Source organism: Falco punctatus, assembly GCF_963210335.1.
Source record: "Falco punctatus genome assembly, chromosome: Z".
NCBI lineage: Eukaryota > Metazoa > Chordata > Aves > Falconiformes > Falconidae > Falco > Falco punctatus.
In genome coordinates, this window is record NC_137586.1 from 80579624 (window position 1) to 80867981 (window position 288358).

Here is a 288358-nt window from a genome sequence, read left to right on the forward strand (position 1 = left end):
AAATGAGTAACTGCTGGAAGTCTGGATTGTCTTCCACATCCTCTGATATATCTGGTGCTCGCTGCTTTTAGCCACTCCAGCAGGCCAACAAGGCTTTTTTGGTTCCAGGATCTGGGTCTGAACCAGCCATCCCCATTCCTGCCCCAGCAGCAGTGCCAGGACTGAGGCGAAGGGATGCAGCCTGTGCCACATGCCTCCAGGAGACATCGGGAGCATTTGGCCCCATGAGATGTTTGGCCCCTAGCCTGGAGCTGCCACGACTGCTGTCCCTTGCTTCTCCCTTCTTCCCACCCATGCGTCAAGGAAAGCAATCTCCCTAACAAGGTAGTTTTTGGGGACACTTCTATCCAAGCACATAAAAATCAATTTCTCTAGTCACTATCTCATCTGTTTTCGCTATTCACTATTTCACATCTCTGTCTCCTTAATAGCTCTTTCTCCTGCCAGTGTTTTCTCCAGAAACAAGCTGTGCTGGGACATTCAGGGTCAACCCAAAGGTTATCAGCACAAGCATGAAGGCAAAACCATGACCACAGTGGGGTCCACCTGCTGGGGTGCTGAGCACTGCTCCCCTAAACTGCCAGAAGTATGACTGCCACATGGAGGAAGAGATTAGGTAAACGTAACTGCCTTGTCTCCTTGTCAGACTTCTTGGAAGCTGTATTAAGACAGTATTAAACGCCAGCATGTTGGTCCCCCCTGATACAATGGAGTACAGAGCTTGTATTTGATCCATGTCTGCGCTTTGCCTCTTTCTGAACCATACCGGTACGGTTTGGTTTTAGGGTAAGGAGTATCTCAGAGCTCCTTCCCCACCCAGAGAAGGTGGGTGTACATGACCTGGTCTGCTGGAAGGGTCCAGTTTAGTAGAGCACACAGGGATTGTCCTGGAGGATTAACTGAGCCATGGCAGCAGGCTGACTTGCTCTCTAAGAATTAACAGGCAGGCACCATCAGAGCAGAAATGCCTTTTTCAAGCTTTTCCTGGCTTTTTCTGCACAGTGATGTGGCCACAAACACACCATACCTCAAAAGGGTGGGCTGAGAGCAAGGCCCCTCGGACCCCATCTCACCAACCTTTGCCCTCTGCAAGAGAGGATAACTTGTCTTCTCGTGCCCATGGATTAATTTGTCCAGGTTATTGGTTAAGATGCACAAGTATTATGGACTTTTGCAGTGCTCATTATCATGTTAATAACACAGAGTTTCTTTCAATTTTTATTTTTACCACGTATTTGCTAGAAGGCGCCTTAGCTAGATGTGCATTGTAAGGAGGAAAACCTACTTCAGCAGGGAAACCTACTACTTGAAGAGCATAAATTTGGGATATCATCTTATTTACATGAATTTCCAAAAAGTGTACATTTGACTTTTTCCTTTCCTTTCTTTCCTTCCAGTTCACTTCCCTTTTCAAGGTACAGGAAGTACAAAACTATATATCTGAAAAAATTGTTTAAAATGCCCACATTGTAAGCTTATGTCTTCTAAGGCATATTTCATCCCAGATTTGGCATGTGTGTTATGAAGCCTCCCTTGCCTCACGTGCTTGATGGCCAGCTTCGAGGTCTTGAACCTCTCAGGTTTTGAAGATGTCTCTCAACATATTAAAGTTTAGGTGGTTTTAATGGAATTACCTTAAGATACAAAGACAAGCACCTGCATAAAACATTTCAAAATTTCAGTTTTTAAGACACCACATAGGAGTTACCACACACACTGAGTAACTTAATTTTATTCTGCTGTAGGTAATACAGTGGGTTTGTTGGGGTTTTTTTGCCTGCTTCACTTCATCTGTAGAAGATAGGATACATTTTAACGCTTGATATTTCCCTCTTTTCAATGCTTGAATGACAGAAGTAGTTGCTAATCACAACTTTGGCTGTCAACTACATTGAGGATAAAAAAATTTCCTTCCAATCACTAATGAAAGAAAACAAAATGCTTAATTTGTTGAATTATTTTAACTGAGTTAATATAATAATAAGCCTATCCTAATCAGTATTGCCAGCACTTTATCACCAGTCACAGGATTTGGTGGTTTCCATAAAATCCTCGCTTTTTCTCAGGCAATTAGAACCAGTATGTTTAAGTTTCAAGCCCTTACAACTATTGAAAAAATCATGAGTCCTAAAAAGTGAAAAACCAGAAGACAAATGAAAAAATGATGAATGGATGGAACGAAACACTGACATTTCTGGCTTTGGCTTGCACGTGACAGGGTTTCTCTCTTTTTTGTTTGGTCGTTGTTGTGGTTTTTTATTCTGCAGCCAACCTCACATTTGAGGATCTGGTTCACAATTTCTGAAAAACTGGGGATCACAGTGCTGCTGACTTAGTAACATTTCACTGAGTTCCAATCTCCTTTTCTTAATTTTATTGTATTTTATTGTATTTTCCCCTTTTTTTTTTTCTCCTCTACCCCACTGCCTGACCTATTTCCAGGACCAGCACTGGAGCTTCCCCGCTATTCCTGGAATGTCTGACCAAAGCCCTAATGAAAGGCACCAACATCTTAAAGGCTCAAGTCTTCTCAGATTACAAGTAACATCGGGGTAACACCAAATGCTGGCTGTGCCACCCACGGCCACTGTCATCCATGTCAAACTTTCACTGGCAACAGCTGATCTCTGACAAACAATGGAAAATTTGGAGGATTTAAAAAAAAAAGTAAATTTAAAAATCCACCACACTTCTAAAAAGAGCAAACAAATTGATAGTGACATGGATCACTCAAGTTGACTTAATACTTTGCCCTAGTTCTTCAGCATGGATGACTTTATGGCTGCTGTTATCCCAGCATAACTATTGCTGATCATGCTGCTGTGCACTTTAAGAAAAGTAGGACTTGAGAAGGAAGTGTGGTGGAAATTTCCAAAATATAGACGGTCTGTTTGGATAAAGACAGGCTTTTTATACTTAATTGCTAGGCCTGGGAAGCTTGGCTACCCTGACCACTGGCTCTGTCTGGGTACACTCAGATGGATTCACACCGGTGGGATCCCCCGTGAATAGAGGCGTTCCCTTCCCCTAGCATCACTTGCCTCTTTCTTCTTGCTGTACGAGGCAGGCTATTGAAATGGAAAAAGATTTCCATCATCTTTGTTGCTAACACTTCTGGTTTTCCTAGTTCTGGGTGAGGAATGATTCTTCTGTCTTTTGAAGCAGCCAGGGCAAAAAAGAATCAGCAGAATCAACACATCTCCCATCACTTAAAAAATGAGCTATATTAAATATTTAGGTACTCTTCAAGTGTTGTCTGAAAAAATAATTTCTGTGGCATAAACAAGGCTTGTCTTAAAGGTTCTGCGGAGAGAAAGAACCTTCATCCATCAGCAATTAGATACAGCAGTAGACAGACTCCTGAAGGTTGTGGCATACATGCATGTAAAGAAGGTTTCCAAACTGTATTAAAATTAATCATGTATTTTCAAATGTACTTGAGCTTTCTCATGAAGGCACCAGAGCAGGTAACACAGTTGCAAGGTTTCAATGTGTAACAGCTCTGGGTGACCTAAAAGTAAACTGTCAGATTCTATTTTTAGCAACGGTGATATAAATCTGAAGAAACCTCACTAACTTCAGAGTACTTGCTTTGTATTTACATGCAAACTAAAGATGTCAAATCAGCCTCTGTTTTATTGCTGCACACTACTAAATGCAAATCTCTGATTCTGCAAACAAAAGCTGTACTAATGCACACGACTGGAAACGTCCACATTAATTCTGCCACCAAGTGAGAGTTAATATTCTCAGGTAGAAGAAGGCTGTGAGTGTTTTTTACTACCAGTCTGTTTTAATACCAGCTTGTGGACTGGGACAGCTGAAACAGCAATCGCTCAGAATGTTTTTTAAGCCACCATTTTTTGGTTACCTCACTAATGACCATGTCAGAATATTTTCTTCAGCAAATTAGAAACTGACTTTTTCCTTATGTACTTTTCAAGTATTCCAGAGATTCATTCACAATGCCAAGCTGCAGTAAAATGTAGCATAACGTAAATCACTCTCTGATACTGCTTTTCCTTTCTCTTCCTGGATAGAGTTATAAATGCAATGGAAAATAAATGATTTTGAATGGTATCAGTGGAGAAATTCGTATCACAGATGGAGTTTAAAAGTCAGATCCTCTTGCTAATAGCTAAATAATGTATTTACTAAGTTGGATTTGGGCTACACAAGTTTGAATGTTTGAATATTTTTTATTTTAATAAGGAGAGTGTTTTAATGTGCTGAAACCAGGGATAAGGTAACATTATACTCTTGGCACATTTAATAATATGTACTAATGCAGCCCTTATTTCCAACCCCTCTTCCCTCTCTAGCATTAATGCTGCAAATTGATGTATTTTTCTGAACAGCAAACCCAAGCAGAAATGTGGTCATGGGAAACTGGAACAAATGACCACTTGCTCTGGAAAGCAGCACACTGCGAATTTCAAGTCCTTCATGTTTACATAGTGGCTTGACTCTCAGCAACAGGTCATAGCCGCAGAAACAAGAGCTGCCTGAAATATCATGTAGGGCCTGTAAACCCAGGAATGCGCTGTGTGCTGCCAGCAGTGCCCTACAGGGTCTCAAGCAAGCCCATCTTCCCCAGACCTGGGAGGACTGCAGACGCTTCTGACCAGACTTGCTGGGCTAAGGTGACTTAAGACAGAAGCCAGCTCATTAAGCTAACAGTGGAGCTTGTCTTCAAGTCTTTCAGCTGCTAAATATTGTAGTCGCTGTGAGACAAAGATGTTTCTTACAACAGAGAGCCCACAAACAGTGTTTCCTGTGTCAAAATTACTTAAAAATTGATGTATTTTGTTTTGAAGTCTTCTTCGGAAAGTAAAAAAAAAAAAAACCCAAAAAAAAAAAACCAACCCAAACTTCAACTAAGTTGGTCCTTAAATAACACAAGATGCCAGTCTGTGTTTCCTCTCCAAATGGAAAAACAAAAATCCACCAAGTTTTATTCGCGTTATAGTATGCATAACTGATTCAAAGACAGCAGACTTTTCTCGGTAGCTTACACCACAGGAATGAGTGTTTTGAGGGGGATGTTACATGGAGTCCTTGAATTAAAACTCCCCTTTTCCAGTCTTCCCAGGTACATTTCTTTCCTGTTTAGAAAGCAAAGGGATGATGGGCAATTCAATACTGTCATGAAGAGCCATTCCCTTGTGCTAAGCGGGCCACCACCGCGGCATGGCCACAGGGCTGGTTTACCTGCAGATTTAGTCGGCCAGCTCGTGCATCCCTATGGCTGATCCCCAAAAGCCCCACCAGAAACCTTGTCAATGGCCTCAAAACCGGGTCCTGGCTGATTTGCAAAGCATCTTTTCTAGTTTCACGGTTCCTCCTAGGCATGTCAGTAGATTCATTTTACTTCGGAGAGATGTTTCTACCTTCTCAACTCACACATAGCTCTGACTTGTTATGGTTAGCTATCAATTGGCATTTCCAAAAGCACCCATCTCCACCCACCCACAAAGTAGTCCAGGATAGCAGGGTACCTATTACACCAGCCAAACCAGTCAATCTGTTCAAGGGTGTGAAATTCTGAGCTGGCACTGACTAGTAGCAAAGAATTATTCAGAAGCACCACAGTGTACACATTTTAAAATACATTTAACTTCTCAGTTCTTAGACTGCCTGTAAACTTTTTGAGTTGCAGAGGCTACACTGGGATGTAATTAAATAACAAGGCTGCTGTCTATAATTATAATGACTCTTTTAAAGGTTTTCGTTTAAAAGCGTAAATGTGGTGGCCTTAAAACAACCAGCAATAGTGTGCATGGCTTGATTTCAAATTTCTGTACTTACATGAGCAGAGATCAGGAGAAACAAGGACTCTTGCCACTCTTTCTGTGCCAGATGAAGAGTGTCCAATCTCATTTCCACAATAAAATCAAAAAGGCACATTAAATTGTTTTTCATACTTGGGATTGCAAGAACAAACTAAATGCCAGGGGCCAGTCCTGGACATGCCTATCTTCTTTGGTAATGTAATTAAAGGAAGCAGTCCTCCTGAGCCATTGGAACTACTTTTGCTGATGCATGTGTTTGAAGAACTGGGCCTTTAGGGTTTAGTTCTTGGCTTTCCAAACTGTGCCTGATCCTTTCAAAAAAAAGGTTTTTAAAAGTACTTCCAAATGTTGATGCCACCCCAGTTTTCTATCAAACAGCTGATTATCTTAAATGAAAATAAATAGCATTGCCATGAAAAAAAATGCAGGTTTTACTGTTGCTACAGAATCCTTTTTTTCCCCATAGAGTGCTACCTACCACTGTTTGAGAGATACTTTTCAGATTTAACAGACAGGCTAAATTGCATTCTCATTAACAAAATGCATTAGGCTACAGACTAATAAAAACACCTTACTTTGGGCCAGCAAAGCTTCCATTAAAACTAAAGGGTATTTGTGTTGCAGAGCCGTTAAATAAGCTCTTTGCACAGTATTCTTTCAAACCACAGTCTAGTGAAATGCATAGATATACTTCCACTGGCTTTAGTGACTTTTACATAAGGCACTAAGACAGTGTGCACATTACACCTTCTTAATGAAGATTCACAGGGGAAGAAAAAAAAACACACTAGATTTATTATAAATGGAGATGTTCTGAAAGGTTTTTTACCTACACTGAAAAATTCGTGAGTGGAAAGTAGATTCAGCATGACATATAATTCTTTCTTACCCAAATCAGCAGTGTTAAGTCTGATTCTCCATAGTTTTGTTGAAGTCGCCTGAAGATTTGAAATCTTAAGTGAGGGCAGAAGGTCTTGAATTGCCAACAAAGACAAATTTGTAGCATGCCATTTTTAACAAAGGGAAAAGTCATTATCAAACCTTTCAGACAATTGAAATAAAAAATCATTTCCATTTCAATTAGTAGTATTCCCATTCTTTGTAAGGCAAGTCTTTGAAGGCAGATAATGATGTTTCCCTACCAAAACTGGGTGCACTGGGACCCACCACTCCACATCAAGCTCCGTGTATGGGTAATGAAGATGGAATGTAAGAGCAGCATTCAGGACAAAGCACATCATCAGTGCACACTCTGATCCCTGGCTGCAAAATGAATGCAACAGCGTGAGAAGGTAGATAGGGTTTGAAGCCTCAGAAAATGACTGTCCCAACTTGCCACACTTGGGAGAAAAAAGGGGAGATAAAAAAATATATAATACTCCATTCTGAAGTCACAGGCAGATGATTAAAGATTAGTTTTCCACCATAATCCTTCCAGTACTTAGTACCCAGTCATCTGTTAACTTATAAAAGCACTCTCTGTTGCTGTCACTTCAGGCATCTGTAGGGCACTTTGCTGTTTGCTGCTGAAGAACGATTCACATAGATCAGGAACGTACCAAATAACTTTGCATGAAAGGCAAAACACATGCTCTGTGGTATTGACCCCCGCCAGCTCTGTTGCTCACAGAGTGGGCCAGTATCAGCTGTAGCGATGAGCCAAGAGATTCAGTGAAGGTCAAGAGACTCAGTACTGCATTTTACTTAGTCTTCCATCAGCTGGAAGTCAGCTAAATTACTTGTCTCTGGTCCTAAAATGGTCTGAATTCTGGCTTGGATGTATTTCTCTGAAACCATGCACTGGAGCCAAAACAGTGTCATTGAAATTATCCTCTGCACCATCATTATTAGTAACATTCCTGGGGCTGAAGTGTTTTTTCCTAACAAAGCTGATACAGCAGGGCATAAGTGGATAGATTGTCTGAAAAGCAGCCAGAGGCGATGGGGTGGTGGCTGGGCTTGCAAGACACACAGCAACCTTTTTGCCACTGCCAGCCCCCCAGTCAGAGGGGAATCGCGGCATCCGTGCCATCACTGTTCAGGGATCAGCTGTGCCAAAGAGGGACGGCTGGGCAGGAGCAAGTGGCTACCTCTCCTCCCTTCACGTCAGCCAGCAAAACGGGGTGTGTGCACACTTCTTTCCCTAAAAGTCATGTCATCCCCCTCACCATTAAACAGGTGGACTTGGAAGTCCCAGTGTGGAGCCTGGAGCTGCCATGGCTCTGAACACCAGCATCACAGGGCATAACTGGGCGGCACCCTGTGCTCCGCAGCTTGGACCCCCAAACCCTCCTCCAAGCTTCCCTGCAGGGAATCTGTGCCCCACAGACCTTCCCTCGCAGTCCAAAGCACAGATGTGCTTTTACCAACCTCCCAGGAGGTGTGTTGCAGATTAAAGCACCGCCGGCTTCAGCTCCAGCACTGTCTCTGATCATAGCCAAGGGGTGCTGTCTTTTTCCGAGCACTGTCAAGACATTCAGAGGACTTGGCACCAGCAAAGCCTGCCCATCGTACCAGGCTGTGTAATAGGTCTAGAATCTCTTCCTGAATCTGGAGAGCAGGATGCAAAAATGAAGGTACTTGAGGAAGAAGGCTTCTGAAGATGTTCTTGTGAATAAGCTTCCATTTCAAGTACAATTAGATTTCTGAGGCACCCGAGAGCCAATTAATTATACAACTACCTAAATAACAAGAGGTAAAACAAATATTCCAAACACACACACACAAACCTCATGTTTTCTCTGCAAAACTTCTGGGTTTTTTAATATGTGGTTACTAATTCATGTATTTTTTGCTTGATCACAGCCACAGTTCTTCAGACGGAGGGCAGATACATTCTTCAAGGACTGAGATAGGTCTTTCCATAGTAAAAAATTTTCAGATACGGACACAACTGTGTTATTTCAAGATTTAAATGAATCAACCAAGACAAAGAAAATCTTGAAACTTTGCCTAAAATTTGATACTTTCAAGCTTCTAAAGAATTTCGGAAAACAAGTCTTAACATCCAGCCTCCTTTTAAAAATATAAAGGGATTTCTTAACAATTTCCTTGTTGTTTTCACTACCAGCACATAAACACAAACTCACGCTATTATTGAAGAGGGTTTTCTTATACCGTGCCAAACAATCTGCTCCTTTGTCCTGAAAGCCTACTCTATTTTCCCTGATCACTTCGGGAAAGATGAGGAGTCCAGCGTTCTCAAAATCCGTACAGTAGTAAATCGATATATGACATGTCTGCAAGACATTGATTTAGTGGTCACATAATTCAATCAGTTCTGACACTTAATCCAAGTCTAGTTCATCAGTGTTTTAAATATTCCTTGAATATGTGCAAAACTTTTCCTCAGTGTGCAAAAGAATATCCTCAGATACTTTTTTTTTTTTTTTCCCCCATACCGGACAACCCAATTAGCAGCTGCTAAGTCTGAAAAATTCCACTTTTCCCAATCATTTTTAAAATAATCATTATTAAGTCTGTATTGTTCAAATAGATATGTATAGGGGGTTCTGGTCCACAGGAGGTGCTTTTCTGGCCTCATTTTTCTTGGGTGGATTCCACTGAGTGGAAATAGTATTTTCTGGAATTAGATTTACAAACATGTCTTGATTAAATCGTGTAGTTATATCTGATAGACAGCCCATATCTGATAAAAGGTCAGAGACTGGTTGTCCTAGACATTTGTAATTGGTAAGACAGTCATACTGCAGAAACTTAGCTTGTCTTTAATCCTGCATTAGCTGTGTGTCTGTGCGCATTTGTGTGCAGGGCAGGAAGAGGAGGCACACAGTCGGTTGACTAAATTATTTACTGTGTGTGCATTGCGCAGTCTGTGTGAAGAAAATCCTAAAATGTCGTTCAAGATATGCCATGCATTTTCTATACTTACGATTAAGCCTTAAAGAGCAGCAACGATGGGAAAGTGTACTGGCTGTAGAAATGGATGTTAGGCTTAGTTACAGAAGTCCTAAAGTGCTCAAGCATAGCAAAGAGGGGCCATGGAGGGCATCTACACGGCACACCCGTGTAGACACACTCAGCAGTGGCATGTTACCTCTAAACTTCAGGAACTTCTCAGCTCCTAAAGGCTGAGGATGGAGAATGACCTGAGGCTGGTCACTTCATGGGTGGCCCATCCCTAGAAGTGTTCAAGGCCAGGCTGGATGGGCCTTTGAGCAACCCAGCCTAGTGAAAGTTGTCCCTGCCCATGGCGGGCTGGAGGGTTGGACTAGATGATCTTCAGGGGTACCCTCCAACCCAAAAAATTCTATAATTCTATGAATTGACAGCAAGAAGTAATCCTGGTTGGTGCTTGAATCCTTCTCGTCTGGTTCCTGCCTGGTAGTATGTTGCATGCTTCAAGACACAAAGCAAGACACCTAGATTTGCACGACTGTCATAGGGTAGGGTTCATCAATTCTAAACAGGAGTTGTGACGAGATGTCTGTCTCCTGCCACCAACTACAAAAGGGACTTAAATGACAAGCTTAGGCTCAAAACTCTGTCTGGTGAGAACAATCTCACCCATTGGGCTCAAAATGCCAGCTGTGGTCTGGCTCCTTTTCCACTGTCCCTGTGGCTTCTGCCAGAAGAAATGAAATGTAGAGGTGGAACACCTAAGCAAGCCTTGTGCAGGCATCTCTAATGACCTCCCCTCCTTCCTTCTGTATTGCAGGGGGTGGGTTCATCCAGAACATATTAAGAGATTTGTCTGGAAGCTGGGGAAACCTCATGCAGTGTACAGAAAGCAGAAAATCAGAGGGAATTTTGGCTCTTTCAGGTATCGGGTGTGGACAGAAATTCTTGAATATTTTGTCTTTTGGGTTTTTTTGGGTATGGCCAGAAAGCAAGTATTTCGTTTTCCATTTCTCCATTTCTGAGTGCTATCAATGTTATGTCTGCTAGCCGCTTGGCCTTGAGAAAGTTAAAAGCCTGTGATAATACTGAAATTGAAGACAAAAAAAAAAATGTAGGCTGACTGTGGTAGGGCAGAGATCTGGAGGGGAGCTGTGTCTGGACAAGGCTGCTTACAGGGTCAAGGCCTGATTTTTCATAATCTACATTCATATCTACAGTTGTTGTGTGTCAATCTTCAGTCCTTATCTTCCCAGTGGTATCTAGGCACAGTGTTTTGAGTGAGAAAAAAATGAGGTTATGAGCCAAAGCTTACTCGTATCACTGGAAAGCGAACAGTGACACAGGTGGGCTTCATGTCACGTCAGTTGAAGCACTTTTTTTCCCCCGTTATCTTGTTGAGAAAAAAAGACCAAAACCAATTTTGTATAAAACTTTAGCTCTTCAAAATGTTTAACTGACAATTGAAGGGAAACAATGCATTTAAAGGTTGTGGTAATTACATCTACTTACATTTTTGTTCCATAAACAATGTTTTGTTAACTTTCCAAATTATGCAGTGTTGTTTGACCTGTTTTTTTTAAGATGCCTGAAAGGATAATAAGGGATCTGAATGGCAATAATTTTGGGCATAAAGTTTGAACCATGAATGCACCTATTGTTAGCACACAATGTAAAGATGCTTAAAGAAGGGCGGGGTGGGGGAAGTAAACCTAGGTCAGGAATGAAAAAGTATTGTTTTGGGAAAGGCAACAAGCTCTTTTGTTTCAGTTTATTGCTCATCTCTTATTTTTTTCAAGTTGCATTATTGCTTTGTCACACAACTCATCTGCAGTATCATTTACAGTCTGACCAACAAAAGTTGTTATTAGAATTAGTGGGATTTCATAGGCCCTTCGGATCTTGTGAATGCTCTAACTCTAACAGTGAAAGCACACACGTATTAAAGACACCAAGCTAACATGAAACGAAATAATTACTTTACAATTAATTTGCAGAGCCATCTGGCTTTCTTCTCAAAGCTTGTGTCACCAGCATGAAGATTATCTGGATATTCTTTTGCTAGCCACTTGAGAAATATTTGGGATTCAGGAGACGATTCAGGAGACAGAAGACGCGCTGAAGATCTTGGAAACTATGTGTCAGCCTCGGTGGCTCCAAATGGAAAAAAGGGCTGCAGAGAAATCCAACCAACAGCAAGCAACTGTTCTGAAGAATGCGGCTTAAGGTTTTCAAAGTGGAGTCAGCCTGCTAATGCATGCAGCTGTAGTGGAGGAACACACAAAAGCAGAGAGTAGATGGGTACAGGCAGAAGCACTCCCGTTTCATCAATTCTGCATGAAAGATTTTCCTTCATGATACTTCCAGATTGAAATGTTCCTTACTCTAATTGACCTTAAAGAATAACCACTGATGGAAAGATTTACTAGCTGATAATTACAGCCCTTCATTTATGAGATTTAGGTTTTCAATCAGAGAGCCTGAGAATGAAATAAGAGTCAAACTGCTACTGAGTCCAGAGCATTGAGGTGCAAATCTTTATCTGAGACTGCTGGAGGAAAGAAGTGTATTGTTGCCTTGAATTTCACAAGGTGACATAAAAATGAGCATGTCTTCGTGCAATATAGCTTTTATTGCAGCACCTAATTTTATCCTGATGACACAAAATGCAAAACTAATGTTGGTTTCTGTTAAGAATAAAGCCCTGTTTGTTACACTTGCTATAACTTTTACTTTAAACTTGGTAACTATAGAAGGCAGAGGTGGTGCTGCCCATAGCTAAGGCTGCCCATGCTTTCCCACAGTAAGATTATTTTTTATAAAGATGTTTACATTGCAGCATCAAGTCTTAAAATACAGGGAAATACCAGAATTAAGGTGAGGAGTGCATCTTTATATTATCTCCTCCCTTCGCTTGCATGTACTATGTCATGCTCTTTGAGTACCTTTTCATAAACCTCTTTTTTTTCTTTTTTTTCTTTTTTCAGACTCTGGCTTCGTTCAGTACAGAGAATGGACAATTCTCTGGGCTCGAATTGGGCTTGTTTATTGAAGAAGATTTTTGTCTGAGACATTTGATTCAGAATTTGGTTGTAGATCAGGGCATGTGCCACTGTGTGGCAAGAAGAGAAAAGATGGTTTTGTAACAAAGACTACCAAATGCTGCCCTTTATTACCACGCTGTCACTGCGCAAGCTTCTCAGAAAAAGCCACTGATAGATAGCTTCAGTTCACAGAGTTTACCATATCATCACAGAGAGGCACAGGCACATCTAAGATATTCCAAGATGTGCAGAGCATCGCACTGAATGTTTGGGAAAACATGCAGCTGGTCACTCTGACCCAACCCAAAATCCGCACCCTCCGCCCCCTCGGGCTCTTGTCAGAAACCCAGGCTTTTCAAAGAGAGTTTTTAGTAAATACAAAGTGGAAATCTGAGTATGTTTAGACTAACAAAGTCTACACTAATTTATATGAGAAAATCTCCATGGGTTTGTTATAAGATTATGTTGTTGAAATTGGCTTCTTCCCACTGTTTCCACACCCAGACATGACAACAAATCTGCTGAGTTCCATGGCTTTGACATCTTACATAAAGAATTCAGGGTCAATAGGATGGGAGATATGGCTGTGTTAACTCATGCCTGTTTCTCTTGACAAAGTTTTGGCTAAAGAACTGAGTTTTCCATACCTTTCATCTAGTTGATAGTGAGAAAAAAAGTATGGAAAAGATGACTGATGTTCTAGGTAGGGCACATGCATCGATTTCCGTATTTAAATATGAAATATTCTCAGAACGAAAGACAATATAGATTATTTGTCCAAATTAAATTCAACATAATGTGGACATAAATTGCAGTGGTAAGTGGCACTAGAGGAATGGTGATAATTCGCTACAGTACCACTTTACAAAAGTGTATCATGCTTTAGACTGCTGTCTAGACAAATGTCTTCTTACAAAGATACTTCAGTAATCTTCTTGGAAGTGCATCATCTAAACCAAGTAATATCAATTTGAGTTACAAATTCGAGCTGTTCTTATCTAGAACTTAAGGTCAGTAGCAGATGTTACAAATTCCTATAGACGCATGCCCAAAGACAAGGATTATTTTTTTTTTTTTAATGGCAGAAATCTGCTAGCTATTCTTGCCTTATCTGCAACAGCTGAGCAATCTTTCAGTGCCATGAGGAGATTGAAAACTTGGCTCATATCTAGCATGGACAAGCTTGCCTTAATCACATTGCTCTTTTACATGTGCACAAGGACATCAACATTGACAGTGCTACAGTAAAGCAGCCATTTGCTGAAAACAACTGTCAACATTGTCAAGTTTTTTGGAACCTTTTATAATGCGATTTGTGTGACAAAGCTTGTATAATTCTGTTTATCAGCTGCAGCAACAAATTTCCATAAGGGAGAGGTATGGAGAAGCGTACTGGAGCTGGATTTTCTATTACCAGCTCCTACCTGACACTCTTAAAGCAAAGTAATTAGAAAACATTACAAGATAAATGAACCACAACAGCCAGAGCTTCCAGTCCCATTTAAACCGATTTTAAGAGTTTTCACAAAAGGTTGCAAAAACCGAAGTAAAAAACATTTTGTCTTTCATTTAAAAGTCAGGCTTTCTCTAAATCCTTCATGCATTTTACTTTCTATGCTAATCTTGCCATTGAACCTGTAAAGGTATGCTTGAAAAAAGAATCATAATTATGGTGCTAATTGGCCATAATGTGTGGTGCTAAACCTGGGATTTTTAAAAAACCAACATGAAATGCTGGAAATAGGCACAGAATAAGTAAATACTACAAAGTACATAGTAGAACACTGCAGAGACAGAAACCTTATTTAGGATTAGATTAATTTAGACTCGGGACTGGTGCCTAACCTGTGCCTGTACCAGTTATTGGCAGTTCTGAGCTCTTCCAGCACATCTCAAGACCAGTCTTTTAGCATCTGCCAGTCTTCAAGTTACTGGGCCACTAACACAAATCTGCAAACGGCTCTTGGCATCCTTGGCACCACGACACTTCCAGCTCATTATATTCTGCTCTCACATTTTCTCAGGTATAAGTGGTTTAAAAAATCATATAATCTGATGGTATTAAACAGTCAGCATTTTGTTAATAACAATTTGAAAGTATATGAAGTTTGCTCCAACCAAATTTCATTCCACAGGCTTAGTGCCGTTTCTGATTATCTTAAGTCCTAAATTCCTCTAGCTTGCCTTTTCTCCCTTTCAAACAACCATTCTTCCTATTGATCCATAAAATATCTTGTAAAGACAAACCAGGCATGTTTACTCAAAGAGATCCCGTCTCACATCTCAGGTATGTTATGAGGACAGCTTTACATTTACCCCTGCGGTTCTCTTCAGAATGTGCATTAATGCCTTGGGGGTACCCCGTGCCCCCTGAACTCCTGCACTGCCCCCATGGAATGCTAACAACTGCTCTAAACGATGCCATTAACAACAAACTTCCTCTGTATCATCTTAACCACAATTTCTAAGGATGCATTTTATATATGTATCAGCTGTAGCCCTGTTGATGCTCTGAGCTGTTAAAATTCATTTTTCTAACACATACTTGCAATGCCTGGGAGATATCTCAGCACAAGCTGTACAATTACTGGTATTTATCTTGAATTAAGGAGGGGGGAAGGAGGAGAGGAGGGACTGTGGGCACAGTACACATCAGACCCAGAGAGTTTCATAACTCCCAAGAGGATCTAGCGCACACTGTCAAAGTGAATGGTGTCTCACAGTTAATTTGGTTGGTGGCCAGAGGCTACAAATAATTCTCTTGCCCACAACCAGGGTTACTCAGCTGTATAATAAGGATGAAAGCCCTGGCTTCTGCAAAGACTCAGAATCATGGCCATGGTTTTGCCATGCAGGGGAAATGTTAAGTTATACAGAATTGTATAGGTGTTGCTCAGAGCTTACAATGTAATGCATTTCTAATTGTTCCTAAAGTTTAGGAGGAATAAAACAGTTAATCTTCATGATGACAAAAGGAAGCAGGAAAATAAAGTGACACACTTGAATGAACTGTGAGGAAATAAAGTGCACAACGTGATAATGCCATGACTCTGTGCTACTGCACATTTCTGGGCTGAAAAGATATGGCTTGATGGGTAATTTGTCATGCTGTGCAATAGAGAACAACAGTAAAGAGACTTCAGACAGAAGAAAATTACACAAATAGTAGGGTGGAAAGGTATAATTGAGGATGGCAAAAGACTGAAAGATAGACATTTAAAATTACTGTACTGACCTACTAAATGCACTTGGGCGTGGAATCGTGGCCCCACAAGAAGAGTCATTAAATGACTGCAGGCTGTGACACTGCTACAGGGTAATGCCAATCTTCCAGAACTCTTAAAAGATAAAAGCATCCAGTGTTAGCCAAAAAAAAAAAAAAAATCAGACCCTTGTTTTTTGCAAGCATGCACAGGCTGAACAAACAGTGAATTTACAACAAGGGAAAATGTACCTATGGCCGTGCTGGTGCCTGGTATCCAGACCCATGGAACAAAGACCTTGCCACCTTCTTGTGAACCTCATGAGGACTCGTCCTCTGCCACTGGGACATATAGTACACTGTTAGAACAGCCCCAGGGAGCTGAGTATTAGCTGCTACTTCAGCTGATTTGCCCTCTTGCCACTGAAGAGAGAAGTTATACCCAGAGATACCAAAAGACCTAAGTTTGCTTCAGAGAAGCTAGCAGAGGCAAGGGCCACCACCAACGTGTCCTTCTCTGTTCAGTGTGTCCACTGCTGTCCAAACGCCTGGTTCCTTAGCAAAAGCTCCTGAGAGGAGTTTAAGTCTCTCCCTAGGACATGGAAACGCGTACTAGAGACAGAAAATGAGATGCCTTCCAATAAGCCATATACAAATAACCTCCCTTTTGTCCTTCTTTTTGTTCTTATTTTCCCAGCACGTCGGTGGCAGTGCACTAAAGGCAGCAGCAGGAGACCTTACTTTTCCTGTTATTACATATTACTGACTAGTGTCAGAAAGATGCCTTGAGTGCATATGAAAAATACCTGAGCCTTTCATAACCATTAGGGTGAAGAAGGCTACCAGTGATTGAGATAAGGTCTGTCACTGACGGCCCCAAGTCTCCACGAATGTAAAATGTTTGTGTTACTAGGTAACTTCTCACGCCCACTGATGCACTTCTGTGTAACACAAAGAACACCACCAGCGCATTAACAGCTTTGTCTTTTCTTTGCTTCAGAAGGCTTTTGAATTCTACCTTCATTTCTGCGAGTTCTTTTATCCAAGAGACATCACAGCGCACATCTCTTTCTCCCTTCAGGCCTACCAGAAACACTAGGAAATCATTCTGAAACGAGCTTCCTGAGGTTTCCTCGTTGTGGATACAGTATGCTGGCACAACCGGGAAAGCACTGCTGATTTAATAGTTTGCCAGGCTCCTGAAGCACCCACTCTGCATGAAGCCTGAACTAAAGAAAGCCAGAGCAGCTGCAGAATGAGGCACTATCCCATTGCGGAGATAGGCTAAACCATTTTGCTACTGTGCAAACATTTTGACCATAAAAATAAATGATCTAAATTGTGAAACTGTAGCTAGCCTCCTGTCAACTTAAATAAACAATGAAGCAATCCAGAGACTCCAATAGCAATTGTTGTTCCATGACCTACGCTTTCCAAAAGGCCACTTCTAGTGCATTTAAGTACTAAATGGAGAGAACACTTCAGTAACATAAGTTTCTGTGTTTGTTTATCACACATCATTTGGTATTAGTCAGGGCCTTGTGTGATTCTGGGGCAATTAAATTTGCCAGAGAATCCACCCACTGCTACAGATGCACACTGCAGGATGCAGACTGTCATTTTTAAAACTAAAAGGGGGGTGGGGGTGGGGTTGCCTTTAGTGGCAAAGAAAATCTTCCAGATGTTGACTGAAAATAAAATCATGCAGAGATGCATGACCAAGTTTGCAGGCAGCCTAACACGGTGGCTCTAACAGGCATAAACTGCCCCTTGATTTTAATTATTAAACCGAAAACTTGGTAGCCATTATTTAAATGATCAGTGATGCTAAGTATTTCAGACCTGCTTGTTATCCTAATCTCTCTTCCCAGACCTTCACATTCTTGCCAAATTTCAAAAATTTCAACTTCCCTACATCTAGTCCCCAAACCTTCTGTTTATTGTGCTGACAACTCGCAGCACCAATATTGCAGTCTGCAGCTCACTTAAAAATGAAAAATTGTCTGGCATAAAATCAATAGGATGCAATATAAGATTAAATGCCATACAATGCTGAATTCATTGTATCATTTCGGTAGAGACTTGCATATTATTTTTTTAACTTACTTGCAGCAGTGCCTGAAGTCTCAATGTTTTGCAATAGAAAACTCCAGCAGAATTTAGGTCAAGTCAGCTGCAGCATGAGATAGGGTCATAAAGAAAGCATATCATAGTACGCCAGCCGTAAGTAACAGTTCTGATTCAAGTCCTCATGTAAAATAGTTGTGTTGCACTCATGTATCTTATCCGTTTCAAAACCTGCGTGCTTTATTGACATTTCCCAGACTGTAGTATATGAATATAAAAGTAACACAAGATCCAGGACCTCAGCTGGCGTAAATTAGTGTCTGTTCAGTGGGAGTGATGCCAGTTGTGTTGGCTGAGGATTGGTGCATGGAAAATGACTGGGAAAATATAGATGGAATTGTGCATAATGTTTCCTATTAGTAATCTTATGTTCAAGCATTCCCAAAGAAATGACAGGCTGTCTCCTTGTCCTCACAAAAACTAAAAGACAAGAGAAAAACTTACCTTCCCTTGAGGTTTACTCGTCGGTCAGCTACAAAAGTCACAGTTGATCAGTCAGGGGCATTTGCACCATTTTCTGCTCTTAGGACACAATTTATTACTCATCAACCTTGAAAAAGAAGTTAGGAACGAGAGAGGGAGTTGCTCCTTGCCAGAGTGCAATCCTTCCCTTGGCAAGGTGAAGTTCCTGCACCATTCCCCTGGCACAGCTGTGTAAACAGGTATGCTTCTGGTCTGATTTATATAGCCGTAGCTTTAGGAAGAAGTCATGGAATGAAACCTTGGACAACTCTCAGAAGAAAAACTTCAGCTTAAAAAATTGTTCTTAGCACTTAAGACTGAATACTTTATTCACTGTAAAGTAGTCCTTCATGCCGGCTTTAATATGGAAAACAAACTCATATAATTGACAAAAGTGGTAAGAACACATCAGTGTACATAGAACAGCTCCACTTCGCTTCCTTCTGGAGATGTTGGCTTTTCTGCTATTCGGCAGGGAGTGGTGGAGTGAGAGTGTTCAGAAGCAAGATAACTTTTACCTGAATAAATTCGTTATGAAATTAAAAAAAAAAAAACAAACAAACAAACAAATTCAAATTATGAACTGCTTTTATACACAGTAAAAAATCATACAAGGCAACCAAGGGAAATTACAGGACTTGGGCTCATTTCACGCTATTTTGACTATGCTTATGAGCTAAATAGTGGTATTTTGGCCTTACTAGAATAGTGGAATTTTCAAGACTGTTAGTTTTCATTTGAAAATGGACAAGGGCTACCCCTAACTACAGGGTCATAAATTGATCTCCCTATTTTATATTATAAGTAAGCTGGCTTAAGTTGGCAGAATCACCCAGCGAAGTAATTGCATTAACCCACAAACTCTTCCTCAAAAACCAGCATTTAAAAAGCATATTCTATAGCCTGAAGTTTTAGTTTCATCCTTATTTTCCCGACAACATTCCAACTCCCTTTCTCAAGCAGCTACACCCGTAGCCTTTGCCCAGAACTTTTACAAGAGGAAGCTAAACTGCAGTTACTCCTTTCCTGAAAAGGATGTCCCATTATATTTCATAACCTGTCATTTCAGGGATAGAGAATGGAGCCCTGAAGCTCTCATAACTATGCTTACATGTCTTCAGTAGCTCTAAGTCTGCATTTGCTGGACCAAGTGGGTCAAATCCATCACTCTATCCTCCCTAATTCATCTGTGACAGAAGCAAGTACGTCCAAGCCATACCTCAGCAGATATAATCTGTACTTGATAGCTTTCCTCTCACTCCACTGCCCATGGCTGCTCTACAGTAGGAGTCATACCAAGGTACGGGCCGGGCCAAGACACAGAAGTTGTGGCTGCACTGTGGTTGCTGCCATGCTGCCATGAAGAGGACTCTTCATCAAATGTGTGTCATTCCTGAAAAAAAAAAAAAAAAAAAAAAAAAAACAAAGCCAAGGCATTCTTCCCTAGAGTCTGCATCTATATAATCTGTATTGCATTTCTACAAACACATCTGCTAGACAAGGACACGTTTTCCACTTCCATTTGTAATCTCAGCATGAACTCATCCAAACAGCTCTGCAGGACCATCCCAAGGAAAGGTGACCTAGGCAGACCCATTTTGTGAATCCTATGACTGCAAGCATTGATAAGGGAAAGGAAGGACCTGCCAAGGCCCTGAACACCCAGACAGGGTGTAATGGCCCTGATAAGCCTCCCCCAGGGACACCCATGCCCCTAGACCCAGGAGCTCCATTTAAGCTCAGCCCAGGGCCTTAATTAACTAGAGCTATGTTTTAAGTGCAGTAGTCTCTGGATGGACAGTAGACCTCTGCTGTGGATTGCTGTCTCCTGGATAGACCTCTGCTTCGCCAGAGCTTTGTCACCAGTCCCATCTTTGCCCTGTCCCCTGGATGGACAAAAGACCCATGCTTTGTCCCTGGCCCACCTCCTCCTGCTCATGACTGCTCTCCGGGTCGTCCCTGGACCTGACTCATGACTTCATCCTGTGCAGACTGTCTGGACTAATTACAGTCTTCATCCTGGACCATATGACATTCACATAAAATCTAATTAGAGCAGCTCAGTACATACTTACCTCATCAGAAAGCTGGAAGCACTAATGTCCAAGCAATACTTGCCCAAAGTCATTAAATGACCAAGTGAGACGATCGTAGTAAGCACCCTAAGTTTCTATTTTACATATCTTATCTATTTCAACTGTTGTAAATACTATTATAATCACTCCAGCTTCATGGCAGCTGATGTACTATACATGTTTGAGAGGGTGGTATCAATTAACTACGTTATCTATAATGCCATGCCTGCAATTACTACTACTTCACAACTTATCATTAATGCATTTGACAGGGTTTTTCCAAAGTAATATTTATTTAGAGGTTAATCAACATTCCTAAGACTGCCATTTATTATAATCTGATTTTGGATAATTGTCCAAATCAGTGGCTCTTAGAGGCAGCAGTTTTTTCTCAGTCTCAATGAATACGGTACATTAATGCCAAAAAACAACAGAGGATTAGAATTACATTTTTGTACATGTAAGCGGCTAGTGCAAAACTCAGTTCTTCAGAATGAATTCTGCTATATTTTTTTCTGCCTGCTAGTTGGAAGGCTGGATAATGCTTGCAGCCATACTAAAAGCTGGGAGGGTGGGACAAAGAGAAGAAGTCCAGGTGAGGTTAGTTCCCTACATCATTCCATGGAGCAGGAAAATGGAGTAAAGAGAGAAAGAACCTGTATAGTCACCCTTTTGCACTAGGAATTGAGACTGAGCAGGTAAGGAGTGGACAACAGCCGACATATCTGTACACAATGCAAAACATACAGACTTTAGCGTGCACCTCCATAAGCCCTCAGATTCTGTGATAATAAATATTAAGTCCAGCGCTTAAAATATCACAAATGTCAGAATTAGTTGCCATGCAGCTCTAAGTTGGCATACAGGCATGCCAACAGCTTTTAATCACTTCCTCCCCCTCTTTGGTGCCAGATTCCCAACTGAAGCCTCAGACAAGCACACACGACCCGGTGTTTTCCTGGCGAATTTCACTTTGGCAGATATGCTATCTGAGCAGGCGGCAGGTACATTCCTAAGACTGCCCCTGAACTTCTTCCGTTATTACAAACTCTGTAGGTTGTTAGAGATGCCCAGTTAAACAACTTCACACGTTTTCTTAACATATGCAGTCTAAAATACCGCTCCTCCTGTTCAAGTAACTGCTGAATCACTCTAGAAAATCCAGGATAAAGCACATACTCAAAAAGGATACCTTTAAAACTTAATGGTTGAAATTTTGCAACTCACAATGAAAAAATCTTAATGAGAAATGTTAGGCAACATTGCATATGGCTGTGGTACCAGATCCACTTAAAATAATAGCTTTCAGATCAACTATTCACGTAGTATGAAAGGCTTAAGACACGAAGGAGGCCCATTTACTGGTTTATTAGCAAGCACCTTTTGTGGACACCAGGACAAGTGCAAAGTAAACCTCTTACCTATTGAACAGGACATATCCATAAACCTGGAGCTTGCAGGAGTTTGGGAGACCACAGCAAAATATAAAAAATGGTTTGCAGGAACAAGAGCTGAATCATTTTTACATGAAACTAGGAATGCCTCATGAAACCCTTTATTCCGCTGATCCTTTCCAATGTTTATTATAAATACTTCTTTTCAAATAATTAATTTGACAATACACCATATTGCTGATTTGCACTAAAATGTTTTAATTCTAAAAGCTTGTAACATTTTGAGGTTTTCGGGTTTGCTTTTAGATACTGTCTATGAATCATTCCCTATCACATTTATACTTCAATTCTCAGGCAACTATACTGGCAATTAGTATGTAAAACAGTTATACAAAACAGCAGATCAGTCTGTAATAAATCATACTTTGGCAGAGAAGGTCACTATTAATTTATTACTTTAAAGTAACTTATAATCAGTGTAACTGTTCTGCAGTAAACATTCCTGGGGAAGCTCTCCTCTTTCCTCTGTTGACAGAATCCTGGAGCGCATTTAAATTAATGGCATATACGTACCTAAGTTCCCACAGACTGCAGCTGCTCACTCCTTCGGTGCCATGGTATAGATCTATTCACACATATCCCAGAACCACTTTTTGCTTTTTTAACTCCAACAAAATCTTCTAGGAAGACAGGTTTGTAGCCAGTGAGGTATCTGTAGATCCCCGAACAGGGCTTCCTATGGAACCAGCCCGTCATCCAACGCCCGCACACAAACACCGTGTGACAGAGGCAGCGCTACAGCCTGCGCTGAGCTGCACCAAGGCTGCTCTGCACCAGACGCCCGGTCCGTGCCCTACCACGCCATCTCACCCCTCCTGCCTGTACCCTTTGCATTCCGTATTACGCAAGCAGACTGGCTACCCAGTATTCTTGCATGTGTCAGAAATTACTTCCTCTGCCCACATTAGCAACTTCTCCCCACTGATTCTTTTAAATCTTTTAAATAAAACCTAGAGGTAGGGGCATTTGAAGTTCTTGTATAGGTGTGTGTATAGAGCTCTCTCAAGCACAGTAGTTCAGCAGAACCAGTAACTCACTGCAAGGTCAGACTTTTTTCTCTCATTCACCTGCCTCCCCTTCCCTTTCAGTGGTTTTAATTCTCCTTTTTGAAAAGTTGCTTTCATCTTAGGACATAAAAAATGGAACAGCAGATTTTCTGTCTTCCCCACTCTGCCAAGGTTGGACCAGACGATCCTTGAGGTCCTTTCCAACCTGGAATTCCATGATTCTATAATTATCTTTTTCACTGCCTTCAGCTGCATTTATGCCAAATCTGACTGTTTCGGCAACACAGCATGCATCTCCCTCTGGCTACAAACAGCCATTGCCACAAGCAGAATTATTCCTGCTTAAACACCCTCTCTTTCTTCTGATTCCTTCTATACCTCCTGCCTCACTCTGTATTTAGTCCATATTCTTTCCTAACTTAGGGACCTACACATTTCCAAACTTTTATTGTGCAATTTAATTCCTAAATAAAGTTCTTATACTTTGAAATGTGGCTCCCTACCACTGCTAACAGCCACTTAACTGGACAGACATCTCACCTTATTGACCTTAAACCTGCCCTACGCCCTTCCCTCAAAACTGTTCAGAATACTGCAGCTAAACTTGCCTTTTTCCTACAGCACCTCTGTTGTCTAACTCAAAATTTACTTTCTCTTTGGGAAAAAAATCCCAGCTCCCCTTCTGTATTAGGAAAACTGACATAACAGTGCCCTCCCTCTCGCTTGCCAAATGCATGTTTACATCCCTTCTGCTCACAGACTGCACAATAGTGCAGGGAAGGCCACATGCAACTTCTCGTACGTATGTTTAGTGCTGTATGCACATATTTGGGTACATTTATGAATGGGGGGTTTCACAGGATCACACTGCTATTGTAACTATGTATTTCCCTCCTGGCAGCTGTCTGCTCTTACCAGTGGAAGCAGATGCTCCGTTTTCAGCTTTCCCACCCCTTTTCAAGCCCGAATTTGAGGCATCTTTGTTGTGCGCAAGTTCTCCAAATGCAGCTGCTTTTTAGTCAGTCATGTTTTTTCCTCGGTCCTTTTCAGCTGGGTGTGTTTCAAGTATAGAAGAGTCAGAATTTAGGTCCTGTTTTCGTTCTGATGGCTCCAAAATAACATGAGGTGCTCCTTAGAGAATTCCTTGTCTACATTTTAGTCTGATGCTGATCTTTAAAAGCCTTCAAACAACTCAGTTCACTCTTCTTTTTACAGCCATACTCCTCTCCTTATACGTTTGCCACATTCTTAAATGTTTTCCTGGGTTTTTTCCCCGCTTATTTATTGTATTTGATCCATAAATTCAAAGAGCATGCAATGAGCCTTTATGTTTGTGAAGTACATGTAAGTTGATGGTGCTATAAAAGTGGCCTGAGGAAAACTAAAATAGTAATAATAAGTTGGGCATATGATGATCTAGAGTTGTATAATATGCCCATTATCATACGATCTGTGCATTTTTGTCATAGCTTTTTAGCACCTGAAAAACTGAATATAGGCCAAATGTTGTATCTCTATTTTACGTGATGGAGAAGGGAGACAGATTTTATCTGCAATATGCTCAGGCTGACTTTCTAGCATTTTGGAAGTGATTCTTTAACAAATGCTAGAAAAAAAGACATCTTGGATTAAAAAGCTAAAAATCATAAAGCTGAGAACATATTACTTAGATGAAGATTTCTGTGCCCAAGTGATACCACTACCAATTCCCCTCATCCCTTTCTTTCCCTGAGATCTGCGGCTAGGAAGAATCACATTTTTGCCCCTTACATAGTGGCAACAGGGCAAATCTTGTTTCCCCCATTTCAGCGTGGCAGCGTCAGGCCCAGCCTTCACTGTATTTTGCAGTGCACCTGAGTAATCCTGCCACTCAAGTACAAAACTGAAATTTTATTTGTTCAGGATGATGAACAAGGTCAGAGCTTCCTTGTCCACGCCACACTGAATGCACAGCAGGCTGAGCTGAGACTAGTCTCTCCTTCTACTTCCCCAGTTAGCACCCCAGCAACCTCGACCTTGTAGCAAGGACAGGCACATGATAGAAGGGAAATGTACAAAATTGTCATGTGTGCTGCATCCTTCCCCGGAGGCTGAAAGTTTCACCTCTCTGATATGCTTAGTTGGCTCAGAGTGAAAGTTCTTGAGAGCAATCACAATCCGAGGTCTCATGTGGCAATCTGCAGAACGAATGGGCCAGACCACAGGCAGATTACCCACTGATTCTTCTGCAGAGAGTCAAGCATGTTCAACTGGTCCACACCACAATCACACTTCTTAAACAAAAGCTTTACACATTTGTAAAGGCATAGACATAAATAAAGGCATAAGCCTGACAGGGAGAAGCTAGCGTGTGAAAAGGTAACAAGTTTCATTAGATAGCAAAGTTTGACAGAGTTTCTAAAAAGGCCATTCCAACCTAAACGGTGGAGAGAGTATTTGTGCCATCTGCACTCAGCAGGGACTGGGCTGTCAAGAAAAGGTGTCAAATAAAAACAGTAACAGCAGTAAATGAAAATAATATGTAGAGATCCAAATGTAGCAAACCAAAACTCTAAACCAGTTGGATTTCAGTGAGAATTACTGCATCTCTCTCTAGACAGAAATGTGTTTTTCTGATAGCAATTGTAATTAGCAAGGCATTCCAGTGTTCCAGCCTAGCCCAGGTGAAGAAAATGTTTTCCCTCAACAAAACTATTTCAGGATTTTTTAAAAATACATACAGTACGTTAACTCATGGATAGCAATCACTCGTTTTCATACTTTGTAAATCAAACTACACTGGAAGTGTGCATCAGTTGTACCAGTTAATAGGTGGAATTCTGAAAGAGTTTTGAATTTGAGCCAAGGCAACTTTGACATAACTACATTTGATCTGCAAAGGATCTTCTTCAGAATGACAGGTTTTAAAATAAATGTGGTTCATGACTATGCTTCTTTCTCTGCATGGAAAAATGGAGACAGAAAATCCCTTATTTCTGTTAGTTCTTTGCTTTGATATTTTAACTAAGTAGTGGGGCAGACAATAGGAAAATTATTATTTTGCATTTGACTTACTTCTGTGCTAAAGCATCTCCTTTATTCTCAAGTCTTTTGGTTTGGTTTCAAAATGACTGCTAAGCTCTTAACTTCTGTGGACCACTAAACAGCGATACAGGTGGGTATGGCTGCTGCCAAAAGAAAGTAGTCTGATTTCTTAGTATTTTTCCTAATCCTTTTTCAGAAAGACAGAAAAACAGACTAGCTTAATGCAATTAAGAGCTGTGCCTAAGTCTCATGGTAATATGAACTATGATCACTGTTCTTCAAACAGTAATGGATCATCAAAAATTTCAGAATTTTCATTCATCAGGACATTTTGAATGTTGTTTTTAATCTGAGAATGACAGCTGATAGGAGGCTTGAAATGAAACACGATTTTATCAAATATGATAAAAAAACTGGTTCTTTATTACGACAGATACAAACCCCAAGAACCAAGCTTCCACAAAGTACCTCCTGTGTAATTATTGAATAAAAACACTTACTTACTTGGTATTTGGCTTTTAAACCCTGAATAAGAGAAGTATGTATTGAGAGAGAGGTACTTAAAACGTTTCCATGGATACAGGATGATGCCAATCAGGTCCATGTTTTTATCTGAAGGGGTGCCCCTGCAGAGACATACAGCTTAGTGAGTGGTTGTTTATACAAGCAAGTAAATAGGAACCTTGTTTATTTTACAAAGAGCTCCTGACCCACACTTTTTCCCCATTACTTTTTTAGAAGGAACATTTTGCTCTTTTTAAAAAGCATATTGTTGTAAAGTACACAGTTTTGAAATTTTCCCTTAAAAGTAGTTTCGAGTTTATGGCACAGCTTTCAAGCAGAAAATGGAGTATCCGGGTATGTTACTACCAATCCTGGCAAATCTATGTTGGTGACTTTTTTTATTAACTCTGCAAGACATACTGATGCAAATTACATGTATTTCAACCACTTCCAGGAAGGAGGGAAAAAAATAAAAAAAGCAAGGGGCAGATATAAATGATAAATACCCTTACCTGAATCCAATAAGGACAAGAACACCAAGTTTTGATCGCTTCTCTCAGAAAAGTCTCCATTTACTTTAGCTCCCATTTTAAAAGTAGTTGGTTCCTAGATTCCCACTGCATAAGTGCTACGAACACGTAATTTTGACATCCAGTCTCTCAACACTGCATGCTTTCTAATTTTGGGAATGAGATTAATACCTCCTATTTGAGAGGTTTTAGTCTTCTAATATTTCTTTGGATAAAAAAGCACAATGAGTTAGTGAAAAGAAAGGCCATCAACTTTAATACTTAACACAATTTAATAACCTGAATTGAAATATGTGTGTGCTGTATTTCCATTAAAAAAAAAAGTTTCCTTCCAGCCACAATTAATAGAACAAAACCCCATCTTGTTCAGAGATTATTCCAGAAATACTGTAATTTTAACATCTATGTAAAGGAGGAAAGTTTTTTGCCACGTACAAGCAATTTGGCCTTCCTTCTTCTCAAAGAAGCGATTCCTGGATAAGATGACCGATTTGCTATTTTCCATTTGAACTCGCAAGCGTACTTGGAAGGGGGACGGCAATGCTGTGTTCATTTGCCAGTGCTGACAAAGGTCTGCTTGTCAGTGATACCTTTTACAGCTAAATTTACTCGGGAGTGACAGAAGCAGGTGCACCTTGGCCTGCCAGACACTTGTGCACCCGCATCACGCAGCCTACAGGTCAACATCCAAAGGAGAAAAAGCCCAGGGCTGCGGAGCAGAGGGTGAGTGAGACAAACACAACCCAAACTGGGGGGTTTCTCTTCAAAGCCAGCTGGTCTGGCTTTATTCTACAGGAATTTTTTTACCTGCCAGTTTGATCAACGAAGCCCTCAGCAGGTGCTGACGGGTACAACTTCCTGGAGAAGCAGAAGAAGGGCACTGGTGAGTTTTAACAGAGAAAACGATTAAAAAATGATTTTTAAGTCTTTGGAAGTTGCTCTGCTTGCCACAGCACTGGGTGATTGGGCTCCAGGCTCATGGCTACGCTTACAAAGCTTTCTTCAAGAGAAAGCAGATAAGCTTTGTAGCATGCTTTGCATTTTATTTGATACGGTGCTTGATTTTAGCTACTGTTGCCAAGAAAAGTTTCTTGAAAGTGACTGGATATTTATAGTCAGTTTCTTTCAAACTATTTCTATGAATCTAAATGGAAAGAACATAGAGGATTACATACAAGAACATCCGAATCCAGACAGCACTGGGGGTGTACTCTGTGCCTCTCCTCCGCCCCCGTCTGCCTCCTTCAAAATAAAAAAGTTATCCTGGTAATTTCCAAATAAATAGAAAGGATGTGGTGTCTGTAGACTGTTTCTGGTATTTGGAGCTTCAGCAGACATTCCAGAGCCTTACAAACTCCTTCTAAACATCAGCATAAGATTACTTTGTGATAAATATGGGAGTGAAATTAACAGTGTTTAGAACATTTCAGAAGACTTGGTAATCAAAGGATTATCACAAAAAACTGTTGCCTTTCGCTAAAGTGAAAAGGTAAATTACAAAACAGAGGCTACATGAGAGCACTGCTGGGCATGATGCTTTTTAAAGAAATCATAAATTTACACAACTTGCCTTATTTTAAAACCACAAATTATGCCCGTGTGTGTATTCTTTAATTTGTGTAAGAGCTGGGAAACTAGACGAAGGGGAAAAAAAGGATTTATTTTTCTAGAACAATAAGATTTCAATTAATGTGAAAATGTAGGAAAATGTGACCACATGTTAAAATAAATATTTTGGAGGGGAGAAAAGCATTTTTATTATGATTTCTATTTCAAGAACTCATTCTTTTAACTTTGTTTCACAGTATTCATTACAAATTGTTGTGTTAAATTGAAAACATTTATTTAAGCAAGTAAACAGACAGAAAATTTGACCATGATTCTTTTCAAGTAAACAGATTCCATATTCACAATTCACATGCACACCATAGAAGACACTAATGGGACAAAGAAAGGAATCATATGTCAATATACAGTTGAACTATTTCTGTACTCAGTATTCCCAGTATGCCAAAATGAATGATTTATCAGCAATGGATAGCCTAAGATTAGACTAAATAACACCTGAAGCCCTTTCAAACAACCCTGTTCTGTGATTTTTTTTTCAGCTAGGCTGCTTGGTGTGGGACTGGTACAGCTGACAGGGAACTCCAACCTCAGCAGAGGTAGATCAGGCCTTAATCCTCATCTGTTTTCTTCATTTTGGGAGACAAGAGAAGCACAGCAGAGATTATTTTTGTTTCTGGAATGTGCTATATGAAAATAATCACAATCTTGTTTGCTATAAGAATATCCTACTGTATGTGAGACTAAAAGAGCAGTAGAATAAAGCACAGCTAGTCAGAGCATAAAGTAAACCTCTAAATAAGAAAGATACTTTCTCGGATGAAGTATGAAATGTAAAACAAAACAAAAACCCCAAAACTAGAGCTGCTATTAAACAAGAAATGCCTGTAAAACATCACTGTTTCATGCATAACATTTGTAATGTATGGAAACCAAATCCCCTATAGAGTCATTAAACCCAAGCACTGTTAAATCTGAAGACAGTAAATAGGAATGGCAGATCCTAGAGTTAACTAGACATTCTACATGCTGCACTAACCAAGAAAAACATATAGCCTTTGGTTTAGAATCTTTAGTTCTGTATACTGTACATTCATTACCATTTTACTGTATTGAGTTTAAAGGCTCAGAAGTAGTAATTAATGTGACAAACTCTGGATAATTTAATGAAATTCCAATTATGTCAGTCTGCATTTCACTGAATTTGGGGGAAAAAGTATTTTGTAAATAAAACTTTAGTACAGAATGTTTTACTTTTCTAGAAAAATATTGTTTAATGTTGCAAAAGGTAGAGATTACACACTAGATAACGTATACCATTAAATTCAAATAAGGGCCCTTTACTGGTCTTTTTGTTTCTCAGTTTTCTCATCATCCCATTTAAGTACATTAAGTGAAATTCTAAAATATTTCTATTATTAATGAAATACTGAGAGGTTAAGAAATAGGGAAACTGTATTTAATTAATGGAAACTTTACTACTATTTCAGTTAGAAACAGAATCAGCCCTAAAACAGGCCAGTACGCTCATTTATTTCTTTACTAACTATTCCCCATCAACTAAGAGCTCTGTTGTCTGTTTTGTAAACTAAGGCAGTTTATTCTATAACTATCTTTTTATCTTCTTTATTTTGAAAAGCTACAGTCTAGCTCAGCTTTCAACCACGTTTGTCTTTTCCAATAAATCCAAGCTTTAGTGTCAGGAAGACATCTATATTAGTTATACCATAGTGTGTGTAAATATAAAATGGGATTTAACCACAAAGCTTTGGCAAAACTCACAATTTAATGACTCTGTATTGTGTTCTTCAAAAGCTTATTCAAGGCTTTTCATACAGTGTTATATGGCATTTTCAAAACATATTGTGTCTATTCTCCTTTCACTTATGCTGGTGAAAACAGGACACTTTCCACTGAAGGCCATGAAGTTGCATTTAAAAGTTTGGTAAGACGATGAACTGCAGTATAAAAGTTAGGGGGCAAAAGTAGGATGAATTGCCTTAAATACTGCTTCATATATGAGCATTTAAAACATGCAGATTTTCCATTTTATGTTTGTTATAAATTTAAAGTGTGTGTGTATATATATATACACCTTTGTATCTAAAGTGTTTGTATGTACATGTATATATAAGCATATACACATACACTTTAAATTTATAATTATTTTCCTCTTGGTACAGTAAGCAAAATCTTATTCTGATATATATATATATAACTTTCTTCAAGGGCTTTTATTAATTCTTTTTTGCTATTCCAAAATCCATTGGTTATTGGTGTGAGACCACCTCCCTGAACGAACACACGCATGTTAGGAGAATTCAGTCTGCTGGCAATGTACTGAGCGCTGCCTCGCCTGGGCTCTTTGTCACCCTTAAGCCATTGCAGTGGCAGCAGAGGGACAGCTCTGCAGCCACTCCCCACCCCTGCACCCCACTGTGGCCCATTCCCATGTGAAGACACCCCTGGCATTCCCCTACCACTCCCCACGACTGCTCGCAGCTCCTCCCTGCTATCCCATTTCAAAAACGCTGCTGCACTGTACAGTTCACTATAAATGAGGTAACATGGACAGGCCTTGCAGCATGCCCCTTGTCACACTGTGCAGATACACAAGCTCTTAACTGAGTTGCCTTCTCCAACGGAAAGTGCTAAAAATTTATTGCATAGTCAAACTGGATTTTGTTCCTTTGAAAGCAACTAGCGTTATGAGGCAAGTACTTAAAGTACCACTTAAGAAATTTTCAATAAAGACAAAAGCAACTGTGCATTCTATGCGTATACTCTAAAAGCACCAGATTCCAAATTAAGTTCAATAAATAGAGCTTACAAAGGATAAACATCCAGATCTAAACTAAGGTATACTAGTATGCTGGGAAGCACGTAAAACAACTGCACAGAACGAATGAACTAGCAGTTACTGCTTTGTTCATAAGTATATATACATAGGAATGCTAGTTCTACACATATACTTAAAAGTTGTGCTCACAGCATATGAATCCAATGTTAACATAGCTGATGCACTGTACCCTGAAACGCGACATCTGTCACAGCAAAAATGTTAAAAGCTGAATAGTATGATACCTACCTGCTAATGATTAATTCAGCAAAACAAACCTTTCATTTTGGTTTTGGTTTACTTTTTTTAAAAAGCAAAAGAGCTCTCTCCTCCAACCATTTTCATCTCTCTCTATTTTCTTTTATTGCTATACCAATAACAATACAGAGGCATACAAAATCAATGGTTCCTATAGTTCTTGCTAGAGATATCTGCAGCATGCATTCTTTCTTCTTTGCTGTCTCAAGTGGTAGCAGGATACTCTCTATCCTATATAACTATATGCAAATAGCCTTTTCCCCAGTATCAATCCATCTCCTCAGCTTGAAATTATTGTAGTAGAATGCTTGGTAATAACAAATTAATATCATCTGCAATAATTGTAAAAATTAATGAAGAGTCTACTAATGTGGAGAAAAATAGAAGAGACTGAAATAATCTACTTGTGTATCAGGAGATAGTTCCTACCCTTGGAAAGATATGGCTGTCCATTTAATTATGTGTCCTTGCACTAACTGACTTCATTAGCCATTCAATCCTCAACCACCATGCTTTTGATAGCACTTTAGATCCTAGGCACATACAACCTAACTGAAATAAGATTTTGGTTTGTATTCCTCCTCAGAAATGTGAGGGAACTGGCTTTCACTTAAGGCAAAAAAGCACTTGTTCCTTTGTTCCTGGGAGAAACTATTTAAACAGTTTCAAAACTGCTGGGTTTAATCTGCAAAAAGAATGCAAGGAACTCCTTGTTGAATTGAATTTCAGTTTAATCCAGAAATTCTTAACTTGTCTGTTCCCCTTAGCAGCAGTCCCTTTTAAATTATTTCTGCCCATATGCCTTTTGCCCCATCTTCACCCTACCTGAACACCTAGACCCCAGGAGACCCTTCACTCTCACTTAAGAGCTAGAAAATCTCTTAACTCCCTTTCAGATATGTACCTGTTCTCCAGCCGTTGCTCCTTTGTCTGAGTCACAGCCAAGAGGACAACTAGGTCATGTCCAGAGATGCTAGTGGAAAGGGGCTTTACAGCACAGACCCTCTGACTATGGTAGATCTAAAAGCTAGTGCCACCGTAACTTAACTAGTTAAGTGTTACCGAAAGTTTTAAACTGGAGAGGGTAATGACACAGTGGGTCAGTTCAACAGGTTTTAATACACATTTAATTGGAGATTAATTGATTAATTAGTAAAGCACTTAAATTGTCTCTGCATGGTCCTTACTTGCCTGACAAAAATAGTAACCCCCAGTTTCAGAAACTTCTTTGATTTAGCAACCAGGTTTCTTCTCCTTTAACCACGTCAGTGTAGCTATGCAAAGTCACTGCTGAAATCAGATCTTGCTGGTCTGATTGGTGCAGCCTTGCAGAACATTAACACCAGAAATGGGAACTTAAACCGGTCTCTATCACTCAGGACCTGTGCAAAGACGCTCCAAAAAGATCACACCGCAGCAACAGTAAGTTCAGATTAAATACATCTAAACCAAAGGACATATCCAAACATAACCTCTGAGGCTTACTTGCCTTTTAACCTCAGTAATATCAACTTTTTAAAGTACTTCCATGGGAAGAGTTATAACCAATGACATCACAGCTGGAGGCTCATGGAAGTTTTAATATAGACGAACATAAGTGGCCCAAGCGCATCTAAAAGCTGACCCAAATATTGTGCAATTAAATTTTATGGCCACAGAGGTTACAAGGTTGTCTTCACTTATCAACAAGAGCTGTCAGCCCTCACAAGGTCTCTCTAAAATATCTAATAAATGTTTTATATTAATTATTGTTTTGATAATAGAAATATTAGTATTACAGCAGCAGGTAGAAGACACATTTATGGATCAATACTTGTGTTTGGAGCTGTTAATATGCAAAAGAAAAACAATTTAGTACTGAGGAGTTTCCAAACACCTAAAACCAGTGGCACTTTCTCAAAATGTCCACAGAATACCCTATTATTTCTTTGTATCTGCATGCAAGCATATCTGTATAAAAGTTTGCCAACAATACATTTATCCCCTCATTCCATGTACTAGTCTATTGCTGTTGTATTCTCTACTCAATTTATGCTGCAAATATCATACAGCATACTCTGTTACAATATGCAGGATGACTGACCTTTAAAATGTGCGTATCATTTACTCCAACTCTGGTTCCAGAAAGTGGTACACAATTTGAAATAAAGGCAAATTGTCAGAGAAACAGCCATAAAACTGGGTGCTTAGAGAAAATATACCTCTAAGTATAGTCTGAAAAACTTTTGAGAATTGCATTTCTCAAAAAAAACCCAAACAAAAAAAAAAAGCGTGAATACCGTAACAGCAGCTTTCCATGGGGTACACTGGAATTGGTATATGTAGCCAGGACAGGGCACCATAGTGGCCTTCAGCAACAGGAGATGAAGTTGACCAATGTTCTTTTACCCTTAGAACATGTTTCGTTTGAATTCTGTTTGAATTGTGGCTAGAGGCCTATCCAAAACAAATCTCTGCTTTGCTTGGCCCTCAAAATTACCATGAATCTCATTGTCTACACAGATGCAGATGCTGATCTAATTTGTAGCAGCTGCAGAATACTTAATTAAGCCTTTTCTGGCCATCTATGGCTGTCTGCTTCTGTATCACATCATCATGCAGTGCAAGACAGACAAATGCTTGAGTATCACACAATTAGCACAGGGGTGCAATCATATTTTTTGTTTTGGGTTGTGCATTTTTTGGCAAAGTATCTGAAAATATCACAATACCTTAGTGCGGCAATTCCATTTCAGGAAAAGAGAAGGAATGCACAGCCTAAAAAAACCTTCCTACCACCCCCCAACCTCTCCCAAAATGAAACGGGATCACAGGGAGATTCCCTTTATTCAGCTGAGGGCAATCACATGGACAAGCAAATGCGGTCGCAGTAATGAGAAAGGTGGTCCTTACTTAAAGTGCTAATTCTGAAACTTAACTTCTGGGAGCCTTTCTTCTTGGAGGTAAATAGGAAGAACTGTCCTAGCAGAAACTCTTTTATGAAATGACCAGCTAATGGTGGAGAGGCTTAAACCTTCTAAAGCTGCATAAATTAACAGTGAAATACACAGTTATCTTTCCCTGCATCAACTATAGAGGCGTTGTGTGAGGTACTGGAAGGCAGAAAAGATTTTAAAGACAGGGACTCCCAGAGCTGTACTTTGCAGTTAGCAGGAACCTACCAGATCCGTTCTGTAAATTCAAGTGTCCCCGCAGCTGCTCTGATTTAGTCTTTGGTTGAACACAGGCCCTTCAGAAGAAAGAGTGACTGAAGTGCAGGACATCTCCCTCTGGCAGGCTCTTCCATATTACCAACCGATCTGAACAGTAAAGATACCGTATTTCTTGGGTGAAGGCTGTTCAATAATATAGGTAGACTTTAATCACAGTTGTATAAAACCATATGATAAATTAAACTTCCACCAAATGCCCTTTTTGAAAAAAACCCTAATGTTTCTCAGGCATATGAGGATGCAGAATAATCAGACTAGTGAACAGCAGTTCACGAAAATGACAACATTTCCAAAATTATTCTTCAAATACATTCCTGCACTTAAACCCTATTAAGATGGAGAATTGATTCCAAATTTCCACTCTAAGCTCATATTTTATCTATTTTTATATTTTTGCATAGGGAAAAAAACCCATTTAGCTTGAAATTTCACCTAACTTTATGACAGAAGAGACTGGGGGGGAGGGGGCTGAACTGAAACTAGTTACTGAGCTTTTAAGTTTATCTGACACTACAGTTTTGCTTGCTGATTTCTGACTAGCACCAAAGAACTATAAAACCCTTGATACATTTCTTCAACACAAGTCTAGACTCACATTTTTGGAGTCCCTAAATCTCAACAGAGGAAAGGTTAGTAGGTTAAATTCTTCCTCTAGTTACACTGACTACATGTGTTGTCCCCCTAAAATACATACATGTATATATAAATATATAGATTTGGTGGAACATTACCATAGGACGATGAAGACATCTGAAATCTTACTGAGAGACAGCGGCTGGTACAGGAACTGGAGTTACAGCATAAGCAAAGATTAATTCTGAGGCAGGAATAGGATCTGGGTGGCCACTGATGTAGGGCCAAGCTTCAATTTTAGGGTCTCATCTCAACCTCTCAGAATACATTTGATTTCAACAGACTTTAGGAGACTTTGGATGTGGTGCAGGAGTTTCATAGCACCCCAGTTCCATGCCAAGCATGAGATTCAAAATCTCTGTAGCTGTTAACTCCTTCAGATGAAAATTCAGCCTAATTTTCAAACAAATGACAGACCTCAAGCCTATTTCCAAAAAGTGTGTGTAGCAAACAAGAGTGGTTATCACAAGGTCCAGATCTGATTCTAGTATCAATCTGCATTGTCATTGACAAAGTAATAAATACTGCCTTTACACTTTTAGGACAATTTTAGTAATATCTAATCTTTGAAAGAAAACATATTTGTCTGTGAAGTTACCTCCTCTCTCTAGTTTTAAAACTGTTAAAAAAGAAACAAAACATTACCATAAAAAAAAAATTCTTAGATGAAAATAAACTTTGGACAACTGTTTACGAGGCATTTAAAGGACAATACCAGCCTGCAAACTACAGTTTCAGAAACTGCCTTTTGTAACAATGAAACACTTCAGATTACTAGAACTGGATCAATTTAGCAAAACAAACAAACCCCCTTTTCATTGTTGACTTGGTGCATTTGGCAGCCTTTTTCCCTCCACAGTCAGTCTCTTCCCTGCAAAGGCCCTTGAAAAAATCAACAAGGGAGCACCAAAAAAGCCCATTTTTTTAAGAAAAAAAAAAGAAGTGGGGGGAGTGTTAAAAAAACAACTTCCCAAAAGCCTGGGAAGTAACAGATAATGCCAGAGATTAGTCTACATCCAAGCTCTCCATCGCGACTAGAAACACAATTTACGCTATCTTTCCAGGCATGGCTACCCCCTCCTTGCCACCACGGCCACAAGGCCGCTGACGGGTGGCCACCAACACCCAGCAGCCTCCCACCAGCCCCTGCTCAGTGTCAGCCATGTGCTGCTTGAACTCCTACCAGCCCTGCTCAGTGCTAGGGGCCTGCACGCCGCAGCCCTCCCTGCAGACCCCCGCAGACCCCCGGCCCCCGGCCTGGTGGGCAGCTGCGGCCTACCCAGCCCCGGGGGCCCTTGGCCACCATGGTTGGCTTGCACCCCCCCGCGGCGTGCTGGCACCCCAGAGGCCTGGTGGCACCTGGTGACCGTGCTGCGGCCTCCCAAACCTGTAACACTTATTTATCCCGAAGGTCGGAGAGGTGGGCTAAGCCTGTGGAAGGTTTCGCAGGGGCCCGGTGGGGACAGAGCAGCCGGGGCCGGGCTGGGGCTGCTGCTCGCTTCCAGCCTTTCCCAGCGCCAGCCCTTGGCCGGGACCTCCTGCACCCCCGTCCCGCCTGAGGCTGTCACGGCCTCACGGGGCTTTGGCTGCCCCTCTCACACCGCAGCGGCACCGCTACGGCTTCGCCGCCTCCCTCCCCCCGGGACCACCCGCTCTCGCGTTACCCGCCCGGCCGCGCTGACACCGAGCCTCGGCCCGCCTCGGCGCCTTCCCGCGGAAACGGGGAGGAGGCGGCGGCTGCAGCAGCAGCGGCAGCAGCACCACCAGCAGCAGCGGCAGCAGCAGCTGCACCCCGGCACTGCCGAGCGCCCCCAGGGGCCGCCCCCACGCCGCGTGTGGCAGCTTACCTCCCCGCACGGCGCCGGGGCCGGGGCGGCCGGGCCGAGCCCCGCTGCCACTGCCGGGGTCTCAGGCGGTGCCACGGGGAGAGGGGGGGGCGGGCGCGGCGGCCGCGCTGCCTTGAGGAGATGGCGGGCGGTGGCGTACCTGCCGCTGCGGTGCCCTTCGGCCAGCAGCACCGGGCCGCAGAGACCCCCGCCCCGGAACAAATAAGTCAGTACATAACCAGAAGCCCGAGGGAATGAGCTGCCTGGGCGCGAGGGGTCGGGGCAGGGGGTGGTTGCCCCTCCAGGCCCGAGTGTGCCCGGGTGCCGGCGGGGAGCCCCCGGCCACAGCCACAGGTGCACAGAAAACCGGCCGTTCTGGTGACAAAATGGCTCCCCCGGTGCCACCCTGCCCTGCCGTCCTGGCGGCACACCCGAGGCAACGCCTTCCTCTGCCCGTAAGAGAGGGAAGAAATTAATATGCCCAGCTTTAGCCTTTTCACGTTTGGCCTGGACTTTTAACTGGGTTTTTGTTTAACAGCGGGACAGCCGCGCGCTCCAAAATCCACATAAAAGATGAGTCATTTTCCAAGTAGCGACCAGAGGATCCGCACTGTCCCAAAGCCGATAGCTGTGTGATTTTATGGACAGCGTAGCCTCCTCCCCACGGTGGGATTCAGGTGGAGTTTACTACAGGTGCTGAAAACGTCAAGCTACTTACAAGTGACATCCCTTTTAGGCCTAAGTGCACATCAGTGAAGGCTCGTATTCTTTTCGTAGAAATTGTTTCATAAATCTCTTTAAATATATCTAAGTACTGTAAGCTTGCATTTTAATAACACGCTACTTTTGTGCTTTTAAACATCCAAGGTGCCGAACAAGAATTGTAAACTGTGAAGTAACTACTATGGGAAAGATTAAGTAAAGCATTGGAGGCGGATGATTTTGACAATAAAGAGGGTGTATGTGGTGAGTGTTTAATATTTATTGCATTTAATATTACAAGGTACTATTTATTGTTTTGAGTTTAATGTTAAAAGCAAAGCCTGGAGAGCAAGCTCTGCCGTGTTATGTACTTACAGGTACACCTGTGACAAAAGCTTTCTGTAATCGTTGCTTGATATGTATAACACCATTTTAGTAATGGCATACCATTTTATTTAAAGTTCGTATGTCAGCTGTGCCTACCTTGCAAATATTTTTTTGCAATTAAATGATTTTGGGAAGAATCATGTACATTTCGGCTCTTTACAGTGACTTACAAAGCATCTAAATTGTGCTCCTGGAATATATACCCTATTATCTCTGAAATTATCTGAGTTTACATCTTTTGTTCATTATAAAAGCAGATGGATTGAGGGAATATTCTGAATGAATGAAGAACAAATACAGTGCTGTTGAATAATCTTGTGGGGTAGATTAATCTATAGCCTCGATTTCTCTCAGGGTGGGTTGCTGTGGCAACCGCCCCAGCTCACTTTAAAATAATTTTGTAAAGCTCACTTCAAGCACTGCACCCAGCGTGGGCCAAGTTTAAAAGCAGCCAGACATGGGAAGAAGTGTTACACTGTGTTGCTCTTACAAATAGGGAGGTGGTGGAAGAGAGCGAGGCGTGGAGTGGAGTGGGGTTGAGCAGAACTTTAAACAGAAAATAGAAACCGAGCCACCCCAGGGTTAAGATGCAAAGGAGGTGGATCATTTCATAGTAACCTTACTGCTTTTCAGTTTAAATGGCATTAAAAGATGTAAGCTGGCAATCTCATTTCTCCTAAGGGAAAGATATGTTCTGCATCCACAAAAGAACAAAAACGGACTTTGATAATCATCTTCAAAGGAAATGTTACCTTGAGATAGTCACACTTATAAGGGAAAGAGATACTTGGATACACACTTCATTCTTTGATAAAACTTTGGTGATCTGATTTTGCAATTATTACATTTTGACTGGTGTCTCATTGTTTACGACGTTGCATGCCTCAGGTGGTGGATTAATAAAAAAAAAATTTTGTCAGCAGACCTGCACATGACCTGTGGACAGCAGAAAAGAGTAGATTTGAGTCTCGTGCCAGAAATATGAAAAGGGTGCATTTGCGGAGCATCAGTACAAGTACAGACACCAGAACAAAGGTTTTTCACTGTTTGAAATTATTCCAGATTTTAAAATTAAATGCAGGAAAAGAGGGGGGAAAAATCCTAAATGCTTCAAAACATAATGCATGAATTCCTGCCTTATCTTATTGCTGAGATGAGTGAGAAAGCCTGATCCCTCCCTTTATGTGTTTGTCCATCTAGCATCCGAACCCTGTTTTAGAAATCGAGGTGTCCTTTACATGGATTTGATGAATCGTACTGGTGACAAAAACTTGGCATGGCTTTAAGATACTCCAGTATGTGAAGGTCACAACTATTTAAAGATTAGGCCACAAGTGCCCACACGGAGGTGTAGTAGATGTGCTAGGCTGCTCTATACTTTTATTTTCTGAAATATTGCCTACCCTATTAATTGCTTTCAAAATAAGATGGTGCTCGTTTTCTGTCTTGCCATTTGAAGGGCTGTGTTACCAGCTAGCCAGAAACCTGAAAACTTACATATCCTGCACAAAATAGTGCAGATGACAGTCGTTTTCAATTAAAGCAGAAAAGTGTGAAGTCTTAGCACAGTTTTCTCTTTCTTCCACTAAGAAAATGTGAATATTACTGGATAGTTGGGTGCTGCACTGGGAGACGAAAATTGTCTGCAGAAGAGGTATAGCAAGGGTACAACCCGTGCAACTGTTCCAGATTTCTCCCCAGCTGCACTTCATGCCAAACCTGAGGCTGAGAAAGTATTTCTTCCCCGACAGTATTCGGGCTCCGCTGCTGACACTGCCGAGCATATGTGCCTCTCACCACCGTGTGAAATGTGCTTGGCTCATGTCTGGCTGCCTAGTGGCTCTAGGCACATCAGTATTACTGCTATTATTGTTGTTGTTGTGGGTGCGTTTACAGCATGTAACTGTCTGTCCATTGAGAGTTGTCCGCTCTCCATCTAAATCTCCCCAAGGCAGGGTAGGGCGTGGTGTAGACCCAAAGTCCCTGAAGGGTATTCTCCCAGGAACTGCACTGAGAGCAATTGCAGGGTGCTTGTTAGCGCTGCCTGAGCTTCATTTTGCTCTGACCGTGATTTGAGCATCCATGGTTTAAGAAGTGCAGTTGAATCGAAAAGGCATTTATTCACTGTCAGACACAGAACTTTGGAAGTAGGTCAGTGGCCCAATGAGATGTTTATAGGGGAAAAAGACTGTGAGACCAAGGACTTGTATTAACGTGAACCAAATATACATTTATCACTGTTGTTTGAATTTGGTTGTTAGGTTTTATCACATGTGCTGTTCCTATTTCCAGTACCTTAATCTATCATAAAAATAATAGTCTGTGCCTTCATAAACTCTGCTGCTCCGAAAGAACCGTACAAGTTGGCTCTCTACATAGAAATTTAAAGAAGTATCTGCAAAGTCTAGTTGCACTCACAGATTATTGCATGTGCTTAATTTGGATTTGAGCTCCCATACAGTACAGCCTTTTCAGTCCGGTTTTAAAACCAAACGAACCTATTTAAAAAAAAAAAAAAAAAAAAAAAAAAAAAAGGCCCGTCCTTTCGCACCGAGCGCTGGTAATGCTGCATTTCTGCGGGTGAGTCTGACAAGAGACCGTCTCCGGCAGCCGGCCGCGGCCGGGACCCGTGCGAGGGGGCGGCGGGAGTGGCGCTGCCCAGCGCTCCCCGCGGGGACGGGGACGGTGCCCCTTACGCGGCGCGGGGCGCTGCGGGCCGCCCGGGGGCAGCGGCTGCGCAGCCCGCCGAGCTGTGCAAGTTGGGCTGCCCCGCTGGCGGGGGGGGGGGGCGCGGAGACGGAGCCCGCAGGGGTGCGGGGAGCCGGCGGGAGGGCTCCGGGGTGCGGGGGTGCGAGAGTCGGGGGGCGGCGACCCCGCTCCGCTCCGCGGGATGCGGGGACGAGCGGCGCCGGCGGCGGGTCCGCTGCCCCCGCTGGGCGCCCCCCGCTCCCGGCGGCGCGGAGCGGGGCCGCTGCGGGGCCCCCGCCGCTCCCCCGCCCGGGCGGCTGCGGGGCAGCGGGCAGCCCTGCCCTGCCCCGGGGCTCGGCGGCGCTGCCCCGGGCCGTGCCCCCCCCCAGCCTCCGCCGCGGGTCCCGCCGCCCTGCCGCCGCCCTGCCGCCGCCCTGCCGGGACTGGCGCGGGGGAGCGCGCACCGCCGCGCCGCGCCGCGCCGCGCCGTCCCCGCGCGGTGGGATAAAGGATTGTCATTAGGTTTGCGTGTGGCATATGCCATTACCCCCACCGTACAACTAAAATTAGCAAAATGTCAGGAATGGAAAGATTGATTCACCCAAGATGCAATTATCATTTAAAAAGTGCTTGATTGAGGTGCTGATGTTCAGTGATTTATTCTGCATACCATATACATAATTAAAGTAGTGTAGTGGAGTAATTTATCAATCTAGTTTAGACTAGAGGGGCAAGGAAGGGAGCTGCTGCCGCTGCTGCTGCTCTATGTTTGTTTTATTAAAACGCTTTCGGGATCTGATCCCGCCCCCTTTTTGCAGGAGTGAAACTGATTATTTCTCCAGCTCGGGAGGAGAGAGTCATTCGTTTGGGATTGTGGGAGAGAGGGAGAGAGACGGAGAAGGAGAAGAAAAGGGAGGAAGAGGGAGCTAAGCAGAAAAGGACACCTCATCAGGCGTCTAGTTTGAATCCCTTCCTCGCCTCCCCCTTCCCTCCGCGATGTTACAAAGGCTGTGAGCTGCTCGCCTTTTCCCATTCGCCTGCTGTCACTTCCTTCCTGGACGCTTTCGGGACGAGTCCGGTTACTTTTAATCCGACCAGCAGCTCAGCCACTTTCTCCTCCTCCACGCTGAACACACACATACACACGCGCGTACACACATACACACACACACAGACCAGACAGCTTCTGGCTGCTTATTGGATTGACTTTGAAGGCTGTGTGTGTGATTCAAGGAGGCTGCATGAACCAGGTGGTGAATATTTAAGGCTGGAAGAAGTAAAGGGATTTTTTCTTTTTCCTGTGAAAGGAAAATATCTCAAGGACTAGTGTGATCATCCAAACAGCTAAATGTTTATAATGTAAGTACATGTGCAATTCAGCATCGGAATGAAATAGAGTGGGCATGGTACAGAAGCCCAATGTATTTTTCCTATTGCATTTGAAGAATTACTGTATGTAGGCTGGGATTGAGATCGCCTGCAGACTTTCTAAGTGTATGAGTGTGCCATTGCTAAAAAGTAACTTTTTAGACAAGCAACATAGTTAAATCACTGTCTACTAAATTATTGCTGACTTGTCTCTATCAGTGTCATAAGTGTTTAAACTTTGATGAAGTTAGTTTACGTAATTTGTGTGCTTGCTATTGTGAAGTGTTTGAAGCTTATTTGATTTGAATAGTTCACCAAATGCTGTGACCTTGTAGTGCTTGCACCTTGATTTATCAGACTGAGGAAACAATCCAGTTTGAGTGAAATGCTCTTAAACTTCACTGTATTAGAGGCTCTTCAGCCCCTGGGTTCAGGTAATGCATGCTTGCAAGTGTTTAACTTTGTGCATCTTTCATTTAAATACTTACGTTTGAGGTGGAAAGACCCCTTGCATTGATGTGGGAATTTAAGTCATGGGCTGCCAGCCTCTTTTAGAATAGTATGCTTTTGTCTTTATGTAGTACTTAAAGTACTCTTTACATTTTTTTAACACAAGGGAGTAGAGCTAATCAGCCTTACAAAACTGGCTGGTTTAGTTGTAGTACATACAGTTACTTACAGGCTAAGATAAAGTTTAATGTAAATGAGAGACTTCTAAGACTATTGGTGCATTATGTAACTATAATACTTAGCATTTGCCATAAAACTTATGGTGACCTTCTGTCAGCCTTAAAAACAAAATAAGTATCAATATAAGCTAATAATTTCTTTTCTCTCTCTCTCTTTCTCTCTCAAAAAAAAAAAAAAAGGCAGCACAACGCAAAACAAAACTTAATGAATCACTGTGGAAACCCTAAGCATTGTTTTTTTTAGAAGAGTTCCGTTTTCTTCATTGTATGCAATAATTAGTATCAGCAAATACCGGTATCCTGAAATTAGGTACTCTAATGCACAACTTAAAACTAAAGGTTTAAGGGAATTAGGCAGAGAAAGGCCCTATGCCAGTATTTTACTGGTGAACAGAAAATAATTGTCTTGACACAAAATGCATTTTGCTAGCACATATCTGATTATAAGCTTAATGGCAAATGTCCTAGTTTCGTATCTTTACTTTAAAGCAACTACAAGATGGATGATAAACCATGATAGATTTCTTTTATTGGCACTTTCCCGGGTATTGTGGTTGAAGAGTAAAGATGTTTATATGGAGTATAATAACTCTAATCCCTAGAGGCTTGGCAGGGCATGGAAATATAACCACCTGTGAACCAGTTCTAACCTCTGTATTGCATACATACTGATTTCCAGTTCAAAGGCTCAGGCAAATGGCCACTTTGGGGATTTGTTATTTTGTGAGCTGTTTTTGTTACATGATTTTAGGTATCTAACATGAACTCAGAAAACCCACAAGGCTTTCTTACTTTCTCACTTTTCTTAAAATACCTGTTATATCATTCTTTCTATAGTAATGAATACATAATTCATTTTGAGGCTAACATTGAAGTCTCTGCTCACACCTAAGTCCTTTTGGAAGTCATGGAAAAATTCTTTGAAGAAGAACTTAAGGCAATGACCCTTAATTCAGGCTGTCTGTGTTTCTTGGTAGCACACATCCTTTTATTTTAAAAACCTGCTGTTCATATACATTTTTACTAATATGTCCTACATGGCTAGTATGAGAAGATAGTTCTGGAACCTGAACATGAAAGCCTTCTTTCATGCAAATAGTACTTACACAACTAGTCCCACTGATAATGCTGAGACTATTTGTGTGAAAATGAACAGTCACAAGAGTAACGATTTACAGGATCAGGCCCCAAGGAGACCTAAATCCCTTGCCTGTCCCGTGGCTCTCTTAGGAGAGATGTAAGGAACGTTACTTTTGATGTCCTATAAATGAATGCAGAAATCAGGTATGTCTGTATCCTCTTAAGATTACTTGACCAAGAAAAAAGGAAACTTAGGTTTAAGAGCCTTATGGAAATTGGTACTAAATGATGAATAGTGTGTGAGATTAAGTCTTGTAGAGTTATGTTCCTGAGCTGCTAGTTTTGGAGTGTCATAAGAAAATTCATATAAATACTTTCTTACTGTGAATTTTCTTTAATACGGGATCAGAAAAATTCTTTTTTTTTTTTTAATGAATACTCCTAATTTGTGTACCTGCAACATGTATCTTCAGAAACAGAGAGATGCTCTCTTAAAAGGTTCTGTATTTTAAAAGATCTAAAATATTATAGACAAAGAGAAATTAAGCTTTCTGAAGCTTTTTCCAAAAGTTTACCTCTGAAAGATTTTGATAGCAGTCTATTTAGTAGATAAATATAACTACATAGAAACTTAGGAACCAAGCAGGAGTTGTGAATAGAATACTTTTGCCAACTTCATTTATTTTGATTTTACTTTCCTCCATAACAGGTTAATTTATTGTTCACCAGAGTAGTTCAGTTCATCTTCAGAGACAGTTAAGGATATTTCTACTTCTCATTGAGCAAGAAGTCATTAACTGCTGTTAGGTGCTTGAAAGAATAAGCATTTGGATTTTGTTACATAGACTACATTCTTACCTGTTGGACATAATTATTCTAAATTACGTGATAATTTATCCAGAAATCAAGTAAGGTGTAGTGATACTATTTGGAAAACACTGATTATGAAGATGAACATAAATTAGGTGCTATGTAATTTCAAGAAGTTTATAGTTTCTACTTCAGCCTTTTGAAGAATAACCAAAGCAGTTGTATCTGTGATGTGTGTTAAGATTTTAAAAATTTGCTATGTGATACCAGCAGAGAGATTTTTGCTACATTCTATTTAGGCTTTATAGCAACTTAGGTATAAAATTAAAAAAATTATGTATGTAATTCTGAACAGCTAGAAAATGTCAGGTTTAAGAGTACAGTTAGTGTTCTGCTGTTTGAAAAGGATGAAAATGCAATTTTGCATCTTACTTCAGAAACAAAATGGGTTTAGAAGAACTCTGGTCAGCAAACACAAATGATGGTACAACTAAAAAAAAATTTTTTTTTTTCTATTTTTAAAAGGAATTCTTCAGGTCTTCTGACCACCTTTAAGGTAATTTTCTCAGAACTGATGGTCAATGTTGCATGTGGGCAGGAGATTAAAACCTAGTGTCTTCAGTCCTCCACTTTAATCTCACTGTCTCATTGACTGCAGTGCAGTAGAGCTTGTCTATTCACTAAGATCTGTCATCCTTAGGAAATCAGACCAGCTTATAGAGGCGATTCACAAAACCAACAGTGACAACAAAGTCTTATGTGCCTACAAAAGAAGGATTAGGCAGTTCACATGTCATTTTGATTGGGCAGAGATAAAAGCTGATTGCTGCAGCATGGCAAGGCACACTTCAATTTCAATTGATTATTTTATAAGACAACTATAACTCTGCTGCTTAGTCATTGTTAAATGCAATTTGAAGGAAGGGAGACTCAAGTTTTGACATTACTGGTTTCATATGACTTTGTAGTAAAAGGCAGAGCCACTTGTAGCATTGCTATACAAATTTTAAAAATGTTGTGTAATTCTCTGCTTTTGGGAAATATATTTAAAATGTAGTAGATAGTTGCCGTGGGACTTGTAAAAAACATTTCTGCCTAGATGATGCCCTGTAATAGCAATTAAAAGTTCTTGAAAGTGTCTAGGACCATACTAAATGTACTGCACTTCCCCTATTAAGAGCTTACATACAGAGGAGAGTGCGTAAAGCATGTCAGGGCTTTGCAGATTTATCAAAAAGCATAATACAGAGGAACACGTAAGTCATCTTAGTTTACCTCTATTCTGTTATTTTTTTAAATGTAATATGATGTAAAAGTATACTTCGTGTGGTGCATGTAAACATTAATAGTCTGGTTTGAAAGCAGTTAGGAAATTAAAGGTTGTCCCTGTACTATCAAATACACCATTTATCAGTGAGACTAGAGAGTTTCAACTATTTGCATAATTTAGTTATAACGTACAGCCTTTAACATTTGGAAGTATGAAACTTGCAAGCTGATAACTTCTATGCTAATTTCTTACCATTTTTCAAAAGAAGACTTTTTTTTACCCAACTGATGCCTCCTAGTGTTTCACATAATAAAACACTAATGAGTCAACCATAAATGTAAACATTTTTTTTCATTGTCTTCATCTTATGTGATACATAAATTTAATATTTATGTATTTAATTTTGCATGTGTTATTAAATCAGACAGGAAACTCCTGTAAATTCAGATGTTTCATCTTAATGGACCCTGAAAGCACATTTTGCTTTTCTTTCATTCTAGCTTTGCCTAGCTGTATTTTGAAAAGTTCATGTTGTACATAAAATATATTTTCTTTTTCTCCTTTTGTTTCATGCGCATTACAGTAACTTCTCAACAATGTATTATGAGGCTCAAATGGGAATTTCAAAAATTTTAGTAGGATAATATTTTGAAAAGTAAGTGCTTGGAATTAGGCAATAAATGCAGTTATAGAAATGTCTGAAATATCCTGAAGTACCTCACAGCCAAGTAAGATGAAAAAGACTAGTCTGAGACATGCTCGCTTGCTACAGTCCTTAAAGAATAGTTACATTATCACATTTTGTGATTGTTCCTGGTTATTTTACCGCTGTATAAGCAGGAAAACTGTATTAGGACAGTCATAAAATGTGCAAAATGTGCACCTCACTCATACGATTATAGATGTGGATGATCAGTACTACTGAAAATTAATTCACGTGCATAAAATACTGAAATGGAGCTTGGAGTGGTAAAGACTGAAACACAGTGTCCTTTTCCAACAAGTTCAGTCTGGCCATATAACTCCATGAATACCTGAAAAAATATTCAGTTATACTAGATTTATATCATAAAACAGTGGAGTATTTTATTTTTTTTTGATGGGAGGGTGTAATTTTCAAAAAGTTACCTAGCATTGGTGTGACAAAAGAGAACTTACGAGCCCCAGCTGTATATTTGAACTGTCAGGTACGGTCTTATAATGATAAAGAAGCAGCCAAGTCTGAGAACACTCTTGCACATTTTAATGTCACACAGTTTTATGTAAAGTATGAGATCAATTTAATGATGACATTGGAAATATAGCCTGTTATTCTAAGGCTTTCAAGAAAAGCCGTGGAATTCCTAGATACTTGTTCTACTGAGGTGGTTTTAAAGAGAAATAAAATTCTTTTGCAATTTGTGTCTTCTCAATGCTCATATGGTAAATTTAGGTGCCTGCTTACAGATAAAATAATTGTTTTCCACTGAATGCAGAGAGTTAGATCTCTTAAGTGCAGATCTTAGTCATGGGAGTTAGTGTTTGGTTTTAGAATATATAAAAAATGCGGATTTTAGGATTGTATTCTGCATCAACCCACTTAGTATCACATTTTTCTCCCATTAGTTTTCAATGGCAAAGAGAACCTTTCAGAGATCTGCTATTTATTTAAGCCACTAAACATCAGATAGGATTCTAGCTTTTAAACTTCCTTGCATCTTGAAAGTATTTTAAAGTATGCAAATGGCACCCGTTATTCAACCAGGAAAACTAACATGCAGAACTCACAGAGTTTTCTCATATAGTTGCATTGCTTCCTCCCTTGCAAAGAGAAAGTAAATTTGCAAAAGAAATAGAGGGAAGCATAGAGAAGAAGAATCTTTAAGGCAGTTCAAGTGTAGGACTATTACTGTGAAATATACCTAAACAGAAGTCCACTACACATTCGCCACCACCTTTTTTTTTTCTTTTTTTTTTTCTTTTTTTTTTTTTTTGTTTGTTAACATCTAAATACATTTCAAATGCAGAAATATGTGCTAGGAAATTCTTAGAACCAGCTCTGGATAATCAATCTGAGAATTGCTTATTTTAATATTGTGTGGAATAGACTCCTATGCAAGTTGGATTCAACTATCACACCAGTGAGGTCCGTAGCCCGGGCACCTTTAGTAATTCCCTGTACAGGTGACTTAGCAGTCACCTGCTTCAGCAGCGTAGCTCTGCCTTCTGCCATCTCCCCCGACACTGGGGGGCTGCAAGAGTTCAAGCGAAGAGAGCTTCAGAAATCCTGGCCAGTACAGCAGGTCCTGGAAAGTCAGTATTTGCTGCCTTCATTTAAGTTAACCATAAGGCAGCCTGCAGATTAGGGACAGAATGGAACAGATGGCATAAAGCTCCTCTGCCTCCTTTTCCCAGGTTATAGAGAACCGCTGCTACAAAACTTAGAATCCAGCCTAACAGGTCTTCTCTGACTCTCATTTCTTAAACTGTATAATTGCTTAAGTGAAGTTTATCATGAAAATTATTATTAACCAAATGCCAGTGCAAGAATTCACCTTAGACATTACCGTCTTTTGTATTTCATCCTATAATCACAAAATGTACAGTTAAGTAAACTGAATTAGAAATAACATTATTTACGTTTGCTTTTATAGATCCAGGATGCATGCCATTTGTGGAACCCATGCTCAGTTAAATTTCACTATTTACTTTTAAGTAGTCAATCAATAGCCGTTAGCAAAGTATGTACAAAGGACAAGGAAGGAGGATTGTGAAATTGTTTATAAAACACAACTGCAAAAGTAAATATAATGCAGAACATTGTCCACGTGAAACATTACTTTTAGTAACAGAAATAACAAGTAACATAGTAGCATGTGCTATTTATTTGATTTCTAATAAATTCTTCCCCCTACTGACAAATGTATTGTGATACTACATTATATTTGAAATAGTGGCGCGTAATAGTATTCCAAATAATTTAGTTATTGTCAGATCATTACAAAAAATAACACATTCCAGACTATGTGCACCAGCACAAGAAGCTAGACTACAGCACTTCTCATGTAAAAATTCCATGTGGACTTCTCAGTGGAGACTGTTTTAAATCATTTCATTGGAGCTGGGTGGAAAAGTGGTCCCCAGAGAGAGGGGAGTGCACTGCAGAGAAACAACAGGATGCTGGGGTTCTGTGGCCATCCCATAGCGCTGGCCCACGCCTCCCCTCCAGCCTGGCATTTTAGCTTCAGACACGTGCTGCCAGGAGCTCCCCTCCGATTGCCATGAACCTTGGGAATGCCTGGGCAGTTTGCAGAAAAAGTTAGCAGCGTTTGAGGATATTGTGTGAGACCAGCAGGAGACAGTATGTCCTCCACACTTAGCTTTAGGCCTGCTTTATCTCTGTCCATCTGTGTCCTGAACGTTGCTTCTGCCTGTACTGAGTGTGAGGAGCGGGAGAAATGGCAAAAAAAGGAGGAAGGCTTTTGGGAAGGTTATGAAAAATGTGGCTACGGACTGTTAAGATGGTATGCAAATGGAGGAGAGCAGACAATACGTGGTAGTCAAACTTGAAACCTTGATCTTGCAGAGGTTTTTTCAAACAAATTTCCTGTCAAAGTGTACAGAATTTGTCTTACTATGAGTAATCCTTAATTGTTGCAGACATAGGGCAACAGTCTTAAGAAAATAATAATAATGATTGTTTAAATGTATTCTGTACCTATAAAGAACTGATTTTTGAAGCAGTATTTTTAACATTAACCTTACCATATAAGTATTTATCTATATAAGAACCCATTTCGCCCACAGAATCCTGGAGAAATGGCCAGTTTTTCCCTTATCTTGCTTATGTGTATAAGATGCAGAGAAGGGATTGATATAACAGCAGAATGTGAAAAAAATCCAGCTTATTGCTCCACTGCAATATATGAAATAAGTGTGAAACTGCACACTTACCAAACTTGTACATGACACGTTTTTTATGTCAGAATACTGAGCCAGGGAATGCATCGCTGCAGTGGCATACAAAATGTACAGCTTTATCCAAAACACACATACATAAATTTTAGAGATCAGAAATATGACCATAAATGTTAGTAAGAGCCTATGGACTGCTACGCTCATTTAAAACTAAATAGGATGAAGCAAAATTTCCTTAATGTTCTTGGGAGCACACATTAAAAAAAATATAACCCAGGCTCGTTGAATTACTAGCACTCTTATTTATGTGGCGTGTTGTTAGTAATTGGAAATAATTTAAATTACATTTAAAAATTTGTATTAATTGGAAAATACTATTCAGTTTTTTTCTTAAACGGAAACATGATGGAATGATTGGCAAGCCACCTAATTAAAGCAGAACTGCCCGTAATTACATGTACAGGAATGAAGAATGCCTACCTATATCCCTGGTAGGTAGAAATCTGCATACCTTCACTGGGATAACAATAGGATCTGGCATTTTTGGTTTGTTGTTGATGCTGCAATAAAAAAGATTATGCACAGGACAGAAACAGAAGGATGTTCTTCTACATTTCCTATAATATTCTTGGCATACAAGCTGTAAATTGGACTAATATTGTGATTTTTCCAACACTCGATATTGACAAAGCAAAATGAGACTCTATCCTCAGGACAAGTTCCAGTACTTAAACCCCCATCCAGAATATTACATTTAGTTCAGTTATGCTTCCAGTGGATATTGTCAGAAGCTTAGTATTACGTTCTGTGGTGATCAGCAGAATAGTCATCCTGAAGCCATCCTTAATGAGTGCTATCTTTTCTGGGAAAAAAATGTATCAGGGATAAGATACGATGGTGATAGGCATAATGCAAATCCTTATGACAGATACAAAGAAAGCAATAGATGTATTTTTGCATGGCATTTTAATGCTATTAGGATTATTTTTCCCCCGGCTTCTAATCCTGTAGAAAAATACTTAATTGAGAGCACAAGGATTTCTCAATGGAGGCAGAATGTGTTCTTTATTTAACTTTTTTTTTTTTTTTTTTTTGGTCACTTAATAACAATATGAAGCAACATCTGATGTAGCAAAGAGGCGCGACACGAAAGATATTCTGGTCTGTTTTGAAGAGCAGTACTTGTCACGTATGTGGACGAGTGGTGATTTTCTGGTGCAGCCTTCTGTTACAAGTCACTAAATGTCATCTGTAAAGCAGTAGCACTATGTTCTACCACATTTTTCTGTATAAGATTAAAGGCAAACCTCTCATGAGACCATCGCTACTGCTTTGACTACCCCAAACAGGACATGGAATAGCACTTCTACAGATTTCTGATAAAAAGTAGTTTTGGGGATGGTCAAGAAGAAAGTATTGTTCCCTCTTTTCGCTCTACTGTTTTCCAGATGTGATTGGAAAGAGGAAGCTGTTCCACTAATGGATCGGAAGATTGCTCTGTGAATTAAACATCATCCTGAAAATACAGCTTCCATGTTTGATTAATATAAGTTCAAAATACAATGTAGATATATAGAAAAGGCCTCTTTAAAATCACAAGGAATCCATAGACATACAGTTTTGTAATTCTCCTGCAGCTACTTGCAAAAAAAAAGAATCATCAGCGTTCTGTTTTCCGATTTTGGTCTAAATGCTGATTTTAAATGCAGAACAGTTAAATACATACCTACTATCGTGTCTGTTGGCAGAGCACATTTGGAATATATCGTGACCTAAACTCAATATCGAACATTAAAATACAAGCTTTTGGATGAAAAAGTGAATCTACAGCACATTCAGTCCCAAAGTATGCTCCAAATTTTAAACAAGGTTCTTGAATATAATAATCTCTGGCACCGCATGCAACCCAGCAGTGACAATTTCCAAGAATACCAGGGAGAAAGATCCTTCAATATGAATTCCAAAACTTGAAAATAAAGGGGGAAATTTAAACTGTATTTTATATGTTTAACATACAATTCACTAACCATTGTCCCTAAAAAGACACGTGAACTTTATTTGAGTCAAAGGATGCAAGGTAAAAAAGTCTGTAAATGAAGTGCAGAAGCTGCACTAACAGTATAAGAAAGGGACTCAGAACCCTTAAGTTTAATTTTAAATGCAGCTGCAAACTTGTGTGTGTGTGTGTGTGCAAGTCTGTTATGCAATATCTCAGTTCTCCAAGGGCAAAGCACAGATGAAAATTGGCAGCTTTACTGAGATGCTGTAAAAACTAAAATCTATTCAGCGTGCCAGGATGTATCCACATAATTAGAAAGGACTTAGGGCAACACGAAAAAGGGGAGTTTAAGTTTTACTTTGCTGTGTCCTGTTGTCTGCTGGAATCCACATCCCCAGATTAAGTCTATAAATTCTTTATAAGCACTGGTTTAACTTTTATAGCAGGAATTCAGCGCTTGAGAAACCTGATTTGAAATACTTCCTACCTTTAATTTAGGGCAGTTCACAGAAAAGACAATTCTCTCTCTCTGGAAAGGTCCTTAATCAGTTGGCTGTAGAATATTCTGGGAGAAAGCTACTCTCAGTTTCCAAATGTGGGGCCATCCCATTCTTGTATAGATAATAAAATATTCATCAAGTGAAGGGCTGTAATTGAGTCATGTTTCACTGGAATGCCATAGTTCCTTAGCTATTAAGTTGATCTCTTGCGGTCTTTTACCTCTTACTTAAAAAATACAAGCCTTTCTGTGTTTCTAGTCTGTAATATAGCTTAAAACTAGTTTAAACAACCAATTCTATGCCATCTTCCCTGTTGCATTGCTGAAAAGTTTGATTTAACTTTATAACATACAATGTATAAGAAGAAAGTGTCTTGTTCCATCTTTACAAGTGTATTCATCTGATTTTGTGAAACTAGACCTCTGTGTCAGTCTTCCATAATTTTTAGTGGCTTTATTCTTTTATTTGAGTTTGTTTCTTGAACTGATACATACCATGCCTAGCAAAGCTCTGAAATCTAGGATAGGAGTTAGAAACATGAAGAGGTGTTTGAATATAAGGACGACAAGCATGCCGTAAACGAGCAACGGATCGATTGTATGTTGGCTGAGACAGGAAGTACAGCTCCAGGGTGCGATAAATTGGTCGGGGTACCTAAGAGTGGTCTAATAAACCTTTATGAGAACAAATAGCTCAAAAATAGCCACTGTATGCACGTTCCCAGTCATCTTCAGCAGAGCTTGGGTGGTCCTTTAGGAAAGACCTTGTGGCCTAGCATGCATGCCTCTTCAGCCGGTTTCTTGTACAGTTAATGTGCCTGTTGAATATGTGGGTGTGAATCCAAACCTGACTTCCTGACCACATTATTATGCTTGAATTAGTGAAGAAGAATAACAACTTTAGTTAAAAAGTTGTGCCGATATTCAGTCCTGACTAGGATTTATCCAAGAGCTTGAAACAGCTTGTAAGTCGTAAAAATGTGCTGCTTTTTTTTTTTTTTCTTTCAACTGTACTTGGGAAATTCCGACTTCACAAATACAAAGAGAACTTACATTCACAGATATCGATATGTTTATTTAACAGTATTTCAGATGTAAATGGATATATTAAATTATGTCCTTTGTTCATGTATTCTAGTGTAACTCCACTGACTTGATGACTACTAAAAACTGATTTATATACAGAATTATCACTCATGCTGTTAATTAACACCCACTTCTTTCTCTCAGTTCCACTCTGACTCTTTTTCCAGACTCATTAGAAACAAAGGTACCATTTGAATAGGACATTTCAAAAGAAGATCTCCTTCTCTCGTGGACCACACTGGAAAGAATATGTAGAAGTCTACCACTTCTTTGATCAAGAACATTATAAGCAGGCTTAAACAGTTTTCAGAGTCCCTATTGGGGGTTAAAGTCTGTACATGTGTGGCTGACATTCACACATCCTGAAATGAGATGGAACATGAAGGTGCATTATATGCTGTTCTAGAGCTTTTCTCAGCCTAGTCGAGTATACGTCAGCTTCTGTCTGCTGGATGTTAATTGTATTATTTAATGATACTATATGAGTTTTGTAAATACCAAATCATTCCATTTTTCTAATGTCATTCTGAAGTACAATGAGAATATTAGATAGACACTGCATATGGAATACATAACAGGTTGAGACTGCTGGCCCATGAGGCTTCCAGATGCTCTAAATAGATCACTTGAGCTGCTCAGACCATTATAGTGATCTTTACTCAGCTGGCAGTCACATCGTATTCCTCATATATAAGGCAAGACAGTAAAACATTACAGCAAAATTCAGAAGAGTTTGTATGGCCTTGTAATAGGAATAGTTTTCTTAACACAAAAAAAAAAAAAAAAAAGTTTGGTCTATTTGGTCTATCTTTAAGCGATTAACCAAAAGGGAAACAGTGTACATTACTTTAAACCTCAATTAAAAGATTTTTTTTAAAGACTCAGCAGAATTTCTGAATTCATTCGTGAGCAGAAGCATGAAGTTCTGCTGCCATAGAATCATAGAATCATTAAGGTTGGAAAAGATCTTTAAGGTCATCAAGTCCCACCATTAGCCTGGCACTGCCAAGCCCACTACTAAACCATGTCCCTCAGCACTGCATCTACACGTCTTTAAAATACCTGCATCAGGATCTCCTTTGATATGAGAATACACAGCTACCAATGTTTGCGGTAGCAGTTCCGTACCGAAGACTGTAACTCACTGATTCTTTTTTTGGCTATTTGAGCTCTCAATTCATATATTCAACAGTAAAAATTGAGAGAATACAAACAGCAATAGCAAAGCTGATTCAGTCACCATTTGTGCTAATTTAACTTGTCAGGCTCACAGGTCTTGCAATGCTAGAGTACTAGCAGGTTATTTGTTTAATGTTAATTTTAGGTATAACAGTATTTCTGTCTGAAAGCAGAGCTAAGCACAGGAAGGATATTCTAGCATTTAGGATGGCAGCCTGGATTTGGGCAATGTGGATTTAACTCTTTCTTGCAGAACCTATTTTAGATGACTGTGATGATCTCGCTTTGTTGGTGCATCGAGCCCCTGTCTGTAGAATGAGGATGGTATTTCCTTGAGGCAAATTGTGTAGGACCCAGACACTGTGGGAATGGTGGCCATATGAGTACCATAGGGAATAAACAAGACAATGTAGACTATAAATATGTAGTTGCTTTTGGAAAGTTACAGTCTAAAGCGAAGCATACAGTCTGCAACAGACTCTTAGATAACTTCGCTTTTGTTAGAGAGCCATTTTAATTAAAGTTTAGAACTTTCTACTTCTTTCTGTCCATTTTTCTTCTACTTCTTTAGTTGTTGTGCCAAGGTATCCATGTGTGTTTCTTCCACTGTCATCTGGCTCATTCCCAGCAGATGCACACAATCTGTTTTGCTGTCACTGACAGGGCTCAGTTTATGGAAAGAATGTGACAGAACATGCTGCTGTAGTCACTTACACAGGATTCTCTTTTCTAAAAAGTAACTGAGAATAAATTCTTTCTATTTTTTTGGTATATTGTTCAGTCATAGAGTTTTATCCAGGCTACTCTGCGTCAGGTTAAAGAAGGTATTTAACATCTTAGCTTTCTTTTTAATTCCTACTTTGTAAAATCCAGATTTGCCAATAATATACATAGGAAATATGTTGACAGACCTCAGTTTCAAGTGGTGGTACTTGTCCTGGCCATTCTGGAATGGGTGTAATATTCCCAATTCCTTTTTAGAAAATATTATGGTATTTCCTTTAAATTTTCTATTCAAATTTGTAAATATTGCAGATCATCCAAAAATGTGGTATCTTAAGCATCCTGCATGCATATGAAGCATACAAGCGGATATTGTGTAAGGGGGTATGTGTTCCTTCTGGCTCGAAGTACTCGTCCCGTGAGAGGCTGTGGAGATACAAATAGCAAAATGAAATCTGTCTATTTTGGACTTTGTTGCCTATGGGAAAAAAAAAAAAAAATTAAACCTTAACGTTACCACTTACTGTTGTATTGTGGTAACAGCTGCAGGTCCTGACAGAGATGAGGGGCTAACACTGTGCATGGTGCTGTGCAGATACACATTGACGGACAGCCTCTGCCTCAATGCATTAATGGTATGAACAAACAGTGTAAACAAAGAAAGCAGAAGGAAAAGAAATGTAGATAGTTTTACTATTAAGAACATCTTGCAGTTCTCCTCAGTGTTCAGTAGGAAGAGTTGGTGCGTTAATGAAACTTTATGGAAGGTGTCTAACCAGCATAATACAGTTTATGAGGTGATCCCATTACGGCTTAAGCTAGAGGAAAAGTAATCAACAGGTCAAATTTGGTAAGTGTAACTTTGGGTTACTTCTTTGCTGCTTTCTACCTCTGTCCTGATGAGGACAGGGATGACAATAGCAAATTCCACACCAGGCTGCTAAGGTTACAGCCTAAGCCGTTAAAAAACTGTTAACATTAAATATGTATGGGCACACTAGATGTTTATTAAAGAACAGAATTTGTTTTACAAGCTGATGTTGCCTGTGATGCTATTATTTTCATCCTTAATGATCTAACTTCTGCCTTTGAATTGTACTTTGTTCAGAGTGGTTGATGTCTCTGGGTTCTTTTTTATCTATAAATTAAAAAAAAAAAAATCTTCAGCAGTGGAATCTTCATTAATTCCCAAAATCAAAAATGTAGTTAAATGAGCTTAGTGACTTGGCTGCATTTGAAATAGCTGCGTATATACATTAACATAAATGAAATATATTTAAAGAAATTTGATCTGTATTTTTAGGATGTATTTTTAAACACTATTTCATTTTGGGGAGTGCCTTTATATACCTAAACCTTTCAATTCCTATTTTGAACCTCACGTAATTGCAGAGTTAATGGTTTTGATAGGGTGTATATGTTAAAAAGGCTATCTAGAAATACACTGCAGTCGTAGACTGCCATGTTAGCTAGGCTTGCAGTTTTTCTGTAAAATCACTTCTTATGATCATGTACATATATTTATACATATGAACATATATATATATGTGTGCTTTATATACAAATATATATGGTTTTCAAATTATACTTGCATGCCTCTGGGTATGCCTTACACTGTAAATAAAACTGTCAAAATGTCTCTTCACAGTTAGACCTCATAAAAATAATCAGTCCATAAACACGTGGTGCTCTTTATTCACATATATAGTTACTATATAAAATGAAAGTCTTTCTCCTGTTGTTCTAGACTTACAGTCCTTCTATATTATGGGTTAGAAATTTAGTAATTTTTAATGGGGTTTTTGTATGTACTTTTTTATTTGTTTCTGTGTGCAGGTATGGGAATGATATATATAGGCATCCCAAATATAACTTATTCTTGGTTTTATAGGCAGGCTGGGTAAGAAGATGACTGTAACCCCTAGTTTCCATTACTATATTTTTAATATTATTTTTTGTTACAGGCTAGATCTTTCTAGGGTTTCCACAAACACTACTGACTTTTTTGTTAGTCCTAAAATTATTTTTGGATGGGAATCATTAATATATATATCACTAAGAGACAAATATTTTCAGTATATCGTTATCATACATAACGTAAAAAGAAGGCTAAGAGGAAGCAGGGTCCTCAAATGATCTGTTTTGCTGCCTCTCTGCCTTGATTTGCTAAGCTCAGTTCCACTCCAGAAATATTGTTACCACTTAGCTATTACACTTCTAAGACCAAGATTATTATGAGACCAGCACACCTATTAGTAAGTTGGCCAGGGAGAAGTGAATGGGATAATTTAATACGTTTCTAAAAGGGTAGATTTTATATGCCTCATGTCACTTGTACAAAGTGTCAGGAAAGAGGCCAAAGATCAAATGAAAGAATACGGAATGTAACCCCTTCTCGTTATGTCAACCTGTATTTGTCTTGGTATTCTTTTTAATGCACTTTATTTTAAACATAAGTGTATTAATTATACTTCCTTTGCAAAAAAAAAAAAAAAAAAACCACAAACCACCTATAAACTGAGCTGCAGTTCAACATAGGAATACATTGCTTTTAGATCCAAATGCTAAGCACAAGAATCTCAAATCTGTTTGCCTGGTACTTCACGGTCCTACTTGGAATCTGATATGGGAAAAATGATGAAATTTATACCCATCCAGATTGGACAAATCAGATGATAAATTCAAAATCTGAAGACTTATTATATATAACTCTTTTCTGTGAATTTACTAGTTTCAGGATCTGTTTCAGACATCAGTGCTGATCTTGGCTGTAGATATATCACAAGTGAGGAGACGTAAAATCAAGATGGTTGGTGTTTTTTTCATTTTATACGTAGCTGATAACTTCCATCTAAACAAAATATGTAAGGAAAGCTGATGGAGTGATTAGCAGAAATACAGTAGGCTGGGAGCTGCTTTTCCATAGATGGCTGCCGGTTTTGGTTTACATAGGGTAGGGCACTTGGCTCTGTATTCCACTTACTTTCATCTCTGTTGAGCAGGGACTAGTATTTTCAGTCTCCCAGTAATGTTTTGGGAATAAATATTGATAGTTACTTAAGTGATAATATGAGTGGATCTGTGAGTCTTCAGATAAACAGATATATAGTCTAGCTCGGCAAGTCCTGTATGCGATGGCATTTTATGCTTTTCTAACACTGTTAACAGTAATGTAAAGAACTGGAAAATGTCATGAAAGGGATTGGTTTGATGTATGATTATACACTGTAAAATTAAGGTAAAATCAATACTAAAAAATTACATTTTCTCGCTGTTCACAAGGTGGAACAGTATGGGCTTTTTCACTCAAAAATACTTTCTGGTGCCTTGCCAGGAGCTTGTGTCTGATGGGGGAACCACCCTCCTCCACAGTGGCGTGAAGCAGATATTTTTTCCCTATCAGCCTAGATGTGGACCTTTCATGAGCAGAGGCAACCTATTTTTATGATGTGAGCTGGCCCCAAAGATGTATTACTCACGGAGCAAGGCGCTTCACCAGTAATGATAGCTTGGATTTCTTGGGCTAGTACTGCCCCTAGTGAAAGCACTGTTTGTTTGGGGAATTTTTTCTTTTTAAAAATACACTTATCCTTTTTTATCTGTTTGCCCCAGGATGCGGGACCAACACATTACTCAAGAAGAAATTATACTTATCCACAGTCTGAGAGAAGGGGACTGTCTGGTTGGAGTCAGAGTTGACCACTGGCTCTTAGATGGCATACAGATTTGGCTGCGGTGTGCAGTCATGCTCCTCCTGCATAAATCTCATGAGCAGAAGCTGCACGTATTTATACAGTGCAGGAGATACCTTACATACGATTCATTTAGAATCCAATCACTATATTCAATGAATAAAAATGTCAGTAATCAATACTCTGGTCAATTCTATTAAGATTTTCCGTTTCTGCTACAATTTGTCCTTGGCAAAAATACAGACAGTGCTTTAATTATCAATGTATTGTTTTGAAGAAAAATATCATATTTTTGAATGTACTTTGCATAGTAGTCGGAAAAATTAAATGTGTTAAAATGACTGAGGATGCAGCAGTCCTTTTGTAGTAGTGCTTCTAAGTTACCTTGAAAACAGCTCACCTGACAAAGCTACCTAATACCATACTAACTTTTTTTATTATTATTTGGCAGTGCTATTTATCTTTCAAATACACTATCTCAATAACTGTTCCAATTTTTTATTTCTGTTAGCTAAAAAATGTGAAAATAAGAACAGACAGATATCTTTGTTGTTTCCAAGATCTTATAATTCTGGTTTAGTTTGTTTGAAAATTTCACTCTTAAAATACGAAATGTAAACAGTTGAAAATATAATGCGCATTATAGTTCTCTTGTTGTCCAGATTCCTACTTTATAGAAAATGTCCATTAGATAGGATAAAATGAAACCTCCCTCTTCAGTATTTTGTATTAGAATTAACAATATAAATCGCAATCCATCACATAAATCTACTTTTTTTTTACATTTCTATGAAAAGGCAGCGCTAGGAGATAGAATTCCAATTCTAAAAATAACCAAGTACAAGAAAGCTCTTACTGAAATGGTCAGTTAAAAAATTCGCATCCCAGTTAAAGTCATGCCTAGATCAGACTCATTGGGCACCTGCAACACTGCAGGATCTTGCCATTATGTTGAACAAGAAGAACGAGGGCAATTCTGGAGCTGAGAAGAGAAACAGTTCGTTACCAGAAGGTAAAGCAGATGTTTTAAGAAACCTTTCAGCTCATCTCTTGGCAATGAGATCACCTTCAAATCCTCAATATTTGCTTCATTTTTATAGTATATATCTACATAGGGCATGTATGGCAAAGAGTTTTTCTTCTCTTGTGCATAGGGCACACTTCCTATGAACAGAAGCTGGCTCATGGGCTGAAAGATTATATACTTGTATTTATTAAAAAAAAAAAAATGCAAAGCAGCAAGCTGATCTTTCAGTCTGTATCATCAAAAATATTTTGTCCACTGCTGCTTTCAGCCAGAAGTGCTGCACACAGTAGTTTCTCAGTAAATCAGGAAACAGCTATGTGTGTCGCTATTTCAGCATTACATTAGCCTAATGTTTTCCTTCCCTAAATACCCACCATTATTTAATGCCACTGAAAATTTTTCACAAAACTGGAAAATACTCACATTGTTTAAACAAACATATGTGAGAGGTCCTTTCCTTTAAATAGCAAGGCCTGCTGACAGTGGAAGGTCTTTTTCTGAGTGATTAGAGTTTGCCTAGTTTTGGTTCCTTTGCCTATAGGCTTAATAGGAAAATATGTAAGCACATTTGTACAGTTTCATTCTGAATTGTCGGGGTGTGAGAAGACATTCTGTGAAAGTCAGTCCTCCTCCTAAACAGGACCGATGGTACAGGCAGTTGCACTGTCATCAAGGAAACTTGCATTCCTGTCTCTTGAAGCTTCTCTCCCCTTTTACTGAAGTCTTGTTAGCTCAAGAGGAACTGTTCCAAATCAGAATATTCACCAAACATGTCAGTCAATTTCCTGATGTCCTGAAGTGCCAAAGTTTCACTACAAGGTAGAGAACATGACAGTGAGCATTCGATACAAAAACCTCAGACCAAAAAGTTTCTTCCTGTTTGCGTGAAGTCACAGTAAAGATCTGTGTTACGAAAGTGTCATTTTATAGCTTTCGTGTGCAAAGCTGCTCTGAATGAGGCTTTGGAGACACAGGGATCTGGGTGATTTGTGTGGCTGTGTTAAGGTAAAGGACCAGATCTTTAGGAGAGGACCTCAGTTCTTTTCCCAACTACTTCCGCAGACCTGCTGTGTAACTTAAAAAACTATTTGAAAATTCTCCTTTAGCTGTAAAACTTTACTAGCTACTGTAAGTCAGAAGTGAAAAGCAGGGAGGGGAAACTTTATTTTATTATATACATTATTTTATAATCAGTATACTATTTTCAGAAGCTTCTGAAGAAGTAACACTTGTCATTTGAGAGCTGCAGCTGTTAGTCTGTTGAGACATAGAGGGGATGGGGCATATATTGAATTATTCATGAAGGCTACTGCTATAGTTGACAGAAGTTCATCAGCTAATTCCCCCACTCCATTCTGAACTTTCTTTCAAACTCGGTCAGGCTGTAGGGGTACAAGCTGTTACTTCTAATAATCATGCTACTAGAAGTTTCCTATAGCATATACATCGCATAATCTTTCTCTGTTAAGAAAAAAAGTTATTTATTTTTCATTGGGGGCCGATAAGTGCTTAATTTTGAATACTTTAATTCACAGATAATGTGAATAATTTGACATGCTTTCAAGATGTAACTGTTACATGCATTTATTAGAAAACATGTGAAACAATGCTTTATTACCTTAATTCAATCTGATAAACCAAAACCCCGCAACATATTAATTGGGTACACATGTAATATTTTCATAATTTAAGAACACAAGGAGGTTTTGTGTGTATTACTTACAAGATATCTTTCAGTTTATAGGCATGCAGATGCGCAAGGAAATCTTAGTTTGCACAAGCATGGGGAAGGCCAGTACATCGTATTCCAGATGCTGAGCCTCATGCCTGCATTAGACCTCTATGTTGTTGTGCAGAGGGCTAGATAAATGACAAAAATATTTTATGGTTCTTCAGAGCCGTGCTGAAGTTCAAGGTTAGTTTGTCAGACACGAGAATCCTGGCATGAAGTGTGTGCTTGCAGTGGGCATTGCAGGAATGCTAAGTATCAAAGACTTCATCACACTTGGAGCGATAAGGAGCTATGTGCCTCTTACTCCAGGGATCCCACAAGTGCAGCTCTGTTTTCACGCAGGCAGGACTGCCAGCTACCTCTGCCTCAGCCACAGCGAAAGCACAAATCTTAGCAGTGTGTACTTGTTATCTTAGGGAGAGTGCTCTCTTTTTACATATCACGATGGAGTGACTTGGGGGATTTGGGTGCAGTGGAAAATTGTAGTAAAAATACTGATGTCCAGTTCATTCCCCTCTCTCTCCTCTGTGGAGATCTCTGCAGTGAATGAGATTGAAAAATGTCTTTTTAGTGTTGTGCTTGATGCAGACAGTGCCCTTATCCTGTGATGACCTCATAGCAGCAGCACATGCCCTCTTGATGGAGAGGATTATTGTAATTCCCTCCTAGAAAGGCTTCCAGCAGCTCAGCTCTGTCACTTGCAGCCTGTTCAGAATGCAGTGACACACTCCTGTCCTGTCTTGAGCAAATATGATCATCCCCTTTGCACCTTAACTCATTTACTTTGTCTGCTATGAAGTAGCTGTTTGATTTTAAAGTTTGCTTTCTTAGTTTTGAAATCCTTAATGGTTTAGAGCCTGGCTATTTTCAAGAACTCCTCCACAAATATCATCTTGACAGATATCACCACCCCCATAGCACATTTTAGGAATCTCAGCATCACATCTTAGGTTGGCAAGTTATGTCCTTTGCTGTGATAGGCCTTCATTTAAGGAACTCCCCCAGGAAATCTGTCTTGAACCATATATCCTTATCAGAAAACATTAAAATTAAATTTACATTTTTGGCTATTTCTTTTTTCTCCACTATTAGCTTTCAGCATAATTCCTATTAAGACTATACTTATTATGGTGGCTCTCAATAATTCTTGTTGGGGTTGTTATTTTGAATTGTTTCCTTACTGGTAGAGTAACCTAAGCATGTTAGTCGTGCAGTTATTGATAGGGACTTGTAATGATGAGTTTCATGTTGCATGACAAGGGTGCAAGCTTTTCCATGTTAAGGTACACAGTATGTTAATATAATTGCTTACTAAATAGGACAGGTGGGCCATTATTACTTTTAATATATTGAAAAGAATTATGTTTGAACCTGTACTCCTCTTTCTTACAGAGTTACTCTTGTTCCCACCATGCAGTCTAATTCACTAGGCTTCAGCTGTACAAGGCTTCAGATGGAGAGGAATCCTCTTTCTTTGCTTGTCTTGCTGTCTGTTTGTCTTGCTACTTATATTATAGTCCCTGTAATTATGGTGAGATGTCTACAGCTATGTTTATATGGTGCCTAATTTTCTCCATTGATGATAAAGTAAGTCTACATTTGAGGAAGCTAAGACTAGATGGGAAACGTTGATGGCTTCAGTGAAGTCAGATGGATCCTACACTTGCAAGCATTCATAAAGTACTTTGTGCAGTATGTAAGGCTTTTTTCTCCAGTGCCGTGTCTGCATTTTCAGTCTAATAATTAATTGTTTTTTCACACCTGAATTCAGTTGTGGAATCAGTTGGGAACTTTTTACCAAATTGTCGCGATACTGTTCCATGCACTGGTAGTACCACATTTCACCTGAATACAGTGCCTGTACTTAGATACATCCAACATGTGTCCGCCAAAGGTTTACGAACGGCATCCAGGATTTGCTTTTGCATCTCTAGTGTGCTCATTGATTTCAGATTCTCATTGGCTTGCTGCACTCATTGGGATGCAGTAACAATATCTGTGATTTCATTCATATTAACCGTTACATATGTACTTCATTTTAGGTATATGAGCAGTTCTGCAGCCTTCAGTGAACTATTCAAGTGTTTCAAATTAGGCTTATACATTCATGCCTGTGGGTTTGGGCTACAAGCCGTAGTACTGCAAAGACTTACACGTTTGTTCAAGTTTACTATTTTTGGATGTTGTACTGATGCAATGATTATTTTTGTCAAGCAAAATGCCACCCCATTAAGCCATCACATGACTGGCTGGTGGTTTGACGGTGTGCTTTTAAATTGTTTTAAATCCTTTGAATTTTAAAGTATTCCATGGGTGCAAGTTACTTAAATAGTCCAATTAAAATTATTAGAATTCAGAACATTTTCTAGACTGTATGTCTAGAAAGTGAAAGCTAGTGTTAAGAAGAAAAAAGGTGGTTGGTGTTTTGGTGTTCTTTTCCTAAATCAAATTTTACAAATTAGTTATTTCTGGAAAAAAGAAGAAAATGGAGGAAGTTGACATGCATACCTGAAGATAACTTCATTATATCTAGGTCTTTCTAAACTGAACATCATTGCAAACTCCTTGTTCTGCTAGGCCAGCTAAATAGATGATTTTTAACATGGTTTTTTTGTCTTGTTATTTTTAGTAGCCTTCTGATGGATTACAGTCAGTGAGAATACTAAGGAACCTTCTGATGGATTACAGTCAGTGAGAATACTAAGGAACTTTTTAGCCCAAATAATTCTTGAAACAATCCAAAGGTACTGCATATTATTAAGCTGGGAATTTACAAATCCTCATTACTGGGTAGTCTTCAGGGTAACTTACTCTTAATCATTAGGCCTTGAACTACAATCCCAGCAGAATGTGGTGTTTTTAATAGCACTGGTTCCTATGAGCAAATTTCATTGTAGCGTCATGGAATACCATGTATTCTTTTGCTTTATGATTTATTCTCCCTAGATACAAAACTGTAAAAGAGATGTGTTAATCTATTTTTATTCAAAGTACAGAAATAGCTCTGTTACATTTCAGGGATTGAATAACCAGTGTGAACATACTACTCGTTCTTAGTCATGCTATACCTGATGCTGACAGTAAGAACATTGATCATTACAGGTACAAATAGGCAACACATTTTACAGATCGTTGCTAAATATGTTCTTCAGTTTCAGACAGTTTTCCCAAAACACAGTTGCAAATCAAAAGCATAAAATTGCTACATTAATTAGTAGATAATGTGTTTCAGTGCTGGTTGCAACTGCATACTAGAAAAATGCTCACAGTGAGCTGGTTCAAAATTATCCTTAAAGAATTATGTTGTTTTATATTATTGTTTCACTCTTGATTGGATACTTGGGACACTGCTCTTCAGGGATTTATGCCCTACATACGTCTGAATTTATACAACTTAAAAATAAGTGTGTCAGAATGCAACATTTGTCTCCAAATTAAGGAAAACTATTACTCATCTGTTTCTTAGCATGCAATTAGAAACTAGCTGTTATGCAGCGCAGTAAGGAGGATCACGGCAGTGTAGCTTGCTCGTCTGGCACTTGCCAGCCCACAGCTGATAACCAGACTGACCCTGACCTTGGCAGCATTGCACAGGTGCTGTTTGTGTAAGGATGAACTGTTCTTGAACGATTTTTCTAATACTTTAGACACGAAAAGCTCTCCCTTTAACAAAGGAATGCATGTTGCCTTTCTCCTTCTTATCTTGAACAAATGTATTTAAATAAGCTGCTGCCCAGGACCTTCAGTTCTCTGTTTTTTGTTTGTTCTCAGTGTTTTTTGTAGTACCCTGGGACATGATGGAGTGCGTAAGTGTCTTTTTCTATTATTAATTTTGACAAGTTCAGATGGTGTTGCGTAGTAACATAAAGCTGGAGTGTTACATTAGAATGAACAAGGTGGCAGCAGGGACGTATCTTTAGTCTATTGGCACAAGAACTAAATTGATGAACTTTTCCCCATCATCAAAGGAACTGCAAACAGACAACGTAGAGGTAAAATTAGTGATGCTATGGGTATGAATTCAGACACTAAAATGGAGGGCACTAGATAGGTCAGATGACTGAACACATCCAAGATCTTCTGTTACTTAAATTTCTGTGTATTTGGCTCTGATGGAAGCCCCAGCTCTTCAGGATATTGCATATAATGTTCATTTAAACTGCAGTTTTCATTAAAATACATGCAAAACTTGAAACATTATTACACATTTTAAAAGTGGTTTCCTTTTCTGTTCTATTTTATGTAGCTAATGCATTTCTCTTTTATGGATAGCAAAAGGGAAATAAGATACATGTGCATGGATGCAAAACGTCAGAACAGAGACTTTAGGCTATTAATACAATCAAGGGAACCTGCTTTGTAATCTCAGATCGAATCATTGATAAGTAGCAAGAGATTAAAAATGAGATGAAGTTGTAAAATGTATATTCTTAAGGGCTATGCTACAGCAAATCTTTAAAAATCACTTTAGATTTACTGAAGACAGGAAGAGCAAAATGTTATACTATAGTATTACCAGATTTTCAGTTATAGGGAATACACAATCGTCCCTAAAATGCAAAACAGGAATGTTTTCGTTATTGTTGAGTTGGCAAAAGAGAAGAATGTAGAACTAAATCACTTATTACTGATCGCTATTCCTTGAACAGGGAAGAATTAAAAGGGGTCACAGCACACCTCAACAGGTACACAGCATTGTTAAGACGAGCCACCATTTCCACAAAGTGCACGTATCTACACTTCACGTTTCTTGGTTTTGTAATGTGCATGACGTGTAATCCTACTACACAGGTACGAACCCCACAGGCACAAGAGTGGGCCCATTTTCTGCAGTAAAATGTAAAAAGTCAAACACCTAGTCAAAAACAATGTGACAGTTTATGTTAATATTCATTCTGTAGTTCACAAAGGGTTCGACTTTATAATGCTTATAAAAAAATCAATATCACAATAGGTATTGATTAAAATGTGTGTAATTATTTGCTAACGATCTTAATGTACTGGGTATATTGTATCATATTTTTCACAAACTGCTTTTATTTCAGCAAGACTAGGCCCAAACTAGTCCCAGTTTACACCTGATTTTAGGTCTTACTACATCCCATAATGATTTTTACCCTGTTGAGTGGAAAGCTCCATGCATTTCAGATGAAGTATAGCCAAAATCTCGAGGGGAAAACCCATTAAAAATATAAGTAAATATGTCTATTCTTCCATGCAGTAAACTGGAATCTAAAATGTCCTTTCTAAGTTTAATGATAAATGATTTTATAGGCGTGAATCTTGCTTGTCTGTACCTTGAAAAAAGTAAGATTAATTTGTTTAATTATAAGCTATAACAGGGGTCCTCAAACTACAGCCCGCAGGCTGGATACGGCCCCCCAGGGTCCTCAATCCAGCCCCCGGTATTTACAGACACCCCCCCGCCCCCCCCCCCCCGCCAGGGGTTGTGGGGGGAAAACAAGCAGCCGCAGATGGCTGCCTGCCACTGCATCCGCGCGCCGGCCCCCTGCTTAAAAAGTTTGAGGACCCCTGGGCTATAATTTCAGGCTTAAGAAGTATCTTATTTCAAATAGTAAACATTAAATAATCTGCTCCAACTCAGTGTCGATATTTGGCAAAACTGGACTGAGGCTCAGCCTTGGAAAGAGGATCTGCCCTTGGAACTGTTGTAAACAGAATGCTTAGAAATTCCAGCGTGTGCTTTAGCACCACCTTTATCTTGTTTAACTATTTTTTTTTCTAAATGCATTTGAAAGACAGTTGAATTCAATCAGCCAGAGAAAAGCAACATCCTAAAATACAGTCTGCTTTAAAATTTGAAGGTTTTTCTTTTTTTGATATGATTAAATAGGAACTAAATTGGTGCGTATGCTATATTTCCTCACATTAGTCCCTATTTATCTCAGTGGCTGTACCCATTTAAAGTTACTTTTTCTGACTGATCTGTTTGTTCCAGAACCACCGACTTACAATCTAACCTATGGCATTTTTGAGGCCATTCTACCCTTCTAGTCCAACTCCATGTAGAATTTGACCACATCCAAAACTGGCGGCATTATCTTGTGACAGACATTTATCCACACAGTAAGTGTCTGATGTCTTGTCAGATTTGTTCGTTTATTCCATACATCGCGGATGCTGACTGCTAAAGCCTGACTTCAGGCTAAAGAGTTGCCCATCCAGAAGGAAGCGTTCAGAGTTCAGGATGGCTACCATTCTGCCATATCTGAAATTAGTTTGTGATGTTTTCTGTCCATTCCTGTGTCAATGTGCTCTCTTGTGTATGTTGCCTTAATGTGATACATAATAAGAAGTAAAAATAATTCTTCTGTGGGTTTGTTTTTTACTTTTTATGTTAGTATTCAAATCAACCAGGCTAAAAGCTATTGTTCCATGCATTATTCCAGGAAAGCAGGCAAGCAAATTTAACACCCACAGAATTTTGCCTAACTCCAGTATGAAGCTATGCATGTGCAGAAGAAAACACCTTCTATCATTTTCAAATTGTAGAATTTGTAGGGATTTAAATTTTCATAAATAGGAATTTCTGAACCTATTTAATCAAATGGAGAATACCTAAATCACCTCATCCCCCATCACTGACAAGAGAATAAAATCTCTACACCAAGGATAGCTATACTGTATGTGACAGAATACTGTTAGGAAACGCTGTTTAATCGTAGCAATAACAAAAGTGCCTCCAATTCTATTGTATTATAGCACATTATAGTAGATCTATCTCCTGGTGGCTAATGACATTTCTGTGGACCACTAATTTCTGATCTATCACAATGTGAAAACTTCTGTTCTAAGAAGTTCTTGTAGGAAGAATTGATAATATAATTTCTTATGTAGCAGACATTTTTGATCTCTCCATCTCAAAAGAGTATAAAGAATTTGGATTTCACCTATAAAACTTAGTAACTGGGTAGTCTAAAAAAAAATTATATACAATCCATAAAACTCCATCTTTGACTGGGTTAAACTGTAAACATATTTGAGAAGAAAGTCTTATTCCTGCCTTCCTACATAGTATTTTTTGTGCGGAGAACTTTCTGTTCCATGTTTTGTGTGATGCTGTCAGCAGTGTAGAGTGGACTTTCATGTCTTCTGTGTTTGCTTCTTGTTAATGCATTCTTATCTTACTGAGAATCTGTTTTCATGGAGGCTGTCACTCGCTGTTCCTGAGAAATAGGTCTAATATTCTTGGCAAATTTCAGTGATCCAGTTTACCAGTCACACAATCAAGCCCTTTCCCCATCCCCTACCCCCTGCCTTTGGACCCACTTTCCAACCACTGGAAGTTGGCCATTCTAACCATTTTCTACCAAAAATTGAGATTAGATATCTCCAGGTTAATATGAAATTGTGACATCGATTTGTTAAGAAATAAGAGGTATGCTTACCATCAAATGTAATCACTAACCCTACTAAAAATTAGATAATAAACCAGGCTACTGCTCAAGAAAAGTATCAAATTTCCATCAGATCTGGTTGAAAATACTGCCACTAATGCAACTGTTCTTAAGATACTTTTTTCTGGGACAACTGTAAAACAGTTAGAAATGGATTATTAAAAACAGTGAGTACTAAAACCAGTTTCCAAAAAGGAAGGGTTTACCTTAATGACGATGATGATGATGATAAGGAGGATAATAATAATAATAATAATAATAATGGTAACAGTAGTAGTAGTAGTAGTAGTAGTTGTAGTAACAATAATAATAATATCAATATTTTAAAATATATATGAAGTTCACATCCCAGAGACTATGTTGCAATTTGCCCCTTGACCTGTTTAAGGCTGATTAATGTCCACGAGTTTTATCTGTATCACTCTGTATGCAAACTAATGCAGGGAAAAATATAGGCTATTACAACTTTCATAGGAATGTGTGTTTCTACTGTTGTGATGGGAAGACCTACCATGAGTGATACGAAGCTCTTCTTTCTCTGATCTATTAGTTGTGTCTACATCAATCATAAGTTTGTTAAGAAAAGATTATTAGGTAGGGTTTATTCAGACAACACTCCAGAATTAGGTATTATCATTCCTTTAGATTTAGTCCATTGTTTTCTTTCATGGCATTGCTACAGTCATGCATAAGATGGTATTTCCAAAACCTCCATGTTGCAAACAGTTACATCTGAGAAAAGGAAATGTAGATACTAATTTGATTAGGGCATTTCGGGTGCAAAAATACTCATGTCTTCATCTATCTTCATTAATTTCACAGGAGATTCTAATAACATTTTCTTTCTGTGTTGCTTTTGTGGAAAAGTTGGTAAGAGAGAAAAACTTTGCTTACTTCAGACATGATGAAATTAATAAAAATGCTTTCTAACTGTATAGTAAGATAGGCCTCTATACCCACTGAAGGCAAAATATAAGCAAGAAACATGATTACTTCACCTGACTCTGAAAGCAGAGCCACGGTGAAATGCTGAGACTTCTAACAAGAGAAAACATCACCAAATCTGTGTAAATCAAAAAGGAAATATTTCCTTCTTTATCTGCGCTAGAATTTATATGAGCAGAATAATGATCCGAGGTGGAATGTGTCCAGGACATTAGACAGAATTCATTCTGTAAAGATTGACATGAAATTTTTAATGTTCTCCGTTATCAGGATGTTGGGTTTGCAATTCATTTGTAACACATTCTTTTCTGTTAGCACAGTGCCTTCAAAGCACCATTGGTTTAAATCTATCTAACTTCATGTGTTACCTGCACATGTTTGGAGGACTTTGGTTAACTACAGTTAAATATGTAAAAGAGTTCATTAGTATCCAGATGTTCCAGTTATAACTGAAGGCCCATTATTTTACCTTGGGGGTTTTGTACCCTAGAAGCTTATAGGAAAAGACTGTCCCTATCCTGAAGAATTTGCAGGACATAAATCTGACCCAGCTTGACCCTGATTATCTTGTGAGAGTCAACAGGATCACAGCACACGCTGGTTTAACTGCAGCGGCTTGGGGAAGCGTCTCTTTTGTTAACCGGGGTGACCACACGCCATGCAGTTTAAGAGTGGTTGACACCTCTTTAATTGAGGGTGACAAGTCTTTAAAAAGATGAACACCTAATCTCACCCTCTTACATCACAGAAGAGCATGCCACTGACTTACGGGTTGTGGAAGCAGGGGTGAATATTACTACTGTTCTGTATGCATGTCTATCTTGATATGGAATATGCTTTGTCTGTGGCAGGTGCAAAGGCTCCTGAATTTTGAAGGAACCGATAGAGTCTGCTCCAAGCAGTGTCAGACTTTCTGCTCTTGCTGCTCTTCTGCTCTTTGTCAGACAAACCAGGCTGAACAGGGTGGTCTTACCAGGTAGAGCTAGGTAGGCTTGTGGTCCAAAAACCCTGTATTTGAAATCCTTCTAACACCTGCCATGGTGTTAGAACATTAAGGCCTGCCACGGATGTGACATGAGTTGTCACAGTCAACACATTTTTTGGCTGGTGAAGGGAAACAAGATGCACTGGCTTACCTGAAATAGCAAAAGAATGCAGGATGTCACGTTTCCATGGTTTTTTATCAGACAAGGTATTGTACTAGAAGACTGACAGCTACCAGTCTGTACACACCTGAATCCATACCACAGACAGTTTCTTGCATGTGTCTTCTCAGTGGTTATTTCTACAGAACCATGCAGCTATGGGGTTTCCAGAAACAAGATCATGTAGATTTGCTACAGGCTCTGTTTATCCTTGCAAGAGGCTTCAGCAGGAGCTACAGATTTGCTAACGCATGGCTCTCTGAAGAAACTGCGCTGGGAACTGGAACAAATTATCTGGGAATCTGACATCAAAGGATCAACAGACAACAAAATAAATATAAAAATAAAGATTTTGGCCTAAAAAACAGCCCCCAAACCACACTAAACTTAAAACCCAGCAAGAGAGTTGCTTCCATCTACTGGAGCCAAGAAAAAAATGACAACTGAGCCGCAAGCTCCTCTAGCATGGGATATAAATCAGTTTGTTCTTGTCTCAGGCTGCTGGTGTTGAAAAGTAAATCCATGAGCTGGTATGGGAAAATGTTGGATGATTAAAATGATTTGAAAGTATCCCTTTAAGTTTTCAGTAACTGAGAACTCTTAACAACAAAAGCTGTAGTTGTTGAAGTTCCTAATTTATACATGAATACATTCAATGTATTTTATAGTTGTTTCATGCAAAATTGAAAAATGGAACCTTTGATTCCTTAGTGTTCATCTCTAGGTAACATACAAGACTAACACCTCTCTATTGACATGGCTGGTACAGAGTCTTTATAATAATTATTATTATTTACTTTGAAAGTTTTATGCTTCATTTTTATGATGCTTTGTTACTGTATAGCACTGCTGTAGACTATGAGGATTTAGAGCCTTCCACATTGAGGTAACTCACCTCTCCTCTCCAGAACCACCCACTGGACTCACCGGAGAGACTGAGAAGCATCAGCATAATTTTCCTTATTTAAGCAGGATAATGCCATGGATATGTGTGGGTAAGACCATGTAGAGTCTACAGCCTTGATACCAGGGTGGTCTTGGACATTTAACACAATATCCTCAACTTTTTTCACAAATCTCAGTGCTACTGTTGTTAAAGTAGATGGAAAAATTGCCACTAACATTCATATGCACAAAAGCAATCAGAAAGTGAGAATCTGTTTTCAGGATCTCCATTTCCAAGCTCTACAATCAGATTTTAAAAATAATTCTAAAAAAACCCTATAATATCTTGAATTAGGTTATGACATGCCATCAATATTTCCATTTAGTGGAAACCATTACTGACTCAGATGGTTTTCATTTTTGCCACACAAGATGGATACATAGGAGGATGAACATTTTTAAAGTATTTCATTATGCATAATTTGTTAAACCTGGAGGAAAAAAGAATAATGCTGGAGATTTCTTGCCTAGACATATTGTGATAAGCAAACAGCAGATCAATTTGTTAATAGTATTGGAAAATACGTTGCTTAATAGCAGTGGACTGATACTTGCTTGTAATTTATGCATCATCTAATTGTAAAATTATCTGATTTCACCTATGAAGAGAGGAAATTTAGGTTTACAAAATAGGAAATCACTCTGACACAGCATTTCCTTATGATGAAGGACTTGCTTTTGATTATTCTACTGTTATTGTCAGCAGCAGTTTTTTAAAGTAGATTTATTATCAGGAATAAATCTGAAGCTAGCTTGTCCAAAACACGTAGCCGTAAAGAAACAGTATGAGAAAAAAAAAAATCACGGTTGTCATCTGACTTATTTATTGTATCATTTGTTAAGTACTACTTGTTTTACACCTTGAATTTTATTATTCCCGTCTTAAACTGTCTCTAGGGCCAAAAGCATATTTTCTTTAATGGACATAACAATGCAGTTGATGTGGAAAGGATTTTGTCCAGTCTTTTTGTCTATTCATTGCAAAATGGAAATTAATCTCTTTAGCTTGAGGCTGCATAGTTTACTGTCATTAGTTGGGGATAGTCAAAGACATGTGAAGTTTCAATAGTAGAGAAGCCTTGGGATTTTCAGCTATTTCTGAGATCTTAATCAAAAATATTACTGATTGCTTGGGAATCAATGAACACACTCCTGAGGAAAAAAAAAAAAGGTACCATAACCTTAACATTATTCACAGTGTTTTGTTAAAAGGGACAGTGATTCATAATGATTATTTTTTTATTTTAATGTAATATGGTGAAGAAAATGAAAGAACATTAGGAATTTCTTCTTCATCTAAATGAGTTAGAAATGTTCAGTGCTTTTGATCTTTTTGAGACAGTGTTACAGAAGAGCAGTTTCAAACACTTTTGAGTTTTCCTTTTGGCCTCTCGGCATGTTAAGTTTTAGCATATTGAAAAGTCTGTCCCTGTTCAGGGCTTTTGAAACCATAGCTTTAAAGTCGACAGATACTTCAGTACCAATAAGAACTGCTGGTTTAAGAGAATTGACTTTGTGATGATGACACAAACTACAGGCTCTAGTGTCAATGGAAACAGCGTTACAGAGACACTAAAGGACTTTAAAAGGGAGAAAAGACCCTAAAAAATCATCACATTCTACTTCTGGAAATTCTGTCACCATTATATTATTCTCTGTTAGCATGGATTAAAATTTGTCCCTGCTTTTACCCATCAACATAAGATTGTATTTGAGCAAATAGGAGTTAAAGCATTTTTAAAAATACATTGACTAATGTCCAGTCAGACTACTGAGTTTCAAAACATTGTTTTTCTTGGGTCTCTTTCAAACAGAAAAGAGGAAGCACTTCCTTTTACAACACGATGTCAAGACAAGGACACACACGCTCACATATACACACACACACACACAAACAAGGTACCGTTCGAACTGCTTCAGAGTTTACTGACTGACATGTAGGATCCTAACTGACAGCAGGAAGAAAAATGCATAATGCTTGTGAAAAATAGCAGCTTAATTATGCAGTGTTTCAGTAATTAAAATATTGCTGTGCAAAATACAAGGGATAAAGATTATTGTTCAGAATAGGCATCACAGGATTCTGTGCCAATAAAGCAGCAGGCTTCATTTTCAATGCATATATATATGAAAACTCTCTTTAATCAATGTATTTACTTAAAGGATCGTTGCAGGCTACATGCAGATCTCATCGTCACCAGTGCAGATGTGAAATAATGGAACTGGCTGTGGTGCGGTGTTACTCAGGGCCATGCATCTGAATAGCTAGCATCACTGCACTGGCCCTGGGGCGACAGTGCAAAGTTTTACAGTACTGTATTTTTTGTAGCTATAAGGACACGCTGTGTTTTCAGAGGAATGTCTTGACAACAAAGTGTATCAATGAAGGCCACGTCACTCACAATGAAGGTCTGTCTTTTAAAATAGCGCTAAAACAAAATAACAGTTGTGTTTTGGCAAGGGTCTTAACTATTCACAACACAACAGCGAGAACAGAAAATAGTGCTTTAGTACCCTGGTATCCCTAAGCTCTGACTCCAAACCTGGAGGACAGACTATGATTAGGGGCTTTTTCTTCTGTAGTCGTTTTTTTAAAAAATATAATATCCATTATCGATGTAAACATTCAGAACCCAGACTGATATTTCTTTTTAAAATTCAGAATTTTGATTTGTGACAGCTGCATTGGATCTTTAATCATATATTATCTTTATGGGAGCCTTTTTCTAACATATGTTAATTGGCTGTTTTCTGTGACAAATTATGAGCTCTTACTTTGATGAGGTTCAATTGCAATCATGTTGGAGTGGAGTATGTAGAGTTTCCAGCCCCCGCTGGCTCCTTAAACCACTACAAACATCTGCACGTCACTGCATTGCTGAGTAATGGCAGGATTTGGGTTGATCTGATTTCTGTACAGATTTTTTTCCACAGGATATTTTCAGCTCTTTGCACTAAATCTGTTACAGGGCTTGCTGTTTTTAGCAAAAGAATGATCTAAATTTAACATCTTGTGTGGGATTATTAGCATACAATAAGAAATAATTTGCAGCACAGTATGCTGAATTCCTTTCTAATCAGAAATTTCAGTGCTATTAGAAATTCTTTGTCAACTGTTATTGCATGTTAAAGTTCAGATTTTCTGGAGTCATGTAGCATTTCTGGGGGTAAAACTGTTGCCTACCTTTTGGAGTCAGTATTTTTTTAATTCCTAAATGTGTCACTTGCAAGTTCTTTATAAAGAAATTTATTTTACTTTTTGAGAAGTGCTTGGCATCCCTTTAATTTTTTTAATTTTTAGAAAGAAAAGTATGTTTCCCAGCTGGACAGGAAATGTGTCTATAGTAAAGAAAATGTTGCACTGAAGTTTAGCGTCTTTCTTTTTTGTTTTAAGGAATATCATGCTTACATTTGTTCAGTATGTTAAATAAAAGAAACAGAGAAAACATTCACCACAATGGAAGCAGTATTGCTTTTCATGATAATTGTGCACGTAATCTTATTTTCTACAGCAATTCATTAGAAATATTGAGGTAGAAAGTGTGTGATGTATTTTAATGTTTTTACTCAGAGCCATACTTAGCGGTGAAGATCCAGAAATACAAAAACATGTATTTTAATACAGAGAGAGCAATCTGGTCATAAAATGGATGGAGCATCATCTTTTCAAAAACTGTGTCAAACAATATCAATTACATTGCAATTAATTTAGCAGAACACCACACAGCTCAGCTTTGACCTAAACCAAATGGTGGTAGATAAATCTGTCCCATTTGTTCTTCAGAGAAAAGATGAGGGTTAAATTTCCAGGCAGGTGTTAGAGTTTAGAATAAGAAGAGCCATATGTGTATGGAAGCTACTTTGGCCTCACGAGGCTGGTTTTAATTCGGCTATTTCCCTGGAGTACCACACAATCAATGAGTTCCAAATCCTGGGGCTACCTGCCTTCACGTGAAATCATGGGAGCATTTCTTCACAGCATACTACTGAACATGTGTGGAAAAATTAGAGCAGAAATTAAAGGTAAAAAAAAGGTTGACCTCAGAAGTTGCAAGAGTGTCACGTTTCTTTGAATTTCTGAAATGAAGAGATGATGACTGAGTGGAAATGCGTAAAGAAGAGATGCATTACTATAAGGAGAATTGTAAGCAGTGCAAAACTCATACCATGGGTATTTAATATATTTCTGTAACTGCTGCTTGTTGTAGGCAGTCTTTTAAAGTAAGCATATGTAGGTCATGTGCAGCACAGTGAGAGGCATTGAAGCTAGGTGAATTGAGTCAGGGAGGGGTTCCAAAAGGACAGTTTTGAGCACATTGTCCCTACCTTCAGTGTGTCTATAAAAGTAAATTGACACATTATATCTTGAATTAGTCTACACAATGGCATTCAGTTCCACTTGATAAGATGAGTTTAATTGGCTATAAGAAAATAAAGCAAGGTAAAGGAAGATGTACAAGTGAAAGAGAGGGCTTGGCACTTTATTGGATTTTGAGGCCTGTGAGCCATGTGTCTTAATTGGGGCCAGTTGGGATCACTTAATAATTGCTGTCAGAAGATCAAATTTAATTCTCTTTATAAAAAGACCACAGTGGGATAGAGTTAAACAAATTGTCATCTGAGGTTTCAAATGAACGAAGCTTTAATTAGGTTGATTAGGATGCTGTAAGAGAGAGAGGGTAAGAAACAGGAAATTGATGAATCTGCTGTGTACCATGTTGGACCTTATATGACAGTGCTGTCAAATATCTTTATTTCAAGAAGATATACATTAGCATAAAATGCTATAGTGCTAGAAGAACACATGTATACAAATGCTTGTTTTACCAGATAATTATAACTTCCTGAAATCAGTAATTTTCCACACAGATACTAATATTTTTATGACCATAATCTTGCCCTTAAAATTACTTTTATACATTTTTAAGTCTGCTAAATTATCTTATTTGTTTACACATTCACTGACTATGCCAGGTGAGAATTACAGCATATTTACTGAAAGCCCTCAGAACTTCTGTCTGGTGTCACAGTCACTGTACTTAGGGGTGAACTTGCATGAACAAATCCCCATGTTTCTTATCCCCAAGTTTCCAACAGAGAAACTGAGTAAAAAAATGAAGGTGACATGAAATATTGTTGGCAGAAAAGGGAGCACATCTCAGCCATGTTTGTATCCCAACCATAGATTCAATTATTTACACTGTACTGCCTGCTACTTTTGCCGCAGCTGTCTGTTTCTAAGAATATTTTTTGTCAGAAATCACCTTGCATATCAATAGAGCTCGAAAAATGCCATTTCTGAGAAAACATAATGTACATTCAAGGCCACAAAAGGATTTAGCTAATGTATCTTTGTATTGATTATGTTTTGTTTTGTCTTTTCAGCATGCTTCTAGGACAGTAATAAAATGAGCAATGCTGGCAATGATCTATTTAGAAAAAAAAATGCTCATTCAAGATGAACAGAGACTATCAAGAAAATTGCACTGTATTTCCCTCTGCAAATTAAGCACATTTTATATGTCTGTTTTCTTCTGATATTTGTCAAGGATTTTGACTTTTTGCATTGGCTACTGCCAAATGCAATGTGTTTTGTATGCATAAGAAATAAAATAAATAAAACTAGCTGCATGTGTGTATGGAGTGGTCACAGCTGAGGTTCAGTAGGCAGGGTGTGATGCTTACTTGTGGCTTTTGTAGTGATAGACAGTAGTAGGTATGCCACTGTGGTAAACACCTTCAGTTTCAGTAGAAAATTTGCTTTTACAGGTCTCAAGGTGAGAGCTGTTAGACTCTTAATTCTGTGAAAAATTACAAGAACAAATCCTCATGTGGAAAGTATGAATTAGTTACCTAATATAATTTTCAAAAACTGAATGTGAACTATGATGTGGTTGAATAGCACGCTAAATTAGATGGGGCTATTTATGTCTTTGTAACTTATTCAAGATGGATCTGTAGTATCTGAAGTGCAGTTCTTTTAGCTCTTTATCATATCAGAGCATAACTTCTGAGTGTCCTGTGTATCTTACGTTCCTGCATTCTCTCTCTCTCTTTTCATGTGAATACTGTCAACAGAAATGTATCTATTGCTTGTCCCTTTCTCCACCACTAAAGGCAAAAAAAAACCCAAACCTGTAGAATATTCCACTAAGCCAGAGCAACAGAAAATTCCTTCCTCAACAGACTGCATAAGTCAGTTGTTTCAGGCACCTTTCCCATTTCTTCCCCCGTCAGGCATCTTCTTCTATTGTCTCCCTCATAGCAAATTCCATGTTCTCTTTCCTTCCTTCTAGCCTTGTCTGTTTATGCATTTTCTTCTAGTTCCAAAACCAGTGGGAATCCAGTTTGGATCTTCCTGCATAGATGCCTCTTGTCAAGATACAGCCAGGAGGTAGAAATCAAGTAGCTTCAGTTAAATGAGGGATGGTGTGCTACCTGTAGCAGATATGGCCATATACTTTATCTCCGGATAGTCAGAACCTTCCATTTTTCTAACAGATGCCTCATCCTGAAACCTGCAAAATTCCAGGTATGAGGCACCAGACAATACATGTGCAAGGTTTATTTCCTATAATGTTGCTTAATAAGAGGTATCAGACCTTTGAAATCACAATATAAGCGCTTCTTTGCGATACTGCCACTGTACATTTTTCCTTTTTTTTTAGAACAGATGTGTTTCTTCTTAAATTGTGTGTATTTTGATATCAACCTGTTCTAATTTATGAGCTTTGCCATTAGAAAAAGACATATTTCACAGACAGGGGCAGTTCCTCACCCCTGTTCAGTGAAATGCAGGTGTTTTCATTTTTTTTTATTAGCCTTATTATGTACCTGACATACATTTCATCTTATTTTGTCCTTGGGGAGAAAGAATGTCTGAGTGGGACTGGAAGCATTAATGTAGACTTTTCAGCTGTCATGGTCATTGGGAAGATTGATTTATTTCCCTTGCCTTTTTTTTTTTTTTTTTTTTTTCCCTCCCTCCTCATTTGAAGCCTGCAGCTGTCTCTGAGCAAGCAGTTGAGTTCAGGGAGTGTCATAGTTTTTATACTCATATTTATCATATTAACGTTTGCACAGAATGAATGAAGAGTTAGCAGCTCAGCAGCTCTCTACCATGTTGTGCAGTCTACTTTACATTCCAGAAGAACTATATTTAATTCTTGATGTTTCTGGGAAGGTTAGAAATTAAAGCAAAAAGGGGTGTTTCTAGAACTGGGTATACAAAAGAGAGAAGCAGCACATCTCTGTATCTAATCATTCCTCTCTAGGACATTAATTGCCAGACGAAGGGTGTACTGATCTGAGGTTGCTTTAGAAAACTTAAAAAGCTACTGAAATATGAAAGTTATGTTTTTAGGTCTGTGTTGTAGGAAAACCAACTTCCTGTTTCTGTGGTAGTATAGTTGTATCTGAGATGCTGTAACACCACAAGCAAGAGGTGGTTTCTTGGCAGAGGTAATATGTTTCATTAGACCAGCTTCTATAGCTGGAAAAAAAGGATGAGTTTGGGGTACGCTAAGGATCCAAAGAAGGGCTTGTACACCATAAAGGCAATTTATTTTTTTCCAACTTTGTTAATCTACATTGGATACTAACTCTGCTTACAAAGTTAACTTCTTTTTCGATGCTAGCAATGGACCTGGTCTCATGTTTGCATTCATATAAAGGAGTAGCTACGTATAAAACAATGGAATTCTCTAGGTTTAAAAGTGTATCTGCCTGAGACTCAGTCCATCTTTGACATGTCAGTGATTGCTTCAGTTGACTTGTTGCAGCATACAGGATATATTGGTGGTAAATAAATAAACAGATAGATGTCTAAGACATTAGTCAATCCGTACAGAATCAAATTTTTCAGGCCTGAGTAAGAGAACAGTAAACTACTACATATTTAGCTTGAGAAAGTGGCACATACAGCTTCCAAGGATCTCCCAAGATTTGGTCAGATTTTGTGGAATTTCTGCCTGAAGTCTTCCATGTTTGATTGTTTCAGTTCTCTGGTAGGAAGCTGAACCATGTTGGGGGATAAGCTTAAGAGTTATTGCCCCCTTTTGGCTTGAGTAGCTAGCCACATTCAGGGTATTACAGGTTGTTTCGATTAGGGCAGGGAGACTGACAAGCACTCAAATATTTCCTTAATACTGTTTGTTCGCAAAGATTTCTTATATCTCTAAATGTAGCAAGAACTGAAAATTAATGTCCATTAACAAGTGTTTATGTCTGAGTTGCCTTTCCCATCAGCAGTAATTCCAAAGCCATTTCTCTGTGTCAGTTTTACTTCAGGTCCCTGCATTTTCTATAACTGAGCTCTCCCCCAGTGTCTGTCAATTTTCAGCCTCTCTTCATGGTCACAAATCTCAAACCTCCATAAAATAGTACCCAGCAAAGTTCTTTGCTGCCTTTTATTTAAGTATCCAGGTCCATAAAATCACAGAATTTATGCTTACCGGCAGTAATCTTACCCCTTTCACCTTCTTTCATCTTCAGCCATTACTCAAATTACTCTTAAAATGACAACACCGTGAGCAACACTTCCCAGCCAGAAAAAAATGTTATACCACTTTAATATATTTGTACAGGTTTTCAGTTGAGACATTTCCCATCACTAACCCAAAACAGTTTTACCTTAATTCAGGCTTTACCTTGACAATTTCTGTCACTCACTTTGGTCATGTTGGAAAGGATTCCTTTCATTAACTCCTTCACAATATTTCTACAGGATCTGTTGCCCAGCAGATTCACGTGTTTTCTTCTAATGTGGAACTTATTCATGGCTCGGTTTTTCTTCTCTTAATTTCTACACTTATGTTCCCAGTTCTAAGGTACTGTCATCCTCAATTTTGTCCCTATTCTACCTCCTTAGATGAAACTTCCTAATTTTCATCTTAGTCTTTGAAATATAGCGCTCCCTCCGTTATTTGCTCAATACTTTATAAAGAGCCTTTGGCTTGCTACTGTGTTTTGTCCTGCTTATCCGTGCCACAAAATTATCTTTCTAGAAGCTATCTCTTTTCTCTAAAAACTTCCTGAGTTTATTTTGCAAACATGTAAGGTATGCCTTTTCAAAATATGATTATTAGGTTTCTATACTAAAAATCCTTGTTCCTCCACACAGAGATGAAACAGTGGTGCAGTACAGACCTAGAAGAGCAGAATGTGGCTTGTGTTGCTAAACACAGATAGGTATGATTACGGTGCCCTTCAAGTGAGAAAAGGGAGGATCCTGTGTCAGAGTGTGTAAAATTCCTCTGGAGATTGTTGGATGAAGAGGAAAGAGACCGGGTCTGTGTAGACCTGAACAAGTTCACCCACTTTACACAAAATTTAATTATCTTCTCCATCTACCCCGTCTATTGCTTCAAGACAGATCATTGACCATAGTGCAGATACTGCTGTCTCCAGCTCTCTTCTCTAAGTCTGCATACCAAGATTCCTTGCATTTCTACAATTCAGCAAATTATAAGCAGAAAGTAATCAAAAATCTTTTCTAGTAACAAGGAATCATTTTGAGAATCAATCCTTACTTTCTCCAGTAGAAAACAATCTAAAATTGTCTGCCACTGGTATTGACGTTGCCAAGCACTTGTGCCCAGGTTCAGACTGTGATTTTATATTGCAGTAGATGGCTTTTTCCAATACCTGGAGTTGTCCCCTGAATCTTAAAAGCCTTTGTGGGAATTTATGTTTCTCGCCACAGACTTCCTCATATACAAGCACTAGTAACAAATCTGTAAATCTAGATCTAACCACAACCAGAGACTGCTTTCGGGTGATGCAATTGACTTGACTCTAGAGATCTTAGACTTTTCGTGTAATAAGCTAACATTCTTCTTCAAAGCCCTTTGTGTATAAGACTGCTCCCAAACTGTAAGCACTAGTATCTTACCTGCTATTAACGAAGTCTTTAAATACAGGTAGACTAAGATGAGAGTAGTTCCAAGAAACCTTTTGAACACACAAGTTACTAAATCATACTCTGTTGACCACTGAAATTCTTCCTCTTCTCTCCGGCTCAGAAAACGACTGAATTTGTAAAACACCTTTCCAGATATTTATTGTGTATCTATTAACTATAATGCAATCCAATTGAATCATTAGCCAAAAACTCTCAAGACTCCTAGCTGAAATTGCAGCAGTCCAATTTCCCTACTCCATTTTCAGACAGGTTCCCATTCCTAGTCACTGTCTCTTTTTCAGACCAATTAAGTGATTCAGTTTTCAGTCCTTTATTTTTTCCCTTGTATTATTAGCTTGTCTGATTCAATAAAGTGTTGTGCTTCAGCCAGTCTCCCAGGCACTTCAAGGATCCTATTCCGTATTTATTGGTCAGAGTCCCATTATGTCTGTCTAGCTGCCAAAGGTATATCATGAACCTCATCACAAACCTGTAAACTTTTTCTTCATGCTATTTGCTTTCCATTTTTTTTCAAGTGGGTGATGCATAGACACTGAAATATCACCCGCTCGTCACTGTAGATTTAAAATCAACTTTTCAAAGTATGATTTTTAGCGTTTCACTTAATTGCTTTCCTTGAAATAAGCATTAGCATCTGCTTTCCTTCCTTTACAAATCAAATATTCTTCACCTAGTCTTCAAAAATATTGTAGATAGCTGAGTCTTCCTTTCTTCATCAAGCATAGCAAACACATATCTCTTCTTACTGGCCTGCAGGCAATCAGTTTTCATCTAGATTGCCAGTGGTTGCTTCCTCTTTTGGTGCGCCACTGCAAGGAATGACTCACATCTGTGGCAAATGCCACAATCACTTGGAAGGCCTTTGGCCTCCTATCGTGAATCTTTATCAGCACGTCCAGGTTTGGTGTAACATGTATGTACTAGTGAGAAAACCCTCCTTCACCATGCCTGATGGATGACTCTCAGCACACCCTCTGGAAGGTAAGCTGAAGTCACTCCTTTCCTTTTCATACAAGCATGGACCAGCATAAATCGATAGGTGGCTACAGATTGGGTATTCAGGGTCTGGATAACTGAGGCTTTTGAAAAGCAGGGTCTGTGGCATGATGAAGGAGGACTACTACTACGAATTAGCATCTTCTCTGCTATTTTGGCAATGATGCTTACCTTGCCCAAAAAATCTTTTCAGGGGAACTTTGCAAAACAATAGCGAGTGAAACTTTCCCATCCACGTTGCATAAGCTCTTGCTCCTGAGATAACTTGGTAGTGTATTGGAGTTGTAAGCCACCCTGACCACAGTTCTGTGATGCAAAGGAGATGAAGCATTCTTGCAACTAGTCCTCAGTAGTGTTTAACTCCAAATTCTAAAAAAATCACAGTGCTAGGTATTCTTATGCCTCTTCCTTTTAGGCATACAAATAATGGTATTGATTACAAGACAGTAACTTGGCTGAAAGAGAGGTATTTTCAGCAATTCATTTCTACATTGTCAGTGTTAATAGGAATATGTTAAAATATAAATGTGAAAAGCAAAGAAGATATATCTCCTGAAGTTCAGACTTAAACACATTCTGCTATTCTTTACAAACAAAAAAACAAATAAATAAATAAATGGAGCATCAGTTGGAGTAATCCTGCAAGTTCAGCAGATGCTTTCAAAATCAGTAGTAAAAATAGTGGAATATGAATTCAGATCAAGTGATTCAAGTTTTCTCTAAAACTTTAAATTGACTGCATCTATGATTTTGATCTTGCAGTTTGCAAGTTTGTGAACATTTTACTCCTGCCTTGATGCAGAATTTCATTGCCTTTGGATTGTTCTCTGTTATAAATTAGACTCACGCTAGAAATCAAGAATCAGGTTAGATAAATTAAAAGATGAATAAGCTTGGGTAGGTAAAGATTACAAATACTATTTTTTTTTATGTACAGGCTTTTTCAGTTTGGCATACTCTCTCCCTTTGTAGTATTTCATCTGTTACATGACATCCATTATGGCTTAAATGTTTGTTTTATACTTCCTGCAGCAAAATGCATGATCTCTTGAGAGTTAAATTTAGTAGATTAAAATGAACTCCCTTCCAATCTTTTCATGTGGCAGCCTGCCCATAAGATCAAAACACATAAATGTAGGTTATGTTTAATTTCTAAATCAGTGTTGTGGACAGATGTTTGAAACCTTAAGATTACTCAGATTCGTTTGTTGCATGGCTTTCTGCCTGGATAACCATACTGTAGATCGTGCCATTTCTGCTTTACTGATGTATCGCTGTGGTGATGACATGTATAATTTTTTCATAACCTTTCTGTTAATGGACCAAACCGTGTCTTCTCTAATGACCAAACCACACTGAACGTGAAGGACCACTTCTATCTTTGATGTCAACTGATTTCAGTTGGATGACATTAGAGCTGATCGTTGGTTTCACACTTTTCTGTATTTCTTCAACTTTATCCAGCTCAAGATGACAGACCCCAAAAGACTGATGTCTTTATTTGATGAAGGATGCCCAGCTGTTTCTTTACTGTGTGGCTGCCTTTGTCTGTATAGGGAACACAGTCAGCTAGGGCTTTTACAGAAAATGTTTGAGTGACCATTTTATTTGAATATATGTTCCCTGCTGTTCATGGTTATGTTGAATTTTTTGCAGCTAGTTTTTGATCAGAAAAGTAGCTGATGTGTTCTTACTCAGTACATTTAGATTTTCATTTAGAATCTGATTCAAAACTCTTTTGAGTAAACAGGTTTGCATGAAAAGATTTCATAGATCTTTGAAGTTACTTTAATTTATCAAGATAAGAATGGTAAGAGAATGGGCACAGCATTTTTTGGTTTGCTTCCTTTACGTCAGGATAATACAAAAAGTTCAGTTTGGTTCTTTAGCCTTAACCTAATTAATCCGCTCAGAACGCAAGCTGCATAACGAACAGCACAGGGACATCTTTACAGCAAGTTTGTTTCTTTTGTAAAGCAACCATGAAAATGCTAAACTGTAGCACATTTTAACTTAGTTTTTCTCTGGCTGCCTTCTTGTTTATAAATTAAATATTTTGACTCTCCTGTTTTAATATTCCTTATTGCCCCCAGTGTGACTGTTCAAAGAACTCTCTGTCTGGGGTGTTGCAGCAGAGCAGATTCAGACAGTTCTGCTCGGAGAAGGAAGTGGAGAGTTTTGGTTCCCATTTTGCACTTCTGGAACAGTTTAGGGAAGGAAGCACCTTTACACCTTTTATTGTTCGTGGTTGCTGACATCACATCCTTCCCTGACCGCTCTGTGCGTGTTTCCTGCCATTCTGTCAAGATTCTTCTGTGTTGCAGAGAAGGGGTGGTGGGTGTGCATGTGTGTGTGTATGTGCACACGTGTGTATGTGCCTGTGTGTGAAAGTACGAAAGACAGGAGCAGTCATTTGTCCATTAGCTCTTTTCCCTTCTCAAGGCTCAGATTAATCTTCTGTCAGCTACCGCTGCCTCTGCCAAATCATATAGTCAACAGAAGCCCGCCAAAAATGAAGTTCCTCTTTTTGTAAGCAGTCTGGGTTTGGGTTTTTTTTATGTTTGGGTTTGCAAAAAGAAAAAATGCTGAAGACTGTAACACCATAGCATGTAACTATGTGTTTCTTTAAGTACAGTTTGTTTGCATGTGACCGTGTCATTAAGTCGGAAGGTTTCTTTTATGTGGAGCCTCACTTCAACAAAGCTTCTGCAATTATTTTAAGTTCCTTCTTAGATTCTTGTGGATAATGAAAGCCTGCAGTAGTATTTGAGTTTCATTGTACCTTCACTTTTTCTAGCTAGTGTGCTTTATCAGTGTTAGGGAAATACAGTTTCTCAGTTAACATGACCTTTAAATATCTAATACTGTAATCCTTGATCCTGCAAGAATTTTCAAAAAGTATTGAGAACACTGGTGAAGGTCCTAAAGCATCCATGGGGATTTGTTGGTTTCCAGAGTTTTTTACGTTCTGTTTGACTCGGAAGTCAACAGCCTTTGAAGGTTATAGCCTTGATTATATGTCTTGATTCACTCATCTGAATCTAATTGACTTGGAATCGACCCAGCTACCTGCTCTCTATATATATTAATGAAATTAATAGAATGATAGGCAGACACATAGCAAGAATAGCATGTGAAGCAGTATGTGTTGATACCTATGTATGTGTAAAGGAGTAAGCCAGATATAGAGAATATCCCCATTTCTTTTGAATAGCAGAAAAAACTGCAGAAATTACTTTTTAAAAGGGAAATAACTTTCCTAGAAAAATTGAAAGGCTTTTGTTTGAAATTAGACTTGTAAGCAAAAAGCGAACAGGAAAGTGATCATTTTCATCCATGTAAGAAATCTTAACCCGCTGCCTGTTGAAGCAAATTTATATTTCTTTGCAAGTTGTATGTTGGATACATATGACTTAGCACGTCCCGTCTTCTCCTTCAGGTTGTCTCGGGCTGTATGATAATATCTAACAACCAAACAGTCCTTGCCCACTTTCAACTTTATTTTCTCGCACATCTGTTTTTCCACTTAAAACTATTGTAGTTAGTGGATTGCTACAGGTAATGAAAAACAAAATTCTGCTCACCCAGTGTTGCATGAATTATTTCAAGATAATTTTTTGTACAACATAGGAAATTTAAGTGCGCTGACTTTAAAATGGCTGTAAAAGCTTTTGTTGTTTGAAGACCAGTCTTAAATGTGGAACTGAAAAGTGTGTGGGAGGGACTTCAACATACTGCTGCTCCACGAAGATTTTTGTCCTTCCTGGTAGATTTTCTCAGTATTCACGATTTTTCTGAGCTCGCTCAGCACCAGCATCTTGATCTGCAAAGCAGCTCTCATCCTTGCTAACCTGTCACCAATGCTCTAATCTGTCCACCCTGACTTTCCACCTTGCAGTGAATAAGAGCTTAGGCAGGCGTAGTTCTGTAAGCCGATAGTGCCACTGGCTTCAGCTGAATGAAAGGAAAGGAAGATGTTCCATATGCATTTGCTGTGGATTAGCGTATTGGCTTACCTTACAGAGAAAGCCTATAAGACTCCTTTGGGTCCTGCATGTGCATGGGAAACACCACTCTAACTTGCTCTTTGTATCGGAGGTAAGACTATAGGAAAAACAGGAAAGAGACCCAGTCCGAGGAAATTTAAAACTGTTTCTAAAAATAGGCTGGGTTTGTTTGTCAACACTGAATATCAGATAAGACCGTCTCCTAGCTTTGTTTGGAAAAAAAAGGTTTATAGATACCTTTAATCAATTTATTTCAAAGTTCTAGACTTCTAATTTTTTTTGTTGCAAATATGATCAAGGGCCTTTGTGTCTTTTTAAGCAGTGAGAAGCTGAACTGTTTTCTAACAAGTAAAAAGCAGCAAAAAAATTTTGCAGCCTTTTACACTTTATTATGCTGGCAATTTGAATTGTTCTGTGTTCTGCCTTATGGTAACAATTTAGGCATATATAAATCTGCCTAGCAAATAATATAAGAAGTCATTCATGTACAGAAAAGTAAGTATTAAACGTGAACATTTGTTTTGCCCAGCATATTATTTATATCATAGTGGATAGTCAGAGAACTCAGACTGACTGCCTGTTTGTTAACTTATTTTTTTCTTAGAGCGATAAAACACTCGAGCAGCTTAAAGTTTAATGTATGCAAAGAAAATCAAGAGAGAATTGAAGATTGGAATGAGTAAGGTCTAGCTTTTCTACCTCAGTAGCTTTGAATCAGAGCCAAATAATGGATTAAGTGGCCAGGACATCAGCTTAGTGTTACGTAACATATTGTGAGAATTTATCAGGTTGGCTGCAAGACTACAAGCTTAAAATAAATAAGGAAACACCAGCCTCTCTTCTAAAATTACTAAATTCTTATTTCCAAGACAGTATTTTTAAGACATGATGGATCTAACATAAAGATTTTTAAATATCATTCTAAATTAATCTTGTTCAGATTTTTTTTTCACTTCTGTATTTTAAAGAACTCTGTGCTGATATGTAAATAAAAAAATAAGGTGAACAAAGGTTAAAAGGGAAAACCATGCATCTTTTACTTTAGTGCTAGACTAAACATCATTTATGTATTTTCTTCTATTTCTATCAAGTTTTTTACTACTAAAGATGCTTTGCATAGGATAGAAATTGATTTTGTGATTTATGATATTTTGTGAAATATGGAACATGTACTGCATTACGTATTTTTACATATTGCGCCTAGCTGTCCTTGGTTTTGTGACAGGCACAGTATTGTAAAGTTCAGAGAGCTAGTATTAGTGCCTTGCTAAAACTGTGAAAATATTTTTCAAAACGTTCTTAAATTATCATCTGTCCCTATTATTCTGTGCTGTATAGCTATTTGTGCAGGAATTTTTATAAGGAAAGACATACGTGTTTGCTAGTTATAGATCATTTGTCAGAATGTTTTAGAATCTGCTTTGAAATGAAATGAGGGAAAATGCACCACTCTTCAAGTATCTTTAGCAGTACTTGCACTAATCTATATTCTTATAGAATAAAGTTTAAAATTTTGGATTTAAAGTAGTTGACATCTCTCATATATCAAGTAACACTTTAATAAAGGTCCATCCTATTTGCATAATGAGGGACATTATCACCTCTGCTGTCAAAACACAAGATTGTTTTCTCTTCAGAAATGAATTAGCTGGCCTACTTAGCATACATAGGTACAGAAAGGTTCATTAACTCTCTGATTTAGGTAATTTTTCATATTAGAGCAGTGAGTGATATTTAAAACTAGAGACACCTAATTCCATTAAAATTTTGGCAATGTGTATTTCAGTCCTTTGTTTCCTGATACTTTGGTGGATTTGTCCATAAAAAGAAGCTTTTGAATTAAAATATCGTTTCTCTAGCATTACTTATTTTATAGATGCAGTATTTTTTTATTATAATTTACTTGTACACTAAATTATAAGGATGCTTGGTCAGCTCTGTATAATAGCTTCCATCTAGTTATCAATTTTAGTACTAACATTTGATTTCCTTTTGGTGTTTAGCAGGAACGGATGCAGGGGACTGTGAACTGAGTAGTGCAAGTGCTGAAGAAGGAGGTTTGTTTTGAGGAAACGGGAAAGAGGAAGAAAAGAGAAGGGAAAAATACATAATTTTAAGGAAGAAGGAGAGAAAAAAAAACGGGGACTATGGGGAGAAAAAAGATTCAGATTACAAGGATTATGGATGAACGTAACAGACAGGTGAGTAGCAAAAAGTACCATGTTTGCACATCATATTGTATTTCTAAGGTGACTTATAAGTGATTAAAAAGAGCATAACTTTGTGTACACATACATATACACAATACATGGAAAATTATCAAACAAAAAGTACTTATGGAAACAACCAGAAACCTCACACACAGTTTTTTTCAAATTTAGTAACATGCATTGTTAGGAATTTATTAGTTGAGGCCTTGATTCTACAAAGACTGATGTGTGTGCTGTACTTTGTACCCCCTCTGCCCTCACTTTGACTTCGGTGTATTATAGACATGGTTAAGCACATCTGCAAGTTGTTACAGGATACAGGCTTTTAGTACTGTGTTTTGAGAACTATTATAATAGGAGTTTACTTGCATGAGGACGTGCCTTTAAATTCATAGACCCAAATTATGTATGTTTCTACATGTTTGCAGTGTTCTTGGTTTTACCCTTTGCATATAAAAATGACGCTACTTCAAAAAAAAAAAAAATCATCTTTCCCTGTCTGAATTTTAAAGAGAATTTGAGTTGCCTAACACATTCTAAAACCCACATACAATAATATTGGCATGTTGTAGTTATGAAACAAAGTCTCCATTACTGTCGTTATGGCTAAATAGGTCCGGCAGGAATGGTTAATTAATTATTACCACTGCTTTAGATAAAATGGCTGAGTAGCTGTCACATATGATCAACACTATCTCTGCTATTCAAAATATCACCATAAATTACAGAAACTGCTTTCCTGTTTCCAGAAAAATAAAATTCAACAATTGGCATCTTAAAATAAAATCAGTGAAAAGCTGCTGTTGTTTACATTTGATGTAAATGGATGAATGTTTTGTTGAAACTGGTGATTCACAAGTGTGAGAAACTCTCCATAAAATTATTTAACACTATGATTAGCGTTCTTTATACATGTGCCTGCAATTTAGGAGTAGTCTTCAGTAGCTGTTTTTGAAGAACTTGTTAGTGAGTTACTCTTCATATACTTAGGTTGGTTTTTAAGAGGTTACGTTGTTAAGTCCTCAAGGATTTCATAAAGCAGTAAAAAACTCAGCCTAGGCATAACAATAAATGATATTCTTTAAATCCACTTTCCAAGAATTTCTGAGTTTTGTATTAGTAGTCCCTTGTGTTCTCCATGGAAGAAAATAACGTATAAAAGAAAAATTATATTTATGATGGAGACATTTTGTGATTTCCCTAAAGGTTGCCTATTGCTGTGGGCCAAGCCAAAAAAGCAATAATTCTATCAACATAAAACTATCACAGTATTTATTTTAATTGGTTTATAGCTTGGCATTAAAATTGGATTTGAATTATTGAATTAATTTGTCCTTAAACATTAAGACATTAGTTGTTTGGAACTTGCCCATACTACCATGGTTTCTTTTTGAAGTGAACCTCAATTATTTTGTAAATGAAGCTGCAAAATTTTGCCATTTAGTAACAGTTCATACAATAGCTCCAGTGTCAACTTGCTTACTTAAATACAGGATTTACGGATAACTTAATCCCCAGTTTTGTCAGAGATATCTTTCAAGAGGCTGAATTTACTTTAAAAAAGGAAGGCAGCTAGTCTTCCAAGACATTCACAGTAGAGTTCCAAGACTTCTAGCACCAGCTTTCAGAACCAATAATTATGAATGAAAGTATAATAACGGTAGTGTTGGTGAGGCTGTGAGGCTGAAGGCATAGATTTATGTTACTTTACACTCCACATAGTATAATTGGCTTGATTCTTGCTTGATTCTGCTTTTCATTTCTACTAATATATTGAAACATAATTTAGAAAGTGTTTCTACTGGGTTTATCCTCTTTGCGTTTAGTGCCCTGATTTAAAGCTCAGTGAAGCCATTGAAAAGATTTCCATTGATTCATTTGGACTGTGGGTCCGCACTGTTTAGTTGTAGTGATATCTATGTGATTAAAAACAACTGGATTTTCAGTAACAGCTGATTGATCATGTAACCATTTGCATGAGATGTATTATTTCACAAGCCTTAGTGTTTCTTAATATGTATTCCATGAGCTATTGCTGCTTTGCTGAAGCTGCATCAGTTTGTTTTCCAACTTACACACTTCCAGTAATCTTAAAATAGTAAATGGATTATATTCCTATATTATTTTATTGTTTGATGACATAAATATATTTAAACACACAGAAAAGATTAAAAGGTTGCACCAGGGGAAATAATGGGTAGAAGTTTTTTATTAACAACATTAAGATACAAGCTGAAGCACAGTTCCACGAAGCTTATTTGTAGCGCCATTTATCATGGTATGGATGGAGACTCTCCTGTTTTCTTTCTTACCTCACCAAAAAGGTGTTTGCAAGAACAGCAGGAAATCTGTTGACTTGAAACTGCTCTTATTTAGACTCAGTGCAGGGCATGTTAGATGGGAATATGATATACATGGATAGTGCATCCTTAGCTGTTTTCAAGCACATAAATTCTCTGCAGGACAGCACATGCAGGGAAAAAATAGGTGGGACACATATGGAATGAGGGGATACAGCAATAGTTTAATTCTTCTGCCCTCTCCCAGTGCAAAGGTAAATCTGTTTGGATAATAGAGATTCGGCAAAAGGGTTTCAGTTGTTACAAGGCCTGTGGAAGGTGATTTCTGTCCTTGTCTTTTCCACTTGCTCAGTGTCCTGACTAGCTATTTACATTAACTGTTGAATGGAGTACTTGTTCTATCAGTATAACAGCTGTTTTCTTCCACACTGCTGTCTGCTATTGCAGGAGGCTCCCCTACTGTTCAGAGTACTCGTCTGAGTGGATTGGGGAGGACAAAAATAGTGCTGACCTTCCTTCAAGAGGATTTCTTCTGACCAAGTCTAGCTGGTTGGATTTGTCTACTTTAGTGACCATGCTTTGTAAGCTGAAACTGCCTGGAGTCAGATGTCTGGCTGCAGATCTCATAGAAATATGCATATAGGGTTATGGGGATATGATCTGAACTTTTCCAAAAACTATTTGAAACTTTGACATTTAGGGGTAAGCTAAAGGAGAACTACTGCAACCCAGATATTAAAGGCCTGCTCCTTTTACCCTGGGCTGCAAAAGAGCTCCGCCATTCACTTCAGTGAGTGCAGAATTCAGGCTTTTAACATTAATTTAATGTTGTTTCATGTGAGCTGCCAGTTGGCTGCATTTTTCTGGCCCTCATAGTTACTGTGTGGTGACAAAGGTGGCAAGCATGTTTGGATCTTTGAGTGGTCACAGATTCTCTCCAGTTCCGAAAGGATCAGAAAGGGTCATCTGAAAAATTCACTTTCACTTTGCTTTTAGCCACAGGGAGAAGGAGTATGAACAACTTCCAGGGGTAGATTAAACGTGTATTTAATTGTGTAGTTCCATTACCTTGACGATATTAAATGGAAATCAAAACTAAAAGAATTCTGTTAGAAGCAGCCGATGTGACCATTCTTTTTATTATTGCGACACTGGATAATAAAGCCTTCATTAATGTGGAATGAATCTCTGGTAGTGTCACCAAGGCTTATGAGATTGTCATAGCCTTGTCAACAGCCCATTCAAGTGGGCTGCATACTTGATATTAGTTGCACCACCAACAGAAGAGATAGCCAAAAATATTAGCATGGACATCTGACATTCAAAGCTCCTGACTGCTACAAGTTCTTTGTGCAGAAATTTCAATCAGGCAGACTGGAGTGAAGATTCTGTGAAGAATTCTGGGTTGTTTAAAGCAAAAAAGAAAAGAGGAAGGACATCTGCAAAAGCATGGGTGAACTTTATTTTCATGTGTTTTCTTAATATTAAGAAATAATTCAACTAGCTCTGTTATGATCAACACATGAAGGAAAAATTGCATTCATCCCCCTCAGAAAAATCCTTATATTTTTTTCTATTTGTTTTTCATCAGTTTGAAATATTTCATTAATTTTAATGAAAGCCTTTTGTGGTCTTCTGTAGACTGGGAACATCTGAAACTCACTTTGCAACAGTCCAGGCAGGGCTGCCCAGGCCTAAAATAAATAGGTGTAATGACATAAATGATATTGTATTACTGTTATACAAGGTCACTTACAAAATATCATATTAAATCCATGGTCTGTGAGCTAAATCCTGAGGTGCATTGACCCAGTAACGAGGGCATCTTGACCCAATGACATTCTCGTATCAGGTCCGGAACACCATCTTGCTTTTAATCCACTCTTTTCTAGTTAGTATTAAGAAATATCAGGTCTTACATTAGCAATCCACCATATTTTTTTTTTGCTCCTCTGATCATCTTGCTCGTTAGTTCTGCATTTTTTTTTCCTGTTTGTGAAGCACGCTGTTGTCAGATTCACAGTTAAAACAGTGCTGAGCTTAGCTAGTGATTCTGCATACTGTTTAAAACATCTCTTTCAATTTGTAATGAGCTGCTGGGAGTTTAAGTGTTATTAAATACCACAGGAAGTGTAGACTTAAATATTAACGTGCTTAAACAGTAAGACACCCTTTTTAAAGTGTCATGTCTATGTAATTCTATGGGATATGACAGTAACAAATACTTGCTGTTTTAACTTTTTCATGCATAGACTTTTTACCATTCTTTGATTCCAGCAAATCTGTAAACCGAGACTTACTGCAGTTATCAGCTCAATAGAGAACAAATTAAAGCAGATAAGTAAAGTGAGGTTATGGGGCAGGGGAAGAATATCCTGGAGGGAAATGACCGTTTGCAGGAAGACCTAGATTTGTTCTACTGACTTCGATACCTAATGCTGCTAGTTTCAAAACTAATTTCAGCCTCATGTATCTATTTTTATCTGTGTTTCAGCTCTATTAAAAAGGAAAGAGGCTATCAGCTGAATCAGAAACTCCCCTGTAGGAAGAGTCTTGCATATTAATGCTAACATGAGCACCAGTTAGATAGATAGAAAACTTTTTCCACCAGTTTCCTGATATTTTTAGTCTTCCCTCCTGAAGTGTCTTCATTTTATCCAAGATTTGAGATTCTATGATTTTTTCCATAGGGAAATGTTTTCATATGAAAACATAACTGCTTAACTATGCAACTAAGCATCATCCTGTTCAATGAACCTTTGCCTTAAACTGTCACATACTTTTTATCTATCGATTTTTACTTTTATCTTTCACATCACATACTTTTTATCAATTCACATATTTGAATTCCTTCTCTTGCTTACATTAAATTGCACACAATAAGACATATACTTGGAAAACAGCATTACAGTTAGCTACTTGGTCCTGGTTTTTTTTCAGAGGAAAAGTTAGGTTTCTTTAAGCAAAGAATACACCCCAAATTTTCATGACTCCTAAATTGCAGTGGTCTGTACAGCTCTGGCAGAACTTTCCACATTATGCCAGGCTACCTGAGAAGCAAAGTTTTAAGGGAGCTGCTGAACTGAGCCGTGAATTTCTAGAATGCATTATATTTAAGGTTAAGTGTGCTTGTATTACAAATGTATGTTCTGAGCATAATTTAGAGTGAATTAGCATAAGGTAAATATTTAGGTCAAATTACTTTTAATTTGAAGTGTGAGCAAGAAGCCTAAGTAAAGAGAGTGCAGCCGTGAATGAGGCATCTGCCAACGCAGCAGAGCTGAAAACCAGTGCAGACGCAGACACAGCCCTGCTGTCTTGCAAGGAATGGTTTGGAAAGCCCTGGGGGAGAAAGAGCTGGAGGTGGGAAGCAGAACTGAAGCCATTGTGGAGAGGAAGAAGTTACACTCTTCCTGTTATGACAGGAAATGCAGACAAATGTGCTTCCTGACCATTTGCTCAGCAGGGAATGAAATATTCTTTGACCTTTACCTTATGAACATTTTAGCAGCACAGAACTAGTAAACATGTTTTTTACCCTAAACATCTATTTGTACCTGCCAGAACTGATGATAGCATACTGAAAAAAGTAAGTTGACTTTCTTGTATATTGTATAAGCCACTGTGTTTTTGCTAGAGATTGTTTTTTGCCTAAAATACGTAGGTATCTGCACATCTACATATAATGGACTTTATCTTATCTCTCCAATTCAACAAAAGGATATGAAGTATTGGCGATTAACCATTATTATTCTTGCATCCCTCTCTGGTTTTAGTTCTTGATTAGTAAATTAAAGGGGGAAGCATATTGATACTGCCTAACCTACTAATTTCTGAGTTGCTATATCATCTGTTAATTAACACATCTTCCAATTATCCCTCCTCTCTTTACTTACAAAGAAAAAACCTCATATGAGAGATCCACCATCCTGTGTTGGGTCTGGGCAGATTCAATAATATCTCTATTCTCTGATTGGTCTTTATGGACTAATATACTAAAAATGGGCCATAACACAGAAGTACAAACCCTTCTTTTTTATACAGATTAATCATGAACATTTTATTTGTTATAGCCATAATTTTAGGGCATCCTACTTAGAACTCCTCTTTATCTGGACTATTGAGCAAGCTGTAGCTCAATACGCTTGAGGCTTTCTGGGACAATAGCTCTTTTACCAGCATAAATCACTGCTGTCTCATCCCTGTAAATTACGCTGGAGGGTTGTAAGAACATGGAAGCAGGCTGCTGAAGGTTCTGCACTGCTCCTTAAAGGGTCTTTCATTTAATATGGCATGCCCAGCTATTGCATAAAGGAAGGTTTGTCCGGAGTGAATCCTGCACTGGTGCTGCTTCCCAGTCTGGTTGTGGGTTACTCTACAGATTGTTGCAGCCAGGCTTCTTCATATGACAAACAGATCTAAACAGAAATCAAATAGGAGGAAGGGGAAGAGCAAATACAACAAGGGCTGATGCCTCTCCAGTAGTTATCTGGGGTTTCAGCATATGACAGGATTCGGTGCCTGGCAGCGACGTTTTGGTCAAGAGCCCCTTGGCTCACACATAGCCAATTTGACTTTATTGTGTTTGAAGTTAGGTAGATTGCTCATGTAGCACCTCATAATTGTCACACTGTATCTACCATACTTGCTCTGGTCCCTGTGTCATAAATTTAGCCATTCCAGATGAAATAAAGACAAACAGAACAATATTTCTTCTTGACCAAGCAATGCCAGTATCACATACTTCTGTGCATCAGCGGTCCCTGTTTTTCACTAGTCATTCATACATGTTTAATGGCAGGAAATGTATATTATGTGCAAATTCCCTGTTTCTCTCATTTTCCTATGTCAACAGCTATATATCTTTATAATCAGGATAGGAAGAAGTAAGGGGAACACTGATATTTTGCCATTGGCTGGACTGAATTGCTTGAAAGATTACAGGACTGCTACTTTGAAAACATAAAATGTTAGTACGTGTGCTGTGACTGCTGGTGACAAATACGGAGTCCTGTTATGGTTCAGCCTCTCAGAGTGTGTGAGATTTCAGAAAAAGTACTAGAAGGGCCTGAATGAAAGGCAAAAATAAAATAATCCCAGAAAAACTCCAACCAAAAAATACAGAAAGAAACAAAGCCTACATTGCAACAAGGCTAAATAATGTATCCTGAAAGCTGTATTCATTAAAGGGGAGTATTTATGGCTGTTTCTGTTCCTCCACTGATGCATTGACATCTATCTATAAGAAGCATATAACTGTTGTTACAAAGTTAGCTAAATAAGGACTATATCCAGGGGCCGGCATCACCACTTACACACACACATATTTAATTTCAACACATGAAAGAATTTATACAGCCAAGCAAGATTACCAAGAAAGTCTTCTCTGAGCCAAATTACCCTTTAAGTTGAATGTATCACAACCTGTGGTATGCACACTTGAACTCAGGCTACCTACAGCCCCGCTTACTGACATTGCAATAACTAATCCATGAACCATCTCCTAGAAGGCCCTTTCGGCTTTATGCATGAAGAAGTGGTGGTTCCATGGTGTTGAAGAAGAGCCAGAGTTGAAGTGGAAAAACATTCTTGTAACAATCCTCTTTTGCCAATGCCTTTCCTTTAGCACATACAGTGGGTTTCACCTTTAGTTAGAAATTCATCCAAAATGCATAACAGGCTTGCCTTGATTTATATCAAGAAGGCTGGAAGCTGGCTACTTCACTGTTTGGGCTTTTTTCTTTCTTTCTTTTTTTTTTTTTTTTTCCAGTTTTCCCAATACTTGAAAGCAACAACTGATTTGCTTACAGCCTATAAAGTCATCAGCACTTCTTCATATACAAAAATGCTACAGGCTTTAGTAACCCACCTTCTCCTTACTGCCATTCCTGGTATGAGGGCCATTTGGCTCTTAAATTTTTTAAAGTAATCTTTAAATAAGTAAAATAACCACAGGGCTAAGACAAATATAATAGACTAGTGGGGTTTTAGTTAATTGACAAGATGAAAGTAAGTTATTTTTTGGTATGTTTCAGAGGTAAATGTAGTACTCTCCAGACACTGCTCTTTTTGCAATTAATATAAAAATGTGCAGCAAAGCATCTCATAACAGTATTTAGAAATTGTGTCAGTGTTTCTAACCTTGTGTTTTATATAAATATGCTTAAGAAGGTTTTAAAGACAGTTGAATGCTGGGCTCTTATCTGTTCCACTTCCTCCTTCCACTCCACTTTCATTCCCCCCAGTTCTCACACTGTCATTATAAAATATTACATCCCAAAAAGAGACGGACTTCCTAAACTGCCTATCATTCTCCTAAAGAGGAGACAATTCATGAACTGAAAACCACCTACAAATTAGCAGTGGTTTAGACAACAAGGATAATTAATCATATCTTGACTAATATTGTCAGGAAAGAACGTGTAGTGATTTGATTCTTGCTGCTGAAAAAGAACTTAAATATTAAGCATCTGTTGAAATGCATGCACCTTTTTGGATGTCCTTCTTTCAAATACATTAATGAATTTTCTGACTGTATGTGTGTTTTCTTTCAGTCTCCCTAGTGTCCTTTAAGTCAAACAACAAATTGACATTGTCCATTGTTATATGATGCTATCACGGCTGAGAACTTTGAACACAGTATATGATAATAAGTCTGTGTGAACAACTACCTGGGTTTTTTGGTACTGTAGCTACAGCTGCTCAAAAGCTTATGTTCATGCAGATGTGCATGTCTTGCTCATTCTCAGCGCTAAGTCATCACAGAATCATGGAATGGTTTGGTTTGTCAGTCAGTTCCAGTGTAGTCAGAACTTAAGTGTAGGTTGGACACTGCCTTTCACCTAGGCAAAAAAGACCAAATATTTTAAATAATTTATGCTGATTTTTACCACTCAACAAAATTTCTGCAGTGCTAGGGTATTATCTGTTACCTTAGACAATATTTATTAGATAATTCTAATTTGGGTGACCATGGTTAACATAACAAAGGATGAACAAGTCGAGACCCAAAAAAAGCTAAGTAATAAAGGTGCTACTTATATTTCTCACAAAAATATTTTAGCATATGGAAGTATATTAATCTTCCTTATATAGCCACATAGAAGAAAGTATACAGAAATATGATTTCTTTCTAAATGGCTTGAGTAGTATTCCTAATCTTTTCTGAAGTTACTGGCCTTTCACTATACATGCGAAAATACAAGTTCACTCCTACTATAAACTTTTGTAAAAGCATGATAAATTTACGTACATGTATGTAATATATATGTAAAGATAAGCCACAATGAATGATAAGTTTTAAAAGAAAAGTATTACTCCAGATCACCATAGAAACAGTAGTAAAACCAATTGGGTTTAATGCATTTATCAGCAGTGGCAGAAAGCATTAGTTGATAGGTTTAGAAGCAGTTAGGAAGCTCAAAGAATTAAAACCAAATCAAATTCAGAGCAATTAAGATTATATTTTAAAGAAAAAAAAAAAAAAGTCGAGCTGATTTGTTGTTCTTTTTTTCACTTTCCACAAAAAGGAACTCTAACTAGTATCATTCTGGTGATAAGTATTATGAAGTAAGTATGTGCTGTGCAGCACAGCTGTGTGGTTATTCTAAATGTTCAGGAGCACCTAACAGTAAACACAAACTGTGGCTTTAAAGATATTTCTGTACTAGAGTGTACTTTGATGGTAAGAAGCTGTAACATGCTAAATTCTGAGGTTTCTGTGCAACAGAAACCATACTGTACAGAGACACTCCACCTACAGCACTGTGGTCAAAAAGTTGATTGAAAGGCTCTTTAGATGCAGAAAAATATGTTGAGTTAGTACATTTTATTTTCTGTATGTTTAGCTTTTTCTAAAACATGCTTTTATATATATATATGTTTCAACAAATGCATTGCAATTTTCTGTAATCAGAGAAAACATTAAAGGACCACTTGAATGACTAGGGTTTTTTTCAGAATTTGAATGAAGTTTTGTTGCCTATCTCGTTATTCATCCCAAATATCAAAAGCCATTGAGACAGACAAATTTAGAGAGAACTTACTATCAATTATGCATACTTGAGACCAGTGCTGTGAAAAGCATGTTTTTAAAATGCTTGAATAATTGTATTTAATGGCAATCCATCTTTTCTTAACAGTACGTTGACAGAGGTTAAAGAGATTGAAATGACAATAAGAGGAATAACATTCAGTATACATTTGGGAGAGTAATGTTCATAGTACTGGCACAGAGCCTCGTCTTTCTGAGATGGACTAGCAAATAGGGATTAGCAATACTTAAAGGTCACATTTTCCATGGCCTGACGTGCTAGGATTTCAAGGTAGTCTGGGGTCGCAGTTAGCATTAACTTGCATTAAGAGTGTGACAAGATAAAACAGCAGCCCTATGAACTGTGTTACAGATGAATCTTCTTGCCTCAGCATTAAAGTTCAAAAGTGCTGCTGTTCGTGGGTATTAAGGAATGGTAGCAACAAGTGCAGGATTAGGCATACCTATGAACTTGGTTGTGTGCCTGCCCTTGACTTAACAAATACCTTGACTATATGTTAAATTTGATTAATAATGGGCTTAGCAAAACTGTATTTTCATCTTGTTTTTTTTTCTTGTTACTGAAAATTATCAGTAAATTTGTTTTCTTGTTACTGAAAACTATCAGTAAAAAATATAGATGTAAAAAAAAATCACAGCCATTGTATACATTTAGTGGAAATTGCATATATGAAGAAGAAGAAGAAGGAGAAAAATTTAACCATACAGTTAGCTTAAACAGCTCATAGTAGTTTCTTATTCTGAGTCACGTGTCTTACTGGAACTTGTAAGCTAGTGCAGAAAAGAAGAGGAAAAAACCCAAAAACAAAACCAAAACACATTTATTTGATGTGCAGGTCTTTCACTGTCAAAACAGCCCCTGTGGAAAATTATGGTTTTGTACAGAGCAATGGTATTTTTCATACTGCCTGGGTTTTGCATGGTCAGGGCATTAGCTGGCCTACTGAGAACTTATAAGCATATCCCTACTTTTTCCTATATAATATGACCCAAAGTCATTTGTATAAAAAATGCCAGTTCGTATTTCCAAGCATCTAATTTGAAATTAAATGAAGTGTGTTACATCTGTTACATTTACGTTACATATGTTAAGTTCAGAAAAGACCTTGTTTCAAAGGTGCCATTTGTTGCTGGCCAGCTGTTCTTTATTCTTCATTCCTGCTTTATAATTCTCATTTCTTACATGAGTGTTTGAATTTTTAACACTAGATATTTCTTTGCAACTATTGTGAGTATGTTTATATGAACAATGTTTATCTTTTGCACAACTTAAACACTGTACAACATAATTTCTTTGCTAAAAGTCTAACAGGAGTTGGGAATCAATGTTAATCCCTATCAAAAATAAGAACTGATGGCTCATGTTCAAACTATTTACCGCTGCAAATCCAAGATGCAGTTTTGAAATATTGGTGGGAAAGGTGTATGCAGTATGAGGAATATATGAATTCAAAAGTTACGGAGAAAGATGCAGTATCAACAGTTCATAGCACTGCTTAAGGAAAATGCTTTTTACCTGGACCTCAGGTTTTGTGCAGTGAGAATTAGATATATTTCCTCACATACATAACACACACATATTTTCTATTTTGGAACTATGTTTATATTTATGCAGTTGCGTTCTGAACATGTTCAATTCAAAGCCTATGGCAGTCACACACTGCATTTCCAAAAAAAGAAGGATGGCAAAGATCAGCTTGGGGATTTTTGACGGACCTTTTTTTTTTTTTCTTTCTTTCTTTCTTTTTTCCAGGTGACATTTACAAAGAGGAAATTTGGGTTAATGAAGAAGGCTTATGAGCTGAGTGTTCTGTGTGACTGTGAGATTGCTCTGATCATCTTCAACAGCACCAACAAACTGTTCCAGTATGCCAGCACTGACATGGACAAAGTGTTGCTGAAATATACCGAGTACAACGAGCCACACGAGAGTCGAACGAATTCAGATATTGTTGAGGTAAGATTTTCTGTTCTGTGAGGGGTCTTTTTTTACTTTGCTCTGAGGTGAAGGTGCTCAAACGAGAGGCCTGATCATCCTTCTCGAGGGCTGTAGAACGTACCCTGGAGGTGAGAGAGTGGCGGGAGAGCAGAACAGAGACACCTGGAATATCGGTTTGGGGTTGGGGACGGCGCAGCAGAGACTGGAGGGAATCTGCGTCGGTTGTGAGCCATAAAATTTTATGCCACTGAGCCCCTCACATGCTCAGCAGAAACTGCTGCAATAGGATCTCTGACTCCCTGTTGTCCAGCTTTCTGTGCTGCTTTGTCCCATTGTCCTGTTAGTCTTCTCCATGCCTTGACCACTACCTCCCAGCTGAATCTTCTCCTTGTCTCCTAGTTGCTCCCAGTGACATGCTTTCCAGAAAACACTGTGTGCCTTTCTCCTCACTCCAAAAGTTATAATGCCCTCCATCCCGGAGGACCTGAAAAATATGATGTAAAACACATGAAAGAAAAATATTTAGAGTTACTGCTTAAAGACATTCAACTGACTTGTTTAGTTTTTTCATTATTTACAGTGGAAGGAGGTTTAATAAAATGCAAGAAAAGTTTGCTTACGAGCTGCAGAGTAACAAATATTTCAGCTACCTTACACAGAATGCTGTTACTATACTGTAACAATAACAGTATCAAAGCAATACTATCAGAATGCTAGAAACACCTTGTAAATACTCTAAAAAAAAAAAAAATTATATAGAGCAAGCTCTATTTACAGTTGCTGAAAAATACGAATTACAATTTAAAATTCAATGTAAATTAAATTAATTTAAATTAAAATTTAAGTTCAATTTTAAGCTTCTAATATTTGCAGAAAAGTCAGTTTGCTTTTTAAATCACATTGGGATTCAAGCCATGCAAAATACATGAAGCTCCCAATGATTTTGTTGTAATAGCGAAACATTCAAGAGCAATATCTAAAAAATTGGTTATGTGACTCTTGCAATTCCTGTTTTCAAAGCACCTAAGTGATTAGGTATTTAATCTATCATTTAAAAAGGTATTGGAAGGATTAGGCCCTGCCTTAAAGATCAGTGAAAATTTATCCATAAGTGCTACTAAATGCCTTGCCCTCTACCCTTAGATTACTTCAGATCTTTTTAAAGATGTTAGTTTCAGATTTTGAAATAATCTGGATGTCGTCTAAAATGAAACTGGTTTGGGAATCTTCACTCGATTAGTCATGTATTTGAGACTAGCAATGGAAGAAAGTGTGCGAATTACATATAAAATGTTTTTGATGGAGAAAAATACTGTATAATAGACATTGTTACACTTGTTATAAAATGTCACAGTCACACCACCATAGATTGGCAAAGACTGCAACCCAGAATATATATAATTTTTCTGTCAGATTGGCAAAGATTGCAACCCAGGAATATGTATCACTTTCAGTCTAATCTTGTGTCAACATATAGGATGATACTGGTTTGCTTCCTTCATGATCTCCCAGCAGATTTTCTCCTCCATTAGGAGAGGATGAGGTTCTGACAGCAGAACAAAAATTTATGCAAGTTAAGACTAAGAGGAAAGTACATAATTTCTTCCTCCTCTCCATCATCTCTTTTCCTCTCATGCTTTAAATCTCCTATATAGACATGAAGCCCTTCCTGTCACCTAGGTCTGGTAAGCCCACGTCCTGTCCAGCAGAATTCAAATTTTGTCCCTGAAATAATGTCCTGTCCTCTTGAAGTGGCAAAAAGCCAGAATATTCTTAGCAGGAAAAGTTTCCTGTGTTATCTTTACTTCTTCCTGTAGGCTTTCTTGTGGGAATAGGTGAGTAAGCCAGTAGTTAGGGATTTATTACTCGCTTCACAATGAACACTTTTGATTGTGAGCGCTATGGTTTCTCAAGAAGCTTGAGTGAAAATGTAAATTTTAAAATAATGCCTGTTTTGTTGTAACTTTGAGATTTTTCAGGAAGAGCACTCTTTGCACCAGCAAAGTCCCTTTCCTGCAAAAATAGTGGGGTGGTTTGGATAAGCCGATAGGCAATTTTGCAGACAGACACATAATTTTCTAGCTATACCCAAAATTTGGTGGGCATCCCTTTTCACTCCTTAAAAAGGAGCCAAGTAAAAGTAGGTAATTGAAATAAACATTATTTTTTAAAATAATTGAAATAAACATCATTAAATTGAATAACCTAACAATAGGCAAAGGCCAAATGAAGTGCAAGTTTATAATTTTTCTGTATGTTATGTCAGCTCTGAATTCAGTCATCTGTTCATCTTGCTGTTACCTTTTTAAATGTTCTGCCTGTAATGCAAAATACTTAAGCCACACCAATGCCAGTACTGTTTCAGGATCAAAGGAGGACTTGTACAGGGTGTAGGTTTTGAACAAGGGTTTCATGTTATCATGCCTTTACTTGATAATTAACATCGCAGTTACGAGTACAAAAGAAGAACAGAGGCCATGAAAGTATACAATCTGAGAAATGGCTTGACTCTTAGTGTAGTTTGGATATATTTTTAGGTACAGGATATAACTCTGCCACACATTTAAATATTTAAATTGATCAGTTAAACTGACTACATAACACATTTCCCTTGTAAAGAGTCTTTTTTTTTTTCCGCTTTCACACAGCTAGATTTCACCCTTACAAGTTTTTAATGTTGTTCTTCCAGAGCAATCAAGAGCAGCTGAGAATCAAGTGTTATTAAATCTGATCGTTTTCAGCTAAGTGACTGTTCAATAACTATATTTCAGCAGAATAAAAGGGAATAGCTGTGCTCACAGATTTCTGCACAGACTTCTGAAAATTTGAAAAGTAACTGTCAACCGTATAAAGGTCTTTAATTTAGAATCCAATTTCTGTCCACATTCAACAAAACATTAACTATTTTGTTACTTTTTGGCCATGGTGGAACTGTGTTATCAGTCATTAGGATGTGGTATAACTTCTTTCAACAGTCTATATTCAAGGCAGACCAAAAGAGTAGGTCTCTAATATGTAGTTAATTACTTTTAAGACCACTGCTATTTAAATGGAAACATTACATGAATTTTCATGTAGTCTGACTAAAGCTGTTAATTTTATTAAGTAAATGTATTCATTTTAATTACTGGGATTAATTATATTTAGCATTTCTGAAGGAATGAGTCTTGAGGCCATAATTTGTTATTTGAAATATCAGAAGACATCACGTGTCATACATCTAACAAACTTTACACTTTTTTCCAAGGGAAAAAGTATTTGACATTCATTTTGATACTTATATTACTGCTAATCAAGCAATTTGGTCCTACACAACTTCCAGCTATATGCTCTGATTACATCTGTCATGATGTAAAATGGAGAGGGTAATATTAAGAGAATTGGAAAGTTCAGTTATTATTCTTTGAACTCTTTTGGTTTAATGATTTAAACAAATAGCTTCGACTTTCTTTGCAGTTGTAGTGATTTTATTTACATGTAATAAATATAACTGAGATGGTCTTTTCCAATTGCCTCATTCAAAATGGAGTTGATTAACGTGCAGTTTGATATATCTGAGTTCTTTAGATCACAAAAACTGTCTGCCAGCTGAATGTGTCTCCGTTATTACCCATTAAATACACTTGCCACATCCACAGGTAATTAAAAGTCAGTGTGTACTCACGAAGGGGAAAATATTTGCATTCAACAGTCAAGTTTATCCATTTTAAGCAACAGTGACAATTGTGAGTCTTACCAAAATCTGTGTGGAGGTTTTATGATATGTTTTAGTTTTGCAAAAACAATGTTCATTCTGAGACTACTGCATAGACTTTACTGGGTTCTTAAAACTGAAGCCTTTATGTCCTCACTCACCAAACCACTCACACTACAGCCGTTCATTCAGTTTTGCTTCAGTTAAAAAGTGCATGTTGGTTGCTAGATATAGAAACTTATTTTAAGGAATAGCAGAACCTGTGTAGGGTTTCTTCAACACTAGGGGGAAAAAAAAGATTTGTTTCATCTTTATGCTAACTTCCAAGTGCTGTGTGAAAATACCAACAACAATATATTCAGCAGCTGTCATTTAAAATCCTGTGATATAATTACTGGAATATTTGTAATTCTTTACTTTCAAATGGAGTTAAATTTTCTCTCAGTACAAAATCCTGTTGCACTTGGTACAGAAGTAGTGTTTTTACAACTAGAGTTCCAATCTGTCCTTAGGAGTTTGTCAGTACATCCAGTTCCTATCTGCTCTATCAGAAAAAAACTTGCCCTGTGAGTCTGTTCTTCTAACGTTATCAGCACAGTTGTATAGGACCAGGCAATAATTTTCTTACGGCAATGAAGAAATGGGGAAGAGTAAATGTCAGAGTTTTACAGCAGACAAGTATGTGCATTATGCATTTTTTTGCTTTTATTTAAAATGAGGCCAGGACCTCTCCTTGTTTCTGTAAAACAGGAGTGGATGTAACACAGCTTATTTGGGTGATATTTCACTGCCTCACTACTGTGAGTAACAACAACCCTGTGCCAAATCACTGTAAGCCCACTGCTTAGGGGCTTAGAAAGGGCATTGCCCTTAGATTGTAGGGGGCATATTTCAGAGCAGGAATGCAGGGAAATGTTTTGCATCTTGGCTGCAAATATAATTACAGCCCTAACCGTATTACAGAGATCTGCTGTGGTTCTTCAGCTAAGCCATCACGCCTCTGCTGATTGAGGGTGAAACTTCCTGCCTGCTTTCTCTCTCACTGTCCCTTCTTCTTCGTCACTTCTTTCATGTCACAGCATCAGCTACTGCCTCAGCTTTGGCAGACCTCTAGTGAGTTTTTACCAAGCTCTGGGTTTGATTCTGTTTCCTAGATACTGTCTCATGCGCAGATCCTTGCTCTCTGCACACATAAATCATTCCTCCACAAATCACTAACCACTTCGTCTTTCAGCTCTTTTTAAGCCCCTAATCCATCAATTTCTTTGGCTCATCTGCTCTTATTGTCCCTCTTTCTCAAGTGGCTTCTATTCCTCTGCTGATTCAGTGGTCACTGCCGTTAACACAAGTTCTCCTACTAGGTCAGCCCTTTCAAATTCATCCCATTAAACATATCTTTTGTTTTCTGGCCAACATACATCCAGCTTCTCAGTTCCCCTCTACCATACCGCTAATCACTGGCAGAGAAAAAAGAGGAACAGCACAAACTTCCTCCATTTTTATCTTTGCTAACTGAGGTTCTATGTTGTCCATGCTGATCACCCACCAAATCTCTGAATTTTTTAAGTTCGCTGTTTAAAACTGCTCCTTTGCATGCATGCACACACATCTGTGTGATCTTTGCAACTGCCTTTTACCTCACAAAAAGCTCTTCCATGACCTTTGTGTCTTTTCCTTTTCTGAAATATCTCTGTTGCTTTGGCTCTATTTTTTATTGGCACTTGGCTTCTACTACCCCTTTTTTTCCACTCTCTCTCTCTTTTTTTTTTTTTTCCCATTTAGAAGGAGTCCAGTGTCCTATACATAGACCTCTATACGTCGGAAGGTGTCAGCTCCTGCAATACACTGTCATAACCTCCTGCCTATAATAAAACCTTATCCTCGTTTGGCTTCTCAGCTATACATCGTCTTACTCTGTGGGGTTTTTTTCCACCCAAATATTTTACCAAGCCTACTATGCCCTTTCACCCACCTCTCCACTCTTGCAATTCTGCTGTATTCTAATGCATACAAACAGTTCCTGCCTCACAGTATTTACAGCCCTACTTCAGACATGGCACAGTAAGAACAGATAGCAAAACAAGGTGGTGGTGATACAGTAACATGATTCTCCATGTGACGTGCATCAATCCTGTTTCCATTAAACAATGTTTATACCTCTTGTACCAAGGAACATCTTTTGACCATTTCTGAGGGTCTCATCTTCAGCTCATGCTCAGTTTCATCCTTCTTAATCTCTTGCCAATTGCAGTCGGTGCATACTTCTTTTTCTGTCTTCCTGTCCCTGAGAGTGTCGTTAAGTTTTGCTTTCTTTTGCCCCCTGTCTCACAAGCTGCTCTGTTAGGGATTGCTTTTCTGTTACACTTGATGCCCCTCCACCCTCTTTTCTCTCTCCTTTCCCATGGACATTGGGTATGTTTGGAGAAACTGGCATTGGGGGAGCTCTTGCTTGTAGTGATACTGAAGACTTCATCAAGAATTAGCCTTGGATTCTTGAAGAACCAAGAGTTACTCTAGGAGACTTTAATTATCCTAAGGCCGTTGTGATGGCGTTGCTGGTCAGCCACGGGGAAAAAAGTTCTATTTTGCAATAATATGTCAGATTGTTAAATAATTTACAAATTACCGTACTTTGCCATAAACAATCAGCACCTAGCATTGCCTTTTTAACTTGTTTTGCATAGGGTCATATATCTTCATTGCTCTAGTAACTGCTGATTAATTGACCTTTTACAGAGTATTTTCCCTTTCCCAGTGGGCTCCTTTATTTGGTGAGGTAGAATGAAGTGAGCATAACAAGAGAGATGAGTGCCATTTGCAGCAGCATTTTCCCCGAAGGGGAAGAAGTGATCTTGTGGGCATGTGAAGCTCTCCCTGCAGATTGCTTCACAATCTCCCTTTGTGTTTTAAAACACACAGAGACATCTTCGCAGACCTTAATGTTAAGACGGTAGGACGGTAGGGAACAAAGTAATATCAAGCCCTGTAAGGTGCTGGAATTCAGAATTTTGCTTTTGTGTGTGTGTGTTATCACTTGTTAAAAAGCATTTGATATAAAAAAAAAAAAATCTATATTGAAAACATGCAGCTAATGATAAATAGCAATGGTTTGTAGAAGAACTAGCTTGAACTGAAAATCTGATCGCTTTTAGTATGACCAGCAACAGAGTGTCAATGGGCATGAAAAACTACTAAATCTCCTGTACGCTTGAGGGACCTGAGACTTAAAACTTAGTACAGCTTCAGCACGTTGGAAGGTTGGAGTTGATGAGGATGGCACCCAGGCAGCAGAAGGCGTTATGCGTGTGACCCGCCACATGGGCAGAATATCATGCCAGAGAGGAATGACATGGTCCTGGTTTGCTGGCGGACTTGCTGCACGTTACCCCATCAGTTCTTACAGGTGTGATGTGGGTCCTATAGCGCAGGTAGGATTAGTCACTTGGTGTGGAAGTTCTGAATGAGATGAAGAGAAAAAAAAATCCTTCTGTCAATTATTTCTAAAGGTCACAGAGCTAATGACTAGCTGGGAGGTTAATTAGATTCTGAAAGCCTCTTCATATCAATTAAGACTCTTATCTGTATAGTTGTAGTAAACAAGCCCATATAACTCTCTAAAAATGTGCTTTTTTTTAGGAAAAGTAAGGCAACTGTTGTAGCTCATTTAATGTAATAAGTGTATTTTCTTCCTTTGTCGTCATAACATAATACTTGCATATAAACAAGCTCTGAAGTACACATCAAGTCAGCTCTTCAGCTGTTGAAATCAGGGAAATTATTTCAGCAACCACGGGCTGAAGATCTGGGACAGTATAGAAAGTAAGCCTGTATGTAAGAAAGGTTATTCAGGGTGATCTAAAGACAGTACAGTCTATTGGATACTGCCCTGGACTAGGACTCATGAGACTTGGGTTTTATTAATAGCTTTGCCAAATACTGTTGTGTGACCTTGGACAAGTTACATTTCCTCCTAATGCTTCAGTTTCCCTATTTGTAAAATGGGGATAGCATTATTGATTTCCTTTGTAAATTGGTTGAAGACCAGCTTGTTAAAAAAACATCTACCATTACCAGCTTCCACAGCCCAGGAGATGACTGGGCAGGGTCAGCTGGCCAAAGAATTTCCTTTGGATGATGATTTAGGCTTTTTAAATTCTTACTTCTCGTTTCATTTTTAGTAAATATGAGCCAAACCATTATTGCTAACCTCATGTATGACAAAATCATGGGATTGACTTCAAGATCTTCAGCATTTTTGTAACAATTCCTTTGGTCATTCTTTGTTTTCCTTCTGAATTTTGAGCATTTAGAAAATGTGTTTCTAACCTAATATCCCCATGTGAGTTTTTTCTGGTTTTCCTAGACATGATTAGTACAAAAAGGTTGGGGGGGGGGGGGGGGGGGGGCGGGGAGGGAAGGGAAGGGAAGGCGGGGGAAATATTCCCTTTTCAAAAATAGTAAAAAAACTCTTTACCAATCTTTCCACTTTATCAATCTTAATTTCCTTTTTTCAAGCAATTCATTTAGAAATTCATTTCTTTAAAACAGAAGCTGATATTCTTACCTAATCTTATTATTCCATCGATTTGGGCTTTATGTAAATACTAGCTATTAGAAGACCACAAGGAAAACTTCAAAGCTAGAAAAGTGTGGAAGGCAATTTTATTCTGTGCAAACTAGTCCCTCAATGGGGCTGATGTTCCAGTCAGTGGGACTACCTAAATTAGTCCCTCTACTACATCCAATAGGTAGCAATTTATTCCCTTTCTTCCACTTATCCCCATGAGATTTTGGCTCTATCTTTCCATCCGCAGGCATGGGTTAAGCTCTCCTTGATAACTCTGCAGCATCCTGTTGCTGTGGATCTAGTAAGTGATTGACTTCTGACACTTTGCAGCCTAGAAGAAAGGCAGAGGGTCAAGTGTTGACACTTTTTTTTTTTTTTCTAATATGTTTCAGATTAATCCAGTATGTAAAAAATGCAGCTAAGGGAAAGTTGCATAATGAGTTGTAGTTGTTTGGCTCTGCTTTCTCTTGCTCTCCCTCAAAAAAAAAGGTTTTCCACTATGCTTTATTTGCAACAGGGATTTGGTTGACATGAAACACAGTTTGTAATCCTAATGTATCACGAATGAAAGTGAAGTAGCTTACCCAATAGCTTGTTTTTCCATACCTGGAAGAATAGAATAGGGGCAGAGAAAACTAAAATTGATGCAAAGTTACTTACTTTGAAGCACGTGGTAGGGCGAAAGCTACTTTTGAGTATAGTTTGAGAGAGCTCTGGACCTCCTGATTTTTACCTAGGATCAGTTCTTCTTACTGGTCATGTCTCCATGTTATTTTTCTTTTATTCTTTTTTTCTTAGTAACCATTTTTAAAATATTTTAATAACTTAGGAAATATTTTGGATGGATTGTTGTGAAAGTGAAAAATCCATATGGAACCTAAACGTGTTTCAAACTGCTTTTTTTGTCAAACTGGGAACATAAATTCACATTTCTTAGAGCAAGGTCTATTTCACAGGTCACTCTTTCTTTCTCCAAAACATGATATATCTGGCTGAGAAGCTGGAAAAATCTTATATGTCTGTGTAACATTCTTATAACTTAATAGCTCCGAAGTTTTATCCCAATCTAGTCATTGGAGAATGTTCTTTGTTTTTGTAGTCACTGTTTCACATAGTAACACCTTGTTGTATTTTGGTCTGTTTGCCAGAGGGTAGGTTTATTTTTAAATCCCTGAACTCTGAATTTTCTTTATTTTTCCAAGATTGGAAGCAGCTGAAACGCCTGGAGTTACAGGTTGAAGGGCTTGCTTCACAATATGAGATGGGAAGCCTCATCCCCTCCCCCTTTTGTGTTTTTCTTTTTTTAAATTTTTCCTAACAATGTCCCTTAACTGATATTTGTCTAAAAATAGAAAACTGCCTAACTAAAAATAGCTTGGCTCTCAGTCTTGCCAAGGAAAATGGAGAGGAATAGGCGTGGAATAGAGGCTGAGTAATCCAGCTCTATTCATTCACAGATCCCTTTGAGAATGCAGGCGATGATAAAGTGCCCTCAAAAAACCACAGGCCTGACTTGCTCTCTTCAGACTCCTAGGTGCCAATAAACATTTTAGCCTTAGGATATATTTTTTTTTCCTCATAGATCGTAAACACTTTCTGAAAGACAAGGCTTTGTTTCACAGAAGCTAACTTACTGTCAGAAATAGCTGACTTTCCTAAGGTCCTTTTTTTTTTCTGACTTTCCACATGTTTTTTAATTTATTTTCAGATGAGCAATGACTGCAATGTTCTATCAAGAATTACCATGAAATGTCACATATCTAGTGTGAATGAATGAAAAAAATAGATACTTTCCCTTAATTTCATACTTAAAATTGTGCCCTTGGAACTTCACATATCAATAAGAAAAACTTACTATTCTGATTCTGAGCAGTGAAAGTGCATGAGTAGACAGCTGATTTATTTCACTGAGAAATCAAACTTTAGCTGCATAGTACTTCCACATATATAACAGTGATTTTTTTTTTATTTGTAATTCTTCATTTGTCTGAAACTCAGATTTCACCAAGAGGGTAGAGGAGATGGGAATGGCAAGGGGCAGGATCTAATTAACTTTAAAATAAACCTGTTTTGAACCCCGCAAAGCAGGAACTTCTCATTTGAAAAGCTGTCATATTAGAGAAAGACAATCTTGTTTTGTGCTACAGAGGTTTTTATATCACATCACATTGTGGTATTGCAGCGCAAGGTGTCAGCAATACTAGATGGCAGAAAAGACACCAGGAAGGGTTGAGCATGTTATTTAAAACATGAATGTTTGTTGTTGTTCTGTATGGAAGGGTTTTTTCTTTTTGTTTTTGATGGGTTTTTAAGTCTGAGTAACCTGGTCAAACACAGCGACAGGGTGTGGAAATGTCAGCACAGTTCACAGGGTTATTTGAGCCTGAGTATTGTTTTGCTCAGTTCCTGTAATGCTGCTTGTGATAAGACTCTGGAGACAAAGGACGATAATTGATGGAAAGGGACTTAAATCACTCCAAAAAGAATCAAGGTCCTTGTATTTGGGTACATCAACTCTTCGGGTCTCCTTCCTCCTTGTAAAGCATTTTGTCTTCTTGCATGTTGGCCCCCTACTGCTCTTTGTAATGGAGGCAGACCACAAGTGATTCCTTTATGCAGTACACAGGGTGTAATTGTGTCTGTGTGGTGTATTAGTAATTACCAAGGCTGAATTCCTGTATTGTATCTTCACTGCAAGCATGGAAAAATAGGACACACTACCCTGCATTACCATTTTCAACCTAGATAGTGAGCTACTTATAGCTGTGTTCCAGACACAAAGGCTTTTGTGAGAAAACCCATTTTTCATTTTCATCAACGAGACATCCCCGCTTTGTAAGGTAAATACAAAATGTGGTTATTTACCTGGATTCTTACGCAGTAGTAATAATCACAAGTGTAGAAATATCACATCTTCTCTTCCCTCACAGCCGTCTTTCATGCAAACTACTGACCTTGCTCTCTTCTCCCCCCAACACTTTTTGGTTTATTGGGCTCCCATAAGCTGTCAACTGTTCTTTGTCAAACCAGTGTTGGAGATCATGTAGCACTGAGTTTCTAGCAAAACCAGCAAGTGATGCACAGTTCTTCATACGCTTACACATTGGCAAAGGGTTTTTTAGCATTTATAAGTGTTTCCAGATGTGGGCCCTTAGCTACTGCTCATAGTTGTATTCAGTAAAAAGAGCCTTATGCTATCAAAAGCCAAAAAACTCTGATATGTAAAGTCCACCATTCACGCTTAATTAGACCCCGATTTAAAGTCTTGAGTGATCAGTGGGAGCCTTCTAACTTCAAAACTGTTGGTTATGGTTCCTAGCACAGACACCAGTTTCTATGGATTCTGTCAGCTTTTGTAGCAAACAATACCAGAGAAGGTCTTCTTTCTGTAAAGATTCATAGAAGTCCTGTTTCAGCTGGTGAAACTGTTCATAAGAAGAAAGTTGAAAGCTCCTGCAAACATCTGCAGAATCACGGCTTTATTTCTGAAGCAGATCCAGTATCAGTAAGGGTGGCAGAATTGGACCTAAACAGTGCATACCATGAGTAGCATTTAAGTATCTGTACTGAGAAGTAAAAGCATCCACTTTGCTTCCATGCCATGGGGAGCTGGCAATACGTGAGCCCCCCTCCCTGAGTTACAAAGGCACTGTGCAAGAAAGGCTTCATCACCAGACAGGATGGATATAGAAAACGTCAGTCTAATCCTGGGGTTTTTGCCTGCTTCACTCCACCTGCTAGGGAGCTGGTGTTTAAAATGCCTTATCTTGCTGTTTTGCATGAAGCAAAATATCTCCATTCCTCTCCTTCCCTGGACTGCACACAGATAGCACTATCTGTTCTTGGAATGCCTTTCCACAGTTTTCATAGTTTTGGAAAAAGTTTTGTTAAACTTCAAAATGTGCTGACTTTTCTTCCTTGTTACAGTAAGAAGATATAAATTAATTATTTATTTATGTACTATAAAATTTGCATCCATCCTTTATGTATTATGTAGTTCATATTGATTAGACTCCATTTGCCCTGAATTCAGGGAGGACTCTATGTGTTTGTTTAATAAAAGATGATTTAAATTAATGTAAGTTACCAAATTTGCAGGGCTATAAAACCTCAAACACATATGCTTTACTGTTCTACATTTTTAACAATCACAAGTCTAGTGATCAGCTGTGAATTAATGTCCATAATCCAGAACTGTTGAATGTAGTTAAAACTTAAATAGCCATTGTTCCTTGAATTAAAAAAAAAGGCCTTTAAAACAATTTCAATCAACATTTTCTTTATGCAGTAATTTATAAATCCACAACTTTAGGTTCTTTTGTTGCTATGGTTGTTTTTATATATGGCTACCAGTTAATGGAGGAGTAAAAACTTCTATTAAAAGAAGTTGCATCGTCTGTGTTCTTAACAGTTCGTTAATGTTTTTGCATGATATAGACAGTGGCGTTAAAGGGAAGAACCCGTGATATATTGGATGGGCTTGCATTGAAAAAAAATCTCAAACCCATTTATTTATATCATCCTGTGTGATCCATAGACAACTATAATTACATTTTATAGTCCAGAGTTATAAAAATCTGCATGCACTTTACTTTGGGTTGTTAAAGTATACGTTTATTTCTTTGATCAAATGTTACAGCACACAAGCTGTTCAAAGAAAGCAAATTATAGAAGAGTCAATAAGGGCACTTTAAACACCACACAGCTGCTATAGATTGATTCAAAAGAGATCAAAATCTTGACAAAGAAGCAGTTCCTGATAGAGTGTATGGTGTTTAAAGTATATTTAGCTTAATACAATAGAATCATGGCTATTACATGAAAAACATAAAAACACTTCATTTTTTCCTTTCATTGTTATAATCCAAGGCTTGGTTATTACATACTTCTATCATGTTCAAACATTATTCAGTAACAATGGAAGCTTTACACTTTTGTCTCTAGCAGTTACCAGTATGTGCCTTAGTATTTAATCTGTATTTTTGTAACCTAACTGAAAAGAAGCTTGCCTTCTCAGATGTAAATTTTCACACAACCCACATACATTGTTTAACTCATGAATAAGAATTCATAATTATGCGCAGTACTTTCCATCCTATATCTGAAAGTGTTTCACAGAAGTGACTAAACATAAACTTTGAAATATGGCAACTAAGGTCATTTATCCAAAAGCCTAATCTGGAGGCACATGACCTTTGTGAGAGACCTTGTTATTTGCTCTTGAAGATTCCTCGGGGCCTGTACTGTTCTTGCTAAGTATTAACCCGATCTGGGCCAAAATGGAGAGTCTTTTCCCAGTTTAAGCCCCAAAACTCTCAGTCCTCCATGAGCAAAATACCCCTGGCAAACAATTCCTAATGCAATGCACAAATGTAGGATCGAGTTTTTCACAAAACAGAATCAGAAAACATTGCTGGTGTCTGTGCGCTGTCAAGGGGACAGAGACTTCAGTGTAATTCCTTCCTTAAAGGATTCTTTCTGCATGTTATTGAGAGTCTATTCAGTGTAAAACGCAAACACCAGCTCTGGAGCAGAAATCAGATTTCGACAGACTCTTTCCTCAGAGAAAATTGCTGTAACAAGCCACAGAGCTCTGTGCCCTATTGAGAGCTCTTTCTCTGACCCAACAAGTGTTGCATTTGTTAATGCACAAAAGCAAAATTTTACAGGGACGTGCAGAGGTCTAACCCATCTAGAACTGTACAGAGCATGGGAAGCTGATCCCGTAGGGATGTGGGAGACAATAGATTTGAGCCCATTCAGATCAAAGAAGAAACAAGAGCCTGTGTTTCCAGTTTTGTAGCAGGTTCCTAACCACTGGTTGTTATACAGAAAATCTGCAACAGCAACCTTTTCTTAAAAGGGATGAGCTACTCTTCCTTGTCTTTGAAAGATTAGCTGTAGGAGGGGACAGTATGCCTGAACTAGTGCCTGAGTGCCCAGCAGGGCTTTGTGGATGGAGGTGTCTCTGCAGCGCTGGGTAAGCAGAGAAACTTCTGGTGAGGGGTAGGATTTCCGAAACCCCATTTGCTTAGCCTGGGTCACTCAAAATTTCATCACACATTACTAGGTTTGGATCCTGCTCTGTAGCACCAAACTCTTCTAGTGCCCTGCACAGGAAACCCCAGATCCTAACACAGTGTGGATTCCACTCTGGAGGGCAGGTGCCTAAATAGAAAGTATTGCAAAATTGAGCTTTCTATACCCCTGAATCCTTTCTTTATCGAATCTAGTCCATAGCCCTTTCCTGTCACAAGACCTTTCCTTGCAGCAGGGTGCAGACTGTGCTTTATGGTTTCAGTGTAAGCTCAAAGCAGTGTGGTTAAAAGGAAACACTTCTTGTCGACCACTTTCCTACCCTGTCACTTCAAAAAATGCTTCTACTTCAAAAGATGCTTGGAAAGGTGAGCCCTTATTTCTCTGTCCCAGAGATACCTTCATTTGTAGCTTTCAAACGCTGGCAGGTATAGGGGATTCTGCCTTAAGTGGCTTCCTTAACCGAACCCTGCAACTGAGAGGACCCCCATAGATAACTGTATCTGGCAATTCTGGCTTGACCTGCATCAATGGTAAGGAGTTTGTTTAATAGGACTAAACTCATCTGGTAGTAATGCCCAGGAGGGATTCACAACTTTAGCCTGAACAGAGGTAAGGTGCTTCTGGGCTTGGACTTGAGGTGAAACACTGGATCCCCAAGGGTTATAGAATCCTCTCTTGTCTCTCCCACAGACTAAATTTTTCATTCCCTTCCCATTAAAGGAGTCTGAGAAATCCTCCTACTCCTTCTGTACAGTCTTTTTCATGGGAGAAATGTTCTTAATTCCACCTCCTCCTTCACAGAAAGTGATGGAGCAAAAGAGCTGACTAAACATTCTGCAGTTAAGCCTGCTTCCTACTGGTCTCCATGACCAGTTCAGTGGCAGGAATAAAAGAAGTACTCATCCATTCCTGCTACTGCTATTTTATTCTGGGGTCTTGTGATCTAGCATACCCCAGGCAGAAACAGGAATCCTGCCAAACTTTGGAATCAATGTAAGCAAGCTCTGCTGAAGTTTGTTTGAAAGTTTCACACTTCTGAGCAACTCCAGGCAAACCTCAGGACTGGGGACCTCTCTGCAGATACTAGGAACAAAATGAACACTTCAGAACTCTAGAAATCCTGTGCTTATTGCTTATACGCCTGTTGGCCTCTTCATGGAAAGGATCTTGTAACGTTACTGATTTTCACTGAAATTTTGGTTATATAGGACATTGCTGGTCCCTTTTGCTGCTGTAAGTGCTGTGTGAAAGCCTGGGCCTGTTGAAATCTGTCAGGATCTCTTTGCCAGGTCTTTGATTTTAGTGTATCAATAGTTAGAGGCAAAGCCACATGTATTTCAGAGCAATCTCATCTTCACTTTTGTCACAGTCTCCAGTTTCTTTGGCACAGTCAGCTTCTGATTTAAAATTGAATTTTCATATTCAAACATAAAATAAATGTTAGAGAACCTGAAGTATTCCATTATCGTTCCATGTAACACACTTTACCTTTCCTCTAGATAGTCTTATTGCATTGTAAATGCTCTGCAGAGTTTAGGAAAGAGCTCTCACTGCTGTGGCAGCAGGCTGATGGCTGCAAACGGCCTAGAAGATAGTCAAGATAATGGAATAAGTAAATGAGCTCTGTTTTCTTGCCACAATAATGTCAATAGGAAACACTGTTGTTCCATATCTCAGTATAATGGTTTTGGGTTAAGTCTGTAATTGGTCCAAGCCTCCAGCACAGCAGGATTTTGGGACTGGGAGTAGTGTTTGTGCACCTGTGGATTTCAGCTCCTTGTTAGGTAAGGATCCAGTGTGGTTCTTCCTTGCACGCAAGCTGAGTGTGTTAGGAAAAAAAGTCAGAATGCTACTGACTTCTGAAGGTTTCTCTCGGATAGCCAGAACTTGATAAAAATTTACCTTTTTCTCAGTAAAACAGTCCCCAAAACACTACGTGTATCCATCTTGCAAAGAACTGTGAAGTGATGAATCACGAAGGAATTCAGTCAGTCCTTCAGGTGGCTCTGAATTTGGGATTCGCAATTAGAAAAACTCCCTTTCTTATATGTAGCATGGCTCTGTGAGACTCTGAGGCTGCCTGAGGAAACAGCTGTAGTATCTGGAGATACGAGTACCCCCGAGCTATTTATTGCCTTTCCTCCGTTGGAGGTTACCACCTTCGCAGCGGAGTCAGAGGAAGGGAATGCATGCCTACCCCTCGGCTGCTCCACCTCCACAGCTCTGGAATGGGGGGGTGGTCTCGGATGGCAGGGCAGAGCAGGCAGTCCTGCACAGTGATTCACACCACAGCGGCGAGAGCCACCAAGGCTGGTTAGAGCCATAGCTAAGGCTTCACCGAGTGGGACGCTACCAGTCACGCACACGTTCACAAGCATCCTTCATGTCCAACTCTGCCAAGTCCTGGAAGAAATGAAGTAGCCTGAAATCTTGCTCCATTTGTCCAGCCCTTCTGCAGGATTAGAGGACCCAAGCAGAAACATCTTTTGTAGCCCACAGAATTCTCTGTGTGGGAGGACTGTATGATTAAAGGTTTGAAGATCTCAGACAGTAGGGCTTTGGCAGGCCAATATGCCAATTCTTCTTTACAAACCTATAATTTCATCCAAAAAAAGAAATCCAGTTTTACAATGAAAACCCTTATCATTTAAAATACATTTTAGCTGGTTCTGGAAGAAGCTGAAATTTTCAAAAAGGACGTTTAGTTTCTGAATGAAGATTTTTGGTTGGTTGGTTGGTTGTTTTTTTCTTTTCTTTTCTATTTTACCTTCTCAGCCATGATTTTTCTAGTATCTCCATAAGCTCTGTCCTCAGTTCTGGTCACAATTTCTGACTAGATCTTGAGTCTGCCTCTGCCGCTTCTGCTTTCTCAAGCAGTAATAAGAACTAGAAGCTGGCCCTGTTTCTCAAGTTTTCTCCCTTCCCAAACAGCACTGAAGCTGGCCAGTATGTTGGTAACAGCCTCCGTTCAGCAAAGCTACAGAGGGCAGCACGTAAGCCAGTTTTCGCAGATGTATGCGAGGATGTCTATGTCTACATTAAACTTAGACTCCTTAGTGAGTACATTACAGTTTCCTTGCATTTCCTACAGCACCCCAATGACACTGGTAGTCACTATCATTCAACTTTTTATAGAGGGAGAACTATAAAAAGGTGAATTAACAAAGCCGATGCGGGAAGTTAGTAATAGAAGTAGGAGTTAAACTGCAGCTTCTTGGGAGCGTGCAGTAGCAGCTTAACCTTTGGATAATCTCACGTAAAGGGGCTGATCTTTTGCCTCCACGATGGTGCAATGTGCAGTAATGGAAAATTAGAATTCCCTTACCTGGAAAGCTTCCTAAATTCTCAAAACTGTTTTCAAGAACTGACCACTTTTTCCTAAGTCTGTCATTTCTGATTCTTCCCTTTTGAGAGAAGTGCTTACTTCTCTCAAGGGGAGAGCAGAGTGATAGAAGCAGTATGACTTTTGAAGAAGTTACGCTTCAGGAAAAAGAGTTGCTTGAAGGACCAGCTTTTTAGGATGGTCATGCAATTCTGGAGTTTCTACGTAGGATTTTCCATGGGAAAACAAAGCACAGTTCTTTGTTTCTAGCAGATGACACTTTGGTAAGCAGACAAATGCGTATCATAGTCTAGAGATTTTAGCAGGTGTTTGAAGATGGATACAATTTTCACAAATGTTTCTGGTAAATAACAGAATTTATATAAATTGTTGGTCTAACAGGAGAAAAACAAAGCCATCTTAAATCAAGTATGAAAGTCTGCATAGTTTGAGTCATCTGTTTTCATAGCTAAAATCATGGGCCAATTTTTCTTCTCAAATAGTGCTTGCTCACTCTAACTTCATGGAAAGACTTCCTTCTCTTACTCCTTGCTGAAGACTCTATCAGCAGAACAGTGAGTTGGTGGTTATTGCTTTGTGCTATTTAAGGCCTCCACCCTGCAATGAAACAGGAGGCTAGAGTTTCAGAGATCTAACCTCTATTATAATTCACCATTTTTCAAAAATATATTGATTCGGACATTTTTACCAACAGATAAAACGATTATGGTACTATAAAAATAAAAGAGAATGCTCTTTTTCCTTTAAAAGGTACTGCTATTCAACAGCATTTGCTCATCATCATATTTTTACCTTTTTTTGTAATACCCTGTAATGTGATCTGCTGTAAAATATGTGTTCAGTTCTGGGGGGGAGGGGAATAAATCTGTTCCAAAGATTGATACATTCAGGATTTTTTATGGGAGGCCTCCAAAGAAAACCCAGGTGCTGAAGGAAGTGGTGTTCTTGTCTCAGTGGGTGGCATTTTCACTGCTGAGTCAGTGCTGCACCAGCTTGGTGCTGCTGGACGTGCTCTGTTTTTGATGAAATGGGAAAGCAAAATGTTGTGGTAATCCAAAGATTCCCTGGCCCCATGGTGAAGATGAAGGTGTTTGCCCCATGGTCTAGGGAAAATTCCATCCCAAGTAACTTGTATCGTGTGTTACAATTTTATTTGAGGTACATATCATTTCTGCTCCTGAAAACTTCATCGGCTAGTGTAGCTACACAAGTTGACGATATATTCACCCCAGGATGGCTGCATTTTAATGATATGTGAAGCAGTCCTTAAATGTATAATTCAGGAATCAATTTGGGATCTTTTAGAACATAAATAATACTCAAAATATATGAAAAGTGTAATTCATGTCAGCTGCCATTCCTTCTGTAATAAGTCTTTGTGACAAAAGATTCTGTAAAATATATGTGGTCCTCTGCATGTCACATTTCTCAAGTATTTTGGATATGGCATTTAGTGTTAAAGGTTCCCATTTATATCATGGAAAAACACCAGCTGCCTCTGAAATAGTTAATTGTTTCTGCAGTCATATATATTAAGCCCTGCATATTTCAAATACTGTATGTTTCAAGAGATAGTAACACTGATGTAACCGACTTGGTAACACCACTGTACATCTAGAATAACTCAACTGGTGTCTTTACAGCTGTTCCAAATCCAGCTACAGATTTACACTAGTGTAAATGAGATCTGACTTCAGCCTTGTATTTGTGTATATGTCTGACTAAATTAGACAGAAATGAAAATGTTGAGGACAGTGCTCCATCTGGAAGGTCTGGAGCCAGTGGAGAAGGATTATAGATAGACGAACATAAAAAGAAGGAGGGAAATAACAACCTGTTGATGGTTACAGTGTTTATTTTTAAGTGGCCTCATATTCCCTAAAGAGGCTGAGATGATTCTGCTGAACTACTGTAAAGTTTATTTTTCCATTCATATACTTTCTGTGTCTGGCAGCAAAACCTAGTACAAATCAAATACACTATGTCTCACAAATATCTTCATCTATTTTAAATATGCTCGATAAAGCTTAGAGAAAACCAAATTTAAATGCTACATACACTGTAATGGTTTTGAAAAATCAGTGAAGGATATAATGGACTGATATTATGCTGTGGCCAAGGGGCAAGAGGGGAGTCAGGGATGCATCTGTTCTGGCTTCAGGTCGTCTTTGCACCCCTTGGCAGACCGAGTCTGTCTGCAGACTGGTGGTGCTCCTGCTAGTCGACCAGTGGATGTAGCCAGAATACAGAAATTTTGTCTGCATTGAGTCACTCCACAAATACTGAGCCTTGGGGAAATAGTGGAGTTCTATTTTCTGTAAATCCACCTTCCAAGACAGAGGATGGAAAACGAGGTACTTGCCTCTAGGCTGTGGTGCTAGCCTTCGTTCTGCAGGAGAAGGCACATGTTTATGGGCAAGGCAGCAGGTGTAAAGTGTGGTGGGAAGAACAGGAGAGCAAGCTGAAGTTTTCTGCCCTTACCTACATCTTCTGTATTTCCATTACTCAGAAACAGTGCCGGTGTGACAGGCCTCTGAACCCTCAGTGAGGGGTTATAACCGTTGGGGTGCTCAAGGAGCAGCGATAATCCATGCCTAAAACAGCAATATCCTGAGAATACCTCCAATCTAAGTAAATAATCTGCTAATTTTGTGTGTGAAGCACTGACAGCTAGTCTCTGGAAAGTTGTCAGGTTTTTTTAACACAACAGAGCAGAATTTGAATGTCTTTTCAAAGTACAGGTTTAAAAAACAGCTGCAGGGAAGTTTAATTTTAACACAGTCTTTGGGTGTAAAGGCTGCATTTGACAGTAAATTTGACTAACGTTTGAAAGGAATTTTGTTTGTCCAATGCTGATTTTTTTTCTTTTTCTTTTTAAATCTCACGTTATCTGTAGAGGTGATTCTACCAGAAGCTGTAATCACAACTAAGTTAGCATTGCACTTATGTCACTAAACTTAACACGTCCAATTAATCTCGCACGTGAATTCATTTAGGAAATGCCAGTCTTGTCTGGAAAAGCACATCCCTTTTTTTATCTCCACTAATCCAACACACTAGCAATATTAAGCTGGTATTATGCTGCATCGTAGCAAACGGAGGCTGGTCATGCTTGTGTGTGAAGGCTTCTAAAAAATCCCCCTAGATCTGAACAAAAAGGCGCTGAGAAGTGATCTAGTGGAGGGTGTGTATGTGTGGATATATATATAAGTGGTTATATATACACATGTATTTATGTATAAGTATCTATAAAGCACAAATGCTGCGTTCTTGTAGGCTGTGACCACATGACAGCCGAGAAGCGCAACAGCAGCACGGGTGAAGAAAAACCAAAAAAAACCCAAACCCCAAGCAGCCAGCCGTCAGAGCAGCGTGTCCCCAATCAGCGCGGCAGCCCCGGGGACAGCCATCTATGGCCATGGGGCAGCAGGTGCTGGCACAGACAGGTGCAGATGGTGGGGATGCGTGGCATTGCTGCGGCCAGGCCAGGGACCCGCTCCCCGCCGGGCTGCAGCCGCATCGCGCCCGCCAGCGCCGACAGTCACTTGATGCTCTGCTCCTGCTGTGGATTCCCCGGGGCGGCTGGGCTCAGCGGGTGCTGCTGCCCATCTCCTCTGTCAGGGCCAGGGAAATGCGATCCTTTGTGTTGAGGGTTGGCGTAGGGAACCTACGTCAGCTGCCCAGGGGGATTTCTGGGGTTTTCAGAACTTTTTTGCTCCGTGGCGACAGACAGGAATAAGCCTGAAGGATGAGGAAATGTCCTTACTTAAAACTTCAAGAATTATTCAGATATAAATTCTTTTTAAAAGAACAGTTTACAAGTGCAATAATGGACAGAAGTCCTTTGCATGTCCTGTGAAGTAATTGTAAACTTAGGAGCCTGTAAGCTGTAATTGTGGGCATTAACAGAAATTTTAAAACAAAGCTTTAATGCTGGAGTCTTCATATGGTTTGCTTTTGCTCCTTTCTGAGAAAATCCAGAAAGATGTATGTTTTAGATTAGCTGCTATGAGATCTCTGAATCTGACATATCCTTCTTTGATTTATACTTACAAAGCCAAAGTTAGCCTGTGTCATATAAGTCAACACTAAATAGAAAAGTGCTGGCGGGTGGGTAAGATTGAACATTAAAGAAAGGAACTGTGCTCGGTCTCTTCTAGAGAGCAGACCTCTGCCATCTCCCCACCTCCAGCCTCACCATCTCTCCAGAGGGCTATCCCAGGTGCAGCAGCCAGACAGCAAGGTGCATTTTCTTGTATGGATGCAGGAGACTCACTGCAGAGAGGCACGGGAGATGTGGTGAGGCTGGTCAGTCCATTGCAGACCCCCAGGTCAGAAGGAGCAGACCGTGCCTCCGGAGGGCTGCGCACCGCCCCGGCCCTGGGCCTGCACCAGGTGCACCCCCTTGCAGGGCTCTCCCGTGCCCCAAGTCACACAGCGCAGCTGTGGGCAAAAAAGCAGCAAAAATCCCGCTGTCCCAGTGCCCTTTCAAAAAGTCATGAGTTCATCTGGTTTTATACCGGTCTTACAAAATATTGCAGAGAAGCCTTGGCACGTGCCAGGAGCATGAGTGGAAGAGAACAGACTGAACGCTGTAAGCAGGTAGAAACCTTGCGTCCCGATGAGCTTGCAGCACACACGTGTCATAACACACACGTTATAACTCTCTGGCCGATCATTCATAAGCAAAGAGAAGCAGATGTTACTGGCAAAGGGTATCAGCATTGTTTGGTTCCACAAGAGGTGTGATTAAAGAAGGTACTTGAAGGAGGAGAGAATAATCACTTAACATGCAAAAATGAGAGGCAAATCCAAGCAGAGGGTTTGGGGTTTATTGTTGTGAAAAGCACACTTACATAAATACATTTGAAGAAGACAGACGTACAGGACCAGACTCAGACAATGGAAAATTATTTTTTTCTTTGAAACTTCGGCAAAAATAAAATAGTAACAAAAAGGTTAACATGTGGTTACAGAAGTTCAGCTATTATATAAGCCCTGCAGCTTATTTCAAAAAGAATATAAACCACAAAAGCATTTTATGATTTATACAAAAGAGGTAAGAACTGTTTCGGTTTTCTGTGTTACTGGTATACATTTTTTTTGTGTGTGTGTGTGGAGCTTGTTAGATAACAGTAAGTATAATAATGTTTTATCGGATTCTCCTAAACGTGCAATTAAAGTACATTAGGACCAGCATACTAGTTTATGTTCATTATTAAATGTAAAAATCTAAGAACTCTACATTAATAGAACATAAAATTTGAGATTTTAGTTACACAGAAATCAGGGAATTCAGATGGATGGTTCCCATAGCAACCTATCTCTTCCTCTTTGTGTTTTTCATTTCACTACAACCTTTCATTACTTGATTGCACCATACATTGTATCTTGCAATTTCATCAAAAAATTTCACCATTATATAACTGTGCAAGGGAAGAGAGTGAAGGTTGTCTTCACTCGACACTTTCAAACTTTAATGTTTATGTTGCTCAGAGAGCAAACTGATCCTTAAATTAATCAGGCCCACAATCTGAACGTTTTCTGGTTTTTGGGGGGGACCTCCGTAAATTTGGCTGGGTTCCTTGGGATGGTTATAAATAATAAACACAATAGCATATCATTCCTTGGTAATTGGCTATTGTCTGCCTTGCCATGTAGATATGTGGCTCCAGTGAGCAAAAAAGAGACCAAATCATTTTTCATTTGTGGCTAAGATTTATCCCATGCAGATACAGGAAAGTAAGTGATAGTGGAAAATGGAGGGCACTTGTTTTTGTCTTCTGGCAGTGGAATATAATTTACCAAATTACAACTCTGTGGATTATCATGGTCACTCATGGGGTTATCAGTTAAAGATCATTGTGGTGGCTTCTAGACAATGTAACAGATACGGGAATTTGTAGAAATAGACCTGTAATTCTGAATCTTTCCATACTTTAAATTTTGATTACAAAGAGCCAGTGCAAGTGCATTTTTTATTATGCGAATTAAGATATTGATTCACTTTGAAATAGTTAGGTCTTTGTTGCAGAGGATATCAAAATATCAGAACAGACAGAGTGGGCTGGTCTGAACCATTTGGGGACCTTATCAACTGATCTGGTCTTTTTAATTAACCAGCCGTACCGTGAGCACTTCCAAGCCCAGCTAGTTGTGGCCTCTCGGGCCCTGGAGTGCTGTGGGAAGCAGTCCCACAGCAGATGAACCTGTTAAGAAGAAAGGAGATACTCTCTCTAGAAAGATGAGCAAACTAAAGGATAGGATGAAAAAAAGATGAATTTCTAACCCTGTTCACTCTTTCTGCTAAAGTAATGCTAAAAGAAGAGGATAATACTACGGAAACAGAGACTGTATTAGGAAAATCAAAGTCTTTTCCTCCTCAAAAGCCCTCAAATTGTGATGATTTCCATTGCCTTGATAAAATCAGACCTGGCTGTTAGTGCCATATTTTCTTTTGTGCTTTTGTAGTGATGATAAATTTTGCATGAAATGGAAGTAAATAGTTGTTTATACTTCATTTTACAGCAGCCAGTATGTCACTAAGTCAGCACTTCTCCTCTGAGATTTATAGAGGCAGGATTTAGGCTAAATTGCTGGCATATGAGATTTCAGCCAAGGGTTGTTTTCCTTTAACCATTTTGTTTTTCAAATGCCTTGGCTGATTTTAGGTTACTGGAGTCCAATATAATCACTTGTTTAATTGCTTGGAAGAAGTGGAGCTTCCGTAGTTCAAAAAATGGCTTATTTTCTTTAAAAATAACTGAAATCTGGCTTGGGGTTCTCTAGAATGCAATGCGCTATACAATTGTGTAATTTTATCCTCTTAAAAATTCCCTGAATAGTCATTAAATCTTTGGAAACTAGCTAATCTCCAGGAGGATGCGATAGGTCTGGCTGTTTTCCAGGGTTTGCAAGAGGCTGTGACAGCTTAACGTGGTAAGAAAAATGGTTTCTAAATCGCTGCAAGACTGGGTCAAAGATTCTAGCCTGCTGAAACCCAGTTGGTCTTCTTAATGACTCCAGCCTTCTCTGATGTCCAGAACCAGCCTCTGCTTTCAATGGGTGGCAGAGCAGAGAAAAGGAAAAATTGACACCGAGCCCAAAGAGCGGACCAGTTGGATGAATCAGTTAGATACTGGTCAGTGCCACTCTCAGTTGTGCTGTACTGAGTGTGCTGCGTTGTGTTGAAGCAGAACGATAAAGGACCTTTATGAGAGGTGTAATGTGGTAGGTAGCTATGTGGAGGGGAGTGAAGTAACAAGTGAGGCAACAGAACAGGCAATACTGTAGCCTGCGTATCGAGAAGCCAGAGATCATGCAAAGTTCAGGATCATTGTGTTCGTCCTGAATGCTGCTCAGGACCTCAGTGCAGAGGGTAAGTGTGTCACTTTCAGGCTGCTCTCCTTTCCAGAGGAGTTCTGTGTACGTCCATGTGTGTGTTCACGTGCCTGTGCACTCTGTCAGCCTCTTCTTTTCCATTGTAACGTCTTCATTTTTTATTCGGCACCAAGCAAATCTGGTGTAAAGGGAGGGGTCTCACAGACAATGGAATTCCAACAAGTTTATGAAAATTACATGTTCTTGTGCAGAAAAAGAGAACGAGAAATCACTCCCAGAAAGACTCTCAGCTGAAGGCAGTGTTGCAGCTTGAGTCCTTACAGAAACAACACAGATTCAGCAGAAGGATGGGTAGGGGGCAAGAGAAGCCCTGAGAGACCCAGCTGCAGGAAGGCTTCTCTTGACATTGCACTTTACCCCAAAACGCAGTTCACAGGGAATCAGGCACTAGTTCCAGCACTCGCAAAGCTGGGAGCTGTGCCCCTCACTGCAGCACGCTAGTGGAAATTTCTGTTGCCTAACCTTACCCCAGCTCACTGAAGAACATTTTTTTTAGGTTGGTGGTTTTTTTGGTTTTTGGTTTTTTGGAGGGGGGGAAGGATGGGGGGGAGAATTGCACTGCATTAGTGAGTTTGATTAACCATGTCAGCCAAGGTACCAGCCAAACACACTGGATTAATAGGTTTTGCAAGGGAGAGGTTTGCCGAGGTTTACCTCTAGTCTTCAGGTCTGAAGTTAATTTTGGGTAGAATGCAAACATGATTTTACTAAATTTGGTCTTTGGCTTTTCTGGTGAAAATAGAGATTGCTTCTTCTCCACCCAGTGTGGCAACAACCTGCTTTCTAAGGGTATGAAAATAAAAATAATTATGTATGAAAATAAAAACTTTGCTATGTTGACATAGAACCTGGTCTCTTTTTGGAGACTGCTGTAAGGCATTCATTGGGTTACATTGTCTTTCCGCCTCTGAACATCTGAAAGATCACAGTGCATTCCTGAACCTCTGCAAACCACAGAATCGACTTTCACACGAGTGCAGAGTAGAGTTTTAGGCATTGGGTGCTGAGGACAAAGCGCATCTTCTTTCACCCGTACACAGTCTTGTGAATGCTGCAGACAAGGATTAGGGAATGATGGGGAGGAAAAGATGCAAAGAAGTTGCAAAACATCCCCCCTCTTTTGATATTGCCCTTCATCTGGGTTATCTTCATCTGGTAGGACAACAATTGTGCAGCTCCCTTCCCTCACCTATGCCCATTCAGTTGGAGTTGTGTTGGCCTCCGGGGAAACAAGAGGTCATTGCCATTTGTAAACAGAGGGGCTGTCATCTCAAAGGGTGGATCTGAGGATGCCATCTAATCCAGACCACATCAGCATCACTCCTCAGAGACTCCGTGAGAATCAGCAGGACTGCATCAGTGACTCAGATGAGCTCCAAGGTCCCAAGAGTGCTGATCTGGGTTTCACTTCTGAACAGCTTGATCCAATGGATCTTGAAAGAGAATATTTTATGTATTCAGAGGACAACTGTTGTACGAAGGGAAGTTGAACTGTGTTATATGAAGGGAAGAATGTTAGCTGAGATAGATTAGTTATTCAGATGTAAAAGAAAAAATTCTCTTTTAATGTATCATATTTTATACATTAAATCCACCAAACAACAGCTGATTGCAAAAGCCTTCTTTATAATTGTCATGTCTCAAGCTAGTAGCAGTAGAAATCACGTATGACTATGTCTGTGTCCTGGTTTTGCCTAAGACAGAGTTAATTTTCCTTTCAGTAGCTGATATAATGCTGCGTTTTGGATTTGGTGGGAATGCTGGTAACACAGTGATGGTTTTAGTTGTAGCTGGGTGATGTTTATACTAAATCAGGGACTTTTCAGTTTCTGGGGCCCTGCCAGCAAGAGGGCTGGGGGGGGCACAAGAAAACTGGGAGGGGACACAGCCAGGACAGCTGATCCCAACTAGCCAAAGGGGTGCTCCATACCATAGAACATATATAAACTGGGGAGATTTAGCCAGGGCCTGCCCATTTCTGCTGAGGGACTGGCAGGACATCGCTCAGTGGATGGTGAGCAACTGTGTTGCGCATCACGGGTCTTTTCCTTTTGGATTTTGTTCCTCTCCCACTCGCTCTCCTTTTCATTATGATCGCTGTTGCTGTTGTTATTATTATTTTTTTCTTTTATTTCAATTATTAAATTGTTCTTATCTTAACCCTCAAGTTTTTACCTTTTTCCTGATTCTCCTCCCCATCCCACTGGGCCAGGGGGAGTGAGCAAGCAGCTGACTGGTGCTTGCTTGCCAGCTGGGGTTAAACCACGGCAGTCTGTTCTGCTAGTTAACATTTAAAAGACAAAAAAGAGATAGGAGGGAATGGAGAAGAAGTGTAGAGAATCATTCAGGTTGGTTTAGCTTCTTAAGGCTTGATTCCAAAGAATTTATAATTTTGTCTGTGTGTCAGTAGTAGCTCACGGGATTAGAAGTGAAGTCTGTGCAGACACAAAGTTTGGACAGAAAGATCTGCACTGAGCCAGCCTACCAAAATTGCCTAAATCTGCTTCTGAGGTCCACAACATGAGTTTGGAAGGCTCCAATCTCTTAGGGCAGATCACCGTCATTTTGCTGCGTTGATGGAAATGTGAGGTTCGAGGAGTGTGCCTCCACAAGGAGAACAGCTTTATACCTTTTGCAGGAATAAGAGGGCTCTGTTCTTAAGTCTCCGGTAAAATGCAGGAAAAGAAGCCTAATTTTTAATGAATAAATAAAATGGTACAGAAACAAGGTATGATGTTATAATACTTGAGAACTTTAGCAGTGGTAAACTGGGCATTGCCATAAAGAAAATAATTAGGAAAAATACTTTTCCAAAAAGAACAAAAACCTCAGATGAGAGGCCGCCATTCCGCAAACGCAAAAAGAAGCCAGTTAAAGCATCCCACCCAAATACACAGCACAAGCATAGCCACTTATTAACACGAGTGCTATGTGATCTATACATTGTAACCAAGGTTGTTCAGCTAGGTTTCAACTCAGAACTTCTAACTGCAAGCTGTGTAATAAAGTTTATAGACAGCCAAATGGACTCTTTGAAGACTTGCTTCTAACATTCTTTTACTTTAATGTAGCCCATGACTGTTCTTTGGTGATCTGTCAAGGTGGATCAATTAAAAACTATTTGAGGCCAGACAAACATTCTGAATTGTTGGTTACTGATTTAATTCTGGTTTTAAGCTTTTTCATCTCCATTGTTTATCGTGATGATGATGACCATGGTTGTGAGGGCTGATTTGAGCTGCTGAACCTGAAATGCATCTGGCTTGACTTTTCACTCAGCATCTTTTTTAGCAGTGCTTTTTCCTGTGCATTAAGCTTCAGCACTGTGCATTTGTAGCACTGTATCTGGAGTCAATAAAAAGTAAACACCATGTCTAGAAGCTCTTAATCGGTATTTCACAGCCACATTAGCAACTGTGTCCTCCCTCTTGTCCTACCAAAAGCATACGCTGAAGAATGGCAGGGCATTGCTAATGTCATCCCTTACATCCAATTCAAAGGAGTAATTCAGTTTACGTACTTCTCTTTCTTCTGTGGAGAACGTGAATTCCTAAATTGGTTGCCGTTGGGTTTTTTCATTTCTTCCTTCTGTATCACTCTTTAGAGGAAAGGCAAACACCAGGGTATTCCACTGTAAACAGTATGCAACCTTTGCTTTTAATGTTCATTCATTTCAAATGGACAAACATGTTAGAATAGCTTCCATTTTGGGTGGGTATCTTAACCCCTTAACACTGTCGGACACGGGGGGACGGGGGGTGGGTACTAGCACAGGCGCTTCGCGAGATTGCCAGCTTCATTGTTGTCACTGATTCCAGTTTCAGAAAAGCAAAGCCTGCACAGTCCTCTCTTGCCGCTCGCGATTGCAGACCGACAGCATCAGCGTGGTGGACCTCTAGTCACTTTCTTTCCTTAAAGCATGATGTAAAACCTGCCACCGCTGGGCAGTTTGTGTTGCTGTAACACTGCTGAGTCTTTCTTGCAGCCTGTGTCAAGGACTGAACTCTCCGAATTGTTTATTTCAGACATTGAGAAAGAAAGGACTTAATGGCTGTGACAGTCCAGACCCCGATGCAGACGATTCAGTAGGTCACAGCCCTGAGTCTGAGGACAAGTACAGAAAAATTAACGAAGATATTGATCTAATGATCAGCAGGCAAAGATTATGTGTAAGTACCCTGAGCTCCCTTTCATTTTTTTTTTACTTTTTGATATTTCTCTGAACCTGGCAGGCATTGAACAAGAAAGAAAACAAAGGTTGTGAAAGCCCCGATCCTGACTCCTCTTACGCTCTCACCCCACGCACTGAAGAAAAATACAAAAAAATTAATGAAGAATTTGATAATATGATCAAGAGCCATAAAATACCTGTAAGTACCAAAGGTTAGATGGCTGTCTGCTGATAACTGCTGCAGTAACAAACCATAACCCTTTCAGTTCTGGCTTTGTAAGGAAAACATTTCAGCTGGAAACAGGCTTTAATAGCCCAATGTATAATCAAACACTGTGGTCAGAAAATTCCACACAACGTATTTTTCTTCCAAGTCTCTGCCTTTGACACACAAAGCCTACTATAGGTGAAACTTACAGAAGGAAGTGAAATACACATATATACATTATATTCACTTGATTTACAGAACTGCTTTACCACACCACTTGCCCAAATTATACCTGAAAAATAATGATGGAAATCTTTCTTTGTGGACAGGCTAACAAACCCACAGAATACTTTCTGCAGTGATATAGGAAAAATGGTGTAGAACTGAAATTCCTTTATATATAGTAATCAGTGTGTTCCGTGCGTGTCACTTCAGTTCTCAAGTGTCTCTGCTGAACTCGGTTGCAGCACTGAAGGGTTACAGCTACTTGCTCGCTGCAGAGAAACAAACTGCATGAGAGCCTAATAGCAGGATTCAGACATGTTTGTGTGTTGGGGTGATTTTACAGCTTTGTCAGAGAATTTGCTTTGACCTCGTCAGCATTTCTTTAATGCTTTAACATGAGCTAAATTTTGTTTTAACCAAGTCAAAATTTCTAACCATCAGTCATATGCCTTGCCAGATATCTAAGAGAAATAACTCTGCATGTGCTATTTTGTTTGCACAAGACATACAAGGGGAGAATACTTTGTCATTATGTTTAATACTACATTTATAAAGCTGACAAAAAAAATGTGGAGGTATGGAGGTTGTTTTTGACCCTTCTTCCAAATGTGTGTGGAAGAGATGGTAGTAAACCGAAGATTTGCCCAGGTCCAAACAAGCATCCAAATTTGCATAGGTAACTGCTGGCTTCTGAAAGAGATCATTTGGGTGTGTTCTTTCCTCATTCCCACACATAGATTGTATGGATAGCTGCCAAAAAGGATGTCTATGCACCCAGAATGAGCAAAGCCTCTTCTGTAACTTTAGTGAATTGTGTGTAAAAAATCTGATACCTGAGCTGAGAATACCTCTCAAGGATGCTCAGGTTCTGTCTCAGGCAGTGTAAGTGTCCTTTACATTAATTCTCAGCAGAAAGATTTTCACTCCAGTTAAATAAAATTTTGAGGATGTTCTCCATCATGGCAAATGTATTTTCAGAAAAAAAAAAAAAAAGAAAAAAATATTTTCCCACAGACAAAATGACATAAAATTTGATAAATTAGTATTTTGAATGGCTCGTTAAGGACACCCAACGTGTATATAAAATAGCAGGGAAGAATACATATATATTCCATCCCTTTTTATTTGCTTCTTTTGCATAACTGTTTTTCTCAGGAAAAAAAAAAAAAAAAAGGTTCTAAAGTTGTCACCATGAATTTTTTTTGTTATGATGGAACTCAGTTTGACAAACGATGACTGCAACATTTAGGGTGACTGTTGTAATCTGGAATGCTTAACCGTTTTTCACATCAAAATCTTACCAATTGCCATTTCTTTCCTCTTTCAAGGATGACCTTTGTCTTGTTCAATCACAGTGACAGAATTTTCAGCCAGATAGTATGTAACCTAGCCCTTTTTCACCTTAAAAATTGTTTGGGTTGGCCCTTCAGAACCTCTGTTTATCTCATGCTACCTGTTTTGGTTCCAACAAAGCAGCACATGTTGTAACCATTTGATATCTTCAAGACATGGGAAAAAAAAAAAAACCAAACCAAACTTGGAAGAAAACTAATTTCTGTGGTACTGAGTTCTATCACTTTCTTTACCTCCATAAGCATTTGGGGAAATCATCTTTTCTGTAAAACTAAGAAAGTTCTGGGAATTAAAAACACAGTTGATCTAAACATGGTAAATCACTTTTGTCCTCTCAAAAATTAATGGACTTTCCCTCTGGTTTCTTTCATTAAATTTAACATTTTGACATCAAATATAGTCCTACCTGAGCTATTAACTTGGTGATTAACTTGCTTTTCTGAGCTGTATTTTGGGTACAATGTAACTTCCTACCTTGCAGAGATGTTACAAGGTCCAGTGTGTTATGTTTTTATGAAAATTACTTCAGAGATGCTTCAGAGATATGGAACTGCAAAATGTTACCATTTCTTTTAATGTGAGACAGGATATCCCTTCTCTGAGTGCTTCACATGCAGAGCTCAAGGTCTGTGTGCTCCATCAAGCTGCTTACCGCAAAAGGAAGAATCAGTAGATATTCTCCCCAAATGCAAAAGGAGGTCCTTCTCTTGGCATACGCCAAGACGTAATGGGCAAGATGGAGTTCAAAGCTAGCATGTAGCAAAAATTTGTAAATATAAATACTATATATATAGCTATATAGCTATATAGCTATATATAAAAATACATTGTGTATTGTATATTACCTATTATACAGTATACAATAATATCCTTAACTGTACAAATGAGCGTATCTTCAAGGAAGTCAGGGAAGTCATATTCATGTACTTGGGATCATCAAAGGTAGCCAACAATGTTGGGGGGAAGAAAGCAAAATCGAACAAAAAGTCACCAAGTCAAGTCATTAAATCACTACTTACAAAATATAGAAAACAATGCAATGTCTGCGCCTGGTCTTGTAACATAATAAAGCTGCTGCCAAATGAAAACAAAATTGGCTTTTGCTCCTAACAGCTAGGGCCAATAATGTTTCCTCAGATAATTTTCTGGGGATAAGTACTTATATTGTTCTAAAACATCTGATAATAATTAGACATTTACTTGTAGTTTTCATAAGAGTGATGAAAGCAGAGGAGACAGAAATAGTCTACTAGAAGGGAGCTGTAAGTATCTCTGTCTCTAAATAAATGAAGGCCTGGTTGAACATGGGAGGGATAAAAACAATATTTAACACAGAATGTTTGGCCCATTAGTTTCCAAGGACTTTTTGAGTCCCCAGTAGTCTGCTTTGCACAACGTACCACAGCTTGTGGAGCGTGCATCTAAGGCAGTGCGTGCTGTACACTGCTGGAGTCCTCCTAGGTGAGCCATCTGCCCTCCTTGGCAATGGTGTCCAAAGGAGAAAAGAATAAAAAAATTAAATAAAAATTAAAAAAAGGCAAAAAGTGGGAAACCACATACACATTAGAGTAAGGCTTTGCCTATGTTAGTAAATTAACAAATGGCAAAGGACGTAACGAGGCAGCGGGAGGTGCTTATCTCTGACCTGAATTGCTTGAACAGTCCCTGGCATGCTTTTGGCACCAGCCAAATAACACTGTCCCAGGCAATTTCTGAGCTCTGTTTGGTTGTTAGCCCAGGCCAGGAACAATTCCCAATTGTCAGTTTATATGTAGTCATGATGTTTTTGAGGTTGAGAAAGTTTAATAGTATGGACATGGGCTGCTCTGTGGCCTCAGATGGCCTCAGTTCCTAAGCAAGTTTGATTTACTAATATAGATATTATGCAAGTGCATCATAAGCTTTAATGTCCGTCAGCCCTCGCTGGAATAGATATGCCCCGTGACTTACCACCAAGAACGACTAGGGAATCTGCAGGAGGTTGCAGTTCTTGGTGAAGGACATAAAATACTGTAACAAAATTTGGGCAAACAGAGCAAAACTGTAGCTAGAGACTTACTGTTTATTATTGGTGCTTATCCAGAAAAACTTCTCCCTCTAACCTTTGACTCCTGAGGAGAAAAAATAAAAATACTGTATTCCATATATAGTGTGTATTGTACTGCAAAGCAGAGTAAACTGACTTTGTCCTGATAAAACTGCCTACGAAATACTCTGAAAGGAGATCTAAGTATATCGGGACAGTAGGTAAAGTGGTGAAAATGAAACCAGTACTACAGAAATTAAGAAAATAATTTAACTAATATTAAAAAATATTTTTAAGATGAAAGCTAAGTAGTTGATTCAGTGACTTTTGCTCCAGTGATGACTTGTTAGACTGGCATCCACAAGGGCAACCAAGACTGGAGCTCTTTTGCGCTACGCTAACATAGAAAAATAAGATTCCAGCCCATGAAGGGTTTGGTTTGTGCATGGAAGAACGACAGAGCACAATGATGAAAGCAGACAAGCCTGCTGAGGATTGGCAAGACCTTCAGATTTGCATTTGTACCCATGTTTTAGTTCGGATAACAGAAATTGGGATTAGGAAAATCAGTTAAGAAAATAGAGGCAATATTGGTGCCTGCCCAGGCTCAGAGGGCAGACTTCACAGATCTTGTGACAGAAGCGAAGAAGACATTTTGCAAAGTGCTCCCCAGTGGACAACATTCCATCTGACATGGGCTGGCACACAAGCAGGCAGGATCATGTGCTCAAAGCCACCAGGCAGAGACACCACCACAACCCTGACCGTTGCAAGAGACTCCGTGTTGGCTTATTCATGTCTCACATTGGGCTGGAGGTGGAGCTAAGACATCTATCCTCGTGTGAATTCACTGGCTAAAACCTTTTGAACAGGCAGAAACCAGCAGCAGCAGCTGACTGGGAGCTTCAGGAGCAACCATGAATTTCTGACTTACATGGGATTTGGGGACCTTTTGGGTCCTTCTGTGGCCAGTGAAGAGAATGCCTTACTTCAAAACGTTCCTTCAGGTTGACAATATGTTTAGATTATTCTGTGTGAACCTATTTCTAAGGAGCCTGGACCTCAGCTGTGACATACACTGGTACTCTGTGTGCTACATACTTTGTAAATTTTCCTTTGAGAGACAAGCCACACATGCAGCTAGCAGGCTGGACTTCAACTGCAAGAACATCTGCAGGCAGAAATAAAAAAAAAAAAAAGTTGCTTCTGAAAGAAATAAAGAACATACTTCAGCAATTACATGTTTCACCACATAATCATTTATTCCCTTTTTTCTGTTTGTGAGACACAAACACTGGCGTGTTTCAGGACCCCTACACAGACTCAGCAGCGCATGTAGTTTCGCTCCTTGCACACTGAACATGTAGATTGCCAAGTCGCCTCTCTCCTGCCCTTCCCACCTCTACTTCAACCAACCAACCCTACGGAAAACACAGCCCTTGGGGTGCACGTCAGCTTCTCGGCAAAGGGGAGGGATGGCGTGCGGCCCCCAGCTGGGGAGCAATGCCAGCAGGTTCATCCACTCAAACGCCCCACCTCACCCCAGACCTTGTGCCAGGGCCATCTCTCGCAGTATGGGCTACGTACAGGGTTTCAGAGCTAAATTAACACCTTGAAATAAGTCCCGAGGCATTTGTGTAACGTATCCTTCACATCGTACCCTCAACTGAAATCTTGCTGTGTGTTTCAGTGGTTAAGACAAGTAATTCCTCTGTATTTAGAGAAAAGTTATGTCTGCCCCTAGAAAGGGGAGGAAAAAAAAAAAAAGAAAAAAACCAAACCCTAAGGGATAACTGTAATTTGATGGCCAGCGCTGTAATACGCAGGGCACAGCCAACAGCTCTGGCCAGCCAGAGAAGAGACGAGTGGGTGGCACAAGGTCAGGGCGCCTCTGCTGCCTGACACAGCAGATTATGTGTCCCATTCTCAACATACTCCCTCTAGGTCCTTGAAGTCTTACCAGTAATACCAGCTGCCAACAACAAAATCAAAATCTGTGAATTCCTCCCTCTGAAGATGTTAGGAAGCTGGTTTGAAGAAATTTTTGACAGGTTTAGACTCCTGAAGCTTATAAGATTTTTAAACAGTAGATTAAGGGAGACTTCATTTGCATTTGGGTATTTAAATATTTTATATTGTATCAGGTAATTCTGATAAAGTTTTATTGCCAGTCACACAGGCGAGATATTAATTATTTTAAAAACAAGTAAATTGAATACAGAGTTCTAATCTATTTGGATGCCACCAGAATGATAAATTTTAAAGAAATCCAGGCAACTGCCACCCAAGAAAATCCCAACCCCCACACCCACCAATCCACCGGAAAAAAAACTGTGTTGGGCTTTCTAAAAGCATAATAAGAATCAAGTGCTGCATCTCCTCATACTCTGTGTCACAGCAGTTCATAATCTGGTTCTTTTTTGGCAGGGATTCTTGCAAACAAAAGTGGCTCAAGAGAGGGTCCTGCCTTAAAGTATGAAAACAGTACACTGAAAAGGTGTCACCAAATGCTAACACGCCCCACAAACACACACCCCACACGCACGCAAAACAAACAGCCAAAAAACAACCACAAAGAACCCAAAAACTGGTGTGTATCTGAATCTCTTGTATTTGCTACCTGTCCCTGCAAAGAACCTTGTTTCTCTTAAGCCCCTGCAAGCTAAGATAGAAACTTTTTAAAAAGTATACTGTGTTGGTGCCTTTAACCAGATTTGGGATCATTCTGGTTGCTAAAGCAACGTAAGCTGAAATTAAAGTTTTCCCTTTGCATTCCACCCTTTCTAATTTTTCTCCATGCAATGAAGTCATCGTAATCATGTACCTTTGATCTTGCAGTCATCTGTGACACTAGATTAAGATATCACAAGTGAACAATTATGACTTCATGGAATGAAAGAAAAAGAAAATTAAGCTTCATAAAGCAGGGGTTTGTTTTAAACAAAAAAAAAAAAAAGAAAGAAAAAATCTTTTCAGTCCTTAAAAAGTAAATGTGCAAGCTGCATTAAAGGAAGATGGAATCATGATTTGAAAAATCCTATTTAAAAGCCTTGGTAACTCTTTTAAACCCTTCTCTTGACTCTTAGGGAAGGCAAGTGAGCGTAAATATTTTAACCACCGACTACAAAATATTTGAACTAAATATAGAGTAACTGTACTTGAAAGCTGTTGTGCTTCTGTACTATTCTTGTCTTTGTTTCCCTTTTTTGCTTGTACAGGCTGTTCCACCACCAAACTTTGAGATGCCAGTTTCTATCCCAGTGTCCAACCACAACAGTTTGGTATACAGTAACCCAGTCAGCTCACTGGGAAACCCCAATCTTTTGCCGCTGGCTCATCCTTCTTTGCAAAGAAATAGCATGTCTCCTGGCGTGACACATCGGCCTCCGAGTGCAGGTAACACAGGTAGGCTCTGTTCAATCCCATCCCTTTAGATGCTCTTTTATCAGTTGCTTGTGTGCCTTAGGTCACTTTAAACTGCGTCCGGAGAAACAAGGACTCTGTTTTTACCAGTCATAACAGTGCGTCCAAAATTGCTGTGTTGAAAAATCAAAAGAAGAGCCAAAGGGGTTTCTATTCCCAATTTAGAAAAAAAAAAAAAAAAAGAGTTCTAGAAAAAGCTGAATCTGGACTAAGATTAAAGGAAATCAATAAAGGATAAAAGGGCAGACAATTTGCTGTTTCATAAAAAAGCAGCTTGTCTGCTTAATTCATGCAAGAGCTCACTATACCATAAAGCTTAAGGGGGCAGGGGAGAAAATGTAGCCAGCGCAAACAAGTTGAAGCAAGTAAAATAGGACACTCATTACTTAAGTCATCGGTCTAGAGGCTAAATGCAGAATTTACTATTCTTTATGCATTCATGAGTTCTTTGAAGGGTGAATGTTAGCTGAGGTCTGTACTTGAGTGCCTTGTACAGCAAGAGGCTGTGCCTTGCTGCGGTGATGATGAGGGCTCACCTCTGAGCAGGGTAAGTGGGGATTAAGTTCATTTAATCTGTCTGGCTGAAGCAACATCAAGGTCCTTAAGTATAGCAGATTCAATGAACCACCTGAGGTTCCCAAGTGCAAAGAGAAGTTTTAAAAGTCCTTAGAGTGAATGTCTAGAAGGAAATTAAAATTAGAAGCTATGTAAATATATATTATCGCTCCTGAGTTACATTCTCATTCAGGAGCCTTCAGTCTCTTCTTCCCAGTCCTATGTGGAAGTCTTTGGTTTTCTGGGTAATACTGAACTAAAGAGAGTTTTCAAATGAAGGGCTGCTATACATAACTTTCAAATATCTTTTTTTTTCCATATGCTGTGGAAGTATGTTGCGCACTGCATATTTTCTTTGTCCTTGAAAGGCGAATGTCTTCTATGGGTTAACATTAAACATTATGATTTTATGACTGTGGGTCTGCTCCGATGCCTGTTGAAGTCAGAGGAAAGCAGTGGTTGGTACTGGAGCAGCCCGTTTGAAGTTAAAGAAAATGTTTTGACTGTTTGCCCGTTGTAATTTATCGTGCTCATTTGTAGTATTTCATTTCCACCCCCTAGGTGGCCTGATGGGTGGGGACCTCACAACCGGTGCAGGCACCAGTGCAGGTAAAGAGAAAAGGATTTATATTTATTTTTCTAAGTGAACAAAGGACTTCCTGAAAAGGCTGAGTCCTAAAATAGCTCCATAGAGATGATCGGCGTATCAGAAAGTGATCGGCACATCAGAAAGTGATCGGCATCGGTTTATTTCCCCCCGCTGCAGAGTGGGGACTTGGTATTTGTGCTTCTCTTACTGGTAGGACAGTCCTGTTTTCAGCAATGTCAAAAATCTTGCACCTCAACAAATTCCACGGATACAAATACCTTCACATTAGCCTTTCCGTAAAAACTTTTGGGTCCGTTGCGTAGCCCTGTTCAGGCGAAACTCTTACTGAGGAGCCTTGATCCTTTCCAAGTCACAGGGAGTTTTTCCATTGACTTTAGAGGAACTGGGCGTTCATTTTATGAATTTAAACTTGAGTAAAGATTTTGATACCGAGTCACTCATTAGACTTCAATCTACTGAGCACAGATTTGATTTCAAGCCCCTGCTCTAAGATCGTTACTAGTCAGCAAAATCTGTTGGCATTTACTTAAATGATCAGTAATTAACTTAAACTTAGTTTTATGTATTTGCTTAACTCCTTTGGTACACAACAGGGAAAGGATTTTCAAAATACCCATGCAGAGAAAAAGATTAGCCCGTTTAGTCCTGCTCATGAGAACTGTACTTGCTAAGGTCTGTGTTATCAAAGCAGTGTTGTCAGAGTAGTCCCCTTTGCTCAGTAAACTCAGTGGTTTGTTAGCAATGTCAGCAATGTTGCATTATTACAAATACAGATTACAAAAGACAATGGCAAGATTACTTTTTCAGTTTGAGAAGTAAACACGTGTTTGAAGAAAACACGCTGAGTGGTAAAACGTGGAGCACATCCAATTTTACTGGGTTAAGTGCTCTCAGGAAGAACCGTATGGAAAAATAGTTGGAAGATCCATTTTGTGCACTATAAACGAAGGGTGATGTATATGCCAATTCTGACACTGTGTCATAAAATTACTTATAAAGATATTCTGTATATAGTGATCTTTTCTTTCTTGGCTCTTTTCAGCCTGCGTTAGCCCACCACCCCCACCCCTCACCCCTTTTATCTTCATGCATAGATGAGTCGTAGGTGTTTGTGGATGCATTTGTAGTAGAACTGAAACTGCACAGCATCGTATCACAAGGGCATTTTAAATGCACACTGAAGCTCTGAGGGGTCATTCTGTATTAATTTAGGAGTAGGGAAGGCAGACCGTGGGAAGTTAGCTGTTAGTCACCTTTGTTCTCAAAAAAAAATAAAGTATGATAGAAAATTATAGTTTTGTTAATTTTCCTTTGTTAGCCTGCGAAACGCAGCTAAAGAAAGATTCATTCTGGCGATGTTCGCATTAACATCTCCGTTTAACCTCATGTGTAGTAGAAACTTCAGGAACGGCAGCGGAGGGGATGGGATGGGAAATTGATTGCCCTATTAAGGGGCTCCCTCTACCGACTCATTAAGAAATATCATTGCCTCGTTACTGGCTTCACTGTGCCTTTAAAAACATGCTGGAAAGCAATTATTGAAGAAGGCAGGCAATGTTCTCTGTTGAAAGAGGCACATACTAAAATAAAAGTTCGTCTACACATGCATTTGGCTTAATAATCCGTGTGCTTAATAAAACCTGTATATCAATACGCCAGTCGAAAATTTATATTCTTTCTAAATAACAATTTTTTTTCTTGGAAATATATTAAAAGCATATATAAGCATAAGAAGAGGGATAGCTTGATTATTTACTCACCAATTAAGAATTTGTATTTCCTGCACGCAGTGTTATGCATTAAGCTCTCAAGCAATGTAACTTTGGAGTAGGCAATTGATTTGAGGGGCATACGTATGAGGGGCATTGCTAGGAATGCATCATAAATATTTAATCATACGAATAGTCTTTGTTCTTTATCTGGCAATAAGAGCTTTAAACACCATTAAAGAAGTGTTTTCTAAATCTCTTAAATGCAGAGCAGTAGGAAGAATTTGATACAGGGCTGAAGGAAGATGAAAAGGTCACTGTAAGGTCGAATCCTCTGTCTTAGTTGCATCATTCCACAATGGCACTATTTTGGACAGTCCTCTTTCTTTAGGGTGCAGAAGAATAAACATCAAAAGTTCTCTTTGTTCATCATTCTTCAGAAGAAACAGAGACCTCTGTGTTTTCTTCTATTTGGCATCTTAGAAGCTGGTAGCATGATCATGTGGTTTAATCTGTTGGGGTTCATATTTCTGGCCAAATTAGAACATTATGAATTTGCATTTTTCTTCAGTGTCCAAAAATAGCATATATTCAAAATAACATAGTCCAAGAAGAAGACTCTAAAGAGTTTCATTTCTGCCGTTATAAAATGAAACTACTTTTGATTACTAACACCAGGCCCCAGTTTCTGAACTGCTTTAACAAATTACATTATAACAAATTGCATTATAACTGCAATATCAGAAATGGAAAAAGATTAGTTAAGCCTGTGTTTTGAGAAGTATGTTATTTGTTGGTTTGGATTATTTCAAGTAATAACCCTGAAACCATCCACAATTTACCTTGGGAGTCAACCCAAGACATAAATAGAACATAAATGACTACTTCTTTATTATCCTACACAACTAAATACCATCAGTGGTATTTTTAAGTTAAACCAAGGTTATGTCAGGTTTGTTAAAGTAAATTTGTTCTTAGCCAGACACTGATTGAAGAGTTTCTATCATGTGATAGGAGCAACTGCCAACAAAATTCGAGTCAACTTCACATTTAGTATAGTTGCTAAATTATAAAAAGAGCAATGTCTCCAACACTGTTCTCTCAAACCAAAGACTTTTGATTGAAACAGAATAAGAACTTTTTGGACCCAAACTGGTATGCATTAAAACTATTCTAGTTTACCCCATAACTAATATGAAGACTAAGTGATGTTACCTGTTTAGACAGCAGACTGTGTGTTGTTTTTTTTTTTTTAGGGACCGTGGTCTTTAACAAAACCACTCAACAGTAACTTAACAAGAAATAAATAATGTCTGCAAAGTTTTAGTACTGTAAATTATCTGAGCTCAAGTTTTATTCAGTGGCTTGTTATTTATATTGAAAGCCTAATTAAAGACTAAAAATTTTTAAAAGTTTCAATAGTTCTAAAATCAAAATACAACAGTACTAGTGAACACCTTTCTTTGCATCTGTACTTTAAACTTTTGTTTTTCAAGCTGAGTTACGTTTTTAGATTGAGTTACATTTTTCATTTTTATACGGTTTACAGATTATGACATTTTGTATTTCATAATTAAGGTTTCTTGTGAATGGAATAAGCCCATCTAAATTTAAAAAAAAAAAAACAACCTTTATGTTTTAAACCTGTAATATATCTTTTAATAATATATAAATATGTAAATAATCTATTTAAACCTGTAGTGTTTTAAAAATGTAAATAATAAAATCAAAAGGAAAATTTAATCTCAAGTTTTAAATCCAGGATGGGTATAATAAAAAATGTACTTGCTTTAATTGTTTATTCACTTCCCGTAATTTGTTTCACTATTTGGTTTCTCTACTGCCTCCATCTTAGTATTATTATTAAACTCAAGAAGCGAGTTACTCAAAAGTACTTGAGACTCTACAAATGCTGCCAGACGGATTAAGTGCTTGTTCTCTTTAAATCAAGCATCCTCAAACTACCTGTAAACCTGTTCTTTAAAATCATTAGAAACCAAAAAGATCAGTAGTGCATTTTGAAAAATTCATCCCTTGTCTTTTTAATAACTGAATCTTGTGTTTACCAGTAAATGAGCAGCCAATCATTTCCTTCTGGAAATTAACCACAAACTAACCATTGTCTTCTCATCTCCTGAGGGCTGAGGTCCTGGATCTGCCAGCCACTATCACAATTTGCTAGTGCTTTCCTGCGCCTTTTTCTTTTCTTGGTCATGTACCGACTGTGGGTGATTGTATTATATATTCTATAAGTATTTCAAGCTACATGGGGATATGTGTAATCGTAGGGGGGGTTAATTTTAAGCCCTCAGAGCAGAGGCAATCTGGATTGCATCTTCTCATGAAAGAGCGATTTACCAAAAAGAAGCAATTTGCCCAAATGAGCTTACAAGCAGTATCAAAAATAAACAAGGATTTCAAAGGCACCTAGTTGCATTAGTGTCTTTTGAAACTATAAATATAAATAAGCAAACTAATACTAAAAATAAAAAAAAAAAAATAATAATAGAAGTTACATAAATATTTTCCACTGTGCCCTGATACATCATGCTTGGCGTGGTCAAGAAAAGATAATTCTTATGCTGCAGGCGTTGAGTATGTTAAATAAACAAGTGAGCTTAGAGCAATGATTCCCAAACCACAGTTTATGGGCAACCTGTTAGGACTGGATTTGCCAGGGAGAGCAAATAATTATGTAGATAATTATTAGAGACAATTAATTGCCCTTGTCTTGTTACTTGATGTGTGCAGTTGCCCACAGACCTGTGCTCCAAAGATTGGGCAAGATGCCGTGCGAAAGCATAGTAAGCAATAGTGGCTGTCCAAGGAAGTTTACAGCCCAAAAGAAAGGACATGCTGTTATTTCACAGCAGAGCTCGTGATGCAATAGTGCCGCGTCCAAACAGTAAGAATCCATAAACTGGCAGGCTGGCTTAAAACCAGGGTGGGGGATAAGAACCGAGAAACATGTCATCTCTCCTTTTCTTTCTTTCCAACCATATTATCCCATTAAGTGTTCCTTTTCCAAGCTTTCCTTGGAAAGGAAAGAAGGATACGTACTCTTTTTTTCAGTGTTTTAAGGGAAGAACCTAGAGGTAGGAGGCGCATGATAAAGCAGGAAGAACGCTAGAACGTGTCTGACAGCTCTAATACACGGGATGAAGGGAACAGCCTACCCAGCAGTACCCGAATTTTGTATCTGTGTAGGCAGGCAACACAGGCCTTCCCAAAATTAAGTCCTATTTCTACCCTAAGCAACTGATCTGTTTTTGCACAGCTTGTTCAGACTTTTCATGCAGGTGAAAACCGCATCGGTGGAATTTCAACAATAAATTTGGAAGGGTAGATGCTGCTGTCCACGTAAAATTTAAAAAATCTTGCAGTGGGTGTCATCTGCAAAGGTTGGATGTGTGTCCTTTCAGCTAACTCATGTGATCTCTTACCTGGGAAGAGATCCACATAAGCTCATTCTGAGTAGACCTCAATGAAAATCTGTGAAAATTTGGCCTTTATTAGGTTTCCATCAGTTGTGTAAGTGTTGACTTAGTAATTTATTTAGTTATTCTCTGTCTTGTCATCTGTCTAATCAACAGTGTCTCAATATTTGTATTTATAAAACGACAGCTTGAAAGGATTGAAAGGGAGAAAGCCCTAAGTTCACGTGTAATGAACAATTAAGTGAGTCATACAAACCGTGGTTCTTTGTAAGACAGGCGTGATTGACTTCGTTTCCTTTATGACAGGCAGTTTCGAATGCTCCTCAGGAATAATTTGGATTCTTTAGGTAAAATCCTTTTCCCGATGAAGTCTGGGGGAATGTTATGGTTTACTTCAGTGAGACATTTGCTTTTTTTTTTTTTTATCTGTGCATTCTTGCTCATTAGGACACCACACTGTCTGTTGCACCCTGCAATCCATATTCTTGTTCAAATTCAAAAAATAGGAGAATGCGTTGCAAATCAGCAAACATCTCAATTTCATGCCTATCCTAAGTCCTGAAAAAGGTAGTTGATACCTCCTGGATCTGGAATGCAGCAATGACTTTACTCTGAGAAACAAAACAAGAAATTATTTTAACCTCTTGAAGCTGGGACTGCAGCCACACATGGAAGCTCCTGGCAATATTAAGTTAATGTGACACCTGCCCTTTAACTTTTAACATGATTCCCCAATTGAGATACTCAATCCACAGATTTCATTTGTTTTTCAAATCTGTTGCAAGCTGATTTTTCCTTTGATAACAGTTGGAACAGCCTCCCAGAAACAAAATCCAGAGGAGACAGGGATGGGTTAGTTACTGATCTTTCCTTTGCATCTGCTTAAATTTCAAAAAAACCCTTAGTATTACTTATGTGCAAAACACTTTCCTTTTGTGTGCATATCTGTTCTAATAACATTGGTAAGTTAAAATATACCATTTGTATTTAATATATGTAGCCCTGAAACTTTCCTGACATTGAATGTTAAATTATGCCCTCATCATTTTTCAATAATTGTGCATTTAACAAAAATCAACAATTTAACTTCAGATCTATGTTTATGAAAAAAAAAATTGTGAACTTATTTCTAAAATTTCTTTAGGGAAGCAAGAAAGTACATTTTCAAGTAATGTGTTCTGTGTATAATTGGAATTATTTCTTGTCTTGAAATATTTTTCATTAAAAAAACATTTTTCCCTGGAATTATAGTTGATTTCAAACACCTAAAAAAGGAAATAATTTCTTATCAGCCTATAATTTGTTAAAAGCAGATGATTTGTCAAAGGCTCTCACTCAGGCAGTCGGGAGAAAGAAGTCCTCTACTCTTCCCAGGCTCATATCTTTCTCTGATATATCTTCAGAAAATATTATATTTTTCATTAATACTGTTTTCTCTCTGACACGTCAGTTGTTTTTTCCTTTCTTCTGACTCTACAACAGCCTATTAAAAAAATACTGTTTCCTTTTTGCATAAACAGGACTAGAATGGAGCATCTTTTCAGCTAGTGTACGAGGTGAAGGAAGATACATATTCCTGATTTGCATCATTTAATTGTTTTTCTGTAACGAGAATTAACTTACAATCATAAGAGGCCAGCTAAGTCCTGAAAATGTATTTTGGAAAGGGGGTTTTCTCAGACGGGTGAGCACCAGAAACCATTTGTGCATTCAACACGTTAGGAGATCAGGTTTATGCCAGTTAGTGCAAGAGTTTCAGAAAAGCTGTTGTGCAAGCTAGTGAGCACCACTGAAAACCACCCTCCGTTTCTGGTGTTGACCTCTCCCACTAGAACAAACCCTCGAGTGAAAGATCACTGCATTCTTCATGCAGAGCATGGACCAGCCTTTGCAAATGTGAGCAGTGAGTGAGGAGGGGGCACCACACCAGGTCAGGGACATTGCACTGTGCCGGCTCCTCACGGTAGCAGCTACACCACCAGTGACAGGGGCAGGGTAGATGTTTTGGCATGCTAAGACACTTCAAAATGACTCTCTGATCCCTAACGTTTTGTTTGGACCTCACTTAAAAATTTGCAACACGCAGGAATACAGTTGTGATGCTCATTGTGCAGTGCCCACATGTTTGAACTATGGATGCGTGGTATTTATAAAGCACAAAACTGAAGACTACTGTGCAATTTTCTCAAGTAATTTTTCTCAATAATTACAACTTAGTTACTGTGCTGATCGGATGAAGCTTCATGTCAAACAAGATAATTTGAAATATGTAGGTTCTGAGATAAGCCTAGCTACTGATAAATAGCCATGTTAGAACAAAATAGTGTTGTGGAAGTGGAAATAAATGAATCAATGCAATCAAATGTAAACATATAGGAAAGATGGTATTTCTTTATTGAAGCTATATGCTATGAGATTCCTGAAATGAGATGCCATTAAGGAATTATGAAAGCAAAAGAGTAAGATGCTATGATCAGACAGTGTAAGAATAGAAGTATACTGACAATAATAAGAGTACTGCAAAATTTAAAAAAAAAAAAGCACAACACAAACAGGATGTAGACTTTGATTATCTTTTGCTCTGTTTGCTTTTTCAGAAAAAAAAAGGGAGGAGTAAGGATGTAAGTATGGAGTAAGTAAGGAATAAGGATGATCATCCTTGAAGAAGGAAGAGCACTCCTCCTGCTCCCAGTGTATAGTTTGCAACAGACCCTCACTGCCTGTGAGATGTACCCCTATTCCAAAAGTTGCAAGGAGGGGGTCCAGAGGTTGTGCTGAAATACCCGCCTGCGACTTGGGAAACCTAATTGCAATAAGAAATGTTTTGGAGGGTTGCTCACAGTTCCTTATCTGGGTAGCCAAAGGCTAATTCTGTAGGCAGTCACATGCCACTTTTACATTTATTTTATTAAGGTGTGAACTCCTAGACTAAAGTGGGAGAATGTTTAGTGCAAGAACAACTTCAGAAACATTTAAATACGGATCTTATTATAGCAACAAAACATAACTGCAATGTGGGTGATCAGGTTAGTTTGCCACGTACTTAGTTATGCACTTGACTCAGCAGTAAATTATTTGCTTGAAGTGCAATGGTCTGTGATACACAGGTCAAGTTTCTGTTCTCATGGTCTTTCATTCTACATCTAAATAACCTCATCCATTTCTCCATTTGGCTGAAAAAGCATCTCAGATTTTAAGCCTCCTAGATTCACGGCATAGCCTTAGCTTCCCAGAAATGTGTTTTGCAAGTCTCTTAAGTGGCCAAAAAGCCACTTCTTTCCTTGCAGCTTCTGCCTGAGAAGCACCACCTCTGTCCAAAAGGAACTCTGAGCCCAGTTGCTGCAGTGTGGGATACACCTGCCCTTTTTATCTCCACATAGAGTAGATTGTAAGGATGTTCCAAATCTTACATGGCACCAGCTATACAAATATAAATATAAATGGTTAGAAATAATGTTGGCTACTTCATCCATGTAAACACTTCATTAAGGTAGTTAGTGGTACTCGGTGTGAAGATTTGCAGAGGAAGAGTTGGTGTTTAACTCTTTCATGATGAGGACACCCTGCGGCAAGGGGCAGGCAGGGGTAGACCTACCCCAAGCACCAGGATCCTCCATGGGCTTGGGTGTAGAGATGGGCCAGGACATCAGCCCACAGGTGTGGGCCCGGGTCAGGCCCATGAGGAGAACCATAAGGCTGGTGAGAGGACTGTTCATGACACCAAACATGAGAGTTAGCAGTAAGACCCGTATTGTCTCAGTAAGCAGGACCTGAGCCTAAGTACTTGAGCCCTCCAAAGGACATAGCAAACCTGAAAAATGTGAGCCGCAGGACAGAGAAGTCACTTTATTTGTAACATACCACCAATACAAGCAGATTGTACACACAGTTTTCCTTGGAAAATCTGATGAGACCATCTACCCCGGCTGCAGTGGAAGCAGTGGAAGTTTCCCTGATTTCCAAGGTGAGGTCTCACTAGCACCCAGCATCACGAAAATGGGATGCACAGTGCAACACAGAGCTTCACGCAGTCCCAGTGCAGGTGCTCATCCATGTACACCTGAAATGCCGATGGTATTAGCAGCGTTTTAGTGATTCCCAAATACTGTCCTTTAATCAGCACAGGACAACCGTAACACCACAAGAGCCCTTTACATAGCTTTAGCTTTATCTTTAAAGAGCAAGAACTTCCCATTAACAGTTATACAACCTGCATGGCAGTAATGAGTGAGTGAGAAAGAAACCTGAGTATCAGCTTAGTCTTATATTGTAGTAATCTCTTATTTACATTATATCTAAATGGTTGGTTTCTAAAACTATACCAAAACGTTGGTGAGATAGTTTTGTCCTCATTCTCTTCCTGTTTTTCCAAATGTCTGTGCATTCACAGCACTTTCATCCTATTTCAGCCCAAAAAGCAGCTGATACTTCAAAAGATGCTTGAGAATTCTTTCACACCAAGTCAGTAGGTTTTACATACCACAGCTGTCTGACTTGGCTCCCAGTAATTCAGTAAAGAAGGTCCATTAGTGTAATGTGGGAATGGACACCTACTTCAACATAAAGATTTTCATTTTTCTAGGTGAGCATATCTGCAGATTGGTTGTCTTCCACTGCTTGCAGTTAGCAGAGGTCACATACTGTGAAATGACTAGCATGCAACATGTAAGAACCTTCAATTGTGTCTTTTAAAAATTATGTTTAGGTGAACACCAGTACAGCTTCCTGGCATTAATGATATATTGTTTGTGTCTATTTTGTTGGGTGGTAAACCATAGCCTGTTCAAACAGTGTGCATGCATTAAAAAAAAAACCAAAACATTTTTTTACATATAAGATATAAAAGAGAAAAGGAACCATTTCATTGCCATTACATTACTGTTAGTAACATACTACCATTCCTCCAGAAAGTGAGGAAATTACCTGAGTGAAGAGTGAAAAGCTGGGTGTAATTTTAGCAACATTTCTATTACTGCATTGAGGTTTATATATATACACACATATATTTTTTTAAATATAAAATTGTAAGTTGTAGCATAGCTAGCTCTCATGTTTATATAGGTTCATTCTAAATTTAACATTCTTTTTGAGAGGCTTGGTGGTCAGTTGCAATGTCCTGTGTACAGGATGTGCATTTAACCTAACCCAGTAAGAAGCAGGAATCCTCCATGAAATGGAATGTACATGTTCTTCTTGGCAGAATTATGATAATTTCCACAAGTAAGAGCATACATTTGTTGGAGACGTGAAACGACCATTAATATTTACTGAAACATTTCAGAATTTGCAGGCTCTTTTCCTATTAGAGGTAATGGGAGGTAAGCATCCCAGGTTCCTAAAGACCGTGTAAATTCTCAACCCATATGGTCATTGAAAAGTATCAGAGTAAATGAAGGAGAGAGCAAAGAAAGGACGTTTAAATTTTGTGTCTTGTTCTTCATTCTTCTAGGACTACCACAAAGGTCTTTTCATGCAGTATATGTTTGTATCTTTAAAATTACAAATTAAAAAGAAACAAGTAGGGACATGGCAGGTTCAAAAATTCAAGAAATCAAAATGCAAACATTTTCCAATTTTTCAAGATTTAAAGACTTTGAATCATGGCAATGCTGTTCAGGATATTGACAGATATAGAAATAAACCATTCTTTCCTCATTTATGTTACCCTAACGTGGAAAAATTCTTGGCTTAAATGCTCAGTACAGAATTACTGCCCTAACTCTGAGAATATCACAAATTGCAGCCACTTTGCAGCCACCATAACACCAATGACCAAAACTACATGTAAGGTACAGGTGTTACTAGTGGGGATGAAAGAAGAGAAGTAAACTTTGCTCTCTGTCCTGAATGAACTTGTGCCCTACCTGTACCCTTAAATTCTTAAAACATGGAAGTGAACATTTGAGATCGTACTACGCAAATTTGTAACATAGTTCAAATTGTAGTTATCCATGAGTAAATGAATATTTTTTTAATCATTCTTCTTGGCTAACTAACTAGGGGTGCACAAAGCTTCTCTGGGTGTTTTTTTAAAAGTGGTATTGCAGGAATTAATCATGCAGTGTGTGCTTGGACAGAATTCCTTCTAAAGTCAATGGTGCTCGTGCCTAAGTGCAGAATGTGGGAACATGCCCAAGAAGAGCATTCTATGCTCAGAAAGCATTTGTCTTTATATTCTGCCATTAGTCCAAATACAAAGCCTGGCACTGCATTCCATGACACGTGCTGCTCCACTAGTTCTGTCTAGAAACAAGCTCTTTTCTATGTAAAATATTTTCACTCTTTCAAGTCAGCATAACAAACAACACAAGGAAAAATAATTTTCTCTTAAAATTTCCTGCATTTAAAATGCTGCGAATTTACAAATTCTGACATATGCCCTTTAAAACTTGTGCATCTACTGGTTTTATTTTCACTATACATTACAAGTTATATCCGTAATGTTTAAAAATGTTCTATTCCAGAAAAAATATGGCTTTTAACCAAATAAAAAGTGTAAAGCCAACTTGCTCTAAAATCCATCTGTTTTTCATTTTCTTATAATCTATAATCAGGAAATCCATTCATACATGACATATAATTTTTGTGCTTTCAAGTGGATAGTGGAATGCAATGTTCTGCATACAGTCACATCTAAATTGATAATTGTCCAGGCGGAGTGTAATTTTAAAGTATAGGATGAAGGAAGGTTTAATTTGTATATTAGAAGTCTTATACATTTTTTTGCCTCTGAATGTAAATGAGACCGTTCTTTTCAGTGGATTTATCCAAAGGTGGGACAGCTGCCTTGGAGCAGGCCACAGCTTTCTGAGTAAAAGAGGATACGGTTTAAAGAGCTGGTTTAAATGCAGACTTTTCTTAACTGTAAACCACATGCATGCATTCATCATTGATTTTCAAATGATGGGTTTCTGTATCATGGTTGAAGGTCCACAGCCTTACATTCCTGAGTCCACATTATACCAAAGGAATAACAATTTGGTGGCTGGAAAGAGGAATGGTTATTATATGGCTCCAAAATGCTAGCTGGCGTAATATGCCATGAACAGCAGAAATCAAATGGTAAGGAGAAGATTGCAGTAGTTCTTAAAAATAATTTGATGTTCTAAAAATATAAATGTAAAAATTGTTATCACTGTTCAAAATATTTTACATCAGTAGGTAAATAATGTAAAGGTCAGAGGAAAGTTTCTGAAGAGTGAAGTTTTATAGACGTGTTCTTTCTTTTAATGTTTAATCATAAACTATATCAGGTAAATCTTATGTAGAAAATGGGAGGTTCTTTCTTGCAAGGGGTTCTATTCTCCAAGAATCACAGCTATAGAAGCAAACATATAGATAACAGTGCATGCTGTTCCAGTAAATATCTCAGGCTGTGTGTTGTAGAACTAAAAAAAAAAAAAAAAAAAAAAAATACACTGCTTCTTCAAACAGCTTCATTTTCACTCTCTGAACAAACGCTTGTCATACAACAAATTTCACAAGGCAGTTTTAATTCCTGTTGGTAAAAAAGCTCCTGTATGAAACCAGCACCAGAGAAACTCTACTGTTGCTTCAGTTTCTTCTGTTGATCCCTTCTCCACATCATTAGTTTTTCAGTATTCAGTTTGTAGAGAACAACTTTTAAAAGGCACTGCAGTTTCTGGAGGAAAATATCGTTGTATATTCAAAATGTCCCTTCTAATTTTGCCGCCTCTAGTAACACATAGCATTAATTAGAGCACAATATGTAGCAAATCCACTTTGAGAGCAATTGTTATTTAAAAAAAAAAAGCCTACTGACAGAAAATGGTAAATTCTTGACAGTGTTCTGCTGTTTTAGCTTGATAAGTGTGAAATACCCTTTTCTTCATTAACTCATTTTATCTCACTAAATGTAAGGTATCATAAAGGAAATAAGATTAACCATGAAAAATATTTTAATACAAAATCTCTGACGTGATCTGACTGCTTCTAGGTTTTCATCTTAGTTCCTTTTTGCAAAGGTTTGGGAGATCAGGATAATAAAAGGCATGGGAATAAACAAGCTAGGACAGACCAGTGAGCAAAGGTACCTCACAGATATGGAAGCTGAGCACTTTGTGATACTCTTCCAGTGTCCTAAGCCTAGTGCTCACAGCTCAGGGTCTTCCAGAAGCTGAAGTGGTGGCTTTGCATTTAATAGCCTTTGACAGATATTTTTTTTTTTTTCCCATGGATTTGCTGATCTGATAAATACAATTAGCTGATGTGCTTGGGAATTAAAAACATGATTTAATGTTAGTCATGCTTGGGCACACTTAATTATCCTAACTAGAAGACAGATTCACTCTCGTGTGCTGTCATTTTCATGCCCACATCATAGGCTTTATCAAATTTAGTTCCATTATCCATTCATGTCCTTTCGGGCTGTAAGTCCCATTTCATGCATGGAAAAAAGAGCGAGGTACTGAGTCCTTTACTGTCTTTGGGACTACAAAGGAAATTTGAAAGCCCAGGGCTTCTAACTGGTAGGGCTCTGCCACACTCACTAGCTCATCTCCCCACACTATTTCTGGGTTGTGTGTCGCGGCTTGCGAGCTGTGAACAAAAGGTGAGTGCAGAACGGAAAGTCTCCCCTAGCATTTGTTTTCTTGGGATTTATCCATGAAAGTTTTTTCTGTACCAGTTTTCCTGCTATTCCCTCTCAGCTGCTGGGCAGTTTCTGTATCTCTATTCAGCCTGTGCAGACAGAATTTCAAGGGTATGCTAAGAAGTCACCTCTTTCTCCAGACTTTGTGTGGGTGAGAGATGAAATTAGGCGGATGAAGTAGAAGGTCTCATTTTTAGTGGGGTGGTAGGTCAGTAACCTTACTGATGCACGGCTGTCGGTGCTACGTGGCAAGGGAAGGAAACCCTTGTCTGAAAAAGGCAAATTAAGCGTTTGCCTGTCAGAATCACTGCTGGGCCCTGCAGAAAGCAGTGGAGAGATGAAGATGAAAGATACGGTGGTGTTTTCCAAATAAGGTTATGCTCTTGCTGCCATTGACTCTCGTGTTGACAGAATCAGGTCCAAAAAGTGTGGTGAAAGAGAGCCAAAAACATTTAAGAATCTTCCTAGTCCTCCCCCTGCCTTTTCTGGAAATTATAGCTTTGCTATACTCATCCTTTGTTTAAAAACAAAACAAAATCATGACCTGGAAAGGGCTGAGTCAGGCAAGGAAGAATCCTCTATAGTTATCAAGAAAACACAGCAGAGTTTTGACTTTTTTTCTTTTTTTTTTTTTTTTTTTTAACCCATAAGAATGGCTGACTCTCCTGGTTCTCTTGTAAAGGCAAACATTAGGTCTTGGCTGCTTTGGGTGCATGCAATATTGTGTTATATACCATAGTGCCATTAACAAAGTTAATTTCAGCGCATCACTGAGATAACAGCTGCCATGAGAAAAAGCATTTTAGGACTAGTTGTCCCAAAAATGGTATGTGTTCTGTTTTCCTATAAAGATACATTACAGGACACAGGTATTTACCTGATTATTTTTTTTCTGACATTTTGAGTATCTAGTCTTGAGAAGTACATTGGCATTTATAAACCTTCTTTTCTCTTTTAATTTCTTTTTAACCAAACAGGAAATGGATATGGCAACCCCCGCAACTCACCAGGTCTGCTGGTCTCACCTGGCAACTTGAACAAGAATATGCAAGCAAAATCTCCGCCTCCAATGAATTTGGGAATGAACAACCGTAAACCAGATCTCCGCGTGCTTATTCCACCTGGCAGCAAGAATACAATGCCATCAGTGGTAATGCATTTTCAAACCTTTTTTTAAACCTCCTTCAGATAAGAGATACTTGGGAATTTCAAGCCACTAAAGTCAGCAGAGTAACATTCCACGTTCTTGCTTGTTTGGTCTTTCTGTCTAACCTTGAGGCTTGACATCAAGACAAGGATGTAGGCAGAACCTGTTCAGTGGCTTTTACAAAGTTATATTTACTTCCTCCTTTTTTTCTATTGAGTTGCAAAATAGGAACTGTGTCCTGTACAGTCTAAACTTCTGCACTCTCTCCCATAGTAGCTGGAAGAACCTTTCCTGGATTTGTTGCAAAGGCTGAATTTAACCCTGAGTGTTCCCAACCCAGCATGTTTTTCTTAAATATTTAGCCACACAGACTCTCAGCAGATGGCAGATTAAATACAAATAAATTAATTTTAACTCTATCACTCTGAGCCCCAAAGGCCAAATTTTGTAACGATAAGAGGTAGTAAATAGATAGAGCAGCATAAAAAGGAGCATGAAGCTGCTGTATCTCCTGCCAGGATTAATGAAATTTAGTCAGGCTGTTACTTTATTGCAGAAGGCTGAATCTTGAAGGTGTCGTGTGCGTAGCTTGTAGTTCCCTTCCGAAAGTCGGTTAGTGGTTGCAAGTAAATCTTTCATGAGTGATTTAACATTAAAAGTGAGCTTAATTTAAAAGGGATCTTAATGGTAAATTGAAGTGACACTATAAACATTTTTTTCCATTATGTAACAGGCACTATTAAAACAACTTCCAAGTTGGCTACTGCAGCCTGACGCATAATAAATTAACTTTGAACATCAAACTAAAACTCCCCATACATGTGATTCTGCCTTCTGAGAGGATCAGTAACAAACAGGCTGCTGCAGGGCAGTGCTCAAAGTCGACCAAGGCAGTGACAAGCTGTCTGCATCAAATGATTTATTTCAAGGTCCTTAAAACTGATATTTTCCAAGGGATTCTGTGGATGGTCAGGTCTCCTGAAACCAAGTATAGTAACAGAGTCTGCAGCCACTGGGGCTGTGAAAGAAATAATGAATTCGCAGAGAAAGTCTTGTGCTGAAAACTGTCCTCTCAATTGAGACAAACATCCCATTAGGAGGACAAAGAAGACATCTATGAAGTCTTATTTTTTCCAAACTATGCTCAGAAAGTGTTTAATTTGCTGCCTCTATCAGATGAAGCTATTCCCCCAGCTAGAAATCTGCATCCTGGTAAATATTTATATTCACTAATTTTTAATGCTCCTTTCCTATGCACTCAGTCTGAGGATGTTGATCTGCTTCTGGTAAGTGGTAGTGATGTTCATCCTAATAACAAGGAACCGAAAATCAGTTCTTTTGTATGATTGATACTTGTGTAGGTGAAGCGTTGGTTGAAATAAAATGGCAAACTTTGCCATAACTGTTTTGTGAACAAAAAGGTCATTGTAATTTTTGAAATATAGCCGTATGAAAGGCCAGGTGCAATTGTTGCGTATGTGCAAATTATGCAGGCTAGAATAAAACTTTCCTGTTGCTGGTGCTTTGAGAGCGTGTAAGCTCGTGCTGTTGAGGATGGTGCAGCCTTATGACATTTTTTTGGTGGCTCTCTGGTCGTTTTATCCTGCCACTCACAGGACTAGGGTTCTCTAGTGAAGTTTTTACATCCCAACGTCTAGGTCCCAGGAGTTAAAGATAAACGTGTAACTGCTGTGCTAACCTAACGCTCTTTAAGTTTGCTTTATTGCACAAAAACGAAGCAGTCAGAGCACCATCTGCTGGTAAGCGTTCAGTGTTCAGCAATCTTGGGGTGCCCTTCACTTTCAAAGCATAAAATCCAGTAGGGCTGGGTTCTGGGTTTTTTTCTTTCACCTTTTTCTTTTTTTTTCCGCCCCATTTGAGTGAAAAGAGAAACAATGGGAATAGAGTTTACATATTTCATTAGTTTTTCACACGATCTGTTCTTCTACCCACAATTAAAGCAATCTTACTTGTTACCAGTTCAGTTACCTAGGAGATACTGATGTAATGGGTTACTATGGTGACAACTGGTCTCATGAAGGCTTGTAAATGATAGGGTTGGCACAGTTCATAAAAGCCACATGTTAAATGATTAATTTCCAGAAATTTGTATCAGCCTGTATTTCTCATGCACAAAACATACCCAGAAAGCTAATACACTCAGCTGACTTAAAACTAGTCAATAATATGTTTATTTTACTTACTTTAAAAGAATCAGAGGATAAATAACTCCCAGTCTGCTCAGTCATTGGCTACTCCAGTGGTTTCCGTAGCAACTCCTACTCTACCAGGGCAAGGGATGGGAGGATACCCATCAGCCATCTCAACAACATATGGTACTGGTAAGTATGGGTGCAAGATGTAAGGGGTGGGGGAGGGAACAAAGTGCTGACAAATACCTATCTCAGTACTAATGAATTAGCTAATGTTCGTTGGCAGAAATTGAAAAAATCATAGCTGGTATGCTTTTGCACTGCATTTACTTATTCTGTATCTGTCACTAACTCAAGATATAGCTGTGAAAAGTTAGCTGTTTTCTTTGACGGGAAACTGCTCTGATAGATTTCTTCCATCAGCTTTAGTAAAAAATGTAACTTAAAAGAAATTTCTTAATCCTCTTAACGCCACAGGTAATTTCATATAGTTGAGTGCACCTTCCTAAAGCCATAAGGGTAGGGGGAGCAAGCAGCTTGCCTGGCTTCAAAGTACTCAATAACTGTGTGGGCGGTCACATAGTTACCTGGGAGGGACTAGAAATGAAGCCTTAAGAGATGCTTTCCAGTTCCCGTTGCCCGCTGCTGCTGTACAGAGCATCCAGGCATACAGAGCCAAGGCTCTTGGGGAGGGTGTGCGTTGCTCAGGCACGCTCTGCCTGCTGGGCTCTGTAAGGAACACTGCAAATGAAGTGATGAAGTATTACTACGTTTTGCAAGCCTTTAACTCTGCGAGAATGCCTCTGTAGTTTTTTGTGGATATACAGGATAAGAATGCTGTGGATCTTCCAGACCCAGAAAAAAAACCCTGCTAAATTACAGAATAGTTATTAGTGAGTTATTTGCTCCCAAGTTAATGAGCTGAGGGAAGAGGAAGGTCTCCTTTTTCTGCTGCAACTTAATGTGATTGGTGTCATTAAAATTAAAAGGCTTATAAAGTGACATGTGAAAATTACAATGCTAGTTATTGTTTAATTGCTTCCTCTTTAATTCTCTTCTGATTATTGTCCTTTCTGTTTTCAAATCTAGAATATTCTCTGAGTAGTGCAGATATATCATCTCTCTCTGGGTTTAATACAGCCAGTGCTCTTCACCTTGGTTCTGTGACTGGCTGGCAACAGCAACACCTACATAACATGCCACCATCTGCCCTCAGTCAGTTGGGGTAAGCAGTGTTTTCTGTATTTTATTGTTCTACAGTGACTTCAGTCTCCCCAGTTACCCCAAATCTGAAATATATCAAGACAACGTATCAGCATGTATTTACTATGTGTAAGACCTCCATTTCCCAAAATTGGAACTATGTATGTTCATGAAAAGTTTGCTGGGTAGCTACAAGGAAATACTCTGTGTGTCCATGACATTTTCTCAGTAGTGCAGTAAAGGGTACTGTTCATGTTTTACTCTTTGTTTCTTTAAATAGCATTTTATTTCACTGATAAATACCAAACCAAACACTTACATTGTGCTTTTTCTGTATTTTGCCATTTATGCTTTTTATTTCCAGTTACTATAGCACATTTACAGTAAACTTGAAAATTTTCTAAATATTTTTAATCAAGTAAGAGTGACATAGTGATTTGACCTGAGATTAAGCCTTAACCTTACATCATAATTACATACTCCCTTCTGTTCAGCTCTGACATTCAAGTTTCATTTCTTTGGAAGTGTTTTCTACAAGCAAGCAAGATAATTAGGCCTAAGAACTGCAAGCCCAGGGAACTCGTTGTGATTTGTGTGTGCTGAGGAGGACAGGTGTCCATGCCCTCTAGTGGCTCGTTCCAAGACATTTATTCAGGATCGCTGAAGCACACTGCTGCATCATGTCAGGATTTTTGAAAGTGTGAAAATTCACACAGGGAGGTCATCTAACGCATTCTTGAAGAAGCAGCCTGTTGCCTCACCGAAGTAAACTCTTAAGAGCAGTATTTTCAAAAATCCTGGTATCTGCAGTTTCTGTTGAGTAAGACCCTAGGCATTCACCAGCACGCCACACGTAGCCTAAGGTATGGCTAGACATGTTTTAATTTTAAAAGTTTTCATTATAAAAATAGAAGCTGAAAACAGCTGGAGTGTATTTATGAGGAGAAATTTAATTCACGTGCATTTGAAAAGTAAACTTTTCTTTTTTTTCCAGAAAGAGGTGTTGCACATATGCACTAATTTTTTTGCAAGGTGGTTGCCATAATGTGAAACTATTTAATAGTAGAAGTGTGGCTTAAGCTTCAGAATTCTCCTTCTGATTTATCTGTCTGCTCTTAGTAACTTACTGTAATTTCTTTACCATGTACAGACCATTTGGGTTTTTAAAGGACAGCTATAGAAGTGTTTCAGAGGAAACAAAAATCTTTCACAACTCATTTCTACATAAATAAGCACATATAGGTACTAACTACTTTCAAAAATACAACTGAAATAGTTACTGTGCTAGAAAAAATAGTCTCAATACCTTTCTCTTACGCTTCTTCTCTTTTCGAGTTTGCACTGTTTCTGGGGCAACATTCAGGCTAACTGTACAACTAAAGACATAAAGTCTCAAATAAATTGAAAACTCACATGTTAGATATCAATGTATAACCTTACAATAAGCTGATTGTTTTCAGTGGTGTACCAAAGAATGTAATAAGGCTATCTGGTTAACCAAAAAAGTATAAATTAAATCCTAAACTAACTACATGCCTTTTCAGATATGTCACACATCGTCATCTGTTTCTAATTCGTATCACAGAATGTCAAAGTGTAATGGCTGTGGCTGGTGGAATACATTCTGAGTTGCTACTTTTACTATTATTCTTTCAGTGATTTGTAAATGAATTCAGCTATGAAAGCTGCTTCACTGACAGTTCTGGAGAAGTCTTCTACCTCTGCAGAAAATCATGAGCATTTCTTTATTTTAGTCACCGAGCTCTACATGCAAAAGCACCTGTGCAAACTTTCAGATTATTTGAAATCATACAGAACATAGCTCATGTCAACCTGAGGTAGAATTTGCAGGAAGACTAAAACAATCACACATTATAGTCATCCCCAGGTAGCTGAGAAAATACATCTAGAAAGGGTTTGACAGCCCAAATCCCTGTGCTGAGTGAGGTCATAACACTGGAAAGATTTGGTAACTGTGAGATGTTTGTTGGTAACAGTAGGCTGTAAAGAACTGTGAGAGAACAGAGTTACTGGAAGAGACCCTAGTTCTCCAGCAGGTTTTGGTTTTGATGGAAGCCTAAAGGTGAAAAGCAGCTGGACTTACCCAATGCATGGCAGAACAGCATGGTTAGTAAGAGAACAGGGTATGGTTAGAGGCATTGGTTTGCTTCAGATAAGTCCCCAACAATTTCAGCAGCACTTTCAGAACCCTCTTTAAGATCAGTGGAGAAGATCTTTGCAACCTAATTCTTAACCCATCATGTTGACTCTGCAAATAGCAACCGTACCAGTGCTGGTGGGCTTGAGGGCAAATACCTGAGGACATGGAAGTAATTCACTTTCCCTGTCTATGCAGGTTTTGTCCTTCTGCCGAGCCTGGTGGATAGGATAGCAATGTAAGGCCTGTTTTGATGTGATTGTGACATTAAAACAGGTCAGACTTTGTAACTTTTTAGGTTAAGAAGAAAGATGGTACCTTCACGGTCTTCTAACTAGGTCTACCTCTGGAAAAAATACACACAGATTCTATTGAAAATCAATCCCTTCCAAAAGTTTGGGATTTTGTCTGAATGTTCTTGCAATGTCTCTTATGGGGAGGGTTACTTTTTATTTAACATGGACCAAGGAGTCTGCCAGAAGCTAATTGCTGCTAACCAGAAGAGAAGACCATTTCAAACTTAGAAATGAGTGATCTAAATTTTTTAGGCAACATTATGTGGAAAATGGTCTGTTTCATCTGTATTTCCCAGTCTAAGAGAGAATGTTTTCTTCCTTAAGTATCACCCACAGGACAAAATTTTGGCCTTTCTAAAATATAAGTGCAAACACAGAAACAGTATTTCATCTGAAGAACCTTCAGTATAGGTAATTTTTTACATAAAAAGAAGTTTCTCCAAACCTCTTTCCACCTGAATAAAAATTTGTCCAAATTCATGCATACTGTTGACTTGTCCTGTGACTCTTCCATAGCAAGCTTATTACTTAGCAAAGATTAATTTTGATTACATAATAGCCATAGCTACAAATGGGCAAATAGTCTCCACTGAACCATTTTCACTGAAAAATTTAGATGCAGTGACATCATGTTTTGTGAATGTGTATCAGTTCTGCCAACTTCCTTGATTTGAATTAAAGCCTTATATATTTAGGGCTGAGCGTTTTTCGTTATACCACCATTGTAAATAAGATGTTCCAGAGATTCAACCTCATATTATTCTTTGTTTAGAAATTTCTTTTTAAAGTGTAGACCTTCATGTGTGAGAACTAATCAAAATATCTTGACACAGAAATTCTTACTCTGCTTTTACATTGATTAAAAAATACGGGAAAACAACTTTGCTTTTACCTAAGAGAAAAACAGAGGGGTGGGAGGAAGGTTGCATTGCTAGCAAGTCAAAAATATCCTCTATTCTCCCGGTTACAGACTAGCACATAACTAAAGTTGAGTAACTAGATTTTTCAGCGAAGTGTCAATGGTTCCTCATATATGTTTAGGGGGGGAAATTGTATGAAGTGGGGAAGTAAAAATTTAGAGAAGCAAGTGTGGCCATAGAACAAAAGGTATGTGAGGCTTTTTCTTCCTTCAACGGACCACTACTTTCTCCCTCTGTAAAAACCTCTCGTCTGGTGCATGTTCATGTGCTCACTCATCACCTGCTCAGAACTGCACATCTCTCTGTGCATGCTGAGCTTCCACACCAGGCGGAGATTCAAATAAATGGAGGCACACACAGAACTGATCTCACTGGCATCAGCAAGCACCAAACCCACTCACAAGCTCCTTGCACCCTGACTTGCTGCTTCCCACCCCTTACACAGCAGAGCTGCACAGCTGTTCAGTGTTGAACCCAGATAGGAACCAGCATTTCTCCCATGTGGCTGTTGTATTCTAAATAAACATCACATTTTTGCTATACTGGTCTCAATAGGAACTGCTGTGTAAAATTAAAACATTAATTTTTTCGTTGTGTCCATAAAATGAAATGTTTTCATACAGTATATGGAAAAAGGTAATTATGTCAACATGAGTGGACTGCATGGCACCTATTGAGTGCTTTTAATTATATACAATCCTTTGAAGTCATTTGCTTTATTTTCTCTGTGGATTTTCCACGGTCAAAACCTGTTTGTTTTCCGGTGAACTTAGTGTAGCTTTCAGACTATGAAAACAGGGCATGCCTGGAACAAAATTACATGATTATACGCAGCAACAGCATAAAATATACATTGATACATATAGATACAAACAGCTGTTTCTACACTCACACACAGGCATGCATGGAAAGAAATCATTTTGTAGCAGACAGAATTCTCATTTTTTTTATTATACAGCTTCTATTCTAAATAGACATCAGTCCTGTGTTTTGAATATGGGTCTAAGCACCTGCATATGTACTATTTCACCATTCACACCTATGTGCAACAGTAGGTTTCCTCGTAACTGACCATTTTAGCTTACAGGAGATTCTTGGGAAAATGTTTCGGAAAATGCTAATGAAATAATGTACATTACAGTCACCAAAAAAACCCAGATATTAAAATTCAGAAACAGTTTTAGCAGAAAAAGATCATACTCTAAAAGAAAAAATATTTTAACTCAAAATAATTGCTTTTATTTATTTGTATTGTTTTAAACCTCAAAAATTTAATCCTGACCTGCCAACATGACGACTTAACCTTTTTTCAATTTACAAAAAAAAAAAACTGTTCAAAGTGTAAACCAACCTGTAGCATTTTTAAATCTGCCACAAATTTGTATGCCAGGTATTTACTTAACCGTGCTGAAGAATCATGAGGAATCTGAAGTAAAGTCTATCGAGATGCATTCTCCATGCTCACTTCTGAAACATTATTAGAAAAGCAACATTGCAGTATAGCAACACTAGTTCTATTTTATTGAAAATGCAGCTTATCCCTCTAGATTTGTTCCTCAGGGGGCAGTCACACAATAGAATGCAAATATGTTCCATGTGAACAAATTTGAATGAATATGCTTGTTTTTAACTAGCATGGGGTTTTTAGCTGTCCCCAGCTTTGTAAAGTGACGTGTCATCTGCTCATATCAAACACTTCTAAATCAAATCCCCAGGTTCCACTATCCTTTATTATGGGACTTTCAGGTTTAGCTATAAGATTGGTATCTATAAAATCATATTTAATTTTATACTTTATATATGCTGAACTGGCAGCCAGTTTTCCCAGGTGAAGTCCCAGCATCTCCTAAGCAACTGAAAAATAAAGTCACTGGAAATGAAAAGCAAAAAAAAAAAAAAAAAAGCAAAAAAAACCCAGACAGGAAGATATTTTTTATTCTTCTTGGATTCTTTTCAAGAAGTTTTCAGGAAAAGAGTGGGATATTTCACTAAACTGGAATGGCAAAGTCTGATATTTATGGTTTCTTATGTGTTAATTTAATAGTTGCAAAAGCAAAGAAAATGTCCTCTTTGGGAAAATAAAAATCAAAACAAAAAAAAAAAAAAACCACAACCAAAAAGCCTGTATTTGCTACTGTGAGGGCTGTTACTCATGAATTCTGTGACTTACAAAAGGGATCACTGTAATTTGGCACATTTGTCTATATAGGAACAAAGGATAGATAAAAGCAATTGGAGGTAGAACATCCTGTTTTCTCTGATTTCTAACATGATCCAATCATTATTAAAGCCTGCAATAAATCCTGATAAAAGCAGCTGATACCATTCAATACTGAAGCCATATAGTTCTATTTTAAGTCTCTCAGAAGAAGAAAAGAAAACAACATTTTACCTTTCATCAAAGTTGTAGTGAGTGTTTCTTAAGTAAAGGTCAGCTGTCAGTTGATGAGGCATCAGGAAAAGTGGAATATTTCAATAACTGAAAAGACCACAGCTAAACTGAATTGTGTCTTCTACATGCTTAAAGTTACTTCCAAATCTCAATGTTTCTTCTGCTTGCAGTAAAAACCCCTTGGGTTTAAAATTGTGTGAGTCCAAGTGGTCTGTTGCCCCCACTGCCTTCAGTCTCCCCCTGTACAAATACTCATAAGCAGAAATGTTGACACTGTCTCTGGGGTTAGACACTAACTTCAGCCTAGCAAATGGTCCCCGAAGCAGAAGATAATGGGAACTGCACGTTGAGAAATCTATTTTAATAACGAAAAGTCAGGTTTTACCAGGAGGTGGTGCTTTTGTACAAAACATCCTGCAGATGCAAGTGATCTCATTTCTCCCATAGAGATAAAGCACATTCTCAGTATTCGCTCTGTTTTAGCTTTCCTCTGCCACTACCTGCCAACAAAAACGTACAGAAAGAAAATTAACTCAGAGTAGTTACAGAGCTTGCCTTAGAAAAAGTTTTAGCGTAGCAGTTTCTCTTGATGCTGGGAGCATCCTCTGAGCTGGGCTCTCCTACAGGCAGACAGTACAACCCTCTGACATCTTCCATTACTCTTCAGCTTCTCTTTGGAAGTTTATTTAAAGGCATTCTGGACTGAGTTATGAATTCATAGATTTAAACCATAAACCATAAAAGGATGTCTAAGCCCTTGCCTGCCTGTGGTATTTTGCTAGTGCCAATCCTAGGACCAGAAATCTCAGCTCTCTTCTGGAAGGCATAAAATGTACCTGGCCCCGATTTTTGTTTCTGTTTTGCATCTGAAGTCGCATGTCAAAATGAACAGCGATAAAGATAGTTGGGTGCATTCAGACTAATTGGATTAACCCCACCAGAAAGCCCATGCCTCCCCTGTTTCAGCTGGTGCATACACACACACAAGCATTAGTTATAAAGAAACCTGCAGGTGGTTCCAACAGTGCAAAGGCTCGCCTTCCAAAATTTGTTGTGACACTTGAGTCAAAAAAAAAAAAAAAAAAAAAAAAAAAAAAAAAAAAAGAAAGAAAAAGGGAGAAGGCTGAAAGCAAGACCTCCTTTCAAACCGAGGGCATGTCCCACTCAAGCCAGCCACATTTGTTGCGATGCTTCCATCCCTTTGAATTGGTGAACCCTGCCCAGAAGGCAGTCCTCGTGCTCTCTGCATGTGCTGGTCCTGTGCGAGCCTTTACACTGGTGTTTTGTGTGAGTGTTTGTGCATATCTGGGGGCTCCATGCCTCCTCCGTCTGTAACTGGGTTTCCTTTCCTCCTACAGAGCTTGCACTAGCACTCATTTATCTCAGAGTACAAATCTCTCCCTGCCTTCTACTCAAAGCCTCAACATCAAGTCAGAACCTGTTTCTCCTCCTAGAGACCGTACCACCACACCCTCGAGATACCCACAGCACACGCGCCATGAGGCGGGGAGATCTCCTGTTGACAGTTTGAGCAGCTGTAGCAGTTCCTACGATGGAAGTGACCGAGAAGATCACCGGAACGAATTCCACTCCCCCATTGGACTCACCAGACCTTCGCCGGACGAAAGGGAAAGCCCCTCTGTCAAGCGCATGCGTCTCTCTGAAGGATGGGCGACATGATAACATTATTACCTATTAGGTTGTTTGTTTTTTTTTCTTGCAGTGTGTGTGTGCTATACCTTAATGGGGGAGGGGGGGTCGATATGCATTATATGTGCCGTGTGTGGAAAAAAAAAAAAAAAAAAGTCAGGTACTCTGTTTTGTAAAAGTACTTTTAAATTGCCTCAGTGATACAGTATAAGGATAAACAGAAATGCTGAGATAAGCTTAGCACTTGAGTTGTACAACAGAACACTTGTACAAAATAGATTTTAAGGCTAACTTCTTTTCACTGTTGTGCTCCCTTGCAAAATGTATGTTACAATAGATAGTGTCATGTTGCAGGTTCAACGTTATTTACGTGTAAATAGACAAAAGGCAAACATTTGCCAGAAATGGCAGATCTTTACTGAGAGAGAAAGCAGCTGTTATGCAACATATAGAAAATGTACAGATGTTTTGACAGACCCAGCGGTTGGGTGGCCGTTATTGGATGCTGGAAAGAAACCGGGTCACCTAACATACTGAAAATGCTCACAAACATGCAGGCATATCATTAAAGTATGGCAATCAGTTAAAAAGGATCAAAACACTCAGAGAGGACCATACTTGTAAAAAATGTTGAGTTCGAGGGCTAACATATTTAATTTTAAAGATTCTGGGTCTGCATCACTTATTAAATAAAAAAAATATAAAAATATGTACATTACATTTTGCTTATTTTCATATTAAAAAGTAAGACAGAGTTTGCAAAGCATTTGTGGCTTTTGTAGTTTCCTTAAGCCAAAATGTGTTCTTTTTTCCTTGATAGCTTCGCTAGTTCTTTTAAACAGTCCTGAAGAAACAAACAAAAAGGACTGTTTGTATAGAAAGCACTACCCTAAGCCATGAAGAACTCCATGCTTTGCTAACCAAGATAACTGTTTTCTCTTTGCAGAAGTTTTGTTTTTGAAATGTGTATTTCTAATTATATAAAATATTAAGAATCTTTTAAAAAAATCTGTGAAATTAACATGCTTGTGTATAGCTTTCTAATATATATAATAATTATGGTAATAGCAAAAGTTTTTGTTATCTTAATAGTGGGGAATTATATTTGTGCAGTTGCACATTTAACTATTTTCTTTCGGTTTTCTTTTACTGGGTATACATTTTACAGGTCGAAGTCAGCCTGTTGAAAGACTCATCTGTAAAAAGTTAGAATTTACCCATGGTGTAACAACTTAAATCATTTTAATACAGCATTTTACAATCAGTTGGGTGAACTGCGATCCATTGTATATACTGATTAGTTCTTTCATGCTGTTTTGTGCATTGTAACAAGTTAAGGGCCCTTCTATTACTTAATGTCCTGCGTATCTTGTAGCTTTCCGTGGGTTATATGACAAAGTGGCATAACTTGGCCCTTTCTCATTAATGAAGCTGGTATTCTGCCTGTCAGAATTGGATGTACAGCTCTAACGGCTGTCGGTTACGTGAGTGCAGATGGGTATTTGCAGAAGCAGTAGGGAGCGTTAAAGGGAGGGATCGGCACGAGCATGCCTGCTGCAAAGATTACTCCCCTCTCACAGATGTCAAACTCTTAGAGAGAGATCATCAGTTAAGGACCATCCAGAGGTTGGCTGATCTCACGCAGCCAATACTGGCCATCAGGTCCCTGGTTCTCACAGACCTCTGCGGACGTGCCACCTCACCGTGGGCACGTTGTTGAGCAATGCTCCCTGTGTACTTGCACCCAAGCGAGATTTGCTTCGGCTTACGGCATCCGCGTTTTCTCCTGCCTCATATCGTTCCTTTGATGAAAACAGCTTGACCGGGGGGATTGCATCATTTCTTTAAGTCCCTTTCTGTCCCTCTTGTTTATTAGAATGCTATATTCAAATGTTTAACCTTCCTGTTCAAGGGGAAAAAAAGTGTTTAAGCAAAATGTTAGTGCCATAGTGAAACTGTAATATTTCTCCTTTTTCCAAGGGTCCCTCCAGCTCTCACCTACACACACTGATACTATGATGAAGGATATAGCTGCGACAGCTCAATATCAACACAGACTACTTTGTTAAGGGAAATCTACACCCAGTTTCCCACCTATACATGCAGTTGCTGTGCACTGCTCAGTGACAGAGTGTACCTCTCTGTAGAAGAGAATGATGAACAGACTACAGGACACATGCTTTTCACTTATCATGACGTTATAGAAGCCTGCCTTACAGGCACTCTCAGCCGTGCAGGGGCTAGTGCATAATCTGGAAACTCTTTAAGCAGAATACTGTGCTACTAATGCGTCCATCTTCTCTTGTGTAGCAATCTGCAGGGTAAAGAAAAAAGATACGCATGTTTAAAAAACAAAAAAAAAAAAAAAAAACACAAAAAAAAACACAAAAAAAAAAAAACCAAGACAAAAAAAAAGGTTTAATGGGGCCCATAATTAATTTTAAAACACAAAAGAACTGTTTTTGAAACCACTTTCTTCACCTTCAGATGAATCTATACTCTTATTCTCTTCTGAGAATTTTAAACTTCGGTGTGTCAAAAATATGCAAATATATCACAAATGTACCTTGTCATTTCAAGAAAAAATACAACTTTATCAGTATCGTAGTAGAAACTTGTCAGTGGGGAAGGGGATTTGGTCTATTGATATATGAAGAATAGCCATATTAATAGTTTACCTTGCGATTTGCCTCAGCAACGCATGAAAAAGAAAGATAACGTATTTAACGAAGATGCAGTGTAATATATTACTGCAAGTAAATAAGCAGAAAGTAGCGTGAAAAGTATTGCCTGGGCAATTTATATTAACTCTGACAGTGATTTTTGTATAAACACAAGTAGAACAGAATCACGTGAAAATAAATGCCAGTCATCCCTCTTGTTCCTGCTGCAGAGGGCAACTAACATACTGGCAAAATTGTGGGGGATAATGCATATTTGCAAACTGATCTAATGATAAGAAGCACAACTTTGATTGTGAAGTCACTTTCTGTAAACTATAACTGTCTACCTTTCTTGTTCCTTTATCTGTACCTTACCATTTATTGTATTTGCAAAGCTAATTTGGGTTTATTGTGTGATTCCTTTGTATTTAAGGAGTTTGGGGCAGAGCCCTGAAAGAGTATTAACATTTACTTTACCTTAACCCATGCTATATAATGTTTTAGGCAACATTCTTAATTGTAAGTTCAAACACCTGAAGTGGCATTCTAGACATCTGCAAGTGTTGTTATAGCTAAGCTAACCTCTATTAAAAGGTGTTGTCAGTTAGTGTTCAATTGCTGGTGACAATTATATGATATACCCTATCTGCACAACCTGTATATTGTATGCATTGAGCCATTCGCAGTAAAGCTTTTGTCATTTCAGTGTTTTTCAAAAGTTGTGTTTTATAACAAAATGGCTTATATTTTTCCCAGAAGAGGAATTTAGCAGTTTTTAATGAATAATATAAAAATATCTGTTGTCCTCAGATCTTTTTCAGGTAAAGCTAGCGTAAGAATAAAAGAACTCTTAGACTGTTTTCAAGGATGTCAACCCTTTTGTATTGTATGTGTTATCCTATATACCCTCTTTTATCTATAGTCCTAACAGAGCTGTTTTGTTTTCCTTCTTCCTTCGCCTTGAAGGTAAATGCTTTGTAATTTTTTAAAGCCACTTGAAACCTCAATAAAGGCTGTTGCCTAAACATGGCATACTTCATCTGTTCCTGTTTGTGCCATCTGCTGTGATGTCGTCAGTTATATGGCATTAATTTCCTGCCACTACAGGTCTCTTGAAGGACTGATGGAACATTGGTGTCTGTTAGAATGCTTCAGACTGTAGATGTAATAAAAGGCTTTTGTTAATATATTTTAACCAAAGATGTGGAGCAATCCAAGCTTTGAGCCACAGACCTTCTGCATCAAAAGTATCCGTTTGATTATTTTCATAATCAGGTGTTGCATTTCTACCTTCCCTTCTCATACCTCAGACTGATCCGTACCTCAGTTTGATTCAAAAAAGGTCAGTTAAGTAACTCATTAAAAAAAAAAAAAAAAATGCAGTACCAGAGTCTTTTGCGGAGTAACTAATATCAAACCTGGGTTACCGCAGGCATTACACTTGGATTGCTTCAGATGGTTTGTTGTATCCTTTTTTTCTTTTTTTCTTCTCTTTCATGGGGATTTGCTTCCATAAAACAATGGTGATAACAAAAGAGCTTGTAAATGGGAGCATACAAGCATTTGCAACAAATATTAAAGTAGAGGCTCACAGCGGCATAAGCTGGACTTTGTCGCCACTAGATGACAAGATGTTATAAGTAAGTTAAACCACATCTGTGTATCTCAAGGGACTTAATTCAGCTGTCTGTAGTGAACAAAATGGGAAAATTTCAAAAGATTCTCCTGCTGGAAATAAGGTATAATTTGTATTTTGCAGACAAATCAGTAAAGTTACTGGCTTTCTTAGTGATACGGTGTCTGTGGTGCATTTTTTTATTAATTTAAAGAATGTTCCGTTTTCACTCTTTGCACTGTAACACATGAAAGAACCGGCACTTTAACAACCAGCAGCTGCCTGGAGGTCCCTCTGCCTGTCACTTGTGCTTGCTTGGAGAGTGAACCACCTTTTTGTGGCACCCTCAGCATCTCAGTGCCTCACAGATGTTAATGCCCCACCACACATCACCCCACCAAGTCAGAGAAACTCCACGGCTGCTCTGGAGATTAGTCATTTTGAGGCCACCTGAATCTGGCCCTGATGCCGGATCTAGGTGAGATGATGCCTGGCTTTTGGGTGCTTAGTCACCGACAGGGGGAATTCAGACTCCTGTATAACTGTGTCCTGTAAATTCTACCCATGGAGAGAACTATGCAAAAGCCCTACCAAAAAAAAAAAAAAAAAAAAAAAAAAAAGCATGTTCTGTGTCAAAATCATATATTGGTGTGTCTGGGCTTCATATATACTCTCTAACACAATAACTTCATAAGGACCGCATCAGAATTAATCTGTTCCCTTTTGCGTACTTTTTGTAGTTGTTTAATGTTTTTTCCCTGCTAACATTTAGGGTTTGGAGTCTAAGAATACAAGGATCACTTTATTTCAATTAGATGGGGTTTTTTTCATGCCAGAGGCAGACAAGCTATTAATAACTTGAGGTACTTGGTGTATGTGGCAATTTCAAAAATAACATTACAAGGCCTAGTTTCTACGTATGTTTGTGAAAGAAAACAGCTGCACTGTTATTTAACTGTTGCTTTTAATGATGATTTTTTTTAAAGAGAAATGTTTCTAGTATTGCAGTGTTGGACACAGCATAATAATTAGATGCTAAACCTAAGATTAAATGTCATTGGTTTTACTACTTAATACATTTTTCCTAGGTAAATCACTTTTTGTCACCATTGGCAAGGATAAGCAAAATATTTCTGGAAATGCAGTAGAACTGTAATTCTTGCTGAAATGTTAGAAAAGTCGTATCTGGGAGTCCTTGCTCCTGCAATCAGCCATCTGTGTGATTAATACTGATAATGCTATACCTGCATTGGAAAACTAATTTCTTAGCAAATGGAGTCTGTTATATACTGTTTTGTTATTTATCGCTACAGAAAAACAGCCATACACATACTAATTACTTTGCTTCAGAGTCTATGAACTATACTTCTAAACAACTTTCAAAATTTTGTGTTGCAATAGGAGTGCGGAGGTCACCGTTCTTTAAATATGCCTTCTCACTTTGGGCTCACATACATCACTCTGAAGAGCAATTGTGAAGTGTACAGTCTGGGATAACTAAGCCACATACCATCTCCATCTGAAGCATTTGCTTTCCCTCCAAAGTTTTTTCTTCTTTTCCGTAGCAAAAATCAACCCAGCAACTTTCCTAGAACTGGAAAACCATGCTGATACAGTTGCTGCATACATCTCACAAAAGAGACATCAGCGTGACCCACGCACACCTGACCCATCCTCAAATGCAACACCTGCATTGCCACACTGGGTCCAAGGAGCAGCAAGGAGGAATTATTTTATATCAGATCACTTAATCTATAAACAGCGAAAGATATTGTTCATGCCTCTATTGACAGACATAGCCCATTCCTCATTAATTCAGTGGAAATTTACTGATGCAGCAAGGCTTTACCTGCTCCATGAATGTTACCACTTACACATATATATGAAACATTTTGGGAAGCTCAGACTGCTTAGCCGTAGCAAACTCGGGCTATGTTTATTTTGCATTTGTCGACGCTTTACACTGAGCATTCAGAGTACCTGCAACGGGTAAATCTATACTGCATTCTCTGCAGCTCACGTAAACACACCCAAGGCAACTTTAACTATTGCTAGCAGCCATTGTGGCTAACATTTCTGCTGATGAAGGTGTTTCTTCCTCCTCTTCCAGCAGATTTTGGAGCATGCTTTTGTTCCATTCTGCATCACCTTAATCGCTAGAGATGGTTCAAAGCTAAGGTGAGGATGCTTGTGAGAATGATGAATTTAAAACACGTACATTGCTTCGAAAGCTGTGGAAGGTGCTGTTCTAATTGTCCTTTCTATCCTCTTCTGCCTTTGTGCTCCTGTCTGTGATTCAGTCATAGTCTGCCCATAGTTTTCAGTTTCAAGTGTCTGTTTGTATTTGTCTGGACGATGACCCATAAGTTGGTTTGGGCTACAAAACATATGGCCTCTCACTGGAAGAGGTGGGTGTGTGCTCACTGTTAGCTATGGAGGTTTCACTTCTTTGACGAAAGACAAGTGATTTAATAATGTAACAGAACATTTCACTGCATGGGAAAAACTTAAAGGGTTTATAAAAAATATTTGTGTGATAAACATAATTGGTATAAACCATGATTGTGTTATGACAGTATGTACATAATGTACGTTACACAGCAAATTATTTTCTGTATCAAGAAGAGTTTCTCGGGATAGGCTGTGCAACCTCGGAGTGAAAACACAGCATCCTGCAACAAGTACGTACAAAAGTGTGTTGTATCATCACATCTCAAAAGGAAGAAACAAGGAAAAAGCATCTGGAATCTGACTACAGAGAGTTGAGAAGCCAAGATACGGCACTCAGACCACCAAAAAGACCAGTAGAAATGCAACTGGATGTGTTTACCAGGTTGCATTTTCAACCACGGAGAAAATCATCACAAAGGAAGGGATTTCATATTAAAAAATAAATCTGCCTTTCTGTGCCTAATACATGTCAAAATGTGCTTAATATATGTCAAAAGAGTGGTGCTTGAAATGCAACCCTTTTATTTCTTTCTGACACTTATTTATTGGGAAAAACATCACTTCCTCTAATTACGATTTACTGCATTACATATCAGTTAACTCGGAAAAGCTGAAGAGAGGTTCCTGGCCTAAGTGTGTTTCATTCATAGTCAGTAGCCAAGGAAAAGCAGCCTGACTTACAGCAGTACTCTCAGGCTATGGATACTGAACTTCCACTCCACAAAGTCTGAGACATAACCTTGGAGGAGATGGCACTGTGGCTGCTGCCTCGAGCGCAGCACTCTGCACCTTCAGAGGTAAGCTTGTGAAAATATAATACGTGTGGCACTCTAGTCATCTGAAGGAAATTTATCTCTCCTTAGTGGAGGCTCAGGTCACTTCTTGGCAGCTTTGCACGCTACACTAGAATTTTTTTTTGGAAAGGAACTGAGAGCTAGGAAATATCATTATGTCATCCTTTGCAGATGTATGGGTTCTTTCAGTGAGAAACCTTGACCTAATACGCATTACTCCACCTCAAAAAGAATATAGCATCTGATAAGCTGGGGAAAAATCGGTTTGAAAGGAGAAATTACATAAAATGTGAGCTTTCAACTTGGAAAATAAAGTGAATGAAAGAGTGTATCCTTACATGAATGGTATGGAGCCAGCAGATCCACAGGAAACCACTACGTGCTCTCTCAAAAACAGCAAAGGATGTGCAAAGGAACCATCAGACAGCAGGTTCACAAGGACACACGATGAACACATTACATGCAATTAAGTTGTAGGACTTGCCACCCACAGTAAGACATCGTGGAAGCCAAAAGCCTGAGTGAGATCCTAAGGGGTTAGATAAACTAACGGGACGTGGCTCTAGCTCCATTTGTCCTGTTGCACATGATGATACACTTACACTTCCCAGCTAGAGTAAAGGAACATCTTCCACAGCTTATTTCTGGAAAATGACAGGTCTTCTAGGGGAGAATTTGGAGGGGGGGGGGTGGGGGTGGGGGGGGTGTCGGGGCACGGGCATGTGTTATGTTCCTCCCCCTGAAAATCCTCTACAGACCACTGTCAGGGAGAAGATCATGACACAAATAGACTTTTTATCTGATCCCATATGGCAGTCCTTGTGCCTAGGTATCACATGATATAACCATCCTTCTCCTCTTGGCAAACCCTTTTTATCACAGTACACATACTGATTTTGCTGTGTTAGAAATTAATACAGTACAAACAAAGCAGTCAGCGTAAGCCAAGAGCTAAAGCTGTCAGTCCCTTCCATTTAGTATGGCTTTGCTTTTTCAATATTGTGAGGCACAGCCAGTTGACTTTTGTGTAAACATGCACCTGTTTATTTATTCCACTAACAGGCAGCAAAAATGAATAACTGCATAAATTACAGACGCACGAGTACAGTTAAGGATGCGTGATTGATAGAATCAATGTGCACACAGGGGAACGAGACAGTATGAGTGTGTAAGTGTGGGGGTGGTAATTAAAACAGAGAGGTGACACAAATACAGACCTGGGCCTGTAATTTCACATACCTGCTGTTCAACCAAGCACCAGAACTCTGCTCGAAAGACAGATTTGTAGTTGTCTGCAAAGTGCCAGCTAATGCACTGGGGCTGTACCCACCATGAAAAAGAATCGCTTGTGTATGTACATATGCCAGTCTTAGGCATCAGACTTTAATTAATAAAACGCATACATGCACTGGACAGATAATCAACTCTCTGTTCGCTGTTGGAGTACCCGGTGGCACATTCCATGGAACAGCATTACTGGGAAATGGATTTCACGTGCTCTTGTCAGGGCTTAAGTTGCATTTGTGAGCAGCCCATCAGACCAGGGTGCAAATGGTTATGCTGGATTAGCTCCCCCCCCCCCGTGCAGATTTCTTTTCCTATATCTAGACTGGCTACCTTAATAAAGGATATGTTGTACTCTAATCAAAATCACAGGGCAAAGCGCAGAAACTCCTGAGCAAAATTCCACAGGTCTGTATACAGATCAAACTTAAGGGCTGTCAGATGATGGTTTCTACTGCCTTTAATACCTCCAAGTGTAGACTGAGGTATTTTAGGAAAGTTTCCAAGAATGTTTTTGTATCTCTAAGACTGTGAACAAGTTAAGTTTATTAATAGTCTAACCATGAAATCGTTTAGTGAGAGTAATTTAGCAACTCATGAGAAATGCTCATGACAGTTACGGCATAAATATAACAATCATTCTCAAAAATCTATCTTGTATTACCTTAGCACATAGAGGCAGAGGCTGAGTCCTTGTCAAACACGGCTCCTGCAGTGACTTCTTCTCTATTTATACCCTTTGAGCATTAGCTGAATAAGTCAGTGTATCAAATCATTCAATTCTGGCAGAAAAACAGACTTTGTCCCAAGATAGAAGATAGACAGAGGAAGCAGCTGGACAAATGGAGAAGCATACAAGAAGAGTAAACAGCCTGCAAACACCATTTCAGTGCCATCTTTTAAAATCTGTTTGAAATCTCAGCTGTCCTAAATTTCAGTGGTTAGAACATACAAGCTACATATAAATAGCTGTAAAGCTAACCTTGACCTAGCTTTTCATACAGCCATGCCAGCGTCGCTCACAAATCTGAGCAGCAATTGCTTGGGAGTCTGCAGATCCAGAGCCAGCCTGCAGATCAAGCAATGGAAGTTACCAACGCAATGACTTCTAATCCTGTTTTTAAAGGTAAAGAACCTTGAAAGGAGGCACAGCATGGCTCTGGTCCAAGTTTTCAGAAGAACAAAGGTGGCTGATCAGAAAACACAGGATTGATACGGGCAATAATTTCTGAGGCATTAGGCTGCCGTCTTCTTAACTTTTGAGTTTAGCAGAGGAAGCACACGCCCTGCCTCCTGAAAACGTTAAGAGAGGTTTTTCCAACCAAGTGTCTGTGGCTGATCCACTCTGTTTCTGCAGGATGAAATGTGGTTATGCATGAAGTATATATATTATCGTTTGGTCAATGTGGGGGTCTTTTCTTCATCCAACATGCAACAGAGAGCTATCAATCACCTGAGTTTTTCATTGAAATTTCTTTCCACTGCTGTCTTTTCTGAGCCTCTCACCTGTTAATACTAGCTGCATATTGCAATTAATTCCTGAGTCAGTCTGTTAAATATCTAGTATTTCCTCTCTTTAATCCTTATTATTCTAAGACGCTTTCAGAATACTGTGAAGACACACACGAAATGCCATCATGTTGTTGGTATGGCTCAGAGAAAAAGTTATTTCTGCTTCATAAAAGATGATGAACACCAAATGAACAGCAGATTTGAAAAACAGTGCCAGCTGAAGTGTTGTTTTAGGAAAAGGTAGTCACGGGACAGGAAAGCCACGGAGAAACAGGTGCTCTAACAACTTGCATAGTCAGTGAAGACCGTGCCGTGACAAACATTCAGCTGTCTCTCTCTCCCCTTTTTGATGGGTAAGAGGAAAAGGAGAAAAATCTCTTCCCTCAGCCCCCTTCTGCTGTGCCACCTTAGACGTGCTCTGGCTAGAAGGAAGACTCTGAATCTCGTTTCTTTTACGCTGAACTTCAGGGGTTGCTTATCTCCTTCTGACACATTTTAAGATGGGGGACAGAAAAGAGACATGGTTTAATGCAATATCATATCTGTATGGACTTATTTTTCAGATTTCCTTATGCAAAGGATAAGGATAAAGATATCTCAAATTCCTCCTGATTTGTCATGATTTCTTTTTTTTTTTTTTTTTTTTTTTTAACGTGCCACGTATACAAGGTGCCAACTTGATCCTTTCTCATTCATCTGGTGATATTTCTATATAACTTAGCAGAACTTAGGGCAGAATGCTATCATATTAGAAAGAGTTAGTCATGTGTTGCTAGTCAAGAGAAATCATTTTAACCAGAAAACAAGCTGAGAATTAGAGGTCAGCCTACATGTTGCTCTTCAAATACATGTCTACACATGCAGACTTCACTATGAAGAAATTGTGAACATGCACACTAATTTGAAGATGTCTTTGAGTATGTGAGAGTTTCATTGCTTCTCTTTGTAGGTGCTCAGCAGCACTTGAATCACACTTTTTACTCTGGGTTCAGCACTTTTGCCTTGTCTGTTCCTGAGTGAGTAATAATAATTAGAATCACGAATCCCCTCTGCCCCTCTCCCATCCACTTGTTCATGCCAGGGAGCACCAGTGAGGCCAGCGTAGTCTCCCCTCCTCGGGTAAGATGAAGGTTCCCACTTCGAGCTGGGATAACGAGGTGGGTGTTCACCTCCTCAGGGCCAACAATTTGTCTGACTTGACGTACGCTCTGTGTAAAAAGGCCCTAATTGAAAATCACAGGCGGAGTAACAATTGAGTGAGGGTCTTGAAGGAAGAGACATGGGAGCTACATCAACCGCTTATAATTTTGAGACTTTGCAAGCTTTTATAGCATGAAATCATTTTCTTGAATAAGATGATTTCTTTGACTGAGCTCTCTTTTCTGCTGCTGCATCGTACATCCTATAGGTGATACACCCTGTCAAACTGCTTTATGTTTTTTATCTGTTTGCGCTTTACTCTGTGCATGCAGTATGCTTTGTTTGAAAGTCTGTCTCTGGGAAGCCATCCAGTTTGCTTTACCATGGCTGTTACTTTTGCAGGCAGGCAAAACCCTCTGGAAAAACAGGGAGACAAAGCTTTCCTGGGAGAAACTCAGCAGGGAGCTTCTGGAGTGCTGTACAATCGCAGGCTGAGCAAGGGTCGGGTACTCATCATGGGAAGAAATCTCCTCCCCCCGAAAAGACTAAAAGGAGAGAGGAAAGGAACATTTCCTAGGAGGCTGATGGGAATTGTCCGAATATTGTGTAGTGCACGAGGCCATCAAAGGCTGCTGGAGTGCAGCACGAGACCAGCAGCGAAGGCAACAAGGTACAGGGAGAGAAGAAAGTTCATTCCCCTATTCTTATTTAGCAGGTCTCCTTCCTGTAGGTCTGATATTCTGCTATTTAAAGTTTTCTTTTGTTGGGGAATTAACATTTTAAGAAAACCTTGCTTGAGAGGAAACGCTAGTGAGGATGCTCACAGTAAGACAGCATCAGCTGAAGGTTCAGCTCAGCCAAGGCTCTTACCACACACTTCTTTGAGGATATCAGGACTTGGCTTCCAGGCCACTGTGTCTGCACAAACAAGCATCAATTAGACTGTACCCAAAGTTTTGTTCCATGTTAAGTTGAAAAATGCCCCTCTGGCTCCTTACTAACTGAAAAATTGCTTTTCCCTAGTTGCAAGGTAGAAGAAAGAACACAATAATACATTTATCCTGTGGAGAACCAGTCTGCATCATAATTATTTGGCCTGTTTGCCAGGCATGGAAAGATAATGTGATATAAAAGACAGTAAAACTTTCTTAAACTAGGGCTAATATTTCAGGAGACAATATAACCCTCTAGATCTCTTTTATCTGATGTTGTCTCTTATCATAAAAGTTTTTGTAGCTGTGAGGGTGTGAGCTGCCCACTCGCACTGATTTTCTTCTGACACAGCTAAACAGACCGACTGCTGTTCCTGAGAAGATTCTGTAGTTACGCTGCCAGCTGGGGACAGGCCACGTAGCTAAGCCTAGATGGTTTTTCTGCTAACGTTAACATCAGTCACCTCCAAACAATCTATGAATAGCTGCTGAAGAGACAGCACTAGCCAGACCTTTTCACCTCCCACCTTCTGAATGGCAGCAGATTTTTACAGCCTACTAGATTATAAGGAAGCTGATTTTGCCGGTAGCGGGAAGTAACAGTCTCTCTCATACAGTTTTTCTGTCCTATTTTTTGAATATTCCAAAATGTTCCAAACACATCGAGAGGCTTCAGAAAGACCCTTCCTTTCTGTCTCCCAGGCATTTGGATTTCCTCTGGTTGTGCGCTTTGGCAGCCAGTGACCACAGGCAGTTACCCTCATTCCTTACCCAAAAAAAAGCCAATTCTGCTCATTGGACTAGCTCCAGTTACTTTAAAGGAGCATCACACTTCACCACTGCCTCCCTGAATTTCCCCTGGTTTTTGAAGGGCAGGTGCAACCATGCTCTCCATCAATAGGTGGTCCCAATCGGATGCTTTGCTCACTATGCCAGGTTTAGCAGCCCTTTAGCTAGTGAATGCAAACAGTGGGCCAGAGTACAGAGGCCACACAGCCTTTGCACAGCAGCACCTTGGCTCAGCCTCACCCCTAGAAGACTTTATTTCCCTAACATCAATGTTTTTTTTCTCCCAGAGTACAGGCTAAGGAGGACTAGATGCAATTTACAGTGTAAAACTGTTCTCCATCCTACAATATTCAGGAAGAATCTCAACCTGTCTTTGCATTGCCCGAAGCAGAAGAAAGGGACTCACTCTGCTCTGTGGGGTACTCAGATGATGGAGGCACACCTCGCGTGCCTGGGGGGTGGCAGTATATAAAGCAGTGATGACATCAAAGCACGGGGCTCAGTCTTCATAGCTAAGAGCAGGAGCTGTGCACCAGTACAGAGGGTCGGGCAGCCAGCGGTGGGGTAGGCATCCTCAGCCACCCCTGTGGAGAGGCAGCGGTTTTCGAGAAGACCGAGAACAGCTCAGGCAGAGATGTTTGAAGATTATCCAGATCCCGTATAGATCGCCTGTGACAGAGCTGTGACACTTAGACTTTACGCAGGGACTCGCTGCTCGGGTCTCCTTACAGTGCCAGACCAGTCTGTCAGTGGATGGGCTGTCAGTGTCTACACGGGAGTCAGCAAAGCGCTTTGGATCTCAGCTTTGCACCGTCTACCAGCCTGTGTAATACAGAAGAGGAAAAAACTGTCTACCAAACTCCTGACTTTTGCCTTTTTTTCAAAAAAATAAAAAACCTTCCCATCCCCAAGCTTAGGTTTGAAAGAGCTTTGCAATGCTTTTAAAGACAAATTTTTTTTCACTTATTTCTGATACCCTGTCTCCCTTTAATTCCAAAGTAGTTCTTTTATGAATGCTAGGAGATTAAAATTTTAATTTTAATAACCGAGTTAGTGAACAGAGAGACAACAAGACAGAAATACTTCTAAAAGTTCATTAGAAGACCGGGAGTGTGCAAAGGCATGCCAAGCCACAGCATATGGGTGTCATGTTGAAGTTAGTGTTGCACAGATAATCTTAACCTCCTTTCTGTTGTGTAATGTATATGATTTAGGGCTGTCGCTCTTCTGGGCATACTGCAAAAGACATCTGTTCAGTAAGGTTTTTTGGAGAGCAATGGGAATATTTTCCCTGGAGCGATGTAGGATTGCAACAAAGCTTTTGTAACTGGCTGTCTGAGATACTGCTTCAATTCTTTTCCTTTTTTTGCTGCTGGGACTTCATATTATTATTAACTATGTGTTAGATGCCTAGAGCCTTGTCTAGGCAATTTTTTTCACCTTAATTACCATTTAGATTTAAATGAATAAATATTCCACAGTTCCTCCCAGGCAAGCCATTCTGTCTGCGTCTCAGTTTTCTCCTGTGTCAAAGGGACTCCTGATCCATTCGGGACCTTTTCAACCACAAATCCCCAAGTAAGCAAAAGATTCATGTAAACATACACACTGTATGCGTGGTGAGGGAGGATGTCAGACTTGCCTTGGCTTGCATAGTGGGATAAGGAAACCTCTCTGTTGGTGGAATTAGCTCCTTCCATCTCCGCAAAAAGGCAGAGTCTTGGTGCTTGACACCACTTCTGTGACGATCCATCCAGCTTCATAGACAAAGAAGTAAGAAATACAAGTCTGATCAAAGCGTTTTGTCAAGACACCCCTGCACAGCTATGTGCCCAGTTTGCCTGAACGGGCCAGGCAGGTCCACAGTGCATGTCTCAAGCTGAAGCTCACTGAAGGTGTTAGAAGGGATCCAGTTGCCTTCAGTGGGCTTTGGAGCGGGACCCGTCTGTCGAAAGGCGCTTCCCTAAGCTCAGCCAGGGCCCTGGGAGCTGCCTGACCATCACTGCAGGCAGGCAAAATGTGCTTCACATAGCAGCGCCCAGGCATATCCCTTGGGCATCTGCTGGCTGTGGTGTGCAGACCCCACCAGCCTGAGCCGTGCCATAGGGGCGGGACCTGCCCTTCCGTCCGCTGGTCCCTGCTCCTGAGGCACAGCTTTCACAAAGGGAAAATGGCAAAGCAGTTTGAGAGTGATTTTAAAGCTTCTTGCCCCTGGCAGGACCTTAACTCTGCCTCTCTCCTTAGCACTCCCATTCCCAGCTCCTGGGCGAGCAGCAGGAGCTCCTTTTTCTTCTTCAGGAGCGGGTACTTGTCAAAGTGGCGGAGAGGAGGGTAGGTGTTGTGACACTACCCCACTGTTTGTGTGATCTACAGTCCCTCAGTTTAGCGCTGCCAGAAGCTGTCGTGCGCTCTTCTCTCTGTGTGTGGCTGCGTTAATAGCTCTGTGTTTTGATAGACTCGCAGGTAAAGCCCTGGCCCGTTAATAGTCTCTGTGTGCCCAGCACTGCCCTCAGACGCACCACGGCAGCTCCCATCAGGCAGAGCAGCTATAGAAACTGCCAGTGCTGCCACTTTGCTGCTCTCAGCTGGTAAGCTTTTGGTAAAAATATCGCTCATATTATCTTCCTGCATGGACTTCTACAGCTTGGAAATAGAGACATCTGACTATGTGATACAAACGGTCCTTTCTGACCTTAAATCTCTGAGCGTAGAGATGGAAACACTGGGTATTTTTACAAGCTGGTGTTATCTTCTCTCTTCAGAGAAGCCCGTGGTGTATTTGAAAAGGCTTTGAGGATCACTTATATTTATGTATGGGTCTTCAGTTAAACACTATAAGTTCAATACCAAGCATTGGCACAGGCTGCCCAGGGAGGTGGTAGAATCACCATCCCCGGGGATATTTAGCAAAAGGTGGAGATGCAGAGCTCAGGGACACGGCTTAGTGGTGGGCTGGGCAGCGCTGGGTTAACAGTTGGACTCGATGATCTCAGAGGTTTTTGCCAACCTACCTAAATAATTCAATGATTCTGTGATATTTTCTATAATTTAAAAAGCTTGAATAAGACAAATTAAGTATATAGTAATGCTTACGTACATAGCTATGTTAAATTTATCATTCATGATACACAGTAAGGGAGCTTAAATGTTTAGAAGACTTTATGAGCTTAGTACAAAAGCCCTGCCGTTGTGTAAAATCAGTAGCAGGTAAAAGTTTATGATCGGTGTCTGTTCTTTTACTGCTATAATGTTTGTGAGAGCATGATTTTAAGATAACACACCAGACGATCCATGTCCAAAAAAGCTGGCCACAGGGAAAATCTATGAGGGTGTTCACCTGCTTGTATTATTTTATGCCATGAAATAAAACAACCAATTAACAGCCTGGCTTACCGTCTCTGGAAGCAAAATGCAAGAGCATATGGCTGTGCCATTTCCTCAGAGTGAAGCTGGGTCACGGCACAGTGTTTGAGTTACAAGCACTTCAGTGGCATTTTTCTGCTGTCCTCTGTTGTGCAGGGGGAGGAGACGGGATCTGACTAGTCTCTATATGAGAAGAAGAGAGGGCAGAGGTGATGCTAAAAAAATAAATCCAAGCTGGGAAGCCTGCGTCACCTGGAAGATGTCAATTAAGACGAAGAAAAGAGAGTGAAGAAGGTCTAAAAGAAGATGACAAGACACTTCTCTTCAACTACGTCCAATTTTAGAAAGCAGTAACGTATACCAAAGAGAGATCTGGAGGGAGACCATCTAGCAGAAATCCAGAGGGGTGATTTTTTTCCACTGCCACCTTCTTTTAGCATTTCCATTACCAGCATGGGCCGGAGCTGTGGATCTCACGTAGAGCAGGGTGGGAGCTGGTGTTACCAGGTCACTTACCATGTGTGCATGGCTTACCAGCCCTGGTGCAGCCAAGGACAGGACTCCCCAGGTCATGTTGTGGGCACTGGAGCGGTTGTCAGGCTGCCCGAGGTGCCCTATGTGCTCAGCCCCAAACTGTGGACTGCAGTTTGAACATCATGTTTTGAATGTGGGTGATTCAGTGTAGAGGAAGGGGTGTCCCAGAGGTCTTTATTTCATAGTTGCAGAGAATAAAGTGTGCTCGCAGAGGGAGAGGCATGCTTCTTTATGGGCTGCTTCTACACTGAAAACACTGGAATTTTTCTCTGTGAGTGCACGCATGTTTTGATTTTCCTTGCTGTATAGAGGAGCATGTGGTTTGGCAGCTGGAATTTTTGCTTTTACAGGAACACAATTTTACATCTTGGTTTTGCATGAAGAAAAGCTGGATTCTTGCTGTGCTGCCAGCTTTTGTCCCCCCTTTTGGCTCCCATTGCCTTCAGCAGAATGCCACCCCCACCCCCCCAAACAACAGAGACAGATGAAACTGAGCCTCACAGGCTGGCTGTCTGACACTCCTGTCCCAGAAATGTATGCTGTGGAGCTGGCATCCAAATAGCCAGGCATGCCGCCCATGTTGACATCTGCCACTGCTCCAGAGCACAGTTCAGCCCTTCAGTGATGCTGCCTGCCTTTGCTTCTGTGCAGACTCCTGGACCACCCTCCTCTTCATCCTGGGACACTCAGGACAACGTTTTTGGGGTGTCCTGTTCCTCTCCCTGCCTGGGTAAGCACTGCTTTCCCAGTGCCTCCGGCTGCTGAGGAGCACAAGGCGGAGGGGCAGCCTACGGACATCAGCACCACGACGCCCCTGCCTTACCACAAGCACCAGGAAACTGATCTCATTCTGAACGCCCGGTACAGCTGTAAAAAAAAAGCTTCTCCTGAAAAACAGTCCCTAAATGCTCTCACAGAGAGGACTCTGTCTCCCTCCAGTGACTATTGAGTACCTACAGGGAATAGCCACCTAAATTAAGGCTTTGAAGTTCGGTGATTTAAACCAGACCAAAGCTGAGATCACCTCAGCTGACTTCGTGTGACTTGTGAGCTGCAGGTAGTCACCTGGCACCCTAAACTGAGCTTATTGATGTGCTAAAATACATCTTTAAGGCTTAGAGGGCTCTTCTCTTCCTTTGCACTGCTGGTGTCCTCTGTCCATTAGAGAGATGCGACTACTCCTGACACATACAGCCTTTCATCTGTGTTTTTTCCCTCCTCCAACAAAGACCCACCCCTCCCTGTAAAGCTACTTATGTCATCAAGACTTCTTTTTGATAGGCAGGTATATATTTATATACCTGACCCAGGCTTTTGTTTTCCATAGCATTCAAATAGCTTGTAGGTGTGCTCTCCAATTTTTCAGTTTCCATTTCAAAAAGTAGACCTGAGGATGTGTGTCCCAGTTGTGACACGCCGTTCCTGAGCTGCACAAAAATGCAAAATTGTCTTTCTGTACACACTGATTCCTTATCACTGCTGGGGAACCAATTAGTCTTTTTTTGGCAGTCTCAAGATGAAAATTACTGTTGTGTTGCCTGTAGATTCTGAACCTCTGCAAGGTTATTGCTTTTCAAAAGAACCACCGCTCTGCAGGTGGTTGTAATTGTTGTCCCATGATGCATGACTTTGCATTTGACTTGCATGTACTGGAAAATGCCTTGACTGACCCAAATATTAGCAAACCTACAACACGCTGCATGACTCCCCTACAACTAAAATTACTTCTCTTTTGTCTAAAGCTTGCATCACCTGCAAATATTGCCCATTGTGATTTTCTGTTTAGTCTCAGATAGTTAATAAAACCTTGGAAAGTACAGAGTCACCAATTGATCAGGGGGAATGCTGTCAGGAAGACACTTATTTGACGGTTTTTCCACTGACACCAATTTGTTGAGGTCTACCGGTTGACCAGTTCTTAATTCATAATAACATGTACTTTAATCACTTGATAGCCTTCAGTCAGACTGTCACATATCATTAAATCAAACAACGCTGTGAAGAACCATGCAGTTACTTTTATCAGCTGACCCAGCTCTCTCGTAAAAACTGAAGTCGTGTTTCTTTGATTAAAACTGTTTTCCACAAAACTGTGAATTGGCTGTAGCTGCACTGACATCCTGTAGTAGAAACTAAAAGATTAACCACACACCAGCCTCTTCGATATGCTCTCAGATTTATATTAATTTCATTATTTGTCCTGAGTAACACAACGTTGTAAAAAAATTTAGGACTATACAGAAAGATAAGAACTTTATCGTGAGTGATACAGAACTGTTCTTCATGCTTTGTTTAGTTCAGAAAAGAGTTGTTTCTGGCAGTAATGTTGCACCTTTTGAGAAATGAAAATTAATTGACATGCACAACAACACAAGGTCTTGCTGAGAAATAGTCCTGAGTACTTTCAGTCACACACCTGATGTACTTCAAAAAATAAGAATAAAAATAACCTCAGGAAAAGCACTGAGTTTTGCAATAGCCACTCTTCTGCTATTTGCAGTCAGTGTCATCCTTGTTCTCAGGCTGAAGAGATCTGAAGGTCTGTGTGTGAAATCAGGTAGTTTTCACAGCGAAGCGTTGATTTTTGGTCACAGAGAGCATGATGCTAGATGTCCTAGAAAATTACTCATTTCAAAATGCATCATGACTGAGATTTTTTGGTGTGTCTTTGTTGACATGGTAGACAATAAGTACGGTCCCAAAAGTATCACACACAAGCAGAGCTTTTCAAAATTGCCTATGTTGTACAATAAATAACTAATGAAATGTGTTAACGGTTCAGATTTTGTGCAAGGCTGGAGAACAAGCAACATACAGTGGAAAAGAAGAAAGAAATTCCCCCCTAAGAGTACTTGCATAATGGTAATATCAAAAAATATTGTCTTCAGTCCACAGAAATCGATGATAAACAAATGATGGGCAGTGGATGAGGTACTGGCTGAAGTATAAACCTCCAGAGCTGATTTTGCCAGTCACAGAAGTTTTGATTGTGAAGGAATAAATGTGAGAAGGGAAAGCTTTTCTAAAGAAAGATTTAGATACAGCATCCAGTAACTTTGCCTGCATTTTGACTGTCTCCTGCTGTCCTGGTTTAACCCCAGGCAGCAACTAAGTACCAGGCAGCCACTTTGCTCACTCCCCCGCCAGTGGGATGGGAAGGAGAATTGGAAAAAGGTAAAACCCATGGGCTGAGATAAGAAATTTAAGATATAATTGAAATAAAGTAAAATTAATAACAACGATAATAACTGCAATGAAGAGAGGAAGGAAAAAGAGGAATAAAATCCAAGCAGGGCCGGGGGGGGAGAACCAACCCAAGTGATGCACAGTTGCTCACCACCTGCTGACTGATGCCCAGCCAGTCCCCCAGCAGCCGTCAGCCAGCCCCAGCCAGCTCCCCCCAGTTTATATACTGAGCAGGATATACTATGGTATGGAATATTCCTTTGACTAGCTCGAGTCAGCTGTCCTGGCACTGCTTGCTCCTGGCTTCTTGTGCACCTGCCCCCTGGCACAGCATGGGAAACTGAAAAAGTCTTTTATTTAGAGTAAGCACTACTTAGCGACAACTAAAACATCACTGTGTTACCAACTTTCTTCTCACACTAAATCCAAAACCCAGCACTTCACCATCTACTAGGAAGAAAATTAACTCTTTCCCAACCAAAACCAGGACACCTGCCAATTATAGTCTGGATTTGTTCTTTAGCAAACCAACTGAGAGACTTTTTATTTGTGACTATTGTAATTCCTAAGCGGTGAAACTGCAACATTCATCAATAAATCAGTGAAAAGAGGAAGAATTGGAACATCATGTTAAGAGAGTTTCTGATGACAGGACAAGCAGATGGCTCCTTGCATTGCCTGACACTCAGAAGGTGGTAGTCATGATGCTGCCTCTGTTTTCCATCAGCTCGAGGATGGATTAGGAAAGCCATGCATTTCGCCCCCCCGCCCCGTGCTGGAAAATGCACAGGTCCAACACCCCAACTGACTTTCTGCAAGCACATTTTCCTTGAGAAAACAGTGGCATCAGTGGACTTCAAGGCACAGCAGTTACTTATTAGCACCCAACAGCCATATCGAATTTGACACATTCTTCAAAAGGGAAAATCACTACAGAGAGCCTCCAGCGAACCGGCTGGAGAGTGGCGATTTTAACACTTCATACGCATCTTTCCCCTACTTCTGTTTTACCAAGAAGCAAGGTTACACAGAGAGATATCATATGAATTGGCGTTTACCTTCTCCCTTCATCTTCGATCTCACGATCAAAAGCCATGATTTTATTGTTCATCTTCATTTCATACAGTGAACTAAACTTACTACTTAAATATGAAAGACAGTGAGAAAACAAATCCTGTTTCAGTGCTGTTTCTATTACTCTAATCCACACAATTTGGTGAGTTTTGCCATGTTACTGACTTATCACTGAAGAAAGCTGCCATTTTTCTTGTGCGTGTGACTAACAGAGAGTAGTGGTTTTCCACTTAGTTAGCTGGGGCAAAACACGTTTACTGGTAGTGTGAATTAAGGACATTACGCACTTTACACTGCAGAAGATCATCGTAATGTCTTGGCATTAAGCGTTCACCAGGTTGGGTGTAGCTGGAACAAAATGTTAAAGAAAGGCCCTCCTGAGCTAGAAGAAGGCAGAAGGTGTAACAACTGGGGAGACGGGATTTAAAAGGAAGGCGGGATGCAGCGTTTGAGACAGAGGGAGATCAGGGAGTGTGTAACAGAGGTCATGGAATCCTTACGGAGAAACCTGCCAGGGACTGAAGGTAGGTTCAGCAGGGTGGGTAAGGCAAATGTAGACCCAATTGGTTGGGACGGGTGACGATGAGGAGGGAGGCTGCGAAGAGTTCTCTGGAGAAGCGTGGTGCTTCGTGTGAGAGGGCAGGAGAGTGGCAAAGGAACAGACGCTCGTGATTTGTTTGGGACACAAAGTCTGCGTCACCTCTGCCTTCCAGACAAGCTGCGGGCAACAGGAAACAAATCCCACGCCGAATGCCAAACGATCATGTTATAATAACCTAGCAGCAGCAAATGTGAGAATCAATGTTTGGACAATTCAGCCGGGGTGGGGGTGCTGTCGTTACCGTGGAATGGCTACAATATGGTGGGAAGTCACGCAAAACTGCCTTTGTCACAAGCACAACATACTGAGCGAAGGAAGGTTTCACGGGGGAATGCCAACAGTCGGTCTTAACGTGAAAACCCAGACACCAGCACCGTCTGAGAGGGATGGGGAACGTAGCAGGACATTGGGAGGAAAGAGTGGTCAGCGCACGCCATGTCCCTCTTTTGGCAGCGTGGCAGAGGGGGTTTGCAAACCAGCCACGGTCTCACACTGCGAGTGGCTGCTCGTCACGAACCGATCTGTAATTGCTAGGCGTTGTGGAAAAGCATGTGGTACATACTCGGCTGGGTCCGTTTATTTCTGTCGCTGAGGGGAATGAATGCCCACCGCTTGCTACGTCTGCTTCTCTGCCAGACCTCCTCGTAGCTGCCATCGCCACTGGAAACCCCACAAATGCCGAGGACAGAGCGGGTCTGGTGGCCAGACCCTGCTGTTCAGTCCCTCCACCCATCGCGTAATGATGCTGAATTTCATTAGTGAGGCAAAACTGCTGCCCCATTGCCAAGAATAAAACCATTCGAAGTAGAAATCTGGGATTCTTCAGGGATGCCTGAATAGCTCTGTTCTTCATGCTATTTGTAATTAATTTTAAATTAATTTCAATTTTTTTAAAAATTAATTTTAAAATTTTTTAATTAATTATTTTTTTTAAATTGAGGTCAGCCTATAAGGACAATGTGTGTAGAAGGAAACATGTGGAGAAAGTCCTATCTGTAAACAGGGTAGGGCTTTTTTTCCATTTTTATTTTTACCAAATAAGTAAAAGAACAACCTGTTTAACTCATCACTGTCTTCCGGTAGTGCTGCTTATTACCATAGTGCATTAATTTCTCCTTAAAAAAAAAAAAAATTGCAAAAAATATCATCGTTATTCGACTATCTGGCTCTTTTTCATTTGAGAGCAAGAACTGCAAGTCAAGTTTTAAGTTCTAGTTTCTGTTTTTACTTAATCGCATTCTTTTCCTCCAGTTTTAAAGGCTGAGTTGTTTCTAGGGGCAGTGAAAGAGACAAGTGGTCACGTACAGGAAACTGAAAGGATTATCGGTCTGTTAAAAATGTTTTTAAAAGAAGAAAGCTGTATTTTCTATGGGTAGGTGCTTGTTTCAGTTAATCTCTTCTGGAAACCTGACAGATATTATTTTATCTGGTGCAGTCCAAAAAGTAGTATTTACAGGAATACTCAGCTGATACCACAGAGAGTGACTAATTGCTGGTTGCTGGCCTACCCAATGTTTGTAAATCCGAATCATATTGAGTATCAGGGAGCCGAAAAGACAACATAATTGTGATTTCTTTAAAATACCTCCCCCTTCCACTGAAGCTATTTCCGTCAACAAGGGTATTCACCTCCTCCCAGCTGAAATACAGTGCTATGCATCAGTCTGTCAACACACTCAGTTTCCTGTTGGGCATCATCCTCAGAGTTAAGAAGCTGCTTTCGTCCACTCCGTAAAATCACAAAATGCATGACCTGAATTTCTAAATGTGTGCTTAATATATATTTAAATCTCTTAGATGTTTGCCAGGCACATTTATTAACTTTGAAGTCATTACGGTTACAGTCTGGTCTGTACTCCTCATCTCTGGTGAGCATTATGGATTGTACTTTGAGGAGTGAAGATGCTCTCTTACTTTTAGGAAATTTAGTGGAAATGTTGTAATTGCTTAGGCCCCCGGCCAAGAGTCCTTACTGCATTAAGAAAAGTAGTGATCTTACAAGATCACGCCTGCGTTGGAAAGGGAGGCTCTCAGGGTGCCAATATACCATAAAAAAAAGGATTGTAGCATTGTATCTGTATGGGACAGAAAAGCTGAATGTTTTTTTGCTCTACACTGTAATCCTAAAATAGAAAATACATAATCTCAGTATTGCTCAACGTTTCTAAAAGATATATAGCCCAAAATATGTGCAATGAAATGAAAGGAATGAAAAGGGAACATAAACTGAACTTTGGTATTTCATGTTTGTACCCCTGTAACATAATCATTTGCTTGACTAGTAATTAAATACATAACAACAACAACAAGTGGTGGTGGTGCCGTGTGTTGCAGTGACTCAGCCTGAGAAATTGTATGTCTGTATTGGAGCCTACAGTTTGTTTTAGAAGGAAATTATAAATACATGGAAAACCTGGGGGCACCTCAAAACTAGATCTAACAGTTGAGGCGAGGGGGGAGGTAACTCCAAGCCTCAATATAGTCTCTTAGCATCCAGCATCTGACATTCACCTCCGCTGCTCTGAACACAGCAGGAAAAAAACGCATGCTACTGCCATTCATTTTGACCTCACTCTTTCAAAAGTGTCTAACAGACACTGGACTTTGAATTCTGTTTTGTTAAGTGTCTGCTTCCTATTTGTCAAAATTATACGATAGGCCCTTAGCTACAGTTCAGGAGAAGTAACTGAGCTTCTAAACATTGTGTTTAACAACTGCTAAACATGAAGTCACAGAGGGAGACTGTTGTACCTGTATCCATGGATGAAAAGAAGTCCAGAAAATAATCTTAACTACAGCAGCCAGTAGGCAAATGAAAGATGATTTTGGTTTTCAAGTCTTTAGAGCTTTATTTTCATTGTACTTGACTTTTGAATGTCAGTTGCTGAATACCAGATAAAACATTTTTTATATTTATATTTTTGTCTGAAAAGCCGAAGAAAAAAAAAAAAGAAAGAAATAATTTTTAGGAAGAAAAACAATTCATTTCACATGTTTTGGGATGAGTAATCACAAGCAAAGCGGGAGAAGGGTTGTGTGGGACGCAGGGCCTGGGAGCAGAAACAAGACCCCGATTCTTCATCACAGTCGTAAGGAAAACAGCTTTGAAAGGGTCAGCTGGCATCTGCGTCAGCTGTTTGCTGCTGATGTCCCAGACTTTGCGTCCTACTCTCAGCAGCAGCAAAACTCTGTCAACTGAGAGGGGCCTGTTGTGCTCAGCAGAGCTAATCACCATTAATAAAGCTGTATTTGCCTTCAAGGGTGAGCTTTCTGATGAGAGCAGGGGTAGGTGACCGGTGACAGAAGGGGTGGCTGGCGGGAACTGACTCCTGGAAAGGATGGTGATGAGCACCAGTCACACCGAGACAGCTCTCACCTACAGAGACCTGCGACCACAAATGCTCACCTCTTTCTGTGGGCAGGGTTGGGCCGGGCGGTGGGGGGAAGTAGGGGGGGACGGGAGGTGTCGAGTAGCAATTTTTCATCGTGAGCCACCCCTTGGTGGTATTGTGTCTCCAAATCTAGTTCTGTCCTGCCAGCAAGGGGAGAAGAATCTGAAGGGTGGGGGCTCATAAATGATAGTCACAATAAAGCCCGGAATAAATTGTTCTTTTCTGGGTTTTGTTAATTACCTTTACAGAGTTGCCCAGCTCAGAGGGTCAGATTTCTTCCAGGGTCCCACCAGTTTTAAACATCACTATTTGGTACTGGGAGATCCTCTCAATTCCTCAAACCCACTATTTTTTTTCTTTCTTTTTAATGTTTTCTTTTTTCTTTCTTCCTTTCTTTTTTTTTATCTTTTTTCTTTTCTTTCACAAAGTTTTCAACAAAACCGCACTGCCACGGCACCCCCGTGGTGGGTATCCCCGCAGAGACCAGCAGAACTCCCACGGGCACGGGGCAGGATAGGGGGGACTGGAGGGCCCGACAGAGGATATAATCTGACAAAAAAAAAAAAAGGGGGGGGGGGAGAGGAACAACGAACTATTTTTTTCCCTACAACAGGTAATTTTTCACATTCCTTTCACATCTTTTTCAGCCGCGTCCCTGCCTCCGCACCCACGCTTGGTCCGACCCCTCTCCTCGGCCTCCTTCCACCGCCTTTCCCTAAAATTCCTGCCCCGCTTCCTCGCACCTTGCACACGCACACACCCCTCCCCCTTGATGAATTTCCACCCTTTTCCCCGATTTTTCGCTTTGGCCCTTGGCCGCTCCCGTGGAACCCTCCGCAGCCCCCTCCCGCGGGGGATGCGCGCACCCCGTCCGCACCGTCGCATTTCCCAGTGGTTTTCCCGAAGTTTCGGGCAACGGTTAAAAAGCAGAAATTCTCCTTTATGTTTAGGCTTATTCTGATTTTTTTAATTATTATTACTAGTTTTCCCCGCGGACCACCGACAGGAGCGAGGGTGAGGGTGCGTGCGCTCTCCCCCGCCTTAGCTGCGTCGCTTCCGCGTGTCTTTTTTTATTACTAATTTTTTTTCCACCTTTTCTGCTCTTTCCCCGTTTCTCCCCTCACGGCTCCCGGGGCAGCGGTAGCCCCGAGGAAGCCGGGAGGACACGGACGGAATACGAGACACGACCCTAGCCCCTCGCTGTCCCCGGCTCCGCGCAGCTCCGCGGGGGCGCAGCGAGTCGGTTCCGCGCGGCGCCGCCAGGGGGCAGCAGCGCCCCGCGCGCCGCCGCATCCCCCCCGCCCCCCACCCCGCCTCTCCACCGCCCCCCGTCGGGGCCGCCACCGCCGTTAACGGCCGCCCCGGGCCCGGTGCCACCCCATGTACCGACCGGCGAGGAGCGGCGGCTCCCACCGACCGGGCACCGAGTCCTGGGCCCGATCTGGGGCGGGGGGCGTCCCACCGGCAGCCTGACCCCTCCGTCCGTCCGTGCTGGGGACACGGGTCCGCTCCGCTCCGCAGGTTGGTTTCTTTGTCCTTTCTTTTAATAATAGTGCTAATGGTGACCGTTAATAATGATAATTGATAAAAGTAATAACAGTAAGTGCCGCGTAATAGACTATTATTGCTGTTATTATTACCCATTTACTACACGTATCCCTGCAGGGGGGGACAGGCGCATTACAGGGGTCGGGCACCGGCCCCGTCAGGGCGATGGAAACCGGGCAGACACTTAGGTCGGGATGGAAAAACTGGCATTAACCCGTCCCGGGGGGGAGGGGGGGAGAAAAGTACCTCTTGTTCTCGTTGGAGCGCTGTCCTCGGTGAAGTTGGCTGGCGGTGGCGGGGCGAGCGAGGAGGGGGGTCGGGGGTCTGCCGTGGCCGTGGTGGGGCTGCGAGGAGGGGTCCTCCATCACCCCGCACCGATGTCTGCTGCGGATGGCGCGACCACAGCCAGACCAGATCCAGGAGGCCGCCCCGGGAGGGGTGTACCTGCGCCCCCCTACCCCGTCCCTGCCTGAGAGGGAAAGGTGGTTGGGTTTGGGGTGGTTTGTTTTGTTTTGTTTTTTTTTTTTTCCGGGAGCAAGAGGAAAGAGGCAACATGCTGCTGGTGTCCGGGGAGAAGCTGTCGGTGCGGGATGGGGGGGCTTCCTCACCTGGCAGGAACTTCAGGTGGGAACGCTTCCTCAACGCGGTTTTGCGGTTTGTGACCCAGCGGCTCCGTTCTTAGGAGCATCTGTCCTTAATAACGCAGAGCCGCAGAGCTACGCTGTACCGCGCGTTAACGGGAGTCTGCAGGTCTCCGGGGAGACGAAATCCCTCCGGTGGGGTGTAACGCCAAAGTGGGGGCTGCGGGCACGCTGCTAATTCCCATCTCCAGGTGGGTCCCCCGCCGCAGGTCCGTGATCATTACACCTGGGGGCTTAACCCCTCCTTAAGGTAATTCCACACACACACACACACACACTCCAGTGTTCAGCGAGTCTAGGCGCTCACTTGGGGGGCTGGGAGGGGAGGGGGGAGGACCTTCCAAAAAAGGAAAAAATCGGAAAACAAAACAAAACAAAACAAAACAAAAAACAAACAAAAAACAAAAAAAAAAAAAAAGCGGGGGGAACAAGTGGGAAAATAGTGGACTGTTTTGGAAAATTCTGCTATCGTTTCTACACTGTTTGTGTAAAATGATCCCCTTTAAGCGTGTCTGGAAACCATCACCACCCCCCAAAAAAAGGGCAATTGAGGCAATTCATGTAACTTCGTTTTCCTCCGGTGAGAATAACCATCCCAGTTGCAATAGGACAGTGGAGCTCCGGGAAGAACCGTTCGATGCTCCCCATGCGCCCGGCTGGGATGAGCCGCTGGGTACCATTTTAGCAGGGAAGCCCCCATCTCGTTTTTGAAGCCAGCGAGGCTCGCAGCTGCCCTTTTCCAGCCGTGCAAAACACACGGCCGTCCCGCCGTGAGCATCCCGGGGGGCTCAGCGCACACCCCGGACCACGGCTTTTGGCTGTGCCTCAAGGGGGTGCGTGGGGCAGACCCCAGCCGCATCCGTGTGTGAAAAACAGCAATTCCAGGACCCATCCTGCTGTGGGGGAACCCGGCAGCATCTTCTGTTTAACCGCAGCGGGAGCGGGGTCTCGCCCAGTTTTGCAGAGTTCCAAGTCAGACGTGCACAGTCGAGGCATGCTCAGACCTTCTCGGTTTAGTATTTAAGCAGGTTTTTATAATAACACCCCGCACAGACTTTAAAAAAAAAAAAAAAAAAAAAAAAAGATACTTCTAATAGAACACTGCAAACTTCCTATCCTATCTCTGAGCCAGTACCCCAGGGAAAGTGTGCCCTCCCCTAATGGAAGTTCTGCTGGAGCACCAGCGACGGGGCTGGGGTCTGCCTGAAGTTATGCAAAAAAAGTAAGGAAAAAAAAATTATATTTATGATGCACTCGAAGCGATTTCGTCTGGTGAGGAGGAGGACGAAGTGCGTCCTGTTTTCAGGCGAATTCTCGTAGGGGGGTGCCACGGACCGACAGAGCACCCCAGTTCTGGCCGTCGCAGCCCGGACAGACGGTTCTCGGAGTGGCCTGCTTTTTGCTCAGAAATGCAGGTGTGTTACTCGGGAGAAGAGTTTGGGGGAGAGAAAAATTATTAGCGGAAAGGTGGAAATAGAATTAAGCTTCGCCGGAATAATTAAGCAGAATTTTAAGTGTTTTAGCCCGACTTGGGCGGTGTCAGCCTCTCGGCAAACCTTTTTCCTTCTGGTAATTTTGTTCCGTACAACTGCACTACAGGAACAGTCTAATGAATTTGTGAATAAACAATTTCAACGTCAGCAGATACCCCCGCTCCCCTTAAATTCTTTTGAAAAAACCGAATACTTTGCCTTTACCTGCCATATATATATATATGCATTAGTGTAAGAAAAGATGAGTTAGAGAGCTACATTAAAAAAAAAAAAAACAGCCACACACCCATGCAACTTGAACAACTGGGCCGAATTCTGCCCCTTTAAAGTCAATTGCACCGATTTCAACGGCTTCAGAACCAATTTGGTGACGATTCCATGCGTAATAATCCACCTTTTTTCCCGCTTGAATTCTTAGAGCTCGACAGCGACTGATGCTTAACATCGCTGGAGCTGACCTGCTCAGAAAGAGCTTAGTTGATTCTTGAAGTGGAAAACAATTTTCGTGCATCCTTGTTTTTAAATAAATAAATAAAGGGGCGGGGCGGGGTTGGGGGGGGAGGGAGGTGGGGAAGAAAAAGCATGTAGCCGTTGTCAGTATATCTAGTAACTGCTCTGAAGAAGAATAAACCTCTGTGAGTGCGTGCGGAAAGATGCAGACCCCAGAGAGTGGATGGTCCGTAGGAGAAAGTGAATGCATGTAATCAATAGCAGCGCTTATAGAGAGGGTAAGGGGAGGCGGGGGGGGGAAGGAAGAAAAAATTTGCAAATCTAGGAGCTTACTTGTTCATTTTTACTGGCTTCAGGTAGTGGCAGATTACAGCAGGAATATGCAGGTGGTTGTTCTAATGTTAAGCCTTCTGATTTGAAAAGAAGTCGGCTCTAATACGTTTTATTTTCTGTTCTGAAAGTAAGTAAATTAAAAGGAAAAAGTTTCCGCGCTCATTAGGATGAACAACATTATTCGATGGATTTTATGTTGGTAATTTAAATAATATTAATTCTCAGTTTAACCTGACTTAGCTGTTTGTATTTATTATAGTAATCTTTCCATGTAACACTAAAATCGATAAAAAAATTACAGATTTCTGAACGTAATATAGGATGCTTAAGATATTTAGTTGCTTATGCTAAAGCGTTAAAGGTTTATTTTTATTTTAGCGCGATCTGGTTTTGAATATGGTATAGTTCTTAGTTAATTATTTTATTTCGATGTCGTTGATAGATTCTGTTATTACATCGTTAGGTTTTTGGGATATAGTGTGTATAGATATGTGTGTGTGTGTGTAGAGAGATACATGTGTAGATATATATGTGCGTGTGTTTGTGTAGAGATAGAGATATATATATGGAGATATATATATATATGTGTGTGTGTGTGTGTGTGTGTGTGTATATATATGTATATATGTGGGGTATAAACGTCCCGAAACCCGCGTCCTGCTGGGCCCCACGGGCCGCGACCGGCGGGGGGTCCTGGCAGGGAGACGTGTCCCCGTCCCCCGCGGCTGTCTGGACTGGGACGGTGGGTTAGTCGTGCTGAGTGGGTGGGAAATGCCGGAGCCAAGGGGAGGGGGGAGCCACGTCGCAGCCGGTGTGGGGCAGCACCCGTGGCCGCCCCCCTCCCTCCACCCCCCTCCTTCCGTCGCCCTTTCCCTTCTCCCCAGCCAGCTGGTCCGGGCGAACGGGGCTGGGCTGGGGGAACCGCTCCGGGGCTGCGGATGAGCGGGGGGCTGCGGAGCGCCGAGCGGAGGGAGCCCGGTGAGTACCGGAGGCGGGGTGGGGTCCGGGGGGGGGGGGGGGGGGGGGGCTCGGTATGGCCCTGCCGCGCCGACTTACCCCGCGGCGAGAAAAGCGTGTCCGGGGCTGGGGGCGAGGTGGGGGACATCCCCGGCACCTCTCGGCCTCCTGAAAGCACGGAGAGGGGGGAAGCTGAGGTACGGGAGGAGCGGGATGGAGGCGGGGGCGGGGGGCAGCAACTCCGGGCGGCTGCGGAGCGGGCTGGGGGGTGTTCCTGCCGAGCGGGGGGATTCCTCTGCTGCCCCCTTTTCTCTTTAACACATACACGCCCCCCAATTCCTTACCGTCAGCCACAAATTTTATTCACACCAACAGAAGCAATTGGATTACGAGGGGGCTCGCCTGTGGGCTGGTGAAACACACACGGGGTCGGTGGGGTTCCCGCACCGCGCTGCCCGCACCCTGAGCATCGCACCGCACGGGCGGGGAGGGAGGGGGAGGGGTGGGGCGGAGAGGGGATAGGGATGAGGGAGAGGCCTAGCGAGTGTCCGCCCGGGGAGAAATCGAAATAAATGGGGTGAGGGGGTCTGTCCTGGAAACGGGATGGGGCACAGCACAGCCCGCGCGAGGAGAAAGAAGGGTTTTCCAGCCCAGGCGCAGCTCTTTCTTCTCCCGCCGAGTATTCTTTTTTGTTTTTTTTTTTTTTTTTGGGGGGGGGGCGTGGGGGGGGGGGGGGGGGGCGTCTGGGGGCATGAGTAGGCGGAGGCGGGATGACCCTCCCTACCACCCTTCCGTACCGGTGACCGCCGGCCCAGGCGGCGCTCCTCGCCAGCCCGCCCCGGGACCCGCAGCACGCGGCGGGACGGCGGCCTTCGGTCGTTCAGACGCAGATCCGTTTCTTGATTCCTCCATCACTACTGAAAAGCTTGGGGGAAAAAACGGGGGGAGGGGCTCAGGGCAAGGGGCTCTTCCACCTTCCTGGTGGAGGGGGTGCCTGACAAGCGCTGCTTCTGGTACCCGGCTGCGCTGGGAGAGCGCTGAAACTTTTTGTCAACAGCCATGCGCGTCGAAACGGCAAAGTTTGAATGAGTGTGCTAAGGAGGGGGCTGCAGTCCCGGCTCTGGGGGTGCCCCAAGAACGTGGGAACCGGCGCCAGCAGCCACCTCCGCCTGTCCGACCGTCGGACCGCACGGCGCGGCGGGGAGGTGCGGTGCCGCCAGCCCGGCCCGGTGCGACGGCATGGGTCGGGGAGGGACACACGGCGGCGTGCCCAGGGCGAAGTGGATGAGATCCATGGTTGTCTTTTTAATGCCAAAATAGCCCCCGGCCGTTCCGGGAGTGGATAGGACACAAGGACAGCACCGTGCCCCGAAGGACTGCCGGAGCCGAGGAACCTCCGCACCCCCCTGAAGTCCTGTCGTTGCTTTTAATCCTTTTTTCCCCGCTGCCCCGGGACGCAGCAGCGCTCAGATAACCCCCCAGGTCCTTCGGCAGAGATACCTTAGCTAAGAAGGACACCTCGGGCTTGTTCTGCCATGGGGGGTGCGTGGGTGGGTGTAATTTTCACAGGGGTGTTAGACCGGGGAGGTGCAGCCCAGCTGTGCCGGCTATCCGCGATGTGCATCCCACGCACGGCAGCTGAAACACCGAGGGGCAGCCGCGCCACGAGTGCTTTTGCAATCTCGAATCTCAGCCACGCCAGTCTTTTACATAAATATTTGATATTCGTGCGCCCACAGCCTTTCCTCACTTGTTAAAAGCCCAGCACATTTTTTGGGGGGCGGTTGGTTGGGGGGGGTGGTGGGGGTTTTTTTCCGAACAAGAAGAAATAAAACTGCTACAGGTGCAGCAGAAACAAACGTTCTCCGAAAGAGCCGGGTTATTCTTTTCTCTGCCCTCAGCCTGTTGAGATATGAGACAACCAAAATTCCTAGAAGGAGATGGAGGAAAACAATTATAGAAGCATACCGGACATGGCGGAAGCTCCGCTAATGAACTACTAAAATAAGAAAAAAAAAAAAAAAAAAAAAAAAGGGAAGGAAGGAAGGAAAAGAAAAAAAGTGGCCGTTAATCCAATCAAACATAACCTCCAACTTCTCTGGAATGCGTCTTCCTCCTGACAGCCTACTGCGATTACAGCTCCTCACCGCCGTTCCTGCTCGTAAAAATTGCCTCTCTGTAACATCAAACCTTTCGTTTTCATTATTTTTTATTAAAAAGAGGAAACGAGAATGGGGGAAAGGTAAAGTCTCCTAACATCAGCTAGCAAGCGATTCCGAGGAAAAGGTCTTTCCACGCAGCACTGGTACGAATTAAATAAAGAATGGGGCCACTCTGCAGGGACGAATATTGAAATATTACCATTCCTTGGGATATTGCAACCCCTCTCCTCCCCGCCCCCCGTCAGCCCGTGAGCCCAGCTTTTTCTCTTCAAACAGGCACCCACAGAACGAAACCGTATTTTGATCCCGGGATTTAACATTGGAGGGGCAGGGGGCGGGGGGGTGGGGGGGGCGAGTATTCCCCCTCCCAGCTCAGAAGGTGTCCTTCCACGGCGGGGACCAGGGGGGCGGAGGTGCTGCCCGTCAAAGGGGGGATGCTCTGCCCGCGGGCAGTCGCTCATCTTTATTCCAAGCAAGTCTATATACATATATATATATATATGTATATGTATTTAAATTATTGTAGCTTTTTTGGTTGGAGCACAGCCCAGATGTGGCGGCGCGGGTTAGCGTTTGGGGAGCGGCTCCGCTGCCGTCGGGAGGAGTCGTGCGACAGCGGGAACCGCACCCGGCTGGGGGGGTCCTGCCTGATCCTCTTGCCCGCTCCTGCCTGCTCCTTCCTGCTCCTCCTGCCTGCTCCTGCCTGCTTCTCCTGCCCGCTCTTGCCTGTTTCTCCTGCCTGCTCCTGCCTGCTTCTCCTTGCCCGCTCCTGCCTGCTCCTGCCTGCTCCTCCAGCCCGCTCCTGCCCGCTCTTGCCTGCTCCTGCCTGCTCCTGCCTGCTCCTGCCTGCTCCTGCCCGTTCCTGCCTGCTCCTGCCCGTTCCTGCCTGCTCCTGCCTGCTCCTGCCCGTTCCTGCCTGCTCCTCCCTGATCCTGCCCGCTCCTGCCTGTTCCTCCTGCCCGCTCCCACCTGCTCCTCCTGCCTGCTCCCACCTGCTCCTCCTGCCCGCCCCTGCCAGCTCCTGCCCGCCCCTGCTTGCTCCTGCCCGCGGCAGAGCGCCGGCAGGTGTCGCTGTCCCCCCGCCGCCGGGGCCGGGCCGGGGGTACCGCGGGGAGCGAAGGGGAGAGGAGGGGGTGGCGGGGTCCGGCGCCCTCCGGAGCAGGCCGGGCTGGCGGATCGGGGGCACCGGGGTGGGAAAAGAGCAGCAGAAGAGCGAGCTGTGCCCCCCGCATGCCGACTGCCTTTCCCCCTCCCTCCTCTCTTCCCCATCATAGGTAGGGGGTCCGGCCCGCCGAGGGGGATGCAAAGGGCGGGGGGGAGAATAAAACCCATGCCTCCAGCTCAAAATTACAAAGCGGGGGGGGGAGGAGGAAAGGAGAATTAAAAAGCAGGTTTACTCGTGAGGCCGAATTTTTGGAAAACAGCAAAATAACCGCGGATTTCAAACCTGGCCTTTCCTGGCGGGTTATGTGGTGCTTACGTGTAAACAGACGGCGAAAACAGCAGAAAAAAACATTGCAAAAACAGGACTCGTTGCCCTTCCAGCAGCCCTGGGAGCAAAAAACGCGCCGTGCGTGGAAACCCGGCGGCTCCGGCCGTTCGTGCCCCAGCTGGCGTCCTGCCCCCTCCCTAAAACGCCCCTAACGAGGAGTTTTCTGTACGTCCGTCCCCGGAAATTTCACCATTTAGTGATTATCTGAAGTCTGGATGAAAGTGCTGCAGCTCTCGCCCTCTCTTCTGCCGCTCCCCTTGGCTTCTACCTCTCCATCTCTAGTCGGGGGACATATTCCAAGCCAGAGGGAAGGGCCACGACTTCGGGGGCTTCTTCATTATTTCCCAAGGAGCTGTACTGTGAGGGTGTATCTGTACTGGAAGCTTTTATGTAAGCAATTCAAATTATCATTATTTTTGTGTACGCGTGTGTGGTCAAAGAACTCGTAAGTTCAGCTTTTTTCCTTACTGGGAAAAAAATAATTTTTTTCTCATGTCAAGTTTCAGTTGCGTCAATAATGTTGTATGTTTGCCATTCTAATTTTTTTCGTTTCAGTATTTCAGTCTCATAATAAAGAAATAGTCGGAAAAATAAAATAAATTAAAAAAAAAAAAAAAGAGAGAGACGTTCCTCTACAGCTGCATCTCCATTCTTCTAAAATAACATGTAAATAATGCCAGAATATGTTTATTCGCTTGTGGAGCGATAAGCAGTTCCGATTATTTATGTTTTGATAAAACAAGGCTGAAGAGATGAGGAAGACAATCTAAGTGCAAAATGCTGTATACACGGTTTAGAGGAACCTAGGTATTAAAGCCAGGGAGGTGGGGGAGACCACAGGGATGGGGGGGGAAAAAAAAAAAATACGAGAAAGTGGATCTATTTCATGCATGCATTTATTTTCAGCCCGGCGCCCTGTCTCACCTCCGCGGCCGCAGCGGCCACCCCAAATATGCGCTTTATTCGTGCTTTTACATATTCTCTCGTTTATTTATCTATCCTTGCCCGAAACCCGTGAAATCTCCAACTTCGGCGGCGTTCGGAGCGCCCCGGGCGAGCCGCGCGGGTGCGCAGCGGAACATGCGCGCCCCTGTTTTGGGCTGTAAGAGGCTGATATTAGGTAACGCGCGTGCGGGGGCGTGGGGGTGGGTATTTATTGTTCCTATTCCACCCGTCGAGTCGACGCTCAAGTGGCAAGTGACGGGGGGTGGGGGTGGGCAGCTGTCCCCGCGCTGCCCGTGGTACAGGCAGTGGCGCAGGCAGGGCGGGGGAGGGGAGCGCTGCAAACACCACCCCCCCTCCACGGGGCTCATTCAGCCGCCGCCGCCGTGATTCGCGGGGCCGCCGTATGGTAACGCGGGACGTTGCGGGGGTGGAGGGGATGCTGAGTTGGGGACCCCCGGCCTTGGGGGTGGGGGCGTGCTCCGGTGGGCGGAGGGCGGCTACCCCCGTCCCGTCGGGGCCGCGGTGAGGCGCGGGGTAAGCACCAGCGGGGGGCGGGGGGGGAGGGTCGTGGCGGGGAAGGGGGGATGCGCTGCGGGGACGGACAGACGGGCGTACGGCCCCGCGACCACCTCCGCCCGCCTCTCTGCATATGCAAATGAGGGTCCGCGGGGGAGCGAGAGCTGCACGTGCGCTAATTAAAAGCGAGGGAGGGAGAGTGGGTTTTGCGTCCGCGGGCCGGGAGTCCCCGGCACCCGCTATTGGCAAAAAAGACGTATAGAAATGGTACTTTCCTAACGTATTGTTGCTATATGTGGTAAGGTAAGAGCTAACCCAACAGATTATGGTGTCGGTTTCCGTTTTGAGGCTTTGTTTTGGGGTTTTGGTGTTGGTTTGTTATTTAAAAAAAAAAAAAAAATTTACGTGTACCCATCACTTTTTATTGGGTGACATACCAGTGTAGAGCTTGTAGAACTGGAGCGAGAGGTAGCACTGGAAATACCGTAAGAAATGCCAAAGAATTAAACTATACATGCGGCGAAACAGGCACTGAGTAATGCAGACTGGGCATGACACTCTGCTCTTTATTTATTAAAAAAAAATACATGCATGACAGTCTTTGGGGAGGGCTAACTTTTTAGGAAGCCCTATACGTTCATGCAGGTAAGTAATTCATAGTGTAACTAATTACATATGCATGCACTTGGACTTTTTTTTTTTTTTTTTTTTTTAGGGAAAAGGGGGGGAAGAAAGAAGGAAAAATGTGTGTACGAGCGGGGGTGTTGTTTTTGATGGAATAACGTTACTCGTTTAAAAACATAACATGCCTGGTCTATGAAAAGAAAGTGATCGTCTCTTTTTAATCAGATTTAAACTACACTTCTTTCTGCTCTTCTTCCTCATAAGGATTTTTCTGTTAGGGTAAACCTAAATGTGTTGACAGTGTTTGTAGTGTAATTCGAGGCCTGTGGATATTCGGATAAAGCAAATGTAATGCTACCGGCAATATTTTAAAATAACCTCTAAAAATGCTTTTCCTGTAAATAATTAGGTAGCGGGTTCAAGGCTACACAGGTTAAAATGAGATGTAATACATGTAACAACGCAGCACTCAAGACAGAATATACAAAATGTCTTCCTCAGAGAAAGCTCTCCGTACCTGAGTCTGCACACTTGTAAGAGAAGATTTTGAAATAAAAGGTTCCTGAAGTTAAGGCAGATATAAGTGCACTTACAGGCCATTATACAGCAATGGGATATTATAAATACTCTGACACAGTCCCCATTACACGCATTATCTATGTTGTGTTATACCTGAAAACGGTGTGGCTTTGGGCTGTTGTTGGTTTTGGGGTTTGGGTTTTTTTTGTTGTTTTGGGTTTTTTTCCTAATACGTAGTTAATTAGGTGATCAAACTTGCAGTTTCGAGCTATCGGTATGATAGCGGAGCAGGGCAGTGAGACCTCCCCTCCGTTTAAGACCCAATAAGCATCTTGTGCACCTCGATTTGTAACATTAGCACCGTGCGTATTTTGTAACCTCGCGCAAGCAGAAGCATGGAGGAAAGTGGACATAAAGACACATACACAGCAGAGTCTTGCCAAAACCCGAGAGAATAGGAAAAAAAAAAAAATGGAGGGGGGAGGGTATTTAAAAATAAATAAATGAAAGAAAAAGACGGAGAGATCAAAGGAAAAGCGACAGCCTGTAACTTTCAGTAAATTAAAAAATGCAAATATATCTTTACATATGCATCAGTATTAAAAGTAATACCCGCTGGAGCCAACAGGAGCAGGCGGAGGAGGAGGAGGAGAGAAGAATGGCGCAGCGGCGGAGCCCGCACCGTGCACCGGAGCCGCCCGCTCCCAGCCGCGCTCTTCTCCGCGCCGCAGCCCGGCCCTGCCCTGGTCGATCGTTTCGGGGGTGTTTGTTGTTGTTGATGATGGTGGTGGTGGTGATGATGATGTTTGGAAGGAGAGGGGAGGCCCGTTTTTTTTGTTCCGTTAATTAGAATCCTCCGCAATAGGGGCGATCGCTCCGGGAATCCGCCGTCTCCTCTCCGAGCAACGGGATTTGCATATATATATATTTTTTAAATGCCCTAATTTCCTTGATGTATGTAAATGTAGCCGGACGTACAGTATGCCTCGAGCTGACGTCAATGGACGTGACCTCGCCGTTAAACCTTGAACGTGAAGCCGGGAAGGGGGACGCGGGGTGGGGGCGCCGCCGCCAAGACGCTCCGCGCTGCTCCGCGCCGCTCCGCGCCCAGCCGTGCCGGGGAGGACGCGCTGGCGGGGGGCGGCCAGCCCGCAGGAACCGTCCGCGGGCGCGCAGGCTGCTTGCCCGAGCCTAGCCGCGCCGCTCCGCGCCCCTTCCCCCTGAAATGAGCACTGGCACCAGCTGCAGCAGCAGCAGCAGCAGCAGCAGCAACAGCAGCCCCCCCGCCCCCCCGCGCGGCCCCAAAACAAAGCCCACCTCCCCGGAGCACCTCAGAGCCCGTCCTGCCTTTTTTTTTTTTTTTTTTTTTTTTTTTTTTAAGTGGGACACCTTATTTGCTGCCTCTCTTCGTCAGGCAACGAGCGGGAAATAGAAAACTCCGGCCGATTAAAAAGAAAAAATAAATAAAATCCCCCCCCTCCCTCCCCAAACATTGCATGACACAGGCATGTTGCGCTAGCGCAGGCGAAACATCCCTTCGGGTGGCCGGCGGTTCTCCGCCGGTTCCGCGGTTGTAGGGCTCACCGGTGCCACCGACCGGGGCGAAGGATCAGGGGCTGCAGCCGCTGGGTCCCGCCGATCTGTCTGGCATCACGGCTTGGCAGCGACCACCCACCCCCGGCATCGGGAGGAGAAGCGGTATAAAAGGGATCCGGCGTCTGGCGGAGGAAAGCGCGTGGGTGCGGGGGTAGCAGAGGGTGGTGCGGGGGCGGTTTGTGCTCCTCTTCCTCAGTTCCCGTTCCCCCCCACCCCCCCCACCCCGCTTTGGCAGCGCCGCGCTGCGTGGCGATGTTCGGAGAACTTTGATCTCCGCGGGAATTCCAGCCGACCAGGCGGCAGGGTGGAAGGCAAACGGCGGCTTGGAGGCGAGGGGTGTTCTCTGCTAGGACCCCCGTTTCTCTCCTCCCGACGCTGTTGGCATGTTTGCGGGCCTGCTGCGAGATGCTCCGGAGCATCCCTCTGGTCCTGGGCACGGCCGCCCCCAGCGCGAGCCAGCGGCCAGCCGGCGGGCTCGTACTCCGTTCCATTCCATTCCATCATCTCGACTGGACTTGGATGTCCACGCCGGGGAGTGGAAACGCTAGTGTGTTTCTGGCCGGGGGAGGGACGTGGGCTTTTATAAATCCTCTCAGCAGTTTGTTGTTTGGTTTTGGTTTTTTGGCGTTTCGTTTTTTGGTTGTTTCTTTTTTTTCTTTTTTTTTTTCCCTGTACCCGGGGCCCCGGCCCAAATTCCCCTGGGCTGGCGGTTTGGTCCCCACAGAGCTCCCTTTGTCCGCCGGGTCCCGGCGGGGCTGTGCCGGCGGGGGGTGCCCGGGTGCCGACGGGTGCGTGGGGCTGTCCCCGCGGAAATCCGCGCCTGGGGACTGCGGAGCGACCCCCCGCAGCCGCGCTCCGGGCGGGACATCCAGCCGGCACCGTACACATACATACGCGCACACAGTCATACAGATGTGCGCGGGAGTAGCAGGTACATATATATTAATTTTTCAGTCTCGCCCCTCCCCCCACCGCCTCTCCCCCTCGCAGCCCCCTCCCCTCACACATACCCACACTCCTTGACACCTGCCCACGCGGGGCCGGGGCGTCGTGTACAGCCGACCCAGAGGGGGGGGGCAGCGCAGCACCGGCGGAGGGGGGGGGGGGAGACAGCCGCCCTGCCGCCCCCTCGCCGTGCACCACCTCCCTCCATCCGTCCTCCATCCCTCCCTCCCCTCTCCCTCCCCACACACCTCCCGCTCCGGCGCACACCCAAACTTCACCCAGCCCGCCCCCCTGAGCCCTAAAACCCAGCCGGGGCGCAGGCGGGCGTTGTCACGCCGTTTTCAAACCCGTAGCGATGGACGAGAGGGGACTGACGGGACCGGCCGCTCTTCAGGACACCCTCCTTCCAGCGACGAGAGGTCACGCTACAAGTTTCCATGACCGCAGGGATGGGACGAGAATCTTTCGTGTTAGCACCATGATTTTTTTTTTTTTCTAATTCCACCTCCCCACCCCCCACCCTCCCTTTTTTTTATCGTGCTGTTGGTCGGCTGGTTGGTTTGGACAGAAGTTGCACAAAACGGCAGTGCCTCCCAAAAACAAGACTCGGAAGAAACTGTTCTTCAGAAGTTAGCTGGAGAAAAACACCTTAGAAAACTTGACCTTTTGCTGCATTTTTTTTTCCAGTTTCCAAAGAAATCCGCGCTTTCCTTCTGCTCTAGGAAAAGGTAGCCATTGCTCTTCTTTAGACTAGACATTTCTAATTTGTTCCGTCTGTCAGAATGGGACTATGAGAGGTTTTGGTGCAAATTCATTATCTCTGGCAACGCATAACGTATAGTAGGAACTGAAAAAGACCGTGGCAATGGATGAACAATAGGGCTTCAGTTCATCAGCAACAAAAGCGTTGGGGAAATTGGTTGAATTTCAGAGCACGTCCTCCTCAGCAGAGAGGGCTGGACTAGACCTTGGCCACCCCCCCACCCCCCCCAAAAAAAAACAACCAAACTTGCAGAGCCTCACATACAACACTTCACTTTCTGCTCTGGGGCGTAGGAAGCAATACAGAAAAAGGAAAGAAAAGAGGGAGGGAAAAAAAGAAAAGCTCAACCCAACCCAACTTTCTGCGTTTCTCTGGCGTTTTCCTGGATGGAAGATTTCTAACTCTTCTAAAGCCGTTCGCGCAAGAATGACACCGTGGAGCTAAGCGGCACTTTTAAATAGGGATGGCGAGGGGGAAAACGTGCATTTCTGGAGACACGAAAGAGCTTTCTCTGCTCCGAGGGGGCTTGGATGGGGATCTTTGTTTGCCACCGGAGACACAGCTCACCCCCGAGATCTGGGGTCAAATCCTTCTCTGATAAAGAGGAGAAATGTAAGTACCGCGGGCTGTGTGGGGCGGGTGTGTGGGGAGGGGATAGACCGATCCTGAATTCCCTGCAGAACTGGGGATGCTGAGCCCCGGGCCGGCCGGAGCTGCCAGGTACGTGTGAGCCCGGGCCGGGGCCGCCTCTCTCCGGGCAGCCCAGGCCGGGCGCCCCGGCAGGACTCCGGCCACTTCCACTCGCCCCCGGCGGAGGAAATTTGATTAACAAGGCAGGGTTTATGACTCGACACGGCGGCTTAGGCCGGTTAGCCGATTTTGTGCGCCTGATGGTAAACCTGTTGGTCGCGGGGCGCAGTTAGGTGCGGGAACTGTTAATTATCCGGCAGATTGCCAGCGAGAGCAGAGCTGTGGCTTTTCAGGGGGCTTTTTGGCAATGCCCGCACAGTGCCTTCGGTAGGTGTGCAGGCAGAGGAGCAAACACTTGTAACGGCTGGAGTATAGTATCTAACTCCTGTGGCCTCAAGCTTAAATAAAAAAGGAAAGAGAGAAAAAGGGAAAAAGGGTGGGGGGTGGGGGAGATAAAAGAGAAGGAAAGTAAAAAAAGAAAAAAAGGAGATAAGCTAAACGCATATCCAGTAGCTGGCCGGAGTGCGAGGGATTGTTCGCTGCAGTTATCCCACCCGCTACCTCCGCAAGCAGCGGGTTCCTTGGAGCAAGCAGCCATCCCTTCCTGGCTCACCCAAAACGCACCCCGGTCAAAACACGCACCCCTCTGAGTGGGGTGGGGGTGGGGAGGGGTCTGATGAACGCGTGATGCTCCTGCCACTCTTGCCCTGCCGGCCGCGGCGTCGGGGGCCCGGTGGGCCCGGCTCGGCGCGGCTCAGCCCGGCTCAGGAGCGCACCTTTGAGAGGGCCGGGCCCGGGGAGGGCCGATGAAGACGCGGCACGGGCGCAGACCTCGACCCTGGCGGTCAGTGGAGAGGAGGACTCGTCCAGGGGTGCCCAGCTGCATCCCTCCATCCCTCTCGCCGTAGAAGTAGCATCCCTCCGCAGCTCCCGCCACCCCCGGTCCCTGGAATGGGTGGAACTGCTTCACCGTAAAACAGAACTCAGTTGCTCTCTGGGTAGTAGTAGTAGTAGTAATAATAATACGGTTTTTTTTTTTTAGCTAAGGCTGATGTAATGGAGATGATGCAATGCAAGAGAGTAGCTCACGTTGTATTAATTCACCCCCGCGTCCCTCGATGAGCTTTCTGGGCTGTAAACACAGAGCATGCCTTCCCGGTGATCCCGGTTTCAGGACACCGGCGGTCTGGAGGAGCTGGGAAATGTAGCAGGGAAACGCCGGCTTAATGTGTTTTGCATGTTTTGAACTGAAGGCTAGGTGGAGCCTCCATCCTTTATTAACTGGCAGCTTATAGTATGCAAATCCTATATCTACCTCTGTAGTTTTCATCAATTCTATCCAGCAGCCCCAAATAATACTCTTAACCTCTTATTTTTAAGCATAGTTCTCCAGAAATAGTGATGCAGTTTGGTGTTTGGATTTGTTGTTTGTTGTTTTTTTAAATTGTATTACTTATATTATTTCCTGTAAATATTGATTACCACATTTAACCCTGCAGATACCGGAGTACATTACACAGATCTGTTTTGTGTCACATTCGATCATCTGCAGGAAATGTGGCTAGTTATTTCCCCGTTTAATCTAAAGGCAAGCGTTTTAGTGATTTATTCAATCATCTCAAAAGTTAATATACTCAGTCTCTTCTGAACACACATGGGTTTACCTGTTCACAAATATTTCATGAAGAAGAACCAGACACTGAAAGTATTTAAATTATGATCCTCTGTCTTTTTTTTTCTGGCTATTTTTCAGATTTAGACAACGGAGAGAGACCACAGGGAGTGACAATCACAAGAAACGGTAATTTTTACTTTTTTCTTTAATAAAAGTCAGCCAATATGATATGCATTATCTACAAAGATGAATACGTGTTCTTTAACAGCATGCACTGTTTTCATGTGTAATTACTGATGGTTTGCGGGTTTGGTTTTTTTCCCACCGAGACTTTGAATTCTCAATAGCCTGCCTTTTCTTATTTTGTAATCTGGATTTATATTAGATATGCCTTTGCATACCATCCGTTCAATGGAACAGAAGTATAATCTGCAGTTGTCTGTAAAATGGAATTGTGGTCACAAAAGGAATGATGAGGCACCTTTACCAGAAGGTGAGCCAGTCAAGTGACTTACCTGGCTGGGAGGAGAGGGGTGCTTTGCAGGGAAAGCTGTCCTGGGCTGTACTGGCGTGCCGTGATTTACATCTACATGAATTCCATCATAATTTAGTGTGAAAAGGGGATTTATGTTATGCTACACTCTTCTTATGTACCTCACAGCAGCTTAAGGGGGGCTTCTGTGCGTCTTCCACGCAGAAGGTGGGGATGCTGGCATTAGGGCAGTGCTCTGATTGCGAGAGTTAGGGAATCATCATCATTCCTCTTTAAAGTCAGTAGAGACTGTTTATTCTTAAGAAATCTACGCAGGATGTTCCTTCTTTACGTCACAGCCATCTGGAGACCTATAAAAAGATTAGAAAACAAGCATGGCAATCACATACTAATCTACAGGCCATTAGCGAGAATTTATTAGGGAGGCAGGAGGAAAAAGTCAGTGTTTGGATTTCATATCTTCCAATATGCAGACCATTTCTACAGTGGTTTTGGAATAAGTAAGTTTTATTCAATGATGTAAACTGGGAGAAAGCAGACAGTGTTAACAGCTGCTTTTGACAGTTCAGAGGATGTTTTTGGCAGTGGTTTCAGAACTACACATTGCTTAAACTGTCCACAGGCTGGAAAACACTGCAGTCTTGGAAATGTGTTTTACAACATTTCCATTTTTGTGGTATTAAGAGTAAGCAAATACTTTTGAGTGAGTCTTACCAGACACCCGTCGATTTCGAGGCCCTGCTAGATGCCTGAGAGTTACAAAAATGTAGTTGGTAATATGGCTAATGAACGGCTGGGTCATAATCGTCATGTTGGCTCTTTTGGCATGTTGGCTCTGATGATTCATCAACAGAATGTGGCAGGTGTGTTGCAGTTACTTCCCAAGTCTGTGTGTAAGTGAGGTGGTCATGAGAACAGGGCCTGGTGTTTTAAAGGTATATCCTGCATCTCTGAAACATACCGATATGCGATATAGGTCTTGCATTCCACTGTAAATCTGGTGACAGGGTGGCATGTTTTATATGGACACATTAAAGCGTATGTATGTGTCTGTGTTAATGTGCATTGTATCTACACATATAAACACAGACGTACAACACATACGCAGCAGGAGCACTTGATTTTTCCTGCCTCTGACTGCAAGAATTTGATACATAAGCTCAGGAGCTTGTGGTGTTCAACACATGCCTGTTCACCAGCACTGCTGCCCCTAGCTATTGCCAGAAAAAAAAATCTTTCTGCCTATCTGCCAATTCAGAAAAGCTCATTTGAATTTTACATAATATCAAAATGATCATGTGCCTCTGGATGTATCAGATGTCTGGTTCGGTCATCCCTGTTGTGCCTGAGCAGCCTGAGAGGTAATGAAGAAGCTCAGTAACTATTAATGCAGCACTGTAAGAATTCTGATAATTTTGTGCCAGGCTCTGTGTTTCCCACAAAGAGCACTGGCACACTGCAGTGTCCCTCTGTACCAGGATACCTAATACCTGTTTAAAGAAGGAATGCTCAGTTTCAAAGGCTGAGCATCTGAAAGCACAAGCGAGCGGCCTTGTTAGTGACATGGCTGCTGAATTCGAGGTTTGGCAGATTAGCAATGTATATGTGTTACTTCTCGGTGGCACTATAAATTTGGGGCCTTGTCTGACAAATTACATGGCTTCCCCATTTTTGTGCTCTTGTAATACTAATTTATGATAGAAACAGTCTGGTTGGTATAGTTGTCATTTTACGGAATAACCACGTACACTACATACATATTTTCATACACACACATGTACCTAGGCAGGCACGTGCACATACGGTTCCCCTATGTACACACAAGCACATATATGCTTTACCATGTAAGAAGGCTCTGCAGCCAACACAGAGCAACAACAACTCCAGTCTAACTCCATGCATTTAAAAATTTCCCCCTAAAAAATCGCGACCTAGGCAAACGGGTTGCTTTGCAAACAAATGCGTGTGAGTGCAGTGTGGCATGTTGACTATGGCTGTACGGGAGCATACGTTGCGTTTTATTTTGCACCTTGGAGGAACAGCAACAGCATGGATTTTAAGTCGTGATTCCTTTAGGAGTGCAGAGCAGCCCACGTTCTGCCTGTGCTGAATTTTTCGGCGTGCGCCCTATATTGGCTGCGGCACGCATGGGCTGCTGGAGTGCATTTATTAATTTCAACAGTAAATATGGTAGATCTCAGTGAGAAGATTCATTGTTACCACGTATACTCGAGAGACCTTTAATGTTTGCACTTTAGACTTAGAAAAATTCTATACGAATTATACTGTTAAATAGTTCAAAGTATAATGTTCTTTTTCGGGGGGTGGGGGAGGGGGAAACCGAGAGACTTAAATCCTAAAACTGCAACATAACGCATTCTCACTGTTTAGAAAGACTTGTCTCCATCGGGTTTCTCGAGTGACGCCGGCATGCATTTCTTCACTCTAAGTACGAGGTTAATAAAAATAAACGATAAATCAGCGTTTTTATTAAGGCGTTTCGCCGGATATGTGCAGCCTCGGATACATATTGCTGCAATGTTCACCTGTGCTGCATTCTAAGGCAGAGTCAGGGACACACGCACACGGGCTGGGAGGGTGGAGGGGTGGGAGGGGGGAGAGAGGGTATAGATGCTATAAAATACACCGAGCCCTGCTGCTCGCAGCGCTCCCAGCAGACGCGCAGAGGAAAACGCCTTGTACGACCGTCCCGCTGTAAATACCCGCAAACCGCTCACAGGCGCCAAACGGGGCCGAGATGCGGAGCCATTAAGCACCCCCCGCGCCCCCCCGCACCCGCACCCGCACCGCAGCGGAGCAAACGGTCCCTGTAATCACGCACGGCGCGGCGGCGCAGCGCCGGTGCCGGCCGCGGGGAAGGCGAGGCCCGGAGCCAGGCACGGCCGCGCCGCACATCGCTCCGCGGGGCTCGCCGGAGGAGAGGCGCCGGCGAGGGCGCTCCCCGGGCCTGGGGGCGCTTTCCCCCGCCTGTAGCGGGGGCGGCCCCGGCTGCGGCGGCAGGTAACGGCGGGGCAGGGGCGGGCGCAGCCAGGGCTCGGTCCCGCCGCCCGCGTGCGCCGGTAGCCCCCTGCACTTGAGGTTTCTCATGACATCATCATTACCTTGGTCTCCCGCGGTCCAGGACCTCTGACCTTGCCGGGCTGGTCCCACATTTTGGCACTGAAAGCCCTCCAGTGATGGCCCTTTTCTCCTTTTTTCAGACCGGGGGCAGCAGCACGCCGGCAAGACCGCACCTCCTTCTCCCCGGCCCTGGGACCCCGGGGAAGCGCGGACCTTCCCCTCTCACACACACACGCACGCAAGATATTTGCAATCAAGCTGCCACCATTTGGTAAAAAGCTCTGTGCCGTGCATAATCTAAAGGGATCAGCAGCCGCGTCCTCGAATCATCTTGTCACTTTCTACTGAAATGGGATTTTTTTTTTTTTCTCTTCCCTTCTTCCTCCTTACGCCGCGCTGGAAATTGCCGATGGCTTTACATCTTTATAGAGGCTAAAGAGTCTTTCCTGAGAACGAAGCGATTTACAATGCAAAATAGAGGCCTGTGAAGGGATGGATGCTTCTCACTCTTAACGCAGCTTGACGCACCTTAATAGCTGGTTTTATTTTCTGGTATTAACAGACGGATTGTTGGCTACCGCTGCCGGAAATTACTGGCTGAAAGAAAAAAGTTCGGAATAAACTTTGAAGGCAACAGATCTCTTTTTGGATGTTATTAGCTGGCAGATACACACAGACACACAAACCAGGTCACAATTGCAAAAAAGGATGAATATTTTAAAGCACCGCTAGTACTGTTGGAGGAAACAACACGCCTGTTTGTCAGAAAGAATCTGAATTCTAGCGAGGAGAGAGAGAGAGAGAGAGGGAGAGAGAGAGAGAGAGAGAGAGAGAAAAAAAAAAAAAAGCTTTGAGGGAAGCGAGTTGTTATCTTTGGTTATCTAGCTGTATGAGTGTTTTGGTCTTCATAAAGCTAGATAACCGAAAGTAAAAACTCCTTCAAGATCATCGTACAGCGTGCGAAAATGAAAGACTACTGCGAGAGACAGTAAAAAACGAGAAAGGTCAGGAATGCTTATTGAATCTAACATTTTTACAGCTGAAGGTGGGAGTGGAGGAAATTAAATGGCATACTTATTCCAAAATATGAACTTGCCAGATGGGCATAGAACGGATAGCCAAGACGCTGCACAGAGGAAATGGTACTGATAGTAAACAATGCATGTGCAACTATTGCTGTTGAATAAATAAATAAAAAGAAACCCAGAGCAGCTAACATTTAACTTGGCTAAGAGGATATTTTTTTTTTTCTTAGAGAGCTATTTGGAAATGCTACTTCATTTCGCAAAACCATTCATTACAATGAAATGATCTTAAAAATAAAGGTGGTAGTTGGTGATGATGAAGATGACGGTGGCGGTGATGATGCAGCGTGGACTGAACTGAGAAAAAAACCAAAAACAACCAGAAAAAAACCCCAAACAAAACCAAAACTCAACCCAACCAACAAAAACCAACCAACACAAAACCTGTCTGTGTGCATCTGAGACGAGGCGTCGGGGTTTATTTCATATCATATGAAAGCAAGCTTTCAGGAAAAGTTTACGCTGAAGTGTAGGCAAGCTTAATAATTTATATCTACTGAGAACCCGGCGGAGCTGCACAAAGATGAAAAAAAAAAGTAATGGCCGATTTTTATTCTTCTATTCAAAACGGCAGCACAGATGCTTCTCTGTTCCGAGAGGGTTTCCTTGAGGAAGCTACTGAAGCAGAAAGACATGATGGAGACTAGATCGCCTCCCCCCTTGTCAAAGTGTTAAAAAATGTTCTGTGCCTTGCTCTGCGCCTAGCATTGGAAATGAAAGTGACATTTACTCCAAAACCCACGTGTGCGCCTCCTCGCTTTTTGTTTAAGGATGATCAGATCTATCCAGGAAACAGCTCTGGCATCCCAAACCGAAATAATTAGGACGTATATAGACCTGACAAAAAACGGAGGGGGGGGGGGGTGTAGGTGGGGGGGTGGGGGGAGGCGGGGTGGGGAAGCGGAGGGTCTGTCTTGCCTAATTGATTCCGTTAAACGGCGTGCAGGAGATGTGAACGGCTGGGCGCTCCCATTCCCACGCTCGGGGCAAGTGGCAACGCCGTGCCCCGGCAGCCCGTGACAGACAGCCCGGCTGGAGGGGGCCGGGGCCGGGGGGGGGGGGGGGCGGGGGAAGCCCACCGCGGGGCCAGCACCGCGCTCCCCTCCCTCGGCGCCGCCCCCCCCCCCCCCAACCCCATTCCCCATCCGCGGGATGCCAGGCGAGCGGCAACAACAACCCCCACCCCCACCCCCCCGCGCCCCCCGCCCCGGGCGCAAGTTCCGCCCTCGCCCGCGGACGTGGGATGGAGGGGGGGCGGGCGGGTGCGGAGGCTGGGCCCGGCGCGGGAGGGGCTGGCCTGGCGGAGGTGCCCGGGTTTGCGGTAAACGCGAGCTGTGGTGCTGCGCGGCTGCGTAACCGCAGCGGTGCGGGCGGCTGCGGCGGCGGCGGAGCCGAGGAGCATTAATTGCGGAGGGAACATGTTCCTATGGACTTGACCTGCGCCTCCTCCCCGGGCACGCCGGCGTGCGGTGCCCTGTTAGACACCGCAAGTCCCCAAGCAGATTAAAATAAGATCAAGAGATAAGGGAAGGGGGCTCGGCATCGAGCGAGGGGGCTAACATTTCTGCGCGCTGCTTTTTATTTGTCTTTTTTTTTAATTTAATTTAATTTAATTTTTTTTACCTCGCAGTCGTACTGTTTGCCTAAAACATTGTTTTGGGGCTTATGGTGGGAATGTTTGCCTTCACGCCACGCACCGGGAGAGGAAGGGGGCAGAGAGCCAGCCAGCGGGTCCTGGCAGCAGCAGGCGTGTGTTGTCAATTTAAAACCAAGAATTTGGCCTCAAAAGTTACCCCATCCTCCCCCGTAGCTGTAAAAAGAATCGCACGGCAGTTTTGGCCGGGGGGTGTGGGAGTGTGTGTGTGTGTGTGTGTCTCGCTCGGTGGCTGCCGGCCGGGACCCCGGCCAGGCTTGTTTTTCAGGTAAATCCCCGTTTTGGCAGCGCTACGCGTGCCAAAGTTTTACTGCTGCAGCCAGTGGACCCTTGTTTTGTTTATTTATATCCGAAACCGTGTTTGTGCCCCCAACCTCCCACCGCAGAGTGCCCGCACTCCTCTCATTTACTGCCTGTCCAGGGGTGCTATTTACCTAGAACCATTGTCTACTACAATTAACATTTACATGACAAAGTACGTGGTTTTCTTTCTCAAAGAGCTTCAATTAAGGCAATAAGCTGTTTTCCGGGGAAACCCACTGTTTGCTGAGGCATTCAGTGGGGTCAATTTACTTAAGCTTGTTGCTCGCGTCTTGGTCTTTGATGTAAATTTGTGAAGGAAAACACCCGAGGAAAATACCGGTGTTATAACTGCGTGTTGGCCATTGTCACATTCAACTGTTTTGCACTGTTTTACTAATGTTACGTGACTGTCAATCAATAAAAGACGTTTGGCTGTTATTAGTATTATTATTGTTACTCTTTTGCTGCTTTAGGAGCAAAGCACCCCATTTCTCCCCCCTTTTGTCCTGGGCACCTAACTTTTGGCTTGGGAAAAAGAGAGCATGTGGAAATGTGGTAGCATGCCCTCCAAGTTTATCCTTTAAGAGGCTCAAGCAGCAAGCATCGTTTCCTGGGATTATCTATCCGTTAGGTGCCGTTTCTTTAAAAGTTGCGTGGTGAAAAAAAAAAAAAAGAAATCAAACCATATACAGCTTTATGTAACAGGAAAGAAAAAAAAAGTGTAAATATTAGTGGAGCAGTTCTTTGAAAGTTAGTTTTACCACTGGGAGAGGCCAGATCGAGTGTATTTAGCATACCAGTGCATTGTAAAACAGTTGGAGTGAAGTTGCAGGTTGCGTGAGTATGCATGTTAACTAGCAAGGACCCGGGCTTATTCTTTGTGAAAAGGGAGCAGCAGATTGCTGTGCAAGGCCAATGTTAAAAAGGCAGCTGAATTTAACACCATCTGGAAGAAAAGATCCCTTCACGACTTTCTCACACCGTCAGACAAAACTAGTGTCTCTTGTTCTGAGCCCTTGTCTACGCAACCATACAATACTGAGTCATTATACTTTTGCTGAGAGAAAATTTGAGAACACAATATGGGTAACCAGTGAATGACCAAGTTTCATTGTGCCCGCTTAAGTCGATTGAAATCTACGTCTAGAGCCATGAATGGCAGCATTGTTTTCCTCACCGGGGCTGTACTAAATGTCAGCACAGTGTAAAGAAAAACTTGAAGTCTGCAAATAACTTACCAGATCTCAATTATAATATTTTCCCACACTAGAACTAATATCATTGATAGGGCCTACAATGCACGAAATACAAAAAGAAGTGGGGGAAAAATGAGTTCATTTAAAAGTTATTTTAGCTGGATAAACATTTTAATTTTCTTATGGGAACCGGGGTTCAGCACACAGAGCCGGCTAATCGTTCCCTGAGAAGTTCAAGTTGCCAAACAGTTTCTTAGGTAATTAAGAAAATAAACTGTGTGCACAAGCTTGTATTCAGCAACTATTGCAGCCCTCCAGCTTAGGACTGATAAAATGTTAGTAAGTGCACTCCATCATGCATGGGTCGCTTCTTCTGAGTCTAGGGGAAGGGTTCTTCTTGAATGTTTAGCAGAAATCAGGCCGAAACTGACAAGCAAAGCAGTGTGAAATGTATTTTTCCATGTGCTGGAGGAAATCCATCAGGGCATCTTGGTGAAGGCCCAGGTACCACAAGGAATGTTTGCAGCTCCCTCAGTTTTTACTACTACTTTTGACCCCTCAGCCCCCCACCACTTGAAAATGGATTCTGAGTGCTATTCAGTTTAGTCCTCGGTTTAGCATTCATGCACAGTGCAGACTAAGAAACAGCTCAAACACATTGCAAGGAGTTAGTTGTATGTGCTCCATTAGAATGCTGGTGTTTTAAATCTAAGTGACTGCAAATCTGTCCATGTTTCATAAAGCGCTGTACAGTTCCCGGCATAAAAAAAGCAAAACAATTAGTAACCACCTTTGGGCTGAATAACCCACCCCTTCAGTCACTCAGCCTGCTGCCCTGCCCAGCAGGGCCATCACCTGCAGCACTGGATGTTGGGGATGCTGGTGCACAATGCAGGCAGAAGGCCGATGCGGTGGCTGGGCAGGTGTTGGTGCAGAGAAACAGTCTTCTCAGACTTTCTCACGCAGCCATTTGTAAGTGAGGGGCAGCTGAGGCCATCCGGGCTCAGAGCAGAAGCAGGGCGGCACGGGCAGGTGCTTAAACCCTGACTGTGGAGGTAGAAAGAGAAGCAAGGCCTTTGGCGGTCCCCTGACTGTGGCAAGCAAGCTGGCAGCTTGCGAGGGGAGAGGGCTGCCTTCCTCTCTCTAGAAAGGCCTGCTTGTATGAATGGACATATTCATGAGCGCATCTCCCCCTTCCCTGAAGTTGCCATTAATATGCATTAGCAATAGGGTGGATTTGTTATTTCTGTTTCACTTAAAATAGACGTGAAATATTTCATTTCGTGGAGGAGCCAAGGGCGCACTGTCTGCTTGGGCAGATCCTGCCCTTCCCACATGACTTAAAAGTTGTTTTCTCATTTCTGTCAGCTACCTCCAGAAGTGGTGGGCGGGTGTGTAGCCGTCCCACAGAGACACAATGAAAAAAGTCCATTAAGATTTTTAAAACGCACACCACTTCCATAGATTGCTCACCCTGGGGTAAGCACATTAATGAACCCTTACCTCCTCCATTATTTTAATTTAGAAGAAAGAAAACGTCAGAATTTGACAATTAAACTTCCTAACTAGATGGCAAATGCATGAGGTACAAACCAGGGCATTTTTTTATGGGCCTTTCTGGGAGGGAGTGGGAAAGGAGGAGAAAGAAGCCCTTTGGCTTTGCCATTGTCCATCTACAGTAACTTATTTCCTTCTTCCTGAAGCTCTTGCCTAACTATAAACTTACATGCTTGTAGGTATGCATACAGATTCATAGTGTGTGGTGTAAGGGTGGTGTGGAGATTACCTACCGGGGTCAAAGTTTAAGAGGGATCAATTTGTACTGTTGGCTTTGCCGAGAGCAGGAGCAAGTCTCAAGCCAGACTGCAGACCTGTCGATTTTAGAGATGTACATGTAATGCAGAGGAAAAGGAATGGGATGTTCAGTCACTGTCTTAGCAAGGTGACTCTAAAACAACTGTTTTCCTCTCTAATTCCATACAACTAATGCTATCCATGAGCCAAACCTCACAGTGCTTGTCCTCCTCAGTGCCACTTGGAGACTGGGTTCACATCTGCCCACGCCTGCTCTTCTGTATGATCTGGACTGGCAGCAAGTCAATAACTACCTACTATTTGGCCTCATGAATGTGGATCTTGTCCTGATCTTACAGCAGTAACAGGCTCAGTTTGCTATTACAGCCTGGTTTGCTGAGGTGGTGGCGATGGTACCCGCCACGTACCGCCCACAGTGGACGGCCACGGGGAAGGTGTCGTCCTTGACCCCCAGGGATGGCAGCGGCCTACACTCCGGCCCTGCAGCGTCAAGGCGTGGTGGCTACTTCCCGGGCAAACGAGGCGCCCGCGCCGGGCCTGAGGGCTCGCCGGGCCGCCGCCCGCTCCACCAGAGCCACTCGACCCTGCAGGGCTCCACCAACCGATCCGCGGCCCCGTCGAACCCCGGCTCTGACAGACACCGGGCCCAGCTCGGCCCGACCCCGCCCCCGCCGAATGGCGGCCAGCCGCCGCGCGGCCCGCCGGGAGCCAGCCATTGGGCGCCGCCCGCGCAGCCCCGCCCCGCGGCGCTGATTGGTGTTTCCCGGGAGACGGGAGGCGGCACCGCGCCCGGGATGCGCCGGGGTGTGCCGGGGCTCCGCGCCTCTCCCCGCCGGCACGCGGCCTCTGCCCCTTCCCCGGCGCACCGCCCGCCCCCTCCGGCCGCGGGGCTGCGCGCCTAACGGCGGCCGTTAATTGTAGTTAGCGCTTATCGCTAATTAGCGCTGCCCGCCATAGGAGGAGCCGCCTCCCGCAGCAGCCAGCCCCCTCCCCCCGGGTGCCCCCGGTGCCGAGTAATTGAGTTACCGGTACTGATCTGCCGCCGCCGCGCCGGTGCGCTCGTCCGCCGGGGGATGCTCCAAATAAAAACCAAAACCCCCAAAACAACAACAATAAAAACACTCAAACCCACAAACCATCACAAAACCAAGACAAAAAAATATCCGGCTAAAGCCAGTTAACAACATCATGCATGGACATTTAAACTTGTAAGTTGCAGGAAGGATTAAGGAGAAATCACGCTGCGCGGGGCTAATGATACCATCTTGGCTGCACAGCGCTGTCAGGGGGCGCTCGGCCCGCCCGCGATGGCGACTGCCCCGCGCCCCTCACCGAGGCATAGCGGCGCTGCCAGCGGCCACTGCGCCTGAGCCATGGACACGCACTTTGGAGGGCCCTGCCATCACCTCGTAGGCAAAGCTTTGGTTTGTTCCTGGTGTTTTTTCCCTTCCGCCCCCCCCCCCCCCCCCCCCAGTCCCCCGTCCCCCCCCCAGTCCTGTCCCCCCAGCCCCGTCTCCCCCCGCCGTCCCCCCCCCTCTGTGCTGGACTGTTCCTTGTGTTAATTCATTTCCTGGCAAGATGGGACAGCATCCCATAGGAAGCAGTTGTCTCCATGTTGGTGCTATAAGGATCGGCCCATTTTTGGACCCCATTCTCAATTTGAGTGCCATGCTTACAAGTGCGGATGCTTCTGCCACCTTGTAACTAGAGGAGTAACGTTTTTGAAAGGACTCTTTGGTAGCCCAGCCATTTGGGATGATGTTCATTTCTATGTCTGTATCTACTTGCCGTGGCAATTTTTACTCCTTGGCTACACCACAAGGACATATTTCTACACATATTTAATGTAGCAACAATCACAGGATGCATGGAGTCCAGGGCAAATCTGACCTTGTTACTGCAGGTGTAGATGCTTTGTTGCCATCATTTGAAGTTCCTTCAGCTGTTACTGAAATCTGAGGCATGTAAGGTTAGGAAGTGATGGCATTTACTCCTCCAAGACACTGATGGTTTAAGTATCTATGCTGAAGTGCACAGTGTGTGATAAGGACACAGATCTTCCTCGTTTCCTTAATGATTTGTAGACTATTACAGCTTTGATGGTACTGAAAGCCACGTGACATGTGAGTAAGGTTGCAGCAGTGAGCAGGATCATCAGACCCATGTGATAAAGAAAGTAAGGAAACTGCCAATGCATAGGAGATTGTGATAAGGAACCGCCTCCTGCTTACCCTTTTGACCTCCAGTTTGTACATCAGCATGCAGAAAGTAGAAGCTAGGTCAAAACGAACTTCATAAATAAATGACTATGGGAAACAGTCAGTAATTTGTCTTCCTTTGAGTCTAAGAAGAGTTTGTTGGGAAAAATTAATGTCCTGTGCTTTGGGTCAAAGCTTGGTCAGTCTGCCTTTGGACTCGAATAGGACCAGTGTTTAGCCCTTTGTAAAAGGACCTGTATGGTCTGAGTGTGACCATTTGAATTCCAGAATAAAATCTGTAAAAGGGCATGTAATTGTTTTTAAAAATCTTTTTATTTTTTTAAGAAGTGTCTTTTTGAGTAAGTTACATTGATTGCATTAATGATGTCAGTTCTCTTAAAGAGATACTAATGTAAAAAATACTCCATTCTTATTGTCATGTAGAACACTGCCTTTAGGAAACAAGGGTTTGGGGTGTTATAATAAAATCATATCATTGTTATGAGAATAACTGTAGTAATGTAATTGGAAGCTATCACAGTATAACCTTGTATGAGAAAGCTGGAGTCAGTAGCAGAAAACCTGCACAGCAGGGATGGGAACACACATGCACAATTTCTTCTCACCTGTCTAACTCAGCAGCAGTTGTGGTGCACCAGAAAATGTAAAATTAGCACTCTTTTATATGAAGTACAAATTACTGTCTAGCTGTTTTCTGTCATAGAAAGCAATTGCTGTTGTAGCATCTCAGAATTTGCTGTAGGTGCATAGGAAAGTATAACCTGGTGGTGGTATGGGCTGAACCAGAGCCAAAGCTAATTATTCACTTATTTTTCTATATTGAAAAATCATTTCAGAACCTCAAAAGACCATTAAAATCTCATTCTCTATAGTTGTAATTGGTGTAAGCATACATTATATAGGTTACTGTTCAGCTGAGAACTGGGGATTTTTTGGTGTATCATTTACCAATGGGCATAAATATATTGCTGGGAAATATATGAATATTAATTTAATGTTTTTTTTAAAATTCCTTTAATTCTCAAATGGCATAAATTGGGTTGGCATGACAGCTGCAATAGATCCTTTTTTATTTTAGAAGCACGTAGATGGACACAAGTGGCATATGCAAACTTGAGTGTGCGTTATGTGTCTCTGCACGTAGCTCTGAATCCAGAAAACCTATGATCTGTTTCTGCATGTGCTTCATCATGAAGCGAGTTCACTACTCTCCATCGTATCCATAAGCTCTACTTCATTTGCCTCAGAAAGGCTTCATGGGTGGAGGGAAGATCCATAGTATGACACGGTTACCAGTGGTGAGCTACCTCTGATACCGTTCTGTCTACACTGGCAAGACAGCACACTTCCATCCCTTCCCTGCATTGTCCTTTACCACTGATGAACAATGGGATAGCCTACAATAACCACCCAAAACCAGCTAACCGTCTAATGACATTTTAATAAATTCAACTTTTCCTCTGACAGCATTAGAGACTCCAGGATTCTATTGTAAATGATATTTAAATTTTCTTCCATTCTAGCAGGAACAATACTTGGTTTCCTACAGAATGGTCTAATTCCCATCCTGTGTTTAAAATGTGTCTTTTTCTTAACATAAAACTGAAAAGAGAAAACAATGTTTAGGTTGCATCATTTAAAAATGATTCGTCAAATACAGCTCTGTTAGATATTATAACTTCTTGCACATCACTACATTATTAAGTTAATCTAATGCCCAGAGTCATTACGCACATTCCTGGGTGTCCTTCTGATATTTCTCCAGTCCACTGGATTTTGAAGTGTGATTATGTAAATTTTTCACTGATAAATAAATTACTATAATTGTAGTTGAAATACCACTCAAATTCTTAAGACCATTGCATCTAAATAATATATTATGCATTAATTAATTATTTATCAAGACTAATTCAAAATAACTGTAGGGCAAAGCATACATTTATTTTAAAATAGCATTTTTTTTTGCACCAGTTACAGGAATGTTCCAGATGTCAAAAAGAAAAAAGAAACAGAGAGAGAAAACAAAGTTTCCGTCATTAAATGTAAGGTTTTTGTTTGCATTAATAATATTGCAACAGTGATGCCATTCTTACTGCGTTCCTGATACTAATTCAAATATATGTTGGTCAATATATAATTTCTATTAGCAGGAAGGCAAGGAAGGAACAGTGAATGTATGTGGCACAACAAGAGAAGAACAGCACTTTTAACTTCCACTGCAAAATAGTGAGGAGCTGACAAGGTTTTGGAGGCCATAGATTTAGCAGGGAGTGTAAGGGATACATCAGGCATTGCAAAATTAAAATCATTGGCTACGTGGATTTTCAACCCAGTGTTCAATGCTAAACGTGGAAAATCTCCATGAATGGCCAGGTGGTTATTAGGAGTGCCAGGCTGCTTTCAGGGGTACCATTTAACTCGCCAAGGAACTCTGTTTTCAGTCTTGGGCAAATTCTAATTCTAGACTGGGTTCTACTCATCCCGTAGAAATCATCATAGGCATTATAAGTTTGCTGTGCACACACAACAGTTTTTCTTTTCCCTTTTCAGAAGAGACCTTTATCTGGCTCTAATGAAATAGAGGAGATTGATTGCAGAAAACCTGCAAGGACATATTTACTGTACCATATATAGTAAGCCCCATTTGGTGCATTAGCATTTAGCCATTTTATGCAAATTTAGTGAGCAAATGACTCATGTATATGATTTAATATGCATCAGCGATAACTCGTAACATCCTTATAAGAAGAAAGAAATTAAAAATTCATTAGAAAACTAGACTAGTGTCACTACATGGTTAAAACATTATTAAAATGTATTTTGGTGTTTTGCTTACACTAGTGTTCTCATCATGGTGCCACCATTTCATGACAAAAAGCGTAGAGGAGAAAATGTTCAACTTAAAATGTCTGCTGGCACACATCGCTGGATTTGTGTGTCACTAAACAATGAACGAGCATAGCCTTGAATACCAACTATTTAATTAGCACTTTTGCCAGCCATGCATAGAAAATAGCTCATTTACATGCGTCATGCTTAGTGATTATTCCCATAAAAAGCTACCTATTTTTTGTTTAATGTATGACACATTCTAGTATACCAACACAAGAAAATCAAAACATGTTATTATTTCAAAACCCTTGAAATTTAGAAATTTAATTAAAACATGTAAAGTCTTTATATTTCTCTTGGAGGTATATTTTAATTATTTAATTTAACCTTAAGTGTGCCATAAAAGGCTGGGTACAACTAATAATTAAGAACTTCAAAGGGCAACAGAAACCTGCTAACAGTCCCCAGTTTAATTAAAGGCTATTATTACAAACCTCTTGAACATACAGTTACGTTTAATGACAAGTGGCGACTTTTAAAAGCTGCATTTGAAAGATACCACTCCTGTTCTAAACACTGTTGACAGGTGATCCTGGAACATAAATTCTCCCAGTGAAATACCGTATTTTGAGCATAAATGGGGTATAATTGTGAAATTAAATATTTCTGTCACTTTGAAAGTGTACAATTTTGAAGCATTTTGGTTAGAAATATTCATTAGTTGTGTTCATGTCTCTCAACATCTGCAAAACGAATAGAGCATCACTGAAGGAAAAAAGACATGCCAGTTAATGTAAATGAAAGTCAGTCATTTGAGCACATTTTGTTAATAATGCACAGTATGCAGACACATTCCCTTGCTGCACACACAATTAACATATGACACTATATTTAACACAAGTGCTTAATTTCTTAATGTAGTTTAAAACATTATTCCACCCTCACCTAAGAAAAAATACATCTCAGTGTATTTAATGAGTGTTTTCACAAGCAGCATATATAGCAGCATATACTCAAGTATCTGTAGGAATGTAGGCCAAAATACCTGTCAAATCAAAATGTACAGTACAAACTATTAGTTGTGTATTGAGCCTAGTCCTGTAATATCCCTGTTTTTCAGGTTGCTGTTACTTTCCTATGGTGACTCTTAAACGAGGCACCTCCTGTAATTAAGGGTTGCTAAAACAAACAGGGTTTGGGTTGGGCCTATCGTACAAAAATTAGCATTTCTCATTAGTGGATACAATCTTCTCTATTTTGAGTTTCAGACTGGATTTTGACCCTGTTCTGTGTTTTCATCCCTGTGATTTTGATCCCTCAAGTGGAACCCAATCCTGCGCTTAACTAGCCATCAGTTACACAGGATGCTAAAGATCACAGCATATTTGAACTCTCATATGTAATATGATGAGTTCACCTAAAAATGAACAAAGGAATACTCAATTTTAATGTTCTAATAATTTTAAAAATTAACAATTCCCTCCCACCCACCCCACCCCCTGAATACTTCAATTATTGTACAGACTTTAGTGATTTTAAGGAAATTTATTATCTAGTGCTATGAATATTGAATTTATAACCTGAATGTACTTATTTACTAGGAATTTGGAGAGTGCAAAGGAAACAACTCAAGTTACTTTATTTAGAGATGCTGTGAATACTTGTGGGAAAAGTGAAAGAATAAGACTAATCAGGACAGGTGAGCAATGTTGTTTGGAAATCAAAATATAAGATTTAACATGGAAAACAAAAAGGTAATGAATACGCAGGAGAAAAAAAATTACCCGAAACAGAAATATTCAGTGGAACATGATACTAAGTGATTGAAAGATTTGGAAGAGAGCTCAGAGGAGACATCAAATTAGTTAAAAGGTTAAAATATGATTAAAAACCCCACAAAACCCACAGAAGAAGTAGCAGTAATGCCTTTTGTGCTATGTAATTAAATGCATCATGTTTGGAACCTACAATTTCCACATGGCCAGATTAGACTACCTAGAATACAGCATGCCATCAAAAAACCCCCCAAAAAACAAAAACCAAAAAAGAAAGGGTCAAACTGAGGAGACTGAGAGAAAAAAGGGGGAAACTGTTAAAGTGACAGAAGGAAGGGATTGATTCAGGAGGAAAGCTTGAGTGAAGGGACTCATAATAAAAATACAAATGTGTGTGGGTGCTCCGATACAGAGCAATCCCAGCTACCCAAGGCTTGCATAGTGTCCACTGGTCATTCTTTGCATGTGTCCAGAGCTTTCTCTAATGTTGACCAAAACCTGGCCAATATGATCCAAAACAGAATGCAATGTTAGAGCAGCATTGACATAATAGCCTGTGTGCCTAGGAAAGGTAAATGAGAAGAAACTGAGCACAGGAGCGCACTGTCTAAATATCAGGAAAAATTCCTAGTAAGGAGGTGGATGGTGGGATAGATTCAAAGGAAACAATGGTGGTTCCATTCCTGAGTCATTTAAACTCGGAGCGGAGAATACTTCAGAGAACTCATTGCAGTTTACAATCCTGCATACTTAAGAGGATTGACTAGATCAGCTCTTAGATCTTTTTTCATCTCTAAATTTTTATCATTATATAGTTATTTGATTCCAGGTGATTCTCTTTGCCTAGAGTTAAATCTTCAAAAGTAATGTTTTATAAAGATAAATCTGGATAGTTCATTTGCACACTCATTTTGAGAAGCACACGTGATAGAGACCTATCGTGATAGTGTTCGCTACTCCCATCACGGCAGTAATAGGAATACACATATTGGTTCGAAATACACATTTAAAAATCAGAAATGAAAATGGTTGGGTTAAGATGCACAGCCTTATGCTGAAGATCCAAAAGGTATATTTATATTAGATATAGGCACATTCCTTCCATTTATTTGACATAGATAGATATGTACTGCCTTTGCCTTTTTCACCGTTTCCTGTTAAGACAGCGTTTTAATTATTCTGTTCTGTGAACAGGTGAAGTAGAATTATAGCATATTACATATCATTATATTATGGTCTATAGCAACATATCACATGCTTATAAATGCAATGGTTAAAACCATATATTTTTTAGTGTCTGTGTCCTAGAGAATTGGTATTGTCCTTTAAAGACCCTTGTATTTTCCATTGAAGCGATGCTTGTACCTGGGCAAGATCAAGATCTCTTTATGAATTTTCTGTAGGAAGTCAAAATGATGGAGTCTCAAATAATTTATAAATTATTGTCTCTGAACAGACACTGGCAGAATACCATGCCAAATTAATTATAGAGGCATGTCCTGATTTCATCCTTAACTTGCAGTTTGAACATGGTTGAGTGTTCAGCCTCCTTGTTCAATAAGTAGAACAGAGTCCAGCCTGCCAAATTCAAGCACTTTTACAGTATGACCTGTATTTGATGATTTGATGTCTCCAAGTTGTTCTGGATGCCTTACTGGGATGCAACCCTGCTGTGCAGAGTTTATAGTTAGACATATATATGTAAACAGAAATAAGTATTTGTGCATAAATTTGTTGAGGTTTAAGCCCAGCTGGCAACCAAGCCCCACGCAACCGCATGCATGGTCCCCCAGCAGCAGGATGGGGAGAGCATTGGTGGGGTAAAAGTGGGTTTTAAAAAAACTTGTGGGCTGAGATGAAGGCAAGGTAATAGGTGAAGCAAAAGCCGTGCACGCAATCAAAGCAAACAAGGAATTAATGCATGACAACCCGTGGGCAGGCTGGCTCAGCCATCCCCAGGGCAGCAGGGCTCCGGCACGCCTGGCGGTGGCTCGGGAAGGCAAACGCCATCACTCCGAATGTCCACCCCGTCCTTCTCCTTCCCCCAGGTGTATCTGCTGAGCATGAGGCCATGTGGTGTGGGATGTCCCCTGGGTCAGCTGGGGTCAGCTGTCCTGGCTGTGTCCCCCCCTGGTTCCTTGTGCCCCCCAGCCTCCTCCCTGGCAGGGCATGAGAAACCAAAAAGTCCCTGACTTTGTATAAACATTACCCAGCAACATCTAAAACATCATTGTGCTATCAGCATTATTCTCACACCAAATCCAAAACACAGCACTGCAGCTGCTAAGAAGAAAAATAACTCTATCCCAGCTGAAACCAGGACAAGACCATATGTATTATATACTACATAGATGAACTACATAGGGAGAATTTGCCCCAGTGTAGAAACTGGTGTCATTGCTTGCTAAGTTAGAGACAAAAATTACGAACTTTGAAAAATATTAAAAATTATAAAGAATTAAAAAAATGAAATGAAAGGAAAAAAATGTGAACTGTCAACCCTAACTCCATTTTAATTTTTTTTCCCCTGAAAATTTCAGATAATGACTAGGCATGACAGAGTCAGTGGATCATTTCCTGCTGATAAGACCAACACTTCATAATATGCATTAGCTTTAAATCCATGTTGAGAGTAAATATGTAGAAGAAATGTTTTAATGCATGATAATTTTATTAGTGTTCTAAATTTTGAGTTTAAAATGAGGACAATTAGAGGAAAAAAAGGAAAAATAAGACACGAGACAACAAAACCATGAAAAACATTTGGAGAATGTTTGTAAGGAATTTTTCATTTCATTGGAGGCTCTTGAGGGAAGTTTGTTTGTTTTGAAAAGCTCCATTTTCTAGCTTATATAAAGGGGAGCTTCAGGAATGTGTGCAGACAGAGGAGCCAGCCGCAAGCTGCGTGAAGGTGTGGGGACACCACTGAAAGCTCGGTGGGGCAGAGAGGGATGGAGGATGGAGGAGTGTGGCTCTTCAGTAAGGGTCTGGATGTGCACTGGGGAGACCTGGGTCCAACCCTGGATGGGGGGCCTGTGTCCACGTTTTCTCATATGGTCCTGTTCACTCTAATACTGCCTGGCTCAGTTTCATGACCCCAGATGGATGTTGGCATGGGTTAGATGCCACAAAGGGTTGGTGCAGGTGTGGGTATAGCTTTTGTAGGATCTATGTCTCACAACTCCTTCCCACTACACTTCTTCTTGTTTCTGCCTTCTTAGACCTTTTCCCGTGCTCGCTGTCTTTTCCTCCTCGCCAGTGCAGAGGAGGATTCTGCTATTGGAATTAAACACAGAGAGCAAATACTTAGCTGCTGCTCTTGGGATGAGAGCTTTGTGGTGCTTGAGGGTTACTACGTGTAGAAGAGCATGCTGCAGTGGGGGCATCAGTGACAGAATTCAGGCTTTACAAACCAGGACATATTCTGACCTTTTGACTTTGGTTGTCTCAAGTGATGGTTAATAGAATTAATTTGAATTTGCTGTGATTTAAAATGAGATCAGAATCAACCACCTTTTTGCGCCCCTCCCCCCAGTTTTGGCAGGACTGTTTTGCCTTTTTTTTTTTTTCTTTTTGTTGCAGTAAGAACAGAAGAAGGATCCCTCCTTCATGCATTTTTGCAGTATTTAAATAAGTGATAAGCTGAGGTTGACTGGTTGAAAAATTTGTATTCTGGAGCCAACCTAAAAAGAAGTATGGCAGGTGATGGTAGAAGTAAGGTTATCGAAAGATAACTGCATAGCTACCATGTACATCCTATTTCTCTGGTTGGCTAACTCTGCCAAACAGCAGGAATGGATTTGTAGGATATATACTTACAGAGAAACAACTGTGCAGTGATTAAGAAAATTAGAAACTCTTCAGCCAATCAGAATACAAAGTGTTGCAAAGCTAAGAATAAGCTTTATGCAGTAATTAAGCATATCTGCACAGTGATGGACAACAAGAAATCAATTTTATTTTAATTTTTTTATGAAAACTCATTCTGCTATGTATTTCTGAAATTTATTTTTCATAGCTACAGGTTAAAATTTGAGGTAAAATTGTATTTAATATATTGTGAGCATGGATCATAATGGATTATTGCAACAAAGCTTTCAGAGGTTTGAAACTGCTTCTCTAGAATGCTAAGGTCTGAAACTGAATTAGTAAGTAAATATATGTCTTTTCCCTTTTCTTGAATAAATGTAACAAAATGACATGATTTGTGTTTTTGCCATATAGTCTCTCTTCAAGTTAGGTATAAAAAGTGTGCATAAATTAATAATGAAGCTTTCTGTACAGTAAGTTTTGGGCAGATTATAGGAGGATTAGCTATAGTTTAATCAATACTTCACAAAATTAATTAAGTTTTTTTTCACAAAGGCAGAAAACCTATTGAAGGAAATACATCAATTCTACTGTAACAAGTTATGATGTGGGAAGAATTCTGATCTCTTAAAAATTTTTCTATGTATGTTGATTATGATTTAATAATTCCACAAAATGTAAATTTCAAATAGTAACTGAAATATAAAATTATGGAGTATTCTAAAACAGAAAAATTTGAAATATTCTAGTCTGTTGATCTTGACTTATAAATCAGAATGAAAATAAAACCCTTTTCCTGTATATATTTCCAAAGACATTGCAAGTAATGCATCATCCTTACGATAACATGTAGCATGTGTATGTGTGTATGTGAGTACGTGTATGTGTATACACATGTGTTTATATTTATGTGTATGATGTATGGCTGTAGGTGTACGGTGAGAGGGCACTTCAAATATCTAATGCTTCACAAATGTTTAATAATTAATTTTAAATAAGGTACATTTGATTGTGAGGCTGACTGCTTGGATTTTTATTTTTTTTCCCCAAGTAGGGAAATCTCTCAATTGTGTAAACATTGTCTTTCACAGGAACTTGAGAGAGGACCTTACTTCACCTTTATGATAAAAATATTTTTAAATATTTATTTTCTGTAATTTAAGAAGGCCTGAGAGAATTGTTGTTCTTAAAAAAGATTTTTTTTGTTGTTGTTGTTAAATGAGAGGTTCTGCTCTCCATGAGGAATCTAAAAGCCCATGTTTTCACTGGCAAATTTATCTGTTGCTGTCAGCTTGAATCAATAATGAGCACAGATGAGTTGGCACTGCAGGTAACTTTGAGCTTATTTATACAGGGATATTTAAGGAAAGAGCTAACATTTATTATCCTTTATGAATGAAGGTGTTTATTATGCTTTAACCAGTAAACATCTGGTATAATTATTCTGCCAAAAGGAATCTTCTGTTTTGACATCACCTCAAAGCATAGATGGACCAAAAGCATACTCAGCACTGCTTAAGGAGCCTGTTTGGACCTTGCTCTGAAGTGATGTCTTCTGAGTATTGGCAACGGAATTTTTTTTCCATCTTTGCTGCACATTTAGGTGACAACTGGCTTATCTTCAGTGAAGAGAGAGTCCTACAGCAACTTGACAGCTAGTAGCATGATGACAGTGGAAGAGTGAAGGAGTTGAAAGCAGGGCAACTGGGAAAGGAAAATAAATTTTAATGAATTACATGCAGACATTTTACTTTTTTGAGAAGTCAGCCCATTTCAGCAACCAAGACACGTTTTAAGAAAAGGCATCTTTGCCTTTTGAATTAAGAGTTGACATATGTGACATTTCAAGAGATTCTTTAACAGAACTATAGAGAACTAAATGTACATCCTCATGGTCCTGATATTTTGGCATAGGACATACAGTTGTCCAACGGCATGTGAAGTGAGGAAGCTGAAGGATGAGTGTTCAGTCCAAGGGCTTTTTGGATTTTTTTTATGATTACTACATAAGTATTTACAGAAAGCAAAACTCCTGAGTTGCAGTGGTGATTAACAACTAATTAAATAAGTCAACTTCAGTAAGTTTCAAATAAAGTAAAGCTTATGGAAACCAGACTTGTGTGTCTGTGGCTCATCTGACCAAAATATATTTTTACAACTCTTCACAGCATCATATTCTGAAATCTATTCCAGAGCAGCATCTTTTAAGCCTGGAGATCTTCTGAATAACATCAAGAAATATAAGATGGATGTCCATTTAGAAGGCAATGTACTGTTCTTTAGATATTGGTTTAGTTAAAGATAAAATTGAATTCAAATGTTTATCTGCAATAATACTTGGAAAGGTCAGCAACTTTTGGAAAGCCCTGATATCAGTTATTTCAGCAAAACATGACAAATAAATGAAATAAATCTGCAGCGGATAATTTTCCTGGAGAATTTCAGCAAATTTATTGGAGCAGACAGGGAGAACTCTTAACCCAAAGGTTTTTGCAAATCACACCTCACTTCCAGGCATCTGGGAAAAACCTTTTGTATTTCAGATGTACAGTAGTGGTTTTCAGGAATATAAACTTGTGTAATCATCCTTTCAGTACGTAACACAACGGAAACTGGATTTCAGGATAAAGGTGACACCTTTATGAGTAAGTTAAATATCAAATAAGTGCTAATCTTCCTACCACTGGGGTCAAGCACAGCATTCAGCAGGCTTTCATACAAAGGCTGTGTAGGCATAACTCTTATAACAAGTTTACCTTGGAGATTTGTCTTCAAAAAGAAGAATCAAGAACTTTTCTTAAGGAAACAATTAATTTCATGGTGCATGAGACTACCTTATTCCTAAATTTGACAGTTTAATGCCAGTCCCAATTTGATGTGTTTTAATTTAATCTCAATGAGGGTTTTACATCTTCAGAAGCATATTCTTAAAGTAAATGTTAATAAATACTTTGTAGATTTTTATAAGTTTCCTTCTCTCTCTTGTTCTTTTTTTTTTTTTCTTTTTTTTCCCTTTTGTAGCACAAAGATCTCTAATGAAGGGAAAAGAACCCAACCAACGTGGTGTACATAGGTTACATAGACACTGAAGTTCTTGAAACTTTCGTGCTTTGGCCAGCTGAATTTTTTTTTCCCCTGCAGGACCCAGCAAAGATACAACCTTGCAAAAAGCTAAGTGCCCTCTGTGATACACTCATTTTAATTTTAATGGAAGCCGAGACTGTTCAGCAACTTGTAGTAGACACTCAGCAGCTCAAAAGCCTTCAATTTCCTTCTGAAATGCAGGGGAAAGAACAATAAAGTAAAATCTCAAGACAGAGGCAATGTGCCCTCAAGGAAATTTCTTTTCTGACCCAAATCTAGCAATCAGTGAAATACAGTGTAGGACATCAGGAGTTTCTGACAGAACAAGCTGCATCTGAAACCCGACTATTCCTTCCTGAGCTTTAATACTAAGGCAAATGGCAGCCACAAAACCAGTGGAGATCAGGAAAATAAATGGGTGGGAGATTTGCAGCTGACTGCTGGCAGAGTAGCTGGGGTAGGCTTCTACTTCCCATCAGAAAATCTCAGTCTTCTGCTGGGGGCACCTTGGATAGATTTATACGAATATGAGCAAACATGTGCATGGTGGCCAACCGATCAGGTGCCTTACAGGATGGTCAGATCTCCGTCAGTCCGAGCGAGTTGAGCTAGCGTGCTCCCTGCGGAGGTGCAGAGCAGTGGTGTGGTGCAACTGAACGGAGTTAGTAATTCCTGTTCCTTTCCTGGTGCTGAACCCTTTTATCCAAAACACAGCAGGGAGATAGAAATTGTTGCACAGTAGAGCAAACCCTTGCCAGAGTAAGAAGGGAATACTCTTAAGCTTAAATTTACTAGACGTAATATGAAAATACCCAAACAATTCTACTTTGTGTTCGTGACTGTTACTATAGGCTTGAGTTCAGTGTGTGAATAAACTGCCCCTGGACATATTTTAAATGTCAAGACTTGTATCTGATTTGCTTTTTGTAAATATTAGTTGTTGGTAGCTTAGTAGTGAGCAAGGCGGTGGATTTTCTCTCTCCTAAGACTGAAACGTGCTGTGTGGATATCCGGACTCTTGCAACATTGATGATATAGCAGCCAAGCACAGAACTTAAATTTTGAGCTGCAGGGTATTAGTACAGGTACAGTGGAAATTTGCTGTGTGTGGTTCTAACTTGCCTGTTAGTGAGGGATTCCTGCTTTCACTGAGAGCATGTATCAGTGACATCACTGTTTCAGCATTGAATCAGGCCAAAAAAGAGCATAAGAATGGAAGCGTCTGAAAACAAAGTTGACAGAAAAAATACAACAGCTGAAGACGTTCATGTTCACTGAAATGTTTTGATTTATTCTGGAAAAAAAAAACCCAAGCAAAAAGTTTGGGTTTATTGTTATTGAATTATACCTCTCTGCGTTCTAATGTTGCTTTATGGGTGTTGAAGGTGGGATTCCTTTTTCCATCTCCTGCCTAACCAAGTTCTAGATGCATCATTGGAGTTGTGTAGATATGCAAGTGCAAGCACACTGAAAAACAAATGGTGCATAAAGGAAAAAAACCCAAACCAACAGAATTACAAGACTTTTAAGGAAACACAGTGCAAGACTAACATATGAGAATACCTGATGTTGCAATGAGATTTTAAAATGCCAAAACAAGAAATCATGGGAAACTGACATGTTTTATTAAATTTTTGAACTTAGATAGACTATTTTACAGTTGCATTTGTGTTCTAGAGGAAAAAAAGCCATGTTTATTTCTCACAGAGAAAATATTCAGGAATGGATTTAAATGGAAGGAAGAAATCAGCAGGAGTTGAAAACCACAAAAATTTAAATGATAACTGAGCATGCTAGCTAGCATAACTAGCTTAACATAAGTTACAATATCATAACCACTAAACCCAAGAAAACATTATCTTAATCTAGACATAATCTATGAAATGTGACTTCAGCCTTAATTTCTTTGTGCAGATGCATTCTTGCCCAGGTTGAGCAAAAAGTTAACAGCCATTTTTCCACAGTTTCCCATTTCCCCAACTTAGGTATCCACTTCAAATACCACTTCTATCAGTTTGGACAATAGAAATAAAATCAAGAGCAGTGACTAGTGTAGATAAAATGTAGCTGAGTAATAAAGAGCAAGATTCTTTCTATCTACTGTGACGATGAGTAATTTAAGCAATCCTATCGATTCCCCTGCTCAGAAAGTTGGCAGATTCTCAGCCTAAACAAATGAACAGACAAGATCATGTCTCTGTTTATTTTAAAAAGTGATTTTAGTCACAGTAATGACCATCAATTTTAGCAATAGTTTCTGGTAATCTATATGAGCAGAAACTGAACCAAAGCCAGCACTTCCAAACGCCCATCTATTATTCCATACAGATAGCAGCGCAGATCTCAGCTCCTGCATCAGTTTTAAGTGTGCAGCCCTTCACTGAGAACATTTGGCTTTCTCTTCACTGGACATTGGCACGAAGAGCAGAGTCCTTAGTTTTTTGTATTGAAAGTCTGAAATTGTTGTGGCCATTAAATGTGGCTGTTTTTACTCATTAGAAAACTTCTGAACCTGAATGAAAAAACCCCACAAACCAGCCCCAAACCAAAACACCCCCCTCCCCCCAAATCCATCTTATTTGCTTGATCAACTAACTTAATAAAGTGAAAAAAAGTCAGAAACATGATCACCTAGTAGACTGAATTAAGTATGGGAATTATTTTTCCAGCTGGATCACAACATTTTGTGAATTTTTTTCCAGTGTCAAGCATAGAGGCAATTTAAAATTATAGATGCTCCTGTTTAGAAGTTAAGCATACACTTTTAAAAATGTATTGCTTCTGGATGCATTTTGTATCAAAGCTGAATTTACAAATTCATCCTTTAAAGAAGTGGTTTAGGTATTCTGACAGGTCTTTCACTGTATTTCATCAAATAATATGGAAAATAAAAAGTTCATAGTTTTATTATTGTGAGTTTTGTAACTTTCACAAGTATCAACAGTTGTTACAATTTAAAAAGTTATCTAAAAAATGAAATTGTGATATAAAAAAATTTACATATACATCTAATTTACAAATCTTAAACCAAAATCAAAATATTAGTTCAAACAAGGCAGTATTTTTATAGTAGTTAATAGAACGTTAGTGCAACATGCAGTATGAATATAAATGCCAGCAAATGTGATATTGTCAGTGTGCCGGTGGTGTAAGAGTTTGAAATGAGAGGTATGTTTTACGAACATTTGGAAATGTAAATTATACCTTTAAAATAGTAATGATAAAAAAGGAACATTTCTTGATAATTACATTATTTTACTAAGCAAGAAATCTATGGAATGTGGGAAAAATCTCATAATGGGTAATTGACATGAGTTTTGTTTTTTCTGCCTGTTTCTCAATTCACTTAAAATCTGATTCTTTTTTCCTATGTAACTGAAAAGTAGTCAAAAACTGAAGACAATGCACATGCTTCAGTGTTCCACTGCTAGGGGCTCACACAGAACACCCAATTTTGCATTAAGGTGTCATTCATTTCTTGCTTTTCTCAAAGATGCATTCACTCATTTTGGGTCAGATTGTGCTATTGATTTTTAACTAGAAATCCCCACTGACTCTAACAGGAGGTTCTGCTAAAAAATCAATTGCCTGATCAGGATCACTGTGAGATTCCTCTGAAAGAAAGAACCTGATGCCTTATAAAAATAGGATAAGTGGAAGTACTGATAGCGTGGCAGCGGTTTGAAAGCTGGAAAATGAAAGAAGAGTTGATAGCAAATGATACACAAAAATAGAAGGCAAGTTAATGGTGATGTTTTGGCTGTTGGGTCTTCTTCAGGCCATAAGCTGAAAACTAACATTTTTCTATTCCTTCTTCAGCCTAAGGAAGGTCTGAAAGCCAGAGAAATGTCTTTAACCTTGTTCTGTATTCCAGCATGTGTTTTAAAGACTGGAAGAATGTTGTTGGGGCAAAAGTGATAGGGTAGATCAGAAGAAAACTGCCATTATTTTTCTTAGCTAAACAGACTCTGAGAACTATACCCCCAGAGTTACTCTAAATTCAGTATTCTGTCCAGGGACACCTCTGGTAAATAATTAAGACTGCTACTGACTTAACTAAGCCCAATTATAGATCTAAACATTCGTCTGAAAATCACTGTCTAAACATTTCCCTAGCGATAGTGTTTTATGCGGAGGACCTGATTCAGCCAACCTGACTTTCATGGTGTGGTATTACTTGCACACAGAGTTTAATTGAGGTTAAAAGGCCAAATTCTAATCTCATCTGTACAAGGGGTACATCTTGAGTAAAGCTATTAAGGTCAGAAGAGTTACTTTAGATTTACAGCAGTGTAAGTAAAAGCTTATAGGGTATATTCACATAAGATTTATTTATGCTTGTAAAGGTTACATGCTTGGGCACCTAGGTTTTCTCTTAAAGACACAAATTTCAACATTCACATCATGTTTTGTATGCCTACCTAATTTACATATTTCCTATAAGTTATTGGTGTATAATTCATATGTAAATGTAAACTCCAGAATAATCTGTCCTTGAATTTGAGGAGGTATTAGGCAGAAGAATAAAAATATTAACTCTTTTTTTCAGTTCAGGAAAAACAGTTCATTCCTTCTCACGGAGACCTCATATAGACTCATTCCTGTAGTATATATGCCAGCATGCTCTGCTAAAAATGGGTCTGCCTTTGACAGATGTGGCCCTAGGCATGCAGAGGCTGTGACATTCATGGGCATAATGTATGAAAGCCTAAGACACAGAGGATGCATCTTTCTGATTTTCTCAAAATAAAGTGATGGAATCACACCGACTTTGTTGGAGTATGTGCAGCCTCCACAAGAGAAAAAATATTATTGTTTAGAGTCGCAGGAATGGCCAAAAAAATAATACTTAGCACATTTACAGCATGGTCTATTTACAACATTGTGCAAGCCTCGACTAATTCATCAGTAAGATGATTTAACATGATGTCTTTTCAGCTTAATCTAGCCATGGCTTTGGGTAAAAAAATAAAATAAATATATATATATATATACACAGTATATACCAGTGAAAAAAATTCTGTCAGAGAACAAAACACAATGAAGTCTACACAGCCATGAGTGTTTCCATAAAGGAAATATGCAGAGTAAAATACAGAAGACCAGATACGGGCACAGTGGCTTAGGGAAGTTCTGTTGCCTTCAGTAACCCAGTTGGGTTAACTGGGAATCTTGTTGGGTTTTATATATATACATATACAGACACACACACACACACACATATCTATCTATATCTATATCTATGTCTATGTCTATGTCTATGTCTATATCTATATCTATATCTATATCTATATCTATATTTATATCTATATCTATCTATATCTATATCTCTGTATCTATATATCTATATCTATATCTAATCTATATATCTATATCTAATCTATATCTATATCTATATCTATATCTATATCTATATCTATGTTTTCCATCTAGTGATGGAATAATGGAATATCTCTAACACTGCAGTTGTTGTAATCCTAGATACTCTTGAAACAGCAGCTTTGTAAAAAGAATTCACTAGCCCCACTGCAGTTCTTACCCACCACAAATCTCTGCTGGGATCCCAAAGAACTAAGTTTCCTAGCATGGAACTTCTCAGCACAAGTAAATTCTGGCAGGCAGCTGTCACCTGTCTGACACTTGTCCTGGCTGGAAAAATGTTTCTCGTTTTTTTTATAGTAAATTATTACCATGCTGGCTAAGTGTTTTTTCTTGTCATTGATACCTACTAATGAAGATAATAAATGATCAGATGTCTATGAAGTAGACTTCCAAGCCTTTAAGGCATCATGGACTAGTGACTGAAGTACAAAAAGGATCTGAAAAGTATTTCAAAGACCTAGTAGATGTTAATAAAAGGCTTATGCCAGAAGATATAAGTGGGAGTCCTGTCTTTACCTTAGTAAGGTAAGTTCAAATCCTCGCTGTGCAGAAAGGAGCCTAATTTTTTAACTGAGCACAATGTTATACCGGAAAAAAAAAAACAAACCCAAAAATGCCACCAACACTCTTGGAAAGTATGGAAGCGACCATTTTGAAAACGGGAGGCAAAATGATAGATAGATCAGTCCAGAGGGAAATGAGTAGCGAGATTTAAAATCCCAAATAGAACTGCACTATAGATTTTGAGATAACAAAAATCTCCCGTAAGGGAGAGCATCACTGGTATGGGTGTTAGGCTTACAGTGGGTTTACATCAGAAACAGAAGGGAAGCGCCCAAAAAATGCTCCAGTAGATAAAAGTAGCATCCAACTCAATTGACAATGAACTGGGGCTACGGAATGGTAATGTAGGTGTAGCTGAGATTCAGAGATGTTTTTCAGGCACAGTATTTTTTATTCTGTATTTTGCAGTAATGATTTTGGGCAAAGAAATCCAGAGGAATACGATATATTTATTGAATGTGGGTCTGCTGGAGACTAAAATGAATGGTGCTTGCTGAAATGCATACGGCCAGTTTAACAGACTTCTGAAACAAGCACCCAGGGCTTTTTAAGCTAAAGTGTATTTTGCACTGATTTTGTATCATTTACACAATAAATAATCATATCATCTTATCATATATTCACTTGCAGTTAGAGTTTGCAATGCTTTGTATATTTCTGATATTAAAATTTTACCTATAGATCAGATTGTTTTGGAATTAATGGTAATTCGTACTCCCTATGACTCAGTATTTCAACAGTTACTTCTCTGGCTTCGTGGTTATATCCCCTTGACTTACACATAAAAACTGTCAATTCTGCCTATCCATTAACGTTGTCTTCAGGTAACGTAGTGACATGCAAACTGCAAAGCAATGGTGATGTAGCCCATTTCTCTACTACTGGGGCTTTAACTGGTCCTTTAAATAATCTTATTCAAAAGAGCTGCATATGGCTGCAAGAGTGAAACAGTATGTCCCATGAAGCTGCAATTAGCAAGTTTCAGGAAGAGATTTCATCTTCTCTTTAAATTGTAGGGTGCATCCTATGCAATAGAACCCAAACATTTTTCCAAGTGTATGTAGCATTTACAGTCTAAACAAAATAACACACTGAGCCACAGGCATAACTTCTGCCATAGAAAGTAAGGCAATCCACATTCAGTGAATGAAATCTTGGTCAAAATTGGAAGGAATGTCTTAAACCAGAGGAAAGAAAATGATATTTCTTAAGTTAGGCACATAACCGATGCACAAAACTCACTTTCTTAAGCAGTAACCAGGATGATACTCCAGCAAACTGTTAGGTATGCTATGGAAAGCTTGAGTAGCCACAGTTATGTTATATGAGAAGTTATATGCTGTACAGGTAAAAACCCTTTCCTCTGGACTGGTAGCTTCATCATGGGCTGGTTTTGTCCGTAAATAGATTTTTCTTCTGTGTAAATAATGCTGGCCAGCCCCAGAGTCTAGATGACCTGATCCAGGATATCTAGGCCTGTGCTTTTTTCCATTGGATACATAATTTCCACAGAACTAATGGAAATTGCATCTGGGACAGCAATGGTTAAGAATTCATTAGGGTTGTGATTAAACATTCTGTAAAAAAGACAAAAAACAGTAGAGAAATGATATCAATATAGAGTACATCAACCAATATGACCCTTCAGTTGTAAAAACTGAAGATCTCTTAAACTTTGTAGGACATCATTAATTTTACAAGTTTAGGGCTAGTGTTTTAAACCTCAGCAAATGTGGCTGAAACAAGGTTTCTTTAGGCTGCTTTCAAGGCATGTTTCTTTAATATGACTATTTGGTAGATCAAGTATTCCACTAAAATTTTAAAACGAAGCTTTCTTTTTATCTATAAGAGCACACATATGCTTTCATAGAGCCCCTTCTTCTGTAAAATCGGATGTAAGCTGTGCCTCTACAGTCCTCTTCTGTAAAATTTAATCTGCTCTTTTCTGAGGCAGAGGAAGACTCCTGCAAGCCTTTTGCATGCGTCTTCATTTACTGTTTTGGTTTTCTTTCTCGGTCTGATTTTCACCTAGGTTTTTTCTTTATGTCTTCTGATATGTATTTTGCTCTCTCCTTGAGTCTCAGTGAAGCTTTCCTGCCTTGTACTTCCGCACACATTTTGGCTTTCCTACTCTTCTCATTCAAGTACTGGCGGATAATCTTTCTCTCAACTTAGTGAAGTGTCTCTGAGGCTAGATCACTCGTGCCATGAGGTTATATGGTTATCTGTCACACCAGCCAGCAACTCAAAATTGGTTTAGTACCTTTAATAAACAGCCTGACATAAATATGTGAAAATCATGCCCTTTTTTATGTGAATAGGAAAACCTGTATATTGCTGGAATCATTCTTTAAAGGCTTTTCCAATTGTGACAAGAATCACAAGACCAAAATTACAGTGCATTTTATGTATGTTTAACCATTGTAGAAGCAGTAAAAGGTGAGACAAATTTACAGCCCTGCATAGTATGAAATGTCTCAAGATCACCTCAACATGTGCATATGCATTCTAGAACCACAAAACATGGTGAAATTAAAGGTGGGCTAAGTCACTTCAGTTCTTTTGTTATCAAAATAATGTAATGGATCAGTAGCCATGCCCTAAAAGGCTTTTCTTAACATTCTGTTACAGTCCCCTGGAATTTTTAAAAATTCAGTTCCAATAATAAGATATATGAACCTAAGCTTTATTAATCATGTTTGCCTATGCACAGATATGCACACTAGGACATTATTGCCATGTCATTGCTAGCTTTAGGATGTAATTTTTTGCTTTTTCTTAATAGACTTAAATTCCTAAATCATGTTAGAGAATAAACTAGACTCATTTTAAGACCCAAGAAACATCATTTTTGTTACTGTAGGTTTACCATTCATTAAGAAGTAAACACATTCTTTTCCATTTGGGTTATCTACACTGCGCGCTAAATAATAATAATAATAAAAAAGAATGAAGAGCTTTACATTTTCCATGACAACACAAGGGAGTGCCTCTCTAGAAGTGTCTGCTGAGGATCTCAGACCTCTGACCAGCAGATGGTTGAATACAGGCAGCGTGCACACACCAGAAATCATAATCAGCACCTGAACCAAATCTTTTCTTGAGGGTCCCAAAGTCCTGCAGCGGCTTGGTATTGCACCAGTGGTTTTGGTGGGATGTTATAATGTTGTCTTTTGATTTTTAACCTGTCACAGACATAGAAAAAAAAGTGAAATAAAATGTCTTTAAGATTAAAAAAAATCTGTTAACTCTGTATTACCTACATTCATTATCCTTTCTTGACCAAAATAGTTAATTTAATTTTGATTTGAATGTTGAGAGGCAGTGCTTGCTCAACGAGAAAAGGGTGGAAGAAGAGTTTCAGGCACACATTTAACCACAGAGACCAAGTCAGCCTCGATATAAGCCTTTTAGGTTGCTATATAATTTTTCTCAGACAGGAGATGTTCTTCTGAAGCATTATCACTTACACAGTGAGAGATGAAGGAAGACAACAAACAGGTGTACTACAATATGCTGTTTGCTTCCTTTCAACTGCTCTGGCTCGGTTTACAGCCTTTAGTTTTGCTATATGCATAGGGACTAAACATTTCTTTTTAAAAACAAAAATACATTATAAACACATAGGTATATATTTTGAAATAAAAATATAGGATTCCAACAATAAAGGAATTCAGAAACTAAAACTGACAGCATATTTCTGTAATAATTTTGCCCTACAGCGGCCATTATTATAGGACTGTACTGGGATGATGACTAATGCCTTCAGTGAAAATAACAGCAATAAGAAAATCAGTCTAACAAGTATATTTAGTCTGGGCCTCTGCTTTAAATGATTTTTTCCTCTATGCCTGTGTCACTATGTAGAACATAAACATAGCATCAGTGAGGGGGAAAAAATAAGGCTTGCCAAGTCAAGCACAGCAAACCAAGAAGGCACCGAAATGGTGCCTGCAAACTTCTAATTAAAGGTAGTTGTTGAAAACGGAATTTGAGGACTGTGGAAGAGAGCTGGACTTGTCCTCTTAAGTACAGATTGACAGCTGCAGTTTTCAGATGCGCTACCCAGGGCAGTGCCACACGGGGAAGGCAGCTGCACCCCTTTACAGGGAAGATCCCTGGTATTTTCTTCACAGTACTTTTGGAAATACACGTGTAAGCATTATTACAAAAGGCCAGCGCAGGCTGAATGGCACACACGGTGCCATTGTGAAGGTTTCCAGCTGTAATAGCAATCAGGCCCTTGCACTGTTTGTGTGACATTTTTAGTCCTGGCTATTGATCATAACCCTTCCCTGCTCCATACCCTTGTCGCTTTGAGAGCAGACATGGGACCAAATGAGTTTTACATCACCCTCCTTGCACAATTTGTGGGAAGAGTGTTATCAAAATAAAAACCTGACACTGAAGAACAGGGTGATAATAGCTCTGTGTAGCCACTTCTTCACTCCCTACAATACTATAGGTTTTTATTTTTGAAGGATAGAAGGCAGAGTGCAACTTTCCTTCCATAGATAAGGACAGGGGTGACAGTGATGACATGCAGCTCAGCGTTGCTGCTTTTGGCTCTTTTTAGTCCTCTGCTCGAGGCTTCTGGTTGTGAACCTGAAGATCCAGGAATAACATTATTCCAGTTACTGGACTTCTCCGTTGCTCCATGTTGTATCACATGGCTATTTTAATTGATAATAACACAGAAATATTTAAAAAATATTTTTTTCATGGTATTCTGTGAGGAACTAATTTTCAACATTACACAGACAGTACTCAAGACAAAAAAGCGTATTCAGTTATGATCAGACAGGGTTTTTATTACAGCTTTTTCTCCAGGGTCACTGTCAATATAAGATGATATTTTGCACAGAGGAGGTTAATGCAGTGAATTACCCTCAGACATTTGATTACACGTTCATGCAAATGCCTTATACTCTGATTCAACCCTAGTATTACATGGTGTGTGGTATTATCTTGCTATCGTGTCATGTTACTTTTATTATGACCTATTGTTTCTTATTTCACAAGACTAGAAGTCTTGAAAACAGATGTGTAGTTTGCTCTGAACTAGGACACCTGCATGAATATATATCTGCAAAAGTACCTGTATTAGCATTTATGGCACTCCCACTTCTGCCAAGGTAACAAAGACCTACCCACCTACATTTTCACAGGTCACACTGACATTAATGGAGTAAATTTTTTTCTAAAATAATATTTGTGGTTTCTTACTGCTGCTCCATTACTCTGGATCTATTCAATTCCACAGAAATCAAAGATGGTGAAGACCTAATAGGTTACCTAATGCTTTTCTGTGCTACTGTAAGATTGTTCCTTAAAGCATATTCTTCAGTGTTTTGTCTTGCAAAGAACAGGAGTCCACTATTTCCCCTGGGAAACTTTTCAACAGTCTAATAGAATTCACCATTAGGAACATTTTCCTTTTGTTCAGCTTACATTTTCCTTTTTTTCATTTCATTCAGATACTTTCAGTTAATGATAATAATCTGGCAATCATACTGTATGGTCTTTCCATATACGCTTTCCAAACGCTTGGAACGTAATTCTGCAGTCATTACTAATGCACAATGTCTTACCAGTGATGAAAATTCAGTCTTCAGATAGAATTCTGCAAGGTGCTGTGCATGTACTGCAAAGTGCTGCATGCCTTTCAAATTCAGTACCTCCCAGTTAAATTCAAGCCTTTTGCCTTTGTATTCAGACCTCTACATAACATTGTCCTACCTTATTTGACCTAGACATTTGACCTGCCTCTGCCCTCCCTTTTCAACTAATGATGTTACCCTTGGTGCCCTGGCTGTCTGCTGCCCTCCTCTCTGCGGTTTTGTCTCCTCCTTGCCATTTGCATAGAGCATCCTCAGTGAACCGCGTTATGAAACACCCACCTTCTCCGTAGCAGGAGCTCTGGCTAAACTCAAGTTTTCAGCATTAAAATTAAAGCTGAATGTGGGTGGTCTTTTTGAATGTTTGGGAGCATACTTGTTTTGCAAGTTACAAGCATTGAAATAATCAACCCTAAGGTAATCTCACTTTTGCTGAATAACTGCCGTTATTTAAATTTTGCCACGAGGTTTGCTTCTCTCCTCCCATTTTACTCTCTTCTCATGCTTGTGCTGAGATTGCAATAAAAGTCAACTTCCCTGGGAAAAGAAGGTGTTTTCCTTTGGAAGTACAATGCCTAACATAATAAAGAAATCATGCATTCTTAACAGAAAAACAGTAGGAGTAGTTTTATCCTGAAATTCCAAGGAGAATAAAAAATATCTACAATTTTTAATAGGCTTTGTACTTCGACATCAGATGTAGCTTGGGTCTGAAATAGATTGATAAATAGAAACTGATTAGAGAAAAACTTCATTTTTGAGTGGAGCTCAAACTTCATTTTGAGTAGAGGAAACAGCAGGAATCCCCCTGTACGTGCAAATACTGCTCAGCTGAAAAAACTGGTGCAAAGAATGATTTAGGATGCCGAAGCCTGGTGATGACTAATCTGTATGACATGAACTACAGAGGTATTTGCAATCAGACTGGCCTAGGTTTGGGATTGTACCTGCAAATTGACAGTTACTTGCTCTAAAGTTATGGGTGTCTTTTTTATAAGCTGTGTCAAACCTGTTTGTTTGATAAGTATGTATCTATTGCTCTCTGTTGAAAGTGTCCTCAGAGTTTTCAGGATGATGTGCATATGGGAGGTGAGCGTGCTTTGCTGTGAAAGGTTATTTGAGGAAAGTAAGGCAAAAGTATGGGTGGTGCATCCAGTGCTCCTGTGTTGAATGAATGACAAGAGGGGATGTTCAGTTAAGAGACATTTTAATTTGATTTATTAGAAAAAACACCCACCTATTTCAGTGTTCTTCCTGATCTTGCATGGAAACAAATCCGAGAAGAACATCTTCTAGTTTTTAACCCTAGTTCTGTTGCTATCTTTTATTACCTTCTGCAGCTCCTTTGGGAACTGTCTTGGTTTTATTTTTTATTTGACCTGGCATAAGTATCTCTCAGTCTTACAAGAAGACATGTATTTGTTTCACTGATATCTAAATCTTCCTCTGCTATTTGCCTCAGGCCTGTCTTGTATTATCTCTGGACAGAGGCCTATGCACTCTTATGGCTCCCCCAGCCTGTGAGCAACATCTTTAAATTATCATCACTTAACAGTCTGGCAAAAGAGTCCTCTGTTATAAGAAAGGAAAACTATTTGGTTTACAGTTATTTGTATACTGGAATTCTCCTGTGTCCTTAGACTAATGAAATAAATAATGACAAATATATACAATTTTGTAATTTTTTTGGTTAATGAAAAAGTATTTTTTTTGTTCTACTATTTATTACTTTTAAGATCTTGTGCTTTGACATTTTTTGCCAAACCCACCCACTCACAATCAGCCTCCAACAAAATCATGATTACTTGGAAGTGAATTTGGTACAATAGTGCACCTTAGCACCTTTGTTACTTATCTTTCTCTTTTTCTTTGAGCCTACAGAAAATCTATATCAAAACTTTCCCGTATAAACTCAGTTGTAGGTGTGATGAGATCCTTGTGTATGGAATAGAGAAACCTTTCTTGCTATCATTCCTAGCCACCTTAACGCCTTTCTACAAGCTTTTAATTGAGAAGGTGATAGTCTATTCCTCTGTTTATTCCAAACCTCCCATACTTATTTTAAAGCACATTGATATTATTTCTTTGAAAAAATGAGAAGCCTAGCCACAAAAAGAGAAAATCCCATGGACACCTTCTCCATTGCCAATTACATATTCAGATAACAACATTTAATTTTCTTCACATACATTCTTGGTTGTTTCTTCACCTACTACACTCTACTGCTCAGCTACATGTGATCACCACCTTCTTATGGGAACGGGTCTGTCCAGTGTTCAGATGCTTTGTACCAGGGTTCATCATTGATCACTGAAGTTATTCTTCTCCAGACCATTGCATCACACACAGAAAGGGATTTTTTTTTACTTTATCTGATTAAACATTGGTTATTTTTTACCCTCCCCAAAGAAATTTGAGTCTAGCAAGCAGATCGGAACAGGGACTCATTTGTCAGCTGTGGGATCCTGCGAGCAATTGCAAAATCCCAGCCAGCGTTTGCAATGAACTCTGAGATGGGAAAATTTGTGTGAGTTGAAACACAATCTCATGAAATCAAAATATGAATTTCAAGCTTATAATTCATGTAAGTACTAGATGAATTGGAAAACCTCAGAGTACTATGTAAATTCATGCTGGGTGATTACGTCCATACAATTTATTATTATGTTTTTTTTCAGCCAACAGAGGGGTAGGACCTGGATTTTGTTCTCAGCAAAGACATATTTCTGGCAAGGTAGTGCAACTGACTGCTCACTCAAATGCTCGTTTACCCAGAAGCATGCCAGCTGCTGATGCATAAAAACAACCTCTGGTATCACGTATCTCATCTCAGTCACTGGCATGGCCCAACCTCACTTAGTTTGTGAAATATGAGCGCTCTGTTTGGCTACAGATAAGTACACATCCTGGTATCACTGAACAGCTCTTTTCCTAGCCCAAGTGGTTACAATTTTAAAGATTTTTTTTTTTCCTTGGTACAATCTGTGCTTGTACAGGAACTACTGAACATATTATAAACTTTTCCCATTCAGTCCTTTATTTTAATATTATTTGCCACCTGGCAATATTTTGCAACTGAAGTTTTGTGGTAGAGAACACACAGTTGATGAGATTTTTAGTATCTTCCATCCTACGCAGAATGGATACAGTACTTCTCAAGCCTGTGATTTGATGACGTTCTGTGGAAAGCCAAAGATAGCACAGCTTCTTTTTTTTTCCCCACTGCCAAACTGCATTGAAAATCTTACTTCAAACCTCTTGTCCACTGTCATCCATATTCTCAGAAGTGATAAGCACTCATTCTTGCTGTGGTAGTAAATGGAAGCACACAGGACTTCTAGGAACCAGATTTTCAAGGATTAATACATTAATGCTTGGTTTTCCTTCACAGCAATTATCTCTACTTCATATTATTTTGCTGTTAATATTACTGTAGAAATAATAGTAAAAGAACAAGACCAGTAGTATCACTAGGAGCTGAGACTTCATTTTCAGGGGGTTTAAGATCACTTTTCTTGCATTTTCTGAGTAACCAGACAACTGAAGTTGCAGAAAGTGGAACGGGTGTTTGGAGGGATTATTTGCATGAGCATTTGCAGTGCTGTCTTGCAAGTGCGTTTTGGAAAGCTGGCATAAAAAGGAGGGATATTTTGACATAGGATCTGGGAAGAAGAACAAAAATATTTAAAACAGGAGTCAGTGTTGATCATTTGATGGCATTGCTGGAAGGGGTAGAGTTGCTACCCATAAGCGATACCCATGTGTCACTTCTGGGCCAGGAAGACATCTAACCACACAGCTGTTGCCCACAGCACGCTGTGGTAGTGGTGGTGGGATAACTGTCATGTCACTCACACTGTGAGCATCACCTGGGAAGGGCGGTCTCGGAACCATACCTTGCATTATGTCCTGGGGGCCATCGGCCAGCTCGTGGCAGCGGGCTGGTCGCACCTGTGCACAGAGGAGCTGTGCAGAGGGAGGGCAGATCAGGGATGCGCCGAGCCTGAGAGCACAAGGGGACCGCGTCGGGTGGGCATGGTGGGAGTGCATGACGGATGGATTTCCTGGGTAACCGGGCGTCCCGGGAGCCAGACTGTTGCAAGGCGGTGGAAACATGAACTGGGGATGGGGAGCTCAGCGAGGGCCTGAGGCTGCTGTCAGAGCAAGAACGAGCTCTGAAGGAGGCTCAGTGTCTGCAGCAGCAGCAGCAGGGTGTTGACATACAGGAGGATGCTGAAGGGGCCTTTGCCCTGAGGATGGAGATATGAGTCATGTCACTCCCTCCTGAACCTGCTGGTATTGGAGTGCTCCTTGCTAAGCAGCCTGTACAAGGCCGTTTCAATGTCTTTCTTGAAACTGGAAAGTTGTTTCCTTTGGTACGGAAAATATTAATTTCTTTTTTTTTAAAACAGTTTTTAAAATTACAAGCTTGCTTTTCTAATAGTTGCAATTCCAGCTTATTTATAATTTCTGTCTTGCTAGGATCTGTTATACAGCACTTACAGCTAAAATTGTTAATAAAAGACAGTCTTTTTGGGTGACATTAATCAAGTTTAAAAAATTGTTTTCATATTTAGTCAAAGAGCTTTATAAACACTTAGTTTAAAAAGCCTGACAAATCTGTGGGAAAATACTGATTTTCACTGCATTCTGTTTTCAGAAGTTTGAAATTGTAATAAGAAATTAGCTGTTCAAGGAATTGATTTTCATACTACAAAGAAAAGTTATTAGAAACTTAATTTTCTGCACTTGGTACATAGCAGGAGAATTACATATGCATATAATAAAAAGTTAGTAATCGTTTAAATGCTGCTACTAAATTGAATAAGTCTTTTTATATGTATTGTTCTCTCCTTCACATGAGAGAGAAATTCTACTGTTTTGGAACCTAGCATATACCCAGCTAATGAGTACATATATGAGCATGTATACATATACACATTACACTTATGCATATAAACATATAAAAGGTCAGCTTTAAAATTTCTCAACCACACGTATCTGCTAATCTATTGAATGGTCCCAATTTCCTTCACGCTCTCTCTCTCTTTTATTTTATTTTTGGCAGAAGGAATGAACTCAGATCAGCCCTATTGTCCTGGTTATATAATTTAAGTCATCAGACTAGAGACTAGGAATAACATCATGCGGATCAGTGGCAAGAGACCCCTAACAGCTATAAGAGATTGAGACATGAACTCAATTCTGTTCCTTTTTGTGCATCAGAAATACGTCATTTTGCATTTTGCAAATACTTATGCATACAAGAATCCCCTTCGGGGCAGTTAGATGACTCACATGTATAATATCAAACATGGATATTGGAGCACCGAGGTCTTGTTTGTTGAATTCCACTTACAACCCCTTTTAGTCACGTCTGTGCATTCCTATGTATAGCCCTTGCAGAGGTGTAACCCCTGTAATCCCAGCTCAGTCTGAAGAGGCGTTTATTCCAATGGGATCATGATTTATTTTCAGGAGTAGGATACTGGAGTGTGTTTGTGAGGACTACACTCAGAAAGTGGTCTGTGTAGACTGGTATATTGATAGGGGTTAGCTAAGAGGGATAAACATGGTGAGATAACAGAATACCGTGTTTGTGATTTAACCTGTATTTCCAGGCTGTTTTCCAAGACTTAACTTGGGATGCTCCTGTTGAACGGTCCTCTGTTTCTCAATATAAAGTATAGCTGGCTGTTTCCCATTTTGAGTGACAGATGAAAAGAGATCTTACCATTTTGTTATTATTTGCAACACCAGTACCAGGAAACTAAATAAAATGGAGAAAACAGCTTTTCCATTTGTTTGTTTAGTGGACTACTATGCAAGCAGAGCCGAAATGTTTTGTGTTTTCACTGCTTTCAAAGGTCCCTGTCCTGCAAACACTTTGGCTCCCGCAGTGGCAGGTTTCTGTGTCCCCGCACTGACACGAGCGGGGTTCTGCATGGATTCACTTCCCTGCCCCTGTGCTAATGTTTGCTGGCTCAGGGCCGAATGCACATGCCTAACTTCACGTGCATTAGTCATGCCATTGAACTCAAATGGGGGAGGTGATCTTACGAAATAGCTACATCAGGAATGTACAATACATTATTCTTAAGGCAGTTCTGCAAACACAGGCAACAAACATGTCTTGCACTGCAGCCTGACGCAACCTGAAAGACAGAGCCAACGGGTAAGAAACTTTAATCTAACACAGAGGCAAATTAGTATGGTGTAGATTAATGGCTCCTAAACGCATAGTGTTGGGGTGCAACTCATTTTTTCAGGTAAAACCTCCCCAGCAAAGTGTATGTTTTTAAAACAAGTAGCAGAGTGCTTCGGAGAAATGTTTTCTACAAAAATGTCCTTTTGTACTTTATATACTTACATACTTCTAAAATGCAAACCAAATCTAATTAACTTCAGAGAACGCAATATCTGGAGGATACAGATAGTGGATGTCTTTGCTGTATTACACTTGGATATCTTTGAAATTTGAAAAAAGACATTTTACTTAGCTTGATTGAACATCTTGAGGTTATGAATGGTACTGTCTTGAAGTTATAAATGATAAATGTCTTTCCATCTCTATTTTCTTTGGACAGTCTGAACTTTGTTACAGAATGAAAATGTGCTAATTGCAGTCGTAAAATAATTCAGCACCGCTTGTATCAGAAGTGTATTTTTCACCCAGTCATACAAAGCATGCAAGTATTATGTTAAGGAAATATTCACATGTTATGTTATGTGGCCTGATAATTTTATCTAATGAATGCTGGAAAAGATGTACTCCCTCACATCATTTATGTTAATCCAAAGTCTAAAAATAATATTTCTCAACCCTAAATTTCCTTGCATATTTACTTATCTGTAGTATGTCTTTCTGATGCTCAATGCTGGGTCACAATTAATAGTAATATTTTTGATTCTGCACGTACTGATTCAGTATATGTGAATGGAGCTAATTAACTAACTTAAGCAGTTATAAGAAAATTACCTGAGAAAGGGGAAAATTAAAAAAAAAAAATGGATGCGATTACATCTACAAAGCAGAGAAGAACAATCTATACTACATAAATATGTGATTCCATGCTTTCCTGTGTTAAAAATGTTGCGGATGAAAAGCATCAAGTGCCTTCCTTCATCAAGTTGCTAGTCACATACAAATCTGTTCCCGGTACACCAAAATTACAGATATTAACTATTCTTAGCTCTCCTATGTCAGCTTTTTAGTTTGCTTCTTGAACTTCTTTCCAGAGGAAGGTACCATTCTTGCTGCCAGATGAGCAAATTGAAGCATGTGATTTTTCCAAATCACAGAGAAACCAGAACTCTGTCTGGGAGTAGAGTATATCTACCAGACTTCATGGTTCCCTGCATAAAGACTTGTAACACACCTGAGTATTTTGCAGACACACCAAAGCTGGTCTGGCATTTCAGCAGTCTGCTTCCTTCTTTTATTTAGCTGCTGTGCTTTGGAGTATGTCTTGATGCAATCCTGCTTTACGTGTATGGGATGGGGACAGTCAGATTTGGAAAGGAGTTTTGGTACCATGAGATGGACATGCTACTGGAAGCTGGGTGCCCACATGCCTAAAGCAAAGTCTCCATCCCTTTTTCCCAGTTCTGCAGGGACTGCCTGCAGGACTACTGGTATTTTAGGTCTAGTGCTAAAGACCCTTGTGTAGGTCTTTGGATGCTTACACTAGTGAGAGTGGAACTAAATATTGTGCCAGTGGCTTGACCTGCCCTGTCCTGGCAGCCTGAAGGTGCAAGTCAGCCACCATCCTATGTGTGATGTTCTCTGGTGATGGAGCAATAAGACTATTTCAGACCAAAATCAAATTGCTAAAACTATCACCTGGGCCATGGAAATAATCAAGGAAGTCAAAGCTCAAGTATGGACTCTATAGACACAATGGAACAGTTTCAACACTGACCAGAACATCTAGATTGCTTGTATCTGTGCACTTGAAAAAGAGATTGTTCTGGTGTGTTTGTTTAGATAAAGTAGTTTGGGGCTTCAGCTGGTAAAATGGCACCAAGCCCTGTACAAAAAAATCTGAGCTAAACAGATGGTGCTCAGTCTTGCAAAATTGTATCTTATAAATCGCTCATGCTCTAAGCTGGTTTTATGCCCAGCAAATATATTTCTAAAAGAGATTTCTTGCATGAACCTCCACTAATAGCAATACCTATTACATAATGCCTTAAAACAGTATACCCGCTCTGAGGTAATAAGCCTCACAATCAGTCACTGTGGCAAAGAGTAAATTATCTTTTTATTCCCTTTCCACAGGCAGAGGTAAAGAGTTTACTAGAGGTCAAGTACAAGATACTTTCAGACCTGTGATTAATACTAGCGGTTTTCCAGTGTTGTTTGTATACTTAGGGTGCTTGATATTGCTACTTTGTTTGTTCTTTTACTCTAACATAAATCAGTTATGACAAGAATGTTAAAGAGCAAAATATCCAAAACACTACTGCGTAATTATTCCTGTGTCATGCTACCTATAAAATGAATGATTCATCTTCTTTTGGTAGATGACTGCACATCTGCATCAGCGTATTGCACAATGCATCAAAGAGAGGAGGTTTTGTCCTTTAAAGTTTTATTTAAAGTAGAAGAACGTGCATGCTTTACAGCAAACATCTCTTTCTAATGCACTTAATAATTCTGTGTTTCAGAGTGGTGTATAGCTAGTGACCTGTCTTCCTGAGGAGACTGAGCTGAGATGTCTGTTTGGAATTATTCCTGGAATTAGACCAGCATGAGGTCTCCTCTACCAATCTGAGGTAAACTGCTGAAAGGCAAGAAAGCCAAAGTGATGTATGTCCGGCTGACTGTGCATTGACAATGTCAACCATGGCAAAAGTTCCACATGCCTGGAGCCAAAAAAAAAAACCCAACCCCAGGAGAGCGGGTAAACCTAGGGACATCATCACTATATGTGGCATGGTAAACATAAAGCCCTTTCCAAGGGATATTCGGTCATTGAAACCAAAAGCTTCTCTAGGTGATGGCCAGGTTTTATTAACAGTGATAGCCCAGACTTCTGCCATGGCAAAGCACTTGCTTGAAGATTACCTATCTAGCTATTTACCTAACGATACACAGCGCAATGGCAAATAGAAGAGCATTGCCATTCTGGGGTAATTTGAAGAGCCTTTGCAACCTCAGAGACTGCGCTAGAGGAAAATCAGACAATTTAAAAATGAGAATGTGGAGACTTTATGTTATATGGCTTGATACTGTTCAGCCCTCCCGCTGGAAAAAAACACTCAGATTCTGTTTTCCTTTAACCTGGTGCACACCAGAAGAGGTTTTGGTGACAATAATTTTGTATCAGGGTGAGCCTGACATAAAATGAGGGCAAAATCAGCCCTACTGGGATGTACACACCTAAGTGCAGCAAGTACAATTTGTAGAAGCGGTATGCATGAAAACTAATTTGCGCGCTGTGGAATGATCTTTTGAAATGTTTTCTTTGTATGGTGGTAGCTAAAATGCAGCAGAAAATATGCTGAGGTCTGAGGTATATCTGTCTCGTTCTGCTTCTTTGAGGTTACATAAATTATGCATGCCCTCTTCACTTTGGGTAACAGTCTGGTCTTGAAAATATATTAATTATTGTGTAATAACTTTCACCGATTGTTTCTCCCTTTAGAGTATTTAAACATTGGTTGTGTTGACAATAGTAAAGGAGAACAGATAGTTGTTGAGATGTCTCTAGTACAAAATAAAATTCTTAGTGCTTCTGCTAATAATTTCAGCAAGACAGAGTCAGTATGATATTAATGGTATTATAGGTGTATTACGCTTCTGCTACCTTTTCAGGAGGAGGAATAACCTTCAAATGTTGCTGCCATTTATGCAACCTGAAAAACCTGCATAAGGGCACTCAAGTTATTATCAGATAATACATTAAAATGTCCCTAAACACATAGCAAACAACATGCAAATCCTTCATGTTCAGAAATCCCATCTACTTCAAAGGTTTGACCTGATTTCAGTGGGAGCTCTGTAAGCAGGGGTTGAAAATCTAGGTTCTTAATGATAAAGAAACCCCAACTCCAAAACCACAGATGACAAAAATCAAACACATTTTAAGAAAAAGCTTGAACAAAGATGTTTCTCACAAATTTGTCGGTTATCAAAACTCATGTACATACACGCTAACATTAAGTTAACTCTCATGTGCTAGAACACTCTTGTGAGATTTATAGATGTCTTAACATCTCCTAAAGACAAATGCCACTTCCTTTCCTAGTAACTGCCTTGATTGCACACTTGCTGCCAAGTCAAAATATATCACATGCACCATTTTTATTAAGAGGAATTATGCACATAAATATGTATTTATATACATATATATGCACATCCCCCTCTAATTTCTGGTGGTCTCTAATTCTAGGAGTAAATGAAATGCTTCCATTATTTTGAGGTGCTTTCTTAAAGCATACATTATTCTGTAACACAAATGCCCTACCAACTTCTTACTCAATTCAAACAGTATTTTATTAATTTAAAATGCAAAAAACGCTTGATCTCTTCAGAATTTTTAATTTTAGCACCAGTCTGTGAAAGCATCGATGAGATCTCTGATTCTGATGTTGTTACTCACCTTGGTCTTTTCTTAGATGTATGTAACTCAGGTGCTGGTCTTTTCTGATACAAGGTAAAACCAGTGGAAACAGTATCTTAGCCGGAAGAAAGTATAAGACAATTTAGTCTCTTGGAAAATAGTGGACACCTTAATTTAAGAACAAAGTACACACAGGAATGCAAATAACCTTGCAGTGCTATGCAACTGGTTGCCAGGAAAGCTTTGATGAGGTTTCATTTAAATGCCGTTGTGGTCCCATCGTAACCATTGACAATACAGAGAGAAGCACCAAGCTAACCAACAGCATCTAGGTTGCCATACCCCCGCAGAAGAGTTTGGATAGGACAAATTTTGTGTTCAGCTTGGCTGAATTGGATCAGTAAGGTGTTGAGTTGATGTGGTATCTGTCCATCTTCTGAAGAATAGGGATTTTTTTATGTAATAGCAGCAGGAGGTCAAGTACAAAATATTTTCAGACCTGGGATTAATACAAGGGTTTGGCTGGTTTTTTTTTTTTTTTTTTAAATGTAATTTTATTTTTTTTAACTTTTAAAAAATAATATGACGTACCTACAGGAGCAGCTGATGCGGCTCCTCTTTTTCTGTCTGGCCTAATGAATCTTGGCTATTTCTTTGCAAGTTGAGCACAAGTCAGGAGTGAGTGCCCTTAACCCAGGAGCTGCCCATTCCTGGTGGTGGTAGCTAATTCTGACTTTCTCGGCAGAGTTAAGACCTAGAGGCAGCCAATGACAAGGACAAGCACAAGGATTTAGGTAGAATTTAGGCTGGCTGGATCCAGGCCAGGTTAATCTATATAACTCATTTGTTCTGACATCTCTTCTAGCTCTGCCAAATAGGTCAGTCTGGTGGTGAATTTATGGTAGGCACACGTAATGAGAGCTGAACATATCCCAGATAAGGCTACTTTTTTTGAAAAGTAAGGGTCCTGAGGATCCCTCAACAGAGTCTTCCACTCTCCTGCCACCACCACTGCTACAACCTACTACTTACTGCTTTTGTGCTGCTTTAGGAAACAAAATGGCCCTGTGATGACATGGCCTCTCCTGTGCTGAAAGGGCTCGGTCCTAGTAACTGGGATGAAAGCAGATGGTAAAATAGGTACCAACAGCAACGCTAAATCATTTCTTTAACTACTGTTTCACGTTATAAATGCAGTTCAGTTTTAATTAACCGACCAGTACCATCAGTTGTGAATGGTGTTAGAGTTCTTCCAGGGTTTACATGTTACTTGAACAGGCGCACCTTTTGTCATCATTTCACAGAAAAAAATGTGTTGTGCGTTGGAGTGTACATGGCAAAGACAAAAAGGCAAGCTCTTCTCCTTGCATGAAAACCTTGGAAAGTTGTAAGTTTGGGAGTTCTGTTGCAAGTCGATATACCAAAAGTTTCACTAGAAGAGAATTGTGCGGTTGAGCTTTTGAAAGTTTGGAAGTGTAAGAATTAAGGCTTCCTTTGAAGCCATTCTGATACTGTCACATACTGTTTTTCTCACTTATTCAATCAGTGGAGGTTGAAGGTAAGATCTTCAAAGCCGTAGCATAGATTTCTTTCATTCCAGCCACCGGAGTAACCAATAACTGAGGTCAGGCACTTTGCTGTATGTTGGCAGCTCTCGAGGGGAGAGATGACACGTACTTTGCCACCGAGTTATGCAGCAGAGACAGCAGGGAAATGCAGGGTAGGGGAGCTGCGGGGCTCTGCAGATGGAGCTAGGGTGGGCTTGGTAGCCCTGGGGCCCTATAAGAGTTGTAGCCCTATGGGAATTTTACTGGTAACTGGGTATGTGTTGGCTGTCTGTGAAGGGAGTATCATCCTGGGAAAAAAGGGCTATAAACTGAGTGGAATTCTTCTGAGCACAGTGGAAAAGAAGTGAGAGCAGACCTTTTGTTTCCTGAATCACAGCTAAGTGTGCTTTCCTTTTGTAAATCAACTTTGTAAAGCTTGTGCTGTTTTTGTTTGTTTTTTTTTTTTTTTTTTCCCTTAGATGCTATATATAACTCCCTTTGCCACAGTGGGAGTGCTATAAATATATATATATGTGTGTGTGTATGGAAGTAAAACTAGGAGACAACAGAATATGGTGCATTTTAAAGCATGGGGCAGCAAGAATACCCTTGGAGAGCTCTGTCTAAAGCCAGTAGGACTGGTTCTTATTTTCAGAGACGCTGTTTTCAGTATTAGCTCATTCCCTGTACTAAACTATTTTTTATGAAATACTTAAAAATTTTGTGTTGCTTATACAACCTGTTCAGGATATGGTAGTAGTATCTTGAACAGTAGTAGTACAAGCAGTAGAAAGTCACTGATGGATATTTACTAATTCCAAATCCATTTAGTGTCTGGAGTACTGTGCCCCTATATTTTCTGTTAACAGCTCAGCCACCATCAATTTAAACTTCTGAAAAATGAAAGTTCAGGTGTTAAAGGCCCAGTTTCAATGCAGACTAATACCAGGCTACCACTTATACATCACTGTAGGCAAAGAGCAGCATTTTGTCAATAGAAATACATACTTCTGCCTTTACAAAAATGTTAACATCTACTTGCATGAAAATTATCATTTGCTTTATACATTTTTTTTCCTAATTCATTGTGCAGTAGAAATTTATGTTTTCGGGATCAGAAACAGGGAAAATGCATTTATTTAGTTATAACAGTAACATGTAAAAATGCATCTGAATGAATATTTGTACATATATAAACAAAGACCAGATTTTGGCAGCCAAAACTTAAACATTGCTTCTATTCACTATCACCAACAACATAAGGTAGGATGAAAGTAACTGCAGGGCTGAGCCTCCCAAAACTATCAGCAATAATCCCAGAGCAAGTCAGTCAGTCCAAACAGAGAATTTACCTGATGAATAAACCAAAACCAACCCAAACAGATTTTCCTCTCTATTTGCAAGCTGCTGAAAGCTTCAGAGATAACTTCAGTGCCTACAGTCTTTATAGAGGCTGATGAATACCTTGCATCATTGTCAAGAAATGCTTTTTCATATTTTTGAGTGATTCATTGTAATGGGCTCTGCTTTTCTGTGCATGAATATTCTGAGAAAGTAGTTTACTGGAGAAAACAGTCACTGTAACAGAAAATTTTAAACAAATATTGCCAAATGCTCATGATATGAAAACTTTTCATGCATTGTCAGTAGTGTTAAAAGCCTCGTTCCAAAATTAGCATTAGCCCAGTCAGAGACAGGGACCATCTTGTGTTACTTACATCACCAAATAAGGCTATTGATATAGAAATAATTATTTTAGAAATATTTATTACAAGTATTTATGGAATAATTAAATAACTAGTTTATTGAAGATGACGTAAGACCATTTGCCAAGATATTTATTTATATTCAACATTATATATATATATATATATAATTTTATTATATCTTGTTTATCCTCTGTTCTTCTCTACACCCTTGCACTTTGGGCTGTATAAACTCTACTGACTTCTCTGGTCCCCTTCACATCCCTGCAAGGAAACAGCTCCTTCCCTATTACCCCTGTAATTTACTGTTTATTTTGTAGTGCCACTACCCAATTTGTTAAACACCGTACACATGTAGGATTTCTGAAACACGTGAAGGCCCAAGCAGGTGTATTGTTACAGGTTATATATTTCCCTCCATTTCTATATTCTCACACTTGACAGTCTTCTAGAAAACTCTTCATAATTGCATGCCTACTGGAATGGGCAATTGCTTTCCCCGTCTTGTATGTTTGAGGTGGCACTGGCTGTGGGAAGGCAAGGTGCATGAGTGTGTCCTTTAGACCTGCTTTCCACATCTCTGGTTTTTCTTCAAATAAGTGTGATGTCTGATAGCCACATTTTCTTAAAAAATCTTCCTTGGCTGACTGATCTGTGTCAGCTTCATAAGTGTCCAAGAAGGGAAAGCACCTTCTTAACATTGTTCCTGGGAGCTTGGTCCTCCTAAACTTGCAGATGTGCCATCCTGGACAGTGCATTTGTGTGAAATGGCACCACTGCAATAAGGTGCATAAATTAAGCATTTTACTGTGGAGTGTGGGTTGACCTTCAAAAGTCTGGAGAATGTCTCTTTCAACATCTAGGAGCGGGGTGTTCACTGGTGGAAAGCTCATGTGATGGGTAGGGATCCTCAGCCCCCAAGAGCAATGCCAAAGCACCTTGTGCCTTTACTGTTGTTTTTCATAGCCAGGGTTTTCCATAAGAAGTCAGTTGAAGATAAGGCCCATGTATACCTTGTATGAAGATGAGCAAGTATCATCATATTTAAATTATTGTAGGCTGGGTTCTTCTCTGATTGTTTACATGTTTACCAATCTGCTGACTTTGTTCAGTTGAAAACCCACTCCTGCAAGCTCTGGCCATGGTGCTTGAGTTTGATCTTATTTTTTCTACATAGGAAAAATGTGTAGGGTGAAATCTAGAAGAGATGCTTAGACAACTCTGACTAAATCTCTGTAAACAGTGTTTTATGGTAGGATGACAAGCATGCCTAGACTCCCCAGGGAGGCACCAGAGTGAAGCAGGTCATGTTAAGTGTCACCTCGGGCCTTGGTGAGGGCTTGTAAGAGTCAGCCAAGAGGATGGAGCTCCTGTCTTCTGCAGGAGAGGACGTAGCATGGTAACATAGATGTCAAAACAAAGCCTTTAGACCACCTTTTCCAAATATAACCTCTATGAAACTGTTGCATGGAGAGCGAGGTTTTGGCTTGGGAGAGGTGTTGGCACAGAAGCATGTGCAGAGCTCGTGGAGGGTTGTGAGAGCTCAGGGAGGCTGACGCCGTTACAGCTCTGAGCCCCCACGTGCACGTCCTCAGACTCCATCTTCCATTTTTTGTAGACTACACCCCATTCACGATAAATGCCATAGGAATGAAAAGAACTGCTACTTCCCACGTATGAAAGGTGACCTAATTAATCAGCACAGGAAATATTTGAAACAAAGTGAAAGTAACAATTAAAAGCACCACACAGCTCATTATTTTATTTAAAAGTGTGTGCTGAATATAGCTGGCTCAATTGAATAACCGTGGCAGCTCCTGGAAAGGCACAGTCAAATTCTTACAGGAAATACTAAGGATGTTTCCTCCCTTGAATTATGGAGCTATTTTATTTATGTCGCATCATATTGATGAGGTGTAACCAATTCTCCTGCTGGGAGATGCTCTGAAATAAGGTGATGAGAACAGCATTGTGTTCTTTAAGACTACCATAAGAAAACTCTCCTTGGAGGAAGAAAATACTTTTTTGTCTTCTGGTTTCTGGCAGGAAGGTGATGATGGTGGTGTTTTAACAGTTGAACACTACTATGGTCGTTCTTGTTTAGAAAGAAATTTAATGATGTTGTATTTGATTAATTCCATTATTTTCACAGGGTTTGAGAAATTAAAGAAATGGTTAATTTCCTATGTAGGGATGTTACAGAAGGGAAGGTACTTGGTAATATGGAAGATAAAGCTCAAGCAGTCAAATCATTCTTCCCTTTTACATTATAAAATTCTACTGATGGTAAAATGATCTCTTCTCTTTTCTTTTCTCTTTTCTTTTCTTTTCTCTTTTCTTTTCTTTTCTTTTCTTTTCTTTTCTTTTCTTTTCTTTTCTTTTCTTTTCTTTTCTCTTTTCTTTTCTTTTTCTTTTCTTTTCTTTTCTTTTCTTTTCTTTTTCTTTTCTTTTCTTTTCTTTTCTTTTCTTTTCTTTTCTTTTCTTTTCTTTTCTTTTCTTTTCTTTTCTTTTCTTTTCTTTTCTTTTCTTTTCTGAATTCATGCTTCTCTCAAGGTGGGCCCAGTTGTGTTCCTGCTGCAGCCAGTGGGAGTTTACCATTCTCTTTCAAGGGGATAATGTTAAACCCTCTGTCACCTACTTTTGGGCAGAAACCAAGGAACTGATCCTGAAACCTTCCCTCTGGTTGACAGATACACTGAAATCAGTGAAAAAGACTGGAGGAATCAGCCTCAAATTTCCATGACATCAAAATATGCCTGGTATAGTATAAGAACAACCAAAAAAGTAGTAATATACTTAGGGGATACAGTCTCTTTGTTTTAAGGCATAAGGCAAGCAGGAACCCTTGGAATTGGGGGCTGGCTGTCCATGTCAAGCCTTATCTGTCCAATTCAGTATTTTGTAGTATCATCTTATCAGGATTCATATAGACATATAGCGGATATCTCACTTGCCATAAATGAACAGATACTTCTTAATTGTCACCTACCACTAGTGTGTTTGCTTAAACTTTTATCAACAGAAAACCTGGATGTATTATTAAAGCAAAATATTTTTGGAGGCTGTTTTGACATTGACTTTTCATTTTCTCAAAGAATAACAGTAAATCTGGTAGTATTTTATAGGCAAGAACACACATCTGATTTAATGTTGAATGATATTGATAAATTTAATGCTAATACCAGGTGGCTGTAAGAAATTTAAAGAAGAGAAAAGGTTATCTGTGTGTATAGTTTTTGCTTTGTTACCGTGCTGTACTCTATATCAGAAGAACAAAGGCTATGTGCATAATAAGGCCATGCAAATGAGGTGAAATCAGCAAAAGTGTGGAGGGGGAGGGGAAGATGTAAAATATAGCCATCAGTATAATGACCAAGGAGTAGAGAATTTAAATGTTTAATGCTTGCATATTTCAGTTCATTTTTCTGTCATCTTTTTGAATGTGTAGACTGAGGCTCTTGAAGGACCAGAATGAAAAGATCTCTGTTTTGGACCAAAAGGATTAATAATGTTACTTAGCACACTGTCCAGATACATCTCCCTAGCCTGCACCTATTTACTTTCATTTTTTAAAATAGAAGAAGCATGGTAATAATTAGTTGGGATAATGGAGGGGAGGCAGAAACCCCGCTATTTGTGTTTTTGGTGAGGTTTTTTTTTCCTTGCCCTGATGCACTGTCTGGATGCCAGCTCCCCATCTCAGCCATGATGGAAGCTCAGAGTACAATAGAAGCACAACGACAATATGAATTACAAATACTTGTATATCTTACTGCACGGCCTTTCCCTCCTCCTCCTTTAAATGAATGTAGTCTAAAAATATCCTTCACTCCAAATTGCTTTACTACTGAGGCAACGTCTTGCAAAAACACTATGGTTACTTACAGAAGAAAACAAAACCTCAGATCCCAGACAGAATAATGTTAATGTGAATTGTTTTGTCTCTGACTGCAAATTAGCTATCTTTTTGAAATATATCATTCTCATTTAATAATGTAGAGTGCGTCCTCACATGAAGAGCAATAGTATTTTAGTTATGGTCAATGTGTGAGGAATATCTTGTTGCATCAAATAAAAAAGGGGGGAAAATGTAAGTTCTACACATAAGTACATGTGCTTTTTTTTTTTTTAATTGTTGTAGTCCAGTAAAAGTAATTTATGTCAGCTTTTGGAAAAGTATTAATTGGCAATTATTTGTTCATAACTGGATCTCAAAGAAAAAAAGAGAGGAAAACCACACCAACATAGGAAATGGACTGCATATTAGCATTATTTTTTTAATTTTAGAGCCTGAATCAGCAAATTTACTTACAAGAAACTACTTGTATGAGTAATTCATTGATTATTAAGAGGTTTACGCAGGTAAGTGTAGTTACTCATGTGTCAGAACTTGCAGAATCAAGCCCTCTTCTGTAAATATTTAGGAAATAAATCATTGATGAAATCCACTATATCCTTCTGTTTACAAGATGGAAATGTCCACTTGGCAATTGTAAAATATGCTAATGAAAGGCTTTCTTAAAGAAATGAAAATTAGCCAACTATGAATGACTTGCTTTGAACTAGGTAAATCCTTTCTTTACTTGCTACCAAAAGAAAAACTAAAATGAATAACTCTTTCTTCAGCATTTTAACTCTTTTGTGAAAAACCTTAACACTGCCAGTGTCAGTGTAGGGCTTAATCAGCACAATTGACAAAGATTTATGAACTTTTTCATTCCAAATGCATTTACATATACACAAGCTTGTATGTGTACATAAAATCATTTTATTACAGCCATTTTACACAAACAGAACCTTAAGTAGTTGAAGTACTAAAAAAGCCAATCTAAATACTCTTCATATATCTGTAAGTCCATAAACCTCTTAAAATTGTCTCTTTAAAAAAAACCCAAACAGCTAAATTATGAAGATGCAGACTGCATTACAGAATATTTGCCGGTTATATCTTAATTCTTATTTGAAATTCCCACAAGAATATAGGCATGCCAGTGATACAAACCATAGTAACAAGGGAAAAAAAAAAATAGAACACAGGGACTTGTAAATAAATCCATGAATATCAAGAAGCAGGAATGCTGAGATTATGCATTTTACCAGTACACTTTTGCTTGTAAACCATAAGGCCAGACATTTGTGAGATGCAGTAATGCCAGCTCTGTGGGGGGTGGGGTGTGTGTGTGTGCATGTGTGTTTGTATGTATGTATGTATGTATGTGTGTGAAAGGCAGGAGGGAGGGAGGAGGGAGCGAGAGGTTTGGGGGGAGAGGAAGGGAGGTGGGGATAGGCAGACACAATAAACCATAATAACATTCCTGCATGTCTAATAGCTTAAATATGCTCCGTCTCTCTGTATCCTATTGCTATCGATATTGCAAGCAGAGTCAGAGAAGCGGTTAATATTCCATCAATAGTTTGCCTTTGATTGAAGTACTTTTTGAACATTAAAAAAAAAAAAAAAAAAAAGGTGAAAAGATTTGTAGCTTCAAGTATAGGGAAAAATGAAATGTTTGCTTTATGATATTTTCAAGGTACAGCAGTGTTTGCATGCCTCACATGTTTAACGAGCTGCTTGCCAATCATAAAATACTAGCATTAAATTATTTATATCTTAGTTATGTAGCACACCTTATTAGTAGTAAATTAATATTAATAGCTTCAATTTGTCTTTTAACAACAACATATTTTTTAGAATTACAGTTTTAGGGACATAAGATGAAGCCAAACCTATAGCTAGCAATGCATTTCCTTGCTGTTTGGCTCTGTGGTGGCTGTTCTGTGGAAGTATAGGGTTATTTTTTTGTTTATTTGATGGATGCTGCAGCTTTAACAAAGAGTGTCTGAGGTGTTTTAACAAAGACGAGGAGCGCTGAGTGTGTTGCTTGCAAGAGAATAACAACCTTCCAGATCTCTTAAATCCACACTATATGTAGTGTGGGTCCTGAGCGGCTTTTGTTTTCAATGTCTTTTGTAATCTTGTAGGGTTCCATTTTTGGGTTTTTTTTTTTTGTGTGGTGTGGGTTTTTTTTTTTCACCCCCCCAACCCGCGCCCCGCCCCCCCCCCCCCCCCCCGCCTCAAATGTCAAGTTAATTTACAGTGTGCTATTACTGATGTGTTTCCTTGGTCTGTGGTTTTCTGTGAAAGGCAGGCAGCTGAGACCAAGTCTTGGGGCGAGGGGGAGGTGCAGGAGAGCCCACAGCACGTACAGTGTGCACCCGCGCCTGTAAATTGGCTGCCTGTATGACAGCAGGACGGGGGAAGCCTCCCATCCTCCTTTGCATCCTGAAGAATATGCAGGGTTAAACCCAATTCATTTCCATATGGGATTTAGACCTGACATTTATTATTCGGTTTGCAGACCTCTTGAAGGAAAGTTTATTTTCCACTCCTAGATGAAAAAAATCTCCTAAGATAAATAAAGGCTGGCTTAGTAGCAACAGTAAATAAATATTTTTCCATATTTCTTATGAATTTATCTTATGTGATTACCAGACAGATGCTTGCCACCGATTGTGGTCTTTTGCTCCTTAGCAATTCAAAAGAAAATACCTACCGCATGCACATTTGGAAAATGTGTCCTTTTAATTCCAGAAGTTTGCTTCCTGTAAATAAAATTATAGATCATGATTTTAAAGGCAAATTAAAACAGTCCTTGAGAAGCTACGTAAGAAAGATTTTACATCTTTCAATTTTTATGTAGGGAGATGCAATTTTCTACCTGCTGTAGGGGCGTCAATTAGTGTTTTTCAAGCAGCATGAAAAATGCAAGAAACTGTTACATGGAGGCATGCATGTAGTGAATTTATAACATAGCACTAGCTCATTTTTGTCACCTAATAGCTTCATAAAATATTTTGGTGATGCTTGGCACTCCAGCCTTAATGGCTGATAGCTACAAAGACCCATAACACAACATTTTAATAAAATTTTAAATAAACCAGGCCTTTGGTTTTAATGAGAACTAGCACAATGCTTGTCACTAATTTAAAGGAACACATTACAATTTTCTCAGGGTACTGCTCTCCATATGGCTCTCCCAGTAGCTCTGACACTGGATGTCGGTGGCTTCTGTGAGCAGCTTAGTGGTTTTCGGGATCAGGAACTTAGTGGGCATATCCACTTAAATGTGGCTCCCAAACCTCTAGTCCTTGCTGAACGGCTTTTGAAACTTAGCTCCATCTGAATAGTGAGAACGCAGGACATATGCAAGCTCAGTCTCAAGGCTGATCCTACAAGAGTTCGAGTATGCTAACTCTAAATATACGCACTGTGAGCATATAGGGACACAGCCCTAGTATTTTCCTGCTATATTGTATTTGATGAGCTTGTGATGATTTATATTAGCCAGAAAGCCATACCCTGATGTTTATTTTGGCCCCATGTCTGTAAGGTACTAAGCATCTTTTGGGGGACACCTCTTGGCTGTAGGGTTGGGTGTCTCCATGCAGGCAGGTTGGGGTAAACCTTGGTCACTCCTTCTGCAGTCGACAAATGCAATATATGTACCCAAAGCGGAGAAAATTCCTACACTTACGTCAATACATATACATGTTTTCTGGAAAAAAAAGAAGCATGTTAAGACATTCATTTGATCTTCACGGATGCTCTGACAGACTATAAATTTTAGCCATTTAAAAAAAAAATGTGATGCCTGGGGACCTGTATTGCTTTATGCAGATGGGATGCATGTGCACCCTGGCACATGCCAAGGCACATGTGCCCAACCATGCACCTGGGAACCTGGGTGCAGCATTTTGCACTCCTTTCATATGCAGTAACACACCTGTAAGTCACATTGGCAGCGTGTCACAGTCAGGTTTATCCTGTATGCGTGTGCAGCCGCAAATAAACGTAAGAAGGTAGATTTGGCACCCCTGTGTTATGCAAAGCAAAGGCTTCCCCCATTGTGTCATTACCTTCTGGCTAATTTCCCCAGTTAAATCTGCGATCTCACAATAATGAATGACAGGGCTTTCAGTTTGCTCCTTTTCTACTACACTGTTACACATGGAGGAGAGGGTTGACTTTAAGTCCACTAAAAATACCATACAAGATATCTTGAAAAGATTGATGGATAAAACAAAAAAATACATCTGTTTTCCTGAGTGTAAATACAGCAGTGTATTTATGTATTTAAGAGATACAATGAAATGTATTCTTAAATTTTATAAAGAGCAAGTAAGTTCTACTAAGAACATATACAACTAAAATTAGAACATTGTGTTTTCTTTCTAATGTGGCATCCAAAATTTTTTCTGTTTAGGTATATAACCGTAGAATAATTTATGTTAAGACTGAAGAATTCAGACAGTAATGGTGCTGCATGTTTTGTTTTGTGAATATTTTGAGGCATCAGCAGTGTAAATAACACAAGGGTTTTTTTCAAATTAATTAACTCTGTAACAATATCCAGTAATACTGTCATTTGCAGTGTAGCAGGCAATTTTACCATTTTTTCATAAAAAGCTAGACTCCTCAATTTTATTGCTGCATACTAATTTGTGGTATTTTGAGGTAATCCACTGGTATTTTGAGGCCTGGCAGTGCATTACACCTTCTTCTACAAGTAACTTTACTGATCTTAAATGAAATCATGTCACAGATTTGAAGGTCTAGCTGATGTGCTAGCCACTCAAAATACCAAGAACGAAAATGCCCATAGTTAGTAAACATTACAAACACTAAATTTTTAGACTATAACCCAATTAATTTCTCTAATGAACAATGTATCCAAACCTCTAGGAGGTATAGCAGATCTGGAACATAATCGCAGGTGCCATAGTTAACAGCAAATGATTTAATGTCATTGTTTTAAAAGTCTGTGCTTAAAATAAAAATAAGAAGAAAAGCTTGCTAAATTAATCTATCAGGTGGGAAATCAGATTACTGAAGTAATTAGACAGCTCAAAACCATTTTCAGAAAGCAGTCCAATACATGAGACATTTTGCTTTCCTTTGTTATCTTTAGGTAATGGAGTAATAACATGCAAAATATCTACAGAAACACTTTTGTTCATTTCACATAAATAACTGGCATTAAGGTAAGAGGGACTTACATGCATGCACACATACCACATGTACATTAAAAATCTGAAGCTTTAGGAAGTAGTATGCTAGTAAAGTATTTGATTTTTAAAGTATTTTTTTCAAATTCCTACCAGTTCACACTGCTCCCAGGAGAGACCAAGGAAATATTAAAAATACTATAGAAATAAAAAGGATAAGATATTTGTCACTCTCGTTTAAATTGATGTATGCCACTGTCCTATAAACGTCACATTGGATAACCCTGAAAAATTACCATGAATCTCCATAATTACGCATATTCATGATGGTGTTTTGCATAGCACTAGCAGTAGACTGCATGGGGGGTGCTGTGAAGGGAGGTGAGTGAGGAAAGACCGAATGGTTTGGCAGACTAAAATTGTTAGCATGTTAGCATCCTAGAAACAGACTCAGTGACAGTTCCATTTTGTTTACAAAACCAAAACAAACTCCTTTGACGCCTATCATTCGCTGGTGGTTTTTTGCTGTATATTTAGCTGCAAAAATTTAGCGAGGGTAAGCCGCTGAGAGACGCCTGTGTTAATCAGAAAGAGTCTTTTTTTTATTACTGACAGTCGTAAAGAAAACTGGGAATGAGAAATTCGAGGAGGGCCTTTTCAAAATCACCTTTTTTTGGGGAGAAGGGTTGCCTTTCCAGCACCATGCTGTGACGCATGCTCCTCTTTGCCCACCCGGCACAGGTGAGCCCGGCACAGATTCAGGCGCATACTCACCTCAGCACCCAAGATCAGGCCCAGGCAATACTCAAGCAAACTGTTAAAAGACCAGGAGAGACAGAAAGGTTGTCCTACCCCTGGCTCAACGCCTTTTTCTGCCGAAAGCAGAGAGAAGAGTTAATCAGAGGCTCTAGAAGTAATTACCGGCAGGGTTTGGGCAGCATGGATGCTTGCATAAACAGCGATTGTTCTTTCCACCAGGTCCCGAATAGAAACAACAATACTGGCATTGTCCTCCCCTTCTCATTAAGGAGGTTTAGGGAGAGGGCTGGGTGCTGGGAGGCGGGTGGGAAACTGACAGTCAGACTGTGCTCCGGAGGAGCCTCTCCTGATCCCGCTGCAGCAGGCTCCAGTTTTTGGCATCAGCGGTGCCAGCTGCGTGGGGAGAAGCCAAGCCTGTCATACCATCTTCTCATCAAACCCTCAGTGCGCGGGCAGAAGCGCTGTTAGAGCCTAACGAAGAAACAAACACAAAAGGGAAGATTAGGCCTTGTTAACACGTGCATTCATTTGCCCCCGACAAGATCCCGCCACAGAGGGACCACTACGCAGGGCATTTCATGTGGTTATTTCTTTTTTAGGGGGGAAAGAGTGACACTGGGGGTCGAGGTGGTGTTTTCTGTGTTTTTTTTTAGACATCTTGCCATGACCTTAACCTGGCAAACTGTGACTGTCAAAAATTGCATTTGCATCATCTTTGTCAATGGCCACCACCAGAGCCCACCAAAAGTGTACTATGGAAACGCTGATGTTAATATTGCACTGCTCCCGTCTGAAATGATTGCTTACACGCTGCTAATAACACCGCATGCCTTTAGATGAATAATTGCACGGACCTTTGCATGTTGTTAAACTCAACCTGCTCTTCAGGACCAACGCCAGCATGTGATGGCCCCAAGTTACTCCCAAGACCAGGCGACGAGCTCTTTTCCCCAAACGATGCTTGCCTTCACGAGCAGCTCCACTGATTTCAGCAGCGCTTCTTGTGGGGCCAAAGGCGGCTTGCCATGAGCGCAGGGCTCCAGTCCTGTTTCACCCTTCTGCATTCAGAGCAAGGTGGCCTTAATCAGGGTCACAACCCAAAACCCTTTTGCATACCCCGTTTCTGGCGGAGCCAGCAGGAATTTTCTGTTTGCAGCTTGTAGAATTAAGGCCCTGGTCTTCACGCCTGTAAACTACACTGTCTTCAGGGGAAGGTTAGCACTAAACAATGGAAATCTGCATAAAATAGCTTGTAGAGCAGAATATCCTCAGTGAGGACTCAGGATTAGGCTCTGCATTAGGCGTGCTTCAATGTAAAGATACACTTAAACCTCTGTGAGCTTGTGTGCTTGAATGTGTATCACCAGAACAATGAACTGGGGGAAAATACACATAAAACTTTCATGCTAAATTTGTATCAATAGATAATTTGGAGGCTCAAGGTTATTTAAATGTTTACTCTCATAAGGTACGTGCATACCTATCTGAAGATGTAGGTAGATAAGTGTGCACGTAGAAATATTTCTGTTTCAGTGTGAGTGATTTCAGGTTTTTGTAGCTGAGCAAACCTGAGAAGAAGCTGAACACTGAAAACAGTTCTCAGGTGCTTCTTGCACAGATGTGTGTACATATTTACCTGAAAGTGGCTGGGAAGTTTGACAGGCATGAAGCTACAATTATTTTTGTTGTTGTAAGTAATCAGTCATCTGCAGAAGGGTGTGCTCTGCGTAGACCCAGTGCAAAGCTTCTCTTTGTTTATGCTGCCTTTAGCTGTCAACCATAGGATACTGGTAAAGTATATTTTAAATGTTAATACTCTAAAGAAAACAAAAGAACCTTAATTGGATGATCTGTTTGCTGAGCTATAAGGCATGCGTAGAAGCTGTAAGAGGAAGATCCATAATAAATCCCTATCTTTGAAACCTCAGTTGCACATTTGATGAAGGTAGCCTATTGCCAGAACATAGTGATGCAGAAGGTTGTACACAGTATCATGCATACAGAAGTATGTGATTTTTAAAAAGGAATTTTGCAAAACAAAACCCTTTATATTTTCTACTTTGAACAGCCATATTTTGTGCAAGGTTGACCTGATAATTGTTTGCAAAGTTCAGCTCCTTTCCAAGTACGTACTGCTATAGAAACAAAATGCATAAATATTTGAGGTACAGATCAACACCTGGTTTTATGAATGCTGTCATGTAACACCAAATCCCTAACAGGCTGAAATACTGGTTTTATGTTACAATTACAAAAACTTTGATTTCAGTATATTTATTTCCACAAACTTACTCACTCCTGCCTAGGTGGCAAAAGGAAGGAAAAGTGCTTATGACGCATTTGAATTGCAAAAACAAGACCTATTTCAAAAGGACTCACAAACCCCCTGGGATCTCAGTGAATGTATGCCTTATTTCATTTTTCCATTTTTTATTATCATTATCACACATCATTATTTTTATTTTATTTCACAAAAATTAAAAAGTACCTTTCTGAGGATTAGCGTTACCTTTTCGACACATAATGGCCTAGTGTTTTGTCAGGGTTTTGTTATTTAAGACCTATAGAAATAAAAAGTCTTTATTTAAGAAATGCTTCTGCAGATTCAGAGAGACTACAATAAAAAAAGCCTACTTTTAGTAATAAACCTCATGATGTTATTTGGTACTGTGTTCACTAGTCAGAAGCCCCCTGTTGTAGTTTTGTGCCATTTTTGTGAAGCTGCTCACCCAGTGCCAAAAATACGTGATTTTTTTTGTTGTTAAACTAAGCAGCAGCCCTTCAGTTATTTCCAAGGAAGGGCAGAAGACTTAAATGATGTCACTAAAAGCCAGTACTGCTGTGCAGTAGCATAAGGCAAATATTAGGGTAGTTTGCAACTATAAGAGCATATTTTTCTTTACACAAATAAGTGAGCTTTGTAATAAGATAATCTAAGTTTGTTATCAATTACAGAACAGTCAAATACCTGGTTAGCACTGTAGCTAATGCAATCATATATGTGAGAATTACGCAAACTACAGCTACAGTATTTCATAGGTGATTATTTGTCCCTTGAAGAGTTTCTGGTTATATATACAATTACAAGATTGATAAAAACTGCACCTGAAAGCACTATTTAGCAGATGCTAACGTTTACAGGCATGTCATAACATACATTAGTATCGTATAGAAATTAAATGTCTTGTGTGGTGCCTGTATATGGTGCTATCATCTATTTCATGCATTTAGATATATTATTGTTAGTGCCAGATCTATAGAGAGAATATTAAGATAATCAATCTGAAAACTGTTGCTGGCCAGTCAGCGCTGCTGCAGCCTTCAAATTCCAGGGACAATTGGCCCAAATTACTGTATATTTTATACTTTAAGTAGCTTTGGAGAAAAATTAGATTGCATATGCCAAGTCCTTTGAGTAGATTATTAAAGTATTTTCAAAATAAATACTGTGATGTCACCCTTCTAGCTCTATTTTACTTGAAGGGAAAAAGATCCGTCCCAAAGTGTTTAAAAAAATCATAAAATACTTTTTTCTAAAGAAAAAGTAAACACATATACAAACACATCTATACATGCCTATATATGTGTGTATATATATGTACACTTGCTTGGTATACTATATAGTCATATCTATGTATATATGCAGTACCGAAGTAGATATATAAACACACACACACATATAGATACCTATCTCTTTAAAGTATATTGCATATAAATATGAATATATTTATATGCAGTATCCTCAGATTTTTTGTATCTATAAGTAACATTTTATGTTTTTCATGTATTACTGCATTGGTAATATAAAAATGAATAATATACAGGAAAATATCAAGCATAATATAAAACAACAGACTCATTCTTACAAAGCTTAAGCAAAAGCACCCCTAGCAACAATTTATAAAGTTTGTGTTTTCATTTCTCCTTCTTTACAAGGAAAGATAATAAATAAAGCAGAATAAACAGCCACTAAGATAAAATATTACTGTGTTGGTTACAATGAATCATTTAATAAAGTTTTGAATATGCCATTTTTTACTTACTTCTGTAGTACTCCTGTGAATAGTCTTCACCAGCACAACTTATTACTTAGTCAATGACACGTAAGGTGCGTGGAAATTGCAGAATAAGATCTGGAAGGAATATTAAAAATCCTAACAAAATCACTGGAGCAATCCTGCAAGATACTCAGTACCTTGCAGCTAATCTGACACGAATTCATGAGCAGGAGACACTCAAAGCATATTCGCAAAGTTAAGGATACAATCAGGTTTAAGTGCTGTGCTGAGTGGGAGAGAAAATGAACGGAACTTTCTTTTTTTGGAGTTTTTTTGAGCAATATTTTGCTATGTTGAGAATGGGTTTTCTGAAATGTGCAATGTTTATTGTAACAAATAATTTTCTCCCAAGTATGTACCATGTAATTTTTCTTTGTTCCACCTGAGAATAAGGAAAATTATTTAACAAAGGTATAGGACTCAGGTTTTGTTCTCAGCCTTGCCAGAGACTTCTTTGTGAAGCATGCCTGCCTCACGAGGCCAAATTCAACCTGATTAACCATATTCATGCCCCTAAAATAAACGTAAACTTTAACATCTACTGCCTTTGTTACAGTACAGACTACTGTTGAAGTGTCTAATTCGTTAATGTCTGTGCATTGCGTTAAAGGTTGTCATGTGAGTAGCAGCCAAGACCTGTGGCTGCGCTGTGAGATGGGGTGGGATAACCCTGCGCGGGGGCATTGAGATGGTGAACACCAGGCAATGGCTGGGAGGATGCCCTGGGCAGGCTCCAAACAGGATGGTTCTGGTATCGTCCAGAGGAGGTCTGTTCACTAGTCCAACCTACTGCGTGGGGCAGGTGAAGCACTACATGAAGGAGGGGAAATGGGCACGGGGCAGGTTTGACTTGTGGCTCTCCACATCCTACAAGCTCCGCTCAAACAAAGCAGGAGAAGGTGGTAAACTCCAAAAGCATCAGCTATGTATTTTACAGCAAAGGTTATATTAATTGATGTCCAATGCAGAGAGGTTTTGCTGTGCCTTGAAGAAATTCAGTGTTTCTGCCTGTGGGGGATATTTTGGAAATACCTGCTTTTTACTGTATTCCTCAGGCAAAACAATCACTTTTTATGAGCTAAGGATAAAAGTCAACCCTGTCAGGGTTGGTTTAGAAATTTACAGAGAGGACACAAAATACTGGAGGCCACAGTATCTTTACTTCCCATCCCCCTTCCAATTTGGCACTGATATAGAAATCTAAAACCCAACATGGTCTGTTTTCCAGCAGCCACTTCAATATTGTTCGGCTCTCCTACAAAAAGATTAGTGCTAAGTGCTGAGCTGTGCCACAGATGCGTCCATTCCCACAGCTTTGCATGCATCACTCAGCTTTCTATTAAGTTCTATTAAGTTTCTATTAATTTTCAGAGACGTAATTTATTATCTCCCATGACTTTGTTTTTCCTCTTGCTCTCCATTGCTGTTTTTTTGTCAGTCTGGTATAACCTTTGGAGGTGTTCCCCTCATTCCTTGCCTCTCGTTGTCATCATTTTGTCTGCCCTCCCCTTTCCTTTTCCTCCCGTTGCATTTTCTCCCACATCCCTGTTGTTAAACCTCCCTCCACCCTTCTGACCCTCATTTCACGTGGTCACATTGCAGTTTTCCCCACTCAGGCAGCCACGCTCTGCCTCTGCAGCCACCGATGTTCTCATCAGGCCCATCGTGTTCCATCTGCAGCCAGGGCTGGCTCTCTCATACGCTGCCAGGCTTTACATCAGCTGAGCACAACAAGGCACTCGGGTGCTGCAAACCTCTGGACGTTGAAGTCTAACTGGGAGGCACTTTTCTTTCTGGAGGAGTGTGCATAGATGCATGTGGCTGCACTTTTGGGTATGAAAGGGCAAAAAAACCCCCTCTATCAGGACAGCTTAGGCCACCTTTCCTTCATATAGCCTAAAACTGTGCTGTGGAATCAAAGGCTACCTTACAAGAGCACCACCATCACGTGCTACGTACTGCAGCTCCATGAGGGTGAAGAAACCAGCTCCACGTGCTACCCGGGGAATTTATCCACCGTCAAAATGCCGAGGTCAGCTTTGCCACAAAGCCTGTTTAAAAGTGGATTTAAATTTATCACCCACATGCTTATTTTGAAATGTAGCTGAAATATTTATTGCAAATGTAATTCTACATACGTTGTTTAATATTATGAGCAGTGTATGTACCATAACACAATTCCCCCGCCTGCTGCTTTCAACTCTTCAGCGTCTTTTATTCCAGTGCTTGTGATTTATAAAAATACAGCTGTGCAACATCTCTCTGTTAGAAGGATGATGAGGCCCAAATCCTGTGCTGACCTGCACCATGTCTGATTATTAAATGCAATGAGTTGTGTTATGTGAAAGTCCTCCAAAGGATCGCCGGGCTCCTATAGAGAGCCGCCTACCCCCTCGAGTGCACTGAGCAGCCATGAAACAAAGGCCACTGCACACCCCAGATGCTGGGTTGTGTTCTCCGCAGTGCTTTTCCCATAAAACCACAGAGCAGTGAGAATTAGTTGGAAGGGGTTGTTTTGTTCCCGTTGGTAGGGATGCGGTGGCCAGAATGGCCCCCATGCGCCTGGGCAGGTGTTCCTAACCTAAAGCTGTCGGTGCAGACCGTATTTACGCTGTGCGTGGGGAAGGGTGAGTCTCATCCCCAGCTGCTTGTGCACCATCACGTACATTGCCCTGCAAAGTGTTCTTGATCTAAATGAAATATTTTGCAGCCTTATGAGGTCTTTCTAGGTAACCCACCAGACTGGTGCATTAAAAATGCTTCTTTACTATTTTATGAAGGCTGGTGTATTTTCAGACATGACCACATACATTTGTGTTAAATCAGATCTGCTGAGTGTGTCTGTATGTGGGCTAACAAAAATGAATGCTCCAGCTGTAGGCGTTGACAGTGACCTATTAGCCTGAATTTCATCCCTAAACCTTTCTGTATTTAAAATTTAATTTAGCTACCTGCATGCTCTTCCAGTCAATTCTTATTTTATTTATCCCTTTATTTCCTCAAGTATCTTCCCAGCGAAAGATTAAGTGTCATGTTCTAATGAAGGAGTTTATTTTTAGTTTTAAGTGCCACATGGAAATCCCTGAGGTGGAAATTATTGCTCAGAAAGCTCTCTTCTGTAGGGAGAGAGCTTGCAGATACACATTTTGGCAAGGATGGGCCGTCAGACTGCCATGAGAACTCTTCCATGGATAAAGTTACCAAAGTAAGTAAGTGTTTGCAGGACTAAGCCCAGATACAATAAATGCGAACGTGAGAGAAACAGAAGCAGTTTGCAAAGATGTTGGTTCATGATGGATGTCGGTATATTTGGAAAAGGTACTTTAGTCTCTGACATTCATAAAATTTATACCATAACTGTATATTGTAAGTGTCAATATAAATACAAAAACCCCTTTAGATAATATATATCTCAAGCGAACATAATTCACGTAAACCTCAATGATTCAAAATAAAAAGAGATAGCACCAAGTGCCCAGAATTGCAAACAGTGAAGCACACAAAACTTTTGTTGACTTCCGTGGGACTACTTATATGATGAAAGTTTCCTATATTCCTGAGTATTCTCATTACTCTGTTCCAATAATGTCACCTCTCTTTTATGGAAAGTATTAGCACCCTTTAGAAAAAATAAAGATCCTGCTAAGGTATTGGTGCAGGAAAAGCCACTGGCTAGCTCACCGAGTTACTCATTCGATAGGGGAACTCACGTGTGCATTTCTGTTAGTGCAATCCTCTTCTTTTAGGGATTGACTGCTTGCATACCATGCCTAAACAGTAAGTGGTGTGCACTGATTCATGTCAGAAAGACTTATAGCAAGTTAGTATTTTTTATTTTGCTCACCTCTTGCTCCAGAGAATAGTAATCTGTAGGTGACCTCTTCCAGCAGTAAATTATCCCTCACTCCCTGCACCCCTGCACTTGCTGGAGAGCTTGGGGATATTGTCCACCCCCTGCACTTAGCTCACGTTGTACCTGCTAAAAAGGTGCAAGATGACCGCAGGCAGGAGTTGCGAACTACGCTTACCCATACGCAGCAAGCCACAAACAACCTTTATTATTATTTTTCAGACTTTCTGTTAGTCAATAAAGCCAACTGAAATCTTTTCTTTCTGACTAGATGACAAAACAATCTGCAGATTTTACTTTACTTACTCCGTTTTGTGCCAACACTGCGTGTGCAATTGCTGTTGGGCCAAAGTATAAAACCGTAACATTCAGTTTGTAATGAAATTTGCTTAAGAGAGAGAAAAACCTTGAGACCACCATAAGGTTCTCCATTTTCCTCTCTAAGGGAGCAAACCAGCCCATGCAGAGGGAATGGGGTCAGGACTGTAGATCCAGCAGGTCCTTCAAGTCAGTGACAGGTCAAAAATGCTCCGGCTGCAGAGTGGTGTGGACGAGCAGCAGCGCAAGTGGTTTACAAATCACACTGGCAAAGGCTCTCTTGATGTCACGATGTGAAGCACACAGGGCCCTTTGGAAAGCAGCATGGAAGCTGAGGGTGGAAGCTAACACTGAGAAACTGGCAATTCCTTGCAGAGTTCTCTGGACAGCCTCAAGGAAAGTGTGCTGTGGGGGCTCATGTTTCTCAGCTTCCAGCCTTCCTTACTTCCATTTTATGGAGGCTGCTTATGCACCTTTTAGGGGAATTCTTCTGGTCATGCTTGCTGCCATCCTACTTTTTGCTGTTTATGTAAGGGAGAAAAGGACGAGGCTGATTTGTTGCTTCATGCGCTTAGAAAAGCAATGGCAGCTTATACTTCTATGTCAATATGACTAAATGTTTGTCCTGATGGCAGTGTGAAGTTTTTGCACAATTTTCTTATTCTACAATAATTGCAAATTGTTTTCCTTGAAGTATAGGCTCCAGTTGATCTGTTCACAACATCCTTGTCTAATAAATTCCCTTTTTCATAAGAGCCATACTACTGTAGACTTGGCAGTCAAACAGCAAGCCAACTTCTGTTGCTTGTGATCAGGAAATATCAGAATTTAGGATACTTATTTCACCAAATAGATGAAATATTTCTGTCAAATCACAATATCATATGACTTATGATAATGTTATGTTAAAATACTTTTTTAAACAGTAAAAGTATTTTTAAAATCAAAATGTTTAGAAAAGCATTAACCCATTTTCCCAGAATGTGTCACAGAGAACAAAGACCAAAAAAGTTTACTAACTGAGTCAGTCTATTCCATTTTTAATGCAAGAATTGGAAAAAATTGAAAAAAATCCCGACCAACCAAAGTGAAAATGTTGTTTGATTTTGACTTTGATGCTTCACTGAAAAAATGAAAAATTCCACAGGAAACTAAGGAAAAGAAATGTGCAAATGCTGAAAAGGACTTTTTCAAACAAGTCTGATTTTTTTAGGCAGTATAGTTCCTCACCATATTTTTCTCCATGTCCAGAACCAAAGAGCAGATTGGATTACTCCCCATAACAGTCAGCAAAAATTCCTCTGTTAGTTACTACTTTATGGAAGAGCTGGTCCTAGCCAGAAATTGTTCATGACCTGTGATCCATTTCAAGCTGTGTTCTTTTATACCTTCTTTCAAAGACTATCCTCCATTGCTGTCTGCGATATGTAAAGGATGAGATCAAGATAAGACATTGCCGTGGGAAGCTGAAAACAGACTTAGTTTTCAATTCATCCTAAATGATAGGCTTCCAAACATGCTGTGTGACTGCTCTGTGGGCTTGGCATGATGGGGCACATGCTCAAGAAAGGAGAAATGTCTTTGCTCTGTGCCATGGAAATTTCTTCCTGATCCCAGTTTACTCACAAACTAACATTCAGTGCAAACAGAAGAGCCCTGCTGTTTGTGTATTATCCCCTCCCACCCTAAAAAGTAATTTGCCATGTTGTCAGCATAACTACATGAAACAGGATTGAGGATCAGAGGGAGGACTCTGCCTTCCTCATCATGGATGTTTGTCCTGACATCCCTGGATGGGAGGGGAGCACAGGAGAGGCCAAAGTATACCCTCCATAGAGGATGCCAACTTGTTTACCTATAGCAAAGGGATGCTGATGCTGGTCTATACAGATGTGCTTGCAGGTCTCTGTTGTGCACTGTGTGTGCCTCAATAATGGCATACTATTAGCGTGTAACCCACAAGTCTGATCTTTAGGAAAGTTGTGTTGCTTTCCATTAGAAAATCCTGCATGCCGGATGCTAATTGTTCCTTCCTTGCAGTGTTTTAACCAGTCACGTGCTGTTTACAGAGATAAAGCAAGTGGTCTCCAAAACACAACCTGCAACTGAAGAAGAAACCCCCTTGCTTTGCAGCAGAGCATCTTGTGTCTCCTTCAGATGGAGATGCCAATAGGCAACATTTGATCAGCGGCAACAGGCTTTGTTTTCACTTTCTGTTTGCTGTTGTGTAAATCAGCAAGGCCCTGATTAGGATGCTGAACATATCATTAACAACGTCGCTAATAAGTGAGCACTCCCCAGCACTTATTAGCAGGGTGTTGCTGTGTGGTGAAATTATCATTTCAGCACAGGGAGCTGGAGCAGGGGAAGTGACAGGCGGTGCTGAAGGTCTGTCCATCCATCTCCGCATGTCCTACACATATCTGCGCTGCAGCTGAAGTCACTGGGATGGTGGGACTGGTTGAGGTTCAAGGTCGCTGCTGACATTCAGCTGTCACAGCTTCATTGTCTGCATGCCTTCCCTCCATTGGCAACGTCCAAGGGTACTTTATAGCCACCACAAAGCGACAGTCAACTGATACCATTGTGCTCCCCGTGCACACAAACTGGGCGCTTGTTTGGGACTGTTGGTACAGTCCCACGTTTGTGCATTAGCTGAGCCATTGAAATTGCAGCTCACCCAATGCTGCTTCTAACAATGCGGGCTTGCTTGTTTAGCCCAAACATTGAGCTATGTCTTTTTAAAGTTTTCCACTGTATTCTCTGATTGAGGTAATATTATCTGCATTTTAATGCTAGGACATTTGTGTCTAATGAAAGATTACCTGAAGAACACTGCCGTTTACCACGCCGGTTTAAATACAGGCTGCTGAAAAAAGAAAAGAAAAAACCAAAATGAAACAAAAAAAAACCAGCACAAAAGATGTAAGCAAGGAAAAAAATGCAGATATCTATTTGTTCTGAAATCCAATTGCTCAGAAATAGAGTCTGCGGTGAAAAAGGGGAAAAACCTAAGCTTGGGTCAGGGAAGAGACAGTGATTAGCGCCATTGTTAGGGGATCTTTGAGCTTCCTTGGTCCCAAAGAGAAACCCACTAATGAATCTATTGCAGCTTGCCAAACTTTGGAAGACAACTTAAGCTATGGTGTTTATCTGAGAAGTGGTAGTAAAGTATGCTGATACAGAAAACAGCCTATGTGCATCTTTATTAACTGCTTTTCTGCACAAGCCCTACAAAGACTGCTGACGACTGTTTACTCCAGAGATGTGCTTTACTTGTAAGTGGTAAAGTCCTTTAACTGAATATTTTGATTTTGGGAAACCTATGCACAGAGAAAAAAAAATAAAATAAGTAAAGCCTGATATTATGTGCTAGAGGAAAATTTAAACCTCCTTTTACTGCTGTTCTCACAATGAGGCCAGAGGAAAGTCTGTTTTCTTTGAACTTGCTTAGTTCATATAGATGATCAATAGATACTTATTTTGGTGTTTGTCTTGATGCGTGATCAGGGACCTGCAATGCGTATAGCTGGACCTCAGTAAACTTCACCATTGCATTAGTTGTATATCAAAAGCTATCGGTTGCTAAATGCTCTGCTCAAAAATACAAGATTTACTGTACAAAGCTATTTCCTTACGTTTCTTTTTTTCCTCTGCTCTCCTGTGTACTGCTCCAGCTCCTTTGTTACAGAGCTGCAACAGAGCAAACTTACCACCAGTGTGCCTGGTCTGATGGGGAGGGACCACCTCCAGAGGCTGCAAGCTGCCCAGACAGTCGACAGGAGTGCCAATTAGTGTCAATTGTTGCCATCGTTCTCTGATATGGACACCTGTCCATTGGGAACCAGCCTGAGACTGCCAAACTAATTTGACAGAAACCAATGAATAGGCACCAGCTGAAAACAGCCTCCAGTTACACACCGGCTATCTGAACCGGCCTGATAAGGGTGTGCGTTAGGCTGTGCAAGCAGGCGGCCATGCGTTGTTGGCAACGGTGAAGCACTGTGTTCAGCCCATGGAAACATATATATTGTTGTGTAGGTAACAACTGGCATTCAGGTGATGGTGTGAGGGTGCCCAGGAGGGCAATGGTTGCCTCTAGGTGAGGCTCCACCAACATACCCTCCGCTGAGAGTCCCACCTACCTCCCATTGGCTTTACACTTCACCAGCCGCATCTCACCCCAGGGATATGTCCTTTAGTTTGGGCCTCCAGTTGAAAGCTGCAATCTCAACCTCTCCATCACCAAGGGGTCCATTAGCAGGTTTTATAATTATCAGACGGGACACCTGGTAACCTGCCTTAGCAGGAGGTCAGGAGCGGCTTTCCTGAGGGGTGGCCAGAAAGATCTGACTGTGGCTGACAGGCTTTTTGCCTCCTTCGTAGACATCACGGGACAGACTTGGTAGCTGGAGGCCTAACTCCTTTAAGTGTTATGGCTCAGATAGAGACGCAGCTTTAACTTGTCAAAAAACTGCAGTTGAAAGCTACACCAGCTGATCCTTACAGATAGGGTATCTGGTGGTAGGCGGTTCCTTTGCAGTGCTTATAAATAAAATTGAGGGTATTTAATCTCACTTACTCTGTGTAATCTTTCCTTTGTACAGCTGAGGCAGTGAAACAGTTCCTGTATTAAGTCATGGTCAGACATCCAATGGTTCCCAGCTTCATTACCACATGCCTACAAGTGCTTAATCCTTGACTTCACCCCACGCTACACTGGTGCAACTGAAAATGTTTTTACTGAAGCTTTCCTCCAATTCTTCCAGTTTTCTTCAAACCAATGCATCTTGGTGTATAGATGAAGCCAAGGATGTCCTGCAGCTTGCAAGAAAGCCAATGTCTGAATTTAGACATTGCTCCAGAAGGAGTTACCAACTTCCACGACTCAGCCTTGCCAGACGTTTGGATTTAACCTGAACGATGTGTGTTTCTGGGTAATTTCCAGTTTTACGGGTTTGCAGTGCAACCTGGATCCTTAAAAGTCCAGGTGTAAGTAGCATATTCTTGTGAGGATACTGATACATTGCCAAAGTGTATTTCATGCTTCATCCACTCCCAAACTCACTCTGAAACAGGCAACAGGAAAAAAATCCAATTTCATCACAAGGCACACCACTCTGAATCCCAAGGAGAGAGACACACTAGTTACATTGTGCATCTGCTTGCAGAAGATGCTTTAGGAAGGACCGTGACTCTGGTCCAAGATATCCTGCAGAGAGCAATGGGCTTGGACCAGATAGATCTGCCCTGACTACTCTTTGTGATAATGTTTGTTGGGAAGATTAAGAAGAGAGAAATAAGTGCTAAATTGCTGTGAAATAAAAGAACAACAGCAAAGAGAATCAGTGTAGTACAGCAAGGTTATTTGCATAACAAGTTTCCCACCACTTTGTATGCAGGTATGTGCAAACACAAATGTACATACAAACATCACAGCATTACTTAACCAGTGTGTGAGGGTGCTTTTCTAGCATCAGCATCTGTATTTCTGGGTGAATTACAATGGATATTCTAGTGGGAAAAAAACCCACCAGGCCCTAAAAGTAGGCTACTGAGCCTGATTTTGCTGATTTAGATGTGTGGTAAACCCAGCAAGTCCTATTGTCAACAACAGGAGATGCAATAATCGCTTTTTGGAAAATCAGGTTCTTTGGGAGTAAAATTTTCCAAAACCCTTGAACAGGGTTATAGGAGAACTAAAACACTTTGTTAACTCTACTGACGTGGAAAAAAACAGGGAAGCTTTCAGGTTCACGAACACTTCCTAACATCCAAGACTCATAAAAGATATTGTCTTCCTGTAAACTTTGCCTCTTGCACAGGGGCCATCACAGCCACAACAGAATTATTACAAAATTGACTTAGAGAATGTAAACATTTTATTTTTATGGGCCTGAAATTAGGCTCCATTTTTTGATTGACATGACCATGTACATTCTCACTTAGGGCGTTCCTGATTTACAGTGATGGTGTATTGGGATTAAGCTGGTTTCAAGATTATTTCATTTTGTAGATCTAATTCTGCTACTAATAAAATCGGTGAGACGTACATCACTGATGTCTGAAGAAGCACAACAAAGCCATATTGTTTGGATAAAATATATCAAGCAAAGGTTCTTCCTGTAATTTTGAAGGCTGGTTCATACATAATTTTCTTTTATAGTTTCACTTGCCTCCTCACTGACACAACTCATTTGCACTCTTCTACTTCTTAAATACAGATTAAATGCCATAATGTATCAGACATCTTCACATGAGGCCACTCATTAACAAAGGAAGTGTTTAGCTGCAGCAATATTGCAAAAATAACATTCAGCTTTTTGTGAATGAATGACAGAAAATTCTTGTATTTAACAGTTAAGAATAGCTTTGGTGATCTCACACACTGCTATAAATTATATCAGAAACCAAGTGTTGTAATTTCCACTCACTTTTTTGACCAAGAAGTCTACATCTGGCCTTAAATGTAGTACTGATTATTTTTATTTTTTTTAGAGACTGCTAATTACACCAAGTCAAGCTCATATGTTGTTAGAGGAAGGTTAATTGGCAGTAGTAAAAATAACCTTTTGAAACTCAAACTGCAATTAGACCAGATTGTAATATTTTTGCAGTTGTAATAGATGCATATTGTGTTGTTCAAAACTAGACATTTTAATTACATTATCTGGTTCTTTAGATAAACAGAAATAATTTTTAAAACATAAAAGACTTGATGACATAATTTCATTTTACCTTTCAACAGTTTCAAATGAAGCAGTTTACAAAGAAGGGATTTAGATAATATTTTCTTCTTTCAGATTAAACCCCAACCAAACAAACAAGAAAAAATGAACCAAAAAAGGAGGGGGATGGATAAGCAGGGAAGAGGCAAAGGGTGTGGGAACAGTTTACTCTTCTGATAGTGCAATCTCTCATGCAAGGATTGCTGCAATACTCTTGGAGCGATTTTAGTCTAGAATGAGAATTATTTGATGGGTTTACCCAGTAATTAGCAAAATCCATAATCAAGACAACTGATTCTTTTCTATTGGGGAATCTAAGAAACTGAGCGCATCTGTTAACAGCATACAGTCAAGTAGCGTGCAACTGGCTCGCTTTGTCATATCATAGTGCCTGATAAGAGAGGGGGGAAAAATCAAGCTATCATGGTGTCAACAGATAAGTTAATGTAAAAATAAAGTAATATTTATCCTGTAGGAGCAGTAACTGTGTTGTACTCTTGAATCCCATGGCCTACGATGTTGTCAGCCGTGAACACAACCAGACATGCTGAGCTGGGCCTGGCATAGATAAGCAGCTTGTGGTACCTCAGCACGGGCTCAAAATGAACTACATTTAATGATTGCATAATTTGCCATTTGTAAATGATTTTTAGCTCTTTTTGGTATTCTTGTAGCAGGCAACCTTGCTGGCATCTTGAACATTTTGGGGTTGTTTATTGTTTTGCCTGTTGCTGATGGTTAGCAGAAGAGACACTTTCAGGTTCTGTTTGAGGAACCTCAGGGCTCTCTTTTAGGCAGTTCAGCCTAACGGAATTAAGCCTGACATGTTTCAACTCTATTTCTTTATAAAATAAACATAAAACGATGGTTTAGATTTCTAATAAAACTCTTGAACCGTGTGAGACTCAAACTTTCACTGTTCCTTTACACGTCTGTAAATAAAGACCATAAAAGAAGAGTACAACAGGATAAATCAACACGAATTTGAAATCCACTGCAGCATATTAAATGGCGTGGTCTCACTGAAAGAAAGGGCAACCCTGCAGCTTCTTGCAGTTTGAAGCTAATTGTTTTCGTCAGGATGGGAACGTCTGCAAGTCCACTGCAGTGTCCCACCAGCAAGGCTTCAGTAACTGAGCCGGCTTGTGGAGAATGAGCCCACTTTGTAGTGACACAGCGGGCTCAGACACCACCTATTCTGCTCTCCAAACTGTCATGCATAACAACTTCATTGTGCTAAATTGAACTTGAAAGCAACCAAAGGCTATGAGAAGGAGAGGCTCTGAGAAAAGCGTGCTGTCAGCGCTGGCAAAGGCTGACCTGGAAAGTAGGCTCAGAGACAGGAGAATAAAGGACCAGGGCCCATGAACACAGCATATTGTTTCATTTTAAAGTATGATTCCCATACCAGCGAAAGTAGCAAATGTGATGTAAATTTATTTAAATAGATTCTGCCGCTTAAAAGTTTGCCAACCGCTCTTATCCAACTTTCCCAGCTCTCTGATTCGTTACTTACAGTGGGAATATAATGACATATAGTCATCATTGTAACAGCTTCTTTGCAGAGGCACAATGATGATTAATAGCTAGCAGCAAATTTTCACATGGGCTCCGAAGCACTATAGCGTTAGGCAGCCAAACACTCGCAAATCCCCCTTTTCTGTTCCGCTGAAAAGTCCTCTCCTTGTACCTTACAGATATGAACAAAGCCTATCTTAATTCCAATCAGCTTTTCCTCATTCAAAGAAACTTTCTCTTTTTCATAATTGATTCATGTGCATTTTTTTTTTCATTCTTTCACTGAGCCTGAGACTTTTTTTTTTTTTGGGGTGGGGGGGGGGGGGGAGGAAATCATTTCAGTAATAACTTGCTTTGCTTTGTTTTTCCCTCCAAAATATATTTCAAGACATTTCTGAGCAAGTGGAGCTAATTCACATTAAAAAGAAACGCAAAACTGAAAAAGAAGCCTTAACTTTCTCTTCACTGAAAGATTATTAATCATTAGCACTGTGGGATGAGCTCAGAAGAACAGCTCTGGTAACTTAAGTCAATGACTGGACAGCAACAACAATGAGCTGCTTCTATTTACTGTATCAATTCCCATTCCCATGAGAAACTTACAGCTGAAAGTGGAAGGGATTAATTTTTCCCTGCAGAATTATTGCAAAGATCAGACAACTTTGAATAGAAACAGTTTATCAAAAATATTTAGAAGTACTCAGAACTATGTTATTTTTATTTCAATTTATTCACTGATGTAAATTTATTGTTTTTCCACAAATATCCTTTCCACACTGATAGTGAAAAAACGATTCATCACTTTCAGTGTTCTAATACTACACCTTGAAGGAATTACACTTGATTTACACAAAAATGAGCATAGGGCAGATCAGCAGGAAATAGTTTTGATTTTTTTGATTAGGAAAACACTTTTAAAGAAAAAGAAGAATTTCAAAGCACTATTAGAAAGTTAAAATATACAAAGAACGTCAGTCTGTTTTGCTTCCCTTATGGAGGAAATTAGTTACAACTCTATAGCTCCATGTACGCATCACATGCACTGTTAACGTTTGGCTTTGGCTTTGCACATTATTGGTGCTTTACATCAGATTTGATCTGTCCAACCCAGGAAAGCATTTCCTTGCCATTTGCATTTTAGGTATAAAATAGACAAGAATGGATTTTGAAAGTAGTATAGTATCTAGGAACAAATAATGTTTGCTGAAATCATTTCATAGAGTATGTGAGATGAAGAAGTAAATACATTCACCATCAATCCTCTTTTTCATGCGTGTTCTTAAAAGAGAATACTATGGCCAAGTTGCCCATCAATTCGGTGAGTTAATTTCCTAGAAGTTATTAAAATTTTACTCTTAATTTTGCTCCCAACATACTCTTTTGAAAGAATATAAAATGTGAACAATTTTTGATTGTTTTTCATTTGTGCAAAATTTTCATGCAGTTTGTTTCAGGGATGAAAGCTTCTAGTGAGACAAACCACGTGGTAGATTGGGTTTATAATTTTCATCAAAAATCTTATGAATACTTAAGAAATCACATATCATAATTTCTCAAGAGATCAAATATCTACTCAATTTCTTTCTGTTGCAGCATTTTGCAAGCAGGTTTGCCCCCTTGGTATGTTTCAGAGATTTTTACCCTGGTGTAATTTAGCAGAATTACACATGATTTAATATATGTAACCCAAGACTTGATTCAGGCTCACAGGACTTTTGTCAAGTGTTATTAGTATTCAGTGAAGTATTACAAAGTTGGGATGCTTTTGCTGTATCCATGTGTGAGATTCCTTCCTCTTAACTGAAAGATATACTGCATTAAAAAAAAAAAAAGGTGTTGTTTTCTGCAAGTGATTTCATTTTGACATTTAGTTGGAATTGTGTGACATTTAATTGAAAGAGATAAAAATAATGCAAGTCCTAATACATGTCAGTGTCTTTTATAGAATGATGCTTGCATTGCAGCTATTTAAGGGGGACTACCATTGAAAATATTCCTGGAGAAGTGGAAATGTAAACCTGCATATGGATGAGGGTGATCTGTTCACTGGTTTATGGACCCCAGGTTCCTCAGATGGAGTCACAAATCCACCCGGTGCCCCTGTGAGCAGTGTTTGTGTTTGGAACTCTAAATTTGCTGCAAAATATGTAACATCTTGTATAGTCAGCGGGCTCCCCATTGACTATGCATCTGAGAAGCCTTCTGTGTGTTGTTTATTTCAGCAAATACGTAGAATACATACACGGTCCCAATAGCCTCAGACAGCAGTATGCAAATAACCAGTGTGAGGGGCTAAAATCTCAGATGACATACCCTTTTCAGGATGTGTCAGCATGAGCACATTCAACATGTCAACATGTTCATGCATCCTAATGTACCTTTCGGAGGACAGCAGAATCCCAGCACAGCTAGGGTTTTACAGCTAGGAGGCTGTGCAAAAGTGCAGTTGTTCCACTTTTTGGTGTTACATACGTACTGGTTTCATAGAGCAGAGCTTAATGCAGCTGCAATGTCAGATGGGAAAACTCCTTCCACCAGCAGTGTCTAGCGACTGACTCTCCAGTGCATGATGCTTTATGGTATGGAATATCCCTTTGGCCAGTTGGGGTCAGCTGACCTGGCTGTGTCCCCTCCCAGCTCCTTGTGCACCTGCTCCTTGGTGGAGCATTGGAAACCAAAAAGTCCTTGATTTACATAAGCACTCCTTAGCAACAGCTAAAACATCAGTGTGTTGTCAGCACTATTCTCATACTAAATCCAAAACACAGCACTGCACTGGCCAACTAAGAATTAACTCTATCCCAGACAAAACCAGGAGATCCCACCTTGAAGAATGTTCATTCCCCTTCCACCGTCAATCCTGAGATATCTTGATATGCACTAAATCTTTCTGCGATTTCCCCAGCACAACCCTATTCCTACCCAAACAACATGACCAGCATGGCAGTTTCAGGTTTGCAATATTAAGAAAATATTGAAGTACATATACTTGCTTTTAGTGGAAAAAAAGGGTCTAAAATTGCCGTCTTTACTCACACTGTGAGTGGTAACTTACGATGTCAATGAGAAAGCTGATGCTGTAAGTAACCATTAAGCGGGAATAGGGGTCAGAATCTACTTCTCATGGTTTGGGGAGGCAAAAAGTGATCATTTTGTGTCTTTTCTATTCTCATTTGCACTAAATATATTCCTTCCCTCTCGTCTACCTTCAGTCATTAATTTTTTCTGCTACCCGTTCTTCTTTCCCAGATCTTGTACTCTTAAATGATTCTTCTTTTTCCTCCATGGGTTTTTTTCCCTGGAATCTGGAGAAACCTCATTCTTATTCCCTGTGCACCCACTTGGACTCCCGCATTGCCTTTTTCCATACCCCTTGCAAATTCTCTTTTGCTGAGTTCCAGGCCATCAGAGGTCCATATCTCAGTCCCTCTTTTCTTCAGATCAGCATCCCAGTTTGTTGCCTCTTAGTTTGGCAGCAGCATATGGACTTGCAGGCCCTTCAATTTCAGCAGATTTTAGTCACCTTTTTTAAGCTTACAGTATTCTGTAGCAGTCCCACACTCCAGCGCATTGAAGATCTCAGACCTCGTGCGCCTACTAAAGTGGTGTAATTGTCTCTGTAAAGGCTCAGATTTATAAGGAAGGGTGTCTGCATAGTCCTTCAGCTCCTCCTATCTTAAATTAAATTTTGTCATTCCAGATCTACACAGTTGCACATTTCCGAGTTACTCTGTTTTATTACCCAGTTCCAGATCACTACTTGTTTCCTCTGTGGGCTGTCAACCTTGTGATGAACCTAGATTAAATATCTGGATTAAAAGTGTTCCAAAGCTGGTGAACAAATACATTTAATTATCTTGGGAAACAGCTCTGTGAATGTATCGGCATTGCATTTTGTGCTTCGTCTCAGCTGCAATGGCCTTTGTTGATCATAGAAGACCAAAAGCTGAAACAGGTGAAGAAAACCTATTTCAGTTCAAAGTCTACCCAAGTATCCAGAGAACAGCTTTTTACTTCTAAATTTCAGCTCTGAAAGTCATGAAATATACAAAAAGTCTTCCCAAAGGTTACCCTAGAACAAGTCCCTGTCTGCCATTTTCTGATTTTTATTTTTGCCCTGGTTTCTGTATGTTCTTTAGGTTATCAGGAAGAGCAATAAATCATAAGTATCATTAACATCACACAGATATGCCATGACTTCATGTTTCTTGAATTATTCTTTTAGTCCCTTGCTGACAGTTTGTTTTAACTGCTCTAAAGGCAGACAGTGCTATCTGTCCAGAATATGACTATTCCTGTTTTCCCTTGCTCCCACCTTTAACCTTTTACTTTCTGACTCTCATGGAATCACCAGCCTTTGTATGCTTATACAGTAACGGACTTTCTCAGAAAGGAATCTCCTCCCAAGCATAACACATCCTATTTCTCCAAACTCTTAAAGCAAACAGTCTTCTGCAAGAGGCACTTTGCACCCGTCAGGATATAAGGAAGCCAGCAGGTTGTCCACTATGGGTGGAATCAGCCCATGTTGCCACTTGCCTGGACATGGTGCAAGACAAAGCTCTGTAAAGGATGGGGGAGGATGATGTGAGTGAACACCGAGGGGAGCCACCTCGTGAGCAGCAAACCTGTGTGTATTGTGATGGTGGAGGAGAAAAGACTGGGAAAGGGCATGGAGAAGCTACGGATTATCACAGCTGATGATAGGAAGGAAGATAAAGCAAATGGCTGCTGGAGATATTGGAAGGAATCAGCAGGATTAGCATATAAAGGTGTCCTTCCCTCATCAACTCACAGGAGACAATCAGTCCACATTTTCATACTATGAAAGGGTTTTTCAAAGTTTCAAGAGAGGCACTGGAAAATTGGACCTGGTCCAAGCTGGGAGCAACAAGGTGATCAGAGTGCTGGGGAGCTTGATGTATAGAGAAAGGTTGAAGGAATTGGGTTTGTTCAGCTTGGGGACGATAAGGCTCAGGGGATCAAAATCATCTCATATCTGAAAGGTGGTTATAGAGTAGAAGCTTCACAACGATGCATGGTGACAGAACAAGAGGCAAGGGGCACAAGGTGCTTCAGGGGAAATGCTGTCTGGCTATAAAAGAAACTTTACTAAGAGCACTGAAATACTGGAACAGTTTGCCCAGGGAAGCAGTAGAGTCTGCCTTGTTGGAAATACTCATGTCTTGGCTTGACAAGGCCCTCGATAACCTGATGCAAAGCCCAGAAGGTTGCATCAGGTGATCTCTAGTAGTTCCTTCCAACCTGGACTTCTCTATGATTCTGTGACTCATATTAGAACCGACTTTAGCATATGGTTAAAATCCTGGGACTAAGCTAATCTTAAAGGCTGTATTA

The 288358-nt window shown here is 40.4% G+C and overlaps 1 protein-coding gene and 2 long non-coding RNA genes across 38 annotated transcripts in view; 2 read left to right on the forward strand and 1 right to left on the reverse strand.

Annotated features, from left to right (window-relative positions):
• Positions 1 to 11071: 11071 nt before the first annotated feature.
• Positions 11072 to 37712, reverse strand: LOC308057003. 22 transcript variants are annotated; one of them, XR_013925070.1, is made up of 10 exons: positions 37252 to 37376; positions 34904 to 35041; positions 28255 to 28321; positions 26550 to 27937; positions 23937 to 26232; positions 22528 to 22631; positions 19705 to 19878; positions 18468 to 19003; positions 15930 to 16032; positions 11072 to 11913 (listed from the first exon to the last, which is right to left on the reverse strand). It is a non-coding gene; the product is annotated as an uncharacterized lncRNA (long non-coding RNA). The 22 variants fall into 22 exon arrangements; XR_013925073.1 differs by having other exon boundaries at positions 32934 to 35041; XR_013925075.1 differs by having other exon boundaries at positions 32647 to 35041.
• Positions 37713 to 41619: 3907 nt separating this feature from the next.
• Positions 41620 to 169867, forward strand: MEF2C (myocyte enhancer factor 2C). Of its 13 annotated transcripts, none has more exons than XM_080373057.1 (12): positions 42024 to 42549; positions 89623 to 89820; positions 101936 to 102139; positions 131191 to 131250; positions 131398 to 131535; positions 138367 to 138553; positions 139688 to 139735; positions 154471 to 154643; positions 155903 to 155926; positions 156853 to 156982; positions 157883 to 158018; positions 165121 to 169867. In XM_080373057.1, the coding sequence occupies exons 2-12, from the start codon at positions 89767 to 89769 to the stop codon at positions 165440 to 165442; spliced, it is 1476 nt and encodes a 491-aa protein (XP_080229183.1). In that variant the 5' UTR covers positions 42024 to 42549; positions 89623 to 89766; the 3' UTR covers positions 165443 to 169867. The 13 variants fall into 13 exon arrangements, with proteins under 13 accessions (XP_080229179.1, XP_080229183.1, XP_080229188.1 ...); XM_080373060.1 differs by lacking the exon at positions 131398 to 131535 and adding an exon at positions 68201 to 68328 and having other exon boundaries at positions 42033 to 42549; positions 131191 to 131334; XM_080373053.1 differs by lacking the exon at positions 131398 to 131535 and having other exon boundaries at positions 41620 to 42549; positions 131191 to 131334.
• Positions 169868 to 191322: 21455 nt separating this feature from the next.
• The window catches only part of LOC308057005, a 141120-nt gene continuing 44084 nt past the window's right edge, over positions 191323 to 288358 (forward strand). For 2 of the 3 annotated variants that reach the window (XR_013925089.1, XR_013925090.1), the window contains exons 1-3: positions 201316 to 206338; positions 208170 to 208217; positions 251613 to 251720. This is a non-coding gene — a long non-coding RNA (uncharacterized lncRNA). Of the gene's footprint in view, positions 192264 to 201315; positions 206339 to 208169; positions 208218 to 251612; positions 251721 to 288358 lie in introns of those variants that run through there. The other variant, XR_013925088.1, reaches the window with a different exon arrangement.

Excerpts from the sequence above, each read along its gene's own strand:
- MEF2C (XM_080373057.1), top strand. The coding sequence starts at position 89,767 with ATGGGGAGAAAAAAGATTCAGATTACAAGGATTATGGATGAACGTAAC. Across the intron at positions 156,983-157,882 it reads CTCAACAACATATGGTACTG|AATATTCTCTGAGTAGTGCA; the intron begins GTAAGTATGGGT and ends TTTCAAATCTAG. Across the intron at positions 158,019-165,120 it reads TCTGCCCTCAGTCAGTTGGG|AGCTTGCACTAGCACTCATT; the intron begins GTAAGCAGTGTT and ends TTCCTCCTACAG.